This window comes from Pavona decussata, unplaced genomic scaffold (genome assembly GCF_977016875.1).
Source record: "Pavona decussata unplaced genomic scaffold, jaPavDecu1.1 SCAFFOLD_38, whole genome shotgun sequence".
NCBI lineage: Eukaryota > Metazoa > Cnidaria > Anthozoa > Scleractinia > Agariciidae > Pavona > Pavona decussata.
This window is the reverse complement of record NW_028145460.1, coordinates 4,140,091-4,424,418: the sequence shown is the minus strand read 5'-3', so window position 1 is coordinate 4,424,418 and position 284,328 is coordinate 4,140,091. Positions and strand designations below refer to the sequence as shown.

At 39.4% G+C, this 284,328-nt stretch overlaps 19 protein-coding genes, 1 long non-coding RNA gene and 1 pseudogene across 22 annotated transcripts; 13 read left to right on the top strand and 8 right to left on the bottom strand.

Moving 5' to 3' along the window:
- The first annotated feature begins 4,415 nt into the window (after positions 1-4,415).
- LOC146483721 (monocarboxylate transporter 10-like) lies at positions 4,416-7,215 on the top strand. The gene is made up of 2 exons (XM_085105562.1): positions 4,416-5,122; positions 5,625-7,215. The coding sequence occupies exons 1-2, from the start codon at positions 4,583-4,585 to the stop codon at positions 5,823-5,825; spliced, it is 741 nt and encodes a 246-aa protein (XP_084961688.1). The 5' UTR covers positions 4,416-4,582; the 3' UTR covers positions 5,826-7,215.
- Positions 7,216-9,711: 2,496 nt separating this feature from the next.
- On the top strand, positions 9,712-11,506 carry LOC146483720 (uncharacterized). Its single transcript, XR_014863830.1, has 3 exons — positions 9,712-9,800; positions 10,598-10,648; positions 10,754-11,506. It is a non-coding gene; the product is annotated as an uncharacterized LOC146483720 (long non-coding RNA).
- A 2,912-nt stretch (positions 11,507-14,418) lies between these two features.
- Positions 14,419-15,914, top strand: LOC146483719 (tropomyosin-1-like). The gene has a single exon (XM_085105885.1). The coding sequence runs from the start codon at positions 14,653-14,655 to the stop codon at positions 15,511-15,513; it is 861 nt and encodes a 286-aa protein (XP_084962011.1). The 5' UTR covers positions 14,419-14,652; the 3' UTR covers positions 15,514-15,914.
- Positions 15,915-18,417: 2,503 nt separating this feature from the next.
- On the bottom strand, positions 18,418-39,568 carry LOC146483716 (tyrosine--tRNA ligase, cytoplasmic-like). Its single transcript, XM_085105882.1, has 21 exons — positions 39,294-39,568; positions 38,994-39,140; positions 36,531-36,632; positions 36,102-36,175; positions 35,937-35,982; positions 28,596-28,679; positions 28,325-28,405; positions 26,401-26,452; positions 26,217-26,257; positions 25,283-25,339; positions 25,056-25,149; positions 23,695-23,780; positions 23,373-23,423; positions 23,160-23,244; positions 22,481-22,575; positions 22,194-22,245; positions 21,648-21,752; positions 20,557-20,599; positions 19,649-19,749; positions 19,494-19,543; positions 18,418-19,058 (listed from the first exon to the last, which is right to left on the bottom strand). Exons 1-21 carry the CDS (start codon positions 39,357-39,359, stop codon positions 18,951-18,953), a joined length of 1,620 nt encoding a protein of 539 aa, XP_084962008.1. The 5' UTR covers positions 39,360-39,568; the 3' UTR covers positions 18,418-18,950.
- On the bottom strand, positions 18,418-59,745 carry LOC146483715 (tyrosine--tRNA ligase, cytoplasmic-like). The gene is made up of 22 exons (XM_085105881.1): positions 59,478-59,745; positions 59,217-59,363; positions 58,981-59,082; positions 58,104-58,177; positions 57,905-57,950; positions 56,648-56,731; positions 56,397-56,477; positions 55,920-55,971; positions 55,737-55,777; positions 55,240-55,296; positions 55,019-55,112; positions 54,367-54,452; positions 53,569-53,619; positions 53,376-53,460; positions 52,665-52,759; positions 52,416-52,467; positions 51,884-51,988; positions 51,008-51,050; positions 50,333-50,433; positions 50,187-50,236; positions 49,466-49,729; positions 18,418-18,822 (listed from the first exon to the last, which is right to left on the bottom strand). Exons 1-21 carry the CDS (start codon positions 59,649-59,651, stop codon positions 49,622-49,624), a joined length of 1,728 nt encoding a protein of 575 aa, XP_084962007.1. The 5' UTR covers positions 59,652-59,745; the 3' UTR covers positions 18,418-18,822; positions 49,466-49,621.
- Positions 31,219-31,956, top strand: LOC146483718 (uncharacterized). Its single transcript, XM_085105887.1, has one exon. It carries the CDS (start codon positions 31,357-31,359, stop codon positions 31,837-31,839), a length of 483 nt encoding a protein of 160 aa, XP_084962013.1. The 5' UTR covers positions 31,219-31,356; the 3' UTR covers positions 31,840-31,956.
- Positions 31,916-35,894, top strand: LOC146483717 (uncharacterized; annotated as a pseudogene). The gene is made up of 3 exons (XR_014863778.1): positions 31,916-31,974; positions 32,061-35,614; positions 35,683-35,894. The product of XR_014863778.1 is annotated as an uncharacterized LOC146483717 (transcript).
- A 1,725-nt stretch (positions 59,746-61,470) lies between the features above and the next one.
- Positions 61,471-66,234, bottom strand: LOC146483714 (small ribosomal subunit protein bS6m-like). Its single transcript, XM_085105861.1, has 3 exons — positions 66,097-66,234; positions 65,812-65,951; positions 61,471-61,709 (listed from the first exon to the last, which is right to left on the bottom strand). Exons 1-3 carry the CDS (start codon positions 66,139-66,141, stop codon positions 61,517-61,519), a joined length of 378 nt encoding a protein of 125 aa, XP_084961987.1. The 5' UTR covers positions 66,142-66,234; the 3' UTR covers positions 61,471-61,516.
- LOC146483713 (uncharacterized) lies at positions 66,210-75,745 on the top strand. The gene is made up of 10 exons (XM_085105860.1): positions 66,210-66,345; positions 69,505-69,641; positions 70,804-70,896; positions 70,994-71,079; positions 72,043-72,095; positions 72,358-72,398; positions 72,709-72,778; positions 73,235-73,271; positions 74,400-74,463; positions 75,138-75,745. Exons 1-10 carry the CDS (start codon positions 66,297-66,299, stop codon positions 75,294-75,296), a joined length of 789 nt encoding a protein of 262 aa, XP_084961986.1. The 5' UTR covers positions 66,210-66,296; the 3' UTR covers positions 75,297-75,745.
- Positions 75,746-77,783: 2,038 nt separating this feature from the next.
- Positions 77,784-89,695, bottom strand: LOC146483712 (uncharacterized). The gene is made up of 8 exons (XM_085105859.1): positions 88,899-89,695; positions 85,905-86,182; positions 84,729-84,858; positions 83,642-83,814; positions 82,821-82,963; positions 81,936-81,984; positions 80,496-80,598; positions 77,784-79,368 (listed from the first exon to the last, which is right to left on the bottom strand). The coding sequence occupies exons 1-8, from the start codon at positions 89,191-89,193 to the stop codon at positions 78,860-78,862; spliced, it is 1,680 nt and encodes a 559-aa protein (XP_084961985.1). The 5' UTR covers positions 89,194-89,695; the 3' UTR covers positions 77,784-78,859.
- A 6,558-nt stretch (positions 89,696-96,253) lies between these two features.
- LOC146483711 (uncharacterized) lies at positions 96,254-101,775 on the bottom strand. Of its 2 annotated transcripts, XM_085105855.1 has the most exons (5): positions 101,437-101,775; positions 101,222-101,305; positions 99,716-99,886; positions 98,594-98,752; positions 96,254-97,094 (listed from the first exon to the last, which is right to left on the bottom strand). In XM_085105855.1, exons 1-5 carry the CDS (start codon positions 101,678-101,680, stop codon positions 96,511-96,513), a joined length of 1,242 nt encoding a protein of 413 aa, XP_084961981.1. In that variant the 5' UTR covers positions 101,681-101,775; the 3' UTR covers positions 96,254-96,510. The 2 variants fall into 2 exon arrangements, with proteins under 2 accessions (XP_084961981.1, XP_084961982.1); XM_085105856.1 differs by lacking the exon at positions 98,594-98,752.
- Positions 101,776-101,836: 61 nt separating this feature from the next.
- LOC146483710 (5-cytosine rRNA methyltransferase NSUN4-like) lies at positions 101,837-104,351 on the top strand. The gene is made up of 3 exons (XM_085105857.1): positions 101,837-101,983; positions 102,521-103,024; positions 103,728-104,351. The coding sequence occupies exons 1-3, from the start codon at positions 101,894-101,896 to the stop codon at positions 104,277-104,279; spliced, it is 1,146 nt and encodes a 381-aa protein (XP_084961983.1). The 5' UTR covers positions 101,837-101,893; the 3' UTR covers positions 104,280-104,351.
- A 1,514-nt stretch (positions 104,352-105,865) lies between these two features.
- Positions 105,866-114,202, bottom strand: LOC146483709 (uncharacterized). Its single transcript, XM_085105854.1, has 5 exons — positions 114,041-114,202; positions 112,907-113,043; positions 109,906-112,249; positions 109,417-109,491; positions 105,866-108,269 (listed from the first exon to the last, which is right to left on the bottom strand). The coding sequence occupies exons 1-5, from the start codon at positions 114,200-114,202 to the stop codon at positions 108,138-108,140; spliced, it is 2,850 nt and encodes a 949-aa protein (XP_084961980.1). The 3' UTR covers positions 105,866-108,137.
- Positions 114,203-114,293: 91 nt separating this feature from the next.
- On the top strand, positions 114,294-153,614 carry LOC146483708 (uncharacterized). The gene is made up of 19 exons (XM_085105853.1): positions 114,294-114,924; positions 116,363-116,535; positions 117,601-117,905; positions 118,813-119,670; positions 120,318-120,919; positions 121,645-122,172; positions 123,900-130,230; positions 131,139-136,556; positions 137,390-137,677; positions 138,739-138,917; positions 140,133-140,267; positions 141,747-141,911; positions 142,999-143,161; positions 144,377-144,453; positions 147,623-147,753; positions 148,432-148,594; positions 149,506-149,618; positions 150,459-150,524; positions 151,198-153,614. Exons 1-19 carry the CDS (start codon positions 114,631-114,633, stop codon positions 152,315-152,317), a joined length of 17,109 nt encoding a protein of 5,702 aa, XP_084961979.1. The 5' UTR covers positions 114,294-114,630; the 3' UTR covers positions 152,318-153,614.
- A 4,700-nt stretch (positions 153,615-158,314) lies between these two features.
- Positions 158,315-170,404, top strand: LOC146483707 (uncharacterized). Its single transcript, XM_085105850.1, has 18 exons — positions 158,315-158,550; positions 160,952-161,070; positions 161,469-161,637; positions 162,015-162,053; positions 162,493-162,582; positions 162,680-162,778; positions 163,489-163,535; positions 163,890-164,004; positions 164,536-164,660; positions 165,297-165,456; positions 166,178-166,327; positions 166,928-167,044; positions 167,684-167,740; positions 168,067-168,156; positions 168,675-168,729; positions 168,808-168,899; positions 169,377-169,469; positions 170,098-170,404. The coding sequence occupies exons 1-18, from the start codon at positions 158,521-158,523 to the stop codon at positions 170,299-170,301; spliced, it is 1,851 nt and encodes a 616-aa protein (XP_084961976.1). The 5' UTR covers positions 158,315-158,520; the 3' UTR covers positions 170,302-170,404.
- LOC146483706 (uncharacterized) lies at positions 170,354-179,930 on the bottom strand. Its single transcript, XM_085105851.1, has 8 exons — positions 179,830-179,930; positions 179,301-179,725; positions 178,349-178,434; positions 176,660-176,726; positions 175,209-175,414; positions 173,512-174,779; positions 172,910-172,966; positions 170,354-171,819 (listed from the first exon to the last, which is right to left on the bottom strand). The coding sequence occupies exons 4-8, from the start codon at positions 176,672-176,674 to the stop codon at positions 171,809-171,811; spliced, it is 1,557 nt and encodes a 518-aa protein (XP_084961977.1). The 5' UTR covers positions 176,675-176,726; positions 178,349-178,434; positions 179,301-179,725; positions 179,830-179,930; the 3' UTR covers positions 170,354-171,808.
- A 134-nt stretch (positions 179,931-180,064) lies between these two features.
- On the top strand, positions 180,065-226,306 carry LOC146483705 (cilia- and flagella-associated protein 47-like). The gene is made up of 54 exons (XM_085105848.1): positions 180,065-180,368; positions 182,396-182,550; positions 183,600-183,807; positions 184,352-184,398; positions 184,861-185,089; positions 185,533-185,836; positions 186,881-187,226; positions 187,498-187,656; positions 188,314-188,466; positions 189,423-189,529; positions 190,362-190,444; positions 191,126-191,222; positions 192,084-192,187; positions 192,478-192,590; positions 193,137-193,270; positions 194,472-194,582; positions 195,571-195,701; positions 196,398-196,520; positions 196,695-196,778; positions 197,356-197,481; positions 198,118-198,186; positions 198,286-198,367; positions 198,742-198,833; positions 200,633-200,917; positions 201,389-201,599; positions 201,790-201,988; positions 202,625-202,843; positions 203,419-203,859; positions 204,663-204,956; positions 205,830-206,040; positions 206,707-206,902; positions 207,697-207,794; positions 208,537-208,653; positions 209,507-209,641; positions 209,976-210,077; positions 210,473-210,634; positions 211,464-211,663; positions 212,631-212,701; positions 213,307-213,687; positions 213,854-214,108; positions 214,638-214,861; positions 215,759-215,902; positions 216,539-216,657; positions 217,123-217,177; positions 217,931-218,097; positions 218,431-218,772; positions 219,435-219,542; positions 220,037-220,250; positions 220,833-221,010; positions 221,492-221,990; positions 222,474-222,620; positions 223,191-223,352; positions 223,645-223,813; positions 225,801-226,306. The coding sequence occupies exons 1-54, from the start codon at positions 180,219-180,221 to the stop codon at positions 226,014-226,016; spliced, it is 9,528 nt and encodes a 3,175-aa protein (XP_084961974.1). The 5' UTR covers positions 180,065-180,218; the 3' UTR covers positions 226,017-226,306.
- A 3,201-nt stretch (positions 226,307-229,507) lies between these two features.
- Positions 229,508-248,918, top strand: LOC146483704 (protein GDAP2 homolog). Its single transcript, XM_085105846.1, has 14 exons — positions 229,508-230,034; positions 233,422-233,564; positions 235,051-235,102; positions 235,195-235,296; positions 236,503-236,591; positions 237,109-237,182; positions 237,695-237,782; positions 238,625-238,708; positions 239,883-240,048; positions 241,201-241,277; positions 242,117-242,193; positions 245,429-245,568; positions 245,685-245,883; positions 247,997-248,918. Exons 1-14 carry the CDS (start codon positions 229,868-229,870, stop codon positions 248,051-248,053), a joined length of 1,515 nt encoding a protein of 504 aa, XP_084961972.1. The 5' UTR covers positions 229,508-229,867; the 3' UTR covers positions 248,054-248,918.
- A 1,560-nt stretch (positions 248,919-250,478) lies between these two features.
- Positions 250,479-252,391, top strand: LOC146483703 (terminal nucleotidyltransferase 5C-like). Its single transcript, XM_085105845.1, has one exon. The coding sequence runs from the start codon at positions 250,672-250,674 to the stop codon at positions 251,812-251,814; it is 1,143 nt and encodes a 380-aa protein (XP_084961971.1). The 5' UTR covers positions 250,479-250,671; the 3' UTR covers positions 251,815-252,391.
- Positions 252,392-258,548: 6,157 nt separating this feature from the next.
- LOC146483702 (2-oxoisovalerate dehydrogenase subunit beta, mitochondrial-like) lies at positions 258,549-270,685 on the top strand. Its single transcript, XM_085105852.1, has 9 exons — positions 258,549-258,795; positions 261,808-261,885; positions 262,943-263,011; positions 263,936-264,069; positions 264,986-265,141; positions 266,532-266,703; positions 267,347-267,492; positions 268,371-268,457; positions 268,925-270,685. Exons 1-9 carry the CDS (start codon positions 258,633-258,635, stop codon positions 269,063-269,065), a joined length of 1,146 nt encoding a protein of 381 aa, XP_084961978.1. The 5' UTR covers positions 258,549-258,632; the 3' UTR covers positions 269,066-270,685.
- Positions 270,686-271,507: 822 nt separating this feature from the next.
- LOC146483701 (WD and tetratricopeptide repeats protein 1-like) lies at positions 271,508-282,306 on the bottom strand. The gene is made up of 8 exons (XM_085105849.1): positions 281,782-282,306; positions 281,605-281,688; positions 279,458-279,504; positions 278,687-278,798; positions 277,999-278,186; positions 276,105-276,938; positions 274,908-275,140; positions 271,508-273,372 (listed from the first exon to the last, which is right to left on the bottom strand). The coding sequence occupies exons 1-8, from the start codon at positions 281,827-281,829 to the stop codon at positions 272,813-272,815; spliced, it is 2,106 nt and encodes a 701-aa protein (XP_084961975.1). The 5' UTR covers positions 281,830-282,306; the 3' UTR covers positions 271,508-272,812.
- Between the last annotated feature and the right edge of the window lie 2,022 nt (positions 282,307-284,328).

Genomic DNA, 284,328 nt, shown 5'->3' with positions numbered 1-284,328 from the left:
AGTTGCTTTGAAGGGTCACGAGTGCCTACAGAAACTACAAGGCGCCAAGGGGTCAGAAGTGGACGAGGACGTCAACGCAAGACTCGGCGATTCAACTTCCACCGCCGGACCTTCTGTTGAACCAGTGGAAAATGTCAACATCTCCCCCAAAAAGGACGCCCTGCCTAAAAAAATCTTGCGCTCTCAGAGGAACATTCGTCCTGTTTTGAAATTCACAGCAGAAGAGGACTATTTTCTAAAGGAAGGAATAACTAAGCACGGATTTGGACAGTGGACAGCGATATTGAGAGATCTAGATTTCAGGTTTCAGGAGGGTAGAACTGCCGATTCTCGTAAGAAAAGGGCTGCCTCGAAAATGCCGTTGAGCGAATAAAACAACAACAACAACAACAACACTGCAAATGCAGTCAACGACGCAATCTTCATTTTAATTCTCTCTCTCTCTCTCTCTCTCTCTCTCTCTCTCTCTCTCTCTCTCTCTCTCTCTCTCTCTCTCTCTCTCTCTCTCTCTCTCTCTCTCTCTCTCTCTCTCTCTCTCTCTCTCTCTCTCTCTCTCTCTCTCTCTCTCTCTCTCTCTCTCTCTCTCTCTCTCTCTCTCTCTCTCTCTCTCTCTCTCTCTCTCTCTCTCTCTTTTTTTTTCCAGTGGCCATTTTCTATCACCATTCACAAACACACTGATGTATATAATGTAATAATTTTATCAAGCCGACCTAACCTAGCCGTACATGTTCCAGTTCCAACTGTGTGTGTAGTTACCCAAAAACAAACTCTAGGTAATGTTGAACAAACTCGAGCATTCATTTTACATTTTCTCTGTGTCCCAGTGTTTCTCTATTTCTGCTGCTGGCTAAAATAGCTCAGAATTGTTTTGCGTGGCTTCTTGTCCCTGACTTGAGTTCGTTCTCCAGACTTGGGTCTTTTTCGCGAAGTTGATTACTAGGTGCAGAAGTTGTTAATTGCACTTTTTCATGACAAAAGGGGTAACAATCATCTGGTACCGTTAAGGTCGTTGTTGATCATGATCATGTTGTCACATTTCGAAAAAAAGATGGCAATGAAAATTTGTCCATGAATCTAAAATCACAGGGTGAAGGTTGTTTTGTCCGCAAATACCGTGAAATCCGCCCTACCTACAGTTTCCTTCGAAGAGCAAGAACTTCCACTCTCTGACAATGTGCTAGTTTACCAGCAGAACATTTTTCACAGAACTGTTAGATAAATGTTATTTATAGTCCCTTTTCTAACTGTAACTGTCTTCCAATGAACATTGTAAGACATCTTCAGTGTAAAAGCGAAGTATTAAGTCATATTGCATTTTTATAGTTCTGATGTAGATCACATAAGGCAAAACAAACGATTAAAGCAACATGTGTCGATGTAGCTCGTTAGACTCTATGACACACTGCTTACATTATTTTCCCATGATAATACGTAGCAATTAGCAGTCGAACTCTATTGAAGCAGCCCAAGTTTAGTTTCTTGTTTATTTCACATTCGTTACGGACTTTACTAAGCATTGCATATCAAGAAATAAAAGTCTTGATTACTAGTGCAGAAGTTGTTAATTGCACTATTTCATGACAAAAGGGGTAACAATCATCTGGTACCGTCAGGATCATTGTTAATCATGTTGTCACATTTCGAAAAAAAGATGGCAATGAAAATTTGTCCAAGAATCTAAAATCACTCGGTGAAGGTTGTTTTGTCCGCAAATACCATGAAATCCGCCCTACCTACAGTTTTCTTCCAAGAGCAAGAACTTCCACTCTCTTACAATGTACTAGTTTACAGCAGAATTTTTTTCATGGAACTGTTAGATAAATGTTGTTTATAGTCCTTTTGCTAACTGTAACTGCCTTCCAATGAACATTTTGAAGCATCTAAAAGAGAGGTATTAAGCCATGTTGCATCAGTCATATTACGCAAAATCCGTGAAATCCACCCTTACACCACAGTTCTCTTGCTGGTCTTTGAACTTCCAGTTTTGAAGTGGCAGTTGACAGGCTGATATCTTTTTCTAAAATACGGCGGATTTTACGGATTTCACGGATGTTTAGAATAAGCATGATTTAATACTTCCTTTGTTAACTGCAAGGATCTTATATATCTTATAATATATTAATATATTCTCTTCTTAGATACTTACAGTTTAAAAGAGGAGTATTAAATGACATTTCAATGTACGATTTCCGTAAAATCCGTGAAATCCACCTTAAATATAGTTTTCTTGCTGGCCTTTGAACTTCCAGTTTTGAGTGGCAGTTGACAGGCTGATATCTTTTTCTAAAATACGGCGGATTTAACGGATTTCACGGATATTTGGAATATACATAATTTAATACTTCCTTTTTTATCTGTAAGTATCTAATAGATATTAAATATATAGGATATATTAATATATTCTCTTCAAAGATCCTTACAGTTTAAAAAAGGAGTATTAATTGTTATTTGTATGTACAATTTCCGTAAAATCCGTAAAATCCACCCTAACTAGAGTTTTCTTGCTGGTCTTAGAACTTCCAGTTTGAAGTGGCAGTTGACAGGCTGATATCTTTTTTTGAAATACGGCGGATTTTACGGGTTTCAGGGATATTTAAAATATATGCATTATTTAATACTTCCTTTTTCAACTGCAAGTATCTTATATGTATTGTTATATATTAACATATTCTCTTCTTAGATATTTGCAGTTTAAAAGAGGATTATTAAATGACATCTGTATGCACATTTATATGTACAGTTTTCTCGCTGGCCTTTGAAGTTGCAGTTGATCTGCTCATTTGTTTCCTTAAATACGGCGGATTTTACGTATTTGGCAGTTTTCTGAGAGTTCCCTTTCAAAATGTGAACTTTAAACTAGGAGAGGACTGTTTCGGACCTCTTTATTCGTTCTCAGAGTTGCAAGGACATCTATGGAATTGGTGCTTTTAAAATCAGCAAGCAAACTCAACGAAAATCAAAAGCACTCCAAACCTAATGGTTGCCATCACCTCTGTCCAACTACACTGCTAGAAACAGATTAGAAACATTACGCCAAGATATTTTGCTCAAAAAATCACAGGGAACAGAAATTTTGGGAAACGATCTTCTTCTTCTTCTTCTTCTTCTTCTTCTTCTTCTTCTTCTTCTTCTTCTTCTTCTTCTTCTTCTTCTTCTTCTTCTTCTTCTTCTTCTTCTTCTTCTTCTTTCTCTCCTCCTCCTCCTCCTCCTCCTCCTCCTCCTTCTTCTTCTTCTTCTTCTTCTTCTTCTTCTTCTTCTTCTTCTTCTTCTTCTCCTTCTTCTTCTTCTTCTTCTTCTTCTTCTTCTTCTTCTTCTTCTTCTTCTTCTTCTTCTTCTTCTTCTTCTTCTTCTTCTTCTTTAAATTAGATATATCCTAAATGTGATGTAAGAAAGTTATCCATTTCCTATCCTAAGTCGACTCTGTCGAAGTGATAAACGACAAGTAAATCTGAACAACGTTTCTTAACCTACTCGATTGCAACCTTTCTTTCGATTTCTTGAACGTAGCCCTTCTAGTCCAGGCAGAGGCTGGACCTGCAACTAATTGGTTTCTCTTTTCCAATCATATGGAATTACTGTCTTTATTAATATGTTAAAAATCTCAAAGGATCCGTGCACGGGAACACCTCCAAATTCAATCTGTCTGTACACATATTTACGGGGTTAGGTTCTATAGAAACTGCGGTGCTGCGTCGGTGGGGAGTAGAAACGAATGTTTGGTTTATCAGCAGAGTTGATTCGAGTGCTGTTGTTTCGAGCGATAGCTCTCTGACGAAGGGCTAACGCTCGAAACGTCAGCACTCGAATCTCTTTACGGTGGCCAATTTATCTTTAGTTATCAACCTTGTTGATAAACCAAACATTCGTGTCCAGGTTACCTGTCGCCAATAATTAAATAAATTTGAGGGGATGCTCCTTCACTGGGCGTACGTACCCCGTACCATAGTGACCAGCAAGAGATTATGGTTTGACCGGCAGTGACTGGTTATACACTAATACACACACTTTATTAAAAAAAAAAACAGAGAGTTACAAGTTAGGTATATACCTACCCGCAAATAGCTAAAGCTAGTCGAGGCGGGTAGGTATGACTATATTAAAATAAATGCAAATAAATTTTGGTGTTTACAAATTTACATAGTTTACAAAGCAACAGCAGCAACTAAAATAAAACTTAAATAAGTAGTAAACTGCTTTTTCAGAACGTTCGGCTTTTACAAATATATCAAGGAATTAAACCAGGGAATAGCATGACACCAGTGCAGTGCAAGCATCCGCTTTTTGTTAAAAGGGTTGATAAGAAAGAAAAAGAGCCACGGTGCACTCATCAGTTCGCGTCGCGTGGTCCCCTGCATCCAAAGCGCAATGCAAACAAAACAGTTGTCATACGCTAAGTAGACTTTCCTTTGTTGAGAGGGACCTGGAGGGTTCTCTCAGAGGCCCACAAGCGAGGGATGAGTAATAGATCTCGGTTTGATAATTTCGAATACTTAGTTGTAGGCGTTGGACATGATTTCATAAATTCACTGGCCCAAACTCTTTTATCTCTTCAGCTTGGGTGACCACCATCGCATCTGGATCAATGCACGCGTTTGGAATGGTCCCCGCTGTTCTTGGTAACCGATTTGGGTTCGCCAACGTCATCATATTTGGAGGTATTATCTGCGTTGTTGGTCTCTTCTCTTCTTCATTTGTGGCGGGAAATATTTATCCACTTTACATAACTTATGGCCTGGTCTGGGGCTTCGGCTCTTGTCTTTGTTATTGTTCGGCCCTGTTCGTGCTTCCGAAGTTTTTTCGGGCGCGAATCGGGCTAGCCAATGGGATCGTATTTCTTGGAGGACCAGTTGGTTCTTTGGTTCTAAGTGCTGTTGTTCCAAACCTTGTGAAGAGCTTGGGTTTGGCGAAAGCCTTTCAAGTTTTATCTGGGTTGCAGCTAACTTTAGTACTGTGTGGATTTGCGACAAGATTGATACTTTCCTGCTCCCAAGAACCACCGGACTTTAACGCCGACAAAAACTTTGGTTTCGATTGGTCAATATTCAAGAATGAAGGCTACGTCACGTTGGTGGTTGCCCTGAGCCTGTTTATGCTGGCATATTTGGTCCCTTATGTGCATTTGGTAAGTTGAGTTTCATAAAATCAGTATTTTCTCTTTTTTGTTAACAGTCGTTCAAATTACCCTTCCAAGTACAAGAGTGACCAAAATATATTTGAAAATTTAAGCTTGAAAATCCTCAATTTCATTTTCTAACTGACTGTGAAACGTACTTCTGAACGAAAAGGAACACACAATGCATAAAAATTGTACTGATACTTTTTGCCACCGGGTTTTGCCAGAACCGGCATTGCAATGCTGCCGTGAAGCACTATATATCATATCATATCATATCTTATCATATCACATCATATCATATCATATCATATCATATCATATCATATCATATCATATCATATCATATCATATCATATCATATCATATCATATCGTATCGTATCGTATCGTATCGTATCATATCATATCATATCATCATATCACTTATCATCATATCAAGGACAGAGCACACACGCACTTCCTCAGGGACTATCTATATTTATCGATGCATTTTATGTATTTCTGTCCAGGTTCGTCTCGCTATAGATTCTGGGGTCGACTCCACCAAGGCAGCCTTCTTAGTCAGCTTTATAGCGTTTGGATCAATAACTGCTCGTCCTCTTTTTGGCAAATTAATTGACCAGCCGAGAGTCAACCGCCTAACCGCGCTACAGTTAACGCTTCTGTCAATAGGTGTTTCCATAACATTGGTTCCTGTAGCAACCAATTAAGAGTTGTTAGCAACCTTCGCATTTATCTACGGTTTTCTAGAGGGATGTTTCTTAATTGCAATGCAGTTAATTGTTCAAGACCTAGTTGGAGAAGGCAAAATTGGGCCAGCTCTAAGTTCTTTGTACTGTAGTCTTTCTATTCCTAAAACTGCAGGACCGTCAATTGCGGGGTGGATACACGACAGTTCAGGGAGTTATGCCGTAGCGTTCTTTTGTGCCGGAGGAATCACAATCATTTCCACGTGTATTTTGTTCATTGTACCTTTGTTCCAGACGAATTATTTATCCAAAGGAGGCGTTCAACTTTTAGAACCTTCCCAGAATACTAATGAGGAAATATTGGTAAAAGAAACTTGTTTGTAATTGGCCATTTCCGAGTTCCTTTGAACCTCATTATGAAAGCGAGGCTAAGTGTGAAGTTTTTGTTATGAAAATTAGTTTTCATTCATATGCAAACAAAACTAATTTTCATATGAAAAGCTTTGCATTTGTAGTTAGCCTCGCTTCAATTCATAATGAGGTTTGCAGCAACTCGGAAATGTAAGTAAGTAAGTAATCGGTTTATTAACAGGGTTTCCACGTGGTGGCTCTTCATCTGTTACTAACTAAAAAAGAAAATATTTACAATGTTCTTATGAATAAAACTTAAAATACAATCAAGATAAGCTGGCCTGTGCCCAGTTCTTGGTCTATTGAATCTTCTATTTATAATCTGTATGATTTGGACTTGGTCATATTAAAGAGTATCAAATAAAATATTTCTTTTCTCGTCTTCCTATCTCCTTTAAGTTTTGACGAAAAGTAAAACAAATACTTAAAACTTGGTGCTATCCCCTGCTCTCTTTTATTACGGGCGTTTCTATATTTTCATAGCAGAACTACCGTCGGGCGGGGATCTTTATTAACGTCGAATTTACGGTTTCTAGGAATAGTAGATTTGGTAGCACTGAGTGGAGTTTAACAAACGGGGATGGGGCAGTCAATTCCAATGTGTAACTGGAGATCGACGTGATATATGTTCCATAATCGCGCAGTTGTGCTCGATAACCGTTCGACTATGTTGGAAAGGACACGCCCAACGACACAAAGAGCTTGCACTACCAGGCTTCGCTTTTCCATCATCATGATCTTCTTTTAGAGTACCCATTGAACTTAACTGCAACTCAATACGCTACCCATAAAGTATATAAAAAGCCAGCCCTGCATAGGTGTAGTAGCTGTAGTAGTTGTAGTAGGTGTAGTACCTGTAGTATCTGTAGTAGCTGTAGTAGCTGTAGTAGCTGTAGTAGTTGTACTAAGTGTAGTACCTGTAGTATCTGTAGTACCTGTAGTAGCTGTAGTAGCTGTAGTGCCTGTAGTACGTGTAGCAGCTGTAGTTACTGTAGTAGCTGTAGTAGGTGTAGAAGTAGTAGTTGTAGTAGGTGTAGTACCTGTAGTAGCTGTAGTACCTATAGTGGACCGGATGTATAGTACCTGTAGTAGTCGGTTGTAGTACCTGTAGTAGGTTTTTAGTTTTGTGTTGAGCTATACTCAGACGACAAAACTGAGAGGCGGATCGTTTTCTACAGAAATAAGGCAGTATTTTATCGATGTGGTGGCACCATTCGCAATAGAGCGCCAGAACAAGCAAACAGAGAAGGAACAGCTTCCCGAAATGTCAACCTTAGAGAGCGGGGACATTTTACACATTTTCTTACATGACTTGTTTTCCTTTGTGAGGGGAAAAAAACCAGATGAGGTAGGATAAGTAACATTGGTTTTTAAGGACTAGTCAATGAACCAAAATTCATCTTATTTGATCGTTATCACAAACAACGCTACGCCTTGTTCGAATAAGTGATTGTTGCCTCATTGACTGTCGTCTAACTTCCCATATTTGGTAGCAAAATGTTGAAAGTTGCATGATCTTTGGGAGATTTCAATAGGAAGCACTGGGTATCGTTTCTGGGATATCGTTGGGTTCAATAAAAAGCTCTTTGCAATGCAATTTCATGTCTGTAGGAGGTACACAGTCACTCTTCTGTATATCTTCAAAAAAATGTGTTCGGCAGAAAAGCCTAAAGGTTCCAAGAGCATGCCATCTGATAGGGACAGTTTTAGTTGTCTGGGCCGGGTTGTTCGAAAGCCAATTAACGCTAATCCTCGATTAAAAGTTAATCGAGGTTGTCATCTCGCTCGTTTAAAATGGGTTTAAAGGCTAATGTCAAGCTAAAGGTAAAGAAAAGTGTATGTCAATACTGAAGGACAAAAATCTTTTGGAAGAATCTTCATTGATTAGTAAAAAACTCTAATCAAAGTTCACGTTAATCAATAATAATAATAATAATAATAATAATAATAATAATAATAACTACTTATATAGCGCTTATCCAGTTCTGTTCTAAGCGCTTTACAAAGTAAAAATCATATTTGTTTAAAATAATTCGAAAAAAGATGAGTCTTAAGTTTACGTTTAAAAACATTTAAATTGTCGCAATTACGGATGTCGATAGGTAGTTTGTTCCAGAGTTCTGGGGCCGAAACAGCGAAAGCTCTGGAGCCATACGACTTTAGATTATGGTTCACATAGGCGAAATGCGTCAGACGACGATCGGAGCGTTCTTGAAGTTGTATAGCGGCGTATCAGGTCTTGTATGTAGATGGGGGACTGTTGGTGAAGAGCTTTGTGGGTGAGCAAGGATTAGCTTAATCGGGCTTCGAAACAACTGGGCCCAGGTGAACAAAGGTCAACACTTGGTTGACATAAATTCCTCTCTTAGGCATTATTCTCCCTGTCAACAGGTAAACAGGTTCTTGATGTTGGCCACACGGATGGAGTTCTGTGCCTCGTGATCCAACCATCGTTTTACGAATACTTAAAACCTGTTAAACATAACTGCGCAGGACTTCATGGCGTTCTAAATGGCGTTCTAAGAAGAAAAGAATTAGGCTAAAGCCAAGCACTGAAAAAAAAATCCCGGGAATAAGACAAAATGTCAGAGTGACATACTTACAACAAGATGTCCTCTCTCCAGAATGGTTGAGGGAGGTACTAACAGGTAAGCTAAGTTTTAAACATAGCCAAAATGGGTCTAACGAGCTGCAGTGGCGAATGAAAAATATTCTTCATGCGTAGAGCAAACTTATTTAAAGCAACGAATGGTGCATGTCAAACTATAACAAGTCAAACTATATTAGTTCCCTGGTGACCGGAATAAGTGATACTCTGAGATTCGTAGTAAACGATGAGCTGTCTCACATATTAGTCTGGGAAAAGTAGGGTAAGAAGAACATGCTAACAGGCGCAAAAAAAGGAAACAAAACATACGTGTGCTTAGCTACCACACGACACTCACTGCGCGACAGGTTGCTATGTACTTATTGGTTGAAATCATGTTTATTTTCTTCTCTTCAGCCACTAAAGACAATGACGAGAAAGAGACAGAGGCGGAGGTAAATCATTTAACTTTCAATCGCTCCGATCTATGTAGTTTATTAATTAAGGCTGCTATTTGATGTAATCTTAACTATTATGTCCCAGTCACACCCATATAATAGCCCTAGTAGCGGCAGCAGCCCTAGTTACCTTAGTGGCCGTAGTACCTGAGTTCTAGCCCGCGTAGTAGCCTTAATAGCCGTACTAGCAGCAGTAGCCGTAGTTAATTAAATCGGGAAATCCCGGCAAGTACCAAGTTCACACGAAATGACATAGCAAACGCTTGTTTCTTCTAGTCATTATTTTTTATGTGGCTAGCAGAAAAAAAAGTGTAAACGCACTTTTGTGCTCCAAAGAAAAACATGTTCTTACTCAGGTTATGTTGAAGTGATGTTAAATATTTCAATACTTTTTCCAAAGATTGTATTTTTCTCAAATAATGCATGCTCATGTGTTCCAGCGCCACGAGAAGCGGGGAGACAGCGGCGAAAAGGATGAGGGAAAGAATAAGGGAACCGCCGTTGGGGAGGAAGAAGAAAAGGAAAGAAGAAGGAAAATTGGTAAATTTAGGCACTATTTTTTAATTAGCGTGTTCCATGACAGATAACCATATTTCCATGAAAGTTGTTTGATTTAAAGGTTAAACAATAATATTTATCTTCATTATTATCATTTTTTGTGTGGATAGCAGACAAAACACACTTTGCATACTTTGCTTTTAAAAAAAGAGAAACTTGTTCTTTGGCATGGCAAATTTGTGTGAAAATTCAATTACTTTCGGAAGAAAAAAAAACTGAAAGCACGGCATTGTTTCAGTCCATGCTTTTTTATTTCTCTCTCTCTCTCTCTCTCTCTCTCTCTCTCTCTCTCTCTCTCTCTCTCTCTCTCTCTCTCTCTCTCTCTCTCTCTCTCTCTCTCTCTCTCTCTCTCTCTCTCTCTCTCTCTCTCTCTCTCTCTCTCTCTTTCTCTCTTGGATGGATGTCGATTTTATAACCGTTACAATCCCTCGCAATTCCAAGCCTTTTCGACGCCGAATACTTGCAACTTTTATTCCCTTGTGTGCAAGGTGACAAACAAATTTATTGTAAGAGTGGCACCGGATGAAGCCCTGGTGAGGACTTCACAGAGAGCTTTCCACTTCTCCTGAGCTCGAGGAGCCGAAGTGGTCTTACGAGAAATGGACGACCCTGTCCTATCAAGAGAAAATGTTTATCAGCTCGTGTGCCGAAAATTTTGACAGTTTGACAATTCAGTCAATTCAATTTTTTTGTGTGGAGTTTTTGTGCGACCCATGCCTTACTCAGTTTGTCTTTGAATGATATTAAATTTTTTCTAAAATTACTCCGTTGTGTTCCAGCGCCACAAGAATGCGACGGAGACAGCGGCGAAGAGGGCGAAGGGGACAGCAGTGAAGAGAGCGGAGTAGAAAGCGGTGAAAAGAGCGAGGGAGAAAGCGGTGAAAAGAGCGAAGAGGGCGGAGGGGACAGCCGCAACAAGAGAGCGAAGAGGACAGCGGTGAAGAGGGCGAAGGGGACAGCAGTGAAGACAGCGAAGTAGAAAGCGGTGAAGAGAGCGAAGTAGAAAGCGGTGAAGAGAGCGAAGGAGAAAGCGGTGAAAAGAGCGAAGGAGAAAGCATCGAAGAGAACAAAGGAGAAAGCGAGGAAGAGGGCGAAAACCACAACAGTGAAGAAGGTAAAGTGGACGGAACGAAGATGGCAATGGAGAAAGTGTCAAAGAGGGCGAGGGAGAAAGTGGTGATGAGAAGAAAAAGAAGACCGACGATGGCAAAAATAAAAGAATGGAAAGAAGAAGGAAGAGAGGCAAGTGTAAGCATTCTTTTTAAATGAACGCATTCCAGAATAAAACAAAGGAACGATTTTCTATTCTTGATTATAACACTGGAAATCAGTATGCTAATTCGACGTCTGGTGAGCTTCCGTTCCCCACCCGCCTCTCCTCCATCGTAACTCAACACACACAGGTGATTATTCTTCATTTTTCATTTTTTCCAACGGCATATTTATTTTATAATTATTTTCAGGGAAAACAGAAGTTGAGAAGCTCAACGACAGCCTAAGTCATACGCATTTGCCACGGAAGAGAAACAGAAGAACATAAGTTTCTTTTAGTTTGTCTATTTACAAGTGCACTCTTTTTTTTTATAAGAACGTTAAGGCTGAGATTAACTAAAATTTAAGAACATACTTAGAACATTACCCAGGCTGAGAGTCAGTTAAGAACATTTTTATTACGATCAAATGTTTGTAAAATAAACAGTATAAATACGGAAAAAAATAATTCATGTAAAATATCAGACAATATATTGTCCAATTAACCCAAATAATAGACGTCTTGGTTACGTCCGCATAGATTTATTGAAATACCAAAACAGTAACTAAGAACTTCTTAAGAACTTTTCAGGCTCAAATTGCCAAAAATAATAAGATGGTTCGGCTTCAACCCCAAAATTAGACGTGTAGATTACTCTTCACAGGTCAATTTAATTTGTTCAGGCCCCAGTTGTTCAAAGGCCGGATAACTTTATCCAGTGGATAAGTCACTATCCGACAGTTTCAATCTGTGCAAAGATTTCAGTATTTCCTCTTGTACAAGCGAATATGAACACTCTAGCCACAGCTTAGTTTGGGAGTGTACGAAAACCTTGGACAACATTTAACGTGAAGTATTTTTTAGACCCTGAAAAGCGCCTTATCCACCGGATAAAGTTATCCGGCCTTTGAACAACTGGGGCCAGATATATAAATTATAGGCCAGCAGTTCTGATTTTACAATAGAGTTACGATTACATCTCCTATTATTGATAACAGTTTGTGCACTTTGCAAAAATTTGTCTTTGTAACCCCAGGATACGTGAACAGGAACATCTCACTAATTTACATGGAAAGGGTACCAATCGATTAGTAATCACCATTGGTTTACCTTTATTATGTTTATTAAAAAATTTGTAATACTGTTTAATCCTGATTTTGCTCTCTCTCGAAATGAATCATCAAATTATTCTCAAACTCATTAATAATTCAAAAGCCAAAGACAAAGGAAATCATGCACCGTGACGTGTTTGGAAATCTGACGAAAAACTCCTTGTTTTTGCATCCTTAATTTCTCCTTCAAAATCAGTTTGTTTGAGAAATTATATCAAACACTCGTCACAGTGTTTCATCACAATATCAAAAACCTCGAAGTTCGTCAAAAATACTCCGCTACGCGTCGTATTTTCAACTCTCTTCTCAGTGTTTGATATGTGATGAAACACTGTGTCTCGTGTTTGATATATTACTTAAAAGGTCACTTTGCTAAAAGAATTTGATGAAGAAACCTTCGATGAGTAATAACTGAAGAGTGGAAGAGGTTTCATTTCAAAGGTTGTACTTTCCTCTACGTTACACTGTAAATTCCCTTTCCCTAAAAATATTTATATCGAGGCATGTTCTCATTAGACATAAGGTGCAGTTAAAGCGCGAGCTTTTGTTGAAAACACAGTACTAGCTGATTTCCCGGATAATTAACAGACAACTTTGTTGGAATAAATTTGGCGACGGTTGTGGCAAGTTTAATTGAAAAAATTATCAAACTCATCACACAGCAATAAAAATTAAAGTTCTTAGGAGACTTTCTCTTGTAAATATTGCCAACGAATTTGCTGACCGCAACGATAACAGAGAGAGGAATTTTGCTATTTTTAAGGAAAAACTTCTCAGTTCCTCTGTTTGTTTGCTTTGTTTTCATTCTGATTGATGCACCATTTATACATCGTTGTGTTGAATGCTGTGAAAGTTAAATCGTTTGGATTCCTGGTTTATTTTAGAGTTGGTGTCAGTAAAGGAGTTATCCTTATAATTTAAAGATCGGAAAAAATAAAGTTATATCAGTTTTTATTAGGTAACAGTATAGTAATTAAGGAATTCATTGATTAAGTTAAAACGCATTTCTCGGCATTTTAGAGGGGTTAAAATCAAAATTATCCGGGGAAGCCTGTCTCCGGATCCCAACCCCCCGTAGTTGGCCCATCTTATTTGTTTGCCTTTCAAGCCGCCCCCCCCCCCCCCCCCCACTTGAAAACTTGCTGCGCGGTCCCAGTAGAATGAATATTTCGAAAAAACTTATGCCATCTCGCTTTCTTTGGAACCTTAAACTTGCTGTAGACAAAATATGAGTCAAATCGATATTTCGACCTTGACCGCGTTTTTTTTTATTATTATTTTTTTATTTTATTTTTCTTTGATATTTACTGACATTCACTCTAACCGGTTCATTGTATTTTATTTATTTTATTATTGCTGTATTTTATTTTTTGAGTTTGTTGTTGAGGTTTTTCTACGGGGACTCCGGTTTTCCCCTTTCCTCAAAAACCAACATTTCCAAATTCCAATTCGATCTGGAGAGTGTCACCAATTAGTGCTCTGCGCTAACTACAGTGACACTTATACAAAGTGATTCATTTATTTATTTATTTACTATTGTCGTAGTCCCCATCTTTATTTATTTTATTTTATTTTTTAATTGCAATGCCATCAAATTAAAGTAAATGGCAATACAAATAAATTGTTGATGTTGATGTTGTTGTTCTTGTTGTTGTTTCCCAGGTGTCTTGAAACAGAGCTCGCGGAATGTAGAATACCGGTACACACCTTTCCTCTCTCTTTACGGCACCGGGAGAGTCTCCGGGGTCCCGAGACCGAACCAATCCCTCCCAAAAAGCAATACTATTTCTGTTTATTAGCGTTATATTTACTTGCAAGACAGTCACCTCAAAGAGCTGACTGTGGTTTTGACAAGGCTTCTCCTAAATCCGTCTTGAATTTGTTTATGTGTCAAGTTAGGGAAAATGGGATAGGATAAGACAGACGGTATGTGATTTACAGCCAAGAAAAATAATGGTCAAAGCAGAAACAGACAAAATGACGCAGGTATGTAACGTGTGTTTAATTGTGTCACGCGACGGAACTACAAGTCAAGTGTTGCGGTAGCGACAATGCAAGCTTTGATCAAGTGGCATTCATTATGTTCTAAGATACTCGTGCATCTGTGAACAAGAAAAACCACGCAACGGATTCGATTTCCATAAAAACACTGCGGTTCTACTGTTTTGATGATGTCTTAGTGACTGGGTGAAAAATGGCATTCATGTTGGACAAATAGTGTCTTGGGGGATGAACAGGCAAAACTGAGAGGTAAATCGAGCCTGGACTGATAAGCAGCCCTGAACCACCAATCTCTGATCGTTAAATGGCCCACACCTCATGAACCTTACAATAATTTGCATTTACAAACATAACACTACGTGCCTCAAATCGCACTTTGTTTAGCTCGCTGCAAGGTAGCTGTGCGTCTTCGCTGTGTATCTCGGTCAGTTTGCCAAGCCTGCTCCTCGTCCGCCATAAAGTCTGCAACATGGAAAAAGTGAAGGGAAAACTGCAAGGAATTAAGGACAAGGTCGAGAAGGCTGAAGATCGGGAGAGTGAAGCCAAAGAGAAACTTCGTGAGGTGGAAGAAAATTGTGACAAAAACGAAGGCGAGGCGGATTCATTCAGGCGAAGAATTGTCCTTGTTAAAGATGAACTGGCTAAAACTCTGGAAACGCTGGAAGAGAAAACAAGCCGATTGCGCGAGGTGCAGAATATTTCAGCCGAACACGAAAACGCTTGCAAGGAGCTGGAAGGGATTGATCGCGAGAGCGACGAGCGATTGACGTCAATGGAAGAATCAGTCATCGAGGCCATCCAAACTGCAAAGGAATCCGATGAGCGTCTGGTAGAGACGAAGCAAAAACTGAAAGTTATTTTAGCCGAGGTGGAGAAAGCAAGAGAACGCGTGGAGACCTTAGAAAACAAATCCAACGAGTTGGAGGAGCAAATTACAGATGCCGGCAACCAGCTCCGTGAAAAGGAAATCGAAGACGGCGAATCGGCCGAACACGAACAGGAACTTATCGAGAAGCTACAGTTCTTAGAAGTTCAACTAAAAGAGGCTGAGGCCCGCGCGGAGGAAGCCGAACGCAAGGTGCAGCCACAAGAAGCTGTCATCGACGATCTGACTCAAGAACATGACAACTTCGCGGACAAAATCAAGTGTATTCAACAGGAGATGAAGGACATGCAGGATTTGGTGGAATTATCCATGGAAGATGTCGAAGCCATTGAGCACAAGAAAGTAACAGATCGCTACCGTGTCGCACAGGACGAGACGGAACCGGCTGACGAACCCCCACCCGAACCCGAACCAGCACCCGAAGACGATGAAGAAGACTATTAGACATCTTCATCTTTTCTTACCGTTTTATTTCAGTGATAGGCACGTTTGGCTGTTAGAGTCGCTGCTATATCGAAAGGACTTTACAAAGGATGATTATTTTTTTTAATTAAAGAATATTGACTTAACAACTTTAGGAGTATTATTTTACTGTTTCAGAGACTTTGGCTATTTTTCAATCTACAAGAAACTAATTTTTTAACGATTTTGACCTAATATGTTGCATTTTCCATTGATCAACTTTTTAATTTACCTTTAATTAAATGTGTATTTCAATGCTTCCAACGAAATCATCTCGACGGGTTGCCAAATTTAAATACGAGATATTTTTAATTGTCTGTCAGTTCAATTTCATGTTTCTTAGGTAGCTTTCTAATAAAGTCCTTTATTTGCATTGGATCAAATCGTTATAACATTGTTAACTAACGCTCGTGAGTGAAGGAAAAGTGGATAAATTTCTTTTGCGTGACAAGCGAAAATCACTGAAGCGTGGTCACAGCCAGATAATAATCGATGCGTGTTTGTAAACATCTTAAAATCGGCCTGTATCGAGGAATTCATTATCATTTAGCGAAACATATATTCCTGAGCCATGGTGCCAAATAGCAGAAGCCAGTCTTGCTCGCTGCATCAACAGTGAGAATGTTTTTTGAATTTGCCACATCTTTTTGCGAGCCATGCGGTTTGTTCAAGGGCGTTGTAAGCGATGCTATGTATGGAATCTTCTATCATGGAGCTTTTTAAAATCCGTCGTTCGTCGGGTGTTGCATACGGCTGTGCGGGTACAGGAATGTTCCGTCCTTAGGGGGAGTATTCCCTCCATAATCAAACCAAGCACCAGGCCAGCTCTCGCTCCTCTCCCTTCCCCCCTTAGCAGACATCGAAGGGTGGGGAGCGCGAGAGGAGAAGGGGACCTTCACCCTCCCCATCCCCTTCTCCCGGTTTGCGCCTCACTCTTTCGTATTCGCTCTGGTATTCCCGCCAATCAGCTAGTCATAATAGTGTTTCTCATTTTGATTCGGTAGGCAGAGCTCCTGGGTAGGTGAACTCTTTAAGTGTGCGATCTGTTGCACAAGAAAAGCTTAGGGCTGCTTTACATGCATTGCGCATGCGTATACTTCAGACACGGTTTATTAAATTCGCTTGCCTTTTCAATATTTTGATTTTTAAACTGCCAATAGTATATCAATAGAGTGTGTGCACGACGGCCATGTTGGAGGACCGAAACAATACAATGATCTTCCTTTGGGAAATATATTCTATTTTTATGCAAATATCTTCTATTGTTTTAGTCCTCCAACATGGCCGCCGTGCACACACTCTATAGGCATAAACTTTAATAACCCTTCACAAAACATCACTGCGGGAACAAAAGTATTAAATGAGTCCCATATGGCTAACGTCTCAAGGACACAATGATTTATATACGACGCTACAACCTCCTACAGTCGGGATCTCTGATCCCGCATACTAAAGCCGAAACGAATGGGAGATACCTAGCGGGCCTCCTGACAAGGAACGGCTTGGTGAAATCCAAAGGGCTAGCCACCCCCAGTTTTTTCCCCTCTTTCAGTATATTTTTTTCGAGATTACCCTGATCTGATGGACGCTGTATCAGCAAATAGCTCTCGATTCATTTAAAAATGAATCGGGTGCTACTTAACTGAATGGAACTCTCCCAAAAATTAAAACTGCAAAAAAAGGCTCCTATTGATGTACCAGAGGTTACATTTTTTAAATTGAGAGCGAAAAGCTAACGAGAAAACTGTAGGTGGGAATGATTTTCCTCTGTTTGTTTACGCTCATACCCACGTGGTTCCCAAAAAGTGATAAATAAACAATAGCCTCCATTTGGCGCGAAAATATGCTCAGATATTTGTCCGCGGACATTATCTGTTCCAAGAAGCGAACAGTTTTCCGAGAGCGAAGCTCGAGGAAAACTGTGAGTTCGAGGAGCAGATAATGTCCAAGGACAGATTTCTGAGCATATTTTTAAAGCCAAATGGAGGCTATTGTGGTTATTACCCTTCAAATATTTTTCGCAACATGTAGCAACGAGCTTGAGTATTTGAACATTTCGTTTGTTTACTTTACCGTCAAAAACGTTTACAGCGTATGTTGTTTTCTGCTACTGCTTTATCGACCAGCAGGTTTATCTCTCCTTCTGTCACAAAACCAAACCGTTCCCCCATTTTAATTGTAAACTTGACGCGCCTTGAAGTTTTTGAAATTGGGGAATATCACTTGGGGAATATCATCGGATATTCCCCAGTTTTAGCTTGGGTATCTTCGGTCACATGAGGCTTTTAGACCAATCGCGCGCGAGCGAAAATATTTGATGGATTATAACGTCTAGCTATATACCTACGTTTCTTGTTTCAAACACTAAAAATAAAATCGTCTCCGACCTTAACTTCAGTGTAAGGCAATAAGAGCATCTTTTAATAATTTCATTGCTTTGTTACTCACGGGAATACTCGAGAGTTTTTTTTAGGAGAGCAACCATGTAGAATTTAAATGGAGAGGAGAAGATTTGAAAAAGTACTGATAAAACAGGCGCAAAATATTTTTTACACCACTAGTTTGGCCTGTACCCCATGAGAGCACTGCGCATTCAAGAAGCAGCCTGGTTTGGGGTCCATGTATTAATTATTAAGTAACGTACAATGTTGATTTTCACAAAAATTTCCCTCAGATGTTAATTTTTCATGTTGAAAAAGTATAAAGAAATCCTGAAAGATTCGTGGGACCCATTGACTCGCTTAGTTGCAATTGCCTGCTTTGAAGATCGAACAGACGAACGAAGAAACCATTGACTCTAGAGCATTCAACCAGACATTCCCCCCACCCTCCCCCCCCTTAATTCTGTAAATTAAGTGCTAAGCTAGACTTAGTGAACTTTTGAAATGCGTTTGCACCAGTAAAATAGTTTATTAGTCAGTGATAGTTATGTTAGGTTACAATCAAACATCTCGCTGCCATCCTGTCGTGTCCAAGTCAACCCTTTAAGCCCTAACAGTGATCAGCATCAAATGTCTCCTTGTAATATCAATGGGCTTATCCCACCCCTGAGGTCATGAGAATTGAGGATATGATCACTCAAGGTGTATTTTCTTGATATTTTAATAACTTCTCCCTGGTACTTTTATAAGAAAAGTATGGGGACAAGAAAGGAGAATTTTGTCCTTGATATTACGCGTACACGGGGTTAAAGGGTTAATTTGCACTTACCTAGACTGAAACTTAGTTGTGGAAATCCAGGACGCTTTTCGCACTTAATTACAACTTATTTTTCTTATTTTGTCAAAACGACTTTTTATTACTCTATAAATTACTTGATGGCTATACGCTTTGAGCTCAGTGATCAGGAAGTCAAATTTTAATGGCAATTCAGTCCGCCTGTTGATTGATGTCATCATTTTAATTCTGAGGTAAAGTGATCAACTAATTTGCGCGTTCTTGAAGGGAGCAGTAATCTGGCCAATGGATGTTATCATGGGATATCCCTTGTATTCGGCTACGCCCTCCTCAGAAGTCACCAGATCAGGCTGAAACACAATCCAAAGAAACAGTAATCAGCTTTATTAAAAACTGGATCATTGTATAATGCAATTCCACGGATTTGATTGGCTTAGTGGCCATGGGATACGAGCCATTATACCATGACAGGGGAAATAGCGACCATTAAATTGTCTTCGTCAGCCAGCAAGATCCAGCAATACTTCTTGATTGTTTTTACTAAGACAATTATTCCATTCACGCTTGTTGGATGTGAGATGATTCTAAATTAAGAAAAGAAATCCTTAGATGATTATTTTTTTAATCTTGGATTAGCGTTTTCTTTTTTCCATTTAAAGCTTGTTGAGTTGCATTCACTCTAATCCCAACCCCCCTCCCTCCCCTCCCGCAAAAAACAAACAACAAACAAATCCAACCACAAGGTCTGATTTTCAGGGGAAAAATGGATTAAAGATTGAACCTACTTTGAGTGTTTCAAAAATGTTCTTCTTTGGATTTAGTTGTTCATCTGGAGCTGAATGATAAAAAGTCCACACAAAACATTAGCAGGTGTGCTTACTATAATGCCATATATAATAATGTGCAGTTTAAACCTTAAACTCGAGGTTGATATCCATACCTCCTGCCTTTTCGTGCTCATATCCTTGGATTACAACGCGGTCACCGGGTTTACAGTCTGCCGGTGGACATAGAGGAGTCACTTGTCGCTTTCCATCAGAGCTACAAGCATAAAAACCTTTATCAGTTCAGACAACAGAGTGTGTCGTGAACTGCGTAGCTCCCATGTATCGGAATAGAATTGAAATGAAATTATTTAGAGTGCTAAAGTAAGGATTACTGTCCTTATAGTTCCCACCTGTGAAGGAAATTTGATTTGGAGAGTGCAAAGAAATATCTTTGACCTCAGCGGGATTTTAAAAGTTACCTTGTATCAGGCGTACGCAAATGCATACAATGCATGTATATCCACGTACCATTTTTCTGGAACAAGCTCCTTCGAAGCTTATTTCAAATTTTGTGTTTTTTACTTTCCAACATCAATAAACGGGTTTAAATTTTTTTGCAGCGCGACGCGCCTTACCGTGGCCACCCAACATACTTTCTTTTCAAGTTAGCCAATCAGGATACGCGAATTTGATTAACGGTCACCCCTCCTTACAAAGTCCAACAGGCAAGTGACGCAACAACCGATTATTGAAAACATATCGTTTTGCATTTTATGAACAAGGAGGAAGATATCCTGATTGGCTAACTTGTAAAAAAAGGTTTGTTGGGTGGCGCACCGCACTGTAAATTGTACTGTCTGTGGCAGTAAACGTAGAGCACGTGCAACATTGTGTTACCCATCGCACGATTGCTAAGTGAATTCTCATTTTCAAGATCGTTCCCATACTGATTCAAGGGAAAGGAGGGAGGGGAGGGGGGAGGGGGGTTTAACCGAGAAAGTTACGCTATGCCAGTATACCAGTGTAAAATCACAACAGTCACTTTCTGAAGTCAACCGCTGAGCCGTGTCTTTTCACCTACCCTGTTATGGAAGCTGCCATAAGCATTGCTTCTGACTGGATGCCTTAAAACAAACAAGAAATGCGGGTCACTCTCAAGATAAGAAAAATAACTTTGATATCACGGAAAACGTATAACATGAGGAGGAATGTCACAGATATGCTCAGTTCCTGTGCCTGGTCAAAAGCCTTTTTCCGAAGATTTCTTTTACAGCAAGCATAAAGCCCTGTCAATCTGCTTCAGCATTGCATAAGACACTGCACAAAAATCCGACCATATGATTGGTCCATTATGATCACATGTTCAAAATCCACCTCTCTGATTGGATATAGCCTTTTTACTACAAAACTTCTATATTGAAGAGTGTATCTAACCCTAAACGACAGCAGCAACCTTACGCAAAATCGATGATCAGTAACGTAAAGGAAAACGTCACTTAAAAGTTGATTTAACGTTGCTCTAGTGTGGCTTGATTCGTAAGGATGGCGATCATGTTCAGATGGAGCTTATACCTTTGTGCGCTACCAGTCTAAAAAAATAAAACTGGAACTAAAATCGTGGACAAAACTTGTTCAGAAAACCGCGAATTTTGCGCATATATTTTAATCAGGAAAACACCGCCTGGGCCCTGTTGTTTAAACATAAACTTTGATTCAAGTTTAGTGACTAACCAATGACAATTCTTCGAAAAGATTTTTATCCTTTGGATTGACTTAGACTTTTCTCAACCATTAGCTTAAAATTAGCTCTTGAAAACATTTAAAATAAGCGAGATGAAAACGTCGATTAATTTTTAATCGGGGATTAGCGTTGATAGCGTTAATAGGCTTTCGAACAACCGGACCCCGGAGAGTGCCAAACCTTCACTTCCACCATGTTCCATGCTGCTTTGAAGGCCAGATGATGACCCAGCCTTTTCTTCAGTGGCAGAGCAACATTGATGAGGCCAGGGGGGAGGGAGGGGGGGTTGAGTTGTTGGAGATGTATCACTGTAGCCGTCGAATTTGCAGATCCACTTAAAGTTTCTGTTCAGTTTTGTCCACGATTGCAGCTTGCACACAAATAAAGTATTGGAATTCCACAATAACGAAAAGGTAACAACTGTTACCTACCTCTCATGTTCACAGGTTTCAAGTTACACATCATCACAACAAGTCTGTCTTGAAGCTCATCCAAAGGCACATGTTCTGCTAAGCTGCTCACCACTGTTCTCGGGTCTGAAAATATATCATTATTTATCGGCCAAAAATAATTAAAACAATTATCGGACAAGGTTTCTGGGATATCTGTAACAAGTTCACTAACAACTGAGGTCACAGACTGCGAGGACAGCGCCGAAAGGGGATTGAGAAGGGGTGGGAGTCGCTAAAATCGCTTGTGCAGTCGCTTAACCAATCAGATCGACCATGTCATTTCTTCAACCAATCAGGAGGCAAAACCCAAACCAACCAGGTCTTGGTATGCAAACTTTTTCCCGCGCTTGCCACCGGTTGCAAGCATGTTTTCCCACATTTGGCCAACGGTTACGTGTTTCTGCTACGAACAAGTTTGAAAAACAAATCTGTAGAATAACTGATTAGACATGAACAATCCTTATGTACAACGCCAATTGCATTGCATTTTAGAACTTAAAAAGATGTGTCGAATGCAATACATACTTTCTTCTCCAATATCTATTTCTTCAACATACAAAGAATCCGCACCAGGATGCTGAAACAGAACAAAGGAACATTCACTGTTATCATATCTCAGCTTTCAAGGGTGTTATACCAATGTCAAAATGTATAGTGGAAACGCACTTAGCTACCCAAAGACACCGCCCTTAAGCTGGCAGGAAAATCTTTTGTATACTGGGATGTGAGAGGAAAGGGGCCAGCAGAAGTGAAAAAATTAAATTGAAATGCCTTTCATTTTCTGACTACTAGCTGTACGTACGCGTGCATACCTTCTTCGCCAAAACAATTTTGCCAATTCTCAAGTCTAATCTTGACGGATCAACAGCTCTCTCAGGTTCTACCGATGCTCCTCCCTTGCCTCCCTCTGTAAACAACAACAGAGACTTTAAGCAACGACAACCACCACGAAAACGTCACTTGAAAATATAAGTTCACGCGAAGTTTCTTGAACTACTTTGCGATTATTCAACTCAGTTTACTTGTACAATGTGGCTGAACTATCCAGGAACAGAATTCTTCTTCTTCTTTTTTTTTTTTCAGGAACAGAATTCAGCGTGATGTGCTAACGTTCTTTCCAAGTGTCCTGTGTCTTTATTTATTTATTTGTTTATTTCATAAAGTAATCACTTCATTCTCTTAGGATATTCTACTCCCTTCTTTCTTTTATGATTCTATATCTTCTTCTTGTCTTACTCTACCCGCGGTCCAGTGTATTTAGTAAAAGAAGTTGCATTTCTCTGCATTTCACTGGTTTGACTGATTGCCCCCCCCCCCCCACCCCTCCATCCCCACCCCCACCTACACCAATTTTACGGATGAGGAAGATTCCCGCAGCCCCAACATTTTGGCTGGAAAAACAATTTCTACTCCCGTTATTTTTTCTGAGCTTCTTTGAAAACATTCCTTCAAGGCTCGGATCGCCCAACGCTCGGTGTTTGGTATACATACTTTCTTTCTTGGGTTCAGGGTAGGCGAGTTTGGTGAGCGTCTGTAGCTCTGGAGTTTGGAATTTCTTTCTTATTGGATCTAAAAGCTTAGGAAAAACACAGTGAATTAGCACTAGAATTAATGTAAAAAGAATGGAGTGAGGACTGAGTAATTAAGAATGATAAAGCCAAATACAGCACTTACAACAGTTAACTAAACATTGCGTACATGTACCTCATTTATGAAGCTTGCAACTCCATTCTTTAGATCCAGAGGATGGATCTCCTAAGTACAAGACGAATAAACAGCTTTTAATTATTAATTTAAACTCATGAGGCAAAAGAGTACTTCTTATAAATAGGCCATTTCCAAGTTGCTCAAATTGGGATTTCGAGATGCTGGCTTTTTGGAGGAAGAGCATCGAAAAAATACTTCTCAGTGCAGGACAGAAGCAGAAAAACTAATTCAACCAGAGGACTTAACCCACATAGATGCAGAGTCTGGGATTTGAACTTGAGAAAAACAGGTCGGAAAATGGTGATTTCATCAGACTTACCTTCCTGGCAAAAGCTTGCTCAAGTGTGACATAGTCCTTAAAGGAAACTGTTCCTCCATTTTCTTCTGTTCTTTCGATGACAAATTCTGTAAAACACACAAAAATTCAATTTTTTAGCTTACAGATCAATTTCTTGGAAACAGAACTTCCCGGTTTTAATTTCTAAGCAATGTTACTTTAAAGGGGCGCTATACGTCACGGTGATTTTGCCGTATTTTGGTCGAAACTGCTCAAAATTATTTCACAAAAAACCTTTTTCAATATAGCATGAAATTGCTATTAGAGCACAATGAAGGGATTTCTGCCCGCGAACACAAATTAAACTAAAATACTCAGGAAGAACTTGAAAAAGTTGGCCAATTTTTTCAAGTTACACTCCAATTCCATCCTTAAGCCATCTGCAGCCAAACATAATAAATAAGTAGTTTCTGTGTACCAGCAGGGTCATTGTCAACAAAACTTAACCATTATCTTAACGATTGCATTGAAAAAAGTGCATTTTTCGGCTAATTCAATCAATCATAGTGACACCAAAAATAGGTGTGCCCCTTTAAAATTCCAGTTAATCCTTGAGCATTTGAAAGGGTAATCACTGCTCCTGAATGCACAACATACCGGTTTAGAATTCTCAATACTAAAGACGTGGACAATTGTTTATTTCACCACAGGAAGCAACTTTTAATTAAAACAAAAAGGCAGTGGAAAAATCTTGATTATATCTGTAATCAAATTGTAGCTGGAAGTGTAGTCCAAAAATTAGCTATGAGCTAAACTATTAGCTTACATACATACATACATACTTTATTTATTCCAGAAGCAGACTATATATACAAATAAAACTAAGAAGAAAAGTACTTCTAGAAAAGGAAGTTTGGAGGTTAGCCCTATGCGAAAACTCCCTCAAATAAAAGAAAAACAAAAATAAGTATACATAAATCGAGATCTTTAGAGTCAAATATTTAAGTACATTTTGAGCTTAGATTTAAAATGCTTAAAGCTATCAGCTTCCACTATATCACCAGGTAGTTCATTCCATAATTTCACAGTTCTAATGAAAAAAGAATGTTTATAACAGTAAAGTCGTGCTGGTTTCACATAGAGCTTGTATTGATGATTTGCCCTTGTAGACCGAGTTGTGGCGAAATCATAAAAGTCTTCAAATTTTAAATGATAAAATCCAAAAACTATCTTATAACATTCAATTAAAGATAAATAAGTTCTACGGTCGGAAAGAGTAGGCCAATTTAGTAATTTGCATCGGTCTTCATAGGACATTTGTCCTTTGCGTTGGTTATATATAGCTATGAATAAATTAAATTAATAAACTATGGAATTCATCAATTTGTAAATGCAACACCAACCTTTGCTATCCCTCATTTCCAAAACGGAGAAAATAACAAACTTGGCAAAAGCAAGGATACCATTCTCCTCAATATTTCCTTCTTCACAGAATGCCTGATGAAAAAACATATTATTACACGCCTTTACATAATCATATTACAAAAAGTTACATGTAACTTCTATTATTAAAGTAACTCTCATCTTGAAATTGTGTGAGCAGTAGCATCTTACTGCAGCTGGAACTAACCTTGTTCAACTTTTTCTTTACAACAGAGCCACCATCCAAGAGATCAATTTTTGAATCCTTGAAGAAAACAAGAACGAGAACAAAATAATTGAATGAATAGTAGACTGCAATTGCTTTCTTCTCCTAGGCCAAGTTCTGTCACGCATGCACAATTTCTAGCAAGCGGCAAAGTGACTAGAAACATGGGTGCGGAGGGAAGGAATCCCTTCTCATTCACTTTTCTAATTTGCATAATTTTACTGTTGCTTGTATGCGTGATCTGAGGAAAAAAGTACAACTGCTTGCAATCTACTGCATGAACAGTAGTTATGATTGACAACTTAGCCTAATGAACTGAAGGTCATGTGACCATCTAATCATCACCCCATCCCCCACCCAATGTGTACCAAGCATCATAAAATATCACTGACTGATGCAAAATATTTACTTAATTAACCCTTTCAATTCCACGGGAAATGTTGTATTGTTGTAAAATGGCAACTGTGACCATACCAATAATAATGTTAGCATTGTTTAAACCATTCCAGCAAAGATAAAGGGAGTGACAGATAAGATTGAAAAGTGTTAAAACAAATAAATTTATAAATACAGTCTGTATAATAATTATATATTCATTTGGATAATTACTCCTAAACTATAGCTTAATTTGCAATTCTCAATACATGGTTTCTTCCCAAATGTTGAGTTGGTCTTAAAAAGGAAAGAGGACAAAGTTGCAAAAAATGGGTGGTGGCCAATCATGACTCAAATAGTTGTGGGCGGGAGGGGGGGGGGGGGGGGGTAGGAGGTAAGACGTTATGTGCCCGGTGTGCAGGTCTGCTTGGTGTCCAAATTTTATAGAAATTGACCTACATGTAATATTGAGAATATAACAACTTCTTGTGTGATATGGCACTCTTGGGAGAAAGAGGGTTTAAAAAGCTGCATTCCTCACCTCATCGGATGCACTCATCTTGGTGCCTGTAAGTCCTGGAACTATCAATCAATGAATACTTTGGTGTCAGTAAGGTCTGGATTTATCATTCACTTATGGTCTGCAGTAGCCAACAAAGTTCAGTGACTTACCAATTAATGCTGATTAAAACCAATCGTTTGCTGTTAAGTTTTAATTAACTTACCCATCGGATTCATCAGATGTATTCTTTTCTTGTAACCTAGAGCAGGCAGGTACTGAAAAACAGATGGAAGTTACAGTGTCAGGAAAACCATCAATCACATAATGGTCCTTTTTTAGTACAAAACAGAGGCAAACCTGGATAGTGGTGCCCAGTGGTGATAGGAGAGATGAGATGGTGGAGTGGGTGGAAACAACAGTTTTTGGTATATAACATGTCAGCTTTTACTATGTCAAATGCATGATATTTTTACAAAATATTAACGGCAGACTGATCCCAACGGCGGAGGTGACGAGCTTGATAGAACAAACAACAAAAGCTAGAATAACTGAAATATATTTGTTTTTTTTTTAAAAAAACAAATTTTTTGCCCGATATTTCGGTTTGCAATACAAACCTTCCTCGGGGGCTGAACGAAAAAGAAAAGTGAGAAACATAAAAGGATCGTTACAAAGAAGATTTAAAAAATAAAATACATGACAATGATTGGTTGTTTAGGACTAAGTTTGAGATAATTTGCTGATCCAGGTCTACAAGTGATCCGGCACCACTCATTGGTTTGTCGCTGTGGAATTGCAGATTTTATGATATTTTTACCCTGTTGGTGTCAGCAATAATATTATACTTGAAAAAATTACGCGATAACATTTTTTGAAGACTTGAAGGATGTCCAAAAATTTTGTCAAAGTTCCAAAAAGGGGTGTCTACAAACCGAAGACCGAAGACCGAAGACCCAAAACCGAAGACCAAAGACCGAAGACTACAAAACGAAGACCCTCGCTAAAACGCTTTATTTGACAAGAAAACATTGAAATCAATGAGGTCTTCGTTTTGTAGTTTTGCCCGCTTCAAACTACAAAACGAAGACCTTCGCTAAAACGCTTTATTTGACGCTAAAACATTGAATTTAATGAGGTCTTCGTTTTGTAGTTTTGCCCGCCTCAAACTACAAAACGAAGACCGTTCGTTTTGTAGTTTGAGGCGGGCAAAACTACAAAACGAAGACCTCATTGAATTCAATGTTTTAGCGTCAAATAAAGCGTTTTAGCGAGGGTCTTCGTTTTGTAGTTTGAGGCCGGCAAAACTACAAAACGAAGACCTCATTGAATTCAATGTTTTAGCGTCAAATAAAGCGTTTTAGCGAGGGTCTTCGTTTTGTAGTTTGAGGCGGGCAAAACTACAAAACGAAGACCTCATTGAATTCAATGTTTTAGCGTCAAATAAAGCGTTTTAGCGAGGGTCTTCGTTTTGTAGTTTGAGGCGGGCAAAACTACAAAACGAAGACCCCATTGAATTCAATGTTTTAGCGTCAAATAAAGCGTTTTAGCGAGGGTCTTCGTTTTGTAGTTTGAGGCGGGCAAAACTACAAAACGAAGACCCCATTAAATTCAATGTTTTAGCGTCAAATAAAGCGTTTTAGCGAGGGTCTTCGTTTTGTAGTTTGAGGCGGGCAAAACTACAAAACGAAGACCCCATTAAATTCAATGTTTTAGCGTCAAATAAAGCGTTTTAGCGAGGGTCTTCGTTTTGTAGTTTGAGGCGGGCAAAACTACAAAACGAAGACCCCATTGAATTCAATGTTTTCGTGTCAAATGAAGCGTTTTAGCGAGGGTCTTTGTTTTGTAGTCTTCGGTCTTCGGTTTTCGGTCTTCGGTCTTCGGTTTTGGGTCTTCGGTCTTCGGTCTTCGGTCTTCGGTCTTCGGTCTTTGGTTTGTAGACACCCTTCCAAAAAGGTCTACTTATATCCAGCAAAAAGACCTCAGACCTCCATAACAGTTGCAGTGGTTTGGAATTGGCAAAAGACAGCCTTGTCATCAGTGCTTCCTCTTTCGACATTGAAACATTCTCATTATGCAAAATATGTGACAGACAGTTGGACTAATTTTTTTTCTAAACATTTATTTGGAAAAAAAGCTTGTTAAATAACCTTTTCAGCAAGGGTGAATATTTTTCGTTGATCTACACCTCCAAACTGTGCATCAATTTTAAGGTACTCTTCGTCAAGTGCCTGTAATGCAATATAAGAAAATATAAAATGACATTCATTTTATTAATAATTATTTTATTTAATGTATAATACAAATTACACAGTGAGATTACTCTTTTTAAATACCAAAACATACTCACTCATTACAACAACTGAATAGCCATTATAATTAACAGTAAATGAAAAAAAAAAATAAAAAAAAGGGACCAACCTGCAGACAAGGGTACAACAAACTGCTGAGAAGAGGATGCTGGACTTGCTTAACAACCTCAGCTCCTCCTTTCTTGGCATCATGCTAAAATATTTGACAAAAATATAGAGTTTACGTTGTGACGAAACTGCTTATCTCCCAATTGCAATCGCGTGATTGCTATAGATAGATAATCTACCAGTGAGCGTTTCGATATACTGGAAATAGGTTTTTGGTTTCTTAGTGTGATCCGGGCCACACTCTCTCAAGTTCAGTTTTCTGTAATTCTTTATTGAGTTAAGACCTCAATAAATCAAATTCAATAGCAACAAACCTACTGCCTTAATTGTTCTTACATACGTATTAAGAGCAATTTTGATTTGACCTTGAAATGACCCATGTGAGCAGATAAGAACCAAAACAACAACTTAAATTAGACAAACAAAAAGAAATATGGCAGCATAACTTTTGGTTGGTTTGTGATCTGTTGCCAAGGGCATTCTAGAAATTAATTGATGTTTCTGTTTGGTGTCATTCAGTTTTCAGCAATGCTAGGCAAAAAACTGTGGAGAAAGCAGCACTTAAGAGTATTCTTAAGCAAGCTAGGCATTCTTAGGCGCCGTTCAGACCAGGTGCCGGTACCAGGGTCTCGAGCAATGAAAAGGACATTGTTTGTCAATTTAGTGCCCACCAATTTGGTTACTGTATTGCAGGGAATCACTGACAGGGAAGAAGTGCAGGAACTGACAAAATCCTGTTCAGACAAGTGCTCATGCCTTGGGACTATGCTGAGTCCTATCCTTTGAGGTAGGCCAATCTCGTACCCAGAGTCCTCAGGCTCTTTGGCCAGCGGTTGGTCGCCAGGAGAGACTCTGGGGTACTGGAATTTTAATTACCGCGGGATTTCTGCGGTAAAACAATGGAAGCCATTACGTAGCTTATACAGAGCAGCCAATCAAAAATTTTAAATTTTTTCGAATTCTCCAGAGTCTCTCCTGGCGCCCACACACTGACCAAAAAGCCTGAGGACTCTGGGTACGAGATTGGTTAAAAGCACATGGCATATTTTGTCATAGACGGCCCAAGCGCGAAATAAGAGGAATAAATGACACGTACGCAAACGTTACTCTTGCCTTCAAGCGGTGTTGTGTTACAAAGATTCGATTTACAAAGGTTTGTATGGGAACTTTTATACGGGTTTGATTTGAATACCTAACATTTAATGTTCTGTGAATAAAACTGCAGCCTTACCTTGTATCTGTGTTGTACTCTTTGTTTGTTGTTTGAGGCCGTTTTGTAGCGTTTTCAGCGAGTTAGCGCTGGTGGTGGTGTTGCACTAGAAAAAAGTACTTACCAGCTCAAACCTGCCTCTCTCGCTGCTGCATCATCGTAAACTACGTGTGTAGTCCCCCATTTTTCCTCAGGGATAGTAGGGCGAGCGAAACGCGAGCGCGCGTGAAAATCACCCCACGCAAGAAACGCGTGTCGCCTTTTCTCGCGTGGGGTGATTTTCACGCGCGCTCGCGTTTCGCTCGCCCTACAATCCTTGAGGAAAAATGGGGAACTACTCGTAGTCTATCGCCTACGTGCAAATCAACACCCTGCTAGGGTTAACGCTGCGTCAGATTTCACCGGAAACCGCGAACGCTCGATGGATTATTTGAAACCCCGCGAAAAGCTGCGAACGCATTCGGAGCATATGTGACATCTAGAAAGGTCAGATGCCGCTCGCCGTTTTGCATTTCTTCAGTCCTGCTTCTGTTGAATTTCGTTTCGATTACTACTTGTGTCATGGTACCTATTCAGCAGCGAGAGAGGCATGCAGATTTGAGCTTGGTAAACGAGCGATTTTCAGGCCGTTGCGATGGGATTTGTGAAGCAGCGACCGACGGACAGTGAAGTGAGTTATTCACGGTACTTCGGCTGATCGTGATTTGAAGCGGCTACGTCTATTCCTCGGGAATATTTTGGCCTTCGCAGTACGATGGTTAGATTCTGAGCCAGCCATGTTTTCTAGTGGAACACCACCACCAGCGCTAACTCGATGAAAACGCTTCAAAACGGCCTCAAACGCCGGGAAACAGCAAAGAGTACAACACGGATACAAGGTAAGGCAGTTTGATTCACAGAACATTAAATTTTAGGTATTTAAATCAAACCCGTAAAGTTCCCATACAAACCTTTGTAAATCGAATCTTTGTTACACAACACCGCTCGAAGGCAAGAGTGACGTTCGCGTACGTGTCATTTATTCCTCTTATTTCGCGCTTGGGCCGCCTGTGATTTTGTATCCTTATTCTCTGTTGTCCGTGATCTAGGCACAAAAAACTTGTAAGTACATTTTATATCTGTCAATTTTGTTCGCTAGTTTCTTTGTTCGGCGTATTATTTTCTAATTTCAACGGATTTGTACTCATTTCAGTGAATCGTTGTTTTATATCGTTGGTTGGCTAGTTTATTTGTTTGTTCCGGTTCATTCGCTCCGCGTGATGGAAGTTTGTTTGCTAATTTGCATGGAATAATAATACAGTTTCAACGCATATCAAAGTGTTTAGTTGTTCTTGATCACGGCGTAGAGACACTGGGTCTCTGCATCATTCAAAGATTTTGGCCGCGCCGAAGTCTAACAAGATGTCAGATTGCAGTCGAGCGAAGAACCTCGCCAGGAAAACACTTTTCATCTCATCAGGTAACACAATCCGAAAAGGCGGATTCCAGGTCAGAATTTGTGGCGAGTAAAAGACGGATAGTGCCGTCGAAGATTATCGATTCAGAGGAATTTATGTCCGAGAGAGCGATTGATTTGAAAGCGAGGAGAGCGGGACATTTAGGAGACGTAACGAAGAGACTGAATTCACTGCGGGATCTCATTGCCGGTGGTGCGAGTAAAGAAGAAACATTTCAAAGCGTGGACGACTATGAACATGCTTTTCACAAATTTGTAGATGCTCATGAAAAGTATTTGCGATTTGAGAATGACGAAGGAATGACGGCTGTGGCTAAAGAGAGTTACGAGAAAGAGATTGAGCGCAAATTTCTTCTAGATGTTGATATTAGCAAGTGGAAATTCCAGATGAAACATGAGACGAAAGAAAGGGCGAAATCAAGCCGCTATTCGCGTCGGTCAACTAAAAATAGGAAAAGTTCATGTTTCACTCCTAGTAGCGTGAAAGTGAAACAGAAAATTTTTGAAGAGACACAGCTAAGGATAGAGGCGTTAGAAGAGAAACAGTTTAGAACCTTGCTTGGAAGAGCAAGAAGCTGAGTTTAAGAGAAGAGAACTTGAAATAGAGGAAGAAAGAAAACGAAGTAGGGCCGAGTTGGAGAGGAAACTAGAAAAGATGGCAGCAGAAACAGAACTTAAGAAGGTTACAGTTGAGTTGAAGATAGAAAAGGAAGAGTTACTAAGCCAATACTCATATCACAGAAGTAAAGGAGACGATGTAAATCCAACCCTGTCCACCATGTTGTATCCTGATATATCAGATCCTCCGATATAAGCTTACCGCTAAAGATTTCTTCCTTTGCGCCTCCCTTACTTGATATTCAAACTGCAGCAGCACCTATTACGGGGACGCTTAAACCAGAGGTGTCTTCGGCGTCAGTCATTTCTCAGAGCAATATATCGTCCCTGTATGTACCATTACCTAATCAGTTGGCTTCGCAGAAGAAGAGCACGACTTTACCCATGACAGAAACGGCAAGTCCCTCTTTTGCCAGCCAGAAGGAGAATGTTTCACCCAGAGAACATCACCTAAGTGAGCAGCGAAAATCCAATGTGAGTCCATCATTTGTAGCTCAGTCAGCTCCGCAACCAGCTCACACCCCTCTTGAACATGGTTTGTTACAGACAGTCCAACAACTCATGCCGCAGTTGGTGCAACAAGCACGGCATTCAGAACCAATGGCAGACATGGCTCCCTGGTTAACAATAGCTGAAGCACTCAAGCAAGGTCCTTCGCTGCCAAAAATAGAACTGATGAAGTTTGGAGGAGACCCTTCAGAATATTCGGAATTTGCTGTCAATTTTCTTGACCACATCGAGAGCAAGGTGACCGATGATTCTCAGAGATTAACCTGTTTACTGGCAGTGTGTTTGAAAGGCCAAAGATGCGATCAAGAGTTGTGTTAATCTTCCCGTGGGCCAGAGATATGAAGAAGCTTAGAAAACCCTAACGAAGAATTTTGGTCAACCCCATATGGTGACCGATGCACACTTGAGAAAGTTAAGAAGAGGCGATGCTGATAGTCTAATGGACTTTGCCAGAAGACTTGAAGATGTAAAGAGGGTGTTAACTAGTATGGACCCCCGTTGTGTAGTTTGTCTCGATAACGAAGATACGATCCTGATGCTGATCTGGAAACTGCCTGATGAAAGCCTGAAACGAAAATGGTTGGATATTGCTGGTGATATTATCCAATCCAAGGGCCAGGTTAGCCTTGCCGACTGCTTGAGCTTCATCCAGAAGCGAGCTGATTGCTTAAACAATCGTTTTGGGCAAGAACTGAAGCCGTCGCAAGTCCAGCATGACAGAGATAGGAGACCAATCAGTAGAGAGAGACAGAAGCCACCTCTAAGAGCTACCACTGTTCATGTCGCTGCGCCGAATAACACACACAAAAATCCTGGCAATGTTAGAGCAGCTACCTTGAAGTGTTACCATTGTTCTGGCTCACATCCAGTTTGGCAGTGTGAGAGTTTCAAAGCTGCACCATATGAGGAACGATTGCGAACTGTGCAACAGAAGAAATTGTGTGGAATTTGCCTGGGACAAGGACATTTTACTAGGGATTGCATGAAGAGATTTTCTTGTCGGAAGCCTGGATGCGAGAAGAGACACCGCTTCCTTATTCACCCTCCTGACGACCAGAATATCACTAGCCTTGCAGTAAAGCAGAACAGTGTCAAACAAGAACCAATTATGGAAAACCAGAGCTCTGTTGGTGAAACAGCCACTGCACCCTTTACGTGGAACCCTTCCCTGAGCATCCAGCCATCTACCGAGTCAGGCATCTTAAAGACATTCAGAGAATCTGCTCCAGTGGAAACGTCTGGAAACGGTCGACCAAGGGTTTGCTTCAAGGTAGTCCCAGTAACAGTTAGTGGACCTGGTAATAATAAGCAGATTACCACATATGTCTTCCTAGACAGTGGCTCGGACTCCACACTCTGCTTAAGAGGATTGCTGGAAGAATTGGATCTCGAAAGTGAACCTGCTGATTTCACGCTTACCGCAGTAAATTACGAAGGAAGAGAATGCGGTCATCGAGCCTGCTTGGAGATAGAATCGCTAGATGGAAAGACAAGGTTCACTCTTGACGAGGTTTTAACTACTTAACACCTACCTACTGGAGAGAAGCACTTTGCCAACAACAGAGAACTGAGAAAGTGGCCATACCTCGACAGTATTGAGCTTCCTGGAGTAGACGAATGCAGTCTCCGTCCTTATTAGAAGTGACCAACCAGATATCATTGACAGAGATCAGAGATCAGGAGAGGGACTAAGGGTCAGCCTTATGCTGTGAATACACCCTTAGGATGGACAGTGTATAGTCCGATGGGCGAACCTGGTGGTGATGGGGTTTGCATCAATTTCGTGAAGTCTGATCATGAAGAAATGCTGAGCATGCAGTTGGACTGTTTGTATAATACTGAATTCGGGATACTTTTGTAGATGTGGTACAAGGATTGTCAGTTGACGACAAAAGAGCAAAACAGATCATGGATGAATCAGCAGTTCTTGTTGATGGTCACTACCAGCTGAAACTATCATTCCGACACAGCCGTCCCTATCTTCCTGATAGTCTCTCAGCAGCAAGGAAGAGACTGTACTTGTTGAAGAGGGGAAGATGGAAAAGGATCCTGAATTTCATGAGCAATATAGTAGAGTCATGAACAACTACCTCGCAGAAGGATCCTTGAGAAGAGTTCCCGATGAGGAGGTCCCTACCCTCAAGCCAATTTGGTACCTGCCGTATCATGCTGTTTGGCATCCAAGAAAGCCCGCTGAACCAAGGGTGGTATTTGATTGCGCCAGCAAGTCTGGAGGTGTTTCATTAAACGATCAGCTGCTGCAGGGGCCTGAAAACACGAGCTCATTGATAAGAGTGATCCTTAGGTTAAGAGTAAACAGCGTAGCGGTAGCAGCAGACGTAAGAAGGATGTTTCATCAAGTATTTGTTTCACCCGAAGACCATGGTGCCCTCTGCTACTTATGGTTTCCGGTTCGAGATCTTACAAAGGATCCAAAGACCTATCAGATGTTAGTTCATATATTTGGGGCTACTTCTTCCCCCAGCGTTTTTGGCTACGCTCTTAGGAAAACAGCCACAGATAACACTGAAGATTTCTCCCGAGAGACCTTAGATGCAGTTATGCAATATTTTTATGTGGATGACCTTCTGAAGTCTTTCAAGACAACCCGAGAAGCAGTGGAGATCACGAAACAGCTTCAAGAGTTATTAGCAAGAGGAGGATTTAAGTTGACGAAATTCATGTCCAACGACCGAGAAGTCCTCCGTGCCTTTCAACCTGAAGATCGCACACCGACTTTCAAAAATCTCGATCTGAAGTTGGATAGTTTGCCTGTGGGTCGCACCGTTGGAATTCATTGGAACGTGGAGGATGACACGTTCAACGTAGTTGTTGGTGACAAGGTTCAGCCAGAGACCTGCAGAGGCATCCTGTCATCGATTGCTACAATATACAACCCTCTTGGTTATGCCGGTCCCTTACTTCTGCCAGGAAGAGAGAAGAGAGACAAATCAAGAGCTGTGCAGAATGAAGTACGAATGGGATGAAAGACTACCAGAAGAATTGATAGTGAGGTGGAGAGAGTGGAAGAATGATCTCGCAAGCCTTAATAAGTGCACATGGCATATTTTGTATTTTTGTGTTTTCAAGCTTATTCAGTTTTGTCCGTGATCTAGGCACAAAAAACTTGTAAGTACATTTTATATCTGTCGATTTTGTTTGCTAGTTTCTTTGTTCGGCGTATTATTTTCTGATTTCAATGTATTTGTATTAATTTCAGTGAATTGTTGGTTTATATCGTTGGTTGGCTAGTTTATTTATTTGTTCCGGTTCATTCGCTCCGCGTGATGGAAGTTTGTTTGCTAATTTGCATGGAATAATAATATAGTTCAACGCATATCAAAGTGTTCAGTTGTTCTTGATCACGGCGTAGAGACACTGGGTCTCTACAAATAGAATTATGTTGATAAACACTTACAAAAACCATCCTTTGAAGTAAAAATCTTATGACATTCAAAGTCTTGGAAAGTTCTCCATTAAAAACAATAAACTATTAATAAATAGTATGTTTATTAGCAGTCAGTGTTTGTAACATGTGGGAATGGTACCTCAGTGACCACTGTAGACATCTTGAATACATCCAAAACATAATCTCTGGAAAAGAAATATGAAACTTAAATCAATAAACTTCCTAAAACACAAGTTATTCTTTTCAGCCATCTCTAAAATTCACAATTATTTCTTTAGTCAGATTAGGGTTTTTGTTTACTAACTTGTTCAGTTGAAACTCCGTCCCTCTGACAAACTTCAGTTTTCCCAGAGGAACATTTATCGATTCCAGCATTGCCTGTGTGATTAAAAAACACAAAATAAATACATGTAAAACCATGATGTTTTATGCAGCATATAAAGATCATAAATAGTGACAGATGCAAGGGATGAGGTCCTGGCGAGCTGGACGCTTCCAATTACCCCCACCTCCCCCCCCCCCCCCCTCCCCCTACACCCCCAAGTGCTTTCTTAAAGGAGATAGAGGAGGACAAGTTGACATTTAAATTTTGCAACATTCTCACCCTAGGCCGCCCTTGTTTCCTCTGGGCCCATACATGTCTGTTGTACATATTTAGTTGTATTAATCCACCAGTGACAAAAGTACTGTACATACACATTGAAATTGATAAGGAAATATTGGAGCTGCTAACCTTGATCACTTCTTCATAGTATTTAACTCTGTGTTCCAAAAGTTCCCAAGGGGCTTTGAGGTTATCCAAGTACGCATGAAGGTCAGCCAACAGGATTGTTACCTTGAAACAACAGCGGAAGAATACAAAAATACAAGCTGTTCTCCAGGGCCTAGTTGTTCAAAGCCTGATTAAGCTAATCCTGGATTAACGTGAGCTTTGACTCGAATTTAATTGCTAATCAATAAAGATTCTTCCTAAAGATTTTTGGTCCTCAGTTTTAATTTAGACTTTTTTTTACCTTCAGCTCGAAATTAGCCTTTAAAACCATTTTTAATGAGCGAGATGAAAGCCTCGATTAAGTTCTAATCGTCAGGAGCTTCACGCTCAGACAAAATTGTTTAAACGGTTCCCTTCTTTCTTCCCCTTTTCCCCTTCAATGTTGAATTTCACCGAGCCGGAGTGAAAGACACGCTACGAACACGACATTGGAGGAGAGGCGAGGGCGAGTACGTGCTATATAACAGGCACGTCAGTTACCTTGGGTGTTAACCGAAGTGTTTCAACTAATTATGACTGCAGTTGCTGGGCTACTGTAATCGTGGATTAGCGTAAATCTACGGTGGCCCACAAGTATCACGGCAAAAGTTTGAAGTCAATACCGCACAATTAAAAAAATCATATCAACATCTACTTTAATTTGACACCCAAAGTTTTAGGGAACAAAATTCATTTGGAAATTGGCGAAAAGTTCATTTCTTAAGCACGGCAAAAGTTTGTAAACACCACGGCAAAAGTTTGTAAACATCACGATAAAAGTTTGTGAACACCACGGCAAATGTTTTTTAACACCACGGCAAAAGTGAAATTTAAAGGGGAAGTCAGTCTCGTGCCAGTTTTCTGCCGAACAACAAAGCCACATGTCTTTCGCCGCAAAATGTAATACTGACGCAAAATGTTATAACGTCGACGCAAAATGTAATAAAGCCGATTCAACGCAAAATGTAAGAACTTTTCTGACGCATAATATAATAATGCAAAATGTAATAACTCACGAATGAGGTGAATAGTATTTCGACATCGGTATCATGATTAAGTGTACGTTCACCTATGCATAAACTGAATAACAGGTGTACAGGATTTATTTTAAAAGTTTCAGATCGGGGAACTGATGTTCTCTTACCGTATCTACTTATTGTGGCGCTTAAAAAAATGACTTTTTTGGTGCTACGCTTATTCAAAACAATCACTTTTGAATAAAAAAATGCATAATAGGAATAAGGAGACTCAGTTTAAAAACTCTGTAGATCGGTATCGGGTACAGTGAAACCTCTCCTTACGGACACCTCTATAATACGGACACCTTTCTATTACGGACAGTTCACTTGGTCTCTGAGAGACCGAGATCCATATAAAACCTACTTATCTAAAACGGACACCTCTATAATACGGACACGTATTCCTGTCCCCTTGGTGTCCGTAATAAAGAGGTTTGACTGTAGTTATATCAGGGTGAAACCCCCTTCGTAATCTTCCGCCCTAGAGTTCATGAACAGGACATCCTTTTTAACTCGACTTGAGTTTGTTTGAAGTATTGTATAAGCGAATGCTAAAGTATCAACGAATAAACGTTATTGTTGCGTTCCTTTATACTTTGAAGATATTGGATGGGTGTTATTATTTCGTTTCCACTTACGGTCAACTTCCGCCTTGCGGACACCTCGTTATTCTGTTATTCATTTTAACACCGTTTCAGTTTCTTAAGTTTGTCTTAGTTGTAATTAATTTTAGTTAGATATTAACGGATGAAGAGCCACTCTGTGGAAATGCTGTTAATAAAGTCTTTATTATTATTATTATTATTATTATTATTATTATTATTATTATTATTATTATTATTATTATTACGGACACCTCGATAATACGGAGAGCAACGAAACCCCCGATAATACCATTCACGTCATTCGTAAGTTATTACATTTTGTATTATTACATTATGCGTCGATGTTATAACATTTTGCGTTAGTATAACATTTTGCGGCGTAACATATGTGGCTTCGTTGCTTGGCAGCAAACTGGCACGAGACGCACTTCCGCTTTAAATTTTACTTCGCCGTGATGTTCACAAACTTTTGCCGTGGTGTTAAAAAACATTTGCCGTGGTGTTCACAAACTTTTATCGTGACGTTCACAGACTTTTGCCGTGTTTAACAAATAAATTTTTCGTCAATTTCCAAATAAATTTTGTTCCCTAAAACTTTGGGTATTAAACTAAAGTAGATGTTGACATGATTTTTTTAATTGTGCGGTATTGACTTCAAACTTTTGCCGTGATACTTGTGGGCCGCCGTATAAATCGGCTTTCAAACAACCCCGCCCCAGAATAACACGCATTGCTTTAGTGGACTTTAATCCCACGGCCAATGGTCACAGAAAATAAGACAACAATAATGAAAGCGAAAGCACACAAAAAACATCACTCACCTCACAATCTGCTTTTAAAAAGTCAGCAATTTTTGTCATCGGCACAAAGTAAGCAACATGTGGTCGCCCTGTGGTGGCAGTACCCCAGTACAGAGACAAATGTTTTTCCTGAACAACGGCTCTTAACCGATCTTCACCAATCACTTCCTGAAAATTATAAACTGAAACTAAAACTAAAGCAAATATATGGACGAATGTGTGAACTTGATTTCCGGCTTTCCGTGATTGAAACAGAGGAAACTGATTTCAAATAGTATCGTCTCTTTTAGATTTAAGAATCGGAACTTCTTAGGTCCTCACCTGTAGATTTCTTGTGATCAAATTAAATTTTTCGTCGGCAGAACACGGCCCATTCCCGGAAGCCATACTTCCTGTAGACAATCCACGAATCCACTTATTTAAACGAAGATCTGCACTGCTTGTGATCAGTTGATTCAAGCCAAACTTTTAACGAGAAGCCTTGGGATAGAAAGCCTCTGTAGCATAGAACCCACAGCCAAAGAAGATGTTTCTCTTTTGCACGTGTCAAAGCTTTCGACCTTTTCTCACGCAATAACTGCCAATACCGTTCCCAGAGCCCTCGTTACCCTTGGACAAGGGTAACGAGGGCTCTGGGAACGAGATTGAATAAATTCCGGTCCACTGCTTGGTGGTCACAGGTTTATCCGCACTCGACAAAAAAAAGTTTCTGCGCGACTTCTTCAACGTTTAATGAAAAATTGAAATTGTCATGACAGTATCAGAAGAATATTTTTCACCCTATCCTTTTTGACTGCCTTGCTCCCAGCTTTCAAGCTGTCTGAGACCCAGGGATGGAGGGTGGGGGGGGGGGGGGTAGGGGTACTCAATAAATAAAGTTTCCTACGGAGATCGAGAGGGGAGAGGTTTGGCCAGGTTTGACTCAACACTCTTTTACATCTCAACTTAAAAGGAACCTCTGCTCCGAGAACAAATGGACGGTAAATTGTTGGAAATAGTGTCTAAATTCTAAATTTTAGTTTAAGAAGTAGCAATAATATTCAAGTGTGCTTAAAATTAGATATGATTGTCGCCTATTTCGCTTTTAAATTTCCCAGGCGCGAACATCTTGGATTTCATGATGTCATTGCGTTTCTGCTATTGTTAGTACTAATAATAATAATAATAATAATAATAATAATAATAATAATAATAATAATAATAATAATAATAATAATGATAATAATAATACCATAATAATAATAAAATATATACAAAATATATCCGCACAAATTGCTATTTACACATTGAAAAGTATAAGAAAGAACTATTAAAAACCTATTTACAATTTATTTCGACTAAAAAAAGAGACTATTTTCGAGCACAATTTCTGTATAATTTTTTTTAAATAATAATAATAATATTTAATATTTGTATTGCGCATTTTCTATAAAATAATCAAATGCGCATAAATCAAATGTTTTTAGTAAACAGAAGTTCTTTTGTGTGAAACAATAGAGAATAATAGCGACGACGCAATGGCGTTGTGAAATCCAAGATGGCCGCGCCCAGGAAATTTAAAAGCAAAGCTCATATCTAATTTTAAGCACACTTGAATATTATTTCTACTTCTTAAACCAGCAACCAGCTCCGTGAAAAGGAAAGCGAAGACGGCGAATCCGTCTAACACGAACAGGGACTTATGGAGAAGCTACAGTTCTTAGAAGTTCAACTGAAAGAGGCTGGGGCCCGCGCGGAGGAAGCCGAACGCAAGGTACAGCCGCAAGAAGCTGTCATCGACGATCTGACTCAAGAACATGACAACTTCGCAGTCAAAATCAAGTGTATCCATCAGGAGATGAAGGACATGCAGGATTTGGTGTAATTATCCATGGAAGACGTCGAAGCCGTCGAGCACAAAAAAGTAACAGATCGCTACCGTGAAGTCGCACAGGACGAGACGGAACCGGCTGACGAACCCGAGCCAGCCGAACCCGAACCAGCGCCCGAAGACGATGAAGAAGACTGTTAAACATCTTCATCTTTTCTTACCGTTTTCCTGCTTTCAGTGATACGCAAGTTTGGCTGTTAGACACTGATATATCGAAAGGTCTTTAGAAAGGATGATTTTTTTAAAAGAATATTGACTTAATCAATCTACAAGAAAGTAATTTTTTTAAAGGATTTTGACCTAATATGTTGCATTTTCCATTGATCAACTTTTTAATTTACCTTTAATTAAATGTGTATTTCAATGCGTCCAACGAAATCATCTCGATATTGAACTGGAACTAGCTTGTACACGAGGCTTATGCTAGGAAATCTTTTCACATGCAAATAGTTTCTAATATATTCCCCCGCAAGAGCCTCCATTGCAAGCTCGTTCCAGTTCAATACCGAGAATACGAATATGGTGTATTATGTTTTTTTTAAATTGTCTGTCAGTTCAATTTCATGTTTCTTAGTGAGCTTTCTAATAAAGTCCTTTATTTGCATTGGATCAAATCGTTACAACATTTTAACTAAAGCTCATGAGTGAAAGAAAAGTGGATAAATTTCTTTTGCGTGACAAGCGAAAATCACCGAAGCGTGGTCACAGCCAGATAATAATCGATGCGCGTTTGTAAACATCTTAAAATCGGCCTGTACCGAGGAATTTATTTAGCAAAACATAAATTCGTTAGCCATGGTGCCAAATAGCAGAAGCCAGTCTTGCTTGCTGCATACAACAGTGAGCATGTTTTCGAATTTGCCACATCTTTTTGCGAGCCATGCGGCTTGGTCTAGGGCGTTGTAAGCGATGCTATGTACGGAATCTTCTATCATGGGGCTTTTTGAAATCCGTCGTTCGTCGGGTGTTACATACAGCTGCCCGTCCCCAGGGGGAGTATTTTTTCCAAAATCAAACCAAGCGCCACGCCAGCACTCGCTCCTCTCCCTTCCCCCCTTAGCAGGCATCGAAGGGTGGGGAGCGCGAGTGGAGAAGGGGGCCTTTACCCTCCCTACCCCCTTCTCCCGGTTTGCGCCTCACTCTTTTACATTGACTCTGGTATCCCCGCCAATCTGCGGCTAGTCATAATAGTGTTGCTCATTTTGGTTTGGTAGGTAGAGCTCCTGGGTAGGTAAAATCCTTAAGTGTGCGACTTGTTGCGCAAGAAAAGCTTAGGGCTGCTTTGCAGGCATCGCGCATGCGTATACGTCAGACACGCTACTGTTTATATAAAAAATAATTATATACTTTGTATAGTTTACTGTTACTGTTTCTTGCAAATACTAACTCTAATAAAATATTCTAATAAAAAAAAAAAAAAAAAACAACGTCAAATGACCAGATCCAACGTTTTATAGAGAACGGGAGCACACGACAGTGAAAGTTTCCGACAGAAACAGATTCACATTGTCCGCGCTATATCAATCGTGTGTATGCATTTTTAATGCAACAATGCTTAACTTTAGAGGCGCCATTAGTTTAATTCTCTAAAGAGTCAGAAGTCAGACTATTTAAGGTTGTTTTCACTCGAAAGACAGAGTTACGGACTGAAATACCGCAACAATATTTAAAATGAGACATATAAACGAAAATGCTGGAAAATTTTAACCGTCACCTGACGCTATATTTTTCAGTAAACTGTTCCGCAATATCAAAATTAATCATTTTGGGAAATAAACTTCTTTAAGTCTAATTTAATAGCTGTCTGGAGCTTTGCCAACATCCAACGGGAAACCCTAAAAACTAAATTTTACAACTATACAACTACATGTTAAGTCTATTTTCCTTCTTAATATCTTTATATTTTGTGATAGTTCTCTCTTCATTAAAATTGAGTTTCAAAAGTTTAATTCGATTAACCCACGACTACTGAATGGTTCACTTGGAATAATAACGAGTATATGCACTATATAAGACAAATGTTCAGTGATAATTACGCATGAATCGATCAGTACAAGATGGAATTCCAACTTATCTCTGACTATTTTGAAGCAGAATCCCAACATGATTAGGATTAGAGGCAATAGTATATTAATAAAATTAACCTTCAAATCCTAAGGTCAGTTCTTGTTGCTTATCGAAAACCCCAACCCGTTTGGATCAGCAAGGTTAGGATTCTAACACTGGTTAAATGAATGGTCTGTCCATAAATTTAAGAGAAAATGGAATATAATTCATTAAGAGGAAACTAGGTCACAAACGTACAAAAATAAGCGAAAAATATAACCAACCTGTGCACACCAGCGCGTCCTTTCAAACAATCTCTTTTGGTTACGAGAAGCCGGAGAAGATCCACGCAGCACAAAGGCCACCGACAAATGACGTCAAATAATTCAATATTGTTCTTTGAAGTGACCGAGCAGAGACCCTCACAATAGGCCATTTTCATGATGGTGTCATTTGACTACCAGAATTCATTTCGTTCCATTGGAGAGCAAAGACCAATATCCTAATTAGCACGAGAAAACAAAAACTGAAGGATTCTGGTAGTTGTAGTAAAATGACCCCATAGACCTTTCTCAGAAATGGCGGCCAATTTACTATTCTTTTCGATATATATTAACTGGCCCTACTAACCTCGTTTGGGAGAAAAAATTTTATTGTATTTTGCACATGAAAACGAGGCTAGTAAGTCTAATTTCCATGGAAATGAAAGAATAATTTATTGGCCGCCATTTATGAAAAAGGTCTTTAGTGAAAATGCCCTAATCCTGGGGACCAAGGATCGCAGCAGGCTCTCGTAGAAATCACGTGACCAAACTGGACTTCACACCAAGTGTGGTCCAAAACTTGAAGAAGATTTGAAGTTCTTACTACGACAAGAATATGTGCAAAATAATGGAACATGTTTCATGATAGCTTGACAGAAACGACGAATTGTCTTTTTTCCTTTATGTTTTTTTCCCAATAGATTTCAATACAGCATGGTAAAATCTTCAGGTAAGAAAGAGCTTGTCGTATGACATAATATTAGAGTGAAAATGTTTAAGGTAGAGCGCATGCGTAAGAAGTGCAGTGTCTGAACCACTTCACTGGTGAAAACCGTCTGATTGGCTGAAACGCGACCACGTGACTTAGATCAGTCCGAGAGTGGGAACAGGGCACGCACAGCCTGGGAATAACAACAATGTCTATTCAAATGGTGGCCGATCATGGCAGTCCTTTGAAACTTTTACGACCAGTCTTCGGATATTTGTTAAAAGAGAAGAGTTTGCCTGAAAACAATAGCGTAAAATTTTCAAACTGTCCTATAACGTAGTCTTTTGTAAAGAGTTGTTTAAAGTTTGTACAAGGGAGGAAACAAAGGAGACAAACATAAACGTTTATCGCGAGAACGAAGGGCCAGATTTCTTGTTTAATAATTTTGCTCCGTAGTGCTGATCGAGAGCTAATCACGTGGTACCCTGGCTCCAGGGTCCCGTTGTCTAAAAAAATTAACATGAGCAAATAACCGCATCGGCGGTTTAAAAGAGGCAAGAGTGATTTATTTCCTCTCGTTGTTTCGCGCCTCGTTGCTGAGGGGGCTTTGAAGCGGTTCTCTCTCTCTCTATCTCTCTATCACTTTTTTAAATAACTAAAACTATAAGCATATTTTTGTAAAGTGAATTCACTACGAAATGAAATAGTTACATAATGAAAAAACACATCATTTGGACCCACTCACGCGTGGTGAAGATCTTACAAAAATCCATAGAGCCGCTTCAGAGAAATAGAGAAACAAACTCGTTCCCAGGATCATCGGAGCATAGAAAATCAATAAAACTTTGGTGGCTTCAAACAAAAGCTCTCAAAATTCCAAGAGCGTTTGCCAAGAACCAAACGACTCCGTCAATTTTTCTGTTTCGGCACCCCATGCCATGTTCTCCCAAGTTTTAAGAATAGGGACGAAAATACAGTTTGAGAACAAGTCCATGATAACATACGTTTCTGTTTTTTTAGACGCAAAATAAATAATTTAGGGAACAGTTCTCTATTTCACGAATTGAAGTGCTGCTGTAGGCAGCTTTGTGCAAATCCTATCTGGCCTTATTTCGCTCTGTTAACGACATTTTTTGTACGTTCTTGATAAGGACTAAGGTGAATATTTTTGTTTGCAATTCCATCCGAATTTCTGAGTCGATTTAGGCCTAGCGAATAGTCATTCACCGATAACGGAACGTTAGGTTTCCTGAACACTTAAGAAAGAACGGAAGACAAAGAAATCGAAATTGAAGTAGCTCAACCTCAGGCTCTACAATACGAATATCACACAGAAGCTTATGTATATTCGCTGATAGCTCACAAACGTATCCAAGTTTTGAATTCTTTCTTCAAGAAAGAAAAGAGTCTTTGAAAGAGTTTTTCAGCGATGTGCCCTTAGTATTGCTTATTTGGCTAAGGATCACATCGAAGAAAAACGCCTCAGGGGTTACTGCAAAACTTAAACAAGAAAATCAAATTTCATTTTCCAGCAGAATATTAAAGACCAGAACGGTGAAATAAAAGTGAAGCAAATATAGCTTTCACCTGATAAAGTCAAAATTAAAGTTGTCTGGTCCACCGACCTTCAAGTTACATCGCGTGAAGTGCAACTTTTTTACTTTGGTAAATAAGGTAGCTAATTTAATTATATTTTCCTTCATGGCTGGATTCATCGGTTCTGGGAATTCATAATGGGTTATGGCACGCCTAAAGCCTCTGTGCGCGTGCGGAGAACCCATGCGGAGTACTTTCCCTTTGATGTCTCATGTTTTTGCAATTCTTAAGAATTAGAGCAAAAGTAGAGTTTGGGAACAGTCTGTTACTTGTACAGAATTATGTCGAAAGTTTACTTCATTCTCTTTGACTTAATTTGGCTATCCTTCAATGTTTATCACATTATAAATTTCATTGATTTTTTAAGTTATGTGCCTGCTCATGTCTTAAGACAAAAATGACTCTTTCTTCTAAAGCAATTGTCATTTAAATTTTTTTGGCACATCAGATGTCTACTGGCCAATTATATTAGACACAATAACTCCCGCAAAGATTTCATATTTCTGCGAAGCAATTGAGTCTTATTTGAAATTGTTTGCTTGTGTGTTAACATTTCGACGAGATGTAACTTCGTCACGTTGTTTCTATTTCCTGCATTCAAAGAAGCTTTAAGAGAGTCATAAATCCTTTGAATCTCAACCAGTTTGGGTAAGATATTTGTGATGTAGATGCTTTCAAAGTTTTGGGCTTCGTCACGTTGTTGTTTTATGAGGTAAACAGGGAAGTGCATCTGATTTTATTTTAATGCTAACGCTACAAAGAAACTTATTCCCTCTTTTTGATGAACTTAGCTTTCAGTTCTAATTCTTTCCTCGTCACAACGATATTACTATCAATGTTGCGGTTAGTTGCAAAACTGCAAAACTGCAAAAAAACTCAAAAGCTAAAATACCCTGCTAGGAGAGCGTTTCTTTTAGACAAGACTACGAGAAATACCAGAGGCACGAACGACTGCGTACATACTAAAAGACTTGCAATAAAGAAATGCTCTGCTAGCAGGGTAAAGCCAAGACGAAAGTACCGTTAAATACCTTTCATTTGAGTAGCAATTTTTCGGTGTCTGGATGCACCGATCTATAAAAAGCACAGTGTGTGAATTGTAGCGTTGTATCATCCAAAAACTTAAGATGCGCTTTGTGGATCCTCGTTGCCAGGTGTGGTGTTTTATACTGTTCAAGTAAAACCACGGAAAGTCAAAACTCAACTGTGATTTATTTGACTCCATGTTCGCAACGACTGCAATTGGAGAGGGAGTTCCCTTTTGACCGCGTGCTTGCATGATTGACAGATGTCACAACCTTACAAACACCAGGCCTGCTTCTAAATCAACCTATTACATTAACACCATCCTGAAACAAACTATGGTAAATTCAACATTCGCTTTGCAGCTGTAAAAGTTTGGAATCACCTTGATGAAAGCATTAAACACATCCCCCTTAAAACGTTTAAAAACAAAGTCAAGTTAAACATCTTACAGTCTTACTGTTCATGAGTTTTCAACTGGTATTTATTTATTTATTTATTCATTTATTTTTTTATTCTTTTCCTCATCTTTTTTTAAAAATTAATCAATTCCTTTCAAGCTTTAGTGCGAAACTACCTGCTATATTTAAACATTATTTAGTTTTACTCAGCTCGATTAGCTTTTCAAATATTCTTAGTAAACATTACCTCTTTTTGTATTAATTGTATTCATGTTGTAATGTAAGTTAAGTTTAACTTTAATTTGGCAAAAAAGCTTGTTGTTGTTGTTGTTGTGGAATCATGTTGTTGGAAGTCGGAAGTAGTAACAAGGATGCTGCTGTCGTAGCTGACCACTTTTTACAATGCGTTCGCCTGGTGAAAGGTTCGTTACAGCTATAAAAACATGTCTGTTAAAGGTTTATTTTCGCTTTAGTTGTACAGCAAACTGACATTTAATTCAGTACCACTTTATTTTAGGAACTGCCAGGATTGTTCGTGCTGACCCTGGAACAGAACGCGTCAAAGTGGAAATCCTAAAAAATGTTTTTAGGGCAAATGGGCGTGACAGCTTTGCTGGGAAGAATAGTTTTATGCATGAGAAGTCTACAGCAAATCAGGTAGCGGCAATAGAACTTCCCTCGCTCAAATGCTGCTTTAGTTGTTATTTGGGGTTGCTTAAGTATATGACGCAAAATGAAATCCATTTTTGATCTTAAAGTTCCAGGGAAGGTTTTATTTTTCTCATAGAATCTTTTTAACCAACCCTAGGTTACCCTGCGCGCCGGAATAGAAGAACTTCAAATTGAATACACTTTTGTTATTTCTGTTTTTGTCTCCAGCGCATAGAAGCATGGTTGGCATTTTTGTAGCCTGCGTAGCTGGCGGTTTTGGTGGGCGGAAAGCCGTGCCAAAACGAGTGGTGCAACTGCGGGGGGAATGGGGCGGGAGCCGCGACAGTCGCGGCGAAACCGCATCAACGAGCCAATAGTTTATCAAAAGGTATAAACTTTAATAACCCTTCACAAAACATCACTGCAGGAACAAAAGTATTAAATGAGTCCCATATGGCTAACGTCTCAAGGACACAATGATATATATACGACGCCACAACCACTTACACTTGGGATCTCTGATCCCGCATACTAAAGCCGAAACGAATGGGAGATACCTAGCGGGCCTCCTGACAAGGAACGGCTTGGTGAAATCCAAAGGGCTAGCCACCCCCAGTTTTTTTCCGAGATTACCCTGATCTGATAGACACTGAATCAGCAAATACAGAGCTATTTAAATGAAACTGCAAAAAGGAGGCTCCTGTTGATGTACCAGACGTTACATTTTTTAATTATGAGCGAAAAGTTAACGAGAAAACTGTAGGTGGGATTGATTTTCCTCTGTTTGTTTACGCTCATACCCACGTGGTTCCCAAAAAGTGATAACGTCTGGATATATACCTACTTTTCTTGTTTCAAGCAGTGAAAATAAAATCGTCTCCAAACTTTACACACGTAAAGTGAATTTCAGTGAAAGGCAATAAGGGCATCTTTTAATAATTTCATTGCTTTGTAACTTCTGTAAATGTTCGAGAGTTTTTAGGGGAGCAACAAGGTAGAATTAAGAGATTTGAAAGAGAAATAAAACAGGCGCAAAATATTTTTTATATCAGTACCACCAGTTTGGCCGGCACCCCATGAGAGCACTGTGCATTCAAGAAGCAGGCTGGTTTGGGGTCCATGTATTACTTATTAACGTAGAATGTTGATTTTCACAAAAATTACCCTCAGATTGTAATTGTTCACGTTAAAAAATTCTAAAGAAATTCGTGGGACCCATTGACTCGCTTACTTGACTGCTTTGAAGATCGAACAGACGAACGAAGATTATAGGCTTAAAACCATTGAATCTAGAGCATTCAACCAGACAGTCCACCCCCCTCCCCCCCCCCCCCCCCCCCGCTTAAATTCTATAAATTAAGTACCAAGCTAGACTTAGTGAACTTTTGAAATGCGTTTGCACCAGAAAAACAGTTTATTTGTCAGTGATAGTTATGGTCCAAATACGAACTGTTAGGTTACATTCAAACGTCTCGTCATGTGTCGTGTCCAAGTTAACCCTTTAAGCCCTAACAGTGATCAGCATTAAATATCAATGGGCTTATTCCACCCCTGAGGTCATGAACATTAAGGATATGATCACTCAAGGTGAATTTTCCTGATATTTTAATAAGTTCTCCCTAGTACTTTTATAAGAAAAGTAAAAGTATGGGGACAAAATATGACAATTTTTTCCTTGATATTAGGGGATAAAGGGTTAATTTGCACTTACCTCGAGTGAAACTTAGTTGTGGAAACCCGGAATGCTTCTCGTACTTAATAACAACTTATTTTTCTTATTTTGTCAATCGTTTAACGCGGCGTTTGGAACAACGACGAACAAGAGCAGTGTGCATAGATCAGTCAACAGAACTTGTCATGATTCACGACTTTGAGGTGTGCAATCGTTACAGTCGCAATTGCGACACACTGACCGCAGGACGTTTTTAGAGCACACTAGGAAAGTTGAAACGAAAGTCCACACTTATTATCATTCTATAAATAACTTGATGGCTACACACATGGAGCTCAGTGATCAGGAAGTCAAATTTTAATGGCAATTCAGTCTGCCTGTTGATTGATGTCATCATTTTAATTCTGAGGTAAAGTCGTCAACTAATTTGCGCGTTCTTGAAGGGAGCAGTAATCTGGCCAATGGATGTTATCATGGGACATCCCTTGTATTCAGCTACGCCCTCCTCAGAAGTCACCAGATCAGGCTGAAACACAAAGAAACAGTAATAAGCTTTATTAAAACTGGATCATTGTATAATGAAATTCCAGGGATTTGATCGGCAGCCACGGTATATGATCCATTATACAATGCCCGTGAAATAGCGACCATTAAATTGTCTTCTGGTTGTTCTTACAAAGCGAAATCAGCAAGATCTAGCAATACTTCTTGATTGTTTTTGCTAAAACAATTATTCCGTTCACGCTTGTTGGATGTGAGATGATTCTAAATTAAGAAAAGAAATACTTAGATGATTATTTTTGTAATCTTGGATTCGCGTTTTCTCTTTTCCATTTAAAGCTTGTTGAGGTGCATTTACTCTAACCCCACCCCCTCTCCCTCTCGCAAAAAAAGAAACAAACAAACAACAACAACAACAAAAAACAAATCCAACCACAAGGTCTGATTTTCAGGGGGAAAGATGGATTAAAAAGTAAACCTACTTTGAGTGTTTCAAAAATTTTCTTCTTAGGATTTAGTTGTTCATCTGGAGCTGAATGATAAAAAAAGTCCACACAAAACATTAGCAGGCGCGTTCACTATAATGTCATTATAATGTGCAGTTTAAACTCGAGGTTGATATCCATACCTCCTGCCGTTTCGTGCTCATATCCCTGTACTACAACGCGGTCACCGGGTTTACAGTCTGCCGGGGGACATAGAGGAGTCACTTGTCGCTTTCCATCAGAGCTACAAGCAGAAAATCCTTTATCAGTTCAGACAACAGAGTGTGTCGTGAACCGCATAGCTCCCATGTATCGGAATAGAATTGAAATGAAATTGTTTAGAGTGTGAAAGTAAGGATTACTGTCCTTATAGTTCCCCGGGCTTGCTGCCCTGCGAAGGAAATTTCATTTGGCGAGGTAAAGAAAAATCTCTCACCTCGGGGGGATTTAAACAGTTACCTTGTATCAGGCGTACGTAAATGCATACATGTATATCCACGTACCGTTTTTCTGGAACAAGCTCCTTCGAGGCTTATTTTGAATTTGGTGTTGTTTACTTTCCAACATCAGCAAATATTGTCCGTGGCAGTAAACGTAGAGCATGCGCAACATTGTGTTACCTATCGCACGATTGCTAACTAATTTTCATTTTTGATTCCCTTCACTTCAGTATTCAAGTAGAGGGGGGGGGGGGGGGGGCGGGGGGGCTTAATGAAGGGTGGTCGCTTAACCGAGAAAATTACGGTATGTTCATACCAGTGTAGAATCACAACAGTCAATTTCTGAAGTTAACCGCTGAGCCGTGTCTTTTCACCTACCCTGTTATGGAAGCTGCCATAAGCATTGCTTCTGACTTAATACCTAAAAACGAACAACATATGCAGGTCACTATCAAGATAAGAGAAATAACTTTGATATCACGGAAAACGTATAACATGAGGAGGAATGTCACAGATATGCACAGTTCCTGTGCCTGGTCAAAAGCCTTTTTCCGACAAATTTTTCACAGTAAGCATAAAGGCCTGGCAACACGCTTCAGCATTGCATGCGACATTCGACCATCTGATTGGTCCATTATTATCACATGTTGAACATCCAGCTCTCTGATTGGATATATATCCGCCTTTTTACTACAAAACTTCTGCATTGAAGAGTGTCCAACCCTAAGCGACATTAGGAACCTTGTGCAAAAACGATAGTCAGTAACGTAGAGGAAAACGTCACTTAAAAATTGATTTAACGTTGCTTTAGTGTGGCTTGATTCGCAACGATGGCGATCATGTTCAGATGGAGCTTATACCTTCGTGCGCTACCAGTCTCTGAAAAAAACCTTCGATAAACCGTATTCGTATTATTGGTATTGACCTGGAACTAAAACTTGAAAAAAAAACCCGCGACGTTTGCGCATATATTTCAATCTCCCTAAAGGAAAACTCCGCCTGGAGTGTAGCAAACCTTCACTTCCACCATGTGCCATGTTGCTTTGAAGGCCAGACGATGATCCAGCCTTTTCTTCAGTGGCAAACCAACATTGATAAGGGGGAGGGGGCAGAGTTGTTGAAGATGTATCACAGAGGCGGTCGAATTTGCAGATCCACTTAAAGTTTCTTAACAGTTTTGTCCGCGATTGCAGCTTGCACACAAATACAGTTTTGAAATTCCACAATAACGAAAAGGTAACAATTGTTACTCACCTCTCATGTTCACAGGTTTCAAGTTACACATCATAACGACAAGTCTGTCTTGAAGCTCATCCAAAGGCACATATTCTGCTAAACCGCTAACCACTGTTCTCGGGTCTGAAAATTAACAGATATCGCCCAGACATAATTTACAATTATCGGACAAGGTTTCTGGGATATCTGTAACAAGTTCACTAACAACTAAGGTCACAGACCGCGAGGTCGGCGCCAAAAGGGGGTTGAAAAGGGGTGGGAGTCGCTAAAATCGCTTTTGTAGTCGCTTAACCAATCAGATCGACCATGTCATTTCTTCCACCAATCAGGAAGCAAAACCCAAACAAACCGGGCCTTGGTATGCAAGCTTTTTCCCGCGCTTGCAAACGGTTGCACGTTTTCCCACATTTGGCAAATTGTTACGTGTTTCTGCTACGACTTGTTTAAAAAAACATATTTGTAGAATAACTGATCAGACGTGAACAATCCTTACAACGCCAATTTCAGTGCATTTTAGAACTTAAAAAGATGTGTCGAATACAATACATACTTTCTTCTCCGATATCTATTTCTTCAACATACAAAGAATCCGCATCAGGATGCTGAAACAGAAGACAGGAACATTCAGTAATGTCAAAAAATCAAAATCTCGAAATGTATAGTGGAAACGCACTTAGCTACCCAAAGACACCGTCCTTCAGCTGGCTGAAAAATCTTTTGTATACTGGGATGTGAGAGGAAAGGGGCCAGCAGAAGTGAAAAAAAATTGATTACCTGACTACTAGCTGTATGTCCATACCTTCTTCGCAGAAACAATTTTTCCAATTCTCAAGTCTAATCTAGACGGATCAACAGCTCTCTCAGGATTGGCCGATGCTCCTCCCTTGCCTCCCTCTGTAAAACAACAACAGGAACTTAAAAAACGACAACCACAACGAAAACGTCACTTGAAAATATGAGTTCACGTTTCTTGAACTACTTCGCGATTATTCCAAGTCATTCAACTTGCACAATGTGGCTGAACTATCCAGGAGCATAATTCACCGTCGTGTGCCAACGTTCTCTCCAAGTGTCCTGAGTCATTTTTGTATTTTTTTTTTTTTTTTGTCATTCTGCAAAAGAGAATTTTTACGCTGTTTGGCCTTCTGTCTACAGTAATATAAGCTATCAACAACGCTCCCAAAAGTAGTGTTCATGGTTTCGCTTTCTGATGGTCAAAAATTATCATAAGCGAATCAAACGAGCAGATAGAATCCGCTACAAAGATATCCCTTTTGAAATAGGAAACTAATAGAAATGCATATAGTTTGACTGATTGCCCCCCTCCCCCTCCATCCCCACCCCCACCTACACCAATTTTACGGATGCGGAAGATTCCTGCACCCCCAAAATCTTGGCTGGAAAAACAATTTCTACTCCCATTGTTTTTTTTCTGAGCTTCTTTGAAAGGATTCTTTCAAGGTTCGGATCACAAATGAAACGTCCCACTCTAGATGTTTGGCATACGTACTTGCTTTCTTGGGTTCAGGGTAGGCGAGTTTGGTGAGCTTCTGTAGCTCTGGCGTTTGGAATTTCTTTCTAATTGGGTCTAAAAGCTTGGGAAAAACAGAGAGAATTATCACAAGGAACGGAGTGAAGACTAACTAATTAAGAATGATAAAGCCAAATACAGCACTTACAACAATTAACTAAACACTGTGTACCTCATTTATAAAGCTTGCAACTCCGTTCTTAAGATCCAGAGGATGGACCTCCTAACAAGACGTATAAACAGCTTTTAATTATTGATTTAAACTTGTGAGGTAAAAGCTGAGTACTTCTTGTAAATAGGCCATTTCCGAGTTGCTTTGAACCTCATTGTAAAAGCAAGGCTAAATGCAGTTTTTATTATGAAAATATGTTTTAATTCAAATGCAAACAAAACTCATTTTCATATGAAAAGCTTTGTACTTAGCCTCGCTTTCATAATGATGTTCACAGCAACTCGGAAATGGCCCATTGTCTACAGCATATTTTTCAAACTCATTAATAATTCATGAAGAAAAAACAAAGGAAATCACTACTGTGAAGGAGGTTTAAAAATGTGATCTTGATTATAAAAAAAAAGGTGAATTTTTGCTTGGAAGATCTCCAAGAATTACTAATGGATTGAGAAGCTATATCAAACACTTGAAAGAGTATTTTATATGATTTCCAAACACCTTGAAGTTGGGTAAAAAAAAAAAAAGGATGGCCATGCCTTGTTTTCTTCATCAACCCCCTTATCTGGGTCTGGAATTCAGGTGAAACCCTCTTCCTTGTGTTAGATTCATTACATCCAGATCAAATTGGGATTTGAAAAGGCTGGATTTGTGGAGGAAGAACCCAGAAAAAAAAATTCTCAGTGCAGGACAGAAGCCAAAAACAAGTTACTCAACCAGAGGACTTAACCCACATAGATGCAGAGTCTGGATTCGAAGATGACCAAAACAGGTTGAAAATGGTGATTTCATCAGACTTACCTTCCTGGCAAAAGCCTGCTCAAGTGTGACATAGTCCTTAAAGGAAACTGTTCCTCCATTTTCTTCTGTTCTTTCTATGACAAATTCTGTGAAACACACAAAAAATTCAATTTTTTAGCTTACGGATCAATTTCTTGGAAATAGAACTTCCTGGTTTTTTGCGCAATGTTACTTTAAAATTCCAGTTAATCCTTTGGAATTTAAAAGCACCTGAATGCACAAAATACCGGTTTAGAATTCTGACAAGGACATGTTTATCTCACCACAGGTAGAAATTTTTAATTATAACAATTACAGTGTGACACACCTTCTGTGGCCACCCAACAAACTTTTTTACAAGTTAGCCAATCAGGATACCTGAATCTGATTAATGGTCCAACCTCCTTGCAAAGTCCAACAGGCAAGTGACCCAACAACAAATTATTGAAAACTTGTCGTTTTGTATTTTATGGCTAACTTGTAAAGAAAGATTGTTGGGTGGCCATGGTAAGGCGCGTCGCACTGTAAAAGGTAGTGAAAAATTTTTGATTATATGGGTAATCACATTGTGGCTGGAAATGCAGTCTAAAAATGCTCTTGATGTACAGTTTAGCTATGAATAACTAAAATTAAAAAACTATGGAATTCATCAATTTGTAAATGCAACACCAACCTTTGTTATCCCTAGTTTCCAAAACGGAGAAAATAACAAACTTGGCAAAAGCAAGGATACCATTCTCCTCAATATTTCCTTCTTCACAGAATGCCTGATGAAAAAACATATTATTACACATCTTTATTTCAACACATTACTAAAAGTTAACTTCTATTTTTAAAGTAACTCTCCTCTTGAAATTGTGTGAGCAGTAGCATTTTACTGTAGTTGGAACTAACCTTGTTCAACTTTTTCTTTACAACAGAGCCACCATCCAAGAGATCGATTTTTGAATCCTTGAAGAAAATAGAATGAAAACAAAATAATTGAATGAACAGTAGACTGCAGGTAGTCTCTTTCTTCTCCTAGGCCAATTTCTGTCACACATGCACAATTTCTAGCAAGCGGCAAAGCCACAAGAAACATGGGCACGGAGGGAAGGAATCCCTCCTTGTTCACTTTTCTAATTTGCATAATTTTACTATTGCTTTGCACGTGTGATCTGAGGAAAAAGTACGACTGCTTGTAATCTAAATGAACAGGACTTATGATTGACAACTTTGCCTAATGAACTGAAGGTTATGTGACCACCTAATCATCACCCCATTCCCCACCCTCTGAGTCAAATTATAAACCCTGAAGTGTAGTTCTCAGTTTTGGTAAATGTGTACCGAGCATCATAAAATGTAACTGACTGATGCAAAATGTTTACTTGAAAAAAAGCTGCATTCCTCACCTCGTCGGATGCACTCATCTTGGTGCCTGTAAGTCCTGGAACTATCAATCAATGAATACTTTGGTGTCAGTAGGGTCTGGATTTATCATTCACTTATGGTTAGCAGTAGCTAACAAAGCTCAGTGACTTACCAATTAATGCTGATTAAAACCAATGTTTGTTGTGAAATTTTAATTAACCTACCCATCGGATTCATCAGATGTATTCTTTTCTTGTAACCCAGAGCAGGCAGGTACTGAAAACAGATGAAAGTTACAGTGTCAGGAAAACCATCAATCTCAAACTTTGGGTCCTCTTTTATTACATGTACAAACCAGAGGCATCAGCCTTTACTATGTCAAATACATGATATTTTTACCCTGGCAGTGTCAGTAATAAAATTATATTTTAAAAAATCGCCCAATTACATTTCTTGAAGACTTCAAGGACGTCCAAAAGCTTGTCCAAGTTCCAAAAAGGTCTACTATCCAGCAAAAAGACCTCAGACCTCCATAACAGTTGCATTATGTTTAGAATTGGCAAAAAAAAGTTTTGTCATCAGTACTTTAGTTTCTCCTTCAACGTTGAAACATTTCCATTATGCAAAATATGTGACAGACAGTTGGACTAATTTTTTTTCTAAAAAATTATGCTTATTTGGAAAAAAGCTTGTTAAATAACCTTTTCAGCAAGGGTGAATATTTTCCGTTGATCTACACCTCCAAACTGTGCATCAACTTTAAGGTACTCTTCATCAAGTGCCTGCAATCAAGGAATAAAATGACATTTATTTAATATTATTGTTTTATTTAATGTATAATACAAATTACACAGTCACAATATCCTTTTTAAACACCAGTAGTATACATACTCACTCATTATAACAACTGAATAATATTAACAGTATTTAAATGAAAAAAGAGGTCACCAACCTGCAGACCAGGGTACAACAAACCGCTGAGAAGAGGATGCTGGACTTGCTTAACAACCTCAGCCCCAGCTTTCTTGGCATCATGCTAAAACATTTGACAAAAATATAGAGTTAATGTATTAAGAGCAATTTTGATTTGACCTTGAAATGACCATGTGAGAATAGAACCAAAACACAAATGAATTAGACAAACTAAAACAAATATGGTAACATATCTTTTGGTTGGTTTTTTATCTATTGTCAAGGGCATTTTAGAAATTAACTGACATTTCTGTTTGGTGTCACTCAGTTTTCACCAATCCAAAAAGGCCAAACAAACAATGTCTGTTCTATATTAGGGTATTCTTAAGCAAGCTAGGCATTCTTAGGCCTTGCTCAGACTAGGTGCCGGTGAGGACATTATTCAGACTCCTTGGTGCCCAAGGAGCAATAAAATTGTGTTCTTGTTTGTCAATTTAGTGCCCACCAATTTGGTTACTGTATTAAATAAAATAAACGACTTTTTTTAAGTGTTGAAGCATTTAGCGCTGTAGCGCTAACTGGGGACACTATAAACCTGTGAAATAAATAGGCAAACTGAAAATAACATTGTTAAAAATCCCATCTGGTGGGAGGCAAATCAGTTGGCTATTTACAAAGCGTGGCCTTGGAGCAGGACTTGAACCTGGGGCTTCCAGATTACACGTCTGGCATACCTAACCACTAGGCCACACCGCCTCCCACCAGGGAGTAAAAGTGCAGGAACTGACAAAATCCTGTTCAGACAAGTGCTCATGCCAAGGACCATGCTGAGTACTACCCTTTGAGGTAGTGCCCCGTGCCTGGGCATCATGCCGAAATTTTTTCTAGGGCACCAAATAAATGCTGTGTTCAGACTAGTGCCGAATTGTCTGACTGAACAGGGCCTCATATTGTTTTAATTAATAGTAAAGAAGCAATAGAATTATGTTGATGAACACTTACAAAAACCATTCATACTGAAGTAAAAATCTCATGACATTCAAAGCTCCATTAGAAACAATAAACTACTAATAAATAGTATTTTTATAAGTACAGTGGAACCCCGATTTTACGATTGTTGATCTAACAATATTCCCGATTTAACGATCAGCATTCTGTGTCCCAGGAAAAGTTATTTATAAATCAGAGTTTGTTTACAACGATATCCCGATTTAACGATATGATTTTGCTGTCCCCTTGCTACATCGCAAAATCAAGGTTCCACTGTAACCAATGTTGTAAAAACTGGGAATGGTACCTCAGTGACCACTGTAGACATCTTGAATACATCCAAAACATAATCTCTGGAGAAGAAATAAGAAAATTAAGTTATGTCAACAAACTTCCTACAACACAAGTTATTCTTTTCAGCCAACATACATGTAATGTGAAGTAATAACAATTAAACTAAAGTTCACAATAATATTAGTTGTCAGATTAGGAATTTTTTTACTAACTTGTTCAGTTGATACTCTGTCCCTCTAACAAACTTCAATTTTCCCAGAGGAACATTTATCGATTCCAGCATTGCCTGTGTGATTGAAAAGATGAAATAAATACATGCAAAACCATGATGCTTTATGCAGCATTTCAAAAATTCATTAATAATTCATAAGCCCATTGACCTATCAAATGGTCAATAAAACATCACGTGCATCGGCTTTATATCTGATAAAACCTCCTCCTTATTAGTATGCGGTGTTCCATGTTTTTCTCATATGCTAATTTCCAACGTTAACAAAAGCATAAAAGAAAAGACAATAACAATTATTGTTATGAACTCTCTTGACACACGCTTTTCCAGGAATGTTTTTGAAGCCGTTCAAAAAACTTGCAGCAGAAAAAAAAAGCGTCCAGTCATGTTTTGAACTTTCCATACATTTCCCTGTATTTTTTTCCCTGCGAGCTATTTTTAGAGCAGTTCACGGCTGGTTCACTTAATACAGACAAATGTATGGAAAGTTCAAAACACGACTGAACGCTTTCTGGCACAGCTACATCCCTCCAATTTTTTTTCTTAAAATCGTTTTCCTAGTGCCAAAAGTTTCTAATTCATGAATTTTTCAGAAGCAATGTTTTATGAAAATTATTTGACATCGGATTTCCATACAAACACTGTTACTTCACGCCTGTTTGTCTACCTGTTAAAATGGAGTCGAAAACCGTGATAAGGCCCATTTAAATTTTGAAACATTCTCACCGTAGGTTGCCCTTGTCTCCTCTGGGCCCATACATGTACTTTGTACATATTTAACAGTATTAATCCACCAGTGACAAATTAAAAGTATTCTACGTACACATTGAAACTGATACAGAAATATTGGAGCTGCTAACCTTGATCACTTCTTCATAATATTCAACTCTGTGTTCCAAAAGTTCCCAAGGGGCTTTGAGGTTATCCAAGTACGCATGAAGGTCAGCCAACAGGATTGTTACCTTGAAACAACAGCAGAAAAATAGAAGATTACAAGCTGTTCTCCAGAATGACATGCATTGCTTTAGTGGACTTTAATCCCATGCCATGAGACAACAATAATGAAAGCGAAAGCACACAAAAAAATATCACTCACCTCACAATCTGCTTTTAAAAAGTCAGCAATTTTTGTCATCGGCACAAAGTAAGCAACATGTGGTCTCCCTGTGGTGGCAGTACCCCAGTACAAAGACAAATGTTTTTCCTGAACAACGGCTCTTAACCGATCTTCACCAATCACTTCCTGAAAATTATAGCAAACATGTGGAAGAATGTACGAACTTGATTTCCGGCTTCCCGTGATTAAAAAAGTCTCGCCTCTTTTAAATTTAAGAATCGGAACTTTTTAGGTTCTCACCTGTAGATTTCTTGTGATCAAATTAAATTTTTCGTCGGCAGAACACGGCCCATTCCCGGAAGCCATACTTCCTGTAGACAATCCACGAATCCACTTATCGGCACTGCCTGTGATCAGCTGATTCAAGCCAAACTTTTTAACGAGAAGCCTTGGGATAAATAGCCTCTGTAGCATAGAACCCAGAGCAAAAGAAGATGTTTTTTCTTTTGCACGTGTCGAAGTTTTCGGACTTTTCTCACGCAATAAATTCCGGTCCACTGCTTGGTACCCTGGCCTTATTTGGAACCAGACGGTACTCGGTCACAGGCTCACTCGTACTTGACAAACAATGTTTTTCAACGTTGGGAAACTAAAATTCTGACTACGGTGGCCCAAAAGTGTCACGGCAATTTTCACTTTCACCACGGCAATATCAATTTTACCACGGTAATAAATTTTAACTTCGTTCACGGCAATTTCAACTTCATTGTGGGTCATTAACCAGGGAAGCTAATCCCGGATTAACGTGTATTTTGATGCCAGTTGAATCACTGATCAATAAAGGTTCTTGCAGAAGATTTTTGTCCCTTAGTTTAATTGAAATTGTCGTGAACGAAGTCGAAATTGCCGTGATGAAATTGAAATTGCCGTGACACTTTTGGGCCACCGTATCTGACATTATCAGAGGAATGTTTTTCACACTATCCTTTTTGACTGCCTTGTTCCCAGCTTTCAAGTTATCTGAGACCCAGGGGTGGGGGAGGGGGGCAGGAAGGGATACTCAATAAATAGTTTCCTACGAGGAGGGGAGAGGCTTTGCCAGGTTAGACACAAGACTCTTTTACATTTCAACTTAAAGGGAACCTTTTACATACTTTGGGGGTGATAAATGCACCCCTTTTGGGCGGAGTCTCTCCATATGTTGACAACTTGGCTTTAAGTCATATAGTGAGCTCCCCTCTGTCATAAATCAAGGGATCAATTTACCTCCGGCCACACTTAATGTGTGTACTGTCAGGTGCTGCAAATTATGAGAGGTAAATTGAATGCAGGGACTGTTGTTGCCTAATTACGAATAATTGTGTATGAGATTTAGGGGCATTTTTGTGAGGGAGGGGTGGGGGCTAATTTCTAGAGTGGGCTAAATACAGCATGTAGCAGTACAGCATATTTAAAGGGTTTAAGGTGGCCGAACACAGTTTTCCAGTTCACAGGTGTTAGTAAACATTATTTGAAAACTACATACTTCTGAGTACCCGAAATTAGCATGGTGCAAGATTAACTAGGAAGGAATAAATTTTGACACTTCTTGTTGAGCATGGTGCCGTTGCCATGGCAACGCAGCAAGCTTTTAACCGTCCACAAATAATGGTTTTTCTTAATTTTTGGAAAATGCACTCGTTAGATTTTTTCCATTTTTTGTGTCCAGAAAAACTCACAAAATACTGACATAGTGACGCTTCTTCCATGTAATTTTAACAGACAGATCTCCTGTAAATGTTGGTTTTGCACTTTAATGTTTTTTGAAGATACTTTCTGTTAGATTTTGTTTTTGGTTTGTAGGCAAGTTACGCTTTTAGAAAACTACTGTTTTGTCAAATTTCACGAAATTCTAACGAGCGGTTCCTTAGAAAACAGTTCATTTGCATTAAAACAACCAGTCACAATTTTTTGCTCAAATGCGCATGCGTGGCTTTTAATTAGGTTTTCTCAGCAAAGATGAAAAGCGTACAAAAAGGCTTAGCTCATTGTAAGCTCACTTTCCTTGTTCGGCGATAAATGAGGAAGGATTCACAAACGAGAAACTAAGTTATTTTAAGTGCAAAACTTACCTTTGTGATCTATTTGGTATAAAATCGAGGGATCGATAGTATTTGCTTACCACAACCCTAGCGCGCACTTAATAGCATCACCTATTAAACAGAATCTGTTAAGCGCGCGCAAACTGTGTTCGGCCACCTTAAACCTTCAAGGAACGCTTACACAAGGTGAAAGGGAATACATGTACAAGAAATTTGAGCAAGATAAACAATCTTTATTTACAAACTAAATAATCAGTATCATCTTGAAAGGAAACTTTTTGGAGGTTTATAACTCTCCCAGCATTCCAACATGTTGTGCTTCTCTTTCTCTGAATCATAGCGACTCTTCACATAGACTACCCGGGGCCGTATCAGATCCACATCTGTGTCTAACTCATGCTTCATTTCCTTGATACCTTCTGGTCCCAGATCAAAGTGGAACAAGAAGTATCTGAAAATAAAGAGATGTGTTAGTACAAAACAATAGAGTGCATAATGCCAGCACTGCTTTCCTCCCTTCTTGAGCCTAACAATGACTGTGACAATGATAAGATAACAAAGAGTAATTTTCAATTGAAGGACTCAGAACATAACTGACCTATAAATTATGCATTGAAGATTGTTTTTCTTGTTTTAGCTCAGATTCCTCAAAGTTTTTGCTTGTGGCCTTGAATTTATGATAAAAACAGAATAAATCACATTTATTCCATTGCACAAATGCCACACATTGACATTCCAATCCTAGCAGTATGCAGGATGTTTGTGCCATGAACCTAGTTTAATGGCCTTTGCTCCCACGAGTCTCCTGTAGCTCAGTGGTCAGCATTCAAACTAGTAATATGTAATATGAAAGTCTTAGGTTCTGCTCCTGACAGAAGCACTCAGATTTCCTCTTTTGGATTATGCCTGTGCCACTCACTGAATAATACATCATTCGAAAAAAAAAAAAAAAAAAAACAGAAATCCTGACCATAATCATAGGTTTTCATTGCAAACAAAGTGTAAAGCAGCAGGTGAAACATTGGGCCAATGTCCACATGTAAAAACTCTGGTGAATCTGAGCTAAAACAACAAGAGCCCTCCCATTGAGTGTCAAAAGTATTTTCACTTTTTCTTTGTTTGCTTTACTATACTATAATTTGTACAGTCGAACCTCTTTATTACAGACACCAAGGGGACAGGGATAAGTGTCTGGTAGGCTTTATATGGATTTCGGTCCCTCAGGGACCAAGTAAACTGTCCGTAATAGAGAGGTGTCCATGTTAAGGTTACCCGATACCTTCAAAGGTGTCTCGCGTTAAAGCGATGTAGCGCGTCCAGTTTAAACTGTAGATACCTAAACCCTTATATCAAATTAAAGCTTATAGAGCTGGCTATCAAACTATACCAAGAATTTTGAAATAAAATAAATTGTCGAATTTTTCACGACCTCTAATTGCGAGCGTCGGAATCACCTTTTTAAAGCTACAAGTCAAAGTGAATTTTGTTTTTTGCTAATTCAATTTGCTCCTTAGTTTCCCGACCCAAAGCGCTAAAAAAACGTGTCGCAGTGAAAAGTTGTAGAGCATTTTCGAAATAGGATGAAAAAAATGTGGAGTAATTGACAAAAATCGCTCTCGGAGAAAAAATATTTCGAAAGAAAAAATTCGCAGACTTTTTTGTTGTTTGTATGTTAAACTAGCTACTGTCCAAATTTGAAGGCAAACAAACAAATTCCTTTTGAGTTTTAGCTCTTTGAAGTGGCTCCTCCAAGTAAAAACAAATTATTCAAGAAAACAGCGCTAAAAATTTGGCAATTCATTTTATATCAAAATTCTTGCTTTTGTTGTATAGCCAGCTCTATAAGCTTTAATTTCATATAAGGGTTCAGGTATCTACAGTTTAAACCGGATGCACTACATCGTTTGGATGCGGGACACCTCTGAAGACACCTCTGAAGGTACCGAGTAACCTTAAAGAGGTGTCCGTAAGCAGGGCTGCAAATAACTAAGGGGCAGGCGCCGGTCACGTTGTCCGGTCAAACATGTTTTTGCTCGGACACTACCCGTTTTTGGCCGGTCAAATTTTAACAGTCGTAACTCTTGCGATAGTGAACCTAGATTGCACAGTAATCCTTTTACAACTAAAAAAACAACAACTGAATCTAAGTCGGTTTGACAATAAAAATTACACGTTACTCTTTACTGCAGAAGAAGCCTCGCATTCAGTACGTGGAACGGTTACGCAAGCTACAACCGCAATTGTCCGTTTTAATTCACATCTGGCAAAATCACTCAATTAAATATTACACTTTGGCAATCGCCACATCATTTCTACAACTGAACTTTAAGTAAAATGTGAAGAATATGTGAAAGCTGAAGGGTTCAATCGATCTCTTAATTAATTTGAAGAAAGAAGCTAACTGAAATGTAAACATAAACAAGAAACACTTATATCGTCGAAAGGTTTCGATATTCGGCACTGTATGTAATTGTATTAAATGCATGGCTTCTTATTCCAGGTACAATTGTTGCGCTCGCTGACTTTCTTCCATTAAGAATCCCTTTAAGACAACCTTATTCTTCCACTTTTTGTGTTATACGCTCCATTTTTGAGTTGCATCGAGTGATGAAATTATCAGAAAGCTTAGTAACCAAGCATGTTTTGCAGGGTGTGCCGGAAGTAACGCTTTTCGCACTTTGCAGCAAATGCTACGTGGAGTATTCTTGGTGCAGCAATATTACTCTTCGTGAGGGCACTTTCCGATCATTCAATCAATCACTTTATTTAAGAGTCAATCATGGTATCTAACCAAAGGTAAAACCCTATACCAATTGGGAACACTTAAAGTAAATAAAATAACGAAAGACACGATGATCTGCGGTCGCGACAGGACTTGATGACATCATGGAAGTTTGCGACTACCGGGAATTTCTCGACCACTTATTTGTCTAGTTTTATATTCGTTTGTTTTTTCTTTCGGAAACAGGAATGTTGTCCCTCGTGATTATCAAATAGAAAATTTCTCTGAACGAGTCTGTAAAGGACCGGACAAGATGTCCGGCAATCCAAGGATTTGTCCGGTCAATACCCGATTTTGACCGGACATTGTCCGTTGACCGGCCGTTATTTGCAGCCCTGGTAAGGTGAGGATTTACTGTAATAATATTGGTAGGATAAACTCATGCCAAACAGTGAGAAGCAAAACCACATCCAATCATGACTTGCTGATCGCACACGTTTTTCCACGCTTGACCCCATTTTATGCAGTTGCTTCAATTTCTGATTGACTCGTTATGTCAATTACGTCTGTTGTAATTTGCTATTCAGCGTCAACTGTATCACATTTAATGTGACACTGACACCATGTTCAATGTCTTTAATGACATGCAAAGAAATTTGATGACAGATTGTGCCATAATTCAACCAGTGGGGATTTTCCCTTGTTGGGTGAAAGGGAGATTCAAACAAATTTGTTACATAATAATGAATAAGATCTTTCAACAGGGAAACCCAAGTAACAAAATGTGGTTTTCAGTGAGGCCCTGCATAAATCTAACGTAAGAATACAAAAAAAGAAATTACAAATATAGCTCTCTAAAAATAAAGAGTAAAAAGGGTAAGATCGATAAAAGAGTCTACATGTTTGTAATAAGACGTCTAAAAACTAAAAAATTGGAAATGTTCCTAACGCCGTCTGAGAGAGCATTCCAGTCATCTACCACATGACAAATAAAGCGATGCTGACCCCATGAGTGCTTTGATTGTGGTTTACATGGTTAGTGGACAGTCTGTTTTTGTTTGCGTCTCTCCATTCTCAGCTTTCGTTTTCTTTTCCGACCCCGATTCTCCCTCCAACGACCGCACATTGATACAACTTTTACAATGTAAAAAAAACAAGTACAGACTATTTAGTGTCTAAAGGCCAATTTAGACAGTACAACTTTTGCTTACGACGATTTCTAGAGCACCACTCCTTGCGTCATGCAAAAAATCACACACAACTCTCGTCGTTCAGCATTGCCTATACCTTTTAAATCATGTTTTAAAATCCTACGACATTTTTGTGATGTACATGACAGTTGTAAGCAAGTTGTAGGTTTGATTTACACGAGACAATTCATGTCGCAGGCCTGTCGTAAGCTTGTTGCATGCGACGAAGTCCTACACCAGGAGAGAAATCCCTTATATTTTTGGATAACAACAGTTCGTTCAACAGTAGAAGTTTACAAAATCCTAGGTAATCTTACGCCAGAAACTATTATACCTCCATCTTATGCTGCTTTACACCAAAGACCGCGATTATGTGCCAGTATGCCGAGCAATTTGGAAACCCATGCCAAAGATCTTCGGCGTACCCTACATAAAATGCAGCCTAGCCAATCGTAAAGATCTACCAGAAAAGTACTCCAGGTGGTGTGATGCTATGCTGCAGGTTTGTAAGCAGCATAATTTGAGAACCAGGCTTGACACTGGTAGTATCAGTTAAATACAACGTACAATACTTCTTGAACTTATACATATAGTTGCTTGATCTTCATTTTGTACAATTGCAACCTAATTAAAATCCTCACCTTCCATGTGTGTGCCATTCAGTGTGTGCTCTCATTCTGTGAGGAAGCTCCTGTTCGCCAAGATTTTCCATTTTCCTTACAACACCTCCTTTGTTCATTATAGAGAGCGCTGTTCGACGGAGTACAGATGCAAATCCCTCCTGTTAGGATCACAGTGCAACAAATACTGTTAGAAAGCTAAGGCGCACTAAGCTTGTTTGAGCAATGTGGTTTAGTGGCAATCCACTTCACTCTAGAATCGCCAACAAGCAAGTTTCGAAGACTATCCAAATTGTCCATTCTCACCTTTGGTAGAATCCTTGTTATCAAGGACAGCTCATATTGTGGCATTTTGACGCAGAACTGGCAATTTTTTCACCGAAAAAAGCTCTGTCTTTTCCATCAAGGCATCATCTCAGCTCACCAAATCGCGCGGATGCCCAGTCCGTCGCAGTCCTTCACTTCTGCTACTTCATGTAAGGATTTTTACGTGTTGCACAATCAAGATGTCTGCCAAAGAGCGATCTTTTGCTGGTCAAGTTGCCTTGATAACAGGTATAGTAACAATAATTTACTATTTTTTTCAGTGTTGTAGTGTGTTTAATTTTTAAGTAAAAAGATGTGCGATTAAAACTGTGGCGTGGAGATTTTGATTAGTATTTAGTAATGAAACAGAATGAAATGATCGGATAAGTCGAGCGAGCAAGAAGTTGAGTGAGAGTTAATGGCCCCTCGGTCCTCGGATGCACGAGGTCAATAAATGACATAACTCCGAGAGCGGAAGGCTGATAAATGGCTTATTATTACGTTGACGAGGATCCCTCAAGGGATGTGAAATACATTTGTTTTTGAGGCGCCGATGGATGACCTTTCACATTAATTCGTGGAGATTCTGCTTTACAGCAAATTTATTGTGAGAGCATTTAAAGACAGACTTTAAGATGATTTTTTTAAAACGATTGAGTGCATAATACCACTCAAAAGATTACAAACACTTAAAAAAAAAACAAGAAAAGGGGGCGTGGCCCCCCAGAGGGGTAAGGCCTCCTTACCCCCCCCCCCACCCCCAAATCCTGTTTCTGTTTTTGTACTGGTGATGATGTCAAGCATGGATGCATGTGTCTGATATGGAAAGAGTCACTCTTTGAAATTATATAATTTTGCAGTAGTTGTTATTAGTACACCACCAGTCCGAAATGAAATGACGGCACCTGTCATGCTCTCCAGACTGGCTAGCCCATGCGAAATGCCAACATCTGATTTGCAATCAACAGCCAGGGATCAAATTGGCTGCCACTTTGAATTGCGCAAATGAGGTGCAAATATACCTTTCTTATAGAACAATTCAATAAATAAGTTTATCATCGTAAATAATTTCTGTACAAACTTATTACCAACTGAAGATACTCAAAATCAGAAATCAGAGCACTCAAGGTATGGTACTAATAATAAGAGGTTTTGCTTATCAAATTTCATAAATTCTTTGTGTTGAGTTAATTTGCATAAGTTTAGCAATATCTCTAAATTTTGCCAAATTTGCCAAAATTTAATCTCAAATCTGTCATGTGTTTAGATAATTTGCATTTTGGCAATTTGACCAAATTTTGCCAAATTTGTCACAGTTGCCAAATTTGCCAAAGTCTAATCTCAAATCCATCAACATGGCTCGCCTTTATGTGTTTAGCTAATTTGTATTTTGGCAATTTGACTAAATTTTGCCAAATTCGTCACATTTGCCAAATTTGCCAAAATTGAATCATGACTGGCTTTTATGTGTTGAACTAGTTTGCATAAACTTGGCAATTTGACGAAATTTTGCCATATTCATCACATTTGCCAAAATCATGAAACCCATCGATATGGCTGGCTCCTATGTGTTTGGCCAATTTGCCTAAGTTTGACAATTTGACAAAATTTTGCTTAATCGTCAAATCTGTCAACATGGCCAGCTTCTATGTTTCAATTGGTAATTTGACATTATTTTGTGACAGTTGCCAAATCTGCCAAGATCACTTTCTCCTCTGAAGAGGCCCCTTTCACACTCGAGTGGAGAAATACTGTAATAAGGAGCACAGGTTCTTCCTGTCGTTCCCCGTGCCCTTTTTTCCCCATTTTCGTTTTTCTTCCTGTTTCTAACTTTTCACTTCTTTTTTATGAACGAATCTTCGGAAGGAGAAAGCCAAAATCATCAACTCTGTTGCAAGATTTCATCAAAAGTGCCAAGTTCGCCATTGCATGCTTTTCTGGACAATTAATTAGTGCTGTGAGGTCAGCAAAAATATTTTCAGACAAGTGCAGGAAAAAGTCAAAACTTAGGTGATTTTTTTCAATCCTGTTACATTTAGAGGGCTCGAGTGTGATCAGAAAATTCTTTGGCCACATATCTTTAGTTTTCATAGTTTGAATATTTCAGTATGTGACAGGAGTACCGTTGTGGTAAAAGTTGGTGTGTGATAGGGTAGGAGGTTATGAACTGGGCTAATCAGCGATCGAGGGTGACAAAAGGGCATGTGGGACTTGTCCAAATCTCATTTCACCAGAAAGAGAGGTGGACTTAAAGGGGCAGTATGGCCTATTTTTGTGTCACTTTGAATAGCCAAAGTACATATTTGAAGCAACGGAATCGTCAAAATAAATGATGTTTTAGTTTTGTTAACAATAACCCTATTAGTGCAAAGAAACTAGTATTATATGTTTGGCTGCGGATGGCTTGGGTGGAAAGGATTGCAACTTGTTTTTTCAAGCTCTTCCTATGTATTATAGAGAAAATGCTAAAAGCCTGGTTGTAGTTTGTTCTTTCTTGGAGAAATTGCTTAAATATTTTCTTCCCGGTGTTCTAACAGCAATTTCAAGTTATACTTGTAGAAAGGTTCTTTGTCAAAAATTTGAGCGCTTTTGACCGAAGTACAACAGAATTACTGTGACCGTGCCCCTTTAAGCATGGGAGTATGTACCCGAGAAGAACATTGGTGGGGGCCAGTAGAGAAGGGGGTGTACAGAAACAAGAAAAAATGGGAGTGCATGTCACTGAATACTTATAAGCTCTTTGACACAAATTTTCTGCCATTTTGCAGTTCCAGAAAATATGCATACTCCCCCCACGGAAGGTCTTTTGTTTTGCACCTCTGGTCCCCCTAGGAAATTCCAGTTTAGCTTTATACTTTACTTCTAAAATTTTGACTTTTAAGACCCCCCTCCCCCTAGGAATTTTCGATGACATTCCGTGGGGTGGGTATGAATTTTTTCTGGAACTGCACATTTTGAACTGGGGCAACAAATGATGAAAATTACAGTGTTCATAATTATTGAAATCCGTTGATAAATAAATCAAATTATATGTCAAAGTGTCATTTTTTCCTGTGGTAAATGTAACCTTTGGGTTCTAACTTCTGATGGGAATCGAACTTTTGCTCTAATTCTTGAAATTAATTACTGCACAGTCAATCTTCATGACCCTTTAGGTACTAAATTTTCAAAAATGCTTTATACCTTTTCAAATACTTCAAGGGCAAAAAGGTACCTTTTTTGAGCAGAGCCTCCCCTTGAAAGCGTACCACGTAGAGTACCTTCCAGTTATACAAATTATATCATTGCCTACTTTACTGCAAGCTTCCAGTGTCTGTGCAAATTTATTCACTAGTGAAACTCAGCAACATTTATTCTGATATCACCCTTATAATAAATTATTGTGGGTTGTGCATTGATTCTTTTCAGGGGGCAGTTCCGGTATTGGCAGAGGTACAGTCCTTTTGTTGTCCAAACTTGGTTGCAGTGTTGTTTTTGGAGGAAGGAACAAAGCTGAACTTGACAATGTAGCAGCAAAATGCAAGGAAACCAGAAGTGATGCTCAGGTAATTAAATAACAGGTTTATTTGCGGAGATTCCAATCTCTGGAGATTTTTTCTTGTGTGCCAACCCCTCCCCCATAAAGCTGCTCCTCCACTCCCCAAGCAAAAAGCTCAAATCCACCTCCCCAAAGTCCAAATTGACCCACCCTCTCCCCCTCAAACAAAATTGCACCTTCACTTTCCCAAAAAGTAATCCTATTAGGTAACTTCAGTTTTTGTAAGCACCTGATGTACGAAATTAAGGAACTCAGTGACATGGATTTGCAAAACTGAAATTATTTGATTGACTTTAGGAAAATTTGTGCCTAAAATCTTAACTGATTATATTGAACAATAAAAAGTTGCTTTTATATATTAAGAGATTTGATAACCCATACAGGAGACTGGGAGATTTGTATCTATCTTGTATCTGCGAAACTCTGGACTGTATAATCTAGGAGGGTTGGCATATCCATGTATTTGCCAAAGGTTCATGGGCCCCTTTCAGGATCCCTCTCAACGCTCATTTTTAGGGGCTATAAAAATGTCTGACTGGAAAAACGCGAAGGGAAAAGCAGCTTTGTCAATGGGGGACGAAAATACCCTTCTCAGGGAGATGAGGAACGAATACACAATTAGGCAAAATCATTGGCCATCAATGGGTTAAACAATAAATTATTTATTTATTTAATATTTATTTTAAAAAAGTGAGCAGGGTGTTTCTTCCACTGAAGATTAGTCATCTACAATCCTGGCTAAAATTGTTTGGGACAGGTAACAAAAATACGGTGTTTGCAGTGTACATTTGTGTTCTGGATATCTATAACCAGTCGCCATAAGCTTGGTGGTGCTGTCATTGCAAATTTTTGAAAGCCTTCCCCCCCTCCCCCAAGCAATGTTGATAGCCATTGAAATCATTCAGACTGTACATAAACACAGCCACATGACAACATCGCATGGGGGCAGGGGGGTGGGAGGTATTCATGTTGAGTTTTGAAAATCGTCCAAACATTTTTGGCCAGGATTGTAGCTGTGTGGTGGGGTATTTGATCATGAATGGATTGTTTTGAAAAATGCAAATCGACATGGAAAGTTCCCCCTCCCATTGATGGTGGGGGATTGATACTCTTTGAAACTTACCTATACACAATATTAGTAATAAGGATTTGATACACTTCTTTTGAAGGTTCTACCTGTTCAAGGTGATCTGGAAAAAGATGAAGATATAAAGGCTCTTCTTGATGCAACAATAAAGCACTTCGGAAAACTTGATATTTTGGTAAGCAGGTGTTTAACACCTAGTAAGTCGTTCTGTCATTTTGAGCTCTGAACTCGCTCTGGTAAGTGTGAGGTGACTTCTGTATATTCTTATGCAGGTCAACAATGCTGGTATTGTTCACAAAGGAACCATTGAAAATACTTCCCTGGAAGCATTTGACAAGGTTATGAGGATAAATACAAGGTGACTAGTATTTCTTTAATCTTTGCACTGTGTAGTTCTGGAAAATATTCATACCACCCTCTTCCCCCCCCCCCCCCTCCCCACACATTAGCATTTCCAGGGGAGAGGGAGGTGGGGTCTAAGAAAAAATCCCTTCCTTGGGTATGGTTATTTGGAAATACATCACTTGTACACATGTAATATTTTGGTATAATGAAGCTTACCGATATTGTAGTATATGATTCAAACATGAGATTGCCACAAACAGAGAGAACAACAAACTTTTGAGAAGAAATATTAACTCCCAATCATTACACAGTTGACCAGCACCCCAACATTAACACACATATATACCCTCTAATAAGTGCAGGACATCCTTTAGCTTTGGGCCACAGTCAAGTGGAAGAGATGTCGGGTCACTTATGGTAGGTTGAAAATGTAAGTTTTTATACGTGCATGTACATGTAGCTATCTACAGCAGATGCTGATTAGACCAGAGAAGGTTTAATGAACAACATGTTATCTCTTACCGTGCGATGCGCCTTACTGTGGCCACCCAACAAACTTTTTTTACAAGTTAGCCAATCAGGATACGCAAATTTGATTAACTGTCATGCCTCCTTGCAAAGTCCAACAGGCATGTGATGCAACAAGGAATTATTGAAAACATGTTGTTTTGTATTATGGCTAACTTGTAAAAAAAGTTTGATGGGTGGCCACAGTAAGGTGCGTCACACTGTAATAAAAACATCAAACAGTGACATTCTACAATTTGTTCTGCTCATATAATCCTGTAAAGCCATGTAGTCTACAACAGTTCACCTTTGCATCAAACCTGGTGCATTTAAGCATGCATTTTGCCAAGGAAATCTGGGTCTGGGTCCTCCTGAACCAATATCTCACACAAAAAAATGCTTATTGCCTTTTTGAGGTGTTTACTCTGATTGTTATTATTTGTAAATATTGATGTCTCTTAAACTACAGAGCTGTGTTTTACCTCACCTCACTGGCTGTGCCCTATCTAACTGAAACCAAAGGTAATCAAAATAAATAAAATATTTTGAAAGTATCTTAATGTGATGAATCAAGGTAAAATGATTACAGGTTAGGCGTTAATAACACTACCTTTTTGGTTAATGCCATAATACAACTCCACCAAGGCTTTCATTAGCAGGTGGGACTCTTCATAGTCTAATGAGAGCCTGCCCTACTGATGACAAAAATTTCTTTAACTCACCAGAAATATTCCAAAGATTGTTTTAAGTTATTTACTAATTTTGCCCTTCCTTTTTGTTCCAGGTTGCGTTGTGAATGTTTCTAGTGTTAATGGTATAAGATCGGTAAGTACACAAATTTAAAAAAGAAATTTTCAGATCTTATTCTTTGCGGTGGGGTAGGTAGGGGTCTGAAAATGCCTGGCCATTTCTCCATTTGGAACTGTAATTTTAGGTTGCATTCGATTGACAGTATTCCTGAAAAGCTTTTAGCTTTCTCTTTTAAGTAAATTTGGGAAGTCATTTCTGCAAACTTTCGCTGACACATGATAATTTAAGAAGATTTTGTACTCCAGTAACTCCAATATCCTCTTGCATGTATTCCTATTCTGGAATAGGGTCAATTGAATACACCCTTAAATTTTTTCCCTTCCAGTTCCCTGGAGTTCTAGCTTACAACATGTCCAAAAGTGCTGTTGATCAACTTACAAGATGTGCAGCTCTTGGTAAGTGATGGTGAAATGGTAATTTATATCTTTTAATTTTAATTAATTCATTTAATTACAAGAGTCACAATTTTGTTTTTAGCTACTGAATGTTTTTTTTTTTGTTATTAAATTAATGTGGTAAGGCCCTGGTTGTTCAAAGAGTGGATAACTCTATCCAGTGGATAAATCGCTATCCAGCTGAATGTTGTACTCCAATCCATTCATCAGTTTTATATGTTGGATAAAGTTATCTGCTCTTTGAACTGCTGGGGCCTACTTTTTGTAGAAAAGACTGTGACATAAGAATATTAATTAGCGCATGTACAAATGTACATGTACTGTAAGTCTAAAGAAATATTGAGTGACATAAGATGAAAACAAATGAAAATTTTATTTAATTTTCACCAGCAGATGATGCCTGTTATTAACAACAAATTAAAACTCAACAATTATTTTTCTTTCTCACTGTTGCAGAACTAGCATCCAAGCAAATCCGTGTTAATTCAGTCAAGTAAGTGTAGCCTTTTTTTAGACTCGGATGATGAAATGTTAAGTCCAGCGGGGGATCAGTAACTTCTTGTAAGCTTGGGACCCAATGTAAAGTAGCTGGGGCACTTATGTGAGAATATTTCAGAATTTAAAAACTGGCCATGTTTAAGTTGTAAAAGAGGTGATCCCTTTAGTAGCTACCACAGATTGATTTTATGACCTTGACACGTTAAGGGCTGGTTTCCATATGATCGCGGATCGCAGATCGCAGATCGCAATAAGGTCTGCGATCATATGGAAACCAGCCTTTAGATAGAACATGGTTTAATCTTCTGCGATCTGCAATCGAAGTAGTTTCCATATGATCGCAGACCTTATTGCGATCTGCGATCCGCGATCTGCGATCATATGGAAACCAGCCTTAAGTCAACTGCTGAGAATATTATTAAGGTAGGGCAGTCTGTAAATTTTTCTTTTTCTTATTTATTTATTTATTTATTTATTTATTTATTTATTTATTTATTTATTTAGTTATTTATTTATTTATTTATTTATTTATTTATTTATTTATTTATTTATTTATTTAACTCAGTCAAGTAAGTGTAGCCTTTTTTTAGACTCGGATGATGAAATGTTAAGTCCAGCGGGGGATCAGTAACTTCTTGTAAGCTTGGGACCCAATGTAAAGTAGCTGGGGCACTCATGTGAGAATATTTCAGAATTTAAAAACTGGCCATATTTAAATTGCAAAAGACGTGATCCCTTTAGTAGCTACCACAGATTGATTTTATGACCTTGACACATTAAGGGCTGGTTTCCATATGATCGCGGATCGCAGATCGCAGATCGCAATAAGGTCTGCGATTGTCTGCGATCATATGGAAACCAGCCTTTAGATAGAACATGGTTCTATCTTCTGCGATCTGCGATCGCAGACGATCACAGAAGTAGTTTCCATATGATCGCAGACCTTATTGCGATCTGCGATCTGCGATCCGCGATCATATGGAAACCAGCCTTAAGTCAACTGCTGAGAATATTATTAAGGTAGGGCAGTCTGTAATTTTTTCTTTTTCTTATTTATTTATTTATTTATTTATTTATTTATTTATTTATTTATTTATTTATTTATTTATTTATTGTATTGCAGCCCTGGTGTGATTATCACTGAAATTCACAAACGAGGAGGCATGAATGAGGACGAATATCAGAAGGTGAGTTTTTTTATTCTCAGGAACATAAACATTAGGAAATGCATGTTGTGATTGGTTGAAAGACATGTTTCAAGTTTGCTCTAAATTTGTATCAAGTGCCCACCTGATATAAATTTAGAGCAAATGGTGAGGTGTTACCTGAATAGTCTAGACTGTTTCAGGTAAAGTGAGCACGAATGTGGAATGTGAACAAAGGCGCAAGGGCTGAACACGAGCAACATAAAAAGAAACTAAACAGAGTGGCTTTGGAGGCAGTATGGACAGGAATTGGCGAAAAGAAGAGGCGTTATGTTTGAAGTATTATATCAAACATGACGAAGAGTGTTTCGTCCGATTCCGAAACACCGAGAAGTGCTTTAAAAAAACGAGGGGCAGCTGAGTTTTTTCTTTTAGCCAACTTCGAGTTGTTTGTAAATAGGATGAAACATTCTTTCCAGTGTTTGATTTAGCTTCTCAAACCATTAATAATTCTTGGAGAAAATCAAAGCAAAAGCTCATCAAATTAAATGACGGTAACGATTTCCTTTAATCAGTTTGTGAAGAGGTGCTTCAAAGCGTTGAGATTTAAATTTAAATTTAATTTTCACACAACCTAAGAACTTCTATCGCTATTTTGGCTAATAAATTACTTTCTTTTCTCTTCTTTTCTATTCTCCCTTTTCCTTTGGTATTAGTTTTTAGAACGGTGTAAAGAAACGCATGCCTTGGGCCGGCCTGGAAATGTGGAAGAAGTCGCGAGTGTCATCGCATTCTTGGCATCAAGTGATTCGTCTTACATGACGGGTGCATCGCTACCTGTGGACGGTGGAAGGCACGCTATGTGTCCAAGATAACAACTGTGCTGAAATTGAATAAAAAGAAAGAGCTATATGGAGAATTGTTAAGAGTGCTATATCTGTAAGAACTGATATGTAGCTTTATTATTCAACACATTGTAACACTGCCCAAATATGGACATGGTGCGCTGAATATTCGTCGGCCCAGATGTCCTGCGATATACGTAATTTTGTGTGTTGGGGAGAAAAATGGCCAAATAAAGATCGTCTCTAGCTTTTTTGCAATAAAACTATGCTTTGTTATCAATGTGTTGAATAATAAAAGAATTAGCCTTCTCAATCTCCCAGAATATTCCCTGATTTTAGCCAACTCGGCCTATGGCCTCGTCGGCTAAGTATCAGGCGATATTCTGCGCGATTTTGCAGGATAATTGTTAAATGGATGAATAGCGAAGTTGATGCGAACAGTAAAGATTTAATAGAAGTTTTTGGACATTGAAACCCAGTTGAATGTATTTTTATTAACATGCTCTAATTTGTCCACATTAAAGAGATGAGTAGACTGAAGGCCCGTTTAAACGGTTTCAACATTTGCCCAGCATTTGTTCAACAAAAGTTAAACGGATGTTGGGCAAATGTTGGATGAACGGAGTGTTCAAACGGTTTCAACGCCATTATCGACGCTATTCCTGCACCGAGGTGGCAATCTCTGAAAGTGAATGTGAATAAAAGACATTTTGTTCTTCATAATCAAATTCAACTTGTTTTAAATAATCAAAATGTTTTGATCGACAAAGCGTTGTCTAAAAGCAGCGAATTAATTTCTGGATAAGTAACTCTGCCAACAGCACAGTTGAGGTATAATGAAAGCTTTGATAATGTCTGTTTGAAATGGAAGGAAATTTATAGCTTGCCGTTTAAAGTCGCTCATGACACAAAATCATGAGAATTTCGATATAAGGTCTTGAACAGGTATCTAGTAAAAAATACGTTTTTAAAGAAAATAGGCAAAATAGATTCTTCAGCCTCTTCCTTTGGTGGTGTGAATGACGAATTTCTTGAACATCTATTTGTGACTTGCCTTTTCACTGCAACGCTATGGGAGAAACTTGTAATATGGTGCAACAACATAAATATCAAGGTTGAATCACTATCTGCTGTAGATATAATATTTGGTGACTGGCAAAGGAAGGAGGACTTTCTGTTGTTGAATCACATTATTCTCATTGCTAAACAATATATATACTATTGTAGGATCAACAATTCAAAACCACTCTTTAATGTTCTCTTAGTACGAATCAAGTCAGTTTACTTATTAGAATGCCAGATTTCTACATGGAAAAACAAAAGGCAAGCCCACTCTTTGAAATGGAGCAAGTGTCGCTTTTGAAGATAAATAGGTGTTTTGAAGCGTGCATCCACAATTTATATTATAATATCTTAATTCCTGTCTAAGCGCTTGTTGTTAGCTGTGTGATTGTGTGTCTTGTTAAGTGTATGTGTGTGACTATTTGAGGGGGAGGAGGGGGGTCAGCAAATAAGTCTATATATTCTATCTGTATTTTTGACTGTAACCTCTGAGGTTAAAAAATTAATAAAATACAAAAAAAAAGCCATTCAACATTTTCGAGAAAAAAGAAAACGTTGAATCGATATTGGATGAAAGTTAAAACCAATTTAAATTTGATTCAACACACTTTCAACAAGCTTTCAACAATGTTCAACGACCTGTTCAAATGCCCCCGACATTTGGTTCCACAACTGTGTTGAAGCACATGTTGAAACCGTTTAACCGGGCCTTGAGTCGTTTTTTCATCCGGGCTACAATCAGCAGTTAGTTATCATCAGTTAGTTGTGTCTGATAGCTCAGAAAGATCCAAAAATTAAATCGCTGTAGGTTTGCCATGCTGGTTGATCTCCAGATTCAGAGGCTTTACAACAGGGACTCTTGGCACGTTTAGGCTTGGGTTCCACCTTAGCGAGGTGGCAACTACTGCCTTTCCCAAAACGTCGTGGAAAAATTAGAATTTTTTTCCGTCACTACGATGTCATCGTATCCTCCCTCCTACTGTTTTAGTACATGATAAACGAGATACCCTGGCGGGCCTGAAAAAATTAAAATAATTTACTCAAAAAGTTAATTTCCTTATCAATAAGAAAATCTTCTGACTCCGAGCAAAAAAAAATTTGTCTCCGGGACCCCACATGAACAAAAGTTCTTGTCGGGACACGCGAGAGGTTCTCATAAAAGGAGGGGTGTACTGTCCAGGTGTGTGAATGAACCCACAACCGAGTACAACGAGCTTTCAAAGCAGGCGATTGTGTAATGAAAAAAACTCGCAATGTGTTTAAGTCGAATTAAATTCTTGAATTTAGTTACACGATTAACAAGTTAAGTATCACCTTGAATAGAGAGTGCCCTACTAGTATACGCTTCGATAAGGAAACTATGCTCTCCACACTGGTTTTTGAGCTCCCGTGGAATATATATATTTACTCAAACCAAACCGTCGTGCACATACCAAAACCAGAGGACAAAGTACATGAAAGTAAAAACTTATGCTTTAATGATTTACTCCTAAAACAGTTTACACTATACTAGGGGTTAATGCTTTAATGACAATCGTTGCAGATTTTTGACCATGCAATCTCAGCTATTACAAAAAAGGTTTGTACAAAAGAAATAGTTAATCTGGTGAACGTGTGAAAGAGGTTACTAAGAAAAAAGACGCGTTCAAGCCAAAATGCTAAAGTTTACCATTCCGTTAGCGACCCTCAACCAGCAATAAAAAATCGTAAACCACGTAGAACAATTAATAAACGTAAAAACTTTTTTAACTATGTGTGAGTTTGTTACAATTTCTGGATTTCCTCCAGACCATATTGTATTTGTATTGACACTCTGTTTTTTTTATAAGAACGTCTAATTTTGGAGCTAAGGCTGAACGTTCTTATATTTTTTTGCGATTTGAGGTTGAAAACGTTCTTAAGATGTTCTTAAATTACATGGTATACACTACATGTATTTCAGTTAATAGGTAAATTAATAGGTATTTTGGTTAATTTACATTTGTTACCTTGATTTTATACACAGATTAGCAAAATACCAAAAACGTTCTTAATCGACTCAGCCTGAGGAATGTTCTTAATACGTTCTTAAAATTTTGGTTAATCTCAGCCTCGACGTTCTTATAACAAAGGTTCTTATAAAAAAAAACAGAGTGTATTATAACTGATTTCTTACTGTCGGGAAAAGCCCATTTTAAACTGCTTTGTTTAGAGTACCACTTGTTAGCGAAATATTAAACAGTGTTCTCCTTTGAAACAAATATGTTTTTTCGCTATTCAAATGCACATTAAAAATCGGTGACACTGCCCATTTAAAGCCCATTTCCTTCCTTCCTTAAATACGCGGAACAACAGATAAATAAGCGCATTCTCGTTATAATCAACGAGTTATAAGACATAAATATTCCCTGGAATCATGAATCCACCATTCTTTTATATTATGATATCACAAAGCTGAATGTGTTTTTTTATGAAGAACTGTTAGATGGAACCTGGTCCTCCAAAAAACTTAAGATAAGGCTGGGAAACTGAGGATAGTTTGTTTTTTCCTACTAAGGTCCCTCAAGAACATAGTAGACAGGTAATTCCTGCCGTTCTTCGGTGGCACATTTACTAACTGCTGAAATACTTTCATGTGTGGCTTCTTTAAGGACGTTGGAAACTGGCTCATTTGTGCTTTCAGAATCATCCGGCCCTACTGAGGAGATGGACCCAGATCGATCAGTATCCTCTGCGTCCCCTACATTAGGATCCTCCAAAACGTTGTACATCGGTTCTGCACCATGAATGATGGGCCTCTTGGGACCTTCCGGGGTGGGTTGTTCCTCAACGAAATTGTAAACAGGTTGTTCTGAACAACTGGAGCCATTGTTTTGTAATTGGTTTTCACTGTCAGTAGTCGGCTGTTCAAGAACGTTATAAAATGGTTCCTGAGTGTTTCCAGGGCCACAGATATTATGTTCTACTTGAATGTTCTCAGGGACGTACTCGTAATCTGAGTCGGGATCATCTTCTTTTGTAGCTGGACGCTGAGGCACGTTATATATTGACGCATACATTTCTACAAAAGAATAGCAGTAGGCAGGTAAACGTTTAAGAAACACGACAACAACAACTCTCATCAAATACTTAAATGATTCTTTTGTAGGTTAAAAGTTTAAGAAATCGACAGCAGTTTTGATTTTCGAAAACATGTTTCGACAGCTCTTCTGTCACCTTTAGTTTAAATTGTAAAGTACAAAGTTGTAGTTGTTGTTGTCGTTCTTCTTAAACGTTTAACCTGCAAAAGAAATATTTAAGTATTTGATGAGAAACAAGAAACTGTTCAGTATAGTAGTCGCTCAGACGTTATTTATGACCCAGCCATTACGTGGAAGTGAGGATGGAGGATGAGAGAAACCTCCCTGATTTTCAAATGAAAGTCATGTTGTTCTTATGCAAACTAATGCATTTCCATATGAACAGCACTGGGGTATGTAACGAAACCGAGGCAACTCCAGCCTCGCTTCTACTCAAAGGCTTGGCTACTAGGGACATGACTGCAAAATAGGAACAAGCAGGCATTCCTTCCCGGGGTGATCGTCGTACCTTTTCGAGGGTTAAAATTCGTGGTTTGGTATCCCTTAGGGTGTTAAAATCCAAAATGACTTCCGCTACAGGTATAGTGGTACCTTAAAGGGTATTGTGCCAAAAAATATAAGAGGAAGTAAATGACAGTCAACTAATTTGGTACCTCTTGTTTGGACCACGCCCACAGAACAGAATAGGCCATTTTACAGATGTGTACAAAGTGACCTGGCCTTGCATTGGAAGCGAGGCTGGGGGTGACCTTGGTTTGATACAGACCTCACCGCTTTTCATATGTAGATCATGCTGTTCTTATGCTAACAAGTTTGCATTTACATATGAAAGTAGTGAGGTTTGTATCAAAACAAGGTCACCCCCAGCCTCGCTTCCAACGCAAGGCCAGGTCACAAAGCACACAACGGTAAAATGGCCTATTCTGCTACCTTTTAGGGGTTCTTTGCAAAAGTTCCGATAATCATCCCCGTCACGAGAGATTGTATGGGAAAACGTTGACAGCCGTGATGAGCGAATGGATAGTGATTATTACTAGTTTTACTTTTACTGTTTAAACCTCGCTAAACAAAAAAAATAATCGACTTTACATTTCACACGACGACTTACGTGGTTCTGTTGCCTTGATACTCAGGGTTCTATAAAAGTTTTCACCATCATGCTGGAATGCTGAGTTCCCTTGCGTGTACATCATTATTGTACTCATTGTATCCTGAGAAAAAGAACATAAAATCGACTACAAAATTGTTACTTCCTATTCATTAACTGAGAAAGCCATTTTTGACTGTGAATGCGCGCATGCCCAATGAACGAGTTATCGTGATGTGAGGAAATGTCACTCGCTCGGTCGCTCGTTCTATCGTGAACTTTTAAATATGGCGTACGCTCACGGATCGCTTAAGTTTCTCTCCACCTTCAGTTATAAATATATCCATTTGTTGGGGCTCAAAATTAAAAGAAATAGCCTAAAGAACACTCAACCGATGTATATGGTCTTTGTGCGTCTTTATTTTAACGAGAAAAGCGCCACTGAAAGCCGCTCAAGCAGATCGAGACTGTCGTCAAAGTCAGCAGGAATTTCGCGCAAAATGCAAAAGAGGAAATACGATGGAGAAACGTCTGAGGGTGTTCCGTGTTCAATTGCGTATTCTTCTTTGGCAGTCCGAAGTCATTTGGCTGTTAAAATCGTTGCGCCACGGCTACCAGATAGTCAGACACCCTAAACATTTAATAAAATTAATACAAAAATTAATCTCCCCTTTGTAAGTCGTACTAGACTGTTCACAGTCCCCCTATTTTTCCGTTGGATTCTCGAGACTGTTACGCTTCGATGGATCTGCCGTCCTCTTGGTTTGTAAAGGCGAGCGCGATCTGGGGAGAGTGTCAAAACTACCGAGGGGAGCGGGAGTGGGTGCCAACTCGGCTACCCTCCCCTTGGTAGTTTAGACACTCTCCCCAGATCGCGCTCGCTTTTGGCAGCTCCATCGATTCGTACCAGTCTCGAGAATCCCACGGAAAAATAGGGGGACTGTGAACAGCCTAAAGTCGTACGTGTGTGGAGCAGTGGAGTGGTGCGTGGCCTCTTTTGCGGAGGAGGGTCCTGCTTCAAATCCTACCTAGGTAACAATAATGGTCTCCAAACAATTTTCAAAATTTAAACTTTCTTTGTTAAAAAAGATACAAAACTATTCAAGGAGCTCAATCTTGCTGAGGGGAGAGGCCAAAATCTAAGCGGCGTAGAATGCTGAATAAATGCGTCCCCTTGTTAAAGCTTTTATGTTTTCCTCATTGCATACAATTTATATTTCGAGCCCTTGGCCAACCAAACACAATACGAACAATGTTTCATACCTTTCAGGTCACATTTTATTCCTGCATGACGTCCGCGAATTCTTGGCTGTAGAGTGTCGTTTGATGCGAGTACTGCTTTACGGTTACCACTATTCACGCCTGCATTCACGAGTTGGCTCTCGGGAGCCTTTAATCTAATACACTAAAGGACTACAACCAAGTTCTCTAATTCTCGTCGTTAATTAATGATCTAATTACCTGTACATTTTTCCTTTGGATATTTTCAGTTTGCACACTAGGTTCATTACTGCAAAAGACAATTCGTTGACACGTTAATACCAAGTGGATTATCCCCTATCCAGTGTTAGTGGGTACTTCATAGCTTATGAGTGAAAATTTTCCCAGTCAGAATTTACAGGACAAGCCGGTCTCACACTGGTTACGGAACTTAATGCCTTTAGTCTAGGACACTATCATGTGTGGTTGTGGACTTTTCCTTTAAAACTATAGTTTTAAATGATATAGAGTTTTGCCATTATTTGATTACTGTTCGCCTGTCTGGGACAGTTGTGGGGCTGGGAGCAAAGATTACCTAGATAAGCTAAATAGACGTGCTGCATGCATTATTGAAGGTCGATCAGTCGGGGCTGTGGAATTAAAATCAACACTTCGTTGGCCCAACCTACAAGCGCGCAGAAATTATCTCAAACGTCTTTTAGTCCATAAATGTCCGGCCATCACGGAACAGCGCCTTCGTACTTACTTTCAGAGTTTACGCACGCGCACCTTTACCATGGCTATAACACCAGAAGCCGTGATTTGTTGCGCCCTCCCTTCGCAAAAACTGCTAAGCATCAGGGGAGCTTCAGGATAAAGGGCGCTCGAACTTACAACACCATCCCGAGAACCAGTAGACAGGTAGAGGCGTTCAGTGAATTTAAAACCAAACTTAAATGCTATCTTAAGCAGTAATGCCTGCGGTACATGCTGCATTTATAACTTAATTATTTGTCTAGTTTTTTTTTTATGTTTCAATGTTTTGTCTTGGGCTGTGTCAGGGCTCCATTTAAACTAGCTCTGCTAAATTGGATGCCCCTGGAAAAATATTGAATTAAATAAAAATAAAAAGAAGGAGTCGGTTACCTTCTGTAGCGGCGGCGATAAAACAAGAAGCAAACGATGTTCACTGAGACAAGAAGTACAGCGAACACAGTGATGCCTGCAATTAGACCGAGGAAACCTCTGTCTGTGCTCCGCTCACGACCCATTTTGGGATGGGAACGAACCTAGAGACGAGGTACAAAACACGATCATGGCATTCAAAGATGTCTGAACGGCAGCCTTTGAATTTATTTAATGTCCTTTAAATAAATGATGAAAACTAAACTTCTAACTAACAATTGAACATGTTGATTGAATAAGAGAGTAAATACAAACTTATTATATGAACTGCCAAAAATTGATTATAAAGAAGCACTAATTGGAAATTACTATAGAAATTTACATATCTGCATGTACACCACGTAATTTTGCTTTTTTTGCCTTGTTGAGCCTGTCACTTTTACTGTGCTCTCAACTTTAAAAGCATTTCATTACTGTAAGACCGTTACTAAAGATTTAATAACAGTAGAAATTTAGTAAACGACTCAGAAGACAGTTCATTAAGACATATCTTGACCCTGCCTGCTATAATGGAATAAATTGTAAATTTCCCTCAAGTTGATAAGTGCCATGTACCATTTAGTGCTACCCTCTGTAAACAAAGTGTGATTGACTTATCAATCGATCGATCGACTGACTGACTAATTGATTGATTGATTGATTGATTGATTGATTGATTGATTGATTGATTGATTGATTGATTGATTGATTGATTGATTGATTGATTGATTCGGTTCTTTGTAAAATTGTATCATCTTTTCCCGTTTTACTCTTTTAATATTTGCAAGACTCGTAATACGTACATTCGGTGGGGAGGGTGTAGGCGTTGATAATGTGTCGATCGACTCGGCCAGCGTGTTTGGTTGTGAAGCAAATGTTCTTGATCGAGTGCCAGTCGCAACCCTCAGCGCTGGTGTTGCTGACAGTGCTTTCTTCGGAGCAGAAGACGTTTGCGGCTTGGACATTGTCACGGGACCTAATAAAGATACAATTACTGATACAATTATTCTGATACTTACGAGCCATCGTCGAGGAAGTAATGGCATTTTATTTTCAATTAACAGGCTATGTTAATTAGGGCCAATGCTTTAAAACATTTTTACTTCAATTTTTTTTAAAAAGAGTTCAGTGCTACAAAATTGTAATATAACTATAATAGACATATGGGGGAATAATTCGGTTTAGACAGTGGAAAGAATATAACTTGCGTTTTGATTGGTCTAGAGAAGTTTTTGGTCAAGGTACAAACGCTCTAATACAACCTCGTTCCCAGGGTCTTTCATCTCCCCACCATAGAGCCTGGGAACGAGTTTGGCACTAATACCGCCATGAGCCGCAGACATTTATCTAGATCTTCCTCGTAGAAGTTGCCATAAATTTAGGTGACGCATGTTAGCCAATCACAAGCCTCGTTAGCCTTGTATTAGGCCAATAGGCGCTTTATCTTGTTAAAGATAAAAAAAATGACGAAATAAAAATTCAAATCTCTGTGCAAAGGAACATAACGACGATTTTTGACGACATTTCTAACCGGTATCAAAACAACGTATTAAATAAATTTATTCTATTCAACCGCTTGTATGTTCTCAAATAGTGTCGGACTAAAATTAATGTTTCTCAGGACTTTAAACCGGTGACTAACAGCGCAATTATTTAAAATAATCTATGACTTTGCACTGCATTGATCACATATAGCCAGAGTCCATAAAGCCATGTTAACTTTGTATGAGTGCTCGTCACTACGATCACGGAAAAGTGTCCATTGGTCGTATCAGGTGGGGTAAAGTTAGAGAAAATAAAAAAAGGCTTATCGTCGGGACAAACACAACTTTTCGTAATAAGCGGGTATCCGTAAAGCGTTTTAACGTTTTAAACAGGCCTTGCACTCACATTGTTGTTGCCCCGTTAATTTGAACATCAAACAGCCGTGATATTGGTGTTGACTGGAGTTGGTACACCAAATACCAAGGTTGACTATTCCTCCCTGTAGCATCTGTGTATCTGGTACATCATTTTGGACCTAAAGAGAAAATGATTACTAAAATGAGATTAGACGACTTCTCAAGGGGTAACTGTGCCGTAGGTGAGTAAGGCTTGAATCAATTTAAGCGTAATTCAGTTGTCGTCGCGTCAGGTAGGAGTGATGAGGAAGCTTTACACACATACTTTATTGACTTTCCCTAAAACGAAGCTTTTCAACGAGAATGATTCACAATGATTAACTATTAATTACTATTACTTGCGATCTAAATTACAATATGCGATCTAATTACAATATTTAATTACGCTTTGATTCAATAAAATCTTTCAGAAAGTTTACTTTTTAGACTGTATTTAAAAGCAACGACGACGGCGACGGCAATGAGAAGGCCATAAAGCAACAGGCACGTGCATTCAACTTCTTACTACATTTCTTTGCCGTCACTTGACGACTAAGACGTGAAATTTCCTGGTGGGAGGTTTAGTATGGAGGACGTAAACACACGACGACGAACTTTTATTTTTCTTTCTAAACTTGGGTGCGGTCTCCAAGAATTAAACTCCAGGAAATTTCACTTTCATTTGACATTTAAAGCGAGTTGGAAAAATCGCGACGACGTGTGAAAAAAAAAAAAACGCGAATTCATTTTAATAGTGAAGTTTTCGCTGCCGTCGCAGTCGTCGTTGCTTAAGCTCCCTACTCATCAAATCTGCACTCTGTTCAACTTTAAGGCCATTTCCCGAGGTTTTTCCAGTCTTTTATTCGCTTTCCATTAAGCTAAAAATTTCTAAGGTAATGACACGCGAAGTGCAGGTCAACAAAATGGCGGGAAATGGAAATCTTGTCCAAGTGAAACGGTGATTTCATTCCAAGGGAAAATTGGGGTAGCTCCGAAGGCCGCGTCCGCTCGTTCTGGAAAATTTCCCTTTGATCTGCGGGTTTCTTTTGCATTTGAAACGGTTGGACCGCAAATTTTGGTTAAATTGAAAGCGCCCTAGCTTCTCTTAATGTAACACCAAGTTAACAACGACTAACATAGAAATGGAAATAGGCAAGAAGAAGAGGTATCTGAAACTATTTCTTACCTGCAGAGTAAAGTAGCTATCTCTTGAAGAAGGTGGAAACGTAAACAGATCCTTCATCTTGCTAAGGTACAGATTCGACTGAAGCCAAGACCCATTGCATCCAAGGAACCAAGAATTATTAAGGTTAAGCCCACAACGCTTCCAGCCAGTCGTATCGTCAAATGGAATGTCGATAATAAGAGTTGGTGCCTCCTGCATGTTCAACGCCAATAACTGACCGGCCGGTCTCGTTTTCTCGACATATTTGAAAAAGGTTGTTTCCCTGCAACCTGGGGTTTCTGAAAGATATTTTTACATTATTGTTACTTTAAAAAAAACCAATTAGAAATAGAACGCTAAAATGAGAACAATTATTTGCAAGTGACTACGCGTTAAAAAAAATTATTTTGTCTATTTTTTAGTAGCAACAGGTCATTTTGTGAATCCCACAGAATTTCCATCTCTTCACCTCTACGAGTATATTGCGAATTCATAACATGGCCAGCTCCCAGTTAGGTTGATAGTTGAGTGGGTAGCACCGGTATCTTTGAATTCTGTTCAAGGCTGAATTTTTTTCAGGCTTTCTTTTCGCAGCTGCTTAAGGTGAATACAACTGAAATGGAGTCTTATTGATTCATTCTTTTATCCGCACCTCATATATGGATTTCATGTATTCCATTTTCATCTTCTCCAGCGCTATGGGTATATTGCGAATTCACAATTATGTGACCAGCTCCCTGTTGGCTTGATAGCTCAGTTGGTAGAGTCCTAGGTCCTGGGTCCTGGGTTCAAATTTCGTTCAAGCCTGAGTTGTTTTCAGGCTTCCAGTTTCGCAACTACTCAAGTTGACTCTCATTTATTAATTCTTTCATCCACAGTTCAAATATATGAATTTTACATATTAAACTGACTTCTATATCTTCAACTCTACGGGTACATTACGAATCACACAATATGACCAGCGCCCAGTTGGCTTGATAGCTCAGTTGGTAGAGCACTGCACCGGTATCGCACGGGCCATGGGTTCGAATCCCGTTCAAGCCTGTTGTTTTAAGACCGGTTTTAGTTTCGCAGCTACTGAGGTTGCGTGAATATATATTAATTTTATATATTTTATCTCCATATCTTCAACTCTACGGGTATATTACAAACTCACAATATGACCAGCTCCCATGCAGTTGGCTTGATAGCTCAGTTGGGAGAGCACTGCAGCGGTATCGCATTGTTCATGGGCTCGAATTCAGTTCAAGGCCCTTTTTTTTTTCAGGCCTTTTTTGGTAGCTGCCTTAGTTGCGTACAAACTGCTATGGTTTCTCATTTATTAATTTCTTCGTCTGTACTTCAAATATATGAATTTAATAATTTAATATATTCCTCGGCTTCCAAACCTACATTCCTTTTAACTGTTAGGACATTCGTCCCTCGAAAGCAACTCCTCCCTTTTGGATTCACTCAGTCTTTGTGTAATTCTTGTGTAGAATGAACTCAGTCAAAGTGTCCGCAAGAAACCTTCAGTAAGACGGGTATTATTCACTGGCAAAATTGTTTGATCTTGTTAATTTAGGATATTTGAAGAGGTCGCCTTGAGATTAAACTAGTTTGGGTACATCATGAAAACGAATTAGAGGATTTATTACACCCTTTTTAAAATCACTGGTGATCCTTGCAATCTGATTGGGTCTCAACAGTGCAATTTATTCCCAAATTGCAATTGCAATTGCAATTGCAATTTATTCCCAAATTGTTCTAAATCGCATCCTTTCTTTAGTCCATCAAAATGGAAATGAAGTAGCAAAAATAGAATATTAATATTGACAACGATACTCTGTGATTTCAAAATAGGTGTAATAAAGTGGTAATTGAGCTTTGTGTCGTGCAATTTTGGTCTGAAATCATACTTGTGATTTCAAATCAAATTGCGCTGCGTGCTCGTTCGATTTTGAAATCACGCGTATGATTTCAGACCTAATTGCACTTCACTCAGTTTAAAAACCATTATAAATTACAGCTATTTAGGGCACTATAGCGTGATTTACATTAGAAAATCACTGTTAATGAATAATATAAATCTCACAAACAATTCAAAACGAAGTACCAAAAAATTAACGTTTCCTGCAATCTACCCATTTTCGATATTGGCAGCGATCGTATTACAGGGTAACGCTGATTGGCCTTTAACATCGTAAAATTGTATTGCTTTGAATCCTCACACCGAAATAACAGACAATCAGGCATTTGATGTGAAAACCAATGTCAAGTCGCTAATGCGACTGCAACCATTGTAAACTGAATTTGTTTTAAAAAATGTGTAGAGATACTAATTTCCTTTCTTTAAAGTGTCCGGGAAAACCCTTTCCAAACTGCTCTATTCTAAGTGATCAATGATCCATAGACGCCTTCAAATCAGTTGCTATATAGTTAATTGGTCTCCCTTTCATCTATAGGCTTCAACAACTGAAGCCAAATATCATCAGAAAAGAAGTTTAAAAAATTATTTAGTTCTTCCCGTTGCCAGACATTTTTTTCTCCAAATTGTGATCTGATGCCGCCATATTGTTTTGTCATCCTACGTTAAATTTGATTTCGATAACATGCATATTTTTCTTACCAGTGTCTTGTAGATAATCCACAAAGAAAAAAGCAAAGAAACAAATATCTGTAAGCCGGCCGTTTTTTTACTGAGTTACACAAACCTTTTGTTTTTACTTCCATAAAATGATGACTAGTATCGTCAATTAAAAATAAGTCTATAGATACAAATAAACATATCGATGCATTCGTAGCATAAGCAACGCACAGAATTCGTGTTCTCGTAGACTTGCCACACTTGCCGATCGAGCGTCGAGGTTTTTTGTGAGAAACACAGAGCTCGAACCTCCTAGACCAGGAAAAGAAGCGTTTAAGATCTTACATCTACGCGCAGTGTCAGATTTGCAACTTACCATTCACTATGTATATTATCAACTTCAGTGTGAAGTAACCATTAACTGCCCAAGCATTCATGATCTTTCTTACCTTGAAGTTTTCTAACCCTGCCATTAGCCAGGCAAATCCATATCCATTTGTAATCGTCGAAAACGAACGTGGAATTTTCACCAGGGCATTCACAGGAACATGACTGCTGGCTGTTAGCTTGATACGGTTTACATTCATCTGTGACAAGTTGATCGCATATCGAAGAAGGAATCGTAAAAGAATCCAACCCGTTTCTGTTAATGACGAAAACGTTCCCTAGCGTGAACCCAACTAGACCATGAAAAAGCAAAGTCAACGACCCCAATATTGTTAATTTCATTTCGTTTGACATCATTAGAACGAAAATTCTAGAAATCCACGTTTTATCAGCAGCTGGCAACTTTGTTAGAGGTTTGTCGGCGGAAAGATTCAAGACGACAGATTAGCCTCTAATATGTGGTGACCCAGATTGTAGATTGTGCTTGGTTTCGCTCTGTCGCCAAATAAGGTAATATCATACAATCCTAATTTTGATGTTGCTCGTTCTTTTATGTTTCGAAAGCCGTATAATAGTATTACAGGTGTAATATACTTTCGACTCTTGAAATGATCCGTTTTAGAGCTCAGTAAATTTAGCACCCTATAGCAACAAGCCACTATGATGCGTCCATTTACTTGCTGAAACACTTTCTTGGAGTGAGATATTTGTCAGTTGACGAAATCATCGATAGATTTTAAACAATTTACATAGAAATAATAGAACAACTGTATATTAGATATTAATTTGCTAGAATGATTACAACAATTAATGCCCCCGTTGATTTATTACATTATATTTTATCAGCTAATTATCTGAATGGTGTTCTGTGTTCACTTTGTTATCCACTTCGCTCTATTTACTTTGAAAACTTTCCGCTTTGATAGCCTACATGCATGATCATGAAGTATAGCACAGTCAACCAAAACAATACACGATGGCAATTCTAACTGATATCACATAAAATAAAATAATGATGCGATAACAACGAAAACCAACGTAAATTTTTGTAAAGTGTGCCAAACTGTGGCATTTATTTAAAATAACTTAGATTGGCGAGCAGTGTACTGGCTCGCCCGCCTTTAGTTCCTAGATGCCTTACTTTAGTTACTCGTCTATCAAATTCTACCGCAATTTTCCCTTCTTGCCACTACGTAAAATAAGGCGCACGGTTTTCCCGCCAGTTCCTACTCAGAACCTTCACGACCAACCTGCCTACAATACTACCGACAAACACCTTTCACACTAGTACCACATCCAGGATGGGACAATCGATGTACCGGGCCGCCAAATGGTTAGACCATCATGCCCCTGATTGATCTCTAACGTAATAAAAACGGCATTCAAGTCTCTACATCCCATAATAACGGTTTGACTAAGTTTCGATCAGTTAAAAAGTTAAGATGCGGGGAGAAACATTTTGGTTTAGTGACGAAGTCCAAGATGTGAAGAGGAAGTTTGATTTCAGTTGGTAGGAGTGAGGAGGAAGTTTGGCTTAGTCAAAAAGTTAAGGTGTGAGGAGGAAGTTCGGCTCAGACAAAAAGTTAAAATATCAGGAGGAATTTTGGCTTAGTCAAAAAAAAGTTAAAGTGTGCGGGGACGTTTGGATCAGTCAAAAACTTAAGGAGTGAAGAGGAAGTTTGGCTTAGTCAAAAAGTTAAGGTGTGAGGAGGAAGTTTGACTCAGTCAAAAAGTTAAGATGTGAAGAGGAAGTTTGGATCAGTCAAAAAGTTATGGTGTGAGATGAAAGTCCGGCTCAGACAAAAAGTTAAAATGTCAGTAGAAATTTTGGCTTAGTAAAAAAAGTTAAGGTGTGGAGAGAAGTTTGGATCAGTCAAAAACTTAAGGAGTGAAGAGGACGTTTGGCTTAGTCAAAATGTTAAGGTGTGAGGAATAAGTTCGACTCAGTCAAAAAGTTAAGATGTGAAGAGGAGGTTTGGTTCAGTCAAAAAGTTTAAGGGATGAGGAGGAAGTTCGGCTTAGTGACAAAATCCATATGATCCGAGAAGGGAGATTGACTTGGACAAAAGGTGAACATGTATGTTGCAAGTTTGACTTGGTAAAAAAATTGAGATGTGAGGAGAAAGTTTGAGTTGGTAAAAAAGTTTAAATGTGAGGAGAAAGTTTGAATTAGTCAAAAAGTCAGGGAGTGAGGAGGAAGTTTGACTTAGTCAAAAAGTTAAGGTGTGAGGAGGAAGTTCGGCTCAGTCAAAAAGTTCAGATGTGAAGAAGAAGTTTGGCTCAGTCAAAAAGTTAAGGTGTGAGGAGGAAGTTCGGCTTAGACAAAAAGTTAAGATGTGAGGCTGAGGCATTTTGGCTTAGTCAAAAAGTCAGGGAGTGAGGAGGAAGTTTGGCTTAGTCCAAAAAGTTAAGGTGTGAGGGGGAAGTTTGAATCAGTCAAAAACGTAAGGAGTGAGGAGAAAGTTTGGCTCAGTCAAAAAGTTAAGGTGTAAGGAAAAAGTTCCGCTCAGGCAAAAAATTAAAATGTGAGGAGGAAGCTTGACTTAGTCATAAAAGTTAAGGTGTGAGAACTAAGTTTGGCTTAATCAAAAAGTTCAGGTGTGAGGAGGACGTTCGGCTTAGTGAAAAAATCCATATGATCCGAGAAAGGAGATTAACTTGGACAAAAGGTAAACATGTGTGTTGCAAGTTTGACTTGGTAAAAAAGTTAACATGTGAGGAGAAAGTTTGAATTAGTCAAAACGTTAAGATGTTAGGAGAAAGTTTGAATTAGTGTATAAGTTAAGACGTGAGGGAGGAATTTTGGCTTAGACAAAAAGTTAAGGTGTGAGGAGGAAGTTTGGCTTAGTCAAAAAGTTAAGGTTTGAGAAGGAAGTTTGGCTTTGTCAAAAATTTAAGGTGTGAGGAGGCAGTTTGACTTGGTAAAAATGTTAAGATGTGAGGAGGAAGTTTGGCTCAGTCAAAAAGTTAAGGTGTGAGGAGGACGTTTACTCAGTCAAAAAGTTAACATGTGAGGAGGAAGTTTGGCTTAGTCAAAAAGTTAAGGTATGAGAAGGAAGTATGAATTAGTCAAAAAGTTAAGGAGTGAGGAGGAAGTTTGGCTTGGTCAAAAAGTTAAGGTGTGAGGAGGAATTTTGGTCTAGTCAAAAAGTTAGTGTGTAAGAAGGAAGTTCGGATTAGTCAGAAAGTTAAGGTGTGAGGAGAAATTTAAGTTCAGTCAAAATGTTAAGGTGCGAGGAGGAAGTTTGGCTCAGTCAAAAAGTTAAGGTGTGAGGAGAAAGTTTGGCTGAGTGACAAAATCTATATGATCCGAGGAGGGAGTTTGACTTGGACAAAAGGTGAACATGCGTGTAGCAAGTTTGACTTGGTAAAATAATTAAGATGTGAGGAGAAAGTTTGAATTAGTCATAAAGTGAAGATGTGAGAAGCAAGTTTGAATTAGTTAAAAAGTTAAGATGTGAGGACGAAGTTTCACAGAAAGATCCCTGTCATGGACCCTTGTTCAGTTCATGCATTTAGATGTTTAGTGAGCCTATCATTAGCCAAAGGCTTGTGGACCCAACTTGCGCCCACACTCTGCTTGCCACTGGAAAAGACAAGCCTTGCTTTAGGGCACTGTTAGTGCCTCAACCAACTGGAAAGCTACATTTCTTTGCATTCTGCCTTTCTCCAGGTAACGTGCGGGTTAGTCAGCCAGAGTTTCAGACTGTGAGCAAGGAGGAAACCAACGAGCCAACCAGACCAAAACGTCCACTGGCCAAGGTAAACTCTACCTTCGATGCCACGTCTTTCTCAGTCTCCTAGAGTGATTGATCTCAGTCATGCACACTTACACAGTTTATGCATACCTACCAGTCAAACTCGCACACAAGGCGAGCCTATCGTTAGCCAAAGGCTAGCCGGCCCAACTTGCACCCACACTCCACTTGCCACTGCAGTGACAATGCTTTCGGGCATTATTAGCACCTCCATTGAATGGAAAGTTAATGTCTAACTTTCCTTTCCCGTCTATGAATTCCGCCTGCATTTTTTTCTTCCTTGAAGTCAGGTAACATAAGGAACAGAATTTTCTACCCAATTCCTACTCGGAACTTTCGCGACCAGCCTGGGGTGAAATGTGTTGGTCGGTAATATTGTAGGCAGTACCACGCAGAGCACTTAGAAACTGTTTGAGGAAAAAAATTTAAGTTTGGAAATTGATGTTCGTACGGGCCGCCAAATGGTTAGACCGTCATGCCCAATGATCGCTGACGTCATTAATTAAAACGTCATTCAAGCCTCCACATCCCATAATTTCACGGTTTGACTTACTTAAAAAGTTAGGATGTGAGGAAACACTCACTCAAACTAATTATCATGTTGTTATGTAATCGGTTTGGAAGAAAAAACAAAAGATTGCATACCGGTAGTTACGTTTGATTAATAAATATAATTATGTTTTACTTGCAAACTAGAAATTTCAAATAACCACCGTCCTCAAACGAGTGGACAAATTTACAAAGCTTTTCTTCAAGCAAATACAGCGTGTTTAAAACAAGCTACCTGCATCTGTGTTATTGTTAAAAAGTTCTCTGCAGGCAGTACTGTGGGTCCCATACCTTATAAGGTATTCACAACAAACCAAGCTAACTGTTTACACTCACATTGTGAGCTTTTTTCTTTAATAACATTATAGACCCTGATAAGCTACCTAGCTAACTTCTTATCAAAATAATTCTCCAGAGAAGTTCAATAAACATCAAAGGTTAAGTCAGTCTAGTCCAGTCCCATGGCTCAGCAGTGTCGGGTAGGGTTGTCCACGTTGTGCTCAATGTTTCAGACTATTATGCTAATTCTTTAAGCTCAACAACTGTCACTATTATGCTCAAATAGTATCATTACTATGCTCAAAAAACTATTCTTTTTTCGTAATTTTCCTCGCTCGATTGTTGAGACGATTCATCCGAGGAGGCAGCTGACAATGTTGTAGACCTGGAACTGCTGGAAGCCATGTTTTTGCTGATTGGTAACCAAGGCCTGGTCTTAAAATGTGATACCTGGGCTGGTGTCTTGTGTGCGAGTTCTGTGGTTTTGGCAAAGTTTTTATAAAACACAAAGAGTCGATGAAACTTTGCACTATTTTACCAGCATAATGCTCGATTTTTTTGCCTCACCATTATGCTCAAAATTATGCCGACACAATGTGGACAACCCTGGATGGGGGTGTTTGTTTGTCAGAAATTTTAACAGAAACCCCAAAAGGTACCTGAAGCCACTCTCAGGCCGCAGCTTAATGTTTTTTGTAAAAAGTCTATTATCAAGGCTGCGATTAGAGTTTGGAGAAAAACCGAGGTGTGCTTTTCTCAAACTTCCAAAAAGATTTCGGACCTGAAAAACTATTTTACATACACAAAATGCATTACCAAAAATTCATTCTCTGATAATTTTGAAAGCAAAAACAATTTACGGTTTTCAAGATTAAGAAACACATTGGGTTAGTTGGAGTTGGTATGAAAAAGAACTGGCAGTCTGCAGCAAAGGAATAACAAAATTACTTTTCAGATCCGAAAGATCTTCGGGAGCTATGAGAAATGCACGTAAGGCCGGTCCTAAACAAAGGAAAGATTTTTAGTCATTTTAAAACTCTAAGCAGCCAGCTATCTTCACGTCGCGTAGAATGCCCGGTCACATCCGGGAGTTTTGCAAGCATTTGTAACGCTTGAGCCACCTGGTGGTCTTTAAAACATGGCAGAATTGTAGGCTTTTGACAACTTTTAGTAGATCTTTGCCTCTTGTTGTGGCTGATCTGTAACGATTTCTAAATGGGTACCACCGGAATCGAAATGACAAGAAAAATCATATTCAAGATCTTACCTTAGATTTTCACCAAGTTATCGCATCGCTGTGTTTTTTTCCGCTAAAAATCAAGCTGAATCTCGCCATTTTTGTATGGAGAAGCACGTTTGAGGACTTTCACGGATGGCTTACGACCAAAGTTAGCGGAAAATGCAAAGGGTACCACTGGACATGTTGTCGTCTATAGCATACCATCAAAACCATAACAGTCGTTTACACCAAGGAATATCATGCAATGTGTTTTTCTTCTTCCTTTGAATTTAGGCCAAACCCTTGAGGGGAGGTCCGCGCGAAGAAACTTTCGAGAAAACGTCTTGAAAACTCGTAAAGAAGATTTCACGGATCGAGCGGCCATATTTTTTGTTTATCATAGTGGGAACATCATGTAACACATCATGTATTGTCCCTAACTTCATGTATGGTTCATACAGTGATGCCACGGTAAAAAACGGCAAAACACTGACCCCCACCCGGACGGGATATTTTTGGTTGACCGCGCTTGACTGGGAATTCTACGCGACGCTGTATCCAATTATTAGCCATCTGCTGTCTGCTAATGACAGATCTTATAAGTATGTCCAGCGAAGAAACTATGCTACTTCTAATAGTAATGAGTTTAGATTAAAACACCCTAAGTGGAACTTAACGTATACACATTTATGGCAAGTATGGCAATTACGAACCTCCATACCTCTCCCAACGAAGGCCTTAGGCCATTTCTAACTCTCCCCCACCTCCCCTCCCCTTTTCTTCCATGAGTAGCATACTTAACAATCATGCGAAATCATGTGGAATATCACCTGATACTTAGCCGACAAGGCCCTAGGCCAAGTTGGCTAATTTAAATCACAGGCTATTCCTCAAGATTGAGCAGGACTATTGTTTTATTATGCAACACATTGATAACAAAGCACAGTTTTATTGAACAAAAGTTCAAGTCAAGATGATCTTTATTTTGCCATTTTCCTCCCCGGCATACGAAATTACATACATCCAAGGATATCCGTTGTCTACGGACAACAAATATTCAGTGCAACGCGACTATAATTTATTTTGGCAGTGTTATAATGTGTCGAATAATAATAGTCAATATACATTCAATGGGGAGAAGGCATGTCATGTTCACAATATAATAAGGGTAGATAGCAGAGGAGTAAATTGCAACCTTCTGCATATTGCCAAGCCAATCACTCAACTGATGGTTTGCATGTGACGTGGTGGCGGCGATGTTGATGTACAGGAACAGTAAGCTTTTTCTCCTTTGGGACTTAACTTCCATGTTTATGAAAACTATATGAACAAATTTTCTTTTGTTTTGTACACCAACATGGCGGCAATGCAAATCAGCTATTGAACTTTCAAAGTCAGCTTATTCAGTTTCACATCCAACCACATTGTTTTACATACAAAATGGTCAAACCCTAGTTGCTAAGTGAAGTTCTTACTGCCACTGCCAATGATTAAACAAGAATTAACAAGAGTGTTCCATATCCAACAAACCAAACTGGTATTAGGACTGCATCTTGCTTGTGCTGGAGATTGCAAACTGCAAATCTCCCCTTAGTTTTGGACCCAATAGATCTCATCTTACAGTGGTGATACCTTGAGTTTATTACATAATTATTAAATCTAAAATCCTACCCAAGAACAGTTCATTCACTTCCAAACTGTCTTACCCATTGTTCAGGACATAACACAATTAAAACGTTATAGGTCCACAGGCTTGTCTAACTTGGAAATTATTAGATTTGACTGCCAAAGTAGACTCTACATGTACATCTGGTCTGTAGTTCATTTTCTGGGCATTAGTCTTATGACATATACAAACAAGCCCAGGAATCAGTAATTTGGATACGTCTGCTGCGGCTGCTGATAGTTATAATATTGATTATAGCCTGGTTGCTGTGGATATTGTTGGTTGCTAGGATACCCTTGACTGCTACCATAACTACTCTGTGCTGCAGGTTGCTGTTGAGTTTGTGGTGGCTGCTGCTGCTGCTGTTGTTGTTGTTGTTGTGGTGGGTAACCAGCTTGATACTGCTGCGACTGTGTCTGTCCTGTACTTGAATATGGTGTCATACCAGTAGCAGAGTAACTCTGGCTTTGTGGAGCATAACTTGATTGACTAGTCTGGCTATAGGTTTGCTGAGGTTGGCTGGTGGGATATGCAGGTGCGGTGCTGCTACCTGGATAAGTAGACTGTGTCTGAGTAGAAGTGGGAGCATAAGATTGAGAGGGTGCTGGGCCAGGTTGGTTTGCCTGTGGTGGATATTGTGGCTGCTGTCCATACGACGTCACAGGTGGTACATTGCTTGATGGAGCAGATGGTGAAATGCTTTGTTGACCTGGGAGCTGCATTGGCTGTGATGGTAGGTTCGTCTGTGGAGGGTAACCTTGGGCACTAACATCTTGAGTCTTCAACCCTGCAGTTGCAACATAAAGTGCTGACTGTTTAAGCAATGCTTAGTCACTGTTCTTAACGGTCAATGTCTAAACCAAGTTAAAACCACAAAAAAAACAAGAACAAAATATTGTTAACATCAAACCAATGAACAATACCAGCTTAGACCTACTTCAAAGGCTTTGACAACACATTTAAATTGTCTTTCTAGGACATTAATGAAAAGAAAGACACCTTAAGTCACAGGTATTTAGTAAGACATGATTTGTACTGGCTGACAAACCAGAAGAGGATGATATATTTGTGGGGCGTTAATGTGATTTGTCATTTGGATGTGAGCCACCATTTTAAGCCGAGAATTTAGAGGTGAGAATTGAGTTTTAATTTGCTGATTATTAATAATAATAATAATAATAATAATAATAATAATAATGTGATTTTGTGGCTACCGAAGCAAAAGATCCCAAAAGATGATGTGCTGACATTTACATGAAATGACTGGTTTACATCTTCCATCATCAAACTCATTAATTCATGAGGAGAAAAACAAAGAAAACCACTACCGTGAAGGAGGTTTGGAAATGTGATCTTATCTATCATAAAATTTGGTGAATTTTTGCCTTGAATTTCTCCTGCTAAGAATTATTAATGGTTTCAGAGGCTATATCAAGCAATCAGAAGAGTATTTCAGCCAATTTCCAAACACTTCACTTCTCGCTGTTTGGAAATCAGATGAAATGCTTCTCTTAGTGGTTGATGAATGAGATGAAAGTATGCTTGACCAATCAGCGCCTGCTATACATGTACCTCCCTCATGGTTGGGGAGAGGGTTACTGTTCCAAGATTCAAATTAACAAATTAACATTGGCACCATAAACTACCCAACTAAATTTCTAATTGTGTTTTTCTGGCTTAAACAGTAGTCAATTGTCTGCATTCCCTGAAGAGTGCTAGAGAGGGAGTGGAATTACAAACTGTGACATTTACAACAGGACTTATTAGAAAGTGGAGGTTAATAATAATAATAATAATAATAAGATTTTGACAAACATTTTGAGATGATATTAGGGATAAGAAAATCAGACATTCTGACGACTCTGTGTCGTCATTATTATCATCCTCTATAATATGTCATGTTTACCTTCCATATTCACTGATAATGACAACGAGGAGTTGTCAAAAAACATTGGATTTTCTTATTGGTAATTTTCATCTTAAAATAATAATAATAATAATATCTACCCTCAATCAGTGTTTATCGCACATGGTGATAGTGGGGTCAGGCATTAAACTTCATAAACAAATAATTCAAAGTGAACAAGACTTGATTAAAAATCCAAAAGCTCTGGAACGAGGTGGACCAGCTGGCTATTACCAAGCTTTAAAACCGATGAGTTCAACTTCAGGCTATCGAAAAACATCTCCAGCTAGTGACCAGAGCGGGACATCAATCAAGATTTCAAGCACAGCCACCTTTTTTTTTTGTTTTCAAGGTTGATTTGAAGTGTTATAAGGCCTGACCTGTATCAGTAGCAGTGCTTGGGTACAGTTGTCGTGTGATGTTCCCAGTCGAGCTGTCTGGCTGCTGTTTCTCCGGAGCAAGGGGATCAAACATTGTCACCTCTGGGGTGGGCTTGGGGGGAGGCACGTGTACAACAGGGGGTCTCTCCTGAGCAGCACCTACAAAATTTGTAAAAAAAAAAACTTGCATTCATATCCTGTTAAAACTTAAATTACAGGCAAAAAAAATCAAATGGCAACCTAGGGGAATACTACATTGTGTAAACATGGCTTTCACTTTAACGGCCAAACTGTAAGCTTCTATTTACAAAGTCAGGAGTTATCATCAAATTGTACTGCTCAGGATTTTTTCTTTTTATGGAAAGAGTTGGAAAGAGGTGCCACGAGCCACACAATGGTAATATTCAAAAAGAAACCAAATCAAATCAACACTTGTGCACAATGATCCCAGGAATGAAGACTTCAAACATTTGAGCTATAAAAAAGATGTTTAAATTGAAGAAAAGCTCCAAAAAAAAAATCTGTTGGTTGACTGAAGGTGAACTGTTCAGTAAGTCAGTCAGTCAGTCCGTCAGTCAGTCAGTCAGTTAGTCAGTCAGTCAGTCAGTCAGTCAGTCAGTCAGTCAGTCAGTCAGTCAGTCAGTCAGTCAGTCCGTAAGTAAGTAAGTAAGTAAGTAAGCTAAATATTAAGCATGTGACATGAATAAGTAACCAATACAATTGTTACAGATTATATGTATGTGCATAATAAAAACGAAAAAAAGAAAGTAATTAATAAAAACAAAAATTAAATCAAAACAAATTGAGTTTAAAATTCCAAACTAATAATCCCAAACTATATATTTACTAAAGTTAAACTACATATAAATTAAAGACTAAAGAAGCCATTTGTCTGCCAACTGTCAGCTGTTTGTCAACCAACCGTCAGTCGTTTGTCGGCCCACTGTTGGTCATTTGTCGGCTTATTGGGGACATCCTGTTGCATTCTTGTGTGGCAGACAAATGGCATTCAGTGTGTGAGAACTGTTCTTCAATTTTACCAAAAAGGTTGACATCTTGGGAGTTATCCTTTATTAATCCCCCCCCCCCCCCCCATCAAGTAAGCCAAGACTGGAATCATACCTTGTGTAGCCATCTTGTCCACTGGCTGCTGTTGACCACCTTTGGGTGATTCACCTTCGCCACCAATGTCAAGTCTGTTCAGAAGGTAGTTAACTCTATCTCTAAGCTGTGTTAGCTCTCTTCTAAATTCTGCTACAAGTGTATGCTCAGGAGGTTTGGGAACACCATTAACTGAAAGAAATTAAGTACAGTTGGTCAAGTGCTTTCCTACCTTCACCAAACTCTTTGATTGTGTAAATGTCAGTTCATCCCAGTCATTTGCAGGCAATTTTGTATGATAAGTTGCATGAAATATTGTCTGGCTTCACACCTTACAAGGTTGCACACATGACTGCAACATTATTAGCAGACTGAACCTTTGCAAACATGTTGCAAACTAGCTGGAATATTTTTGCCTTTAGAGTCAAGTGTGAACATTTTTAAATCACAAGTTGAGAGCTTTTTAATTGAATTGAATTAGCTAATCTGCAGAGTACAGCAAGAACGCGATGAGACCTTGCGTGTTACCCACATCCACTGACGTGTGAAGGTAGCTACTCTTCAGCATAAAACCCACAATAGTAAAGGCTGTTTTCAGTAAATTTCTTCAGTAGACTAAATTTGGTCTGCATCATGGAAATTTTGACATGCATGTAAAATGTACATGAATAATACTTGTGCGTGCATGTGCCATACTTCTGCAGACTGGATCAATAGTATTTTTTTACAATTATTATGGCAGTGTAAGTTGTATGTTAAAGGGGCAGTATCATGGGAGATATCATGATTATGGGCAAAAATTCACTAAATTTAAACTTTGAACACTGTGAACCGCTAATTTAAAGAAATATTAATAGTGATTCTACTGGGATGAAAGGTTGAACCAAACTAAAGTACAACCAATTTTTAGTGCCCTATGCAGTGAAAATTGAAAACGTTGGCCCAACGTTTTCAAATTTGAACCCATTTTTATTTTGGTCATCTGCCGGTGAAAATATCTGTGGATAGTTTCTTTGAATTCTGATAGTCTTTTAATAGAATTTTGGTCATTATATCTTGGCTGCTATCAACCGAATAGTGTATTTTCAATTTTCAATGTGTTACTAAAAATAGCGTGTTACTATCCCTTTAACATGTACCTCTTTTCAACCCATTTGTTTTTATATCCTCATGGCTTTTTAATTATTATTATCATTATTATTATTATTATTATTATTATTATTATGAGATTATAACTCGTAATGCCATTAAGTAGTCATAACTATAAATATTCAACATCATGCATCATTTCTTTTTGTTTTATTTCATATCCCAACACTTTTGAGTAAAGCGTTGTGTTTATTTGGCGAGTTCCTGCACTACAAGTTGCAAAGTTCTTGCTACTTATGGCAATAATTGTCACTAGCAGAGTAATTAAGCTTATTACTCTGTCTGTTTGATTAACTTGCAATGCAATTGCATATCAACACCACATGATACAACACACGCGTATTATTAACTTTTATAAAGTAATTGCCAATAACTCACCAAACAGTGTGATCTTTAATATCCTACTAATAGCCCTTGCAAATGCCAGATCAGAACTATCGAAAATTGTGATAAGATCCCCATCTGAAACAAGTAAGACAAATGTCACGAACACACACTCTTTTTAATATATTTACATGACCATTATGCAACTGAAAATAAATAGCGTTTATCTTATACTGCAATTCTGATGCTATAGACCGAATGCCACCTACCTTCATCTTTATATTTAATCGTTATATCATCTGTACTACTAAGTTTGCCCCTGAAAACCCGCTGCATCATCAAAAGCAAGTCATCGTAGGTTAAGTCTTCGTTATGAATAGGTATGCATCTTACATCGTCGCCTAAGCGAGCTTTGATTATGAGAGTACCACTGAGATCCACGTTGCCACCCACGAAATTTACTCCTCTGTTTCCAGGCACGCCTATAGAGAACGTCTCTGGAGTGTAATTCATTTTAAGGTTGAGAAATCTCGAAGCAACAAATACGTGCAGTGATATTTCCCTGTGCCTTAATTCTTACGTTGCTTTCCTCTGGTCAGTAAATGACTTCATTCGTTTCCAGTTTTTCTTGAAAAATCTCGTCTTAGTACCCAGATCTAAAGCATTATTTCCACGCGGCTACAAAATAACGCCTGGTTGATATCTTTCTTCCAGCGTGTTGCAAGGATGTTTCGACGAGTTTCTTTAAAAAATAGTTCTTTGCGCCCGTTTTTGGCTGCTTTGGGCAAGAGATATTACAAGAAGAAGTCATGGAAGGTAAAGCTAACGTAGAGCTTTCACCCGACTGCAGTCGAGTTGCTCTGACCAAGGGATAACGCTCGAAACGTCAGCCGACTCGAATTTCTTTATTTTTCGGTGGCCATCATCTCTGTAACTGTTGATATAACCAAATAACCTTTTCTCCAAAAAAAGACAAGGGAGGAATAATTCCTGGAATATCTCATTTCACTGAACCGCGTAATTCACTGTACTCAGAGAATTGTGCTGGACAGATGGCTAAATGGCTAAATGCATCAGCACTTCAATCTCTTTACTGTGGCCAAACTACTGTATCAGCTCTGTTGATAAAACTAAATATTTGTTTCCACTCTCCAGCACCGCAGTTTCTTTAGAAACTTATCCCCTAATCCATTATGCAGTGGAAACTGTTTGTCCTAGAACATTGCAATTTTTTTGATTTCTACTTGTTACCGCAAAATGCCTTGAATCAGTTTTGTTTTAATTTCCCACAAAAAATTGCTCTTAAAGGGGAATTGTTTTTCTATAAAATTTTTCACCTGTTTTTTATTTCAGATGCAGAGAAAAAAAGCATCTTCTTTGGAAAATTTCCAGGCTTTTTATTCTGAGCAATATGGTGAGGATTGGGAATCTATTTTTGAGTCGCTCAACCTACCGATTCAACACTGTGCAGTAGCGAACAAGTTTTCCTCCCAGAAGGATGTCCTTGAAAAGCTCTCCTCAGTTGAGGTGCAGCTCCTCAACATTCCACGTTTTGCCAGTACACCTAATGAAGATGGTGAAAATAAATTCCAGCTGACCTGTTACTTTCCAATCTCAGACAAAATTCTCAGGTTCCGCAAACAAGACAAAACGACCAATGGATATTTTGATTATTATCTTCTGGATGCATCATCTATCCTGCCTGTCTTAGCTCTGGATGTAAATCCAGACAGCACAGTGCTTGACATGTGTGCTGCTCCTGGAGGAAAGAGTGTCCTGATATCTCAGCTCCTTTCAAGCAAAGGCTCTCTTGTTTGCAGTGAAGTTTCAAACACAAGGAGGGCAAATTTAATTAAGGTAGGAGTCAAGTTGTAGTTCATTCAGCTAAATGCTTAGATGAATAAGTCCTTGAGTTGATGGATACTCCATTGGGGCTAGGTTTCACACTGACCGAAAAAGGTTAACCCAAAACATTTGTGACTCCACACATTATGAGGTTTTCCTGTTTTCAATCAATCAGTCATTCATTTGTTCATTCAATTGTGTGTCCATGTATCCATCCAGGCATTCCTTCCTTCCTTCCTTCCTTCCTTCATTTTACATCACTGAGTTGACATAGGGTCCCTTAAACAGTTGGTGGTAAAAGGCACATTTTGTAATTCCAGAGAAAGATTGGTTTTTCCATTGAGTAGGAAAAGTAATTCATGTTTGTTTAGTTAGGTGATTCTTTCCCTCACCTAACGTTTTTTACATTGACATATTAAGAATAATATTTATCTTATTTATTATTACTATTATTATTATTATTCGGTTTTGCTTTACTTTGCACTGTGATTGGTTAGCAAAACTTGTGCCACTTTCTCAAACACTGAGAAGCAATACAGTCATGATATTCTAGACTTGTACACATGCTCCCGTGCTTGGCACCAGTTACATGAGTTGTATTTGCTTCAAATTATGATTGGTTCATTTTGCTTTTTGCATGAGTTGTGATTGGTCAGTATTAAAATTAAGGATTTGATGCACTCTATTCTAAACGAACCTCACTCTATTTCCCCAGGTAATCAAAGACTACATACCCAAGATCTCAAAAAGCAAAGAGTTAGTGCAAGTGCGAAATCTGACAGGCTTTAAATTTGCTGAGTATGAACCATCAACATATGACAGGGTACTCGTGGATGTACCATGCTCATCTGAACGGCACAATCTACAGACAAATTTTGAGTATAGTGTGTGGTCTGAAGTGAATTCAAAGGCAAATGCCAATCTGCAGAAAAAGTTGCTATTGTCAGCTGTTCAAACTGTCATACCAGGTGGAATAGTAGTGTATTCTACTTGCTCTATGTCTTCGTTTGAGAATGATGGAGTGATAGATGAGGTGTTGTCGATATGCTCACAGAACAAACAACTTAAAGTTGAAGTGCTGGACTCACAGTTTACAAATCATCCGGTGGCAGAAATGTTTAATTTCCGAACAACACGAAATGGAGTTCTCGTGTTGCCCTCCAAGACAAAGAACTGGGGTCCAATGTATTTTTGTAAGCTTCAACGTTTTGCTGTGGAATCTGAGCCTGATTCGCAAGGCGAAGAAGTTTATAATCTAATGCAGTAGACCTCGCTATTAGTTTGAAACACTCACTGGAAACAAAACTTTGTTTGATACAGAAGGAGTTCAAGATAGCCACCATAGCCAGTCAGTTGCTGTAATAACCCTTTAAGCCCTAACAGTGATCAGCATCAATTTTTTCCTGGTAAAAATCAATGCTTATTCAATCCCTGAAGTCATGAGAATTAAGGATATGATCACCCGAGGTGAATTCTCTTGATATTTTAATAACTTTTACCCAGTACTTTTATAAGAAAAATATAGGGACAAGACAGGAGAGTTTGTCCTTTGATATTAGGGGTTAAAGGGTTAATAATATCACTTTATGTGAGTTTCTGTGTGAGTGGTTCAAGTTAGCTACAATAAATTTATTGTGGACAAAACTATAGAGTCACCCTTCGAAATGCTTTCACTGCTAAACAAGCAGCGACCATATTTAAACCCCCCTCCCCCTGCTCAATGTTGTTTTCTGGTTCACGAACAGTTTCCTGGCAATAAGCACTTCTTAAATCAGCACTGTATAGGAAGAGGGGGGACGGAGAAGTAGCTGTGATAGAATTCAGAAGGGAGATATAGTAAAGAAGTGTTTTTGCTGTAAATTTCCTGTTTTCTTGAGGCGTTTTGTCCACGGTTGTAGCCATTGATCGAGAGAGCAGAATAATACTGTAATGTGTTTTCTGGCTACCACGAATCATTACTGTACAAGTGAGGCAAATTTAAGCGTGCCTTGGTTCCAACCAAGTGTGTTCAAAGATACTCTGGAAACTCTGGTAATAGCGAATACAAGTTGTCATGGCTAAACAAGAGAAATACTACCAATCATTTTTAATAAAAAATCATGTTCAATCAATTTCGATGTTATAAGCCCTGTGGACTTGTACAATTTCATAAGGGGTTTTGGGTGGCCTTACACTCTTTTTGTACAAGAACACCTAATTTTCCTGCTGAGGCTGAAACGAAAGTGGATGTTCTTAACTTTTTTATGTTTTGAGCCAGAACATTAAGCACATGTTCTTTAACCAGGCCCCAGTTGTTCAAAGGTTTATCCAATGGTTAAGTCACTATCCGACAGTTTCAATCTGTGCAAAGATTTCAGTATTTGCGCGTGCACAAGCGAATATGCACACTCTAACCACTGGTTAGTTAGGGAGTGTATGAAAACCTTGAACATTTAACGTGAAGTATATTTTAGACGCTGAACAGTGCCTTATCCAGCGGATAAAGTTATCCGGCCTTTGAACAACTCGGGCCAGGTGTAGAATTTCAGAAAACTGACAAGAATGTGACTAGGAAACCCAACAAAAAGGTCATTGTGCGCTGTGTCGTGTTAAATTCCTTTCGCAATGCGAAGGTGTTTTTGGCTGTGCTAGTTCAATTGAAATAAAAAAAAAATATTTGATAATTATTTCTTGGTCTCAGATTGGGTACGTTCTTAGCATGTTCTTAACATCTGGGTGAATTTCAGCCTCAACGTTGTTATAAAAAAGGTTCTTATATAAAAAAAAAATTAAAAAAAAAACAAAAACAACAAAACCAGGGCGGCTTATTCCCGGGGGGGGGGGGGGGGGGGGGCTTATAAGTGGAATAAAAATAATGTTACTTATAGAAATTCGAAGGACTAGGTTAAAACCAAGAGAGGATCCTCTCTTAAAGTTAGTACATTTCTTGGACGAACAGTTCTGACAAATTGAAAGAGCCCGGCCTCTAAGGGCAACTCGAGGAGTCTAAGAACATTTTCTGAATAAAGAGCAACGGGAATAGCCAGGTTCAGAACCCAGACTGTTCAGAAACTAACTATTTGCGTGTTTTTTTTTTTTTTGAAAACTAACGTTTCGCTTCCCGCCATTTGTATTAGAGAGCTTTAGCAGCGACGACGGCAGCGACATCGTCACTTAAAAATATACGTTCGCGTCACTTGTACTTCCTCGCGATTATTTCAATTCGTTCAACTTGTACAATGTGGCTGAACTATCCGGGGACTAAATTGATACAAACCGCGGCGTTCAAGTAAGGAAGAAGAATGAAAAATTCACCGTCGTATGTTCACGTTCTCCACAAAACCTTGAATTTTATAGTCATTTCACATTGTTGTTTTGCAGAGGATGGCAAAGAAATGTACCACAACATATAACACACGTGCAGAGCGATTGTTTTTGCTCGTCAAACCTATTGTTTTGTGGCGTTCTCGTTGCCGTCGTCGTTTCTAAAGCTCCCTATTGTGCTTCTCTATCATGGTGGGAAATCGTCTGAATGGTCACGTGAAAGTGACTGACACAATTGCGGAATCAATAAGAGAACTTGCCTTTATTATCTTGGAAGTTTTCTAAAGCCTCGTGCAATACGGTTATATAAAAGGTTACCTTTTTAATCTCTGTCACGTAAAAGGCATATTTCGTTCAGCATATCTCTAATCGAATCGAGAACAACTGACAAGCTACTCTTTTGAACTAATGATGGATTAGAGAATTAACTCTGCAGTGTATGTAAAAGTGCTGAAGTGAACCCATGAAATTCCTTAAGAGCGCGAGCCCTAGTAAGGAAATGGGAGACCACACGAGACAAAAAAAAAATGTCGGTGACTTCGGCTGGAATCGAACCCACGACCCCCGAATTTGATCGACCGTTGCTTCACTGAGCTACGAGGCTAGGCAGGAGCAGGTCTCTGATCCATCATTTGCGTCCTTAAGGAAGTGGTCGAAACCACTACACTCAAACAGGACCCACCAAACCACAAAGTAGATGGTGGTCTCTGCCTGCCCCCACTTCCTCAACCTCAAAATATGGTGTCTTTATGGCATAGCCACCCCTCCATCCAGCAGTAAAAAAATGACAGTGAGATTCATACCTCACTTTTCGTGTTTATCTAACAATACTGACTCTTGTTAGCTGCATATTTCTGTGTCAAATCAAATTTTAAATTTTGCTGGTAATGTTCATGAGACAGGAGGTGTCTTCGAAAACCTCCCTACCCCAGACAAGGTGGCTCCTCTTCGAACAAACTTCCTTTGACCAGTTCCCTTACTGCTAGCAGTACAGCATTCATTTGGACCCTTCATACTCTTTTGAGCTGCTTTAAAATCCTGACTCAACGTCTAACAGTAAATAGGAAAGCAATAACAATCATATTTCATTTAAAATCTCGGTGATTTTCATATTACATAAGTGGAAGAGGGCAGAGGCAAAGTGGGTCATTTCAAAAATAAATTAAAGAAAAACAATGGAAATTGTCTATTTTGCTAAACGATGCAATAAAAATTCACCCTCTACCAAAACACAGAAAATGCTGTGTATTTCTTTAAATGGCCCTCAGGTTGTGAAACACAGTTTGACGGTATTTGTTAGTTTACCAGGAGCAATTCGCAGTTTTGTGCCGGGTTGTGCCCACGTTGTTTCTGTGGCCCTCAGATATCAATGCTTATTTATCAAAAAAATAGTTGATAATTGAATAGGACAACGGTGAACTATGTAAACAATCTTTTTTGTGCGATATTGGCAGACATTGAGAATGATGTAAATCAGTAAATGACACAGGCATAATCGGAAAAAAATCCGAGTGCCCCTATCAGGAGTCGAACCTAAGACCTTCCGATTACTAGTTCGGATGCTCTACTACTGAGCTACAGGAGACTCGTGGGAGCTAAGAACCTAGTTTAATGGCCTTAGCTCCCACGAGTCTCCTGTAGCTCAGCGGTAGAGCATCCGAACTAGTAATCGGAAGGTCTTATGTCCGACTCCTGATAGAAGCACCCGGATTTTTTCCGAGTATGCCTGTGTCATTTCCTGAATAATATATCATTCTCATTTATTCACCAGGTTTAACATATTCCATCACATTAGCATACATTGTAACTCGGAAATTTGTCACTAGATGAGGAGCACGATCTTTCGGAGTTCTTCGTACAATGTCCACAGTTTATCTTTGAGTTCAGATGCGTCCAGCCTGTCTTGCCGCATCGAAATTGCATCTTCCAGTGAAATGAGCTTCTCTTGGAGAATCTTTGGAAAAAGGATTTAAAAAGGAATGAAGGATTAATTGAAATTATGTGTAAGAAGCATTTTTAAAAGCACCTCCAGTGGTGGTCAGTTACATTTACAATTACATTCTCTATCCAGTATTAACAAGTTTGAACCGCAGCCAATCGTCGCCTTCAGGGCGAACCGATGGACATTTTTTAATGTTTCATGGCCCAGGAATTGTTCTCTCTAAACCGTTACATTAAAGTTTCCAACGTAGCGAACCACCAAAACTAACGACAAAATTTGACTATTGTAAAGTTTCAAATCCTGACGACTTTACCTCCGGTTTGCCATCCTGATTTGAAGAGCATAACGAAATTTGCTCCTGAAAACTTAACATCTGAATTCGTCAGATCAGGTTTAAGATCTGTTGTTATATAGCTAGACTTTCACTCAACAAAACGAGCACTGTGATTGGTTGATTCTTGGCCACTTGCCCCTGATCAAATACAAATGTATCCCGACCGGGATACAATTCCGCAGTTGTGTTGCCCTCTCAGTTGTTTGTTTGTTTGTTTTGCTGTCATTGTTGAGGGGAAAGTCTAAATATATAACAAAGCACTTAATGTATGGTCCCTCGGGAAACTAGTTTGTTTTGTTATCCTCGACTTCGCCTCGGGAAACATCAGGACTCTCGGGAAAACAAAACTAACTGTTTCCCTCAGGACCATTACTATTATCTTCACAAGGACTACCAGGAATTCGCAACCTTTGAACATCCCACTCCAGTGGCTAAAGGGCGTTTTAGTATAGAGCTATCTCTTTGTGAAACGATTTACAACCAGTAACCAAACTGAGCAAATCAGGGAAGGATTTTAAGCGTTCACTTAGACAGAAGCTTTTGAATGACTCTGTCACTTAGCCTTTTACTTTAACCATTGTCTTCTTTGCATTTATTAATTATATTTACGGATTTTGTTTTCTCAATGATATTCCAACTTTATTGTAAATATTGACTTTGAAAAGCCCTTGGCGACGAACCAATAAAGTCCGTATGTACGATCAGTGGAGCCGCGTACCCCCCGATACAACTGTTAAAAGCACTTCTCGAAACAGGAAGTCTTGAGGACGCTCAGGTACGAAAACAATATCCCCCACGAAATTTACAATTTATGGAATTATGTACCTGTAGCTTCTCTGTTGCCTTCTGAAGCTCGTATGCTCGTAATTGAGTATTTCTTGTGTCATGTGTCATGACAGGCTACGAAAAAAAGTTTGAAGTAAACTCATTACCACGTGTACATTATAAGCAATTTTTCTATTCCTCTGAGTCTCTCTGAGGAGAAGGGTACATGGTGTGTTTGACTTTGAAAGGGGGTCCCGGGGCCTGCTTGAAACCAAATATAGAACCAACGGAGACTACCAGAGTGATTTTGAATTCAGCATCGTTGAAACATGACCAAATCAGCGATCACACTAATAATTCTGCTAAGCCTTGAAGCAAAATAAGAATTTGGAAATTCAAAATCAAGGTAGGTCTTCATTTTTATTTAATTTTTATTTGTATTATGATCAAACACGGAGCGTCATAAGTCTTCAATCAAAACGAAACAGACGCGAAATTGCTTTTGAAACTCAATCGAAAATCACTTAAACTAAATTAATTTATGCTTACTTTCAATCTTGTCAACACTGCCTCATGAAGACGACAAAGAAGATGAACAGATGAACACAGTAGAACAACTTCCATTGTACCTTGAGACACAAGCTTCACTTGTATGGATGCACGGCGACCGTTGACTGTCAGCAAATCTATGTATGAGCATTCAGCATCAATCAGATGATTAGAGATGCTGGAATCTCTCAAGATAAAATGCAAAACAACAGCTTGCCCCGTTGTGACCGGAGCTGTGTCCTGTGCAAGGTTCTCCTGAATTACATTCTTCATAAAGCTCACTGCATCTTGAGAAACATGGAAAGTTGCGGAGTAACTTGCATGTAAGGTTTTCTCTGTGTTCACGTTTGCCTTCCTCTGTTCAGAATGTTCTCGCTTATGCGCTGCATGCTGGCGTTCTGAGTCAAGCTTGCATAAGGCCAGTGACAGTTCCTGCCTAGACCCTGGGGCAATACTTGGCACAGGGACTTGTGACCCTATTTGATTTATTGCCATAAAGTGCAGGATATCTAACACTTGTCTGCTAACTGGAATAATAACATCTTCTACAGGTTCCTTGCAAAGATTCCCTGAATCCAAAGCAGCTCTGAGATCAGCAAGTACTGAATTCAAGTCGCAGTACAACTCTGCTTCAGCAACAATGTGAAATGAAGAAGATAAGGAGGTCCTTAGGGGTATTTCCACCTCTAAAAATGATCCTGGACTTAAAGACTTCAACGGCACAGATTTACCCACAGCTGAAGATTCTCCTGTGATCTGATTGGGCCAAGGTTCCTTCCCTTGTATGCGAATCACAAGGGACCAATATGATGACAGTGGCAAACTACCGTGGTTAACAAGTTTACAATGCAAAGTCACAGAGCTGTTTCCACTGTTGTCAACGTTTGCAAAAGTGGGTGTAAACGTACAGGTTAGAGGCAAAGCTTCTTGATCTTGTTCTGTTCTTAATGGTTCAGAAGCTGCTGCACCTTCATTCATTTGACAAGCAATATGGATAATGGTATTGAGTTCTTTCAAAATTTTATCTTCAGTCTCAATGGTGGAATGAACTTTGGCAAGCTCTGTGGACAGAGTTTCAATCTCACTCAAATAATTCTTCACTTTCTCACCAGCCATCTGTGGTGAGATGCCACAGTCGATGCTTGGCTCTCCATCTTGAAATTCTGGCAGAGGAAACTGTAACAACTTTCCATTGATAGCAACAGCATAAACTATGTCCTGACTGTGTGCTTCAACAGCCTTTGTCTTCTTGTTAACACAGCACACTGCACTCACGTTTGGTATCTGTAAGCTGGTTGTTCTCAACACTGTGGGTGAGGATGAAGCATTATTTCCACCACCAATACTCAGCTTAGTAAAAAAGACTTCTTTTCCTGTGGAATGTATCAAAGTGTCACCAGTGCTGTTCAAGCAAGAGCAAAGAACAGGGCCAAGGATCGCATGGTTTGCAAAATCAACTGGATAAGTTTCTCCCTTGTCTGATAAAGATTTTTTTTCAGAGGCTATTACAACCTTGTCACATTCTCCAACAAAGACCACAGCATTGCAATGGCCACTGCTGGCTTCATTCCTTTTTCTCTGACAGTTTCCTGGCTCTCTTGTTACTGAGGCATATCCCGTACCTGATGGTCTGCCTTGACATGGGAGATTTGCAGCATAAATTGCTGACACACCTTGTTCAAGATGATACAGCAACTGAGGTGAAAACGCCTGCTTAGCTCCAAGCTTTTCACAGCTCATGTTACCAAGAGCAAAGCTATTAACAGGCCAAAACTGTAGCTGACCATCTTGGCCTCCAAATACAATCACTGGAGAGTCCAGAAGAGATGCATCGCAGTTAAAAAGCTTGTTGAATAAACTTCTTTCAATAGCTGTGCAAGATGGCAAGTATGATGCGCTATTACCAGGCTGCAGACATAAGAAATGAGGTCTATAATTCCAGAAACAACTCTTTGTACTCTCTTGCAAAGACATTACCACTGATGACAGACTGACTGTCATTTTGAGGGTTGGAAGTGTTGTATAAGCTAGAGTATCAAGACCACTGGGCGGTGCAATCTGACGAAACATAGACAATACATAGCCTTCCTCTGAAACTCTACAGCACACAATTTTGTCTCCAATGGGCAAAAATGTTCTTAAGCCCGGCTCAAACAAAAGTGCACTTCCTATGTCAAACACTGTCATGCAGTTTGAAGCATGGTGCGATTGTTGAGGCTTCTGATGGAGTGTTCCAGTAGTAGTGCTTGCACCAGCAAGAAGTTCTGTAAAAATGTCTTCTTCACCATCACTTCTTCTCTTTTTTGAATCCTCAATGAGGACATCACTACATTTCTTCTTTGACCTAAACAACAGTCGGTGATTTAACAACAAAGCGATGTACAAGTATTGGCATATTTGCAAGAATAAAAGTTTGAACTGTACACACTACAGGCATTGTTAATAGGATGGCTACATACAATCCTGTCTGTTTCTCCAGGCCCCAGTTTTTCAAAGGCCGGATAACTTTATCCAGTGGATAAGTCACTATCCGACAGTTTCAATCTGTGCAAAGAATTCAGTATTTCCTCTTGTACAAGCGAATATGAACACTCTAACCACAGCTTAGTTTGGGAGTGTACGAAAACCTTGGACAACATATAGACCCTGAAAAGCGCCTTATCCACCGGATAAAGTTATCCGGCCTTTGAACAACTGGGGCCTGGTTAACAAAACCCTGGCAAGTGTTTTCAACATTCACTGGTACAATAAAATAATTTTTTTGTGTGTTCAATGTAGAAAGAGCACACTCCTAATTGCATTTGGAGAAGAGATTGTATGGGACAATCAACAAATGAATGGACCTTAGGAAGCGTATCTGGCGTACCCCGCAGATTTTGCAGGGGCGGACAACATCATCACCAACTTGGCAAAGGAGAGAGGGCCTGGGATCGAAATCATCTAACACACTCCCTAATCTATTACTATTACCTACAGTTTTAATTTAATATATAAAACATACCTCTTGGGTTTAGTCAGGTTCTCTGGCAATATCAGTGCAAAAACATTTCCATCCTTTGTCCCTGTGAATATTTGCCTTTTCCCATCAAAGTTTTGAAAACAAACATCAATAATTGGACTGGGAAAACGAAATGTGTGCTGAAAATGAAGAAATTATGTGAGGGATTAAAGCATTAAAGCTTAAGACTTAATCAGCCAAAGAAAATCCTTTGTTCAGCTCTTGTTTTCATATAGGTCCTCACATCTCCCCTGTTACAATCAAAGCCAATATATTCCCCTGAACAAACAAAGAGAAGCGAGCTAGACCAGTTTTCTTTGTGTTTTCAAGGGAATATAGTACATATATAAGTAAAGCCATTTACAATCAGAGAGTTAACTCAGCAGTGTATGTTGTAGTCCGCAGTGAACACATGCATTTCCCACTGAGCGTTAGCCCTAGTAAGGAAATAGGACACCACACAAGGCTCAGGTAAAAAATCTTTAACTTTGGCGGGAATCAAACCCACTACCTCCAGATTTGATAACTGTTACCCTATTGACTGATTGTGAGCTACGACGGACCAGATGGGAGCAAGTCATGGGTGATTATGGTTGTAATATATTGTTGCAATGTGAACGTGAAGGGTACAATGAATGTTTGACATCCATTCATTCTCACAGGAAGGGTGAGGTATGAGCAGGTAATGAATACTACTTTACAGACATTTTCTTTTCTCTTTCCTTCTGTTTGCAAATGTTCAAAGCGAAGTGTACATGCACTGTATTACGCAAATTTGCAACTGACAACAAAAGCATGTTCATGCATAAGTCTCACTGATGAAGACATGCGGAATGACGTGTTTGCAACTCAACGCGCACATGGAATGTTACACACGAGAAAACACCAGGGTGAAAAATAAGCGTGCTATCGACCTGTCCTTCAGCATATATGTAGGTTCTAAAGTACAGTGCAAATCACTGTTCTAGTCAATTAATGAATCGCTAGAATAAGCAGCAAAAATCAACCAAAATCTTGAATTTTAGATTCACATCTTGTACAATAAAAGGCAAAGACTGGGAAGGATGTTTAATAAAGGCGCATATCATATTAATTTTTTTGCATGCCGCAATTACTCCTATATACGTTTATACTCACAGCCAAACTATCTTCTGCCACTAAAAAAAGGAACTCGCTACCGTTGGATACCAGTAATATGTTCCTGCGCTTAGATAAGGTAATTGCCTGAATCGGCAGACCTGTACATAGCTTCACAGTGGCAAATTTTAGTAGTGTTTTTACCACACCAGTGTCCGCCATTTTGGATTTTGAACTGCGCGCTAAAGAGGATTATGGGTATTTTCACTGGATGCCAGTCGGCTTAGTACCGCTCGACTTCAAATGTCAAACTGACTTATGGCTAAACTACTGCAAACAACAGGAATCTGTTCAATTATTGACAATTTGACAATTCATGCAGATGAAGTGGTTTTATCTGTATCACATAAAATTCTGCAGCACTTTCACAGGACTTAATTTAAGCCTTGACAGTACGGATGCGAGATGACGTTCCAAGATATTCGATTGCCAACTTTCTGAAAACTATCTGTCAAGTTTTGCTAGCTGGACATGGTTGTGTTGAAGACCAAGGAACGTTCAGTTAGCACGATTACAGTTCGACTGGCATCTAATCAGATGGCTTTATAAAGAAGCCAGAACTCAATCGAAGCTATTAACACTATTCGACAATGGATTTGTATCATAAACAGCTGTTGTGGGGTTTGCAGGTACTCTTGTTATTAATCGCTGATTTTGCAATTCAACAAAACGCTAGTTATGCACTGTCAAATTTCGCACTGTATCAAGAGGTGTCTATATCGTCGAACAAGACTTGTGGCTTGCTAGAAAAAGAAGAATTCTGCGCCGCTATCGACCGGCGTTTACAATGTCGGCAGGGGGACTTCTGTAGCATGCCATGTTCGATTGCGGAAACTGCACCCGGGAGCTTGGATCTCGTTGCTACGGGAATGTTTCATGGCGAGGTAACGAAAACATGTAATGTCTAGAGTGTACCAAAATTTTATCAAGTTGTCGAGGTTTCTTGTTTGTGTACAAAAAAGTAACTTTATATAATAGTTGATCTGTGATGAAAACAATGTGTTAAAACAATGCCATTCAGTATAGTAATTACATTTATTTTCTTTCTTGATTGTAAATTCTGCTACAACAAAAGCTTGTTAATAATGGCAGGTTGCTAAACAAACATTGCATGATATAAAGCAGTAAATGTACTCACACTAAAGAGGTACATCGTGACAAGTCTGGTTTATCGCTCTGTCAAATTAACCATCATGATTTTGCAAAATAAGCCAAAAAATATTTATTGAGATGAGCAAACTTTTCTTTTTGTGTCAAAGCTGTCATCACAGAACCCAACAGGTCAAAAAGTGCCAGCACAATAACCACTGGTTTGGTTTTGTTGTTGTCAAAGTGACAGCTGTTTTGTAATCAAGTTATTTGCTGACAAGATGGGATACCTGTGACATTTTAACCTGATGTACCCAATTTTGGACTTTATACTACTTTTATCTCCCATTGAGAAATCTTTATTATTAATCATTCAGATTTCATAATATTACTTGTCAGAACCAGACCAGCTTATTAAAGTAGGGGAAGGGGTGGGTGGGTAGGAGGATTTCCCATTTTCTGGATCATTTAATGTACTAACGATTCCTAACCCCATTCTTGGTGAGTCATGCCTCTTCCTTCTCACAAATGATTTTTTACTCCTACATTCCGCCGTCATAATTTTATAATTCCTGTTCCACTTTCCTGCCCTTGTCCCCTACTCCCAAAAGTTGTGATCTTGGATTTGTGGAAATGTGGTCCGTGAACACTCAATTGCAGATCCAGAATTTCAGAGAAGGAAGATCCCTGGAACAAAAACAATGGGGACCCAGACTAAAAAATGTAGTGCTCAGGGCATACAATTATTTTGTTGCCAACCTAAGTGCACTTCAGATTGCTTTTTGTTGTTTTTGCTCAGCACCAGAGTTTTTGCATGTGGCCTTGAAGTCCTTCAGGAAAGGTTGCTCCAATGTTTTATCTGCTGCTTAGGTCTTCGTTTTGAAATGGAAGTCTTGCCCATAATCATACTGTTTTTTACCACAAAATTATGAGGTGCAAAGCAGCCGCGGATAAAACATTGGAGCAACGTTTCCTAAGGGATTCAAGACCACTCGTGTAAAAACTGTTATGCCAAGACGACAAAAAGCAGTCAAATGCATTTAGCTTGTTTATGCTCTCATTCCTTCAAATGCTGTTTTACAATTTGGTTTGGCTTGCACCTCATTTCTCAATTGATCCTTAAATGTAGCCTTCCTTAGCTCCACCACTGGTACCACCATATGTCTAAATCTGAAATCTACAATATTAGTTTGCATAACCTCTTTGTGTATATTTTGGTGAAATTCTGCGCAGGTGAGGCTCAAAAACGAATCCAGTTCAGGTTGTCATACACAAGGGAGCAAGACTGCTCAGTTGAATGGTACAAGTGGTTTTATTTCCAAGTTGCTTGACAACTCAGCTTTGTTTAATGAATTTCAAGGACTTACTGTGGTAGTACGTCTGAGCCAGGAGCCAGGAGACAAAGGGTGAGTTATGATTAAGCTCTGGCATGTTCTATGGGAATCCATAGTGACTTTACAGTAGCTGCAATAAATTCAGGTCAATTAAGCACCAAAGTTGCTAAATTTTGTAAAACCTTCTTTGGGGGCAGGGGGGTATGCCCCCAGTGTACACCATGTTTACACATGTAAATGTCAGCAGGCCTGCAATATACATGTAAAATGCAGGTTCATCTTCTGTCCTACCAATAAGTCAATAATTATATTTAATATATCTCTCAGTACATGCAGTGTGATTTGGTCAATTATGGAGGCCATATTTCACTGTATGGCCCGCTTAATTTGAAAGTGTGTTTCCCTTGACTTCAACTAGTTTCCTTTCCCGCATGCCCGATTAACTTCAGAGATATAGTAAAGATCCTACTTACCTTGTTTTCTTGGTCCATCCTGTAAGTTACAGATCCTCATTTTTTCCCATCGATTTATGGCCTGCGAGCTTTGCGCTTGGGCCATAAATCAATGGGAAAAAACTTGTCCCTTAACTTATAGTGCGGACCTCGAACTCGGTTAGTAAGAGGTATTTATAACTTTGTTGTTTCACTCTTCACTTTTGTTGTTGCTGTTGTGTCTATCATCATTCTGTTTTTTTAAGTTATTCTACTATACTTGCGAACAACATTTCAGAATGTACTGAATACCTAATGACATTCCACAGGAGAGCTGCAAAACATTAGGGCCCCTGGACAACCCTCCAGGCCACCCTGCATCTACTGCCATGTGGGGCACTCCTGACCAGCAATTGTCTCAAGTTTAACTTAGCCTAAATAACATTTAGCCACCTACAAAAGTAACATTTATTATCAACCATAACTCTAGACATTAAGGCGTGGTGGTATTGAACTAGGGGAGGAACCTTTGGGACCTCTGGATCCACTTTTGCTCAAACTGGTGTCTAATTACATGTAGGACTTAAAACTGATGAGCTGCTCAATAACCGTAACAGCATACCAGCCAATAACCCCGTTTCAATCAGTAACTGTAACATATTATCGAAACTTGTCAAATGGATTTACCGGTATTGTTGTTTTTCAGTCGCATCATATCCAAACATGATAACAGCAGTTTAGTGTTTGGAGTATCTGCTGATGGCATTAGTCATCAGCTGTCTCTAGCATACATTAATGCAAGTGGATTAACAAGCACTTTGCTAGTGAACTACAGTTTAACGGATGGCAGGTGTCACCATGTGGCAGTTGTGCTGTTTAATTCTACAATTCAGTTATTTGCTGATGGTCAACTTCTTGCTGAAGAAATAACCTATACAAATCTCTGGAACAGAAGTGGAAATATTTTCTTAGGTGGCATACCTAACGGATCAAAAGATGATTACTTTAAAGGTAAGCTTTAAGGTTAAAAATAATTCCCTCTAGACTGTAATAAAAGTTTAGCTCAATTAAGACAGTTGCTGTACCTCTCTTTCTCCCTACCCTGCAAGCAGATGCTTTGTCTCTTACCACCCCTCACACATCCATTGAAAAGGGATTTACAAAGAACAAAATTCTTGGTTTTTGCACAATGCGTTTTCAATATATGTGTCTTTTAATCACTTATCAGTGATTGCTGTTTGGAAATTATAACAAGAAGATCTAGCTAGTAACTTGGCAAGGTTGAACTTGCCACTCTGGGGCCAAAGCCCATTCAACATGACTCTTGACTTGTGATCAAGCTCCACTTCAGACAGTAAAGCTTCAATACTAAAATTCCCCACGAGGCCTACATCCCCAAATCACGTAAATCACACCTTTGATGACTGCGTTGCTAGCATGGTTGTCCTGTTGGTGGAGTCAAACATTTATTCAAAAAATATCTGTTACCGGTATTTGGGTTGTATAGGGTCAGTGGTTCTCTCATATACAGTAAGTATATGTTAAACATATATCTATTTTTATATTTCTTTCATGCAAGTCTAAACGAGACCTTCACTGCTAAATGCATGATGGTGTTTTGCCCAGAACACCCTAACTGTGATTGTGACCCAAATCTCTAAGTAAGACAACGAGCATCCTTGCCCCTTTCATTTGAGAGTCCCCCCCCCCCCCCCCCCCCTTTGGCAGCATCATGACTAGCCTCGTACACAGACACTCTTTGGCCTTGTCATTCGTGGGGAGGAATTTGTGACAAGCCCAAAGAGAATCTGTGTGGGCGGCTACAATATGACGTGTCTGGGATAAAGGTTTCTTTTAGATTACTACTCTTTTACTGCTTGAACCCTTGAGCTTAGTGAAGACTATTTTACTCTTACAGGTGAAGTGGGTTCTGCCCGTCTTTACACTGGGCCTCTCCTGCCATCAGAAGTCAAGGCCGATGCCGCAGGGCAGGGTGTTCACCAGCCCCGTCTGGCTCCACACTGCAGATGTCATGTGGATTATCCATCAGTCTCTACAGACATTGATGGTATTTACTGTGTCAACCCGAAAAACAACAGAACTGTGAGACGTGTAAACAAACAAGCACATATTGGAGGTTTCATAAATGATGGTAGACTTGATACTTGGTGGCAGTCTAAAAGAACACAAGTGCCAGTAAATGTAACAGTGGATCTGGGCAGTGTCCAACAAGTATTACACGTTAAAATATTGTTCAAATGGTGGCCACCAAAGGCGATGATTCTTTTAAAATCTGCAGACAACGGTTCAACATGGACGCCTTTGCAGTATTATGCCAAAGACTGCAGAACGTCTTTTAACTTGGAGAATCATGGAAAGCTGGCCACTCCAGACAGTGTTAATTGCATAGAAGGATTTTCAAGTCCTATCTCAGGAGACACTGTTTCATTTTATTTACTGGAAGGTTCAAGACCAGGATCAGATAGTTTCGAAACCAATCAAACCCTACAGCAGTTTTCCTTTGCCACTCATCTTAGGCTATCGATGGTTTCTTTTCTGGGAGATTCAGCAGAGAAGACAGATTATTTTGCAATTTCAGAGCTGGAGGTCTATGGAAGGAACTGTACATGTCTGGTTCCAAAGAATACTTCTTCTTGCCAGTGTAACGGAACCGCTATCAAGCCACCAAAATGTAACGAGACATTGAAATTTGACAGTGATCACTACATTAGGAGTATATATAATCAGACACCTATTGGTGTCCCTTTGCTGCAAGGTAAGGTTTCACATCTCTGGTTTGACATTACTCTCTTTGTTCCCAGCCATTTGTTTACTATGTTTTTATATTATAACAGAGATATGTGGAAACCCTTGTATAAACAGTACAGACCTGCATTTTTCAAAAGCTAGATATTTTCGCTGGACTCTGATAACCTGCAGCTGCATTGTTTATTCAGGGATGAGATCATTTTTCTGTTTTTCGTTCTTTTGTCCTCTCTACCAACCATGTAAGACGTTGTAAATGGTGCAGGTCGCCCCTGTAAGAAATATTTCCCACTACACATGCAGTCCCTGTTTCAGTCCTGGTCCTAAAGCAAGATGCTCCTTCTTGTAAAGTTTGAATTTGAATTTGAATATTGAGCTCTACAGAGCAGTTCTTTTCGATTTTTCCCGGGCATATTAATGAAAATTTTGTGACAAGTCTGGGTGACACTTCAGTTCTTTTGTTGTAGTCTGAGCTACATGTTGATCAACATTCAAATTAAGAATAGACTCACAACAGTTTTTGTCGCACTAACGATTAACTCTGCTAAAAATCGTGAGCATGACAAAACTTTCGAATGCCAGTTGCGTTTAAAGTCTCCTTTAAAAATACAGTGTTGTGAGCTTTTTAAGGCAGTAATGTGTTTCGTTTTTTCCTAGTTTATGCCAGAAGTCTTTGCTCCAGATCTGCCCCCGTGTTGTACTTTATAACTGAAAGAAATGACTCGGGAGCATTCCACGTTGAAAACACAACAGGAATTCTCAAACTTCGCTCACATTTGTTAACGAACAGTACATTCCATTTAATGATTGGAGCTCGTTTACAAAATGGCGGGAAACATCCGGGAAATGCCACAACGTGGGTGGTAATCCAAGTTGTCGCACATACATCTTTGACGTCACGAACTACTGTTGACTTCGAGACAAAGAACTTAGGATTTCTTCATGGTAAACAGATATCAAATCTCATGCGACAGTTTGGGTTCTTTGTGAATGGCTACCCAGGCACCGAAGGGAGTTTGCGGGTGTCTGTAGGAGCAGTAAGCACCGAGGTGAATTATGCGATAACAAGAGAGAGAGCGGTACATGTGAACGCTGTCTTGGTTAGTAAGGATGTGTACTACGATCGGCCTGCGGTCCATGTTATTGCACAAGTGCAGGACCCTTCTTTTAATGTGCGTACATTGGTGGATGAAAGCGAGGTTGTTGTTCAGGTTAAACCCAGTGCCAACCTGTCAAGTATCGATGGGAGACAATTACAGGTAATAGAATTGACTGACTGACTGACCGACCGACCGGCATATTTCAGAGTTAAACAACAAACAACAATAATTCTAAAAAGCTGTAAAATGCATAAGTGTATGGCATTTTTCTCCAAATTGAAGCTTGATTTTACGTGGTTTTTTTTCCCTAATTTCCTGGATCTAATTTTCCCGCATAGTCATAAACCACACAAAATTATCTTTGTTTTAGTAGGCACCGTCCTTAAGAAACCCAAGTTTCTCGGATCATTCCGAGACTCGTAGAACGTGTGCGCAGTAACAAAAGGAGACATCGTCCTTAAGGACTGAATAATTAACGAATACTTGGTTTTATCGACAGTGTTGATAAAGTCATTTGGACGCCGTAAAGCAATTCGAGTGCTGACGTTTCGAGCGTTACCCTTTAACTCCGTTAATGAAGCGAAACATTCGTTTCCTCTCCCCACCGACGCAGTTTCTTTAGAAGTCTTAGAACCGACTAACTGTTTATTGATTGATTTATCGATTGATTGATTGATTGATTGATTGATTGATTGATTGATTGATTAATTGATTGGTCGATTGATTGTTTGGTTGATTAATTGTTTTTTTTGATTGATTGATTGATTGATTGATTGATTGATTGATTGATTGTTTGGTTGATTGATTGTTTGCTTGATTCATTGATTGATTGATTGTTTGGTTCATTGATTGATTGATGGACTGACTAATCATTTTCTCCACAGGTGATTGCGAAACCCGATGCATCAAATGGTATTGCCACGATCCACGTGTCGTTACCCGCTCAGTGGTTTTCCGACCCCTCTCTTGTTAATCCTGAACTTGTATCTGTCACCTATCGCCTCCGCAACTCTGGCTTGCTTCCCATGTTGCTAGGCAACGCCACAGTCCATCCGAAACCAAACACGCAGTTGCTCCCAACTGACGTATACGGCGTTCTACCGCTAGAGACTGCGTACGTTGGAGGAACATTCTCTTTCCCAATTTATTGTGATTCCTCTTATGCCATAGCCTCGTTTGGGATAAAGCTAGTGATTGTTCCCTCGCTTACCATTGTTGGATCTCAAGTTGATGGACAGCAATGGCTTCATGTTTCTGTCAATCACAGCTCTACTGAGTGGATGGTAAGCGCCACCTTAAAAGATCCCGAGGCAGCTCCGGAAGGAGTTGTGAAGAAGGGAAAACTTGTTAGTTTTGATGTGAAGGTGAAGGACACTGCTCTAGCTGATACAAACGCTACTCTTGCAGTTGAGGTACGTTAATTTCTTACCTTGATGGCCTCGTAAGTTTGAGTGTTGGGAATCTCCCGACTGCTGACAACACAACTGATAATTTCCGAGATCACGATAAAATCGCGTTCGCTAAACGCATCAAACCACACTTGAAGATATCGTTTTAGATTTTGTATTCCCTTCACTGGATTTCACAAGGTTTTTCACTAGACTCACAAGCACGCGTTCCTCGAAGCATACAATAAAATCATTCACGTATTGTAATAAAACCTAATCCTATTGGTTGAACATGATCTTCCATTTCCGATCCCTGTCACTTTGCCCTAAGTGATTGACGTTACATTTTACTATAATGAAGTCGCTTCTGGTCGGCGGTTACAATCAAATAATCAAGTCAAAAAACATGAACGAGAAAATGAAAATGGCAATAATTCCAACATGAGATGGGATTTACCATGCATGGTGTACACCGCTAATTACCGTTCGTGTTTTCAATTAAAAATTTGTTCATAGCGGTTTTTATTTTTTCGTTCTGTTGCGGCTGCTTATCGACTTTCTATACTGTAGTTGTAACAGTTGTGGCGGTAAAATAAAAGTAGAAAACTAAATCACCTTCGGAAACTAGGAAGAGTTTGAAAAATGTAAAACCCGACCGAGGTTTTGACCTCCCAAGGCCTTCACTGAGACCTAGCAAGCACAGTGTTCTAGAAGTTAGCCCATCGGGCTGCCGATCAGAAGTTGCTGGTGTTCGAGTCTGCTATCGTGTTGTTTCCGTAACAAAATTCGTGTCCCACATTCCATCACTAAAAGAGATAATGACGATGATGATGATGATGATGATGATGATGATGATGATGATGATGAAGATAATGATGATTACGATGACGACGATGATGACGATAACGATGACGACGACGACGATATTGATAGTGATACAGATTACTGATACTGATATTTTTGGAGGAGGCTGGCATTCACTTTTCAGTGTTTTTCTTTTTAGGGAGGCCCATGATTTAAAATTAAATGATACAAAATGTAACGATCAAAAATTAAAGTTGTCATAGTAGTTATGTCGATTAGCGCTAATTGTGCTTCAAACAAGTCGGCCCAGACCACAGCGCTCCCTGGATGCGATGCTAGTCCGTTACAGGGTGTCTCCATTATTTTGGCAGGTCTCTCTACTTGTCTGCTTGTACCCAAAGTTACACCCGGGTGCATACCACAAAGAAAAACGGCAACTTATTACAAAACAGCAATTCTTCAAAATGCCAATCCATGACAGTCATGACAGCATTTTTTTTTAAGAGGAAACTTTAGACCTTTTTAGTCTTTTAGTTCACGATTTTTCCTCCATTTTCCTCATACGTGCTTCAACAAATATTTCACATAATAGCTATATTTTTCGAAATTTCAGGTATTTTAATTTAATTTATAGGTTTTGTTCAATGTTTACCCAGGATTACTGCTAATCAGACTTAGAACAATTCGACCGTGGTGATAAATAGATACACTCGTAGTTGCTTTATGCTGTAGTGATAGATTAGCGTGCGAGCAAGCTCTCGGACAGGAAGGTGGGGGAGGGGAGAAGCTGTTCCTTCTCCACTCCCCCCACCATCCTCCCCCAAGAGCTTGCTTGGAGGCCAGGGATAGATCGATAGTGGTTATGGCATTGCCTTGTAACCAGTGAGGGTAAAAAAAGTGTCAACTGGCATGTTTCTTATGGTTGCCTCTCTTTACTTGCACAACAGGTGAAGTATCTCAGTAATATCAACAATGAGGAAGTTCAAATCGGAGGCCAGCCTCTCCCTGTTATGGCGGCCATGATCGATGGATCTAGCCAATCAAGGCACACGCTGGGGACCATAAGCATTGCTGCCAACGACGTTACAGAACTACTTCCGTATGCTGAACCTTCTGAGTTGGTGAACACGGCTGTCATCGACGGACAAATGGTGACAACAAACATAAAGCTCCTAGCTGTTCAGAGATCAGGTGACATTACAACGTTGACCAAAGCAAATTGTACCAGTTTGTCGAAAGCTATCCAAGTTACTGACAACTGTTCCGAAGCGTTTTTGAACGGTAGCGAACCGGAAGGATCCACTGAAGCGCAAGTCCAGATATGTGTTGGCAGTGTGACGGCGGTTGTAGTATTTCGCGTTTGGTATCCTGTTCTGCCTTTGAATCTAACTGTGAAGTACCCGGATCTCGCGCAAGTCTCTGGTTGGCTGGAGTTCAACGCTTCTAGCGGTAAATGCGTTCAGCGGTATCAATGGAGTAAAATTCAGTCCGAAGCACTGTTTTCTTACGATGGAGTCCACTTTGAAAACATCTCAACAACGAGCTTTGTTCGTAGCCTTATGGTAAGCCTGGATGAGTCCGTAGCGGTTGTAGATCGTTTAGGAAACGTTTACGGGATGTCTCCAGGTCGAGCTACTATCAGAGCTGTTAACTCACTGAACGGTGTCATCTTAGGCAGTGCTGACGTCACAGTGACATCCCAGAATCCTGTCGATGTCAAGTTGATTGATATTGTCATGGTAACTAATCTGAGTGTAAGCGTTCCGGCCTCACCCTACGCCAGGCTGTCAACACAAATGGCTGTGGCTTCTGTCCACCAGGATTTGCGGCGTGACCACACTCGTGGTGCCCTTGTAGCTCACGTCGCGTTCAGCGATGGCAGACGGCAAAAATTAAACTCTGAACTCGGTCTCTCGCTCAAGTCACTTGACGATCACGTGCTGCAGATAACGAGCCAATCAGAGGCGATTTCTGTTGGTTCCGGTCCTGGAATACTTCAAGCTGATTGGTCGTTAGCTGCAAGCGCATGTTACCCGAATGGCTTTAGTCTAGGTCTAGGTTATGAAATGACGAATGTGAGTTTGTCTCGTCCGATTTCGGTTGAAGTAACCGGCATAAGACCACAGATATCTTTTCCAGGAGATAAATCCACTATCGCAGGGATACCAACGTCAAGCCCTATTGTAGTGACATTAGTGTTTGAGAACGGCTACCGCGTGGACATGAGTTCAGACCCCAGGACTGTGTACGACTTGAGTCAATCGGACGGCTTCTTTACCGTGCAACGCGATGAAAACAACCGACCAGTGATAAAAGCCAACACGAAAGGGTCAGTCGGGAAGAAAGAACTTGTGGTACGCTTCACTCATTTTGCAATCTCAAATGTTGTGACTATCAATATTGTTAGGTATCTAAGTCTTGCGTTACATGCTAAGCCTTACCCTCCCTACCCTGGATCTCCTTTTATCAATAAGTTGAGCCGCATTGCTGACACAGGCTCGTATGAGATTGCGTCACTAAGCCTCTCCATGGTGATGTCCGACCAATCCAAGTATGACGTTACAAGCCATCCGCTTACATCATTTTCATCCAGGTCCCCGGATGTGCTCGCGGTGGGACAAAGTGCTGCAAATCGCGTGACAGTACAACCTAAGGTGACATTTCCATCTGGCAAAACGTCAGTATGGGTGATTCTTGATGGGCTGTTCAGTGGTGTTGGTTCGACGGATTTGGGGGTGTTTGTTTACAGCTCTGCAGTAAACGTTGCCAACATATCCGAACAGGCGTTGTCACCACAAAACAGCCGAACTTTGTCTGGCGTGGAGAATTCCCTTGTTGCGCAAGTGCAATTGTCTTTGACATTTGACAATGGGAGACGCGTAGAGCAGTTTTACGAAAGAAGTTCAGCGTTGTTTCCAGGGTTAATAACTTTAACCAGTGAAAACAGCCAGGTGTTTACTGTTGATTCGTCAACGGGTCGAATCACTCTCCGGCGAAATTACCACCAGACATTATCTTTAACCGCTAATGCGGCAGTTTCTATGGTAACATCCGTGATAACTGTCAGTTGCAACCTTCAACCTGGGGTCGGTGATGTAGATCTTGGAGAGGAGATAGGATTGCCTCTACCGCCAAGACCTGTTGGTTCGTCGTTTCAAATTAAAGTGCGTTTGAACGCCGAAGGAGGTCAAGGAGTGAAAACAATGGATTTGACCCTGAGTTATGACCAAGGAAAACTCGCTGCGACATCTGTCACAACAAGAAATGTTTGGAGTAGCTGCTTAGTAAACCTTAATTCGCCTGGGAAAATTGTTCTCGATTGTAATAGCGAGTCGTCCCTGACTGGTGTTTTAGAAGTAGCGGACATCACGTTTAATGCAACCAGTCCTGGTGTAGCCGCAATTCTCGGCTCTGTAACCACGGATCTCGGAGCATTTTCACTAGTCGCTGGAGACGTCGATCAAGAAGTTGTTGGCAGCAGTGAGCGAAAGCGGCGTAGCCTTGGTGATAATGATAGACGAGACGTAGTTGAGGCTCATTTACGGCGCATGCGTAGATCTTTATTTTGTGCTAGTCCTCCTTGCCAATGTATCGACCCCCTCCCCCCTGGAGACGTGAACAAAGACTGTCTGTTTGACCTCAGTGATGTGCTGTTTGTACTCAGATACTACTCCTTCTCATGCTTCAATTTCTCAAGCGCTGCTGGGAATCTGTTTCTCCAATCGTTAGCACCCAATCAATCACGTGATCTCGACACGGATCACAACACTGTAGTGAACCCAGCTGATGCATTTTACCTGGTGCGAGCGCTGCTGGATTTAGTCCGCTTTGTCTCTGCTGTAAATGTGACTCCAGTACACCTCCTAAACTCGGATTGCAAGCTCTCGTTCAGCGTCACGTTAACATCGAAGGATGGCCCCGCTTTGGCTACAAACACTTTTGTCTTCTTCGATCTCACATACAAGGGGAGCCCCGTTAATTTTGCAGGGACCATGGGAACTCAAAGAGCTGTTGGTTTCTATGGAAACCTTATCCGGGGTGTTAGTCTAGGTAACGGAAGTTTTGGTGTCCAGGCTCCGTTTGAGCTGGTTCAGGAAGGCATCGGTTTCAGTATGTATCACGTGACTTTCGACTCCAAGAACCGTTCGAGCGTGAGGCGGTCTTCAGCTCTTCTTGGTAATCCTCGTCCGCCCTTCCTTTATCAGTTCAGGTTATCACTAAATCTGCAAGTTGCCATTCAAGTTGTGGGCATAAACACGAACAACAACTACAACCCCTTTATCACGTTTAACAACTCGCTGAGCTCCGCTGCTTGCAAAAACAACTTCACGCCGCAGTTTGAGCAGCTTGTGTATCACGCTTATGTCTTGGAGAATGCAACTGTGAATTCGTCAGTCGTCACTGTCAATGCCACGGACAAAGATCACGGAAACAGCGGCAAAATAACCTATAGTCTGCTAAGTCCTGAAGCGCTGCCTTTTGCTATAAACTCGACGTCGGGTGACCTTCGCATTGCAAGATCTTTGGATAGGGAGCAGAAGGCGAGATACAACTTAACAATAAGAGCTACTGACGGGGGATCCCTGGGGCGAGAAAAGCTTGCTCTTGCGCATGTTATTGTTGTTATCGGTGATGTAAATGATAATGCACCAGTTGTCCGTGAAATTGTTCCAAGTCGCGCGATCAAAATCCCCGAAAATGCTGCCATAGGAAATCCGCTGGCCAGAGTGATCGCTTCTGATGCAGATGTTGGTGAAAACGCTCGGCTTCGTTACAGTATCGTTGGAAACTCTTCATGGAATGGAACTTTTACGGTGAATTCGACAACTGGCGAAGTGGTGCTGAACAGTTCTCTGCAAGGAAAAATTGGAGATATTTATGAGATCACCGTGTTGATTTCGGATCATGGTTTTCCAGTGTTAACTGCCAATACAACTGTTGAATTTCGTGTCACCTACGCTACAGATGTTGACATCTTTTTCACTTCTCAGTTTTATGAAGCGAATGTCACAGAAAATAGCGCAGAAAACACGAGTGTTGTTCGAGTAACGGCGTACATTCCAGGCCTTCTATCGGCTTTTATAGTGTATTCCCTGCAGGAAAATATGCCGTTTAAAATTAACTCAAACAACGGCCGTGTATTGGTTAATAATACTATTGATAGAGAAACCAACACTTTCTTTTCTCTGACTGTCAGAGCGCAATATGGACAGAACATTAGTGCTAATGCTACAATTAACGTTACCGTTTTGGATCAAAATGACAACGCGCCTGTGCCTCATCTTGTCCCGCACAAGGCAATCCCGTATAATTTACCCGCGGGTCGCGAAGTTTGTCGAGTAAATGCCTCGGACAAAGACAGTGGGATAAACGCAGCGCTAAGCTTTCATCTTCTCCAAGGCGCCTTCAGTCTTTTCATGATTGATACACAAACTGGTGTGATTTTCTTAAATTCGTCGCTTCTTGGTTTTTACGAAAGTTTTCTGCAGCTGTTGATAAAGGTTTCTGATTTAGGAACACCTCCGCTTTCAATCAACATCACCGTTAACATTTCGGTCTTTTATCCACCGCGGTTTACGCACGGCCTTTCCAACATTACTGTCCCTGAAGATATTTCAACAAACACAGTTGTCTATGTGTTTGCACCGAAGAATATCTCCGGGCAAGATATGGACACATATTTTACCATATTTAGTGGAAACTTTGGCAAAAAATTCTCCATTGAAAACATCAGTGGAGAGGTGTCTTTGCAGAGAAGTTTGGACAGAGAGCAAAGGAGTTTTTATTCCTTGTCAATCCATGCATGGAATTTGGCAGTACAACGCTTCGCGGAAATTCAAACAACACAGCTGGTCCTCAACATCACAGTTCTTGACGTCAATGACAATACACCCTATTTGGAAACCACTGAGCCAATCACGATCAAGAACACTGCTCACGTAGGGTACACGTTGACACGCGTGAACGCCACCGATGCAGACGCGGGTCTTAATGCGCAGCTACAGTTCAAGATTACTTCCGGTAATGAGCTCAACAAATTCGCAATAAACGATCTTGGTTTTCTCCAGTTAAATAGCTCCTTACTTTACGATAGTATTCCGTTGTTTTTACTTACCATCAACGTGACAGACCAAGGTTCTCCACCGCTGTACAATACAACTCAAATCAATGTAACAGTTGAAGACGATCGGCGCCCTCCTCGCTTCAATCAAACATTTTACAATGTTTCCTTACTTGAAGACAGCTCTCCAGGAAGCGAAGTTGTCACCGTCTTTGCTGTAGATCCGAATGGAGATTCAATCGTTTACAACATATCCGCTGAATTCGCGAGCGTTGCTTCGATTTTCAGGATCAATTCTACGACAGGAGTGGTAACAACACTAGTAGAACTTGATCGAGAGAGCGAAGATGCGTACCAATTCGAAATAAACGCCTTCAAGATCTCGCCGTTGACTGGAGAGAAATACAACGACAACGCAAGCGTTCTTGTGCGAATTGTAGATGTTAACGACGTGAGCCCATACTTTGAACAAAGAGTGTACACGGTGCAAATCGACGAAGAAAATCCCCCTGGTACGGCGTTGATATCCGTTCACGCAAATGACACCGACGAGGATTTAAACGGTCTTCTATCTTATGCGATTATCGCCGGAAACAAGAGTGTTTTTAGTATCAATAACTCAAGCGGAGAGATAACTGTATTGCTAGCTTTGGATTATGAGACCGTGCACCAATTAACTTTGACTGTAAATGCTAAGGATCATGGGATGCCACCTCTCGAAGACAACACGTCGGTTGTGATCAACATCCGGGATATTAACGACAATGCTCCTGTGATTGACAGCGACGTAACGCGTAACCTGACTTTGTTGGAAGTCGTGCCACAAGGAAGTTTCGTTGTCAAGATCAACGCCACTGATGCGGATAGCGGTTCAAACGCAAATCTCTCCTTCTCTATAGTCGAAGGGAACGCAGGCGACGCCTTTACCGTGAACTCGTCGAATGGTGTTATCAAGACAGCTTCACGCCTTGACTTTGAAAAAGAGAAGCTTTTCACCTTGAACGTAACGGTGCAAGATCAAGGGACCCCTCCCCTGTCAAGTAGCATTCTGGTGACGATTGAAGTGATCGACGTGAATGACATGACACCTGTCATACATCACGTGACCCCTGTGTACGTTAGGGAAAATGTAGCTGTCGGTACATTGATAGCGCGTGTGAACGCGACCGACGGGGATTCTGGGATAAATGCCGTGCTTAACTTCACCATAGTCTCAGGTTAGTCTAGTCTGTAATTTCAGCCGATCCTCCACCGGTGAACTCTATCCCCATACTGATAGTGTTCTAAAGTGATGACGTCACAAAAACTAAATTTATGAAGTTATGGGATTTGTTAGAATACTCGGAAAGAGCATGATGAAAAATGCCTACTTGCCAAAAATCAGCATCTTATTGCAAATTGGGGGCGAGATATTAGCTCTGTTGTGCCCTCGTAACTCCATACAAATCCTTCTAATTTTGTCTCAGTTCCAAACATTAAGAACTGAGACAAAATTAGAAGGATTTGTATGGAGTCATCACGGCATAACAGAGCTAATATCTCGCTCCCAAATTGCAATAAGATGCTGATTTTTGGCAAGTAGGCATTTTCCATCATGCTCTTTCCGAATATACTAACAAATCCCATAATTTCGAAATTAAAATATTTGTGACGTCACACTTTAGAACTCTATGGTCTTACGTCCAAAGATGATTCAAATTAAGTCTCCACTTGACACGAAAACTTGTAGTGGGTATGAAACATGGCGCTGTTGCCCACAAAAGCTTCGTGCTTGGAATATCCCTTTATCCTTAGGCGAACTTTTGCACACGTCAAAATGTCAGCCTGAAGCGAGATTGGTTAATAGGCATGTTTTACAAAGTTCAGCGCGTAAAGATTGATCGTAGATCCAGTTAGGCAAGATTTCATTCAAAAGTCAGGAGTAAACTTCAATTGTTCTGTGACAAAACCTGCCATGTTTGGTACCAAATTACGTGCATTTCTGCACGTTTGAAGTAACTATAACCCACTTTCAGTTATCTCTCGTACTGTACATTGAAACTATTATTTCTTTCTCATTTTTCTCCGCAATACAGAATTCGTGACATTATTGGTGAATTACTTCTTTTACTTTTCTCCGTTGTAGGCAACGAAGCCGCCGACTTTGTCATCAATAAGACCAGCGGTGTGATTAAAACAGCGCATGTGCTGGATCGGGAAAACGTGTCTGACTACAGGTTGAACATATCAGTCACCGACAATGGCATTCCACCTCTGTCATCGAACGCTGTTCTCCATATTCACGTTATTGATGTGAACGATCACCGCCCCATCTTTTCTCAAGATTTATACGAAGTAAGCGTCTACGAAAACGTCACGGTAAATTCTACAGTCCTGCGTGTACACGCTCGAGATTTAGACAGCAGTACAGCTGGTGGGATTGTATATAGTATTGAAGAAGGGAACTACAACGGCACGTTTGTTTTAAACTCAACATCTGGGGAAATCAAGCTTGCCCGCTCCCTGGATTTTGAAGATACAAAACAGTATTTGATTCTTGTAAAGGCAAGGGACACGTTTACTCCTAACAACAGCCTGGACATCATTGGCTCTGCAAATGGCACTTCCGTCTCGCTCTTTAGCTTTGCGAACGTTTCCTTGACCATCTTAGACGTGAATGATAATCCTCCGCGTTTTATGAGAGATTTTTACTCTGTTTTAATCAGCGAGAATCTTCAAGCAGGTTCACTGGTTGCCCGTGTCAATGCATCGGATCAAGATTCAGGAGAAAACGCAGTGATTGCTTATAAAATCCTAGCCTCGAGTTTACTCGCGGAGCTGTTTGTCATTAATAGCTCATCAGGCGAAGTCAGAACGAAATCATCTCTGAGAAACGCAAATTATTTGACTATCGACCTGTCTATAATCGCATTGGATAAAGGCACACCGCAGCTAAATAGTTCCGTCATACTGCAAGTGGGAGTCGACTACAAAGTGACTTTCAAGTACAACGAGACAAGCCCTTTAACGTATTTGCTCCAAGGAGTGTTCCAAGTCGATCCGCCCTCCATGTTGACTCAGATTCATGGCGAGGCTAAGCTCGGTCTGTTTTCTCAGATGTCAGGTGTTTTTCAGGTCAGCGTAGGAGCTACACAGTGGTCAGAGAAGTTTGAGCTGCTTAGAGAACCAGCGTTATACATCAAAGCAACCCTGGTCAGCGTTTGGCCAGATTATCAGGTTACGCGAATCGCGGTACAGGTGTTTGATCGTAATTTCAATGTAAAAACCGCCCCTGCAAAAGTGTACTTTAAGCTTGTCAACTTGGCTACAAACTCCGAGATGAATATCGACTGCATTCCATCGACTGAAACAGGAATATGCGTTGGAGGTTTGAGTATACCACAAGACTGGCTAAATGTTACCGTCTCCTCTCACTCCATATCTCTAAAATATGGTTTATTGTCCTCAGACGTGCAAGAACTTACACAGATTTCCCTTACTGCAAAACGAAAGCCCCAAGTGGAAAGAAACTTTTTAATTATGGCGCCGTTGTATTTGCTCTATGTTGGTGATGTATTTACACTTGAGGTCTTTGCGCAGTTTCCTAAACTCGTGAACTTTTACACTTTGATCTTTTCTCTTTCGTCTGGTTTGCAAATAAAGAACGTTGAAGCACTTTCTTCTTGGAGTGTTCAAACAACTTTTAATGGGCCCAGCGAGTTTGTAGTGTTTGGAGTCAGGAAACGTTTTCAGAGTGCAGAGATTGTCGCGTCTACCACGCTGTATTTCACCATCAAAGTCGAGATAACTGAAAATGCCGCAGTTTCGATCCCAGAATACATGGAATGCGTCGTGAGTCAAGTTAGTGACCAAGAAGGGAATCAACTTCTTAACACTCCAGTGAAAGCTGTTTTCGAGGATAGATTTGGAAGACATGAAATTGGACGTTTTGTCGTCGTTCGAGATGAAGTAAAAGCTCTTTTTGTCGTCCCCGAGTCCTCTGTGATTATAAACACCGCTTTGCTGAATGGAAAACAAATTGACATCCCTCTGGTTGTCCGTGGCGTGACCACGTCGGGACGAGTCTTGAACGTGACGGAAGTAACTTGCCGAAGTCTGGACGTTACTGTTTTGAATGCTGCAAATGACTGCTCAAACGTTTTTGTAAATGGTAGTGAAACGTCTGGATCAGGCAAAGCAATAATCGAAGTTTCACACCGCAATCTTACAACGAACGTTTCGTTCGTTGTGTGGGCACCGATAATTTCTATTTACCTGAGCGTGACTCCAGCAAAGCTGAGAAGAATACGTGACTGGTATGATCCTAATGATTCTTGCAAGTCACGCCATCAACATGCGCGCGTGACGGGAAGGGCGGATTTTTCCAATGGGAAAGAGTTGTTCACTGGTGTCGATGTCACGCAACATGTTAAAGGCAACTTAAGAAGTACAAACAATAGCGTTGCTGAAATTGTGGGTTTAAATGTTCATGGCAAAAACATTGGGACAGCCACAGTTGAGGTTTACATCCCTGCGCTTGGTCGAACTGTTGCAGATGTTGTCCTTGAAGTCATCGATGAGGATACAAGAGTTTATCTCCTTGACGCGATCGTTGCCACACGGCTTTTCTTTGCGCTTCCGAAGTCATTAAACAGTTCCTTGAAACATACCGTCAATGTCCACCTCTATGAAACGTTTTCAATCACGGAAGATGATGGCTCCGTTGTCGTATCTGTGCAATACAGCGATGGTACAGTCAACACGTTTTATGACCTTCGTGGCTTTTACATCAACTCTACCAACGACAGTACTCTCGAGGTGCAAGCTGGACGCGTTTCAGCGGTTAGCAATAAAAGCAGAAATCTACTTCATGTCAAAATGCATTCAGGCTACTGCACGCCGCAACCAATTAAGAGCTCGTTTGTTAGCGTTGACGTCAATTTCCAGGAGCCTGTTGCAGTTCTTGTTACTTCATCTTCAAGACAAATCACTCCCCGAGGGGACCCTGCTGAGGTGATTGGCGTCCCTTTGTCTGCAGAAATAACAGTTTTTCTTGTTTATAACGTTAGCGGTCGCGAACACCGCGTTGATATGTCACGTGATAACCGAACTATTTATAACGTGGAAACCGGAAGTAACTTTACGGACGTCGCTGTGAGAGAGCCTGCAGTGGTCATTTCTGGTTCCAGTGGTGGTTTCGGTCAAGCTGAACTGTCAATCAAGTTTGCGCATGTTAAAGCGAGCGCTCATGTGACAGTTGACGTCGTTGTTGCTCAGGAGTTTCGATTTTACGCAAGTTCATATCCTGCTTATAACACGTCAGAAATGGGAAACGTTACTCGTTTAAATCCGATTGGAAACTCCGGAAGGCATCAACAAGCGCGACTGAATCTGATTCTTGTTCTTTCAAATGGAACGGAAAGAGATGTCACAAGGGATACGAGGACACAGTACCACATCTCATCGAGTCAACCGGCTGAGCTTGCGCAAAAAAGCATCATTGAAGCTTCCATGGATGGGTATCACATCATTTCAGTCCAGTGGGGAGGTGGGCGTGGTCAATTGTCAATGATTGCCAGTTTCATGGGCATGTCCAGTCACGTGTTAACCCTAGACATTGAGTCAACTCCTGTAACAGTGACGTCCGTTCAATTCACCACGCGACCAAATCTCACGCTAAGTGGTTTGAGAAACATTGCAACATTACAGCTGACGGTCGATCTTGAATTCAGCGACAATTCTACACTTAATGGACTTTTTAGCACAGAAAACAACACTTTGTATGAATTGGTTACTTTTGGCACCCAAGACACGACCAAAATTTCGGTGAACAAGACAAGCGGCTTGGTAACCCTGAAAGCAAATTCACCGCGAGAAGTGAATGTAACTGTGACTGCAGTACAATCTCCGTTAGTCAAAGACATCCTTGCCTTCGCCTGCAATTTAGACCAGGATGTTGGTGACGTGGACATCGGTGACGTCACTGGCGTCCCGGTGAAGCCCGCGCATGTCGGAGAAACGTTTACAGCTGCTGTACGGATCAACTCCGGAAACGTAGTACTGGGAAGCTTCGATGTTGAAATAGCCTATGACAATGAGTTGTTGGAGGTTGATAGCGTCAGTGAAGGTGCAGACATGATCGGTTTCTTTATCGCTGATATTCCCGTCCAACCCGGAAAAGTGAGAATCGCTGGAGCGCTAACCGTCGAGAGCGAGGATCATCATGTGCGTCATGTTGCAGATGTTAAGTTTAAAGTCACTTCCGGCGGCACGGCGCATGTCAGAGGGACCGTTGTCATGGTTGCTGCTGGTGACATCGTCGGTAGCGTTATTGGGCCCCCTGTGCCCAGGAGTATTGTGGCGGGAGATGTCGAGGTTCGGGCTGACAATCGTGCGGCAAACCTGCGGAGGAGTTCGAGATCAGCTCATGCAGAGCCTTCAGGCAGTTCCCGCGTGAGGCGCTCTGTCGTTGCTTGCCCCAGTCCTCCTTGCTCCAGTTGTCCCAACGGGAGAGAGCCTGGGGATACGGACGGCAATTGTATTTTCGACATAAGGGATGTAAAATTCACGTTGGATTATATGACGGAAAAGCAGTTCAATTTCAGTCGTGCCAAAGGACAGCAGATTCAGACTTCCATAACACAACAGCAGCTACAAGCCTTGGACGCGAATGGGGACGGATCAGTGACCTTAAATGACGTAAATCTGCTATTAAACGCCCACGTCAAAATTTTAGCTTTGTTTCCTAGACTTTCAGTTGTTCCCATTGAAGATCCCAGCTCCCATTGTCTTCTCTCCATTTCCGTTTCTGCTGCAGAGCTCGGGATGGCAACGTCCGACGCGAATCGAACCAAAATCTTCTTCGATGTTTCTCATTCGGAACAAAACTTCTCCAGCAGTCTACTGGACAGTGTTTTCACAACAGGAGCGTTAGTTACAACGGAAAAGGGCTCAGGAATCACTGGCGGGATCATTGAAGCGCAATTCAACAGCGCAGATAAAACATTTGTTGCAGCTCTGAACACTTCTCTGCTCTATTCAAACGTGGGTCTATCGTTCATTCAAGTCCGGTTTTCAAACGACGGATCAGTTGACTTTAGAAGAACGTTTATGGTGAATGGCTTATTTACGCGGCCACCTCTCTACCAAGGTGTGCTTAATGCAACGTTCGATCTTGGGAATGGTAAACGTTACAGCGTTCAGAGGCTAAACGGCTACAATCCGTACTCATTCTTTAATAACTCGTTAGCGTCAACGAACTGCAGTGATGTACCCCTCCTTGAAAGCGATCTTCTCCTAAATCCGGTTGGCGCCAGAAAGATGTTTGTTTCTTGGAGGCTCGCAAATGTCAGACAAGGATTAAACTTTTCATTTATCCTTACACTGCGAGTTTGTGACCCAGCGTTGATCAATCAACCCTGTGAAATTCGTACGTTACCAGTCAGTGGGATTAATCATACAGTCACAGGTCTCACACCTTACACAAACTACTCTGTCAAAGTGGAAACTACAGGTATACCACCAAGAGAGACACGTTGGGAAGTTGTGCAGACGTTAGAATCAGGTAGGAAAACTAACAGTTGATGCTGATTACAGGTTCCTAAGAGGGAGGGGTGGGGGAGATTCTAGAAAGCGCGAATCCCCCTCCCTTCCCTTTCGTCCCTGCCACACAGCTTTTTGTAGTGGAACATTTTCACAATGTCCAATATTTTTTGAAAGAAATGTCATGTTGCATCAAAATTTTTTTGGCGAAATTCCTCAGTAATGTCCAGAGACCAAAGTGGAAGTTGTGAATCCTGGGTTTTCAAGTTTGTTAATTTGCAGTCCATTTCAACTTTTACCGTCTCCAGTCATCCTAGTAAGTTTTTAAATGGAATCCTGTTATTTTAAGAGTAATGAGGTGTTTACTATTTCCATTAAATCATCCACTTGGAAATTTATACATTTATAGTAAACAATTATTAAATGAGCATGGTTGGCCGGCCCAACATCGAAAAACGCTGGAAGAGTTGGCAACCCCAAACGTTCAAATTTTCTCAAACAAAGTTGAAGCATACTTACCGGATTTTCTGTAAGCACGTTGGTAAACACCGTTTTAATAAATGACCCACAGCCTCTACCCAGCCCTCCCTTCTCATTCACTTGTTAGTGATTCACCCTCACTCTCGTTTCCAGACCTTTCATGGTGCATCACGCTCATCCGAAAGTAGAAGATATTGCCTGGGGACTACTATTTCATTCGCGACTTCAGAAGCTTCGGTTTGACTGCGCAAGTTATGCGCCAAAAAGAGAAGAGCTCTGGGGACGAGAACGCTAAGCATTTTAATGTGGAAATATTTTTTAAAAAACTTTTCAACTCCTGTTAAAAATTAATAACTATTTCTTTGTTTTTGCCAGTACCTGAGGGAGTTCGCCCTCCAGTCCTGGAAGCCACAAGTTTTTCTTCGCTAAACGCCACTTGGAAAGAACCCGACCAACCTAATGGCCTCGTTGTTAGTTACTCATTGCACATGCGCAAAATGTCCACTTACGTCGTCCTTTACCAAGGCGCCAACCTTTCATATCACGTGACTGGACTATCCGCTGGCCAAGAATACTTTTTCTTCATCATGGCCAATACATCAGTTGGTGGAACCACGAGTGCTGTTGTTAGCGCATCCGTACCAATAGAACAAGAAGAGCCGTGTAAGTATTGCTGTGTCAATCAGTCGTCTGCATTTGTGTTTCGAGCAAAAAGGGAATGCGCTGATAACCATACATATAGAAAATGCGAAATATAAGCAATAAATAAAATAAATAAATTATCTCCGACGCCAAATTAAAAGTTGCAACTGCTTCCATTATTGAGGAAGTGTGGTATTTTATAGATTTCGAGTTTATTTGATTTAAAGGCTTCCGGAGTTTGCTCTAATTAAACGTACCCAAGGTTACACTGTTTTAGTCGGTTGGCTGGTTGGCTATTTTGTTTATTTTAATTTGTTGTTGTTTTCACATGTTTTAACCTTGAATTGGTTAAGCTTTAAAGTTGGGTCACACTTACTGTCCCCTGTAAAATCACAGGCAGACATGCTCTCCCACGCTTGACGGCATCGGTTGCAAGGTTTCGGTACCAGGCGTGCGTGTTTCAAACTCCCGAAAAGATTTCGTACCCGAAAATCTTTTTTAAATTTACAACATTCATCACCAGAAATTCAAGTTTTGATAATTTTGAAAGTATAAACATTTTAAGGTGTCCAAGATTAAGAAACACATTGAGTTAGCTTGTACGAAAAAAAACCACCAATCAATCTGTAGAAAGAGGATAAGAAAATTACTTCTTTTACTTTTCCCGAAAGCTCTTCGGGAGCTTTGCGAAACGCACACCAGTTCCGATTGGTTCACTGCCATCGTTTGAGCGCCTCGTAGTGAATTACTCAGATGTCTGTTACGCGTTGATGTTGCTATCACGTGACACAGCACAGTAACCCTACATCAGAACTACAATAGATAGAAAGCATTATTATGATGAGTGTTACAGTCAACTCCCTTTATTGCGGACACCCTCGGGATTGCGAGTTAGTGTCCTTAATAGCGAGAGTCCGTAATAGCGAGAATTTATTTCAGTCAAACGTCTGTAATTTATTTTTGCCGTGGATTTAGCTGCTGTCCGTATTGTCGGAGTGGCCGTAGTAGCGAGGTGTCCGCAAGGCACGAGAGTTGACTGTCAGTTGCATTGTCTCTACTAACCCACCTACGTTTATTTCCAGCCTCTGGAGCTCGTTCTACTGGTCTCTCTGTGGAGCTGGTAGTGGTTATCACTATTGCAAGTGCTGCCTTCATTGCTGTGTTGATAGTGGTCGTGGTGTGGCTGGTAAGAAGACACAGTGAGCGACCTAAACCTAGCAATCTTGGTGGTATCGACTCATTACTGAAGTACACTTCGTTGGTAGGTATTTTCTCTGACAATCTGGGAACCGTAACAGTTTTTACAGCTGGTTTTGGCGAAACTGACCCATTTACTGCACTCTGAATCAAACAAAAAGTCAATTAATGCTAATAACTGTTTATTCACAACTTGTAAGGAAGAGTGAAATGGAGATAAAAGATGTTATCCCGTTCTAATTTGTCTCCTTCCTTACAAGAATAAAAACATAAGCAAATAATACATTTAATGTTGACTAAGACTTAAAAGAGTGACTGGAGTGACTGACTTATTCAAGAGCTGGATCCCATAATAGAGGACGCTTCCGGTACTACAGGCTGCCGGGAGCCGCATATATCTTTCGTCGAATTGGGTTAATGTCCCAAACTTGGACACAAACGTTGTTTAAATGTTCAAGTTTTCATGAGAATCAACTAGACAAACTTCCAATGAAATTTGCCACAAAAATGGGATGAAATTTAACACCAGCGCAGGACCATGTTATGTCTTTGATATGCTGCTCACAATAGTTGGAGAAGCAATGGACTCAACATAGGGCGTGTTACCGATCACTTCCAGCACGTTTGTGTTGAACGCCATCGGTTGACCTGAACAGCAAACTGCGTCGCTGCGTCTTGATCTTAAACCGATGTTTCAAATCCAGCTTATTTGTAAATTTTAATTCATTTAATCTTATTAGTAAATCAGTAACTTTTCTTTACTTATAAGTACGTAGTCTTGTGGGTTGTTTCACCTTAGGTATGTCCTTTTTGCTTCATAGCTTATATCAGCGGTCAATTTTTATTATCATTTGATGCATTTTTCCTTCCTTTTCATTGGCCGAGAGCAAAGCACGTGACCTGCAAATAACTGCCTACAAAGCCTACAAAAATAAATGGTCTGCTCATGCGCAATAGTGTCCATCTGTGTTTTGCTGCAAACAACATTCTGCTCACGCGTAATTGAAACCACGTTCTTGTGTGAAAATGGCAGATCGCTTCCCTGAGCTGTCAGAGGGTGATTTAACAACTTAAGTTGAAAAACAAACTCGGTGATCGAATGAGAAAAAAATTATTGAACTCGGTTATCGCAAAATATCGTGATTTATCAGTGTCTCGCAGAGCAATTATTTGCCTTAGCCTTCGGCTTTTGCGAATAATTGATCTGCTCGCCACTAACAAATCACGATATTTTGCTCAACCTCGTCCAATAATTGTTAATTATCATCTTCATTATTAGGATAACAACAGTCGGGAACAGATAATGATGCAACTCAGGTCGAACTCCAGTCTTCGGGAAAATTCTCTGGGGAGAGGACGAAAGTACGAACATCACTTCAGTATTGATGGACTAGAAAACCCTTGGAAAGAACAGGTTTGTCACGTGATTGATCACGTGTTTTATTGGGCACTTCGTCCCGTGTCTTATCACGTGCCTTCAATGATCACATAACTCATCACCTGATTCGCCACACACTTTATTACGTGCTTAATCATGTGCTTTATTAAGATCACAAACATTTCTTGGACCTACACGCTATGGCGGATTGGCATAGATTCACGACTCGAGTGAAGAAATCTGTAATTGCCCTCTTTCATTCGGTACTTTTACTTATATACTTTCTTATTTTCTTTTATTGTAAGATATTCTTTTTTATCACATCCCAGGATTAAAAGGCCAATGCCTCTTGTATTAGTATCACTATGAATAGCCAAAAATATACATGTATCGCTGGAATGGTGTAGTTTTGTTAACAATTACTCTATTAGTGCGCACAAAATGGTATTAGTCGGCTTTGGCTGCAGATATTTAAGATGGAAATGAGTGCAGCTTGAAAACAATTGGCCCGAGGTTTTTCCCATCTGTTCTGGAATAATCGCTGAGAAATGTTTATGCTTTGTTCCTCCTTCGACAAATCACGTGATCTTATCTTCTTGGTGGTTTTAGAGCAATTTCATGTTTAATTGAAGTTATCTTTTGAAATATTTTGCGCAGTTTTGACCATACACAGCAAATTCTAAATTTTAGTTTAAGAAGAAGAAATAACATTCAAGTGTGCTTAAAATTTGATATGACTTTCGCTTTTAAATTTCCCGGGCGCGGCCATCTTGGATTTCATGACGTCATTGCGTTGCCGCTATTGTTCTCTATTGTTTCACACAAAAGAACTTCTGTTTACTAACAGTAGCGGCAATTTAGAATTCAGACACTATTTCCAACAATTTACCGTCCATTTGTTTTCGGAGAAGAGGTTCCCTTTAAATGGAATGTGCCAATTTGAAGGATAAGTTCTATGCTCGTCCTTTGAATTTCTTCAAAATAGCGCGCTCCAGCTTCGGAATGATTATTTTTCGTGGTTTGATAACACCATCTCTTCAAATTAATGCATTCGATTTACATTTCTGGTAAATAGAAAGCATTCTGAGTAACTAACAAATATTCGCTGATAGCTCGTTCTAAAAGCGAGGGGAAGAAGACTTGGGGACGCCCTAACCCGAACGCCTGGAACGTTGAATAAGGATATCCCAGTTCCCAACAAAAAGGCATTTTACATAGTCACTGTAGAGAATTTGAACCTGGATTTTTGACACCAACAATGACCTAGGCTGTCCTAACTAGTTTCGCAATCCAAAATTTTGAACCTTGTAACCGAACTAAACACAACGAGTTCGAAAAGTTCATTCGACAATGGCGGCAAAGGCCTCGAAAACATTACGCAACTATGTTCTTTGACTAGTGTTCACATGTTCCATACGTGACAATGTTGTCACGGGGGTGGGGTCCATGGGGTTTCCATGCAGTCACTGAAACCTTACCTGGTCGCCCTTGTGTTTGTCATTTCTCTATATGTAGGACCTGGTAGCTGAATCGTCTAGTGACCCACTTACTACAGTGAACCACAGAGACTTCGAACCAGGCTCCTCGCGCTCGGATAACTCAGTGGACCCTGGCTACGAGGAGACGGTCCTCAAAGAAGCAGCGAAAGAAATGAATGAGCTTGATGTAGCAATGAAGGAGGTTCGCATCGCATAGTTTCTCGTATACTAGGCATAACTAACTTGTTAAAATTCTGCTAATGCTTTTGCTATTGGCGACAAAGTCGTTGTTTACCTTTTAACAAACAGAAGAACAAAGACAATCTTTTTACTTTTTTCTACTTTCTACTTTTCATTGAAAATGAGCTTGAAAACAATTGGCCCGGAGTTTTTTCCATCTGTTCTGGAATAATCGCTGAGAAATGATTATACTTCTTCTACTTTCTATTTTTAATTTTTCTGACATCGAAAACACCTGGGTCCAGTTGTTCGAAACCCGATTGAGCTAATCCTGGATTAACGTGAACTTTGATTCGAGTTTAATACCTATTCAATAAAGATTCGTCCAAAAGATTTTTGTCCTTCAGTATTGACTTAGACTTCTGTTTACCTTTAGCTTGACATCAGCCTTTAAACCGATTTTTTAAGAAGCGTGATGAAGACCTTCATTAACTTCTAATCGTGGATTAGCGTTAATCAGCTTTCGAACAACCCGGCCCTGATCTGGAAAGGTTTACACTGCGTGAGTGGTTCGGGGTAAAAAGAGAGTGATCCAGAATGAGATAAAACAATCTAGACCAATCCAACAACCAATCATTTTGCACTATTCAATTTAGGCCTTATTTATACTCAGCACTTGTTACTTGTTTGCTTCCTCGCATCAGGTTTCGAGCGGCCAACAAGGCAAGAGAAAGCGCCTTGATAGCTGTAACTGCCCTTGAATCGCTCTTTTATCGGGTTATGTTTTGTTTTAACCAGAGATCTACGATAAGTGCAAAGAAAAATCTCTGGTTGCGCTTCAGTTAGATTTACTATGGACACTAGGCCATCTCCGAGTTGCTTTGAACCTCATAATGAAAGCGAGGCTATCTGCATAGTCTTATTATGAAAATTAGTTTTCATTCATATGCAAACAAAACTGATCTTCACATGAAAAGCTTTGCACTTAGCCCCGCTGTTGTAATGAGGTTTAAAGCAACTCATAAATGGCCTATTGTTTACCTTTAATAATTCTTAAAATTTTTTGAAAGCCTGGCCTTGATGGGTAATGTTTTCTCGTTATCGTGCAGAGAATTAACAGTGGGGAGCCCTTAGGTCAGCAGTACTCTCTTCAAGAGGATAACCTCGTTCACATGTCGAGGTTGTCTCATAGCCAGTCCTCGCTTATTGATGAAAACACGAGTAACAAGAAATCAAAGAAAAAACGGAAGGAAAATGAAGAACCCGTCAGCGGTAAGTTACCATGCCAACCACGCTGACCCACACAGCAGTCAAAGTAAAGCAAGACATACAGTGGCAGAATAAGGGCGCGTTCTTTTCGGACTGTTCCCGGATGAGAAATACGCGGAATAGACCAGTATCGTGTTTTTTATGACCGTTTTTTTCTTTTTCGGAAAGTACACAATAGCATTCTGTTCATTGTCCTCCCGACAGCAGAATGAACGCAAGAAACAGAATGCAGTTACTCAGAATACTCAGAATAAACGTTCTTTTGGAAAGTTTTTGGCGGGTCAATTGTGCGCGACCCACCAGGGATCTCCTCCACGAGCTCTTGAATTCTAGCGACATCTTTTCGTTTCGCAAATCCCTGAAATGTCAGAAAGATAAATAAGTCTTCGTCTTCATCTTCCCTTGCGTTTTCTGTACATGTTGCAGTCATGCTGCGAAAATAACCTCAAACTTACCGCGAGAGACAGTTGAACTTAATGTATTAGTATCAGTAAGTGGTGATCTGCCATCGCGCGTACGTTTAACCTCTGAAAATCAGCAACCACTTCTCCCTAGAATATTTTCGACGTCCATTCCTAGTATTTTCTTTTAAGAGAGGGTTCCGCCACTCCCTTGGGCTGGGCGTGAGCGTGGGCTCATTTCCCGAACAGCGGCTCGTAATCGAGGATATCCTGAGATAGCCGTAAAGCCTGGTTTACACGTACGACGCAAGCATAAGCATAAACACAAGCATAAGCACAAGAAACCTACGTGTAAACCGGTGCGACGCAAGCATAAGCGCCTTGTGCTTGCGCTTGTGCTTATGCTTGCGTCGTCCCGGTTTACACGTACGACGCAAGCACAAGCACAAGAGAATGGAACGATTTCCATTCTCTTGTGCTTGTGCTTGTGCTTGCGTCGTTGCGTCGTACGTGTAAACCGGGACGACGCAAGCATAAGCACAAGCGCAAGGAAATAAAACTGAAAAACAATGACAAGTTGTCAGCGTACATTCTAGTTACTCATGCGTTGCCATTTGCAAAATGGCGGCAGCAAATTTTTATGCTTCTGCGCTTGCGTATGTCACCTTATGCTTATGCTTATCACACGTGTAAACATCCTTGTGCTTATGCTTGTGCTTATGCTTATGCTTTCGTCGTACGTGTAAACCAGGCTTAAATGTCGTACCTTTTCCATTCATTGCTAAATGTACAATACTTTTTTCTTTTCACAATACAGAAGGAACCATCATATGGGATTATTATTATGGAGTGTCTACATCTACTGAAAATGAAGAAGCACCCGAGGATACTAAGGTACGAAATGAAAATGCCAGCATAATTATGAAGAACTATTCTAACATTTATTTGTTGCGGTATGTCACAGGTTACCCCGCTAGCAGAGGTTTCTTTCGGGCAAGTCTTTTTGCATGTGCGAAGTCGTTTGCGTCTCTCTCTAGTATTTCGCGTCGACTACGCGAAATACTAGAGAGAGACGCAAACGGCTTCGTACATGCTAAAAGCCTTACCAGAAAGAAGCCTCTACTAGCAGGGTAGTCACGGGTTAGCCTTGAAGGTTTGTCGATTGAATTTATTCATCCATCCATTCACCGTTCTGTTTTTCCTTCCTTTTAACTGGCCATAGACCCTATGCAAACATGGCTGATATTTTAATATTCCTTTGTTTGCATTCAAATTAGCCTAAGTAACCTCGTTCTTGAGTTAAAAAATCAAAAGAATATTTCACTGTGAACGAGGCTTGTGAGGCTAATGTGAATGCAGACAAAATAATATCAAAAGTCAGCCACTTTTGCATAGGGTTTATTCTCTTATTCCTTCGTTGTTTCGTCCGTCCACACATTCGTCTGTCCGTCTATTCGTTCGTTTGTTTGTTCATGCACTTATTCCCTCATTGACGGTAATCTTTAAAATGAGGATGCCAACATCACAAAAGTGGTTTACAGAAGGGTCCTCTAAAAATTAAATTACCAAGAACGAAAAAAAACCTAATTATAGAAACAAGAGATGAAAAAATATATATACAAGAGTTATTAGTAGAACTAAAAATCGTAAAGAATATTCCATTCAATCTTTCGTTCGTTCATTTTTTTATTAATTTGTCCGTGTTTATAACCTTCAGCTGATCGATTACGTTTTGTCTGTTTGAACTTAAAAGAAAGGTTAAAAAATTTTGTCGGCTTGCCGATATTTTTCATTTAATTTATCGCCAAATTCCATGAAAGAAATTAATAACGAGGTAGTAATTCAAACTCGAGACCAAAAGTGTTACAAGCCTTTACCTTCCCAGTGTTTTGTAATGATTATTGTTTATGTTTCAGCTCTAAACCACACACGCAGGGAGTTAAACTAGTGGATTAACGTAATTATGAAACTTAAACCCGATTAACGTAAACTTCTTTTAGTCATTAAATAATAAACCAACCGCAATATTTAAACAAAATTTAGAATTTAAAGAACATCGTCGATTTGAGATTTTATGCGTCGGCTTAAAGTGCTTATTAAATTGATTTTTGTTCTAAAATAATTTGTTAAACTTTTATTAAAAGCTCTTTCTTTAACTTTTAAATTTAATATATTATGTGATCTAATTTAAAAATTTTATTTTCCACTTCCTTCACACCATAAAAAAGTTATAGTGTTAAATGTAATTTCGAGAAAAAACAGGAAGGAATTTTTTTCAGTAAAGTAAAAATATTGTTACTGTGTAACTATAAATTTAAAATTTTAATTTTGTAGCAATGACTTAAACCTTTGGTGAACTATAAATTAAACAAATACTTACTGTAATAAAATAAAAAAAACTATCTTTGAAACTTCATCAAATTAATAAACTGAAATAAATCTTAAACTACTTAAGTGATTTTTTTTTATTTATGTGATAAATATAAGAGATCAATAAAATGATCATAAAACGTTCAAAATAAACTTTATTTCTTCGGTTAAAGTAGAACCAGTTTGCAATAAAAGCTCGTGCGGGCCCATCTTCTCAAAAGTACCTTCCGTTGGGTGAACTAGAAAAATAAGAGAAAAAAGGGGGGACTGGGAAGAGGAGAGGGTCAGTCCCCCCTCTTTTCTCTCACTTTTTCGCCGCCACCTCTCCCTTCCCGGTTACGCCTGCTACGCAAGCTAGTTTTGTCATCAAACATGTGACCAGCTCCTAGCTGACCTGGCAGCTCAGCTGGTTAGAGCGCTTTTGGTCTAAATCCCGCCGAGGTCAAAGATTTTTTTTTTATCTCGGCAATTAAACCCAATATCCTTGACAGGGATAGCAAGTCCGGGGAATTGAAGGACACTCTAATAAAATGATTTTTAAATTCCATTTCTATCGCATTTAATGGGCGTTACATAGCCTGAACCCAGCACCATTCCGCTCTTAAAAGTTAAGACTTTGTTCCGAATCGATTATCGTGTCGCTACGATCGTAGTGTGAACAGGTAAGTTTACTAGATCGGCATACCACACAAATTACTTTAACGGATCTGTTCCGACATGCAGCCTATCCAATAGGGTGTTCATGAAGAACTGTGGACTTCATTGTCCAGTTTTTGTTCATATTAATTTATTCTCAATCAATTTGTGTGCCAGTCCAAAATCGATCCGATACAGAGTGAGCATAACTAAATAAACACAAATGATTATCAAAAACGAGCACCTGTGGTGAATCCTGTCTCCTGGATGAAAAACAAACTTGGCTCAGCTGAGGCAAACATTCAGGGAGGGATGTTAAGCACCTCATGTAAATTAGTAAAGATCTTCGAAAAGAACAAATGTTCTACATAATATAAAGTCTGGTTCGCCCCAATGAAATAAGCACAGGCATAAGAAAATTGTGTGTGAACTAGCTTTCTTGTGCTTTTGCTAATCTCGCATCGGTTCACACTTGTGACAAGCACAAGCGTCCCTGACATGTGCGCAAGCATAAAGCCTGGTTTTTACTAGACATAAGCAGAATCAGAAGCACAAACCCCTCTTAACCAAGTTAGAACACCCGCGACATAAGCATAAGCATAAACACAAGAAGAACGAACACGTACGTTCTTGTGCTTATGCTTATGTCGCAGTTTTCAGTAATGTGAACGGGAGCGACATAAGCACAAGCACAAGGCAGTTAACCGTTTCGTGTGCCATCTTGCTTAACATCGAGGGGAGCTGCTATTGAGAATTTCGTCAAGAAAGAGTTTTCTGCGCGTACGTCTGTCCTTATGCTTATGTACTTAGTGTTCTCACTTGCTTATGTTTATGCTTATGTCCTAGTGAAAATCAGAAGAGAGTGCAGTTTCTTTTGTTGTTCTGCTGCTAATCTCACACAAGTTCACACATAATTTTTTATGCTTATTCTTGTGCTTATGCTTATACTTCTCGCTGGAAGTCTCTAAGTCTGGAATTCAGACGTGGATGGTGTCTCCGGTCTTATTGCTCTATTAACCATTGAGTCAAATTCAATAAACTCTGAACTTCGTTGTAGTCACGTGGTCAGATACGTAAGGCGCGCCAACTGGCAGAGGAGATGATCCAGCGGTTAGCAAGTGGAGACGTTAAGAAGGAGTACCAAGGCTTGGCTGCTGAGCGGACAGAAGGATCCAGGCTGTGTGCAAGGTAAGCAAGGATCGTGTGGTGCTGTCTAAATTTTTATACCCCTGACTTCGCCATAAGTGTTAACTACTGAAAAGCAAAGAAAAGAAATAGATAAAAGAAAAAAAAAATAAACATAAATAAAAATTGACTTTCTTTTCGACACAAGTTGCATGAAAATTGTTAAGCGACCATAAGGGACTGTGAAATGACCAAATCGTGGGATCTGTGGATATAAAGAAGAGGGAAAGAAAATTATCCAATTGAACGACAAAATGAATACATACAAAAGCTCCGATCCCTCCCCCCCCCCCCCCCTCCCCTCCCCACCATCCTTACCACCTCCCGGGGATCTCCAAATGGAATTCCTAGTTTCGGATCTCGAAGTCTCTCGTAGTGGCTTAAATTCCCTGGTTTCTTTTTGTAAACGTATATTAACCATTTAGCCTCTAATATCAAAGAACAAATTCTCCTATCCAGTCCCCATACTTTTCTTATAAAAGTATTGGGGAGAAGTTATTAAAATATGAAAAAAATTCACCTTGGGTGATCAAATTCTTAATTCTCATGACCTCAGGGTGTGAATAAGCATTGATATTACCAGGAGAAATTTGATGCTGATCACTGTTAGGGTTTAAAGGGTTAAGGTGTTAAGATATGGTATCGAGCGATGCTTACAGACATACGTTTTCCTTTTTCCAGTGACCCAGCGAATCAGCGTAAAAACCGCTACAAAAATATTCTGCCTTTTGATCATTCGCGAGTGAAGCTCATAGAGGTCAACGAAGGACAAGATGGTGCAGACTACATCAACGCAAACTTCCTGGATGGGTTTAAACAGAAAGGCGCTTACATTGCAACCCAGGTAGGTTTTGGTCTACCTGGAAGGGGGGGAGGGGGGGGGGGCGGGATTGGATACACTTCAGTCAAGCCTCCGCTCTCCAACTTCCCTAATGAGAATCTAAAAAATCAAAACGGGAAAATTCCTTATTTTCAAATCTGCGCATACTTAAATTGGGCTCTTTCGAAATATTAAAATTCAGCTTGAATGCGAGGTCCAGAGGACACAAACAACAGAAATAAACATGGTTATTCAGTTTCCTTTGTTTGTGCCATCTAAGCCTCATTGTAAAGTTGAATTTTAATATATCGAAAGAAGCCTATTTTAGTTTGAGTATTCCTCCACACCGTACGGAAAAAAAGGCGGCTATTCATTTTACCACAATACCTTGCGAACCTAACACAGCCAATAGGCACATAGAAAGCTATTCATTTTTTTTTTTACGAAATTCGTCCCTGCGCTTTAACAACATTGTATATGCTGGGTTTGAAGGTTTAGAACTTTACTGTGCGTTTTTATGAGCGTTTTTAGGGCTTGCTTCCAGTAAGCATTATGGGTAAATTACCAGTCGCCATTTTTTTCGGTACTGTGGATTGTACTGACACCCCACCTTCCTGGGATCTACCATTCAGATTGATTCAGGTTGTCTCTCATTAAACCCGCTGTAATTGGCCATTGTTACTCGGTGATACAAATAGGCCATTTCCGAATTGCTTTGAATCTTATTTTTAAAGCGAGGCTAAGTGCAAAGTTCTTATTACGAAAATTAGTTTTCATTCAAATGCAAACAAAACTAATTTTCATATGAAAAGATTTGCACTTAGCCTCGCTTTCATAATGAGGTTTACGACAACTCGGAAATGGCCTATTTGACGACTTTGTTTTGATTCTACATTGCGTGTCGAATCTAACCAACTCATTTGCGCCCTTCTTAGGCTCCGCTGGACAGAACTATCGCGGACTTTTGGCAAATGATTTGGGAACAGAATGTTCATGTGATCGTTATGTTAACAAGATTGCAGGAAGGAACAAAGGTCAAGTGCGTCAAGTAAGGAAATACGGCTTGTTTCAATCCTTTCGAACCATGGCAGTTTACCTCTGCTGGGGTAATAAGCCTCTCTTTCATGGCAGCTTCTATCCTCCCTCTCTCCCTTCCTGCCCTAGACACGGTCCCCAGCAGAAAGTCCCGTTAGTTACCGGGCCCGAAAAAGCTTTATGTGCTAGACGTTCCTCAACAGAAATTCCAATTGCATTGGTTTTTCGAAGCTAAATTTCAAACTCTTTATAATTTTATAGAACAGATTGGGCAGGTTTACACTTAAAAGTACCACCAATTGATAAAGAATGGGTTTGAAAAAAATAAGTGTCGGTCGTGGTAAGTAATCACGACGTTCGAGAAACGAGGGCCTCAGTAGTCTAGTGCTGCAAAACCAGCGATGTAAGGAAGCATTTAACCTTTTAAGCCCAAGTATCAACGTGCATATTCTCCACACTCTTTTCGTTATATTTCTTATGGCACAAGTTGGGAGAGTTTGTTTAAACATCAGGGCATCGTGATCATTTCTTTTGTTCTCATCACCTGTGCGTTTGATTAAGCAGAGATATTGTGAGGAGAAATTACATTCTTGTCACTATTCATATTGGAGCTTGAAGGTTGTAGGCTGTGGTAAAGACTGCGAGTACAGCCGTGTTTCATTACTCTCGGCCGTTAGGGCAAGCGCTCCTAAACACGCAACGCAACGTCGCTCAGCGCTGCTCTTAGTACAGTGGGAAGGAGCATTGCATGACGACCCAAATAAAAGCTGCGTAGGAGACTACTAGTGGCTGAGAGTGGTGATAATCAATAGGCTGCTAAATGCAGTACTTTATTCTGTTCTTCTTTTTGAAGGTATTGGCCGGACACGGATGAAGAAGTTAAATTTGGAGACTTTGTAATCACCAGTACTTACAAACGGTAAGCTGTATTTGGAGAAACTGAAATGATCCCCTCTGTCTCTGTACGACTATCGCCGATTACTTGCACATTAGCTTATTTCCGCTTATTTCCTTGCGTCATATTGCATCTGATCATGGGACTAAGTTCAAGTATTCGAGAGTGCTCGCGCTGATTTTGATCAGAGAAATTATATTTCTATATACTGTGGGGGATTTTTGTAAAGCAGTACTTATTAGTCGTCTTCTCTTTAGGCTATTTCTTTTAATTTTGAACTCCAAAAACGTCCATTTTAATTGAAGGAGGAGATTAACTTAAGCGAGCAGTGCGAGTACCCCATATTTGCTGAAAGTTTACAGCCCATCGAGCGACCGATGGAACAATGAGACCACCGAGCGAGTGACATTTTCGTTCATTACGATAGCTCATTCATTGCGCATGTGCAATTCACGGGTTAACAATCGAAGCAAATCATTGAGCCAAGCTGGCCACCGCTAGCTTTGTGAGGGCCTACGATTAACTAGTCTCCTTCATAGCTGTCGTTTGGGCTCGTCACGCAGTGCGCTGCGTGACGGACCCAAACGACGGCTGCGAAGGAGACCAACGATTAACATGTTTCTTCTGAGTTAAGTGTAGAAAGAGATGTAGTAACATGCAATGACTGGTTTCTTTTTTCTTTTCTTTTCTTTCACAGAAAACTAGACAGTCGAGTGGTGCGTCGATTTATGCTTGAAAATACCGGAAGTGACGAATGTCGAGAGGTGACCTACTTTCAGTTCACTGCTTGGCCGGACTTTGGTATCCCGTCATCCCCAGCGGACTTTCTTGAACTCTACTATGAGATAATGCGAGATTTCAATTCACTTCCGGTCTCTGGTACCCCCATGCTGGTGCACTGCAGTGCGGGGGTGGGGAGGTCCGGGGCTTTTTGCGCCATCACCAATTGTCTGCAGTCGTTTAGATCCACGGGCAAGATAGACGTTCTTGAAACTGTCCGGAACTTGCGAAAAGAGCGCCCAGGAATGGTGCAAACCTTAGAGCAGTACGTGTTTTGTTACAGATGTCTCGTTCTCGCCCTGTTGTACCAGATGAAGTTAAGGAAGCTCAAAGGAACCTCCCTGATGAGTCAGTCTGCGTTGTCTTCCAGTGGAGTGTGGACATCAGCTGAAAGATCTCCAAGTCCCCATGAGACTAGCGACAGAAGTGTCATCACACAGTCGAGGCTTGAGAGCCCAACCTCCGAAAGAAGTCAGAAATCAGCGACGTCACAGAATGCACCGCCTTATTCATACAGCCAGCAAATTCTCCCTCCTGTGGGAGCGGCTAGTATCGCCTCGTCGGGGGTCAATTCAAAACCCGAGGGAGATGGCTTGCCTACAGTGGTTGTCCATTCAACTCCCAAGAAATTCGTTACTAAGGGAGAGTCTCCTCTTACGAGATTACAAGCGAGCGAAGACGAAGGAGATTATTCCGGAAGAGATTCCAACGGGGAGCATCGAAATTTGGAAGTACCCACGGGGGCCGCTGGTCGCAGAAAAACAACAGGCAATATCAGACGGCGTCCTAATCTTGGAGAACCACCACCCCCACCTCCTCCTCCCCCTCCCCTACCCCCAAAGTCCATATTACCTGGCATAAATGATACCAGTGATGGTGACTCATTACCTGAACTACCGGAAGTTGATTATAACGCTTTCGACTTCTTTGAGGACAATGAAGAACGTTACTCTCCTCCCCTCCCTCCTCCCCCTGAGGAGTGTTTTGCTCCTGTTGAGGAAGAGCAACCGGCAGGCCAGTTCGATTCCTCAGCTTGAAATGAACAGTCGTGTCTAGAGTGTTTTACAGGAACAATATTGGAGTTTTCTCCAAGAAGATAGTGAATTCAATTTGTGTAATCTGATGATGGTTGACATAGTAATATTAAAGGGGAAGTATCGCGAAAATTTTATGTCATTTGAAAACCCAAAAATGTTTGTCTGACAACAGATACAAAAAATAATCGTCTATTTTTGTTATAAATTATCACCCCAGAGCAATAAAACTGTCAATTAGTGCCTCTGGCCAGAGACAGAGTAGGCCGATATGGATTGAAACTTGAAAAATGTTAGGCTAATGTTTTTTAAGTTCTCTCATTTTTGTTTTTAGAATGCGCTAGAACAGAGTACGAGTTGTTCCTTTCAAGAATTGAGTTTATTTCTCTCCTCTCATTGCTCTAGAGTTATTTTGTAGTAAAGTGAAGGTGTTATGTCACCATTTTTAACAAAAGAGGTCAAAAACCCCGTGATACTTCCCCTTTAAGATTAATTAACGGCTATTGTTTCCATGCCAGTGCACTTGGTTTCCAAGTTTGAAAGCTTTCATTTTGCTAAAGCAAGAAATAATTTAACGATTAATATAATTTAAAGGAAACGTCTTTGCCGTGAAACTTAAGAGACACTTTTATCAATTTTTTAGCGTCCGTTGACGTAGATCACAGCAAACACGACCAGTGAACGGTATATGTGCAAATGTTCCTGTGCTTATTTAAGTTTTTAGCGAATGCCCTTTCTAGGAGTTTGTGTTTTCGCTTAAGTTAAAAAATAATCCTATATTTGCGTTAATTTTACTTACCTTTTTATAAACCTATATTCGTTCAAACTGAGAATTATTTTATGGCAATAATTTTATATTAGGTGTTTTTCGCGTAGTAACTGCATTTTTCATAATTTTTTTTATCATCATTTGTACAGTGTTAGAAAATGAATATAAACCCCTTGTATCTCACTGCTGAGCTAATTTTAATGCACTTTACAGTTTATCAACTAGTGGTATTTAAATAATAATGAATATTTGATTATTTTAATAAATTGTTGGAAGAAGTTTACATTTTTAATCGAAGCTATTAAATAATGAACAAAGCGTGACTGAAAAGAAGGGTCAACAAATGTCATAAACATTTAAAAAGCGTTACTGTACATATACTATTATATATTTTGTCAAACAAAATTTGCCCATTAAGTCAATTATATTTTTCTTAACTATTCATAGCAAGTCGTAGCTTGAAAACGTGTAAAGTATTTGTAAATGTTGTAGATTTTTGTTGTATTTAATAAAAGGAAAACATGCACCTGATCACGTCACTGAGTATGTACTATAAGTCACGATAAAAGAACTCTCTCGTCCCCAGGGCATTCTGGGAGTGTCGCAGAACTTAGGGAGACGTCCGGCAGATCTTTTCGGGTTTCTTGACAAATATGTAAAGTAAAATAAATTTATTTATACATGGTTAGATTTAAAGCTAGAAGCTTGTGGGGCCGTGTAATCAAACAAATAGTTTAAACAGAACAGAAACTCTTTTAAAGCCCAACTGGCAGGGAGGCTCAAACAAATCCAAACTAGTGGTCAGAGAGGGGACTGGAACCTGGGGTCTCCAGATTACAAGTCCTTGCCTCTAACCACTCGACCTCGTCGCTTCCTGTTCGGTTGCTCGTCAAAAGACATTTTCTTGCTTGAATATGAGGTTATCTGCTACAGGTTGATTGCATCGCCGCCGTGTTGGTGCCAAAACAAAAGAAAATTTGCTCACATAGTTTGCATAAAAATGGGAGTTAACTCCCAGAGGAGAAAAATCTTATTGTTCCTAACCACCAACATGGCCGCCACAACGTAACGTGCAATCAACCTATTGATGGTTTGCATGTGACGTCATGGTGGCCATGACGTCACATGCAAACTATCAGTAGAGACATTTGAAATGGTATAATTTTTATTGGGTTAATTTATAAGGAAAGTAGAGAACATTCATGTTTTTGTAGAAAATCTTATTTATGGAATCAACACAACTTCTCGTAAAAGATTGGGAAAACGTCAAACAGCAGTGGATACCTCGAATTCTTACAACAACTTCTCATGCATTCACCTGTCACGAACATGTACTCGTATGCTGTATTTCTTAAAACAGAGAAGACGTAACTTTGTCTCCAGGCGAAGCTTCGTCCGAAAACAGCGACATGTATTTCTTGCAATATGTGAAACCCTTCGGAAATACCCATGCACAGCTTTTTGTTTTACGCGCAAACTAACAGAGAGATATGTCACCTAGTCACAAGTCGACTAAATTTGAAGTTAATTACTTTTACTACTTCTACTAGTGGAAATATAAACACCTGTTCCCAGGGCCTCGTTAATGCTCTTCATAGCGACGGAGTAGGTCCTGGGGATGGGGTTGGTCTACTCCTATCCGTTTTTGTTTAACCGCTCTTTATTTGTTCAACTTGGCAAAGTATGCATCAGTTAATTCCATCAGGCTCTGATGGTTTCACAATCGAATTTTACAGATGCTTCTGGAATGCGGTCGCACTGTTTATGGTTGACAGTTTTAATTACGGCTTTGAAAATGGCCTTCTAACGATCTCTCAACGGCTAGCAATTATTTCATTGATACCAAAACAAGACAAAAACTTGCAATATTTAAAAAAATTGGAGGCCAGTCTCCCTTCTTAATAACGACTATAAAATCGCTACAAAAGCCATTGCACACAGAATGGAGAAAGTTCTCCCTAAAATTATTAATGAAAGCCAAACAGGTTACGTCCAAGGTAGGTATATTGGAGAAAGTATTAGAACGATTTCTGACATTGTCATTTACAAAAACTCATAACATCCCTGGTCTAGCTGTTTTTCTCGACTTTGAAAAAGCATTTGACTCTCATGAATGGAATTATCTCCAGAAGTGCTTAGAAGTATTCAACTTTGGCCCACAGTTACGGCAATGGATTAAAGTAATTTATAGCAATATTTCTAGTTGCGTTTTAAATAATGGGCACGCCACTAGACACTTCAATTTGGGGAGAGGAGTCAGTCAAGGTTATCCTTTATCAGGCACCTTGTTCGTCATCGGAATTGAAATCCTGGGTAATGCCATAAGAAGTTCAAAAGAAATAAAAGGTATTAAAATTGATGGAAGAAATATGTTGAAGCTCTCTCAGTACGCAGATGACACCACAGCCTTTCTTAAAGATACAGGATCTCTAAGTTTCCTATTCAGTCTACTTTCCCAGTTCGAAAGCTGCTCTGGATTAAAAATAAATCAGTCGAAATCAGAATTGTTGTGGTTAGGGTCTCTACGGCATCGAAAAGACACGTTTCAAAGTTTAAGAATGAATGAAGAACCAATCTATGCACTAGGAGTCTACTTCTCTTATGACGAAAAACTTGCAGCCAAAAAGAATTTTTTTGATCGACTAGATTCTTTAAGAAAACTCCTGAATATTTGGTAATCAAGAGATATATCAGTCCACGGCCGAATTCAGATAGTAAAATCTATGGCAATTTCGAAGCTTACTTTTGTCTGCAGTGTGTTGAGCACACCAGCCTCTTTCGCAGCTGAAGTTAACAACCTAATCTTTGACTTTATATGGAATTACAAAATCCCGAAGATTTAAAAAACCACGTTGATAAAAGACAAGAAAAAGGGAGGCCTAAATATGATAGACTTTTCTTTGTTTGATAGAGCATTAAAACTATGTTGGGTAAAACGTTTCTGCTCAGAAGGTAATCAACCGTGGAAGATCATTCCTTTACGTCTGCTCTCAAATGTAGGCAGGACACTGCTGTTTTATTGCAATTATAACGTTAAATGTTTGACTCTAAATGCAAAACTGCCCGCTTTTTATAATGAAGTAAATCTACATTGGCAACGGAAAGTAACAACGTGATTCCTAAAACAGAGAAAGACGTACTTGATCAGATTATTTGGAACAATAGTTTTATAAAAATCAATAACGTGTCCGTGTACTATGAAAGTGGGCACCAAGCTGGTGTCACTAAACTCTCGAGCCTTGTGGGTGAAAACAAAACCCGGCTTCTATCTTTTCATGAGTTCTTACAGAAATTTAAGATCAAATGCAACTTTTTGCAGTACTTTGGCCTCACTTCTACAATACTGGGAAAGTGGAAGAATTATTTAAAAGAAGAAAACCAAACTAAAACTAATACGACTAATTTACTTGCCATTGATAAGATAACTTGCAAAACAATACACAGGGTGCTGGTCGAAAAGCAGGATTCTAATCCGCCTACGGCAGAGAAAAAGCTAATGGAAATAGGATTCAGTAAGGATGAATGTCAGAAAATTTATTCTTTACCATTTGTTGCTCCAAAAGAAATAAAACTTTCAACGGTTTCAGTATAAAATAATTCACAACCTACTTTACACAAAAAATGTTCTTCACAAAATGAATAAAGTCGAGGATCCTTTCTGTCCTTATTGCACAAATGTGAAGCAAACAGTCACCCATTTATTTGTATCCTGTCCTATTGCTGTTTCCTTCTGGTCCGACTTCACTGGTTGGTACCAGTGCATTTCCAAAGGAACTCTAACTCTAGGCAGGAAAGAAATCATGTACAGCATCTTGAATAATTGGTCCTCTTGTTCAGCTCTAAACCATCTTCTTCTTATTGGTAAATACCTAATCTATTGTAAAACAATAAATAGAGTCAATTTTCTTTTTGCTGATTTTAAAGCGTTATTACATCAAAAACTTGAAACAGAAACTGAAATACATAGCATTCAGCTCAAACAAATGCAGCACTTTTTACGAAAAATGGGCCAGATTTTTAAATTGACTAATTTCAATGTTATTGTTTGTATTGTATTTTTTTATTTTCTTTCTGTGTAGCTTAATAGTTTAAATTCTTTAAATGAGATTCATTGTAAACTTTGTTACATGTAGTTAACAGTGTAGTGTATATGCCTTGTTTTCTCGCATCACTTATATTACATGTAATATTTTATACGACAGCTCTGTAATGTGTGTTTGACTGTTTAATAAAGTGATTTTAAAAAAAGGCCAGTTAATTCCAGGAATGGCCATCCCCCCCCTCTCCCCCCTCCCCCAAACCAGATATTACCCGAGCATTTTTTAACGTTGGGCACCCTACCCGGGATCGAGCATCAGTCTACCCCCGGGCATAAGACGGCCTCGTGATTTTCACCTCAGAGCATTGTCGCTCCGTAACGTTTCCGATGATAAGTTCAACAGCAGATAATAAATTCTTGATTAACTTCCTCTGAGGAAGACATATATGAGATAGTAGGGACCTTAAGCAGCAACGACGACGACGTCAACGAGAAGGTCAGAAAACAATAGTTTTAATTAGCAAAACACTGGCTCTGCACGTGCGTTTTACACTTTGGTACATTTCTTTGCCGTCCTCTGCGAAACAACAACGTGAAATGACCGAATTTAAGGTTTATAGAGAACGTGAACGCATGATGATTAATTTTCCTTTCTCTTTCTGAACTTTAAAGGCGCCCCTACTACTTTAGCTCCTCGATAGTTCGGCCACTTTACACAAACTGAGAGAGTATAAATCATCGCGAATTTATTCGGAAGACGCGAAGGTAATTTTTTAAGTTCCGTCTCCGTCGGCGTCGTCGTCGTCTCTGCTTAAGGTCCCTAGTATCCCCGGAAAAAACGGTCACCGCCACAGTACTGAGAAACAGGACTTACCCGAGACTTATTTTAGCGTGAATAAGTTTTTTATTAAAATAAAGGTTAGTCCAGAAGCCAAGAAATTTATATGCGCCGTGGGACATTTGCCAATGCCCTAGGGTCAGCCCGACAAGCGGGGCGGGGTAGGGGCACTCTTGGAATTGACTGATATATTACGTGCCATAGTCGATGATTGCACAATTCACTTGGTTTCGCTTGATTACTTCCGTGTATTATATTAAAGACAACAAGACATTGACATCATGAATGACCAGCTCATCATTAAAACATCATGTTTGCACTAGACTTTTTTGTTTATCGTTGCAAACAAAAAGAAAATCATTGAGTATCGTGATTGAATTCTTTTGCATTGTTTTCAAGGAAGTTTGATTAATCGCGGACGTGATCCCTTGAGGATGAAGGTCATTCAATTAGAATAATCATCATCGCGGACTTTTTGATTATATCATAATAATTACACAAGACACATGTGATTTATCAAATATATCACAGCTCTGCTTCAGAGTGGTCTTTGCAGGGCTATGGCTAATTATCCCTTTACGCTGGCTGAGGTAAGTTTAAAACCACCTGGTTTGATTTGATTTGATTCTTATAATGTAACGAAAATGTTCGATGCAAATAAACAATAATAGCAGTCAGTTCACGATTAGGCAATTCATGTCATTATGTCAACACAATTTCTCTCGCATTAGCAGGAGTGAGTAAACAATGCTTCATGAATTCATACGGATAGCAATCCTCTTAGAATTGATTACATACGAAAAGAGAGCTCCAATCTACTCGAAAGGCATGAAGATTTTCGAACTCCATTGCAAGATCGTAGCTTCGCTCTATGCCCCAAGGCAAAGCCTGCAACCGCAACCGCGGTGTACTCCGAACTGCTAAACTTGGCATGCATTTGATGAAATTTGGTGGCACTGATCTAAGGTTAAACAACTCAAATGAAGTTTCGAGTATTGTTTCACTGTGGTACTGTTTTTCGCTTCAATATTTTTTCAGAAAAAGTTGGAAATGTTGTGCAATTTCAAAATTACAAGCCCAACTGAGAGTGAAGGATTACTGCCCCAGTGCGTTAACCTTTGAAGAAGGGCATATAAAATCTAATCATAAAGTAACTCACTAGTCAGCTTGCACGCCTGTGCTAACTGGGAATACTGTAAGTGAGGAAAAGGAATGTTAAGAGAGAGAGAAACAGTAACAATTTTGAAAATCTCAACTAGCCGAGAGGTGACCAATTGATTATTTACATAGCGTGGCCAAGGAACTATATCCAAGTACAGCGGTCAGAGAGAAGGAGAGAATTAAACAATTTTTTTCTGTGAACTGATTCCAAAGGCAGAAATTTGACAAAGTATACATTGCCATTTTAAAGTTTTATTCCTCAACTGCCTTCACTTTAATAGAAAACATTTCTAAATTTCATCATCAAATGTATTTACAGATTCGCACCTGCATAACTCGTGATTGAAAGCGAAAGGGGTTAGGGAATGTTTAAATGTGTTAATAAGCTCGTTGTTGGTTATCTTGTCGAGAAATTTAACTCAGTTGACAATGTAGTCAACTCAATACTCCGCTCCCGAGATGCCAATAAAACTGTTAAACAAAATTCCTAAGCGAATTGTTTGCATAGCAGTGGTGATTTAAGGTCGAGTTCGATTGACCGTATTCCGAAATATAAACAGTAATCTGTAGATTTCCACGCAAAGCGTTCGCTATCAGATATTGCAAAAGCCATTTTGCATTCCTGTAATGAGTCTAAAAACCTCTTGTGACGGAGTTTTAGTCATCATTGTGGGTATTCTTCTTCCAGGATACTGCCAATTAAACGCGCTGTTAATTTCGTGATAAGATGATAAGACTATTAAAGGCGGAAATTTTTACAAACTGACATGTTCACAGCCCTGGGCAAGGTCATGTAAGTCCAGAGTCCACTAAGTAATAAAAACCCTGCGATCTTTTTTTTTTTTTTTGTTGGTGATTTGAATTCGTTGTAGCCTTCTTTCTCACTGAAAACACTCCAAAGTATGGGTCCCTTGGAAATTTTTGTCAATCCTTTGCTAAGTTATGTTTAATAGTTAAATCATTGTTCGGTGAGTGATTTGCGACTTGTTTTCAACTTTATCGAGTTGGTAGTTAAAATGATCGGTTTTCTTTAGATAAATTAGTAAAAAGGAAGAAAAAGGCGATTTCAAGCCCGAGCGGCGCATGCGTTAGCTAGTTACAAAGCTATATAGTGCAATAAACTTGCTGAGTATATTTGAATTCCGGCAGGGTAATAGAATAAGCGATTACCATATTAGAAATAAGATGGACTTGCTTATACAGTCAACTTACGCGCAAGGAAGGTAAGGACTGTGTAAGGCGGTTTAAGTCGCGAACTTCTCAGTAGCGAAGAGACGAGCATCATTTTTGAAACTCGAACTGGAACAGTTGGAAGGGAACTAATACTGAAAGTTTAGGTGGAGGAAGGAATGAGAAGAAAACCTTAGCCTAACATTTTAATCGGCCGTCAAGTTAGAAATGACCGCAACCAACAAGAAAGTCATTCTAAAAACAAAACTAAAATCAGGTGGAAAGAAAGTGCTCGTTTGTGGCGGCAAAAGTTGCCCGGCTTGAGACAGAGCAATCGTACACCTACACACTGATAAGGGGGTTGGTTTCTAAAGAAACTGCGGTACTGCGTCGATGGGGAGTAGAAACGAATGTTTGATTCATCAACAGAGTTGATAACTAAAGGTAACTGATTGGCCACCATAAAGAGATTCAAGCGTTGACGTTTCGAACGTTAGCCATTTGCTCTGACGAAGGGCTAACGCTCGAAACGTCAACACCCGAATCTCTTTACGGTGGCCAATTTACCTTTTAGTAGTTATGAACTGTGTTGATAAACCAAACATTCGTACCTACGCAACGCGGGACTTGTTGAAACCAGTTTCTTTCCTTTTTTATTAGTTGGAAGCTTTAGTGAGTCATGTGAACGCAGTTCTCGGTCGAGCCAGTGATTTGGACTGTCTGCCGATCAAACCTGCTCAACGACTTTACCAAGCGCAGAAGAATGGAGTGGTGTTCTGGTAAGTGAGCAAATTGGTTGAACCATATTCTGGCTGCCTTAAATGTGCTGTAATCACATTTGAACCCTGCGCATTTCTTACTGAAACATGCTTGACTGAGTAAGTTTTAAATGTGGTTTAAATGTTTGACTTAGTGCGTCTATATACGGTTTAAATGTTTGATTAACCACCTCAGTACGTTTTTAGCACGTTTTCAAAATTTGACCATATTTTGACCATGTTTGGCCCTGTTTTGACCCTCCCAGTTTTTGACCATAGCGTACTCTACGCTTTAGCTTCGTATTAACGATTATTCTTACAGTGTTCTATTGCGCAATCGTCATTTTTTGTTCCATATATATTTAAAACATTTTACCGTTAAATTAAAACATTTTTTCCTCCGTATCATTTTCTTGCAGTAAATTAATAAACCGCGTCAGAAGAGGAACTATACCTTACTCAAAGATAAACAAACAGGTTAAGAACATACACCAAGCGCTTGAGAATCAGAAACTTGTGATTGAAGGAGCAAAGAGCATCGGTTGTGAAGTACATAACGTCAGTGCTGAGGATCTGTGGAGTGGAAAGGTACACTGCAAACTTTTACTGTTTTGGTATTTAACAATTTCTCCCATTTTTGCTATTTTTCACCCAAAATTCCCTGTTTATACGATCTGATCCTTTACAAGCCTTTGAATTGTTTACAAAGGCGAAATTTTTCCTAATGGCGGAAATTATGTACCAGATTGTAGGAGCAGTCGACGGATGTTACGGTAACGTTAAGCAAGCGTGTGTAGTGTTCGATCAGAAAGTGAGAGCCATTCTAGATGGATGAATAAATTAAATCAACAATTATTGGAGGATTTTTTATCCCTCTAAGGGAAATGTTATGACGTGATTCAAAACTGAAGCCTTTTCAGATATAAAGGGCCTTAATATTTGTCGTCTATTGCCTTTTTTTCCAGGAATATAAAGTTTTAGAAATTCTTTGGCAAATCGTAAAGGTAAGTCTGTACAACTTAGCCCTTACTTCCGCCACACTCGCTTTTAATAGGAAATTATAATTTGAGTATAAACAGAACTAAGTAATCAGGTGATGCTATTTGGTCGCTCCTGAGCCAAGCCTGAATGTGAGAGAAATCAACTTTTTACTCCCTTTAAGCCCAGCACTGTAGTTTATAATCTGGCACCAGACAGACTTTTATTTTTTGATGAAAGAATGGAAAGACGATAGTAAAGATGCAACTCAGTTGTTTTCTTTCAAAAAACGAACGTTTGGAGAGATTCGAGTTCACAAGCACTCGAATCTCTTTACGGTGGCCAGTTTACCATTAGTTCAGTATCAACTCTGTTGTTAAACCAAACATTCGTTTCTACTCCCCACCGACGCAACACCACAGTTTCTTTAAAAACTAACCCCTTTATCCGTTTGTTATTTTTCAGGCTGATTTGCTGTCTCGCGTCAGCGTTGAAGAACATCCCAAGTTAGCGGTGCTGCGTAAGAGCGGCGAAGACTGGGCCGAATTTGCCGAGGTAGCTAATTTAATTGTTTGTATTCGCTTCCTCAGTAACAATGTCGACTACTCTGTGTCTATCCACAATCATAACCATGGCAACATGTTTTCTTCAGCTGCCTCCTGAAGAGCCACTCATAAGATGGGTCAATCATCACTTGAGGCATTCAAATTACAGAGGTCCGGAGATGAGGAACTTTGACAGCAGTCTAAAGGTAACAACTGCCAACCACCTCTTAAATTAACGAGAAATACGTGACTCGCAAAACCTCGCGAAGCTAGGGGTAGGCGGACAATTGATTTGGAGTGAAGGAATGGAGAGGATAGTGCGTCTCCCGGAGTGTGCCCTTTGAAAAGCCCCACCCTTGTGCAATTGGTTTGACCACTCCCACTCTGTGTCATGTCATCCCCACAGGTTATGGGAGTGATACACTGTAGTTGACAGCACGTTAGGGATGCAGCTTTGTACTCTAGTTGGTTCAGATAATAACTGTGACGCGAAAGGCAGGAGTGAAATTTCTCAGACGCGGTCTACATTTGTCACTTTTCACGTCACGTAGCTTGTACAGATTTCGTCATATTTACTAACGAGATTCATGAACTGTATTATAGACATCACAAGGTGTCCCCTAACCTTAATTCTCACTAAAACACGCATAATTCTGTCAAACATGAAGTCACATGAAAGCGGCAAAAGGCCTGTTTTATATGAAGTACCCAAATTCAGGGTTAGGTGCATTTCTGGACATAAGTGCATATTTAATCAATGCTATTTGTTTGTTTGTTTGTTTTGTAGTTTTGGTTGTTTATCATCCTTTAATGGTACTAAATCATCTTTCATAAACATTCCTTCCTTGTCTTCCTCGTTATAAGTTTTATTACTCTGATTCTTTTATTGACGTGGATTGTTTATCTCTTCATACAGGATTCGGTAATCTACTGTCATCTTCTCAACCAATTGGCCCCAGAAAGGTATATATCTTTAGCCCTCGTTCCCTAAAAGATATAAGAAAGACCTGAAGAATTCCCTTTACCTTACTGTTACAGCAGAGCTACTGGTGCAAATCTTTGTTCTACTCTGATTTTCCTATCCTTTTGTATGCTATAAGGGTGACAAAGGCAACCCCCTTCAGGAGTGCAGTTCACAATGTGGAGTACCACCTCGAGGTTTATATAAATCAATCAGGAAAAGTACGCTCGTGACGTTGGTGGTGTGGCTGTATAACGATCTCAATTTGACCAATCATAACTCGCGTATTTCTTTGAACATTTTTTTAGTTATTATTTTTTAAGCCGTTTCAATGACGTTTTGTATCTTTTCCGCAGATGTAACTTTTCTCCCCTTGCTGAGCAAGATTTGTTTGTCAGAGCAAAGAAACTCCTAGACATGACAGAGTACGTTGGCTGCCGGAAGTACTTGACGGCCCATGAACTCGTTAAGGTAATAACCGCAGTATTTTCAAACTTTTGATCATTTTTTTTTATGTTTAATACATGCTGACCTCGATGGTGCTTCTTAATAGCTAGACATTCAAAGCTGAAAAATTGCGACAAAATTTTCTTAAAAAATCTCGTTGTTAATTTGGCAAATCTTTCTCTACTATTTGAAGTGTTCCTTGCCTTTTTTTTTTCTTTAAATTGTAAGTTTCAAACTTGACAATTTACACGTAAATTAAATATTCATCTTATATAACGAGGTCTTATGAACTTAAGACAAAGAAAGATTCTATTAGGAAAACAAAATGTGAATTCATAGGCCGATCTATTCTGTAATTCTACGTTTTTCAGTCTTGTTTAATTGAGCATACATATTTGTTTTTATATAATCCAATTACTTTTACAAACTTTTATATTATACAAAAGCGTTACCACATGCCATATGAAGACCGAAAAAACTTTGTGAAGATGTCCATGTCCACCATGACTATAATAATAACCAAAAATTCTTCACGTGTCACCTTTTCTTTTCCAGGGCAATCCGCGGCTTAATCTAGCTTTCTTGGCAAACTTATTTCATGCCAGACCAGGACTTGAGCTTCCAGTCAATGACATGGACGCCGTCAGACTTACAGAAGAACTGAACTCAGCTCTTAGCAGGTATTGCCGACCTACAACGTGAACGTAAACAAGCTGGGGCCTAAGACAGAATGCGGCTACAAGAGCCGATTTCAAACGACAGATAATGTCGTAAGCTGTGCTTTACCAGGCTGTGTAAATATATAGGGGCTTTAGTTTCTAAAGAAACTGTGGTGCTGCGTTGGCGGACGACTTTTCTTTCCTTTCAGAGAGAGTGGAAACAGAAGAAAAAAAGCCTTCTGCGTAAGAAAGGGGAAAACAAGAACATCAACAGAGAGAGGGTTGAAAGGGGGAGGGAGGGGGACGAAAGGGGGGAGGAGAGGGGAAGAAGAGTTGGGGAGGAGAGAGAGAGAGGAAGGGGTGTGTGTAAAAAGAGTAAAAAAGAAAACAACTATCTTTTTTTTCAAACTTTCTCTCTCCGTCTATCATGTTTTTCTTTGAGCTCTTATTTGAGATGTAATCCACGTATCACGTTACATTACAGTAAACCATGTGCTGACAATAAACTTTTATGATAAAGTATTTACTAAGAACCAATTTGAGCAACTATTGGTAACGTTTGAAATATTCCAAGACACCTTCTGTCAACTCCTACAGTCTGAATAGGGTTGAAATACGTGTTTCAAAGAGCTAACAAAAATTACTCTTTTCTTCAAGGTGTCGTTACGTCGAAGAAGAGCGGAATATCTTACTTCAAGTGAGGAAGGAAATGTCAGAAGAATTTAAGGACGCGCGCAAAACATTAGAGGAAAGTCTGAGAGAATTGGAGATTCTCAAAAGGAAGGCTACGAGGCTAGAAGATGAAAACCAACACCTTGTAAGTAAAATATCCGTTATTCGTTGAACTTACATTCAAAGTCAAATGTAGTAAATTCATTATCCTATTTAAGTAAAATGTTAATAGGGCTGCTGAGTAATTAAACTAAGTAGCGATGTCTCTGAAGTCCAATATAAATACTGAAACAATGTGGATCACTTAAATGGGTAACAGCAAAGCGTTAGAAATAATCATACACTGATAGTTAACAATTATTCCACGAGTGCGCGTTCGATATGAGACGGTTATAGCCAACAACGCGCATAGCACCGAGTTGGCTATAATCATCTCATATCCAACAAGTGCAATTGGAAGAATTGTTTTATTAAAAACAACCAAGAAATATTGCTAGATCTTGCTGATTTCTCTTTGCAGACCAGAAGACAATTTAATGGTCGCGTTTTCTCGGGCATGGTATAATGGCTGATATACCATGGCCGCTAAACCAATCAAACCTCTGGAATTGCATTACCCAATGATCACGTATTCAATAATCTAGATTATGTTCTGGCGTAACGGACCTAATATCGCTCATTGCTTCATGCAATGCAACTGGGTTGAGTTCAGCGTGTGTGCTGCGTGACCATTGCTATGCTATGTGCAACTTTTCCTTCCTCGTTGAACGTCTTTTTGATTGTATCACATCTTATGTCTCTTTTATGAGCAAAATAATTCTTTGCTTTTGGGTCAAAACCGATTTTTCTGATTTTCGTCTTTTTAGACTGGCGTGGAAGAAATGTTTCAGCTTTTAAAAGCAGAAAATTCGCTTCTTCAAAGTCAGCTTGATGACATGAAAGCCGTGGAAATGGATTCGCAAGCAACGATAAACAACCAAGAAATAACGATAAACAGTTTGAAGACGGAAAAGGAGGTCGGTGTTAGTTTTACTAGTCATTAAATTTAAACTGTATTCTTTAACTGCAAATTTGTCAAACAACTAATGATCATTAACCAGAACTCGGAGAAAATTTCTGTAACCGGTGAAAGTTTTATGCACCACACGGAGTGAAGGAATTTAAGTAATTTAGTAAGATAGCAAGCGTGGAAAATGTTATATTAGTCTCCTATACCCCTAGCTTAAAACTGAAAATGACCGAGTTCTCTTGACGCGAACTAGAGCAGATAACAGAAAGCAGCGCGTCATCACTGGGTCACAAGTGATCAGCATTTGATCAAGTGTTCGACATGATCCGCCGTTTGGTCAAGTTTAGTTTTTGTTCTTGTTGTTGCTGTTCGTTGGAGGGCTAGCTTTTGGAGATGTTTACACGTGGTTTCATTTTCGAGGTCACAACGAAAGTTGGATAGAAATGTAAGAATCTAAAGATGATATTCGAGCTACCCATAAAGATTTCGCGTCATGCATAAACTATATGTCCCCTTTTCCGTGAAGAACAACAATTTGCTGTACATTAGCTAAGACTGAAGTTATGGGTTGATATGAATGTCATAGAATGTGTTTTTCTTAATCCAGGTATTAAAGAGGGAATACGAGGATAAAGTAAACGAGCTTGAAAACAAGATTTCCACAATTTCACGGAAACAAACAACCATGGTTCTTCAGAAAGAGGCTATCACGCACGAGCGAGACGTAAGTATCGAGAAAGTCTGGGTTAGAGTGGGGAGATCCTGTTTACCGCAGCCCCGTTCCCAGGTCTAATCGAGCTTATCGAGGAAGCCGAGCTGTCCGTCTGAGGCATGTGTCCGAGCGTACAAGCGCGAGGAATGCTGGGCGCGTCTTCCCGATCAGCTCCACGGGTGACGTCACGGCCTTCCCGCCAAAAACGACGGGGGACGAGTCTGTGTTTTCGCAGTCTAAAACTAAAGTTTTAGCTCTATTTTTAGATTACAAACTTTCTATTAAGGTTGCCTTGACAAAAAGCGCTTTCATTTCATCAGAACTGACCAACCAGATCGGACATTTTACATGCGAATGGATGCGCCAATTTGTGTTATATGGTGGTTCTTCAAATTCTTTCCCAACGATGCGTACATTTTTGAGAACAGGCTATTTTGAAAAACGTATAGAAATGATGCATTCTATTTACAAACTAACAAGTGTGACCGGTGAGTGGAAGGCGTCCTTACTGCAAACCTCTAGAGTTATCAGAAATGCAAACACCTCTTTAAAGCTACATCAAAAGAAAACATCAGCATTTCCAATACGTGCATTATTAATGATGTCCTCATATTGCTATTTTTCACCAAGTTTATATTTTCTTATAAACAGCTTCTAAAGCGAAAACACGACAAATGCGAAGCGGAACACAAAAGACTTCAAGCTCAGGTAGGTGAATTAATCAACAACAGTTACATTTCGACACTTAGCAGAAAATTCCAGGTGAATGGAAATGGAACGGAAACTTTTCCGAAAAAAAAAATCGGACATTTGGGTCCCGGAGAATTCCGTTCCACTCGTCCATTTCTACTCGGGCTCACTTTCTCCGTCGTAAATAAATTGAGGAAATGGAACGGGGTTTCTTTTTCCGTCGGGTACGGTTAGCAACTGAATTTTTTCGCGTCTTAAAACAGGAACTTATTGACCGAGTGGAAAGAAGACCTGAGGTTCACGGAAGGATTTCTGATCAGCGTTCCCGATGTTTCTCTTTTCAGGTTGATCGCCGTCAAAGGCACGTCCAGCAACTTCGCCAACTTTTCAAATCTTATATTTCGGATAAAACGCTTGCGGAAACACTTTATGGGGTAAGTGTACCAGAAAAGTTCGCGAAAGACTCTGACTGACTCACTCACTACTAGACCATCAAGATTCGCAAACATCTGACCGTCGGATGACTGACTGGCCGGCTGACTGACTGACTGACTGACTGACTGACTAACTGACTGACTGACTGACTGACTGACTGACTGACTGACTGACTGAATGAATGAATGAATGAATGAATGAATGAATGAATGAATGAATGAATGAATGAATGAATGACTGACTGACTGACTGACTGACTGAATGATTGACTGATTGAATGACTGACTAACTGACTGACTGACTGATTTAAAAAATTAACTAACAGATTATTGGTGCTTGCAGTTGCTGACTTCTGTATGCCCGACCACGACTGTCTGACTGATTGTCTGTCTAAACTCTGTTTTATTTTGCGCACATTCTGAAGGCAGGTTTCTAGGGCTTCAATAAGCCTAATAGACTTCGAAAACCTTTCTGGTCATATTGCATTTAACTATAATCTTGAACTTTCTCTTGTCAGGAATTAGACGCTACTTCTCTACAAGGTGCCAACGGTAAAAGTAAAGTATTGAAATGTAAGTAACTTGGTCAATAGCATGGGTCATTATAATCTGACTCAATTTGACTCAAGACATTTTCTTCTTTTCGTATAGTTTGTCAGGATGGGGGTCCATCTTTAGAAGAAACCACGCCACAAGTGTTTCTGCTGAAAGATAACTTCCTGTTTGTTTTCAACAGCGAGAAGGTAAAATGGAGCCTCTTTTCTGAAACGTTTTGCCGTGAAAGCCATATTTTACCATGACATTAGGTGCATGTTCCGTTTTTCGTAAGAAACCGCAGAACCATCGTTACCCTAGCTTGTCCAGCGGAACGGGCAACGGACCCCGTAGATACGTCGTCTAATCAACGTTAAGGTGTAACCAGATCCTTGGTGCTGACCAAAAGGATCGCAGCCTCTGGGAACGAGGTTGTAATGTAAAGAGAAACGAGTGAATTAGTGTCTCTCGTGGTTGCGCCTTTGCTGCTTTGGTTTAATTTCTCTATAAAGACATCCGCGCTCCTTTCTTTTCAATTCTATTTTCGCCTATTATTAAGCACACCGATTTTTATTTGAGTATCACTGATTCCTCGTGGGACAAATTATTATTTAGCACTTATCTCCACCGCTGAAACAGATGAACAAGTGCTATCACTGCTAATTAACGTTTCTGTTTCACCACAGGAGGAACAACCCAAAGAGGTGTTTCGTCTCGATCAAGCGACGGTTCACAGGGGGGATAGTGGTGTGTTGCAACTCAAGTTTACTCCAAAACAGGTAACGAAAACACAGGGGTCTGCGGAATTTCTTTTTCAATCAGGCCAGTTGCATGTCCTACTCCAAAAACCACGGGTGTGTGTGTGTGCGTGGGGGGGGGGGGGGGGGGGAAGGTACGAGTGAGGGATTATGGGATTGTTTGGATGAAGGGATAAAAATTGCGCCGATGAGTAGATCCATTTCTATTTAATAAATACTCTTTTAGGTGAAAAATATTTAACAAGAGCTACGCTAACCTGAGAAAAATGCAGCAGGGCTTGAAATAACGGCCGGTCAACGGGCAATGTCCGGTCAAAAATGGGTTCAGTTTGTCCGACATTTTGTCCGGTCGTTTACGCTTTCAAAGGAAAAATTTAACTCAGAGCTGTTTCTTCAGTTGAATAAGGTTGGACATATTGGGAAAAGAAAGATACGACCAGACCAGCAGAAAAATGCACTTATTCGTCAGCGCGATGTCCATCCCACTACGACCCAACAAGTTTCACAGTTTCTGGGGTGGGGAATTGCTTTTGGGTTACTAATCTTTTCCATTTGCATGAAAATAACTACAACTAATCATCAAGTCACAATTTTCTTGTTTGAACTGTTTAACTAATTCCGTACTTTCACTTGCTGCTTCCCTTTTCAGATTTCTTACTACATAAAAGTTTCGCCCGTATCAAAACTCAAGGACTTACAGCAGGAACTAGAGGTGGCCGCTGACTGGTGGACTGAGAGACAGCGGACGTCACCTGGCTCCAGATTCAAGGATGCAGTGCGTGCGAACATGTTGACCAGAAGTACCCACAAAAGAAAACTAACTCTCCCTGCACTCATATCCACAGACATATAAACTCGCTGGGAAAATTAATGAGCAAAAGGACAACAAAGAGAAAACACACGACTACACGTGTAACCATTTATTTATTTTTATATTTTATAACGTTATTTATGATTAAATTTAAATTATTTCATACTTTGTAAAACTGGATGTGACTATAAATACGTAAGAATTTTTAAAACAACTTTCAGTTTTTTGTCCTGACATTTTGTACAGCCGACGGAATAAACTTATGCTTCACGGTTCCCTTTATTTCAAATAGGTTCAAATAAGTACGTTTCACTCTTTCAGAGCATTCTCTTAGCCGGCGGGGCCTTGGCACGAGGATCAGTACGAAGGCCCCCGCCGGCTAAGAGGGAAAAAGAGGCTCTGGGGACGAGAATGTCTTTCGGAGGTAACCAAATGTCCCCGTTCCCTGCAGGATCTCATTAAAAGAAATTTTTCAGTTTTGATCTCTAATTCTACCCGGCTGAAAGAAAGCGTAACGATTCCCTCAAACGATGACAAACTTCACACCCTCTTTAATTAAAGGGGCAGTGTCACCTATTTTTAGTGTCATTTTTAAATAGCCATGGAAACGTTAAAAACAATGGTACAGTTTTGGTAACAATAATCGTACCATTGCACAGAAGCTGCCGATAGTTAGGATGGAAACGTATTGTAACTTGAAAAAATTACCCAATTTTTTCACGTTCTTCCTGTGTATTTTTGAGAAATCACTAAAAACTTATCATAGTTTGTATTTCTCTCATTTCCGCCGTAGTGCTCTAAGAGCAAATTTATGTTTGAAAACGAAAGTGCCTCTGTGAAATATTTGACACGTTTTGACCAAAATACAGCAAAATTTCCGTGGCAGTGCTCCTTTAATCTGAGTATAAGGCCTTCGAAAATCGACATAGCGGCACGGAACCATTGGTCGAGGTTTGAACGTGGAATTTTGTTTCAATGAAGAAGGATAAAATACTTTTACTTAAACGTAAACATCTACAAATATCTATAAATCTAGCTCTGTTTAATTTAAATGCTCATTGATTTCTTTATCATTTCGTCTCTTGAGAGTGAATTAAAATATGAAAATTGCGTTACTGTACTTCAAGCATTACGTGTTTTGCATTTAACGATAATAAATTAGGCTGCGATATTTAAATTCTGTAAATATTTCTCATATAATTTGCAGCTTTTGAAGCAAATAAAAACATTTTGTAAATAAAATTTGTCATCGTCTTAGTGTAGCAAGACATCTTCCTTCTTAAATATCTTTGTCATCTCTTCAATAATTTTAGTGCTAAATATACAACAGCTACTGTGGCCAGATTTTAGGAACATTTCAATTTGGTAGAACTACAAAAATCTCGTTGTAAAAATGCCTGATGCTTAAAGCCATGAACAAGGACTAAAAAAATTCAAACGACGACTTTAACTAAGTTGGCGCATCTGTTTTTGTCGAGTTGTTAGTTCTGCAACGGCGATTAGAACCCAGGCTACATCACAGTTGGTAACCACGGCTACTGGTGGCTAATCACGTGGGATCTAAGGGAAATACAGCAGCATGCGTCAGCAGAAAAGGGCAAAAGCTCTGAACAAACTCGTCCCCAGGACCATCTCTATTTCATTAAGACGGCCCTGGGGATGGGACTGGGCTCTATAATGATAAATAATATCCATAATCGCGGCGACGTTTAAGAGAGTAGGGAAGGTAGTCCCGGTGTGGTGGTCTATCTCTGCCTGATTTCATTAATCTTTCACATTCATGCGTGGGTTGGGTGGGTGGGTGAGATTCAAAATATGGACTTAAAGCGGCTGACAGTGGCGCTTTTACATGCTGACGTCCGATCTCACTCCACAGAAGAATTGTTAACCGCCACGAGACAATGTGATATGTGCGGTATATAAGTACATTATACCATTACAGCTAGACTGGAATAAGAAGCATGAAGTCAAAATTGCCGAGCCTCGTAAGTACGAGCCTCTTAGAGTCTCTTTCCAGTCTCCCTTGCCGTGCTCACCTTTTACTCTTATCCTCTCGAACGTACAGTACTGAAGACCCACTACCCAACGCAAAAATGCGGCCTGTTTTGCAGCCTGTACAATATTTCAAGTTTTACTTTGTAATTTCAGTCAATATTCGCGTTAATTTAAAATGGTGATTTCTTGGACGGTTAGTTTGTGCGACGCTTATTTCTACCATTTTCCCCCAAACAAGAAAGCCCATCCTTTGATAAAGTCAGTTGAACGACCACACTGTATGAAAAAAGTTTGAGCAGAAAATGTTTGCGTACAATGCTTACGACATTTTATTTAATTCATTCTCTCAGAAAGTCTTTCGATTCTCAACATTCAGTTCAGTGATTTCTGGGTAAACTGAATCTCTTTGGAATCATCAACGAACTTTTCCTTGATAGAATACAAGATCACCACAGTCGCGTCAATTTTCACGGCTTCATTTGGAAATTTCACCTTCTCTTTCGCGTTAAATTTCCGATGAATTTAAGCTGATTTAAGTCGCGTTCCTTTCCAATACCTTCCTCAACACAAACTTTTATTTACCATGACATAATACACCGTCAATTTTGTTATTCTTAAATTGTAATGCAACGAAAGAAAACTTTGTCGCACGTACCTGTGTTCGGAGTGTGTAAATTGATCTTCAGCAAACCTGGTTCCTCTAGTCCCTTTTCTAATGTAGAAAAAAGAGACCAATACTATTGAAAGCTGACTGAAATACATGAAATTCATATGTTTGAACTGCGGATGAGAGAATAACTAAATGAAAAGACTATTGTGTACGCCACTTAAGAAGCTGCGAAAAGGCCTGAAAAAAAAATTCAGGCTTGAACGGGATTTGAAACCATGACGAGCTGCGATACCGATGCAGTGCTCTACCAACTGAGCTATCAAGCCAACTGGGAGCTGATCATAGTGTAAGTTTGTAATATACTCGTAAAAGGCGAAGACCATCGCATTCGTGTAAGCAACAAAAAAATTTCAGGCTTGAATCGGATTCCAGCTCGTGACCTCTGCAAAGCAAATGTTAACCCGAATTCGATACCCGAGTTCGACCGACATTCGATTGAAAATCGCTGTAAGTTTACCTCTTTCTGTTTGAACAAATTTATTGGTAAAGAGAAAAAAAGTAGGAAGACCTTATCTGTTAATTGAGCTTCAAATCGCAAAACGTACTATCACTACAGACTTAAAAAAAACGCTATTGTTGCCAAGTACCTTGAAAAACTTTCCGTAACTGTGAGTTCTGTCTGACCAACAGTTCCTCGCGCGCTTTTGCTCTTCTCAGCTCCGTCTGCAAGCTTTGAAACTGCTCTTTCATCAAATCCACGTCCTTCTCAAGTGTAGAGCATTTCTCCTGAGACTTCTCCAGCTCACAAGTTAACTGCAAACACTTCGCTTTTGTTCCATCCAGCTCCTCTTTCAGAGTATAACACTGGTTCTGTAACACGTCCAGCATATTTCCCTGCGTGAAAATATTCTTCTTGGAGTTCTCTAGTTTTACTTGAAGCGCTTGGCAATGTTTCTTTCGCGCTTCGAGTTCGCCTTCGAGTTGTTGCAACTGTTCTCGAGTATTGTTCAGCTGGTTTGTCACATGTACAAAGCGCTTCTTTGTGTTGATAAATTTAACTTTCTGCGTACAGTACTTGAGCCTAGCGCTGTTAAGTTCTTGTTGCAAGACACGACAATACTCTTGAGAGCTTTCAACCTCGTTGGAAGCATTTCTGCTTTCTTTCTTCGCGTCTTCTAACTTTTCCTTCAGCGATTCGCACCGTTTCTTCATAGCTTCAAGCTCGTTTTCTAATTGGTTGCATTGCTGGCGATACATCGTGACCTCCTTTTCAATGGCTTCGCATTTTGCGTTCGACTTATGAAGTTCCGTCTCGAGAGAAACACATTGCGCTTTCGACTGTTTCAGTTCCTCCTCCAAACTACTAACTCTTCTCGAAGATTTTGAACTACGACGCTTCCGTGAACTCGTTGTTTGTTCCCTGGAAATGATAATGAACGTTTCGTCCCGTTGAACAACGGAACACGCTGAAGTTTTTCCAATCAATCTCCACCGACGCGCAAGTCGTAAAGCTTCGTACGCCTTCTCGGTCAAGTCCGGAATGAGTCGTAACACGAGATCGAAATCGTGTATTCTATTCCTTATCCCTATTGGGTAAAGTCCTTCGGAACTCGTTCGGCTAAATAATTTCTCGTCTATAGCACCAGAAGTGAGGAGGGCATCCCATTGGTTTAAAACCTTTTCCAGATCTTTAGGGACGCTCCTTAGATGCGATAATACTTTCTCGTTTTGGAAGAAATCGTTCAACGGTTGGTAAATGCCTTTTCTAAAACGCTCCAGTAGATTTTCAAAGCTCATGCAAAGTTCATCAAATCTCTGCAGCACATTTGATTCAGGAGTATTAGACTGACTCTTTGGGAGCAGAATTCCACGCAGTTGAACGTTTCTTTCCCATGAGGCCAGCTCGGCAACGTATCTGCAAAAATAAAATGAACAGAAGGAGACGTAATGATGAAATTACTGTTCTGTAACAAGTTACACTAAAAGCTAGCATTTTAATAGGAGTTTGTAAAACCGTACACACCCAAACGAGTCCAGAAAAAAAAAACTTATAGCACTCGCCATAAGGCGCTGTTAAACTGGGTAATTTTTCGTGCATCTTGTCTAATCACCTCAACAATTCTCCCTGGTTTTCTTTTTTGATATATTTTTTCAAATCCATGTGACCTTTAAGGGCTCGCAAAGTAAATTCCTAACGGAGTATCCAACAATCTGAGAGTCAAATTCTACTCCTTGAGAATGAGCACTAAATGGATTTGAGACTTCGTAATTCCATGAAAAACGTATGGTCAGCTTCTAACCTCCAAAAATTATTTCACTAACAAGATCAACAAAGTCAACTCACCCTCTAGAAGTGACTCCTCCAAAGGACCTGTGATTCCAGGACTGCCAGCGGCGGGTCACTTGTTTAAGTTTGCGATACAGCTCCTCAATGAAATGGTCCTTTTCTCTCTCACGTGACAGGTTCTGTATCCGGGTTTCAAATGCTGAGCACTGCTCGGCCAACCACACTTCACGAGCTGTCTGGGATAATGCCTCAAAGTCCTCATACTAGAACAGATACCAGTGAAAATGATTAGTATTTTATAAACTTTGCACAAGGTGCAAAACTGGTACACATCCCATGGGAAGATGGATGAGCAGCACTGCCCAAGCATCTTAAACTTTACCCTGCTACCATGATAAAATGGCCATTTTCTGACAGAACACACAGGACAGGGGCTGTTAGGGGATGTTTCAAGTATGGTAGTTGAGAGAACATATAGGTGGTTGGACAAAGAAATACGGTCAGCGTGGAAAGGTGGAAAGTTTGAACGCAATTGAAGCCTCAAGATCACAAAATAAACAGAGAACTACATTTCTTTAACAATAATCCTGCAAAATTGAGCAGAATATTTAACAATTATCCTGTGAAATCACGTAGAATATTGCCTGACCCTTTGCTTACAAGGCCGTAGGCTGAGTTGGCTAAAATCAGGGGGTATTCTGCAAGACTGAGAAGGACAATATTATTGTTTTTTATTTTATTATTCAACACATTGATAACAAAGCACTGTTTTATTGCAGAAAAGCTAAAGACGATCTTTATTTTACCATTTTTCTCCCTGACACATGAAATTACGTATATCGCAGGATTTATTTATTTATTTATTTATATACATTATTTAAACAGAAATTCCAGTTCAGCGTAGCTGGTTTAAATGGAGATCTGTATAAAATAATAAGAATAAATAATCAAATATAGAAATGAAAGCAAAAAATCATTCAAAGAGTTCATGAAGGTGAGAAATTAACTAAAGTGATTTAGATGTTTCTTGACTCTCAGTTTAAAACTAGTGAGAGACTGATCATGACGTAGGATACCTGTTATGTACGGATGACGAATATTCAGTGCACCATGACCATATTTGGGCAGTGTTACAATGTGTTGAATAATAAAACATGGTACCCTGGTTGCATGCCAAATTTAGCATATTTGGAGAAATTTGGATTTTCAGGTCAAATCATCACTTACACCAGTTTTTCCAGAGAGCTCTTCAATTAACAGTAACACTTTTAAAAGCTCAATCACTAAAATTATTAATATTTAAATTTCTAAAAAAAATGTGAACAACTCTGACTTGTAAAAACGTTAAAAACGAAACGTTTATCAAAAACTTAGGAAAGACGTTTCAGCCAAAAACTTTTAACGTTTTTACAAGTCAGAGTCATACACATTTTAGATTATATTATGTCCGTTCCTGACTGCAATTTCAATCAACAATTTCCACTGACAGACGTCATACCAATACTTACATAGTAATCTTTCATTATGTCAAGATTATCCAGGTATCCCTCTAAGTTGTAACTTCAAAATACATTTCTAGGAAGTGTAAACAGGAAACATTTCTCACACAGTTGACAAAGCTGAGGAACAATTTCCCTGAGACATAAATGTATAGATAAAACCAACTTTTTTTTCTTACAGCATGCATCATTAGGTAATAAAGGTGAAAAGAAAAGAGGAATTATTTTTATGTGAATAATCTACAAAATATTGTACATTGTCTCTGTATAAAACCCCAAAGGAAGTCCCCTCCAGAATCTTTCCTCTCCTCCTCCCCACCAAAAAAAAAATCACTACATAATGTTAGCCCCCAATCACTAATTTTAAACCCCAAAAGGGTCTCCATGCATATACCTGAATACCCCAACCCCCACCGCACCCCCCTAGAGAGCATAAAAAGTGATGTAGCTTTTGCTCATTAATCTATATAAAATAATTCATTTTTTTAAAAGCCCATATAGTAACATGTTCCACATTAACATTCTTAATTTCATTTTACAGTGAAAAATAGCGACAGCTGAAAATAAACCATTTTAACAATGAAGCTGTTAAGTTTTCAGGTAATTTGCAACTTTTCTAGACACGCAGGTGTTTAATTCATTAACAACTTCACTTATTATCGCCGCTCATGTTTCATAATGAGAGGAAAGAAAATTAAAAATTAAATCACCTGTTGCACAACGAAACAACAAAACACAACAAATAATTAATGTCTTTCTCTTACAGCTGTAACAGTAAATTGCTCTGTTCCACAACAACATAAATTCTTGTTTCACTTTACATTTGGCTCAAATTTAAACAAGCAGTGCACAAAATATAACATAATTTGTTGAAAAAATCAAGATGACTACTTCTATTAATTTCAAAATACTTACATTCCAGTATGTCATTTTTTTTTCTTAACTCTCTATATAAGCATCGCTGGATTTTATGTGGTCAACCCAGAAAAACTGATTTTGCCTGAGCAATGAAAATAGTTTTCACTGCAAGGTGTCCAAGTTTAATCTGTATATACTGGCAAAACCAAACATTGCTAGAAAATTAATTAAAACAAATCCAAAGGGATCCAATTTTGAATAAACATGAGCCAATGGCTTCATTCAACAGGTGTCATATTTGGGTGAAATATAACATGAAGTAAAATCTGCAACCCATGGTGATGTAACAGAAACAAAGAAACATACGCGTTATTAATACAAATATTATTCATCCTTCCTGGGCTGATCTGCCTCACGGCTTTGACTCTACTAAAACAAAACACTATGAATGGCATTATCAGTAATACCAACGAGCAATTTATGGGTGCAACTCAACAAATCTCCATCATTTCAAACAAAGAAGAAATTGTACAATACTGTGTTCACAAATAAAACAAGATTGTACTGTACTGAGATTTTTCCAAATTTGCAATTCAACCCAAAAATCTCTGTAGGAACATTTGTTCTAGGATGGCTTCCTTCGGTCTATAAACAAATTTTTGTAAAATATAGTCAAGAATTAGCATATTTATCATGAGTTTCTAATTTAATACTTTTTCAAAACAGTGCGTAGTTAACAACAGTTAGTGGGAGCTAAACCTGCGTAGTGATGCAAGCTTTCACTCTCAGAAGTGCCATTAATGCTACAAATATTTTGGGGTTTAAATATAATCCACAAACCTTTTGCCATGATACGTCAAAGCCATCGATTTCAGCGATGAAATCCAAGCGTTTCGTTGTTTATTTCATTCAATGTCTCTTAGCACCTGTCAGAAATAGTCAAGGTCGATCTTAAACCAAATATGGAGAAACCTCAGATCTGCTAAGGAGATATAAACCCACAGCTTGTAGGACACAGTATTGGCGCGTCGCAAAGAAAACAGAAAAAAGTATTTAGTCCATTTACAAGCGTGACGTAGAAATTGTCACACACGAACAGTTAGCATGAATCGAAACGAAACCATGAGGCTTCGATCGAGGCTATGAAAGCGAAAATTCAACGGCCACAAAATGGAAAAATCAGTTACAAGCAGTGAAACTTAACAATGAGAAAAATGAGCTTCTTCTTTCCCAGTATTGTCAAAATTAGAAAAACACTCGCTGTATATACGTGGAAAGTCCTGCCTCCGGCTACAGCTAAAAGGAAAGGCGCAAAATTAGACGACTGACTACATTCAAACACGCACACAACTTTTTTCAAAAAAAATCCAGTCCGAAATCTTGTGTTTACGTATAAGCCCTTCCAATATAGATTTTTCAAGCAAAAGAGCCGATATCAGGAAACACAAATTTTCCTTACTTCCTTTACAACTTCCCCAACTGGTCCGGAAAAAGCTCTTCACCCAATTCAATGTTCGGTTTCTTTTCCTAGGATTGGAAAAAATGAACTACGGTTCCGTGGAAGGAACAAATAAGCGCAATATCCTAGAAAAGCAATTTTTCATCTACTTGAATGCCGCACAGCTGATCCCAATCGAGTCACAGATACGCCCGTGGAAACAAAGGAAATTCGATTGGCGTAGAGCAAAAATGCTTGATTCAAGGAAATGAGTATCAACCAAGCCAACCATGCAACTGAGTTACAACTTTGTGCCCGAAAAGTGGAAACAAAAGAAATGTTTTCTTGGCTTACCTGAAGCTCCCAAAGACACGACGATATAGGCGTCTTGTTTTGGTTCGTAAAGTTCATTCATTCGCGACCCATTCAACTGCTCCCGTGCATAAATTATGACCGCTCACACGTCACGAGCAGCAACAGGTGGTTGTTGACAATTCTTAACCACGTGGACACAGCGTTGAGTGACAGACCCTTTTTTATGGCTTTTCCCCTTCGCTTCGCCACATCAGCTGCTCTAGCCCAGGCCTAAATCAAAATCTCCTTTCTGCAGTGCTCAGTGAATTAAATGTCTGCCTTGATAATACGTAAAAGAGCTTTATACGCCTTGGCTTGTACGATAGCTTGTACCAGTTGTACTCCATTGTTCCGAACGCGTGTATAAAACCTGTCTTGGGTAATCATCATCGCCAAAAGCTGCAGGTTTTCTCGTTACACGAAAGCTAAAAACAGATCGTTCATATAAAATAAAATAAATTCACAAAACCCTATCCAGAAAATTTTAAATTATCTTAAAATTTAAAATTAACAAAAAGATCTTGTGCACCTGGTATTTGTTCTACCATTACGCAGAAGTCTTACCAAAATATTACTTTCTTCGGCAATATTTCGTTAATAAATAATGTTCGTGCCTTTGGAAAATCCGCCATTTTGGATACGAACGTTCACAATGCTTCATGGGATTGAGGATAATTTTTTACCATTGCGGCCCGCCTGATTGGCTCAAATTTTTCATTGTGCAAATGATCCAATTAGAATCCGTCTTATATACTCACCACTTTCCCGCTTGTTTCCATGCAACCAAGGCCAGACCATAAATCAAATATGGCGGCGAATGTTAGCTGAGTACACTCGCATGTTTCTTTCGAAAATTCATCTATTATAAACGGCAAATCACCTGACAAGAAGAATCATATTTTTCTTAAGGGATTGGAAATGGAGGGTACTGTTGCAGGAGTGAGAATTGTTCCGCCAGTAGTAGAATTTTTCGATGCTGAATCCGACGTTGTGCATCAAATGACACTGACCGTGCAGAACCTAAGCAAGACTTCGAAAACCATCCGATTCCACGGTCCAGCATCCAACGTAAGTAACGTATGATCTTAAAAAGTGAAAGATATAATGCATAAATAGTTCCTAGATGGTTGGATGCGCTGCATACAAGCTGGTATATAAAAGTGATGCATATATAATCTTTCAAACCCCTGGTAAGATTATTGTATTTTGAAAACTTTGCAGGATATTCAGCTATACTACATATAAGCTTAATATTTATTATTCATACCCTACCCATTTTGGATGGCAAATTTATAGTTGTGCAAGTCCAAAAATGATTATAGACTTTTCAAGTTAGGGATTATGTTTCTAAGATACATGTATGATTTACGTACACCACAGATGATAATTTTTTGACAGCAAATTACTCTAATTTAGTTGTTCATGACGTTTAGAGGTTCACCAAATAAATGCATAGTTTTTTTTCACATGCTCTGAGTACGTACTCAAACTCTGAATAGTATTTGATATTCACCGTCGTCCCAGCTTTCATGCACAGTTTTTTTTTAATAAAGTGACTTATTGGGGCTGGCTATCTACTGGCTTGGTATGTACTAAAAGAGCCTTTAAACAATAATAATTGAATGGCTGCATAAAGGTCCTTTCTGCACTCACCACTTCAATTATATATCCTAGTGTAAGTGAATATTGGGGAGCAGGGATGACGCAGTGGTGAGAGCACTTGCCTCCCACCAATGTGGCTCGGGTTCGATTCCTGGACTCAGTGCATTTGTGGGTTGAGTTTATTTTTGGTTCTCGTCCTTGCTCCGAGAGGTTTTTCTCTGGGTACTCTGGTTTCCCCCTCTCCTCAAAGACCAACACTTCTAAATTCCAATTCAATCTGGAAAGTGTGGACCCAATTAGTGTTCTGTGCTATTTAGTACTTTGACACTTAAATATAAAGTAATATTATTTTAACTCCACTTTGTTCACTGTCTTCTTTCTTCAACTCCCTCATATCACCTCCAATACCAAAAAATACTGGTAGTATTATGTCCACTTAAGGGGCGACGTACAATCACATGATTGGCTTGCAACTCTTCCAGAAAACAATAGAACAAACAACTGTACAATATCCTCATCCCTTAAAAACAATAAAAGCTGCTACATAAGTAACACCATTTCTCGTTCAACAAAAGATTTCCAAAGGAGGCCGCTAGGAAAACTGAGTTTTTTTACATACGTTATTTTTCGAAAACGAAGAGTAAACCAACGAAAAAAAATACAGGGCAATGTTTGTTGACTAAAACGAAGCCTACATGCAAAAATTAAGACAAATCCGAAAAAAAAAAAAAAACGGCCTAAAATTCGACATAGGTCGGTTATACTCTCAGCCCTTCAATTATTTCAACCTTACGAGAGCAGCTGCACTACTGTACTAACACGATACCCAGTAAAAAGTACAACGCTATATGTTAGAATTGATATCAGCCAGTTCAGTTCTAGTATTGAGTATCATATTAACATAAGCACAGCTATTTCAACATTCCAACCACGACATCTATTGTTTTTTTAATCCATCATGGCTTTATGATAGGATGAGCTTACTATCTATCCAAGACCCCCTTTAAAATGGTTTGAAATGTCCAGTTGAACTTCCATTAACAGACACCTTCCATAGGTGGACACCTCTCGTAAGCGGACACTTGGTCAATTCATTGTTCTCAGCTTAACATACATTTTTAATCTCCTATAAGTGACCACGTCTCTTAAGCGGATGCTTTTTCTGGTCCAGAGGGTGTCCGCTTATGGGAGGTTTGACTGTAGCTTATTTGATACACCATAGGTTTCTGTTTTGGGGCTGTTTTTGTTCAGGCCAAAATTGAAAGGTTGTAATAGAAAGGCAGTCATATGCATGTCAATGGATGAAGATGTGTTATACTACCAGTAACACTCCCTGTGAGTGAATTGAATACAATACCTCCTTCCCCAGGAGATGAAGGGTTTCATTTTGTTTAATTTTTTTTATTTTGAATTAGTTTTTCTTCCTTTACCTTTAAAATTTTATCGAGTAACATTCACTATGAACTAATTTAAAATTTTTTTATCTGTTTCAGTGTTTCCGATTAAAGGTGAAAAATCCAGACCATGCTATAGCGCCAGGCTTAGAGGTGTCTGCTTTGGTTGAATATTACACCACAAGGGCAGAGGATGCACAAGACAGAGTTATACTTGTGGCCGACAATGATGTCGTGGAGATTCCTCTTATAGCGTAAGTAAAAATTTTAACTGTTAGTGTTATTCTCATAACAGTAGAGCTGAACTTCTTGTAAGCTACTGCCCAAAATGCCAGGAAAAATAGTTGCCTAGGTTAGGACCTTTCAGATCCCCCCCTCCTATTTTTTTTCACCACATCATCAGCTTATTTTGAGGCCTTTTTAAGGACAGTGCCTACTAATACAGAAATATTGTTGTGTGGTTTACGAATATGCGGGAAAAGCAGATCTCAGCAAGGGCTATTGGAATCCAAAAAGAAAATTGGGTGTAACCACACATTTTTCAGAGATAATTAAGCAACAATATTTCTAAAAAGCGCCAAAATATAAAGCAATGTATGGCAGTTTTTCCTAAATTGAAGCTTAATTATCTCTGAAAAATGCATGGCTATCCCCAATTTTCTTTTGGGATACCAAGAGCACTTGCTAAGTTCTGCTTTCTCCATATAGTTTTAAACCGCGCAAAAATATTTCTGTATTAGTGAGCACTGCCCATAGGAAACCCGAGCATCTCAAGATGTACAGAACGTATGCGCAGTAACAATAGTAGGCACCGTCCTTAATAGTTTGCCAGAACCACTAATAAACACGCGCAAAGAGATCCACCATAAAAATTATTACAATGTTTGCAATGACCAGCAATACCAGGCAAAGATAACACTGGCATTCAGCAAGGTCTCAGTTGTTCAAAGAGTGGATAACTTTATTCCAGTTGATATTTACTGATCAGTATTCAGCTGATAACATTTATTTAGCTGAAATGGTTTTTCTCTGTTGGATATAGCAACTTATCCATCCATTGGATAAACTTACTGTAGCTGCTTTTTGAACAACTAAGGTAGCAGCTAGCCTTTTAATTCCTAAGTCAGATCAGATGCAGTAGTCATTTGTGTCACAGTGATGTAATCCTTCTTTGCCTGTCTTCTTCTCTTTGATGTTGATGGCAGAGTAATTCATTATTGGTTGCTTTTAATTTATTTGTTTATTAACTACAGGCAAAATTTTATTTTCAGCGTAATTCTTACCTCGTCTCTTGTTTTAACAGGTACACTCCCTCCCCTCAGTTACAACTGAGTGGCCCTGCAGATTTTGGTGTGACAGTGGCAGATGGGAAAGTCCTATCACAGGAAATCTTTGTTATTAATGAAGGATCATTAACAGGAGAGTTTAAGATAAGGTATAATGGTGACCAACCAATCACAATCATGCCATCAGGTGGTATTGTGAAACCAGGAGGAAGGCAGACTGTCAAGGTGAGTTAATTTTTGTTGAGACAAAGTGCAGCTGTAGAGTTTGAAGTCAATTAAGTTACACTGTCTGTAATAGCTAGGGGCAAATAGAACCCATTCACTGTAAGTTATGGTGACGTTAAGCCGGCGACACACCTGGCCATTTTATACGCTGATCGCTGCAAATTTGATTGCCAGTGAAAATCGCAAACAGTTTTTGCCACCAATTGATGCGGACACACCTGGCGATTTTTTTTCGCAATCACAGTGATGTGGCACTTCAATATTGTTCATGTGATAAAATTGCCCAATCTGATTGGTTGACTTTACTGGCAAACAGCTATGAGCGTAGAAAATCGCGGGAACAGGCACACTTGACAAATGCTGGCGAATTTAATCGCAGATATCGGCGATTTAATACGCGATTTTCGGTGATCTCGGCAATCAGCTTATAAAATTGCTAGGTGTGTCACCAGCTTTAGAAAAAGAGGAGGAGACAATCATAATGATCATTGTTCATTATTTTGTAATAATAGACTCTGGTTTCACTTATCATTTTCTGTTGCAGATTGAGTTTATTAGCAAAACTCCAGGAAAGCTTAATGAAATAGCACAGTAAGTATACAAATGATTCTTTCCTCTGTGACAGAATTGAAAGTTTGAAATGTTTTGGTAGAAAATGGTACAAGTAACAATTAGTTTTTGTCATGTTTTAATGGCACATGGATTTTAATTTTAAGTGTTTTCTTCTATATTATATTAGTTTTCAGACTCTTGTAATCCTGTCTTTATATAATTATGCAATGTAAACTTTCATGGACAAATTTTAAGTTAATAATTTGTTGTAAACACATTGTAATATTATTCACGTAAATTATAAGCCAGGCAATAATGTGTCATAAAACATAATTTATTAAAAAAAAAATGTGCCTTAATTAAATTGGTCTTCCCTCTGCTGAGATTTTTAACTCAGAACACTTTTGACAAGTGATCTGCAGTGTCTAGTTAATTAATTAATTAATTAATTAATTTATTTATTTATCCATTTATACATTTGTTTGTTTTCCTGTACTGTAGAGTGAAGCTGGAAGGGCAGGTTCCAACAACTCTTCAAATAATTGCAAATGTAGTGGAGAGATCCCTGGAGCTTTTGACCCTGGACACAGAGGAAACAGTACAGACAATAAACTTTGGTTCAACCTACTATGGCACTGACCTTACAAAATCCTTCCTCATTTATAACAATGGACCAGATGTAGCAAACTTTGTAGTTATACTGGAAGAAGGTGGAGAGGGGCAGGAGGTGGTAAGTGCAAATTAATCCTTGTAGACCTAACACATAAAATTTGCTATAAATGATTCGTCTTAGTGATTTACTTCCACCTTGTTCCAATTCATCATTGGATGTAAGATATACATGCAGTTTGGATGTTATCCTTCTGCTGTGCCAAATTTAACTCCTGATGAGGTAATGATTTTTTCGATAATTCCATTACAAGAAAATCTTTTCTTCTTAGATGTCAGTGGCTTGACAAATTGACAGTCATGCTAAGTTTGTTGCATTCTTTCTATTCCAGGTATTCTTTAAGTTGTAACTTGTGATTTTCGTAAAAATAGCAAGTCACTTGATCCCATTAATTAGCTGTGACTTGTAATGGCAATTGAAGGAAAAATGGGCTTCTCTGCATGATTTTAAAGTTTTTATTGATTTATTTATCTATAATATATTTGTTTTGTTTTTTTTCAAAGGGTGTTGATTTGACTAAGAATGCAACAGCCATGTTGTTATCACAAACAAGTTCTCAGGATCTTGGTTCAGCCAATGACTTGACAACCCTGGTTACAGCTTTACCAAACCAGGGTATCCTTTATCCGCAAGAAAGAAGAGCGATTCACTTTAGATTCAGTCCAAGATACACCAAGTCTGACAAGGGTTGGAAGAGCAGTGACCAACCACCACCAAGGAAGGACTACACACTGTTCATGCACATAGAGACTGTAGGGAGTGTCGCTGGCATCTCTGATAAGTCCAAGGCTGGGACTAGTAATGGAGGTGAGTTACAATTTTGTTTGTTTCTTGGTGTGTTCATTTACGATAATAATTTTCTTCAGCCATTCAGCCGTTCCACCTCATCCGTTCAAAAAATTTCTTCAGACATTCAGCCGTTTGACCCCATCTGTTCAAAAATTTTCTTCCGCCGTTTCACCTCATCTGTTCAAAATTTTCCTTTAGACGTTCATCCGTTCAACTTCAACTGTTCAAAATTTTCTGAACCCCTTCAGCCGTGCGCGGTATCCATTTTAAACGGCTTGTCTATCCGTTTATCGTCCATTCACATGCCGTGCATTCAACCGTTGGTTTGATCATTCTATTTCCAAGGCAATTAATGAATGAAATAGAGTTTACTCTGAATAGCTAAATACAGTGTACATGTAAATGTTGTGTTCTTTTGGGTACATAATAATTATTGTTGGTTAATTGGATTGCTGTTTTACAGTTTAACTGTTGTTCCTGAATTGGAATGAGTACACTCAATCAGAAAAGAATGTAACCTTACAAAGTATTTTGTCTACTCAAAAGAATTACGGTTGAACCTCCGCTAACGGACACCTCCCGTAGGCAGACACCTCTCGAAAGCGGACACTTTGTCATGTTCTCAACTACATATTTGACCTCTTATAAGCGGACACCTCTTTTTCTGGCCCCAAGGGTGTCCATTTATGGGAGGCTTGACTGCACATGTAATCACATCCATATTAATAGCAAATGAACACTTAAAGTAATACTTACAGTCATTTTAGTAAAGACATTATATTTAAGCAAGTCAAAATGTGGAATGGTACAGTCACAGAAAAGTTACAACTTTCAATGGAGATTGTCATCTTGATGATAATTATAATTGTATTTTTTTACTTGTGGGATATTTCTTTTCCTGTGAAATTATGCAGCTGTTTTCCTGTTTCTGGAGTTATCCGTAGTAAGGTTGTGTGTACATTTTGTTGTATGTTTCTTTGTTAATGGAGGTTTGTCTATTTTAGAATTTCCACTGTAATTTCTGAACTTCCAGAATATTAAAAATTTTTTTGTCTTTTCTAGGAGCAAGAGTTGAGGTTGCCCTTCTGGGAACAGCCTTACCTGTACTCCTATCCATATCTCCCAGCCCTGTGTTCAAGTTTGGAGACTGTCCCGTTGGCCAACAAATTGACGCACTCTGTACTGTAAACAATGAATCAGCAAGTTTGCCAGTGACATTTTCTCTTCATTCCACGGCACACTACCACTCTTCACCTTCACAGGGTCATATCAATCCCGGCCAGTCGGTGGATGTGCTATTGTCATTCACGCCGAATCAGATGGGCACATTCAAGCCCGTGGTCTCACTGGAGGTTCTAGGAGGCATTGTTGAAGATTTTTCATTTGACGCAGATCCTACTGCAGTAAGGTACATTAAGCAAACACCATTAACATTGTTTTTTCTTGCCTCTCCTCTTATTCACCTAATCAAATCTGGTGGGATTATAATTACTCACACCTACATGTACATGCACCATTACCCAATATTGAACAGGAAGGGGGGTGGGGGGGGGGGGGTCAGAATTGAAGTCAATTGTTTCTGTTTCCAACAAGATCAAAAATACTAATTTTTGCAAGATCACTAAAATTGCCAGAATTGACTGATAAATTACTGTTTTTTTTTCCTTCATTGCTCATAGACTGGTCCCAATCTACACCACTCCAATCCACCTTCATGGTACTGGCACCAGGGAGACCAACCAACAGAAAACACAGCCACCACCTGGCATTCCACAGGTTGCCCACCCCAATGACAGAGCCACTAGCATCAGACCTGCAAAAAGAAATGAAAATGTCAAGTGAGTCTCATTAAATGAAATGTCCATATCTACAGTTATTCACCTTTGAACTCTGTAGTTAGCCATGCCATAATTTTGATAATAGCTCAGGCTCCACTGAAGCAGCTTCTACCCTAAAAGCTTCATTGGTTAATGTGTAGTTGGATTGAAATCTGTAGAGTTTTCTGTTCAGTTCTACCAACTGTATTGGGGCATCACATCACAACTACCAAGATCGCCATCTGTTTTGTTACACCCATTTTATCCTGGAAGGTCTTTATCAACTTTGATAGTGTACTTATCTGACATTACCACTCTAAGTACAGCCATTTTTTTTATACATGGGGATTTTGAGGACGTGATGTGATTTAATCTTCGACATCGGAAAAATTCTGGGTGAGGTCTGGTAAGATTTCGCATTCAATTCAACAAAGTTTGCAGGTGGAAATGAGACAGATAGAGTGACCACTTGGAAATACGTAATTTCTGAATTTCTATAAACTGTTCTACTGTACTACTCCACCAACAGATTGTAGCTAGAATTGGACCTCATAATCAGCCATTTTTAAGGTTGTGCTGACTTGGATGAAGATGGCCATTCATTTTAATCTTTTGAGTTATATGTGGTGATAATACAGTACAGTAATCGTTCCTTTGGATTCTTTTTGTTTTATGTAGAACACTGTTCACTGGCATCGAGAGATACACATTTATAGACCCAGACTACGCTTTCACAGATGAAGAAGAGAGACAGAGATTGGAACATAAACAACAGTACCTGGACTACATCCAGGGACTAAGAGAAAAAAGATTGCTCAATGAGAAAAAAAGGTACATGTGAAAGGGAATATTTTGCCAGAGGCCTTAAACAAAAGATGAACAACATGACTTCTTATTTTTACAGTGCGACGCGCCTTACTGTGGCCACCAAACAAACTTTTTTTACAAGTTAGCCAATCAGGATATAGAAAACAAATATTATATTGAAAACATGTTGTTTTGTATTTTATGAACAAGGTAGGAAGATATCCTGATTGGCTAACTCGTAAAAAAAGTTTGTTGGGTGGCCACGGTAAGGTACGTCACGCTGTAAATATTCACGACAAGAAAAGACTATTATATTTATTTAGTGACTCTCAGTACAAAAGCTGTTTGTTTATATGGACATACATGTGTATAATATGCACAAATTTTAAAACTAGTTACACAATTCAAAAATTTGAGCAATTTCTGACACCAGACCAACTGTTTTACAAAGCTGTGGTCTTTTGCTCCATCACTTTCATTACTCATCTCTCAAGCAGGTGGAATAAGGGTACAAAATGTAGCTTAAACTCATCGCCAGAGATGAGCTTTGGGATGAGGTGCTGCAAGGTGAGGGGGTTTGCAGCATGAAGCATCCCGCCAGGTGCCCGGAGGTAACTAAGGCAACTTAATCCGAGCCCGAGAGGCAAGCAGGTGGAAATAAGGGTATAAATGTAGCAATATTTTGGACATTTTCCCAGATTTGCATGATATTTTTCATGTGGTAGACAGTTAATTCTATTCCCCAAAATTGCCCCATGGATAATTTTTGTCCCTTTTGGTTGACATTTTTGAGAAAATAAATGTGGAAAAAAAATGCTCTATGTGGAAATTATAGGCCATGATTTAATTTGCTGTGTGTGATTTGACCATAATATTGTTCAACCTTGTTGCATGGCAAGTGTAGTTTAGATTGTTTTAGTACTTACAGACATTATAGTGACATGTTGGTGTCGCTCATTGTTTTTTTTTTTCTTTTACAGTGAATTTCATCTATTAAACAATGAAACTGATATGGGAATGAAGAGCAACCGAGGTTTAAAACCTCCAAAGATTTCTACAAAGGAAGTTATCAGGTCACCAGAAAAAGGTCAGTATTCGTTTGTCACTGTCATTGTTAAAGTTGTTGTTGCTTCCACTGTTGTTCTTTTTGCTGTTGGCAGCTGGCCCTGTCGCTGTCGCTGCTGGACATTACATTGTCATCAGGGACCTATAACACAGTTTAAGTGGCATAGTCACAGGGATTTTGCTGTGTCTTGGTCAGAACTGCATGAAATATTTGACAAAATACCTCTGCCCAAACATGCAATTTCTCTAGAGCACCAAGAAGAAAATAGTGATATATCAAAGGAAGGCTGCCCTCTAAACTCCATACCTGTTTCAGACTTTCAGACTAAAATGGTTCCAAAAAGCCATACCCTTTGGCCGCAGTACACAGTCCTTATATACATTGTATTAAGCTTAAAGTATATAAGGCTTTGTATTTTAAAAATTAATTGGACATATGTGTACGGTACACATACGTATACTTGATCACAAAATCAGTCACAGATCCACCATTTTGAACTTGCTTTTTACCCAAGACACTTGGAGTGTGTTGTTCCAGAGAATACCCATACCCATACCCAAACTTCAGAAGGCCATTTGAAATGTTGAGGGGGAAGTGGTTCTCAATGGCAATTATGAAGCTAAACTGGAATTCAAAGAGTTGTGGTGGTGGTTGGGGTGAAGAGGGGGAAGGGAGATTGTGGTTGGGTTCATCCCAACAACCTTTGATGGGGGGCCGGGGGGGGGGGGGGTACAGGTTACATCTTTGCCAGTTGATTGTAAGGTGCCTATGTAGTGTTGCCAGTACCCATTTACAATATGGCATGTAATGCAGTATTAACACACTAGTCTATGATATTTTTCTTGCTACACAGCTCCCTCTCCAGTTGGCGATGAAGTTAAGTTATTGAGTTCCCTGACACTGGCTGGAAACAAATCTCAAACTCTGTCAAAACCTGTAAGTATTTTAAATAACGTGAAAAACTTGCATTGTGTGAGTGCCTTTGTTATATTTTAATAATTAATAACTAAGCAAATTAAAATTTGCTTAGTTTATGTCTTGTAAATTCAAATTTACTTGCTTGCCACACAAGAAAGATACATTAACGTAAGGGAAATTAAAAGGTACAGGAAGTGGCAAGGGGCCTAAGAAAAAACCATGAGGCTTATAATATTAGGTCCCTTGTTGCAGTACTTATAAAACATTAAGTTATAAACATGCAACACTACATTAACTATGGAATTAATAAAGGCATTATTCCAGGTTCAATATTATTGAATGCACGTTTCATGAGTCCTTCCACATTCTCAAACAAAGTAACTGAAACTCAAACTATAGCTTTGCAATGCATTAATTTTGCAAGGGGATCAATTTGACTAATTTGTTTTTATTCTAGTTAAAGTAATTTTACTATTATTATTATTATTATTATTATTATTATTATTATTATTATTATTATTATTATTATTATTATTATTATTATTATTATTATCATTTTAGTATAGCATCATAGGTTGTGCCACAAAAATTATAGCTTTTATTGGAAAGATACTTTTGGATTTTGCCTGTACACTAAGGTGATAGCATGGTAGTGTATGTTTAAATGTTCACTGTCTGTGTCATGTTTCTTATCTCAAGTTAAGTGATGGCTTGAATGCTGTACCAATGACTGAACAGGAAAAGCATGACTGTTCCTCTGTGCTGTCCCCTCAGCAACTAAAACTTGTGGATATAGGTAAATTTGTATGCAATTTAAGAACACATTTTCCAGTTATAATTAGTTGGCTTTGGTACCTATTGATACCTACTAACTGTAATTACTTTCAAAGAATTTGTTATTGTAGGTATGTTGCGAGGTTTGCGTCAAAAGTCATCTTTAATACACAGTTTACTAAGAAGTGTTCAGTCAGGAAAAAAAATTCTATCTACTAGAAATTGAATTTAAGTGTATGTAAGGGTGCTGATCATGACGTGAGCTAGGATCACTCTCTCTTGAATTCCCCCTTGGCTTGGTAGCCTTGGAAAGGAAATTTGGCCAGCCAAGGTTGACCTTGGCAGGAATTCAGCACATCTGGATCAGATCACCATTGCTTTAATCAACTGAGCTAAGAGGCTAGCTGGGAGCAAGTTGTGGGTTAAGTTAGGTACTTTATAATTGGGTCACAGCAATGGAGATATTCAAAGATTATCACTTTAACAATAACAACAATTGCTATTATTATACGTTTCAAAACAACGACACAATGCTTGAGTTTGGAAGACATTTTTCGGATACTTCAGCTTCTGTCGTCAGTTCACTGATGTTTAGACTTCCTTGTTAGCTGCCTTATATGTAGTCAAAAATATGTAAACATACTTGAACTGATGATGGATAGTGAAGTATTCAAAACATATGTCAAGATTCCAACCTCAACATTGTCGTTGTTTTGAAATGTTAAATATCTATTCTACTGCCATAAAAATTCAATAGTTATTATCAAAGTGATAATCCTTGGATATTGTATTCTGGAATGAGTGAGATATAACTTAGGAAGACTTAATTGTTTTTATAATAACTAATACACTGTGATTTTCACCAATGAATTTTGTGTGTCAGGTCCTTCACTGATGGACTTTGGTCAAGTGTGCTTACGATCCGTTAGCAGTAAAGATCTTATGATTGTTAACAACTTGGACATTTACATTCATGTGGTTGTACAGGTGAATGAGTGTTTCATATGCTTAGTTCCCTGTATGTTTTCATTAGTCTGAAGTTTTTTCTTGAGCATATCAATTCATCAGACATCTGTAACATGTTTCCACTGATATTAGTATCACATGCAGAATCCCTAGTATTCTCAATAAGCTGTACAGGCTTATACATGTAGATTAGAAAGTCCAACTTTGAACAAAGAATTTTAAAAAGTGATCGTTGAGTCTTAAGAAATGACAGTGAATATTCTGTTCACTGCAAAAAAAAAAATCTGACTGTGAGTCTAATATTATTGTAGATTGACTGCCGGGAGCTTCGTCAGACATCCCCATTGTCTCAAGTAATTCCACCCAACTCTGTTGCAAAGCTTGCTATGATGTTTGAGTCAAACGTAAGGGGGACCTTTGAAAGGTAAAACGCAATTTTTGTTTAGAACTGTCTTGTTTTCATGGTGCTGATTACTGATACGTGTAATTTGAGATTATAATAATTTTTAGGAGGTGATCAAGGTTTCTGTTGTTAAACTCCTTTTCAAATTATGCTAATTTTAGGAAGTCAACGTCTGTAAGCAGTCAATATCAAAACTTAGTGTAATTTAAAATTTAACTCCCAGAATCCGTGTGGATAAGTTATCAAACAGGGGTCAACAGAAGTTTATTCTAATCCTGAATTACATTATCAGGCGTGCTTGAACAACCAAGACCTTGAAAATTAATAATTATCTTTCAGGTTTTTCTATTTTAAATGGTTGGATTAATTTCGATTATAGCATGGCTATGAAATTGATTTACTAAATTCTTCTGAAGTTTCTCAGCAGTTCTTTCTGTTTTCACTCCTTTGCTGAAGAGTATTCAAATTACTTTTAATAAATTGTTATGTAGCTTACACTCCCCAGTTGTTACCGGATTGAATGATTTTTAGCATATTCTCCCCAATTGGGCTATAAATATTTTGCAGGAGTGTCAATTACAGTATAAATGGTTATCATAATCAACATATTGTGGCAATGGCGGAAGTTGTGTCTGTTGCTTTGGAGTTATCAACGGATGAAGTTGTGCTGCGACCCTCTCCTGGTCTTCTAGCTGATTCAGGTAAGAGAAGCACAAAGATTCTAACCAGAAAAAGAGGTATATATATTGTCAATAACACATGTACCGTATTTTCTCGATTAAACGCCCCCAGCATTGACCCGGCGTTTAATCGAGGTCCGGCGTTTATTAATGAAATGCAATTTTCAGCCATTTTTCCACATTGATTTATTATTACCAATCCTCTGAAACCTAGGGGCAGTTTGTCAGTGCTGGACAATTTCCCCCTGGATTACCCGAAGTTACAGTATTATGGTACCGTACATACGGCACGTGTACCATGTTGCAATCAAGATTTGTATCACTAACAAACAGCACATAAACAATATATGAATGATGTAGGAGCAAGTAAATGGTATGAGTGCAAAGTTTTAAGTTTATAAACGGTAATGTCGCCAACGTCCTCCTCATTTGTGTCAGCCAATGTGTGCAAATTATTTAAGTTTTAATTACATGCTAACACACGCCAGGACCACGAACAAACGCCGGGACCCCTATTAAACGCACCCGGCGTTTATTTAAAAATCGGCAGTTTTAACCCAGCGTTTATACGAAGCCGGCGTTTAATCGGGGTCCGGCGTTTAATCGAGAAAATAAGGTAATATTATTGGAGCTGTCAGCGTAGGGTGCATTCTTTTGGGGCTATTCTAGCTATTCTTATTCCGGTTTAGGAATCACAGATATACACAGAATTTCAATTTCAAGAAAAACACGACACTCCTGAGTTTTACAGTCGTGTTTCAGCAGTTGTCTCTGCCATCTTCAGTGTGAAATGAACAACAAATAATTTCATCACTGCTTTTATCCAGACAATTTCAATTTTGAAAAGAATGCTCCTAAAATTTGGAAACGGAATACCCATGTCAGAGGTGTCCTGAGAACTACTATGTCTACGCACGCGAGCGGCCGCGTAGGATTTCCCACCAAAAAATGTCCCAAAAGAACAAGTATTCCGCCTATTTTGAGTAAGTCATATTCCTTTCATTCTGTTCATTTCTACTATCGGGAGCAGAATAAACAGAGTGATATTTACAAAAACAGAATAGTTCCAAAAGACTTGGCACCCCAAGTTTCAGGATACAATGTATTTGAGAACCTTTAAAAGTGCACAATAAAGAAAGGCTTTTGCGTTGGTATCCTGTGTTACACATGGTAAACTATTTTACCAAGTGATCGTATAAAATGTTTTCTTCCACCCTTTAAGGACTTCGGGGCTCTATTACTTTGTTAAACAAAAGGAACTACCCTGCAGAGTTTTCTTGGTCCCCAATCATGGATGAAAAGGGAACAGCATTCTCCATACGACCCTCCATTGGTAAGGCCAAGTCATACTTACTGCTAATCTAGAGATGCACTAACATTCCCCTTAAACAATGGGACAAATTAAGTGATGTTATTATTCAGCATCATATCATTCGGAAAATTTTTGCAGATGAACTTAAATAAAATAGTTAGCATGCACATTACCTGACATAAACAAAAGAGATTCTCCATTTGACCACCTATAATAATATTAATGTAGTTTGCTCAGATAATACCTACAGATATAGAAATGCATTTGTATTTTCCTTTCCAGTTTTAGGTTTTGTCTTGCCTATTATTTTGCATGATATTTGTTTACAAATACTGTAGTTAACGCATGTTTGTACATAACCTGATGCTAAGAAGTAATTTAAGTTAAGGAGAATTCAAAACTTTGTTTTGTATATTTCCTTGAATAAACGTGTTTGGTATTTACAAACTGAGCTGCTTTTGGGGGCATTAAGGTAAAAATCAGTGACTAAAAGGAATGTTTTGCCTGCTGAAACTGTTCTGGTAATAACATTAACTAAAAGGTCTGGAAAGTCATTCTCTCCCCATAAAACTACCCTAGAGCATAAGATTCGTTTCTGACCTTTTTTTCCAATCTGTAGTGTGCCAAGTGTGGTTGGGGCATTTAAATTAGAAGGGTTGTTTATTGGCACAAAGACGGTAGACACACAAACTGAAGTTGTTGAGTGTTAAGACAAGTGTTTAAAAATGTTCCCAAAATCACTTCTAATCAGGTATTTCTCTGACAGAATGTATTTCTTTGATAATATTGAAATACATGGTAAACATTGCACTGATTTGGACTGAAACAAGTTGCAAAACACGTTGTGCAGCAGAATCTTATCATCAACTATCTTGACCAAAAATGGGTAAATTAAAGTAAAAGGGTGTTCTTCCAGGGGAACATATTGTTAGCTAGGTTAGAGTATGCTTACTTCTTTTCAAGAGCTACAAGATGAAAAGCTTCAAGTAATGTTTGTTTTCCGCTTAAGGGTCTGTCGAGGCTTTTACTGGCTTGGAATGTGAGGTTGTTTATCAACCAACATTTTCAGCCCCAGAAGAAACTGATTTCCTTCTCCATGTCACTGGAGGCAGTGATCTGAAGCTTAAGTGCATAGCCAAGGTATTTTGTGATTCTCAACCATTTCATGTTACTCTTGAAACAGGAAAAACAGACTAGTCTTGAAAATCTAAACTCCTTGTGTCCTTTTGTGACGAGTTTCCATTTCAAAACCAAACTCTGACTAAGAACTTTTAAAAGTTCAATCAAACAGTTCCAATGAAGAAGGATTTTTATTGTTTATTGCTGGCTACCAATCTGATGCTATCATGATTGTGATTTAATTTAATTTTACTCAGAAAGAAGTGCAGATGGTGTAGGTAAGTCCTGTTGCCAAAACTGTAGCTTTTCTGCTACTGTAGCCTGCAGAACAGGCATTATTTTTTTTTTCATTTTTTTTTCATTTTCGTGGAGCGCTAGTCATGCACAACGAGAGAGGCCCTCCTGTTGCATGTCACTTGCACTTTGCGCTCGCCTCACGCGTGCCTCTGCGCGCCTGGAAAAATGCAAAAAAAAATAACGCAGCCTTGTTCTGCAGGCTACTTTTCTGCTAAATTAAGAAGACTATCATGCTTCACCACGGCAGATGGAACCGTTTAGTTTAAATGATTTCTAAAATAATTTTTAATAAAATCAACCAATTGAATAGTGATATGCTATCCTGTCAATGCAAGAATTTTGGTGTTTTAATGACTGCAATGACGGATAAATTATGAACACCTTAGTTCATTGGATCTCGTAATGTTGTTTGATCTGTAGCTTGGTTCTGCTCATTGTGCATTTGTGGAGAGAAGGCTTCTGTTTGGTTCAGTGCCACTTCATTTAACCACAGTGAAGACAGTATCCCTAAGGAACACCAGTCACAACCATGCTTACTTTGAGGTTTGTACATGAGGTCTTACTAACGCTCATCTCATCCACTTTGCTCTTACCATGCTGAACCAAATTCAATTAATTTTGACTGTATTGTGACAGCATTGTAAATCAGAAATTGTTAGGAAACAGTATACCTTCCTAATGAGGCATTGATTTTATGTTATTTCACATGCTGTTCAGGTGATTGACACTCGTCCTATTCCTGGAATAGTGATTTCTCCTAAGGAGGGAGTTGTTCCAGTAGGAGGAACTGCAGAACTGAAGGTACTGTATAACGAGTGGAAGGGCTAATAAATGTAATGTTGAACATGGCATGGTATGAAGGAGGAGAGAAACAATATGATGTAACATTTCATAACCATGATGGCTTTACAAGAGGGTGCTAAAGGGATAAAATGGGAACTGGGATTTGCCCTCTTTTCACTCGGAAAATGGGATTTGGCCATTAAATATGGACACTAGGAATTTAATGGGATCTGGATCAAAATATTTATTTGGGCTTGGAGCTGGGATTTGAACAAAATTTAGGCTGGAAAATGCAATTTGCAACCCCCCCCCCCTCCCCCCATTCCTTCAATACCCTCTTAAAAGGACAAGAACAAGTTCAAACTCTTGATCTAAAAAGTATCTAGAGTAGGACACATTTTAAAGGCAGTGAGCCAGTGACAAATTGCAAAGTGCGGTTGTGCTAAGTCATCAGAAATTTAAAAGTTTAGCTAGTTACCATACTTTTGCTTTTGATCTGAGATACCTGTAAAAGCTTCTCCCAGAGCCATAATGCTAAGATAAGCACTAATCAATTAATTAAGAAATAAATTATTGCTTGTCTTTTGTCGTCTAGGTGGAGTTCACTCCTAACAGCATACACAAGTTTGATACTCATATTCAGGTGAATGTGCGAGGATGGAAGACCATCTCACTCAGAGTGGGTGGTACAATAGAGCCTCCGTGTGTGGACATTGATGTGGTAAGATTTGTTGCAATCTAGATGGCCTGCTAAGATAAAGATTCTGTGATATGTTAAATATTTACACAATGCTTTAAAAACACAAAACCAGAGACATAACAGACCATTCAAATCCCAGGAGGTACTCCTTGGAATTTTTGTTGGGGTGTGTGGCTCGGTTCTCCAAACCCTGACCCTATTTCAGACCAAATGTACAATTTTTGGTACCGTTTATCAGACCTGGTTTTTTGAATCCATACCTGTTTCAATCTGTAAAATCCATACTCATTTTCAGATTTTCAGACCAAAATGGTTAAAATGTATACCCTATTTCAGATGAAAACAGCCCAGAAACCGTATCCTGGGGTGCTGCACATACTTATATAGCTTATATGGGATTCAAATGTAATGATAGAATTCAGGTTGGATCACTGGTCTTTATTTATTGATTGATTTTCCCTATCTTCCCATTATCCTAGCATCTGACCATTGTGCGAAAGGTCAAAAGTTCAAGTACTGTCAGGCACTCAAGAGTTTCTTGAGTTCTCGTGCTTGTGTCAGACTAAATACAGTTTGCAATTTGATGTCAAGCTTCATTGGTTAATAGATTATATGGTGATCGCTCTCATACAAAGCTACTTTTATTTCATGTTGCAGAATTCATTTCAGTTTGGTGGAGTCCACTGTGGTGCTTTGGCAACTGTAAGATTTAAACTCAGCAACAAGGTATAAACGTAGTTTGCATTTTATAGCGGTATTCTCTGTGACATATTTTGCAAGTAAATGTATGCATGTTACAATGAATCTTTGTTTTCTTATTATCAGACTCGCACTCAAGCTGACATGGTATTTGACCTGAGCAGGTTCCTGGACTTTTCACTTAAATTCCTGGACACTGACCTTGAAGGTATTGTAAGAGTTCTAAGTAATCGTACTTCAACAGCCAATAGCAAAAATAAAAAAAATGTTTTGAACAAACTGGGTGGAGGCACAATGGCGGTGTGGATTTCACTTTAAGATTTTTGTTCATTTGGATTAGAAGGTCTTTGCTCTAAGTCTTGATCTTTGCCATTGTTGTCTCCTTATACAAGGAACTTGGTGCTATATCCCCTTTTTCCAACTAGGTGTGTTTAAATGGATCCATTTAGGGCAACTTGACAACATCCGGAGGGCAACCTTGTGATGGATTAGAATCTCATACAGGCAAAAGTAGGAAAAAACCATCTTGGTACAACTACTAGCATGTAACGTTGTGTTAATTGTTCTTTTTGAAATTATTAGATGATCCAGTTGATGATGGCGATGGTGTTTACCATGTTTCCTTGAAAAGTCAACGAGTTATGGATTGTGCCCTGGAATTTCAGCCTTCTGAGGTGCCTTTTTTCATTATAGTGTCAAGTGTCTTGTGATGTGTAATAGAGTATATTAAGCTTTCAATTGAGCATGGAAATTAATTCACATTCTCTTGATTACTTTTTGATTTAAGCATAGGATAATTGAAGGGCTGGGAGCATAACCGACTTATGTCGAATTTCAGCCCGTTTTTCGATGTAGCTCGGATTTGTCCAAACTGTTGCATGTGAACTGCAATTCGATTGAAAACCATTGTCCAGTATTTTTTTCACGCCGCTTTGTGTTTCGTATTAATGCCATTAAGAAATTTTACCATCTTGTAAAGATATATCGGTAACATTATAGACACTGGATGACCAAAAGGACAATGCACTGAGGATTAAATACTTGTATTCAATATACACTCGTTGTCTTTGAAACACGGCACACTAAAGCAGTGTTTTCCGCGGGAGCAACGAAAAGAATGCTGTCACGCTTTTATTTGATTCTGTTACAAACTACTACGTACGTGACAGGAATGTCCGAAATGTAAACAGTTACATTCTCCAAGAGAAAATGTGTCCATTTCCTGGCGTAAAATCCAGTTTTGTCCCGTTTGTTGACATATCACTCTTGATAACGCAAAATACTAGCATTCTACACGATTAACAGGAAGACATGTAGCCATTTCAACGATTAACAACGATTAACAACGATTAACGGCAATTCTATTAAAAGGTAAAGACTATCTATTATTTTTAAGAGCAGTCGGTGTTAACCGTTGAAAATCTATGTTAATCGTACTTTTATTGAATCATTGCCTTGAAATTGTGAAGTTAATCGTTACATACCGAATTTCAAGCCTGGCAAACCACAACTAAGGCTTGCAAAACACCTTGCACATGGCGGGATTTGTCTCTGATGCTCCTGCGGGATTTGATAATCGAATTGAAAAATTCGCCACGGCACAGTCATGACTACCAAGGAGGGATTCTTTGAACAACATTTCCACCAGTTCCTGTGAACTGCATTCGTCAATTTCATAACTTTTCAAAAGATCCATAGATGTCGTGCGTTTACAAACTTCACCAAACAAAAGCGAAACCAGCTAGCCAGTACGATACGCAAGTTGTTTATCCCGACTGCCTTGATCTATTTTGGGCTTGTTACAACCCGCAAAAGCAAACCATGATATCATCTCAAACGTTACTTATAGAAACAACAACTGGTGCGGCTAAACACGGCTCGTGGACAGTGGAAACTTTTAGCCTACCGATAATTTGGAAAACGAATCTGCCGTGGACAAAACCTATAAAAAAATTTGCCTTCCAAGCGCGTTCACTTGTAGACAAGCAAACTACCAAATCCCCCTCCCCCTCCCCCTGACTCAATGTTGTCTTTTGGGTCACGAACAGTTTCCTGGCAAGCATCACTTCCCACATCAACATTGCATAAGGGGGAGGGGGGGAGGGAGAAGTAGCTGTGGTAGAATTATGAAGGGAGAAACAGTAAGTGAGTGGTTTTTTTGGCTGTCTGTGTTCGCTTTTCATTGCATAGGGGGAGGGGGTGGGGGGGAGAAGTAAGCAAGTGGTTTTTGTTCTGTTCGCGTTTGGTTTTCTCAAGGAGTTTTGTCCACGATTGTAAAACCGCGAAATGTTTTCCAAAGCAGGGAGAACCAAAATTCGTACAAATCCGTGCGAAATCGAAAGCTGCGCTAAAATTCGACATAAGTCGGTTATGCTCTCAGACCTTCAATTGTTTTGGAGTTTGTTCAGGGCTTCCAAGACATGAAAACAATGGCCATTGCAGCTAATGATCACCATGTCCTTTTATTTGTTAGGTTGCTTCGTATGATTTTGTCATCCCTGTTAGCATCAACCACACAGTAGCTCCAATTCCAGCCCCATCAACCTTCCCCCCAACACCAGCCCCATCGCACATGAATTGGACCATCTCAGAGCTCATGACCCCGGTACCCTCCCTGGTCGATGTGGCAACTCCAAGTCGCCGTGTGGTGGCCACTGCTTTACGCCCTCCTCTTCAGCTGTCACACTCTGTTCTTGAGTTTCGTCTACCCTCTGGTTATTTTGAGCTTGGTATTGAGTCTGGGGCAGGACGAGCACAGGTACTCTTTTAGTGTTATATCTTTTATTTTCATAGTTCTAAATTATAGTGCTCTTGGTTGCATGGTTGCTGTGATTGCAGAACTCAGAAAGCCAGAAAAACTAAAGAAAGAAAACACTTTCATTTATTCCTGCACCATGTTTGTTATAATGATTACGTAGTGTCTGTAGTGAAATGAGATGTGTTTGCACAAGTTCACTTTCTTAAGTTGCAAATTGACTTTCTGCGAATATAATTTCAATTTAACCAAACATGCCCGTCATCTATTGGTTAAGTGTTTATTCAAAGAGACTTTAAATTTCTAAATAGGGCTGGGACACTACTAATCGCAGGACCTAATGCTGGATATTTGGAAAAAAATAATATGTAGAACTGTTTAGAAAGAAACATATACACAGAACAACAACTTCATTTGATGACATTCATTGGGAAACCGCATTTGTTGACAAACACATCTTGCATTTCTCAACAGGGTGTTTTGTTTGTAAACAACAGTGATCAAACCTTATCATGGACATTGCACACCAAGGCTGCAGGGCCTTTACTGGAGGATGGCACCTTTAAATTTCTTCACAGAACAGGGTCACCCTTCACCCCATCATCTGCTGGAAAGAAAAGCGTTATTCCAGAAATCACCTTGGACAGTGGAGAGACCTTTCAACTAGGAGTGCTGTTCACCCCACGTAAGGCAAATTATACTGCTCCCTTTTGGATTTCACAACACTCCATGCTGCTTTGAAAGTAGCTTATTTGTCAATCTCCTTAGGTTTGGCAGTTTGAAACACTCCTTCTGAACAGTTCTTAAACTTATGCTCAATGTATTGTAAAGGACTTTCATCTGATAATTAAAGCTCTTTCTTTTTGTCCCCACAGAGAGGCCTGGTCTGTTTGTGGCACGTGTTCCAGTTATCTTGAATGGTAACCGAGACAGTCCGTACCGTACCTTGACCCTCAAGGGCGAACTTCTAGCACCCAACCTCAAGTTTGACCCTGAGTGTCTGAGGCTAACAACTGTACCACTTTCCACTCAAGTTACTGTTAATTTTAACATCATTGCGAGAGGATATAGAAGGTAAGTGAACAGCACTAGACGCTGTTTTCTCAGTGTTTGCACGATGTATTAGCCTGACGAGGATGGGTATACCATCAACAGCTCAGCCCAACTGGTGATGAGAACATTAACCTAGGCCTCCTACCTGTGAGGCCTGGAGTGAAATCCTTGATGTCATATTGGCTGGGTTTTTATTTTTATTTTTTTTTTATTTTCTGTTTTATCTACAATCAAGGACAAAAGGGCTTTGGACATTCAAAGTATGCTATTAATTGCGAATTGAGTGTGACCTAACTTATCTGTTTACAACTCATTTTTACACCCCACACTCTCCGTTAATACAATGTTGAAGTCGACAAGGCATTTTTCTTACACGGGCTTAACATTGTGAGGGGTTGAGGGTCAGGGAACGGCGATTTTTTCATTCGCGTGTAGCGTGTGTCTGTCGCGTGCGTATGGAAAGACGGTAATGCGAATTTGTCCCAACCATTGTGTTCTTGATTGTAGTTTTCGTCTCTCCACAAAAACCAACTTGTTAAAATACTAGGTCAGTCTGTAATTTGATAGCCACAGGTTTGCCAGTCATGGACTGATTAAAGCTTGTTACGCAAACTGACTTTATTTTTATTTGAGCTATTCTTCTCCTCCTTGTTTTAGAGCGTCAGTGTTAGATTATGAAATCCCCGAGGTGGAGCTTGAAGATGGCAGCTTGCAGTCGGTGTTGGAAGTGTCTTTCCCCGATGGACAGTCTATTCAGCCATGCTGTAGTAGTGATGATGAAGGAGAACCATGTGTGATTCCCTGTAGTATTACATTCCTGTCCCCAAGCCCTGTGTCTTTCACCACAGCTATTGTCTTCACGGACGGAAAGGAAAAGTATGACAATAGTAAACAGGATGATTATGATTATTAAAAACTAGATCATTGTATAATGCAATTCCAGGGATTTGATTGGCTTAACGGCCATGCGTGGTAAATGACCCATTTTACCATCCCCGAGAAATAGCGACCATAATTAAAGTTGTCGTCTGGTAGTTCTTGCAAAACGAAATTAGCAAGATATAGCAATATTTCTTGTTTGTTTTTAATAAAACGATTTTTCCACTCACGCTTGTTGGATATGAGATGATTACAGCCAAGTCTGCGCTACGCGCCTCGTTGGCTATCTATCATCTCATATTCAACAAGCGTGAGTGGAAAAATTTTTAAGGATAACTATGTTTAATTTTGGCGTAACCTTATCATGTCACACAGAAAGGACGACATTTGCAGTGCGACTAAATCTGCGAACTCTAGAAAGATTTTTAAGTGACCTGGTGCTTCAGATTCCCATGGATTGACCAGTCAAGTTTGTCAGTTGTTTTGAGTTATCTTGAGCTTAACTAGATATCTTAATCACAATTCTGCTAGCAGCATTGATTATCGCTCATCGTTGTATTTGTCCGTTGTAGGTACGAACTGCCAGTGACAGCCACAGCTGACAACTGCCTGTTGTCTTGCTATCCATTCCTTGCTGCACACCAAACAGACTTCCACATCGTCTGCAGGCAACAAGGAATCTCCATCCTGGACAAACAAACAGGCACGCAAGACTTCCCCCCTGGGGAACCTGTTTTCATGCCTTGTGTCACCCCCAATCGTCCACCGACGATAGCATCCACCAGTGCCACAAGCACCAGCTTTGGTATCAGTACGTCTACATACCCCGAGTCTAGCAACGAGGCTACATCATCCACATACCCCTCCACGCCCCATCACGGGGAGTCCCAACAGGGGGCCCCTGCTCGAGTGGTTTCTGACGGCTCTGATGGTAATGGGACCTTTGTTTTGGTCTCTGGAGTGGAGAGCGAAGAGAGAAAGTTTATAAGGAAAGCCATTAATGCTGTGCAAAGGTGCAGGCAACTGTATACTTGTTGTGACACTTTTTATGTGCAAGTTTGATATGTGAAAGTTTAATTATGTTGTTTTAAATTTTACCATGACAACTTGCAGCTGAATCCAGGTTACATGTCCTAGGCTTATGAACGTGTATAGGATATTTTAAAAGGGCCTTGCATTATTTTTTGGGACATTTTGTTTCTGGGTACTTGTTATCAAAGAGAATTTTGCGTTTCAAAATGAGTTGTCCTTTGACTATAAACAGCGTTTAGTTCAAGCTACATTTTAACAGCCTAAAAGAGCTAATACCTCCTATCTGAAGGATCCTTTCGTCGTAGATTTTTTTGTAGGGTGGGGGGAGGGTGGCCCGCATTTTTGGAGAGACTTGTATTCAGAATTTCACCGTCGCTCATTTCTATGCTCAGATTTGTCGAACAAAATTGACAAGATTGTGAAGTGGAGTTAGGTGAATTTCAGCTGTAGTATCGTGAAAAGTCAGTTGAAAGCTTCTTCCACATTTATTCATAACTTATTCACCAGGCTTAAAATATACCATCACATTTATTCTATTGCGCATATGCCACACATTGCCCTTCAAATCCTGGCAGTGTGCAGGATGTTTGCTCCATGAACCTAGTTTAATGGCCTTAGCTCCCACGAGTCTCCCGTAGCTCAGTGGTAGAGCATCCGAACTAGTAATCGGAAGGTCTTAGGTTCGACTCATGACAGGAGCACTCGGATTCCTTTTTCCGTGTTTTGCCGTGTCACTTACTGAACAATACACCACTCTCAACTTAAATTATGTTTGTTGTTGCAGGTACTTCTCATCACAGGCCTGGTCTGGTGGGCCTTATCCAATAGCCATACCACAATCCCTGCGATCAGCACTCCAGGACACCAGTGATCCCCAGACGGGTGGAACAGGGGCTGCACGAACATCCAACTGGGATAACAACTCAAAGAAAGAGGCCCGGTCAGTGTTTGATCTTGTGGGTCATCTGTGTGGGCGGCCTGTGCCAGGGATTCCACTAGCATCCACTCTTCCAACCTGCCCTGTGGACCGTGTGCGCCAGATTCATTGGATGTACTGTACACTACTCACTTTCTTGAGGTATGAATGGACAACTTTTCCTTTCATTAAATTTGAACTGTTTTTAGAGTGGTTTTCCATTTAGTATCGAGAGTAATTCGCTTTCGCTCTGGTTTTTCTTTACTACGTTCTATGATTGGTTCAGAGCAAAACTAGCGCCACTTTCTCAACCAATGAGAAGCAAAACCGAAACCGATCTTGAGTTACTCACACGCGTTTTCCCGCGCTCAGCGCCGGTTACACGTTGTTGCTTCCAATTCTGATTGGTTCATTGCGATGTCGGGTTATGCTGTGATTGGCCATCAGCCCCATACCAATAAAAGGAAGCGAGAAATACAGCACGAGGAAAGAGGAGGTGAATTTACTCAACGGTTACTGTCGTCTATTTAGACCAAGAAATTGTTAAAAAGCCAGTCAGTTTGATGATGAAAATGCGAAAGCATGAAGTTTGAAGAAAGCATCCTTGGAAAAGGGTCTGGATCGAGCCGAGTGCTGGAATCCCAGTTTTAATTTAAATGTTTGGCCATTTCTCAGCTATCAGTAAAAATTTTAGCCGTTTCTTAGACTGCAAAATAGTCATTTTAAATTCACGGGAGGAGAAGCAAATTGCGGAAAGCATGGATTCCGGCGCGCCCTTCCCAGTTTCATTTTCCAGTTCTTCTCTCGCTTCAGATTTTCGTTCGAAGAGCGCGCGCTTTCGTTTGACGGACCAACACAAAAGAAGGCGTACTGGTTTGAAGTCTAGCCATTTCTTAGTCTTCTCTGTTAATTTTATGATCTCCTGTCCTTAGCTCTCCGTTAAAACCGCAGCATTTCATTGCTGACAGTTGATTTTGCCTGTTCTCGCCTGTTAGTTAAACCCCGAGATACCTTACCTTATTTCCTTCTGTGTAGGAGCCAAGGCGCAATGCTGTCACCTGTCAAACCAGAGGATTTATTAGACGCTGCTGATTATCGGCGCTGGCAGAAAATCCAAAGGAAACTTCAAGGCACGGAAGAAGAAGAGAAGCTTTCTAACGACGGCAGTTCTTACAATATGGAAGAAGCCCATTTTGAGGCATGCTCTACGCAGGCGTGGACTCACATCCTGTCACAACTAGTCAAGGTACCACGAGAAAACTTATAGATAGATTGAATTGCGGGATGAGTGATGAGAGTTGTTGTCGTTTTGTTTGCTATTACACCTCCCAGTTAGTATGCGCGGTGTGATTGGTCAATTCTGCGAGCCGTATTTCACTATACGGCCCACTAAATTTGAAAGTTTTTCCGATCCTTTCCCGCGCGCACCATTAACCTCACTAACCTCGTTTTCTTGGTCCGTACTGTAAGTTACAACAGGAATAAACGAGGATCCGTAACTTACAGTACGAACCGAGAAAACAAGATTAGTAAGAGGTATTTATTTGCTCTGAGAGTGTGCAGGGGTGCTTACCATTTACATGAAAAACCCGGACATTCCTGTTGGAAAATCACATGGTGCGCATCATTCCATTTGGAGTACTTCTGAAATTATGGGCTTCTGGTCTAAGTGATGCATTTTTATTACTCGTTTTGGGATATACAGCTGATGTTCATACATTTTGCATGTTATCCATCTTCTGTTAAGACAAGCTAAATCGTTTCGTATTTATGCCGAAAATTTCCACCCGGGTGGTTTGCATAAATGGTAAGTACCCCAGGAGTCGGTTGCAGGACACGGGAGTTGGTGTTCGGAGCCAGGCTTTGAACGCTGTATGTTTCTCATTAATAACCTCTCCTTGTTTCATGTTAGGTCTTGATACTGAGCCGTATCACACCGCATCAGTACAAGAAGCTTCAGATACCCAATAAGAACGCTCCTTTGCCAGACGTGAATCCAGATCCGCTTACCAGCAATGTTTACAGCGTTGGCGAACGGATTTTGCTGGCTTGGATTAATCATCATTACAACATGCAAAGGAATCTCAGCTGGCCTGAAGCCATTGGAGGTGAGACATTGACGTAACCTCTGAGGTCATCAGTTCTTCAGACTTGCTTCTTTAGGCCTATTACACTCTAGCCACACAAGCGATTTAAGCGAAGTCGGAATCAGAGTCGGAATCAAAGAATCTTCTGACCTAGTAGTAGTAGATTCAGCCGCTAAATGTACGTCGTTGGACGTAGGCCTTCCCCATTGACCTCCACTGGACCACGTTTTGCGCGACACGGTGCCAGTGCTTTAGGAAACTATCTAAGTCATCCCTCCATCTTGTCCTTGGTCTTCCTCGGTTCCTTGTGTGTCCCCGGGGCGTCCAGAACGTAATGCGGGATGTCCAACGGTTACCTGTTCTTCTCGCTAAATGACCAGCCCAATTCCATTTGAGTTTGCTTATCGTTTTGCTTCTGACCTAGTGCGAATCAATACGACGGAAGCAGAAACGGAAGTCTCGCTTTCGTTCAAAATGGCGGAGAGCCGCTATGTTTTCTGTTCAAAATCTCGTGTAAGGGAATTGGGAATGAGCTATTTGATTGGTTGATTCTTCTGCTTGTGCTTCCGATTCCGATCAACCAGTTCACACTCGAATGCAAGCGACGGAATCAGAAGCGGAATTTGAAGAAAAAAAGGAAACGTTCCGTTTCCGCCGAGCTTACGATTGCGATTCCGTCCCAGTTTGTGGATTCACACTGGAACGGGATGTTCCTTGCACTTCCGATTCCGTCTCCGATTCCGATTCGTCGCTAGTGTGAACCAGCCCTTAATATTTCACTGCAATAAAATCGTATTCCAATGATCTGTTTGTAGGTTCCAGTCCGCCGTGTCGTTGGATTGTAAATTTTGACGTTGATTTCATGGATGGACTGGTACTAGCTGCTCTTGTGGGCGCACATGTCCCATTTGTGGTAAGTTAGAGCGCTTTTCAACCAAAACCAAAGTAACGACTCTGGCCAATCACAACAGACGCAAACAGCGCAATGGGCCAATCATATTAAAATATAGGCATTTATGTTGTGACAGTTTTGTGCATCGTGAAATATTGTTGTTTTGTGATAACTAAGTTCTTTAGAATTGAAATACGGGTGTAAGTCAAATTTACCAGCAACACTTTTACTATAAAAGAAGAAAATTACTTAAAAGAAAATTATCTGCGCCAAAGAATGATAGCCAAGCAATCATCTATTTTACATATTTTGCGCTCTCGTGGTCTTTGACATTCGAGTGCAAGCTTTAAAATTGACTATCAAAGTGAAATCAAAATCACGATTTTTTTCATTCATAGTAGTTCCTCCACAAAAGTTCAATCTTTCTATATGGAAATAATTTGATCTTGCTAACTCCCAAATCAACACTCGCCGAAAATTTATTGCTATACAGTAAATTTCCTTGTTGAATATTGTAAACGAATTTAGTGTTTCCTGCATTAAACGTGTAGTGAACTCTGTGTATCCGTTAAGTATTAGCATGTGAATAGGCTTCCAAGTGGGGTATAGGGGGAAGAGCTGCCACCCTTTCTTTCTCGACCCCACACCAGGCTTTGGAGTTGGTTATCAGGCCAATTAAGTATTAAACAGATCTCGTCCAAACATGAAATTGTTATAATTGCCTGTTTTCACAACGAACTCTTTAATCCTTTGTTTTCGTTAGATTTCAACTCATCTGTATTCAATGTACACTCGCCCCAGTAAAGCAGAACAGTGTCTTCATAATGTGCTCAAGGTTGTTGAGGCTCTCAGACACATTGGAGTGGACTATGACATACAGGTCAGTCAAGGGCAGTGGTACTGTTACCAGGGTGTACGTTCTAGGGATAAGAATCCGATAACCATTTTTGTGATTCGAGATCGAATAGCCCATTTTCGATATATTAACGTTCAGCCTGAAGCAATAATATCACTTCGAGGCTCTGGGGAAATCGTAGATTTTATATGGGTTTATTCCCCAGAGCCTGGCAGTAATGTTTATTGTTTCAGGCTGAATTTTAATATATCGAAATAAGACTATTCTTCGCGATCAGGGATGGCAGCACTCGCCTCTCACCAATGTGGCTCGGGTTCGATTCCCAGACTCGGCGTCATATGTGGGTTGAGTTTGCTGTCTGTTCTCGCCCCTGTTCCGAGAGGTTTCCTCCGGGTATTCCGGTTTCGCCTCTTCTCAAAAACCAACACTTCCAAGTTCCAATTCGATCTGGAGAGTGCCCCCTTATGGCAAAGCGCATTTGATCATCTCGTCATGGCATTAGGCGTTATACAAATTTACAAACTTATGTAATATTTCATTTATCCTAAAGATGATTTTGTATGATGAATCCATGATATGGAAATCAATCCTGACTGGTTATGATTTTTTATTTCTGCTTCTATCATGGCACTGAAATCTTACCCAGTTTTGCATAGAAATTAAAAAAATGTGAAAAAAGAAACGAAACAAAACAAAACAGGGAAACAAATAAAGCCAAGTATTTGGCAGAGCAAATTAATTCACACCTTCTGTTTACTTGTTGTGAATACCATTTGTTGAAAAACGACTGTTGTGTTATATACTTTTTTAATGTGCAAAATTTTATTCTTCTAATGTCTTATCATGGTTTTGTTTTTCCTTTTTTTTTTTGTAACAGCCAACAGACTTGACGGAACCAAACCCGATCACAATCTTGCTGTTATGCATTCATCTCTACCAGCGGCTTCCTCACTACCTGCCACGCGCAACTGTCAGCTTTGAAGGTCCACTCCACGGCACAGTGACCAAACATGTATGTCAGTTTGATCTTTAATGGCTGGTTTGAACGATGTTGTACCATGTACCATTTGCTTTATTTGTTATTTATTCTTACAAAAGGTTGGAATAAGAGAAATTATTTTTATCTCTGATTGTCACAGTTACAAGACAGTTGGAGAAATTTATCAGTTCGTTTCTTCTGGAGTTCTCATTTTGAAATGGCGATACAACATGTTCCTTTTTAAAACTTCAGTGCAGAAAATTATTGAACACACTCTGCCTCATAAACGGTGCAGTAAAAAGAAAACTAGTATATTGTCAAAGTAAAAGAAGTTTGCATATTAAACCAGGTTTTGTTATATTTGCAGGTTCGCCTTCAGAACCCGAGTACCAAGCCACTGGTGTATCAGGTACTTTTGGCGGGAAAAGACGCGGGTGACTTTCGGCTTCCAATGGGGGAAGTGATACAGGTGAGTCTAAAACCGAATGACAAGGAACAGGAAAACACAAGTGCAGCGAAAGGTTTCTATTGCTCTTCTGGTTAGAGGGATTACTGATTCGTCATCTCTTAAGTTAAAATTTCTCACATATATGTTATTGTGCTTTCCCGAGCGAGCAAATGTTTGTGCACACAGATGACATTATCTTGTTTTACAAACTAGTGTTCTGATAGCGTTGCTGGCGCCAGGTGAAAATGGTGCATGTCTGCTTGGTTGGCGTGACAACTGAAAGTTTAATTTTTGCAACAGACTCCGGGACTCCGGCCAAATTAGGAAAACAAGCGAAGATTTGAGCTCCCTATAACTACGCGTTGCCTTAGGCTTATGAGAATATTAAATATTAAAGCTTTAATGCTATGTTTTAGGTTCCATCTAAAGGCCATCTTCAGATGCCAGTTGAGTTCAAGAGCCGCTTTCTCCGGCCGTGCAATGCAACATTAGTACTTGTTGGAAAACGAGAAGGAACTCCGTGCGGAAACACTCTTGTGTTTACTTTGGACACTTGCATCACCAACATTGTGCCTGTGGTAAGATAAACAGATAGGAGGAAGAAGGTTTTGGATGTATCCCTTGCCTGGAACGAAATAATCAGAGACATTTAGCTCAATGCACAGTGATCAAAACGCTGGGTCCCATCCGGGGGGGGGGGGGGTACCAATACTCCAAGTGACCTGCCAGCTAGTCGCTTACGAAAAAGTGTTGGTACATTCGGAAATTCGCCGCAAAGATGTTTAGTGCAATACCACATCAATTCCTCATTTGGTAGCGATGATTTTTAGCGCAACATTATCTCGCGGTAAGTTGATACTGAGTAACACAGCGGCGTAGTCGATTGTTGCTCCAATTTTCGCGCTGATACCATGTTGCAAATTTTTGTACCTGGTTTAAAAACTTGCAACGTTCTGGGAGCGCACAAATTGCACATCAAATCGTCTGCTAATCCATATTACAACGCATCAACTTTCCTGCAACATTTTATCGCTAATGATTGCCGTTGCGACTCAAAACTACCCTGTTTTGTGCTGAAAATCGTTGTTGAAAATCTTCGCCTTGGACATCGACTTTAAATCTACTGGATTGGACCCCAGGATTGGACAAGGACTTTGCCTTAGCCATTGGTTTTATTATTGTCATTGTGACTCAAAACTACCCTGTTTTGCGCTGAAAATCGTTGTTGAAAATCTTCGCCTTGGATTTAAGTCTACTGAATTGGACCCCAGGATTGGACAAAGACTTTGCCTTAGCTATTGGTTTTATTTTCAGTGATAGACCAGTTAGAGCACATTAGAAGTGACAAATTGAGCCGTTATTATGTAGGAAAGAGAACTCAAAACTCTTTTGACAATTTCTTTGCAGGCGACAATCAAAAGTGAATCACCTTGTTATGAACTTCAGAAAGTAAACTTTGACGTCACCAACCCGTTTCCGCTGACCGGCGAGTTCCGGATCGTGTTGGTGGAAGCTCGAAATTCGTTCCCAGGCTCCCCGCCGCCGAAAGCGAAAGGCTCAAAATCCAACAAGAATTTAAAGAAAGTGGAATCACGAACAGACCACGGGTAACTGATGATAAAATATATCGTTTTCATATATAAATAAAACCAGATTTTTCTTTCAGTTGTTGCTGGCTGTATGAACCAGGTTGTCTCAAGGTGTAGTTTTTCTAACGTCTGGGAAAACAGAAAGCATGTTTGCCATCATGATATGGAGTAAACGACTTCAGTTACAATGAATCTTCCAGCGATGGAGCAGGCAATTCAAACAAAGGATTGAATCAAGGCAAAGTACAGACGCCCTCGCAAAGAGTTTCGCTTATGGGGGACTCTTTCGTGGAGTCCTCTGGAGCGGCGTCAGGGGAGGGTAGATCTGTTAAGTCGTACGCTGATGCTACTTGCTCTTCTAAAACAGCTGTTAAAATGTAATAAAGTATTCCTGGCGTGCAAGACAAGTTTGAGTTTATGAAGTAAACCTTCAATGACCCACGAGTTCCATAAATCACAATGAAATGCTCTTCCATGGAGCCATGCAAATTGCAACAAAATTATATAATAACCCATGACTGTACAACTTACAAATACAATACGGGATGAAATTTATCATATAAATCTACACATCGACATTCCAGTCCTAGCAGTATGCAGGATGTTTGCCCCATGAACCTAGTTTAATGGCCTTAGCTCCCACAAGTCTTCTGTAGCTCAGTGGTAGAGCATCCGAACTAGTAATAGGAGGGTCTTAGGTTCGACTCTAGATAGGAGCACTCGGATTTTTTGTTTCCGAAAATGCCTGTGTCACTTAATGAATAATACTTCATTCTCACATATAAATCTAGTAATAGATTTTTAAAATATAAATGGGGGCTTATTGCAATATGCACAAACTTTAACTGGCACTGTTTCAGTTACAGTCTTATGAAAGGAAGATAGACTAGTTGCTCATCGTGCTTGAGGTGACGTCTTTCATGACTTGTTATTGCATCACCTGTGTTCTGCTAAGACAAACTTTTATCTTCTTGTCTGTTTACAGGCAATTGAATAAATCTCCCAGAAGAGAGTTTCCACCTAAAGTAGAGCAACAGAGGACTGAGACGCTTACAGGTAAGTCAAAATAATTTTTTTTGCATCTTATGAGGTACTGAGCCGGTTAAGAAACATACCTTTTATGTTTGAAAGGTCACGATGAAATTGTTTCATATTTCGATGAATAGAGTAGTCCTTATCAGTTTCCCGCGCAAAACCAACTGTCGTGTGTCTCACGACTCTTTTCCTGCGCTTTTGTTTTGATTTCTGTTTGGTTTATGAATACTCTAATTTCATTACTGTCGCTAACGAAATTGTCTTTGTTTTGGAAGGGTAATACTTTTATGAATGGCTTTATTTAAACAAGAAAAGTTAAAAAAAAAATGCATCATAAAATTACTTACTGGATACTGATTGGCATGAATTTCATCAATATTGTCAAATACCGAAATCTCAAAACATTAATTTCCAAAGCCCTTTTTCAAAACATCTGCAGACCTTGATATTTTCTAAAAATCCAACGGTGTTGCATTCCACAGCGAACGAAAGTATTTTTTACCCAAATTTTTCCCAATGTACGGCAAGGGAATTTTGATAGATTAGCCTCCAAGATTGTAAGGGGTCGTTTCATTTTTGTAGTTAGTCGTTGAACAACCAATAAAATCATGTTTGTTTGCTGTCAGCTCCTCCAGGTCTATTGCTAAGCGCATTCTGGTCTCCAGCCAAGAGCATTCATCTTGAGGCCAACAGTACCGGAGCAGTGGAAATCCACTTCCTTCCATTTGACCTCGGCCATAGGCAGTGTTCAATCCTCTTTATTAATGATCAAATCGGCGAGTTTCTGTACTGCATTGAAGCCAATTCCACCCTCCCCCTCCCCTCCCAGATGCCAGTGGCCCACTCCCCCCACAGCGTGCGTATCAGTAGTGCTGCAGCAGCCAGGAGTGGCCGGGGGGCGTTCGGAGGGGACGAGAGGGTGGTATACTGGAAATGCGAGCATGATGAGTCATTTACAGAGGATTTGTATATTCCAATTGTCAACGAAGCGAGGGAGAATGCGCTGGGTAAGTTAACATATTGTGGTCTATGGTAAACGCGGTTCTTATGTTTGTGAACTAGCTTACTGTTTTATGAGCTGTATTATTTTCCTTTTTTTTTTTTGGTTATTTGATTGTGTTTCTTTTGTGTATTAAGTTCTCATATGTCTTCCTCTCTCCCTCTGATTTCAAGCAATCGCCGCTCAACAGCGCATGTCAGAACGCGAGCTTCAGCGCCGGAAACTCACAGGTACGCTGGCCAGCTGCACCGTCACAGCAAGTATGGCCGCGCTTGGCCTGGGAGGAGACACATTCATGCACGCAGGGGACACCAGTACCAAGAGGGTCCTTGAGAAGGAGGTCACCGAATTTCACACCGAACTAAGCTCCAAGTTCTTTCAGGCTCCTGTGCAGGTCATTATCCCGGCCAGCATCAACAGAAAGAGTGGTAAGCTTAGTCTGGGTTTTACTGTTCAATAATTTATGTCCTCGTAGTTTTCTCCTCCCCCCTTCACCAACCCCCGAAAATTTTCGTATCAAGGACGGTGCCTACTAATACCGAAATTTTTGTGTGGTTTATCACTATGTGGGGACAGCAGATCTTAGCAAGGGCTATTGAAATCCAAAAAGAAAATTGGGGGTAACCACGCGTTTTTTTAGAGATAATTAAGCAACAATTATTCTAAAAAAACAGTAAAATACAAAGCAATGTATGGCGTTTTTTTTTTCTCCAAATTGAAGCTTTATTATCTCTGAAAAATGCATGCTTACCCCCAATTTTCTTTTTGGATACCAAGAGCACTTGCTAAGTTCTGCTTTCTCTACATAGTTTTAAACTGAGCACAAATATCCCTGTATTAGTAGGCACCACCTATGGGAAACATGAGTATCTCGAGATGCGAAAACGTATGCGTGGTAACAAAAGTAGGCACCCTCCTTAAACGATAGATACATCTTAATGCTATTTCTCATTTCAGCTGATTTGACCTCTTCCGGTCAGAAGTCGTTGAAGAACACAATTCCATTACCAGTGACTTTCCAACCCAAAGGGCCTGGACACTACCCGTGTCGAATTATTCTAAAGTCTGCACATGACATGAGAGTGTACCAGCTGGAATGCACGGTGACACCCGAGGGCTCAGCGCTTGAGCTGGAGTTTACATCGCCAGCACAACAGTCAGTGACTCAGGATATACCCGTGGTAAATAATTTGTTGTTTGTTGGTTCTGTCTTTTAGAGCGGTTTTCAATTGAGTGTCGAAAGTAATTTCGCGTTTGCTTTAGTTTTGCATTACTACGCTTTGGGATTGGTTAAGAAAACTCGCGCCACTTTCTCAACCAATGGGAATTCAAACGAAAACCAATCGTGTTTTCCCGCGCTTGGCGCCAGTTACAGGTATTTGCTTCGAATTCTGATTGGCTCGTTTTTTTGTTTACATCTGTTGTGATTGGCCAGAGTAATTATTTTGGTTTTGGTTTTACGACACTCAATCGAAAACCCCTCTAAGGCAGTTTTTGTCAGCAGCACTTGTCAAACTTAATTATTACTTCGACGCATTTCGTTTAACTATCGTAGAATTCAACAGAGATTTTTACAAAGAGTAAGTTTTGCAAACCCTTCTGCAAATCCGACCCAAAGGTGGGTTTTTTTCGGTTGGCGAAAGTGTTGCTATTGGGGAAGTTAAGCACAGACGTTTTTGAGCCACGGACGGCAATTGGAAATTAAATTTTTCCTTGTTTGGAGCGGTTTCACGCCATCGCCTTTGTGACGTCAAGCCAGAGTCATCAACAAGAGCTTTTATTTTCCGTGGTAAGGAGCAAAACCACGGCAAAAAAGGAAACATCCGACTTCCGGTGGCTCACGAACGTCTGTGCTTAAGCTCCGTAAAAAGCTCGTAAAACTCCCTGAAGAATTAAAAGACATTTAGACGAACACGTAAGAGCAATTTCGGCTTACAGCTGAAATTTGCAAGTAGTGCTCAGAGGTTTGTCTTTTGAAAACATTGTAACACTACAGCACAACTCGGTACTACACACCCAAACATATATTGAATAAGAGTATTTGTTCTAAATTGTGAATATCCATCTTCTCTGGACAGGTCAACCAAACTAATCAGGACTGGCATCTGGCGGCCACCTTAGCAGGGGAGGGGTTCTACGGACCGCCTGTTATGGTAGCAAAGTCGCACCTCACCACCCACTACCCCCTGATGTTTAGACCTTCGTACGAGGGAGGTGTGGAGGTAAGAAAACAAACAGACAATTTCCAAATGAACTTTCATGTTAGGGTGCACCAATTTTCTCTATCACAGGGATGTAGATAATAGGGACCTTGAGATTTAACCACAAGTACGACTCTTCAAATCTAGTTTGCGTGGTTTAGATAACCGCTTGTCACACCAATCTTGTTTCTAGTGTCTGATTATCTGCTGGTAAACAACGGGAAGGAGTGAGAGTTCTGGGGATATGACTGATTTGAAATTTGAAAGTCGTACTCGTACTCTGATCTGAAGGTCCCTAATAGACTAGCTGGAACAAACTATTAAAGCCGGGGATATTTTCTCAAATATTGAAGGAGCTTGCCTTGCTTCAAGCTTGCTTTGTTGTCTTTAAATAGGAAGGAAAGTCGCTAAAATCGTAACAAAGAAAAAACAAAGTACAGAAGGAAGCTGTCGTTGATAAAATGTACAAGAAAGCTAACTTAAGGTGAAACAACAAGGAACAAATAAGATTACCGAAAGACTATTGAACAGAAAGTGCTAAAGCGTGTGTTATGTTGTACCTGTTTTTTCAGAGACGACCACTCTCGCCTAATATACATGGCTTCTTTGATTTTCAATGGCAAATGTTAAATATGCGTATCTTGTTTTGTTATTCAGGGTAAACTGACGCTGACGAACACTCTTGATGGAACCGAGCAGGTTTACAGACTGCTAGGAACGGGAAAGAAACCACTACCACTGGATCATATCTTTATAGAGTGCCCCGCTAGGGAAAGGTAAGAGGGATAGATTGAATTTTGTGGTCAAGACCCGTATTCAGATTACCCAAACAGCATTACCAGATAGTCCTGAGAGACAGGCTGAAAAAAAGCGTCATATATTGTCTTTAGTACATCGAGGTTTACAGAATCTCGAACCTGCCTTAGACCACTTATGGAACAAATAACCTTAGAGCACACTTCATCAACGTGTTCATTCCATTTGAACAAAACGCGCCACTTTCTCAACCAAGAAGGAACAAAGAAAACCAATCGTGGTAATCGAGTTTCCCCGCACTGAACGCCAATTTCATATATTTGATTCGAATTCTGATTGATTCGTTGCACTGGTTACGTTTGTTGTGATAGGTTAGAGTAGTTACTTTGGTTTTAACTTTTACGTCACTCCAATGAAAGCCACTCTATTCATGCAATCGTCGCACTCTTTGAAGATACTAACAAGAAAACATTGTCTTTTGTCAGTACCACCTACACCCTTCAAGTACCAAACGTGACGAAAGACAAACTCACCTTTCAGGTTGGTTCATGATAATTATTTTAAACGTTAAAAGGACTGCAGGGTGAGGGAATGGACTAGACAAGTCTTTTGTTAAAAAGCGCAAAGTTTAGCTGTGAACAGACTCCTTGGAGGCGAATAGGGCAATCGGCGAGTTGTGCATGGTTTGTAGAGGGTGATTTCCCTTTCTTATCTTACCGGGCATGGTCTGTAACTGATTGTAACAACTCAGTCGACAAATGTACGATTATAAAAGAGGCTAACGGTTCTATTCATGTTCGAGAAAAAAAAATACTGTGTTAATACGGATTCTGTCTTCTAAAACCACAAAAAAAAACCCCGCCATAGCTGCTTTCGCGAATGCCAACTATCTTCCTTGCCGACGTAATTTGTTAATGCTCCAATGGCCACCTCAACAAACTCATCCAAATCCGGATTCGGTTGTAAGGTTCGATCCCAATAGAACACGATCTTAACAGTTTTTCGATTTGTCCCTCGGATGGAAAGAGGGGAGGTAACAACCAGTTGTTGTTGATACCTGAGTGGTACCAAACCGACAACAAATTCAACCCAGATATGACACTGAGTCCAGGAATCGAACTCGGGTCGCCCTGGTGGGAGGCGAGTGCCCTCACCACTGCACCACACCATCCCTACTTCGTATTTTTGTTGTTGTTGTTGTTGTCAAAATTCGCTTTGTTTTCACATTCACTTAGCTAGCTGAAAGTTGCTCGCATTTTTCAACAAGCTTGTTTCCTATTGATACCTTGTCAGGTCAAGGCCGACCTGGATATTGTGAGTGGACCATCGTCAATCACGGTTCTCCCGGGGAAAACAGCCGAGCACGTGATTACTGTCTCACCTTGGAAACGAGGCACTTTCACTGGAATTGTCTCATTTGAATCATCTGGAAAATCTTCCTTCAGCCCAAGTGCGGCAAGGTAAATACATGCACATACAGTTTCAGCGTATTCCTTTCACATTTAATCTGCTCTAATTAATTGAAAGTCTACAGTGTATAAATCAGTCTTTGAAGCCTTTAACTGTTATATAGGATGATATATACATGTACATAGAATATGTATTTTAAACAGCTACACATGGGTTTATACCAGCGTTTACTTTGTATTCGCTGATCCATCTTGTAGGATAAATAAAGATTCATTCATTCAATTTTACTTCCGATATGCCAAAGGATGCTCGGAATCATCATATGTTATTTTGCTGATGCTGAATTTAACTTTTTCAATTTACGCTACTTGATTTGTTCTCAGAGTTCATGATGACGACGAAGATGAAGACGATCAAAATGGCGTCAAAGAAAATCAGGATTCCGCTGTTAATCCCAGCCTGCGACCCTACCGTCTGTGGTACACTTTAGAGGTCCAAGCGTCAGCACCCCCTCCCGAGAGGACCCTAGAGGTCACATGTGCCGCGCACTCAGCAGTGGCAGTGGACATAGCAGTGACGAACCCCACCCGGAAAAGGATTGTTATGCGAGTGCTCGTCGAGGGGGTGGCTCTGAGCGGTGAGCCCGCGGTCACTCTGCACCCTCGGCAGCAAGTCATATATCAAGTGACTTTTGCTCCAACAATGATTGGTGGATATACTGGAAGGTGAGAGAGTCGCTTTATTTGAAGTTGAGGAAGAGTGCAGAACAACGATTTGGCGATGCAACGGTTTTCTGTTGCGTTTGCCGTTTCGTATTTCCCTTCTGCCTATCGAGGTTCAATGCTTGAGTATATATAGGAATTGTAGTTGTTCAGCATTAGAGACCTAGATACGAGTACAAGTTTTTCCAATAGAGAGGAAGTACGCGCGCGTGAACTAGTGTCATTTTGGCTGGAAAACGAGATAACCGTCGTCATTTTACTACGAGTTTTTTGTGACAACGGCTTAGTGGTGAAAACAAGTTCTCGGAACGTAGGTGATCTCGTCTTTATAGAATCACAAAAGGGCTTAGCTATCATTACTCGAAACAACTACGTCAAGTTCGTCGATCACAAAGAGTAAAATGAAACTTTCTGGGATATATCTCTTCTTAGTATTTCACTAAAAACTTGAAGTCCAGTCTCATATTCTTGTTTGTTATCATACTGGAATCTAAAGGCCTCTATTATATAGGTAGCTGTGGTGTTTTTCGTTCCGTTTGTTTCATAATTTTCCTTTGTTCCTTTTGACGTTGAATGCTCGAGTCTACAATCGAATTGTCTGGGATTGAAAATTGATTATTGAGCCTTTCATTTAACAACTGTGTTGTTTTCCGTTTCGTTTGCAGAGTGATTTTCCAGAGTGAGGCAGTAGGAGAGTTTTGGTATGACCTCATACTCAAAGCCACCACACCTTTGCCTGTACACCTGCCCTCAGTTCACTGCGAGCTTGGCAAGTAAGTTTGAATAGTAATCTGAGTTGGAAGTGTTATTTGACACTTCTTTGTTTCCATTTGACGCTTATTTGTTTTATCGCAACTGGTAATTTAAGTTTTGTTTTTGTCTTTTTTGTTGTTTTGTTGTTTGTTCCTGACCCGCATCGGCTGATAATCCTCAATACGAGGGGTTTCTGTAATGGTAAATAATAAATAATCGCAGAGAATTAACAATTATCCTGCGAAATCGCGCGGAATATCGCCTGATACTTAGCCGACGAGGCAGAAAAGCCGAAGACGATCTTTATTTTGCCATTTTTTTCCCCGACTCACGAAATTACGTAAATCGCAGGATATCTGTTGTCTACGGACGTCGAATATTCAGTGCACCATGACCATATTTGGGCAGTGTTATAATGTGTTGAATAATAACGTGAGGCGACGGCCTTCCCCTCTAGACTGTTTTTCTCGTCATTCCCCGAGTGAGGTCTTTTATTTGGTTATTTTATTTCCAGGTGCACGTATCAGATGATTCGCCTTCAGAACCCGACGGACGAGTCTCTAGTGCTCACGCCTCACTGCTCCAATCCAGATAACTTTAACCTGGAGTTAGATAATTCCAAACAGATTCTCCTGTCAGCCGGCAGTTTGTTAGAAATACCACTGAAGTTTACTCCATCAGCTATTGGCAGTCTACACGATGCTGAAATTTCCTTCCAATGCCCTCAGGTAAAATGCACTTTGCGCTGGTATTTCCTCTTGCTGTTTGTGTCGGATTAACTGTGAACATGTTACCTCTTTCTAGGTTCTTGGCCTTCAGCCATATTATTATGTTTAATACTTCTTCTTCAATGGAAAATTCGAATTAGAATCCTGACCTTTTTATCGAATTTGAGTCTAGCTAACCCCTGTACATTAATAATTGGGCGCACCATATGCTGTGCAATTTAGAAAAACTGGACGAACAAAAATTTCGAGAACTGCGAAATCGGACGAGACCGAAGGGTGATTTTAATGTGACTCATAACACTATTCGAAGCCATTCTTACAGACTTCATTCTCTTCTGTTGAACGGCTTGAACAAATTCATAATTACAAACCTCAGTCGGGTAGAACAAGTCGCATCTCTTCGACGGAAGGGTTGTTTAATGTAAATGTCAGACTAGCGCGTTGTTAGGTACTTTTTGCATCGGACCAGATACAATCCAATTTAGCAAATAAACATAGGGCTACCTGTATGCGAATTTCGTCGAATAATGTTACCATTATCGTGGAAAAACGATATGCTGACATTTTCTTCACTATTTTCAGCTTGGTAGCTGGGTGTTTCATGCATCTGGTACTGGCATGATGCCGGGACCTGTGGATCCCATCAATATCTATTCACAGCTGGGTGGAAATTCTTCGGTGATCATTCCGTTCAGAAACCCTACTGACAGGCAAGTTATCGTGGATGTGATCATGAAGGAGAGACTCTTGTCCAGGGGTGGTAAGTATTGTGGTTGTTTTGTCACCGCATAAGATCCCTGTTGAAAGTCAAGTGTGATGTATTGTTTTTTTTTTTTTTGTTTTTTAACCCTACCTACCCTACTTTTTCAGCCAATGAGAAACAAAACTAAAACTAATCGTGACTTGCTGTCACGCGTTTTCCCGCGCTTGACGCCCGTCACATGTGCTTGCTTCGAGTTCTGATTGGTTCATTCCACTAGTTAAGTCTATTGTGATTGGTCAGAGTGACTTCTTTGGTTTTAGTTTAGGTTTAGACGCTCAATTGAAAACCGCTCCAAATGCATGGGTTAAAATTTAGCTGTTCTCGTTAAAGAAGCAAGTCAGCAAAGGGATATTGCCCTGCTTTACGACCAAATTCCGTCAGCTAGCATACGAAGATATGTATACCAAGGGGACAGTAATCTTGAGGCCATATTAAAATAGCAAATCTCACTCCTGTTTGTATCTTTACTCTTTTTCAGGCGGTCTGTTTAGCATGCGTCTTGACTCGCAGCCTAAAGCCTCGGTCTTCTGTCTCCTCCTCAAACGCGCCAAAAGCATCCTGCTGGAGCCTGGCGCGACTCTTGATATCCCAATCTCCTTTGCGCCTGACACCATGCAGCTGTATGAAGCCACAGTCACTGTAACCATCCACAAGGAAGACCCCACTGATGCATGGGACGGCAACTACCCGAGTTTGATGAGCACGCGCATGGTCAACGACCTCCATTGGATATACCCTGTCAGGGGGATCCCTGAATTGGTTCCCATCAAGGAGTCCCAGGCCCCATGTATTGAGTGCAAGGCTCGGAGCCGCGTGGAAGAGAGGGTTGAGGTGACGCTGACGGGATTGGTTCCTAATTCTGCGGGCTCGGGTTTTGGGCGGTACCCAAGCGTTACTCCCATCAGCCTGCTGGGTCGTCATGTTCCTGGAGAAATGGAATATGGAGTGGACTATTTGAACGTGCCTGAGGAATTTAGGTGAATGTTCTTTGCCATGCACTGAAACGTAATCGTCAGGGAATTAGGGTCGCGCTTTAAGAGAGCAGAAAGCGATGCCATTGCCAACCAGCAAGAAAATAAATTTCGGGTTAATATATCTGATGTTAGTCAGTAATAAAATAGGAAAGTTCAGAGACGGTCTTTGAAGCTAGATTAATTGTTGGTTTTCAGAACACTTAGTCCATTGAACATATGCCACACATTGACATTCAAATCCTAGCAGTATGCAGGATGTTTGTCCCATGAACCTAGTTTAATGGCTTTAGCTCCCACGAGTCTCCTGCAGCTCAGTGGTAGAGCATCCGAACTAGTAATCGGAAGGTCTTAGGTTCGACTCCTGATAGGAGCACTCGGATGTCCTTTTTCCGAGTATGCCTCTGTCACTCACTGAATATTACATCATTCTCAAGATATTATATTGTAGATATATGTAAATTCTAAGCTGTATCCACTTTCCTGTAGGTTTGAACTCATTTACGAAGACGCAGAATCTCAGTCGTGTCTTGAGCGCTCACTGGGTGTGAGTCTGTTGAGAAAAATGAAGAATCAAGTCTCGGGTGTGGTTATTCTCGTGTTTAACGTGGTGTTTTCACCGTTCAAACCGTTCAAGTGAGTTCAAGTCATCTTATGTACTTTCGACTTATTTTACTTCAATGTAGTCCTTTAGTGGTTTTAATATTCAATAATTGTCTGAATTGCGTTATGGGAAATGACAAGACTATGTTGGACACTACTTTTCAGACATTTTGTTCCAAGACCACATAGGAACGCCGAACTGACTTAGGAAAAGGGAACTTGAAGTTATCTCTATTACAGTACCGTTGCCAGTGGACAACTTTTCACAACTTTATACAGAGTTGTGCCGGAGTTGTCAGGTTGCGCGTTCACTTTTGCGACAGTTGACAGCTCTCTATCCTTGCTTCTTGATTGGCCAGTTGAAACAGAAGCCAGAAAGTGTTTTCAGACGCGTAAAGGCAAAGAAAAGCCAAAGTCAAAAATGAAGTGCAAAAAAACAGTCGTAGAAAAATCTTTGTTGACTAGTTGGCAAAGTTGCTAACCCCGGGTTAGCTTAATCGTGCTGTGAACATCCGGGCCCAAGATATCCGTGTCCTACTCTTATCGAACAATGTCATGGTTTTTGTTTATGCTGTCGTCAAACTTATTTGTTTTTATTCTTAGACATAAGACGCAGCTGATGATCTCGGCCACTTCCGGTGGAGTGTGGAGATTTCCGCTGCGAGTGTTAGCCACCGAACCGGAAGTAGATGACATTATCACCATTGAATCTGTTGGACTAAACAAGGAGTCAGTTGTGGGCTTCAGGATGACGAGCCAAATGAGGTGAGAGGAAATTAAAGCGTTTGCGTATATTGTGTTGATAGTAAGCGAAGACGAATGAGAAGTTTTTAAACGAAAACGCGAATTAAAAGTGATTCGAGAATACTAATATTGACGAAGATATTCTTCTACGTTATGAGCCAAATGCCAATGGAATTTGGATGATTTAAATTTAAAAAGTTGGAATTGATACAATCTTTAGGTGGGGTGTGGGGGAGAGTAAGCAGTGATTCTAGGCGTTTTCTGTGATCTAATCAGTGTTCTTTTACTCATGGTAACAATGTTTTTCTTGTAGACACGCTCTTCCGTTCGAAGCGTACTTTGCTCACAGTTCTGACCCGGAGTTCACAGTCACCCCAGCATCCGGGGAATTGTCTCCAGTAGGCACCGAAGGGACGCTTATCAGGGTCGCATACAAGCCCCAAATATACGGCAAGACACACAAGGCTCGACTGATGGTCCAGGTAAGAAATTTGACACGTACATGTACACTCAGTAGCTTTCATTTGAATGGTCACACTTTAGCATTTCATCACCAGACTCAAAAGTTAGAACCACCTTGTACAGCATAATAAACAGCACCACAGGAAAGTACTGCTTAGTAGCTTTCATTTGAATGGTCACACTTTAGGATTTCATCAGCAGACTCAAAAGTTAGAACCACCTTGTACAGCATAATAAACAGCACCACAGGAAAGTACTGCTCAGTAGCTTTCATTTGAATGGTCACACTTTAGGATTTCATCTGCAGACTCAAAAGTTAGAACCACCTTGTACAGCATAATAAACAGCACCACAGGAAAGTACTGCTTAGTAGCTTTCATTTGAATGGTCACACTTTAGGATTTCATCTGCAGACTCAAAAGTTAGGAGTGGGAGCAGGGATGGCGCAGTGGTGAGAGCACTCGCCTCCCACCAATGTGGCCCGGGTTCGATTCCCGGTCTCGGTGTCATATGTGGGTTGAGTTTGTTGTTGGTTCTCGTCCCTGCTTCGAGGGTTTTTCTCCGGGTACTCCGGTTTTCCTCCCTCCACAAAAACCAACATTTCCAAATTCCAATTCGACCTGGAAACAGTGGAGAGAAGAGCCACTCCATGGATTCCACTGAAATTCCTATTTATTTATTTATTTTTTTTATTTAAGTTAGAAACACCTTGTAAAGCATAAAAAACAGCACCACAGGAAAGTACTGCTTAGTAGCTTTCATTCGAATGGTCACACTTTAGGATTTTATCCACAGACTCAACAGTTAGAAGCACCTTGTACAGCATAATAAACAGCTCCACAGGAAAGTACTGCTCAGTAGCTTTCATTTGAATGGTTATACTTCAGGATTTCATCAGAAGACTCAAAGTTAGAACCACCTTTTACAGCATAATAATTAGCACCACAGGAAAGTACTGCTTAGTAGCTTTCATTTGAATGATCACACTTTAGGATTTCACCGACCGACTCAAAATTAGAACCACCCTGTACAGCATAATAAACAGCACCACAGGAAAGTACTGCTTAGTAGCTTTCATTTGAATGGTCACACTTTAGGATTTCATCCACAGACTCAAAAGCCAGAACCACCTAGTACAGCATAATGAACAGCACCACAGGAGAGTACTGCTTAGTAGCTTTCATTTGAATGGCCACACTTTAGGATTTCATCCACAGACTCAAAAAGGTTGAACCACCTTGTACAGCATAATGAACAGCACCACAGGAGAGTACTGCTTAGTAGCTTTCATTTGAATGGTCACACTTTAGGATTTCATCCACAGACTCAAAAGCCAGAACCACCTAGTACAGCATAATGAACAGCACCACAGGAAAGTACTGCTTAGTAGCTTTCATTTGAATGGTCACACTTTAGGATTTCATCCACAGACTCAAAAGCCAGAACCACCTAGTACAGCATAATGAACAGCACTACAGGAAAGTACTGCTTAGCAGCTTTCATTTGAATGGTCACACTTCAGGATTTCATCCACAGACTCAAAAGCCAGAACCACCTAGTACAGCATAATGAACAGCACCACAGGAAAGTACGGCTCAGTAGCTCCACAGACTCAAACGTTGAAGCCACCTGGTACAACATTACAAACAGCACCACGGGGAAGTACTGGTTTTTGGATAGTTTAGGATTTCCTTCAGTGACTTGCAACACATTACAGGAAAGTAGTTTTAAATAGCCTTCATTTGAATGGTCTCCGTTTAGCATTTCATTCACCGACTCAGATTTAGCATCATTTTCCACATCATAATAAACAGAACCGCAACCTTTAATTTCAAACCTTGGAATCAAGTTGCACAGCTTAAAGCCCCAAACAACGTCATTTAGTCAACCAATTCTATGAACTAACGGGTAACATTTGCGAAATTTGTGAAAACTTACTACCTCAAAGCGGGTTAATTATTTCGTTTGCTGACAAATCATTCCGTCTTTGTGTTGGTTTCCCTACAGACATCAGACATGCAATGGACGTATGACATCATAGGCACAACCGCTGACTACAACCCACCAAACGCGCGGGCGAAAACCCTGTCCATGAGCGCGAACTCATCGCGCAGAACCGTCAAACAGAAGAAGAACTACGTATTGGACAACTTGAAGCTGCAAAGTACAGCGGTATCTTCTCCTTATAAGGGAGTGAGGCTGACGTCACGCTCGGCCAGATGAAAACATACAAATGGGCATCTTGTAAAACAACTGAATTGTAACATAATTGTAAATTATCTCACACACAGCGAAATGAAAAAGTCTGTTGTTATTCTGTAGAATATGTACATAATGGTTTCCAAAACCGGCATTTTATTTTTGTACGTATGAAATTTACATTGCCGTTTTTTGTTCGTGTTTTGGTGTAGAATTCAGTTTTTTTGTCGTCTTGGTGTAGGTGATGAAAGTCGCCGTATCGCCCGACTTAAAAAACGGATTCATCAATAAAAATGTTTGTAACCATTATGGAATTGGTCGTTGGTTCGTTGAGATAAGGTTTTACTTTGAAAGCTCAAAGCTAATAAGTTATTTGTGAGTCTCTAGAGCTTACTATATCATTTTACAATTTACTAAAACGTTTCAACTCTTTTAACAGTGAAGTTCATGCGTGTCTGTGTGTGACATCTGGAAAACGATTCACCCAATGCTTCCTCAGTGTTCAGTAAATCGTAACATACTCACAAAAAAAATTATCACCATTGGGCTCTCAAAGAAAAACCTTACTGACCTTTAAAGGACTTTGCTTATTTTTTACCGACGTTAGACCGCGGTCAGGAGAACGAGACGAAAGTTAAACGTGATCACTGCACGTGATGGTGAATGAGAGAACGCACGAGAGTGTTCAAACGGAATAGGCCATTTTTCAGCTGTGTGTTTAGTGGCCTGCCCTTGGATTGGAAGCGAGGCTGGATGTGACCTTGTTATGATACAGACCTCACTGCTTTTCATATGTAAATGCAAACTAGTTAGCATAAGAACAGCAATGATCTACATATGAAAAGTAGTGAGGTTTGTATCAAAACAAGGTCACCTCCAGTCTCGCTTCCAATCCAACGCCAGAACTGTAAAATGGCCTATTAAGAAGTTTCGATAGGTCGAATTCTTGTTACCTTGACTTTTAAAGACTGTCCGAGTTGAGCAATTTCGAGCTCGGTGAGTTGATTTTCATGAACATTTGCATGGGAGAATTCAAACTTTGAAACAGATACAAGCAAAGCATGGTAAACCACTTGCTCTAGATTTTCACTCCCACCCCCTCCACCCTCTTTGATCTGCCTCCTTCCCGACCTCTCGTTGTCAAGAAGCCTAAAAAAGTTCTTTCTCGTGCGTAAGCATTTCGTCATACAATTGTACGGCTAACCTCGCTTTTAAGATAGCACTCCACGAAGCAAAATGGCTAAGCAAAAATTTGTTGATGTTCCGAAGTCTTCGAGCTTTGTTTCCTCCAAATTTTATGTATGGGATCCCGAAGACGCCCGAAAATTGGTCGAAGAGTCCAAAAGTTTACGTCCTCGTCCTACTGTGATATTTGTGCGTCCTGCTCCGAAACTGTCGACGTTGGATTTTAAAGGAAGAGAAAACAATTCTCATGCGATATCTGGTTCAACGAACTCTAATGCTCCGCCACAAACGAGAATGGGTCGGATTAAGGTGAGAGAGGAAGGATCGAAGGAGTTCATTGGCACCGAGCTGAGTCGCAAGCGAAGGAAATAACAAGCCGAATACAAGAGAGGAATAATTTGCGAGTACATTTTCTTTTACTTATCAACATCTAATGAAACAAAGCGACAAGCTTTTTTCTTTCCGGCGAAATTCCACGAGGCTTGGGAAAAAGAATGGTATACTTTGAACATTTATTCCGAAGATCATCGGTCCGAATTATGATCCTTTTTCGGCTATTTTTACTACCGACACGTTTCAAATTTTCTGTCGATTTTTTCTCTTTCTTTTTTTGGTGTTGTAACCCTTTTTGAATAATAATACGTGAAGATACACAAGGTTTAGTTGGAATACACTACTTTCTCTACTTTCTATTTCAGTCCTCAAATACATTTTTTTCAGTAAGTTTTATTTTATTCATTTTTATTTATTTATTTACCAATTTCCGCACAACTGGGGCCCGTTTCTCGAATTTTAAAAATCTCGAAAACTAAGCGGCCCGAAAACTGTTTATGCGCCCAATGTTCCTAACTAGCCCCATTCACACCAACAAAACATGTTTAATTAAACCACGTTAAAAAAAATGAAAATTGGTAACAGAAAGCTGAACCATTGGCTTTGACACAGGATTAAAGTAAACTTTAACTTATGCTTTCATTTGTGCTAAATCTGTAGTCGGCAAAAATCCGAAAGAAGCTTTTATTAAGGAAACAATTTTAAACTATGTTTAACTAAACAGCTTTTAAACGTGAAGCCTTGGTGTGATTGGGGTATGAAACACCAGTCGGAACGCTAAAGAAACATGCCCTTGGACCGCGAGTGGTGTCAGCAAACCTCGTTCGCACGGCCTGCAAGCGGAACGCTACTCACCGCCTCTTTTCTTTGCTCTGTGCCTGAGGAGAAAAGCCGGCGATCATAGCTCGCGAGTGAGAAGAGAGAGGATACTTGCAGTAAAGCAAATTAATGCAACTTTTCATTCCTTTATGGTCCTTAAAACTGTTATCAATCTTTCAGTTTCAATAAACATCCAGGAGCACGCGATTAAATGTCAGAATAAAACATTTTTTTTTGTCAAGAGTAAAAGTCTGGCTCTGAAATCTTTACTGTAAGACTAAACAAAGCCAACAATTATTACTAGAGGGCTGTTATAATCAAACATTTCGAATACATGTGACGATCTGACCCTGTTAGTTTAATGATCCAAATTTCCTCTTGCTCTTTTGGATACATAATTCCCAGCGGGTAGCAACGTTTTTGATTTTTTTGTTTTTGCTGGCTCAGTCTCATTGATGACCCAACGAAAGTTACCAAGGTCCGGTTTCTCGATCTCCCAATGTTAAACTTACTGGGAATGTAATGTGTTTCTTAAGGAAGCAGTTAACCCAAAATTTCGAAAAACCTCGTTCGAACAGGACTTTTCATAAGGCACGTAAAAATAAACCTTAGAGTTCCGATTTGTTTCACGCCAAAATTTGAAAATTAACACAGATCACTTTTGTGAATTTTGAAAACTAAGAACATGGGACAAGTTTGCGATATAAAGGTACCCCAACCAATGATAATCGGATTTGTAAAAAAAATAATAATAAATAAATAATAAATATTAATAAATATTTCGGGGACCATAAAGCTGCAGGCATTTTCAAGACTGACTAGACTGAATAGAAATGGTCTACCCGCGATCAGTGTTGGCACCGCGACACTCAGATCGATTCCAGATCCTTTTTCTTCCCAAGTGGATTCCAGATCCTTTTTCTTCTCAAGTGGATTTTCCTGGAAACGCTTTCACAAATTCCAAAAACTGTAGCGTCACAATGCAGCCCATTTTAGGGTAGTCTTATTGCCCTCCTCCACGCAATAAGCCCACAATAAGAGACCGGAGGCCGGTGGCTAGGGCGAGTGTGGGGAGGAGTGTAACACGACTCCCTAAAAAAACGATTGCGTGGGAGGGTACAGTAACTCGTGATTCAGCACCTTTTTTTCCGTCAAAAAAAAAAAAAAGGCGCTTGACCGCATGTTGATCACAGGAGAAATCCTCCAATATCCCTTTTCGTTCATGCCGGCTGTTGTTTTACGATCTCGCTCGCGTAGATGCTACATTTTAAAAGTTCCTCTTGTTTAACTCAAAGTTTAGCCGGTTTTTTAAACATAGATTCTTTGTTTAAACGTACATGACGTGACACACTATTTTCGTGCTTCCGCTGGCTAGTTATTTCGCTGCTTCAATTTGTGCGCAATTCCTGCACGATCTGTCGGAGGTCGCTTTTTTTCTCTTTCGAAAACGTCAGAAAAACCCATAGAGAGAAAGTTTCAGGTTGTTGTATCCGTACGGTTGTGAGTTAATGATTTAAGCCTAGTGGCAGAAAAGAGCTATGGATCCTCTTGGAGTGACGGCGAGAATTGTAGATGCTCTTTCGCTTCCAAGATGGAGCTCCACTCCTGTTCCGGCTTATGAAATCATGTCGCAGCCTTCAAATAGCAATAGAACGGGTAATCCGTTTCCAGTTAGACAAGACTTAAACGCCAAAGTAGCTCTCTGGTGAGTATTGATTATTTTTCTTTGCGTTCTGCATGTTCTGATTTGGTTTTTATTGCTATAACTTAATTTTCACCTAAACGACTTGCAGCAGCCTGACCCAAAGGTTTCTAAACAAACCATTATGTTGTTACAATGGTTCTGATATAATAAAATTATCAGGTATTCAGGCTTTGGTGAATTCGTGTGGATTAAAAATTCCACTTACTTTTCTCGATACGTATTAATTAGCCCTCACGGCTTAGCTGGTAAATATAAAGCAAATTCAATTCGGAAAGTCATTTTGTACTTCATTTATTGGCAGCTAAATCAATATTGCAATAAGCTTGATAAATACTTTATTTAGCACTTGCTGTGGGCGTTTCAGGCCAATTTACAACTTCTACAAAAAGTTATTTATAAAGTGAAATATATGAAGACAAACCTATTATCTAACCTAGTAATTTTGCACGGTAAATATTAAAGTGCTACAGAACTGTTAACAGCGTTTGAAAGTACAGGAGGAAAGTACTACCCATGCCAAATTTAAGTTGTAATTCCAACAGGAAGCTTGATTATTTCAAGCGTAATTTTCACATTTTGCCGCCATTACTTAATTCAAAAATGTTTGCGAACCACGCAGAGTTGGACCAAGTAGAATGGGACACCATATTGTGCAGTTCCAGAAAATATCCATACCCCCCCCACGGAAGGTTTTTTTATTTTAACCCCCCACCCCCTCGGAATTTCCGTTCCAGAGGGTTTATGATGGCCCCCCCACCCCTCCGGAATTTCCGGGTTTTTAAAACCCTTCTCCCTGAACCCCTCAGAAGTTCAAAATCCATTTAGACTAAGAAAATTACGATATTTTTTTTTTATTATTATTGAAGCAACGTCGACTACTCTTAAACTAGTTCAGCTATTTACAACGTCACTTCGCTATTTTACTTGTTTCTCCTTTTGCTAAAATTATATCCGGAAAAATTGGAGAAAACTCTAAAATGGTCGATTTTTTAGGTCAATAAAACACAGCTTAATTCTTTGTTGATGCGTAGTTTACGTTTATAACTTTCTCGAGCGCTTACATGTAAGAAGTTTAAATATTATATCTCTATCACGTTACAACTTTTCTTTTTCACCTAAAAACGACCGGCCTTTGCAAATTCCATTTTCGTTATGACCTCCGCAGAAAAACGTTTGCTATTACTGCAAAGAAACCGCTATGAATAGAATAAAGTTGCACATTGAATATATGATGCTGGATTTTAATTTATCAAGTAGAATTTTGAAGAACTTTGAAAACCCAGTCGAAAACTGGCTGCATGCACAAGAATTGAAAGCTGCCTTTGTGAACAGTTTCAAAAGGTACTCCTTTCAAAACTTCAAAATTAATTAGTCTGTGGATTCACGTCTCGGCACTGAGATCGTGAATGAAATGAATTTGAGAAAGAAACGAAATTTGTGTTTTCAACTTTTATGTCAGGTTTTTATAAAATAAACGTGGCTGTCTCATGTCCAACGGAATTCAATCTTGAGCAAAATTTGCATACATCGGGAAAGTTTCGCATTTGGTTCCACAGGATCAAATTTCAACTCCAATGTTCATCATTCACTGGATGGAAATATCTCTGCAGAATCTTTTCCCTTTCATCCAGAAATCTTTTTTTGTGAAAGATTGCATTGGAGAAAGTACACGTTTTGTGGCTGCGGTAAAATAATTTTCCATGGGAAATAAATTCATCGAACGCGACAGCACTGACAGCACGCGCATTGTACGTATACATTTCGTCATGTCAGTAATAGATTTCAACCGCAAACTAGCCTGTGGAACTACGAGAAGGCCATGCTCATCAAAATAGTTGCTTTTGTTCAGAAACCTTTTAATCTCTTCATTTGATGCTACAATACAAGTAAAGAGGGCTTTTATATAATTCAAAACTCGATTTTCAAACGATTGTGAAGTCGCAGCCATGCACGGCATGATACAAGGCTGATTGATCGCGCCGCGAAGTCGAACTTCAAAGAAAAATACCTGTCACGTGTTACTTTCGCTTATCAGAAGGATTAACACAACACTTCTACCAAAATGTCTTTTTCCAGAATGATTCATCGTTTGTGCTGCTTTTGTGCTGGATTACAATAATATTATTTTTCCGCAGTGGCGACTGAAAATTCTTGTCAGCCAACTTTGTGCCTCGCTTACGAGTTTTTCGTGAATCTCCTTACCCTCTGGAGAAATTCTTCATAGGAACGCCCCCAACCCCTCGGAAATCTCCGTCTATTAACCCTCCTCCCCCTCGGAATTTCCATTGACCTTCCGTGGGGGGGTATGGATATTTTCTGGAACTGCACATTATCCCTTCACTTCAGGAAGGAATCATCCACATTGTCTTTCAAAACTACCACTTGCATTAGAACTCAAATCAGAGCCATATTCAGAAGAGGAAGAACTTGAGCATTTGTAGCCTCATTGCTAGCGGCACAGCATTCATTTGTAGTTTATATATTTTTTTATATCTATAGTCTTGGTCTCAGGTCTTGGTATCTCAACAAATCTTGAATTTACCATTCAACACCCGTGTGTGTAAACAGTAATATTTTGTGACATCATAAGCATAGTCAAAACGGAATGACTTGTGACATTTGAAGTGATTCTGGGCTGTTTGAAATCTGTCCAATATCCATGACTTAAGTTAGAACACTTTTCCAGAGTACCTACAATGTTAGCTTTCAATCCTCCAGCTTAAGGTTTTGACTAGCTAGCAGTGATATCCTTTACCTGAATTTGTTCTGTTCTGTTTGATTTCTGAAAAAACACAAACTTAATTTAGTTACATAGCGTACAGCTCAAAAACAAGACTTCTGCTATAAAAGGACAAGCCCTTCCTTCATTTCACACCTTTGTGGGTGTGAGATGCAAATTTAGATGCTGTTCAGTCGTGGAAAGTTTTTGCCTCAATTGCCCTCGGAAAAATATGCTGGTGCCTTGGCTGGTCAACACACCCATATATATCATCTCTTTGTGTGCCTGATTGAGCAGTGGAGGCAAAATTTGTTGACTCGAGTGCCCTCGGAAAAATATGCCTCAAACTTTTATAATATCACCACAACAATATAAGTCATCAAGTTCTAATTTGTTTAACAAGGGTTATTATGACAACTAAGCCAATTCTATCGGTAAAAGCCGAAGAACAAGACAAAAATGTTGTTTGTCAGTTGTTTACGCTCTGATGGTTGATTGACAACTGAAGGTGAGAATGGCCTGGCCAGGCCCCTTTTAAATCGGAACTTCCTGTTTAAGACCAGTGAAATTCCACTGAAAGTTTTGCAATACCTGTTCAATTTTTTCAGGGACCATTCATCACTTGTGCATGCCGTATGAAGAGACTTACCTTTGTTATTGTTTGTCAGGTCTGGTGATATCACTAAACTGAACACCACAGCAATAGTAAACACAACAAATGAGTCCCTCAGTAGTAAAGGAGTGATAAGTGAAAGAATCCATCATGCTGCTGGCCCAGAGCTATTACAGGAATGTAAAACACAACTACTTGGTAAGATGTTTGCTGTTGATAAAGAGAAAATTATATACTGTAAAGTATTCAACTCAATCAAACTGTGATTACATTAAATAAGTACATTGCCAAAGGGCAGCTTATTCATCCTGTCTTTTCTTGTGAGGGAACCTAAGCTCACAATCCTTAAAGTGCACCTAACCCGCAAATCTTTTTTCGCTGAAATAAATCTTTGCACCTGTTCAAAACGCATTGAGCCTTTTTTCAACCAAATCTTGACTTTTTATAGGCTGTAAAAATTACGAAATCTGGCCATCATCTGTCCCATGACCGAGCTGGTAAGGGGCATGGGTCTATTCCTTACATGACGTCGCAAACTGCTTTGCATGCATTTTCACAAAGACTTAATACAGTGCAAATCAGTTTGTGACGTCAAGTAAGGAATAGACCCATGCCCCCTACTAGCTCGGTCATGGGACAGATGATGGCTAGATTTCGTAACTTTTACAGCTTATAAAAAGTCAAGATTTGGTTGAAAAAGCCACCAAATAGCGCAATATGTTTCGCACAGGTGCAAAGATTTATTTAAGAGAAAAAAAAATTGGGGGGTGCACTTTAATGGTTTTTATGAGGTTTCCTCACCATTTATTTATCTTTTAATTATTACATAATTAATTTTTGTAACTTCCATTTCTAAATGTAATGGCAAGCAAAGATTGTGTACATATCAAACTTTGTTCTGTTTTGTTCTGTCCAGTGCTGTACTCTTGAATTGCTGGCAAGAACCCTTTCAAGTCTTCTTTTCTTTTAACTTGCCAAGTTAGCATAGCTATTCTTTTTCTTCTCTTGGGCTCTTCCCTCAACATTCTTCCTTCAGTAAGTGGGGGGGGGGGGGGGGGGAGGGCTCCATAACTTTGCAAGTATAAAAGCGATGATAATCTTACTTAGCAGATAGGTAGTATGTCCAAAAATGTGTCCTATGAGGTTAACAACCTATAGGAAGTGATAACGTCAAATGACATGGTAATTACATCATGATTGCAAATGATTGATCATGATTGTGGTCATTCTTGGATCTGCCATCCTGGATTTCTGAATTTTCCCAAACTTCAAGGAAAGCACCAAAACTGAACGAAAAATAATCAAAACCAACAAGGAAACACAACTATGAACTAAAAACATAAAAATTACTGTAAGAATTTTCTAAGAAAAGTAATTTAATTTTCTTCACCTAAAAAGGGATTTTCCATTTTCCCGAAAAAAAAAACTGTATGTCAAAAATTGGTTGCCTTGATAACATCAAAGTTAATAAAGACTAACCAACCACATAAAAGTTTTCCAGATAAATTTCGGAAAAAGTCCCAGGATGTTTCATGGCATTCACTCAAATATTGAAAAAGTTATTTGGGTTCAAAGTTGCCACAGGCAGAACCCATAAGATTATGCAGGAAAAGTACATCCTAGTAAGGGCTATTGGAACTAAACAGAAAACTGTGGGTAACCATACTCTCTTTGATGTTTGTAGGTTGCAGGACTGGTGAAGCTAAAATATCCAAAGGATACAGTCTACCAGCTAGGTAAGTGTGATAACATGTTTCATTTGCAGCTGAAAGATTTTGAGTGGTGTGCAATGTTGATTTGAATGCACTTTGAATCTTTACATTTATAGATATGTTATTCATACTGTGGGACCACGTTACAACATTAAATACAAAACTGCGGCAGAAAGTGCTCTCTACTCTTCTTACAGGAATGTTATGAAGATTGTGAGGTGGGTAAACTGGAAAATATAAATAAAGTGGATTACTGATAATTTCAATCTGTTTCACATATACATACAGTTATGTAGTCTATCAGTATCAAATTCTCCTTGTAATATCAATGCTTATTCAACCGAGGAGGTCATGAGAATTAAGGAGATGATCACCAAGGTGAATTTCCTTCACATTTTAATAACTTCTCCCCAGTACTTTTATAAGAAAAGTGTGGGCACAACATAGGGAAATTTGTTTGTTGATATTAGGGGTTAAAGCGTTAATAATTTTCCAGTGACCACATTCATTTCTTAAAAACCAACTGGCTCCCAATGTGTCACATTGTAAAATGCAGGACCTTAAGAAAAACCTGACAATGAATTTCAAAGGTCACCAAAGTTAGCATCATAAGATTTGAAGACATCTGTGAATACAACTTCACTGCATTTTCATTATTAGATAGACTCATGTTGAGAATTCAGAGAATGGTTGGTGAAGTTAACATGGACTTTTTTATTCTTTAACAGTGGTATTACTAATAATTAAAAATGTATTTTCTTGTATGTGCGTTGCGTGGCAAGGATGACTCTTACGGGAGCCACCCCCTCCCCTCTCCCACACACCCTTTGATCATTTCTCACCTTATTTGACACTGTGAAGAAATTCATCACATTATCAACAGTTTATATTTTGACTGAGTTATATATCTTATTCAATGGTTTTACATATAATACACGCCTGGATATTTTGCAAGTTGCGTAGTAGTTTAAAATACAAGCAATGAGCAAAATGTCTGCGCATATTATATGTAAAACCGTCGAATAAGATATTAACTCCACTACAAAAAAATATTGTTATTTTTGGCTTTTCTTTTCTGGTAAGAATGTTGAAATACACCCAACATTATCTGTCCATCAGCATATAGCACGTGCAAATGACGTAAACAACACAGAAAGCGAGTGAAATGACTGTCTTTGTCCATATTCGTTCTGTTGTAAACCGGTCAAACCGGGACACTACATACTTGTATTACATTCTTATATTTTGCGCACTCTGTTGACCTTATTTGGTGAAATGACATAACAGTAAAATAATAAACTGACTTATTTCCTTGTCCCCAAGGGGAGGGGGGGATGGGCCGGACAGTTTATAGTTTACTTTTCAGTTAACCTTCCCGTGTGTTACAATGTACTTAAAATAACATACACCTGTATTCCTTGTAGAGAGAACAGAATAGCATCAGTTGGTCTCTGTGTAGTAAACACATCAAGAAGAGGGTATCCCCCAGAGGATGGTGCTCACATTGCTTTGCGTAAGTGACTTGGATTTTACCGGTGATCTTAAAATAAAATTTTTGTGAAATATGTGATAATAATCACTATTCATCCATCTTTGGTAGAAAAAGATCAATGGATTGATAAGCCATAAATTCTCTGGAGGACTAGAATAGCGTCCTAAAGTGTAACATCACAAATATTTGAATTTTTTAAATTATGGGATTTGTTAGTTTATTCGGAAAGAGTATGATGAAAAATGCCTACTGGCCAAAAATGACCATCTTACTGCAATTTGGGGGCAAGATATTAGCTCTGTTATGCCCTGAGACAAAATTAGAAGAATTTGTATGGAGTCATCGGGGCATAACAGAGCTAATATCTCGCCCCCAAATTGCAATGAGATGCTGATTTTTGGCAAGTAGGCATTTTTTATCAAGCTTTTTCCGAGTATTCTAACAAATCCCATAATTTTTATAAATTTAGTTTTTGTGACGTTATCGCTTCAGGACTCTCTATTGGCGACTTAAATAATGGTTTACTTTTTGCTTGCAGGAACTGTTAGAAGATTTCTAGAAAAGTTTTCAGATATTGAACTTGTTGTGTTTGTTGTGGAAAATGCTGATGAGGTGAGGGTAATCACTGAAGTTTGCATGGCACTAGAAGAACATAGCAGGCATTTTTTGGTGTGATTTTGGTTGGGTAAACTTGTAGAAATTGTTACTGTGTTTTTTCATCTGCCAAAGATGGAGCTGTTTATTAAAGCACTGGGCGGAGGGTGGGCTGGGGGTTGCAGAGACTTTGGGGAGATGAGAGGAAAGGACTTCAGCAGGAACGGGCTGAGTCATGTTTAATGCAGCTTGTTAGGTTATTCCAATCAAAGCTTTGAACAACTAGATAGAGAGATACCTGGGGCACTTCTGGCAATGGAAAACGCCTTCTTTGAAATAGCTACCGGTATATCAATATATGCAATAAAAATGCTATATAAAAACAGTTTTCCATTGCCCTCTTTCCAGAAGTTTATCATGCTTTTTACCTTAATGTGTTTTTGTTTTTTTCCCAAAAACGTTTTCACAATGGTGTATATAGTCAATTGATATTTAAAACCATTAGCATTTTTCCTGATTTCCTTTTACAGCCCATTTACAAAAAAGTGATGCCCCTGTACTTTCCAAGAAACCAGGAAGAGGAAGATTTTGTTGTGAATGAACTTCCTGATGATATTGGTAAATGTTGTAATTTGGGAAGTTTAATTTTCATTTAAAATAATTAATTTCCAAGTTGCTTTAAACCTCATTACAGAAATGAGGCTAAGTACAAAGGTTTTCATATGAAAATTAGTTTTGTTTGCATATGAATGGGAAGTAGTTTGCATATAATTAGTAAAGACTATGTACTCAGCCTGTCTTTAATCATGAGGTTCAAAGCAACTTGAAAGTGGCCTATTGCCCTTTAGACAGTTGATCTGGTTTATGTTACAGGTTTAGGCTTCGCCTTGTGTCCTTCTTTTGGCCGAACCATTTCTTTTTTGGTGCTTTGTATTCGGGCGCCAGAAAAGGGGGCATTTCATCAGCATCAAGCTACATATATGCATGCAAGAGTACCTGGTTATGGAAAATTTGTGCAACATTTTTAAGTCAAGAAATGAGAAATTACCCAGGTTCCAAAATTGCAAAAAATCAAGTTTTGATAATTCCCTGTACGGCGAGTAAGGCGAATAAAAAGATTAATTGAAGCAGTTAAGGAACATTGTTAAGAAATGCCTGAAGATACTCATGCTTCAGTGTGATTGACACGTGTGAACCTTGTATGTGAGATTATTTTTATGGCAACTGGATTGTGTGCGAAAGTCACATTGAGATAAAGGAATAAAGCTGCCACAAAATCTCGATCCTAAACAATGATTAGTGATTTTTCTTCTTCTTTGCCATCATCATTGTCTTTGTCTTCATCTTCTACTGTTTATTATTATTATTATTATTATTATTATTATTATTATTATTATTATTATTATTATTATTATTATTATTTTCATTAATTTTATTTACTTTTTTTTTGTGGATTGTAGGTAATGAGAATGGTGAGCCAGTGATTGCTGAGAGACAAATTAGAATAATGGATAAACCACTTGGTCACAGAGACGTTGATGATGGTATGTGGTGTGGAAATAAAAAGCATAAACTTTATTTATCAAGTGATTGTACATGTACATACATTGCTTATCTCTTTGTGCTATTCCTAAATAATGTTTAAATGCCCCTGCTTAGAGGATCTGTTGGTTTGTGGCACCTGCAAAGTGAAGCTATATTTGTGACCTCACACAATCTTAATCAATGAATATTTGTGAATCTCTCTTTAGTTGAGGAAGGACATCGATCTTGAAGCTAATAGAAGAAGCATGAAAAACTGTTTACAATTTCTTAAACTGAGAAAAAAGCCCATTTTCAATTTCTGGTTTCAAGATCAATGGCTTCTGGATCCACAGTAACTTTGACAGTGTTATCACAAAATTTATCATTAGGGAGACTAAGAATCATGTTTACGTTAAACAGCAAATGTGAGATTCCTGTTTATCCTTTCTTGAAAAATGATTGCATAGACGAGAAAGGTGCAAAATAATAAATATCAATAAAATTGCTAATGCAAAACTTCTCAATTTTTTTTTATTGTTTGTTTATTTCCACCACCACACACATTACAAAAAAAACTGTACAGAAATTTAATAAGAGTACATAAAGTTACAGTACCTAGTTCTAAAGAATGGATGTCATTGAATTGAATTGAATTGAATTGAATTGAACTTTATTGAATCTGAAGGGGCATCAAAATTAGACTGACTTATTATTCTAACGACTCGTTTTTGTAAAATCACAAGACAATGGAGGTTAGTTTTGTAAGTTGAACCCCAAACAATGTTACAATAATAAAGGTACGGATAAATCATTGAATAGTAAGAGCTCTCGAGGCTGATTTTTGAGAGAAGAAAACTTGATCTATAGATTATTCCAATCGATTTTGAAATTTTGTTTGCTACACGAGAAATGTGAGCCTTCCAAGACAAATTAATTTTTCCTCAAGGAAGACACTTTAAAAGATTGTCTCAGTCTTTTAACTTGTTCAATTTCTTGCTCATTTATATAGACTTGCAAGGTAAGATCTTGCCTTTTTTGTCTTGGTTTAAATTATACTCATCTGAGATACTGAAAACAGTGAGCGGCAGATGTAGGATAAACATGGCTATGTGGGTCATTTCTGTTGTTTCCCATAAATGTACTACATAATATTTACTCTCAGTTCTCAGCTGTTGTTGATCATTGTTCCTGCAGATGAAGAAGTAGAGGAGGCAGAGGAAGCTGGTGTAGTGCACATGTTGGAATCGTCAGTTGTCGGCAAACATGCATTCACAGCAATGGCTGGAGACCATGACCAATTAACAAGACAACGATTACAGAGATCTCCTAATGAGATGCACGCCATGCAGCACGAGAGAGTGTAAGGCAGCATAATAAATAACACAGCTTAGAGGGTTTTTGAATTAAGTGTCCTAACACACAAGTCAAAGTAATTGGTCTGAAAAATAAATAAAACAGTTAAGACAGGTTGAACAGTTGAAACTCAAAGGATTTGATAAAATTGCATCTGCCAAGGAGTCACCTGTGGTGAAATAAGATCTAGTTTTCACTATGGTAACAAAATGTAAGAAAGTTGTGGATTCTCAGTATAGGAGAAACATCTGAATTGGTTCAAGGAAGTGACAGAGTTATCCATTCAAAGTGATGATAAAATGGGTAGGAGATCATGTTTTAAGCAAAGTAATATTGAAGGGTCTTGGACAAGACAGATCAGTTAAATAGTTTTTTGTCTTAAAATTCAAATTGCTCCAGATAAGCCCTATTTTAGCACAGAGACTGTAAGAACCTTTGCTGCATATTTAATTTTTGATTTAATTCTAGAAAATGCAAGTGACCCACACAAAGGAGATACTGACCCTTGACTGATTTCTTTATATACAAAAGTAATCAGCCCAGCATCAGTATCTCTTTTGTTTAAGGCCGCTTGCATTTTCTAGAAATTAAAGTAATTAGCATTTTGCTCAAAAAAATTAAATTCACTGCAAAGTTTCTTACCTGATACAGTCAACTCCCTTTATTGTGGACACCCTTGGGACTGCAAGTTAGCGTCCTTAATAGCGAGAGTCCGTCATAGCGGGAATTTATTTCTGTTGAACGTCTAATTTATTTTTGCTGGGGATTTAGCTGCTGTCTGTATTATCAGGGTGTCTGTAATAGCGAGGTGTCTGCAAGACGAGAGTTAACTGTAACTGATCTCTGTGCCAAAATAGGGCTTAGTTGGAGAAATTTCAATTTTAAGGCAAAAAACGCATTTACGTTAGCTCAGTTGTATCACACAGCACATACGCAAGCCCATTGTCACGCAAGTTATGTTTTTTTACTGGGAGTTGAGGAGGAGTGTGGAGTGGTGGGACATATTGGCCAGGTAGCAAAGTTGCTTGAAGAATTCTTTGTTAAATTAAAAATGGCTTCCCCTTTTTTTTTTTTTTTTTTTTTTTTTTTTTTTTTGTACTGTTTTTTATCAATAAGTTTTGTTTCCTTAGCTAAACTTTCCACGTAATTAATTCATCAGGTATCAGAGATGGTTAAGACGAGCAAGGACAGAGGACTTATCCAGCCTGGTCAGACTTAAGATGGTCTACCAATCAGGTTTGTCTCTGCCTTAAGATCTGTGGTCTCTGTTTTTGATTTAATTTGGTTTGTCGTGTCCTAGGACAGAACACATTGACCCTCCCTACCCTGATGTATGAATGGATATCGGGGAACTGTGTTAAATTTAATAGAAACCAGCTTTTTTGTTCTTGTTTTTTGGTGTGGAGAGGCAAGGCAGATACTGAATTGATTACTCAAGCTAATAGTAATTTACCAAACTAGCATTTTATTACAAATATAGCGCTTTCTCTCCTCTTAACTTTGGTTCCTTTGTATATTTTCCAAAATAATAACAAACATAGGCTCTTGATGTCTTCTAAGGTAAATTGGAAAAAATTACCAACACAGTGTTCAAGACCAATCCTGTATTCCAATAACTCCCAAATCCCTCTTATGAGGAATTTTGGTATCACAGTGTGTTTTCATATTTGAGAGTTAGTTCAAACAAATGCATCCTAAATGTAGGGGAGATTTGAATCACACAAGAGGCTCGGGTGCATACTAAAAAATCGAGTTCATCCTCTCGGACTACTTCACGGTATACTGCAAAAAGGCATTGTATAACTAGTATAATATACTCGACTGATAAAATGTTGTCAGTTTATACATGTAGGTTTAAACCAGGAATGATAAGACCCAACAGCTTTCTGGGAAGGAAGCATTTGACCAATGAGCTTATTTGCATTCTTCTTGTTAGAAATAAAAGCACGTGTGGTTTTTACGGCTTGAAATGTATAGATTTCATACGCTTAAATAGCAGGAAACACGAAATACACGCTAATTAGATCACCGCACAATTCCATCGGATCATTACATTTTTATACTCTGTCTCTCAGGTGTGGATTTTCTTGGCCGACCTGTTGTTGTGTTCGTTGGTCGACATTTTCAAGCCAGAAACATTGATCTGAACAAGGTAAATGTCTTCGTTTGTGTTTTTAAAATGACAGTCGGAAAGATTTTACCCTCATCAGATTAGCTATTGTTCATTTTTGTGAGGTGGCAGGTGGTAGGGGAAGGAGGAGTCTTGCAAAACGAGCTAATTGGTGTTCCCTCTCTTTTTGGGAGGAGTGGGGGTGGGGTTCATCTGAGAGGAAATGGGTTTCCAAGGGGGAGTACCGAGTGAAAACTAAGCTTGGGTGGCAAAATTTTACCGGCTTTCTCCCGCATCTTCCTGTCTTGTCGCTGTTCCTGTGGATTGGCTGAAACCATGTGTTTGTTTTCACGCACGCCAGATACCGTTTTTTGAAAAATTAAGAAAAAAAGCTTTGATGAAGTTATCTACTGAGAATTTTCAGAACATAAGATAATTTTAAGTAATGTGTAGGTCTAAGGAAAATGTGTGAACATCTAACACAAAAGCTCTTCGCCTTTGCGTGATTCGTTGTCAAGTAAAAGCTATCTGTTTCTTCAACAAAAGTGTTATGTCATTTTTCTAGTGCGTCTTTATCAAAGTTGTATAATTTCTAGGTGCATGTCAATTTACAGTGTTTTGTGGTTGTTTTTGAGTCGTATATTTTGTCTAGAGTGGAAGAGCAGTAGCTTTACTGGGTGGTCCACTTCAACCATGTTTACATTGTCTCTAATACGCAGTTCTCTGAAAGAGTAACTTTGTACCCAAAACGCCGGAGAAGTTAATAAACTCTGTTGTAAAAGTGAAATTACCTGAGATAAGTAGAATTTCCGTGCAGTTTACTACAAATTAATGAATTTTACTGGCTTTCCCCTTGTCTAATATTCGCTGGCACGGGTAGGGAAACAATACACTATTACCAGGAAAATGTAACAAACGTGATACAATCTAAAGTACTTTTACGTATTGAAACATATAACGGTCAAATTTTAGGTCGCTTCGCCTGTGGTCCTAAACAAGGGATTATTGTACTACGTTTTCATTGCAAAGTCCAGCGTTAAAGAATTTGTTAGCTAGTCAGTCCTTCCGTCCGTCAGTTAGTCAGTCAGTAGTCAGACAGTGAGTCGGTCCGTCCGTCCGTCCGTCAGTCATTCCGTCCGTCCACCAGTCAGTCAGTCAGTCGGTTAGTCAGTCAGTCCGTCAGTCAGTCCATCTGTCCGTCACCCTGTCTATCTGTCAGTCAGTCAGTTAGTCAGCCAGTCTGTTGTAATTAGCCAATACACAATGATTACAAAAAGAGCCAAAATGCCAAAATTTTATAAGTACAAATTGTCGTGGTCACCGCCTAGAACACCTGTAGAAGCTTGGCTTCAAAAAGATACTGCGACTTTTATATAGGCCAGATACTCTGATGACACGGTTGAACCCTTGTGAACTTTTAAGAGTGATTTTTAGTATTTTGTGGCAATAGGGTGCTATTGTTTGAACTACCTTTAAAAACTTGCAATGTGTTGCCTCAACTATGTTGCCAAAAAAAATAATAATAATAAAAAGGTTGTCGTTGACGGTCTCCTGATGCAACCAAAACCATCAGCGCCATGGGTCCGACCCTTGCTCCCCCAAGGGTTCGTACGGGTCATGGAAAACCTGGAAAGTCATGGAATTTTAGAATTTCATTTTCCAGGCCTGGAAAGTCATGAAATTTAGGTGTGGGTCATGGGAAAGTCATGGAAAATGATGTTTATTAAAAAGTACAAAATCAATTGGGTTTTTGTGCGAAGAAAATAGTAAAAACATACCCAAAATGAAAGATGGTTTCCAAGAAAATGGTCAAATTTAGGTCATGGAAAACCTGGAGAAGTCATGGAAAGTCATGGAATTTCAAAAGCTCTAAAGAGTACGAACCCTGTACCCCGCCCCCCTCCCCACCCGACAAACTAACGGTAATGGCAGTTATTTGAGAGATTTTGAATTACTTTTACAACAAACGGCAGAATTGACCACGTGACCATGTTTATCCTTCATTTGCCGGTCGCTGTTTTCAGTTTCTCAGTGAAATGGAGTAGTTTTGCGTTATCATCAAAGGCCAGAATTAATTTGCACTATTCTCATCTGTGCACTATTTCATTTTTTCCGTTTGCCGTAAACGCGATTCCAAATCTCTTTATTGTCACGGGATTCCAGACGCCCAATCTCTGACTGTACTAGTACAGTAAGCCAAGATCATATGGCACTGGCGATCAACGGTGATCTGTAGCGATCACGATCACTGAATCCCAAGGGACAGGAACCATGCAGACATTAATTTCTGAACTGAGGCCCAGTTGGACATTTTAGGGAACCTCTTTTCACGAAAAAAAAGTGCCCCGCCCAAGCTATTTCACCCTCTCATATAGAACCGCGTAAGAATTAACGATCAATTGGGTTGTAAATTTAATGTTTTGAGAAGAAGTTACCTTGCGGATAAAAGATTAAATCTGTAGTGTAGCGTTTTCAGCTATGTGTAGTGCAGAACGATTTCAAGATAAAATAACCATGTTCGCACGAGGTATTCAATTATCATATCTCTGTAATAGGAATATAGCCTTTCATGGTGAAAATTTTTCTCCACGTTTGACGCAGTGTAAATTTCTGCAAATTTTTTCCGTTAGTATATTTTTGTCTGCGTTAATTCCGCAACGGCACACTCTACGATAAATCCCCATGCACTATTTAGGTAATAGGTTTCTAAAACCAAACGCAACGATGACTTGATTAAGCATGATCTGTGTCGATAGATGGAACTGTAGACTTCGAGGAGTTGTACTTTTTTCCTCGGATCACGAATAAAGAACAAGGAGGGACTCGCGGCTTGGCTGCGCGCTAGATCCATCGCTCGCGTTCATCGCGCGCGCTACAGAACTTAGGAGAAGAAAGAGACCGCTCGCAGTCTAATAGAATAGAAGAATTTTGTAATATTTCATTGGATGTGTTCTAGGTTTAAAACCATCTTGGTTAAAAGTTTCAAATGCAACGACGTTTCGACGTTTGCTTAACGTCATTATCAAGTCAGGAATGAATGTAAGAAACACGAATAAAAGGCGAAAATATGCGATGATAGTGCAAAAAGGTATTCACGCGCAATAATGCTTATTGCATTATCATCACATTTTTCGCTTTTTTTACATTAATTTTGTAGTCGTTCTTATTTCATTCGTTCTTGACTTGATAATGACGTTAAGCGAACGTCGAAACGTCGTCGCATTTGAAACTTTTAACCAAAAATTGTTTAACAAATCTCTTCTTCTATGTGTTCTAGGTCGTGGCATATTTCATCTACGTGTTGGACAAGATCGTCAACAGGGATTACGTCATTGTGTATCTACACACTTTGAGCTCTGAGGAGAATCAGCCTCCACTGTCGTTTCTCAAAGACATTTATCACCTGGTCGACAACAAGTAAGTTAAAACATGTGTGGTGTGGGCATAGAATTATGAGGCGTGTTTTCATACTCCAGGCTGGGTATGGCGTGGGCGCAAATCTCTAACATTTGCCGACTGTCGTTTGTACTCAGGTATCGCCGTAATCTGAAGGCCTTCTACATAGTGCATCCTACCATCTGGGCCCGAATTGTTACATGGTTTTTCACCACGTTCACTGCCTCGTCCATAAAAGAAAAGGTTCATTTTCTTTCTGGTGTTCAATACCTGTATGACTGGATTGATCCAGATCAACTGGAAATACCCGCCTTTGTGTTGGAATATGACATGAAGGTGAGTACAGCTGTCTTAACAGGCGTAAAATCGTTGAGTATCTTATGATCCAACAATGGAACGTTTGTTTGAACAAAGCAATTTGCTTCACCTCAAACGGCTTCGAACAGATATTGCGAAAAGTTCTTTTTATTGTGGCGATTGTAAAATTTTAATAGGTTGAATTCATTATTCCATAGTTGTCTTCTGGGTAATTTTATTTATGTTCCTTATCACCCAGCTTTTATTGTAAAGACTTCCATTCTTAATATTTTAACTTTATGTATATTGTAGAGCTTTTTGTTTCGTGTATTTTTTCTGTTGCAAGGGCCACTGTTGATAGCGGTTGCTTTAGCTCCTTAAAGGGTTTCCCTGTGTAAATAAAGGTGTCTTATCTTAACAAGCTCACACTGCTAAATTGCGAAATTCTCTCGCTTAAGGCGGTCAATAGCTTTTCAAAAGGAGTGTGCATGCCGCGGAGGGAGATATTCGACGTTCAATTTTTTTTTTTTTTTTGGTTTTATACATTTTGATTTTTTTTTTAGTCTTGTAACTAGTCTTTCATTGGCCGTTTCACGCCAGAAGACTGCCAACGGTTTTAGAAGTGTATGGACGCGTTTAATGAGAATGGACCGAATGATTAGAGTGGCTAAAATATAAAAGAACAAAAAACGACCGTTCTGAAAGAGGAATGAAAACTTGTTCATTCTTTTCGTTTTGCCCCAAGCAGAATAACTGGAATGGCATTCAACCAATGAGAACAAGTCATAAAAAAACACGCCGCGCCTGGAATAGCCACTTCCGGTAGCAGCCTTGCCCCAGGTTTCCCGTGTTTAGGTTTCCCATGAGGTGTCGCGCGCGTTTTGCACCACGAGGTTGAACAAATTGTTGTGCCGAGATAAGTTTATCTATCGAGCGCCAAAACGCCATTCCAAGTATTCAGGGGCGGATCCAAAAAATCCAGTAATTGTGGCGAGAGCCCCCTCTCCACCGCAATGAAAAATTCACATTCGTGGAGATTCTGCTTTACGGCATTCTGGGAGCATTTGTCACCAAAAGTTAAGTCTTTGGAAGACAGACTTTAAGAGCATTTTTTAAAAAGATTGCATGATTGCAAAGTAGAATTCGAAAAGACGGTTACAAATCCGCCCTTCGTATTCTCATTCCAAAAAGAAACCGTCAAGAAGAAAAAAAAACGTGCTTCAAGTCGCCTACTGAAGATTGACCGTTCGTTTTAGTGCAAAAACGGGATGAATACGGTTAGTTTTGTGATCAGCTTTTTTCAAGACACAAATTGACGGATAAATTCAGACGACTTTGATGTCCAAACTCCTATCTACTTCAGTTATAACTTGCACTAATTTATGCCCCATTCGCTCCAACTAGTTAACCTCAGGAGCTTTTAACCTCTAATATCAAAGAACAAATTCTCCCATCTTGTCCTCATACTTTTCTTATAAAAGTGCTAAGGAGAAGTTATTAAAATATCACGAAAATTCACCTTGGGTGATCATATCCTTAATTCTCATGACCTCAGGGGTTGAATAAGCATTGATACTGCAAGGAGAAATTGATGCTGATCACTGTTGGGGCTTCAAAGGTTTAAACAAGCAGGGTTAAATATATGAAAATTAGCCACACGAAACTCCATGGTCCGATTTTCACTTACTGTAGGTTTTCGTTGTGTTAAATTGAAGTCGAAGACATAAGTAAGCAACTTCTATGCAGAAACTAATTTTATCCGTCGTGTAACTAAACAGTTTTTGAACATGTTTTAGCTTTGGTGTGAACGGAAGATAAGACGATATTTGTTCGTCTGTTGAACCATCTGCTGGTGTGTAAACGCCCGTATATGTTTTATTTTAGAAACTGGCTTCTAAGGGCACAGTAGGCCGTGAAAGCGGCCAAAGATATCCAACTTCTTGTGCAGAACATAAGAATTAAGGAATAATTGGCGGTGTAAATTTAATAGTTTAAGATGTGGAACTTTATCAGATCAAATTTTTATCGTGGCGTTTCCAGCAAGTTGTGTAGTGCAGAATGATTTAAAATATAACCATGTTCACAAAAGGTGTTCAGTTTGCAAGAACTGCCATATATTCGTTTACTGAAATAATTTTGTTTCCATTTACAGGAAAATGGAATCAACTACCATACCCCAGCCAGCACTTATCGCACGGGAAGTCTATAAGGGAGTCTCTCTCTCAGAATGTCATCCATGAAGATGAATCGTTCGATGATCGAATTTTATCATGACGTTGATATCGCGGATTAACTTCAAATGGCTATTTGGAACTGACAAGTTGAAACTTTCTACAGCACACCAGTATTTATTTAGTTGGTGGTCAAATTACCATTTTGTCATTTTCTAAAAAAAATAGAATAATAATCGATTTTGTCAACGGTATTTTCTGACAAACGTCTGATCACGTCTTGAGTCGAGTGGTCTTCTGTTTTAATACTTAATACATATGCATACAATGCAGTCAGTTAGGTTGAGAACAAATTAAACATATTGATCCCGCTCGTACTATTGAAACAATAAAATAGAAATGCAATTGTTCGTTAAAAAATTTTCCTTTGTTCAATCTTTTGTGCCTTTCTTGATTGTTATAGATAGACTTTTTTTCCCCAACCATATTTACTTGACGCTAAATGCGCACTGTATTTTGAACAAAACGGCTTGAGTTGATCTTGATTCCTGTCAAATTTGATGGAAGCGCAAATGCATGAAGGTACAATATTATTTGCGTCAAGTTTGGAGCTTGCCAAGCTCCGGTGCGATATGCAGAATTTCTTGATTTCACTGTCAGTATGAGGGGAAAACCAATCAATCAGACAATAACGTATGATTAGTTTGTTGTCCCGTGGAGTTTTCTTTAACAAAGTAGTTAGAAAACAGAATTTGCTCGAGTGGCGTGTATTTTGTGATTTTTTAAAAAGTGAAGTTGAATCTCAGAACATTCGGCGCTGGAAATTTAGACTAAGTGGAGCACTACTTCTAACGACTTGTACTATAAAATGAAAGTAATAAAGCTATATTTTGTTGAATGAAAGCATACAGAAGTTCATTGAATTTTTTGTCTCGGATTTTAATCGCATTCCCGTTTATGTATGTGTCAGCGAACCTACGTCGTACTAACAGCATCTGTAAGGCGCTTTATAAACAGAAGGTTCCGTCAGCAACCCATTGAAATAGTTTCGTTCGTGCGTTTCAGATCTTCGTAACTTCTTAATCCCCGCTTTGAAAATGACGTGAAATGTGCTCATTCTTGTTTTTATAGTAAACGTTTTTTTTTTTTTTTTTTTTTTTTTTTTGTGTCGTCTTTAGTATGGCGTCTTTTACAAGGACAGCTGCTATCGTAACGGCTTTTTCTTTTACACCACGAGTAGGAGTTGCGTACGTTTATAAGACCAAGAAATCACTCTTTCTCATAATAATAAAATTCTTCTGCAGCCTACACACCGCATACGATGAAAGCAAAAAAACGTTAAAGAGCAAGTTTAAAATTTCATCCCAAAAGGGTAAGCTTTTAAAATGCAAATTTTTCTTCGAATTGAAATTAGCGTTAAAATTGGGATTGATGCGAACTGAGGAAGGAAGTTGGTTGTCTCGGAAAATAATTCGCCCCCTTTTATTTTTGGAGTCACGTTTCTTTAAAAGGCAGAAATGTTTTCGTCAGATTTTATTTTAAACAGGGAATAACTCCCGAGGAAAAACAAATCTACTTTGGGGTTGTTCCCGCGTTAGGTCTTCCCGTTTTTTATGGCAAGTTTAGCAATTTTGATCATTAAAATTTACTCCGTAAATATACCAAAAAAGAACGTCGAATTACTTGTTCCTTGTCAAGTAAGACCGGAGTGAGAATTAAAGTGAATGTTGCTTTAAGCTGTTGGCGTCCAAATTGATGAATATCCGGAAAAAAATCATCCGTCATTATATATACTTGGAAAAATACTGTTGTCAGTTTCAAGCGAGATCGAGTTGCTATCCCTTTCCGCCGGTTCTCCTAGGAGATTTTCGCTTTGAGTCGGTCTGTTGCGTTTTATTCCTGACGCGTTATCTCGCGAGTTATGCGTGGTGCGGAAACCATCAATTTTTTATTAACATTAGTCCCACGTGGTATGCATCCAGATTTCACTGATTATTCGCCAAAAAAAAGTGTCTAGCTTCCACGCTTGTGTAGATTACGCTTTTCGCTGAACGTAAAATCGTCGGCGGGGGGATTAAACTTTACCCCCGCACCGACTGACGAAAACAAAACTCTTGCATGTAATTGTTTGACGTCACTTTCACGCTTGATCGTGAAAGAGAAAGCTATTTTGCGCATCGCATTGTGTTATGTTTTTTTTACAGACGCTCTTTGACGGCTGGAACAATGTAATAGCCTTGAAATAGAACGACCATTTTGAGATCTGTACATACTTGGGAAAAATTTTATGCCAGACTTGCACTTTTTGGCCGGAAGGAAGAAACCGAAAGACAGGAAAAGATGATAGAAATTTTGTCTGACCTCTAGTGGGCGGGTTGTGGGCTGATAAAAACCTATCATGTCATTGGTTATAACAATTCTGTCACTGGGACCCTCGTGCCAGTTGCCAAGTGATTATGTTGTATTGTTTTCTTAGCCAATCAGAATGTGTAAATTATGACTGAGACATGATATCTTCTTGCCGTCGAAAAAATTGGGTCCACTTCAGCGAAGAAGAGAATTCGCTCTGTTTGCCTTCTTTGATCAGCAAAACCTACAACAACTTTTCACCGACGATTTAACATTTTTCCTTTCGTTGACGACTTACATTGAAGATATGGAGCTCAGCAACAACTGCCAAGTCCTCACTTTTGATCAAGTCAATCGACTTCACAACGTACTCAATCAAACTGTGTTCATCCACGGCCGAGGAAATTTTCCTACGCTTGAAGTGCCCCTGAAAGAATTGGTAGAAACGGTGATTGTTGGCTTAAAAGAGGAGGGATTGAAATTTCGAGACCTCCGATTAAACGGAAGCACTGCCAGCAATATTCTCAGCAGTGAAAGTAACTGTGCGTACAACGACATCGATTTGATCTTCGGAGTGGAGATTCGCTCGAACTCGCACTTACAGCAGATCAAGAATGTCGTATTGAACTCGCTTCTAAATTTCTTCCCCAGCAGAGTATCGAAGGACAAAATGAATAGCTGCACTCTCAAAGAAGCCTACGTCCAAAAGATGGTGAAAGTTTCGACTGACAACGATCGATGGTCGCTAATTTCTCTCTGGAACAACGAAGGAAAAAATGTCGAATTAAAATTCGTCGACTCGATGCGTAGGCAGTTCGAGTTCTCGGTGGATTCATTTCAGATTATCCTCGATTCGTTACTTGGTTTCTACAAGCTCTCGCCAGTGCCGATGAAGCCCAACTTCTTTCCCACTGTTGTGGCCGAGTCAGTTTACGGGGATATTACAGTTGCCTTGTATCATTTAGACAACAAACTAATCGCTACCCGCAACCCGGAGGAAATCCGCGGAGGTGGTCTTCTGAAGTACTGCAATCTCTTGGTGCGACGTTATGTACCAGAGAACTTCGAGGAGATCAAGAACCTCGAGAGGTACATGTGCAGTCGCTTCTTCATCGACTTCAACGATCTTCAGCAGCAGCAACAGAAATTGGAGAGCTACTTAGCGAATCATTTCATCGGAGATGAGCGCGGTCAATATGAATATTTGATGGTTCTCTACCGTATTGTTTCTTCATCGACCGTTTGCCTCATGGGACACGAACGAAAACAAACTCTTCGACTTATAGACTTCTTGGCAAAACAGCATAGCGCGGTGCAGTATGTCCCTGTGATGCCGATGTTTTATGGTGACAAGACATACTCCTTCGTCCATCCCACCAGTTATGTGATGCCCATAACCCACACGCAAAACTGCACTCCGTACTACAACAACCTAGTTCCTTGTTTCTAACTGTCAGAGGACTGAAGAAAGTCAGTGTCGCAAGAAGCCAAGGCTCGACTTCCGCGGGGAGGCATTCATCACTTCGCATTGGTGATTTACTGCGCCCAAAGTTCAACGACTTAGTTTATAGACTTATTTTTATAAGGTAAAAACACACAAGCTGTTTCATTATATGGAAGTTTTTAAATAGCCCAAGGTATAGTAGATGCAATATTCGTTTATTATTGTATCAAAGTAGGAACGAGAGAGAACAAAAGTGTAAAGTTTTGCTGCTTGAAGACAAATACAGAAAAAAAAATTCTCTACTTATGCCAAAATATAAAAACACGCCTGGTATACAACGGCGAAAAAATTTATGATACGGTATGTGACAAAATTGTTATTTCGCAACATATAAGTGAAGACAACACACCGCTTTGTGTCATTGAAATACGGCAGACATTTCCACGGCATTTTCAGTCCGTGACCAGACAAGTATTTGAGAGCGAAATCTACGAATAGTAGGTAGAGTTAACACGGAATTACTGTCGTACTTGTATAAACTTTATCGTGTTGAATCAGAAATAAAAGTCAAAATATATTTTCACTTTGTCTCGCGTGCTAGTATCATCTGTTACGTATAAAAGCGATGTTCTATCAGTTGTTGTCAGGCGAAATATTAAAACTACGGGCATAGTTTTGAATTTGGTCGATCACTCGGTAGTGATCGAGGACGTGATGGCGTTGTCAAAGAAATCTTGCGCTGGAAATTGGCGCTTCTGTTCAAAAATTTCGTTTCGTTCCGGTGTCAGGGGATGTTTGATGATCTTTAACTCAACCAGCCAATCAAAGAAAGGATTACTTGTTCTGTCGACCAAGCGGAAGTCAAATGTATTCCATGTCTTCAATTGCAAAGCAAACATTTGCATTTCTCGGAAAAAATTAAAAAGTTGACCCGCGTCGAAAGGATGAAAAATATTAAAAGCTAGTAAAAATATCAATATCTTAAGACTGAAAATTTTCAATGACACAACAATTTATTGAGGCGACCGGATAATTTTCGCTCGGGCTTAATTTACTGAGAGAAAACATCTCGGTCGGCTTGGTGTGTTCAATCTTCGCGAACTCACTAACAGAACCTTCCACTTCTCCTGCTTTCGGTATCAAGAGTTTCTCTCGCAAGGTGGGCTGTGCGTATTATATTCCATTAAACATTTGTTTTCTTCAACTCGACAGCAAAATGTAGCAAATTGCCACTTCCTTAAAATCTCACAATTAGCCTTCCAATGCCGACGATTTCTATTTTCGCCGCGAGAACAACACCTTGTTGATTTTGGCTCCTTCATTTAAATATTGAGGGGGTGTTTAAACGGCATCGATGCATCTTCAAAATAACTTGAAAGCAAGTCTTTATCATGCAAATAGCACTGAACTGTTCAATTAAGTCTCGGGACCCATGGTCTCCCCGAAACACTCGCCATCTTCAGGATTGTTGTTTTTCGACAAGCACATGCAGCAAGCGCAATGAATCGCCTTTGTTACTGTTTTCTGGAATTAAACAGGAGCCCAACCGAAAAAATTCCTGGATCTCAGAAACATCTCCTAGCAACTCGAGCCAAGAAGATTATTTGCAGAGCAATAGGCGTGCTTGTTATAAAGACTTTTCCTTCAACTAGTATACTGTGAACCAAACTGGTATTTGCCCGAGGTTATTGGGCCGTGTAAGAAATGCTGAAAATAAAAATGAAGCGCGAGAGGAAAAATTGATCAGTAGAGCTTAAATCGGTAAAGGCAAGTTTAATTCATGCATTAAATTGAACTTGTTATCATCGAGTTTGGTTTCGTGGTCCAAGACGTAGCCTTGGTGTTTACCAGACGGTACGTCAAGAGGTAATGCCAGTTTCCTGTGAGCTGGCGATCCCCTCTTGTTAAACAGAAATACCCGGAAAATATATTGGCCTTTTCGGCTCTTGACCTTGTCCACAAACAACAACCATTTAAATTTTGTTTGTATGCAAAAAATGTCAAGTAAGCCCAGAAGGGAACTTGCTTAAACAGCGGGGTTTGTTTTTGTCCGTCATGAAAGCCCTTCTAATTTACCTAGCGCAGGTGCTTCTAGTTTTACAATGGTTGCCACATACTTCTCACACTATAACAATACAAGCTCGGGAAATCAAAACGTGAGAAGAAGTTTCTGCCATTTTTATACAATTTGATATTGTAGTTTGAAAATATTTTGTGAAGTGGCTGACAACATTACATAAAATCCTCTGGCAGGAAGCCAGCCGGAGGAAATCATGAGATCGACATATGGGCCCTGGGTTCGAAAAAAGAAAAAAAAAAGCGCACACTGTGTATGGCTGTGAACCAGCCGCGTTCCTTTTGGTCAAAAGGACCGAGAATGGCTTTGAACTGACTATCTGACTAAAAACTCTAGTGCTTTATTAGATGACAATCTTCTTATCGCCAGGGAATATACTGAGAGTATCGCGTCTAAATATAGGCCGTTATACTGTCACCCTTCCATCAGCTGATCACGACGGCACGCTGGGGTGACTAGGCGTCTGCGTGGCTCACTAGGCCAGCCATTCTGATCTGCTTCAAACTGATGCCATTTTATGTAGTACTAAAAACGAACAGTATCATGCTGGCCTCGGGAAGGAAGTAAATACTGCTAAAAGGATTTTGTTCACAGAACAGACCAGAAATGTCAGGGAAGGATTGCTTGAGTGCAAAGTACACCTCCTTTTCTTGACGCGCAGGAAGTGTGTATCACAAAATTAAACCCATCACAAGGCCATTAGCCCGTGCCGCAGACAGAATCAAGCACCGGTAAATACCGCCTGCGAAAGTGCGAACCCATCACGAATTAATTCTATTATGTAATTGTCGCACCAGGCCAAGCAAGAGATTCTACCATGGCATCACGCCATGTATTGAACAATAGTTTTAGGGGATTCGACCGCCATAATATAAGGCCATTTGTATATTAGCACGATATCCGTCTAAAAGCAAGGGTTACTCCATGAGTTATCCCGAGTACTATGGTAAAGGAGTTCCTCGGCTCATTATAAATACTCAGCACATCTCAGACTATCACACAGAGGAAATTAGTTTTCTTCCGTAATTAAGTCGCTGCGCAGTGGAGATAGCAAATTTACCTTTCGTTTAATACGAACTCGTAGACGGAACAGAAAGAAAATTGATTTCGTTCAAATAATGCTTAGTTTCATTTAGTTTTACCTCATTTTAGTAAACTTTAGAGCATGAAATGAAGTGAAAAAAATAAACTCACTAAATAGTCTAGTTATTAAGTATACTTGGGATTACGTGACAGAGCGGTGTAGGCACATAAATTTGCTGCACAGAAAACACTGAAAAACAAACAACAAGAACACTTTTAAACTGTCCAAGATTGGACTGCTGCTTGTTATGAACTAGCTAATGGTAGCTATAATAAGTTACGATCAGCCAATTTTAGAAGCGTGTAATTATTCTTGGTTGAGGCGCTCCGGCGCTGTTCACTTTCGTTTCGCATTGATGTTTTTACAGGTAAAGTGAAAATAAAAATGGAATAAGCTGTTGAAATCGTCCGTTATACATAGGTCGGCTTTGATTTGTTTCTCGGTACGGGTGAAGAGAACCTAGCCGACAAGTTATATTTGCTCACATACCTGGTCATGTAGAAATATTCAGTCACTGAATATTGGTACACGACCGGCACCGGCAGACTAGATATGGAAAATCTCCCTCATCTTGCGCAGTTCAAGGGTTCCATATCCGGTTATCCCACACTTTAGATCCTAGAGATAAATCGATTTGTGCACGAATGCTGTTGACCTTCTTTCCAGAGACCCGTTTTGTAAATCTAGTTAGAAAGCAAAGAATGAAAAAAAAAGTGTTGCATTGAACGTATCGTATCATATTTAAGCTGATGTGAGGGGAGGGGAGGGGAGAAGACTGGAAGACAAAACGTCCAGGCTGACGTCCTTATTTTAATAGCGTTGAACTTAAAGGTTCTAAATTGAAAAACCCAAGAGAAATCCACTTTGGGCAGGCTTTTACGCTCTTTATATTTCAGCCAATTAATTCTAAAAGTTATAGAAGGCTTGCTGCCTACAAGCTTCAATTTTCGATATTAGAGACCTTTGGATTCTAGGCAAGTACGCCGGAGATTTGACTCAAGTTTTTACACCATTTTAGCGAAGTACTAAGAAGAGATATATCCCAGAAAGCTTGATTTTGGTCTTTGTCAGCAACGAACTTGACGCAGTTATTTTGAATAATGATAGCTGACCCTTTTTGTGATTCTAAAAGACGGGATTCCGTTACCTGTGTTCAAGAACTAATTTTCGCCAAACGTCGTTCTAAAAAAAACTCGTAGTAAAATATAACGACAGCTGTCTCGTTTTCCCGCCAAAACTGTGACTCTAATTCTGTCACGCGCGCTCTTTCTCCGGATGAGCCGTAATGGAACTTGAACTCGTACTGTACACGTACCACCGGTACTAGAACAAAGGTCTCTATTTCATAGAACGCACAGAAAAACGCGTTTCTGCCGGTACAACGCGGCATTTCAAGAATTCATGTAATATTGTTTTGCTACGAGGAGATAGCCGGACAATCTTCTCTTAGTGCGACTATCTGAATTCAAGCGTAGGCTTTCTATCCTTAGTGAATCCTGCTTTCATCACGGTTATTAATATACGCAAGCTTTTTTCCGAGGGCTTTGTAGACGAATCATTTTGAGAAAAGAAACAAACCAATTTTGAATAAAATTATTAATATTGATTATTTCGTTTATCGTTCTTCTCTGCTAATGGTCCCCTTACACTATTGTTGTTTTTGAAAGAAACTTCTCTTCAGTTTTTGTCCACTTTTGATAATAAATTTTAAATCTTTTATCGTGGGCTGCGTATTCAATAAAATCAGTTGATTGTGGCGCTGATTCACGCATTCATCCATTTACTAATGTTTTCAATTAACACTTCACTTCCATTTGTGACGTCTGCCACCCACTCAACTCCCACATTGCCAAAGACAAATTAACGCATTTCCCCCCATACAGTACAAACAAATACTTTTATTGTTCCTTTGCTATTAACATTATCTTATTTGCTGTATTTATTTTTAACAGGAGGCGCTACGTGACTACATTTCAAATAAACTGGCGAACCACGTTGGATCCACGCTTTTAACCACGAATTTTCCTTGATTTTAATGGGAAGTACCTCTCAATTTCATAACTTTAGTTTTCACCTAACAAGCTCTCCCTCACCTTTCTCTCTTTCTCTCAGTTTATCTCAGTGTCGATACACCGTTCGCACGAAATTGGAGTTGCTTCCAATGATAAAGTCACCGCTAAAAATACCGAGTTTAAAAATAATGTACATACGCTCAGTGTTTTCAAGAGGAAAATTAGCAATAGCGGACCTTTTAGAAGAAAATGACATTTTAGAACCTGTCTTTTCTGTAAGACGCAGCCCGCATTTCCGTCTCATATTTTTATATTTTTAGCAATTTTATCCTGTGTCAAATCTGTCTTCTCGTTTTTGCTTCTTCTGCTTCTTCTTCTTAGTTACGGCACATAGTCGACATATTTTCATATTTTTTCGTATTTCTTTTAAAGTCAATTTCAACTTCAAATTTATCTTTACTTTTGATAAATTTTACATAACTAATTGCTTCCCGCAAATAGCGAAAGCTGCTTATACAACAACAAACAACAACACTTTATTAAAAACAGAGAGTTACAAGTTAGGTATATACCTACCCGCAAATAGCTAAAGCTAGTCGAGGCGGGTAGCTAGGTATGACTATATTAAACTAAATGCAAATAAATTTTGGTGTTTGGTGTTTCGAATAAAATTTGGTAAAGTTAAATTAAATAAGTTCTTTAACCGATTATGTCGACCGTGACAATTGAATAAGAGGTTTTTCCTCTGCCTTACATAAAAGTCGCACCCTCAACTGGACTCCACAGTCTTACAGAAAAGTGTGGCTCACGCGTGGTATTTTCATTCTACTTCCCTCATCATCATCCCCACCCCTCGTAAACAATCGTACCAAAAAGCAATGTCGCAGGCGACTACTCGGACATGAACGCCGAGTTCAAAGATTTGGAGTGCGGCCGGGAAACGTTTATATCTTTATTTTTCACATAACTATGGCAATTTAGCGACATAAGGGACTAAAAAAGATCTTACGTCCCACCCTTTAGATTCTAGCACGAGTACGACTATACGACTACGAGATCTGACTCCAAGTTTTTAGCGAAGTACTAAGAACAGATCTATCACAGAAAGTTTCATTTCACTGTTTACGAACGACGAACTTGACGCAGTTGGTTTGAATGATAGTTAAGCCCTTTCGTGTTTCTAAAAAGAGGAGATCACCTACGTTTCGAGGACTTGTTTTCGCCACTACGAGATTCTTACAAAAACTCGTAGTAAAATGACGACAGCTATCTCGTTTTCCCGCCAAAATGACGCTAGTTCACGCGCGCGCACTCTTCCGGTTTGTTTGCTGGAGAAACTCGTAGTCGTACTCGTACTCGTACTAAAATCTAAAGGTCTCTAATACTGTATAATGCTTTCCGACTTTACAGATTCTTGAGTGGTTTCTTATACGGAAAAGAGACGTCTTTGACGCAGCTTGCAGACAGTAAGGCTGGTGACACACAAAAACAAAGATTTGACGTAAAAAATTCGCCGGAAGATTTCCAAAAAAAGATGGGACGAAATCGTTCCTTTGGAGGATTTTGAGAGGCAATTCTTATGGAGTCTGGGACCTAAGCTTAGCGGCGATGATTGAATGACGAAAGAGACTGGAAACGAATCTTCAAGAACATGGCGGCAGCTCGAGGGTTAAAGAATCTTTTGAACACGAATTTGTCGCATTTTTCAAGAAACATTAACCATTTAAGAACATGGAAATCAGCAAATGCACTTAGATGCTGTAGATGTGCTTCAACATTCTCATTTGTGCCAGATTCGCCGTCGCCTCTTCATGGTGAGCTATATTAATTCCACGTTGTTATATAGCTAGTTAATTAAGATTAATGTCTTCCATTAAGGTAAACTTTTCTGCTCTAACGCAAGATTCCTTGTGTCTGTGAATAAGGAATTCGGTTAATTAATCTAATAACTCTGATTTATTACAGTAGATAACGAGAAAAAGTGGTATGCGTATGCTTGATTCAGTTTTGTTAAATTGTTTCCCTCGCCGACTTGTACAACCAATAACTAACCATCTGACACACCTTCGACACACCTCCAAGTGTTTATAGAATGACTGTAGAATACTAACCAATAGTGCATTATTTATTTGTGTTGTGATCAGCGAAAACTCGTTATCAGAAATTATAAAATTCCCATCAGAGCTGTTATCTTTTTTTTTTCCCAAAGACTAGGGATTGGAACAGCTTACCAGTGAGTTAAAAATTATGTCACATTCTGTCCTCTCCTTCAGAGCAAAACTGGACAACTTGATTGTGATCTGAATTTTTTTTAAAGTCATTTTATACTGTGAAGCCTTATGCACCACTGGTCATGAAGGAGATAGGTAACAGGTAGCATTAACTAGTAAATAGGAAGCTGACCCAGGGGAATTTGACTCATATTCACTGTCCCTGGACAACTAATGAATGTCACATCTCCTTCCTCTCTCAGATTAACCGTTCCTCTGCCAGGCATGTCACTTACTGGTCGTTTCGCTACACTGCAGCTTAGTTGATTCGCTACATTTAAGATTGACATATAACTCTATTATTTGAACTCAATTTACTCCTGATGCTAACAGTGTGAAACACAGAAACAGCTAAGACAATTATTTACCCAAACTCACTTTAAGAACAAGAAATAATCACATTTTCTTACTTAACAGTGTAGCAGACCAACTTTGTAGCGAAACGACCAGATACCACCATGTCAAATTACAGGGCTACCCTAAGGGTATTGAGTGATGTCAAAATCCCTACCAAGGTGGCAGCCCTCCATGTCAATTTCCTAGGGGTAGTCCACCTACCATCTTGGGGTGTAACTGTTACATTGATAAATGCGTAATCCAAAGGTACCATAGGAACGTACTGAAAGTGACTGTCATTTGGGAATAAGTGACTTTACTCATGAATTTAGGCTATGAGGAAGTAATGATGATGCAGTGGTGAGAGCACTTGCCTTCTACCAAGTAGTATGACCCAAGGTTCAATTCCCAGAGTTGACGTCATATGTGGGCTGAGTCTTTCCCTAGCTCTGAGGGGTTTTTTTCGGATACCGTACTCCAGTTTTCCTCCATCTATAAAAGCCAACTTTTCCAAATTTTAACTCAATGTGGAAACAATGGACAAAACCACTCTCTGCATGAGCTGATGAATTCCCATTTATTGTATTATTTAGTTTTATTTAAATACAGTCCTTAGTTGGAAAGTATGAAATCCATGGAGGATAGAACAAGTGTTTCTTATTAACAATTAAATGGACAAAGGTCAAAGGACTGTGACCAGAAGTAGCAATGGTACATTGTGTAAGTTGGTTTGTTTTCTACCAGAAAATTTCTATACCTTGATCACCCCTCATAGACGATTATTTGGTTTGAACCCCCACCCTGCTAGAAATTCCATTTTTGCATCATAATTTCCTTTATTGTCGCTGTTTCGGATAATGCATAACTTACTTTGTTGAGACTACATTTGCTTGGCTGATTTAAGATCAAACTATGACTAAAAGCAAGAAAACCGCACTTTTTGGCGTAATGGGGGGACACCGCTCAGTGATTGGCATGACAGGCGACTTCGCTTGCATGACCGTTTCAAGGCCTCACTTCTTGGCACTACGAGCTGCAACCTAGGACCACACACTGCTGCGGCAGCATACCTGAGGCCAGCAACGCGCCAATTTACGAAGAGTATTGGCAGGTCAGAAAAAACTAGAAGCGCTACGAGCTGTAACCTTGGCCAGCAACGCACTACTGCGGCAGCACTACAAGCTGAAACGTCAGGCCAGCAACACGCAAACACCTAGTGACTAGACGACTTATAGGGCCTCACCTATCTCCCCAGCAGAGCTGGATCTGACAAGACTGTTGGCCAGTAGAAAATGAGAAAAACAATAAATTGAGCTCGATGGGAAAGTCGCTGCGCAGACTTAACCGCCACCCTCCTAGAGAAGTGTCCCCCAAGTTTATTGAATTAGAACAAAGACCTCTTACAGGGAGGAAGGGAGGGTAAATTTACAAACTTGATTTACAGACAGTCGAGCAACTACCAGAAATGTGACTTGAAACCTAGTACAGTACGTTTATATAGTTCGACAGTGATCAAAGCCTAAGCCAATTGGAAAGGCCGTAACATAGAAAGCTAGACATTACAAGATAAGAGTTCAGACATGAATGGGAGTATTTACCAATCGAACCACTTAGCAAGCATGAAATATACTGCAATGAGACAGTTGCGAAATGTTACAATGGATCCCAACAATTAAAGCGACAACAAAGAGATAAAGATAAAGATAAAGGTACAACCGTTGACCGATCCATTACAGTAATACTTAAAGCCCACAGGGTATTGAGTGTCATGCTCCATTAACTGCATTTTACATTTGTGCTGTAAAACTATCTTAAAACTTTTGGGTTTTGAGACCTCCTCCTTCCCTCTCTCCTCCTTCCAGGCTCTCAATTTCCAGTGACCTTCCACGTGATGGATTTGGATATTAAAGAGTTTTAGAATTATGTAACTTATAGCAAACGACAGGAATGATCACGTTTACCCCACATTTGCCGCTCACTTTTTACAGTTTCTTAGTAAAATTTTATTAGTTACTGTAGTAGTTTTGCGTTAGCATCAAAGGCCAGAATTATTTTTCACTATTCTCATCTATGTACTAATTTTTTACAAGAAAACATTAACATGAATCATGTGAATTCATCTCAAGTTTAATACTGTTTGCAAATGTGATTTTAAATCTGTACTTTTGTACAACTGCACTCTGTAATTTCTGAAACTTGTGATGCCATTTTTCTTTGCAGGAGAAACTCAAAAGATGAACTTGTTTCAATCTCTTACCAATGCAATGGATATCATTCTTGATTCTGACCAAACTGCAGGTACAAGAACTTTGTGAACCCTTTAAGCCCCAGGATCAACATGTCATAGTTTTCCACATATTTCTTATGGTACTAGTGGAGAGAATCTGTTCAAACATTGAGACATTTTTATCTTAATACCGTATTTTCTTGATTAAACGCCCTCAGTCTTTGACCCGTCATTTTTTCAAGGCTGGCGTTTAATCGGGGTGCGGCATTTATTAATGAAATGTGATTTTCAGCCGTTTTTCCAGGTTGATTTATTATTACCAATACTCGGAAACCTAGGGGCAGTTTGTCAGTACTGGACCATTTTTTTCGCTGTGCAGCAACTATCCCAGTTATGTTACGCCGGTATTTTGCCTTTGAACTTTTATTAAAATACCAAAACAGCATACTGTACTTGGTATGTTGTAACAGTGCCATTCTAGAGGTTACTATTCACTTGTAACCGGTCCTTGTGACCTTGACCCCTAATAAATGCCCGGATCCCGATCAAACGCCGGGGCCCTGATTAAACACACCCGGCATATATTTTTAAAAAATCGGCAGTTTTGACCCAGCGTTTATACGAAGCCCCTCCGTTTATAAGCCCACCTGAAACCCCTTACGAGGTTGTATAAGCCCAGAGCTTATAAGCGGCACTTTATGGTATTTATAGTAAAGTGAACAGTTTTGTGCAAAAGGGGCATATATTGCTCTTTTACCCAAAAAGTCAGGAAAACGCAGCCTCCAAACTTGCCCAGTTTTAGCCTGTCATGCGGATTTTGCACAGTAAGCCATAGAAGGACATACCTTTTTTAAGACTTTGTGTCGAGGCAAATTTGCTGGAAATTTTGTTTATGCCTTTAAATGTAGTGGCAGTTTCAGGTGATCAAATTCTTTGCAATTCAGCATTAAGGAAAAAGGCAAAATAATGTGGATCTACATTCAACATAAAATCCACAGTGGCAGGCTAAAACTGGGCAAGTTTGGACAATTTTTCTGATGTTTTGGTCAAAAAAGCAATTTACATCCCTTTTGCAACTTTCAATTTTAAAAAAAATATAATAAGTGTTATTATTTTTAATGTTTGTAGTGATATTTGGGGAAGATGTTGCCTTTGGTGGAGTGTTTCGATGCACTGTGGGACTTAAAGATAAATATGGTGAGTTTTATTAAGGGTGCTTTCCATTGGTCAGAACAGGCCATCCAGACGGGTCAGTTTGTAAGCGGAATGTACCAATATTTGTTTTAAGGATATGCCTTGCCCTAGTCCTTTCAATTTCTTCAAAATAACATGTACTAGACAAGTATAATTTAATAGATATAGATACTTTAATTATTAGCATGTACATGTATGGTAGCCTTCAACTATAAAAAATTGCGGTAAAATATTTCTTAAAATCATTTTAAGATTAAAAACTTTGCTAAAAAGCGACGACGTTTCGACGTTAGCTAAACGTCATTATCAAGTCAAAATATGTTCGTTAGTTGCAGTCTATAAAATTAATACTAAAAAGCAACAACAGCCATTGGCTAAATTGTGTAAAATAACTGTATATGCTAAGGGGAAAAAAGTTTTAAAAATGCTAGAGATACTAATTTTTCAGAGAGATTATTTTTCAAGATTTTGCAGCACCGTACCTTCAAAATGATGCATTCGATTTACAGACTGGCCGGTCTGACTGGTCAGTTTCGGCAAATAGAAAGCGCTTTAAGATGACTAGTGCATTCAACTTTTTGTCACCCTTTGCAGCATGGCTCAATGTAGGAAACATTTAGGGCTGTCATTAGTAGTAGCACCATACGTGTTAATCTCATTACTTTATTTTGATGCTATCTGGGTCATGATTATTTTCTTGGTGGTAACTTACTTTTGAGCAATACTGTACCAGAAACTTTTTCAGCATAAGGATTAATTAGCCATTCTCTTAAGACTGCTTACTTTGTTATGCAAGTAATTTAATGTAGTTTAATTTTTAATTTTCAAAATTTCTAGTCATAATTCAGGAAAATTTGTGACTGATAGTTTATTATGCCCTGGCAATTTAAATTCATCCTTGTTTCAAAATGTTGCATTTTCCACCAGGTAAGGACAGAGTATTTAATACTCCTCTCAGTGAACAAGGAATTGTTGGCTTTGGTATTGGGATGGCTGCAGCAGGAGCTACGGCAGTAGCTGAGATCCAGTTTGCCGATTATATCTTCCCTGCATTTGATCAAGTAAGTTACATGCTGCACCTTCTCTTCCATCTCCAGCCTACACGATCTGGTCAATCTTCAGCTTATTTATCCATCCTCCTACAGGAATATCACCCTTCACATAATCTTTGCATTCTCTAACTCCGTTCTCAGTACTCCAGTTGTCAACACAGTGACATATGGCTAATGTGCCTTGTGTTATTCTGCACCAACTTTATGAAACCAACTACCAAATGCTGAATGAATGAATGAATGAATGAGTGAGTGAGTGAGTGAGTGAGTGAGTGAGTGAGTGAGTGAGTGAGTGAGTGAGTGAGTGAGTGAGTGAGTGAGTGAGTGAGTGAGTGAGTGAGTGAGTGAGTGAGTGAGTGAGTGAGTGAGTGAGTGAGTGAGTGAGTGAGTGAGTGAGTGAGTGAGTGAGTGAGTGAGTGAGTGAGTGAGTGAGTGAGTGAGTGAGTGAGTGAGTGACTGACTGACTGACTGACTGACTGACTGACTGACTGACTGAATGACTGACTGACTGGCTTTATTTGCTTATCTGGGTTATTTATTTATTTACATAACTATAGATACATGTAAAGTAATACTATTTAGAAAATGATAAAATGGGATACACGTCCTGTCCTACAGCTGTAATGTAACAAATTATATAAATTCAAAATACTTAAAAAAAGAATAATAATTTTAACAGTTATTGTTACAATTACCAAGGTACTACGAAGTGCCACTAGATAAAAAAAATATATATGGTGCGATTCCAGGTGGAATGTGGAAGCAACGTTAGTTAAAGTAGTTTCTTGCTCATGACTCAAAAACTAAGGACTTTCTCAATTATACAGATTCCAGTTTTATTATCCGAAAAAGATTGGGAATTCCAACATACATGGATTAACATTTTTTAATTATAATCTGCTATATGTTTTCTGGTTTGTTATAGCTTGTAAATGAAGCTGCAAAATTTAGGTACAGGTCAGGAGACCTTTTCAACTGTGGAAGCCTAACTGTGCGAGCGCCTTGTGGAGCTGTGGGACATGGTGCTCATTACCATTCCCAGTCAGTGGAGAGTTTCTTTGCTCATGTGCCAGGACTGAAAGTAAGAGTGCTTTCCATTCAGCAAAACTGACCGACCAGATCGGCCAGTCTTTAAATAAAATGCAGCATTTTGAAGGGGTAGTGCTGCAAAATCTTTACAGTCAATTCAAGTCACGTGTGACCAGTATTTCCAAGAATGAAATGAGCATTTGAATTTCTCTTTGTAATGTCTGCTATGCGAATGAAATGTTCAATGAACATTTCTCTGGAAATCTTTCTGAATAAGACGCATTAACAGAAAAAAAAAAGATAGAAAAAATACTTGGGAAACAATTATTGTTATTCTTGAAATACTCAACGCTGTAATGTAAAGAAAAATTCATCGCTTTATACTGTCAATAAACTAGGGAAACTTCTTCAGGAAAGTTCTCTGAAATCTCATTGGCAATGTTCAAAACTGACATGTAAATTTCAAAAATGCTGTGACCGGTCATGCATGACGTGGATTGACTATATATATATACATGCTATTTTGAAGAAATTCAAAGGACAAGAATATTAAAGACTTATTCTTCAAATCAAACTGGCAGGCCTGTCTGGCCAGGTCTGACAAATGAAAAGTGCCCTAAGCAAAACGTACTTTAGATAGGTCTTGTTTGAAGGCACACCTTCATTCAAAAGGTCAGTGGCTTGAGCTAAGTTATGGTCTCTGCATTGTCTTGTTGTTTTAGTAGGCGAGGAACTTTTCTCCTCATTGCCTTCCTCTACTAAGACGTAAGAACGGGTTCTGGCAAACTCAGGGGCACCTAGAACAATACACTGATGTTAACCCTTTCAGGTGAAGAAGCAACTGGCTCTTTTAATGAGTCAAAAAATTGGTAAAAGGAAGTTAAAGTCTCCAGTTTTTAGTCCATTAATTTTTGAAGTTTTTCTCTGAAATCTGCCCTGGGTTTCACTGTTAGCACAAGACAGGTTTTAAAATCTCATTTCAATCAATAATATTGATATTATCTGAATCATGATTATTGTGTACCATTCAACTGCAGAAGTTGAAGACCTTGTGATTCTGGCTGGTGGCATAAAATCATTCATTTTATCTGTGAGACTGATGCCACGTCAAATGTCTTCATATGGAAAGTGTGAAGAAAATTACATGAAAACACAATGCGTCACAACTCAACCAATGGGATTTTTTTGTTTCTGGACATACAGGATATTCGAAAAGATTTGTTGTGTGGTGGGATATTTATGTATTTTGGCATATCACCTCAGTCTCACTTTCTTTTTTGTTACTGATCACTCCAGACTTTGCCTTTGGAAATCGTGTGACTGGGCTTTTTGTAGTCTAATTATGGAATAAAAAAAAGCAGAAAATTGTGCCTATACTATCCACAACTCTGGGTGCAGTAGCAACAATAGAATCTTTCTTTACTCAATATTTTCACTTTCAGGTTGTTATTCCTAGAGGGCCCATTCAAGCCAAAGGACTTCTAATATCTGCTGTCAGAGACCCAAACCCAGCCATCTTTCTTGAACCCAAGATCTTGTACAGACAAGCAGTTGAAGAGGTGCCAGTGGCAGATTATGAGATACCACTGTCAGAAGCAGAAATATTACAAGAAGGTACTGTTCTGTAATTAATGTTGGCATAATTATTAAGAAGGCAGTGTTTGACTAGATATGCTGGCATATTTTCATTATGTGCTCTCAATGTTTTTGTTCTGCTTTTTACTTCCCTCATTGCTTTCATGAGTGAAAAAGAAATACTGGTTCTGTACATGAATTAATTTAACATATACATACAAATTTTATGTGTGCATGGTGTGATAAATATCAGATATAAACTGTAAATGGTCTCCTCTTTTTCACCAAATGATAGTGTTGAACACAATTTAAATTTATAATAATAATAATAATAATAATAATAATAATAATAATAATAATAATAATAATAATAATAATAATAATCATGATTATCAAATATTTATGCAGGATAACCTTTCTATCAGTACTATGTATTATAAGTCCTGTTATTCAAGGGGGTCCTGAACTGTGTTATTTATAAATGTTATGTACAAGATGATCCCAGACTCCAGTTACAGCTCTTAGTTTGTCAGCTCTATGTTAGTTTTGTCTTACCACATGCAATCATTTGAGAGTAATAATGAGAGACACATTTTGTGTATTCACTCGCAGTTTGCATTTAATTGTTAGCAAACAGTATTTAACTGTGTGAACTTTGTGATGTTTCTACATGCAACGGCAGGTTCCGATGTGACAGTTGTTGGTTGGGGTACCCAGATTCATGTGTTACGTGATGTCTGTAAAATGGCAAAAGATGAACTGGGTGTTAACTGTGAACTGATTGACTTACGAACAATCCTTCCATGGGATGAAGAAACTGTGATCAAGGTATGTGTTATAAAACAAAGTAAAGTAACATAAAGTGAAGGTAAAGTAACTTTATTCATATACAGTTAGATTTAAAGCTATAAGCTTGTGGTGCCATGTAATCAAACAAATATTTAAAACAGAACAGAAACTCTTTAAAAATACCAACTGGCAGGGAGGCTTACCAGTTGGCTATTTGCAAAGTGTGGCTGAGGATTTTAACAAGAGACCACCCCGAAACAAATCCAAGCTAGTGGTCAGAGAGGGGACTCAGACTTGGGGCCTCCAGATTGCAAGTCTGCGCCTCTAACCCACTCGACCACACCATCTCCCTCCCTCCTTCCCTCCATTGTTTGAGCTCAGAATTGGAGAAACAGATTGTCCTAATGGGAGTGGGGGGGGGGGGGGGGGGGGAGGATGTTGAAGTAAAGCAGTATCGATGGATGGATGTTTGGTTTATCAACAGACTTGATAACTAAACAAACTAAAAGGTAAATTGGCTACCATAAAGAGATTTGAGTGCTGACATTTCAGGTGTTAGCCCTTCGTCAGAGTGAATCGTTCAAGATTCACTCCGACAAAGGGCTAACGCTCTGCATCGACACAGCACTGAAACTAACCACCTCAACTAGTATGGTATTGCTATGGTAAGAAAGGATTTAGTATAGGTTAGATGAACCTGCCAATCACAGCTTTTTGGATTTGAAAGGTGAAAGAATAAAATCTTATTATATTTCCACATTTGTGTTTTAGTTTATATACATGACTGTCTGAATAACATTTAAAGAAATTGTGCCATGTGTTCTCTCATAAATTAATTAACACATGGAGGTACTAAATTTTGCCTTTAGTATAACTTCTGTATTGCTATTCTGTTGACTTCTTGTTTTGTTTCTTAGTCTGTTCTAAAAACAGGCAGGCTCTTAATAGCACATGAGGCTCCTCTAACTGGTGGATTTGCGGGAGAAATTAGTAGCACAGTGCAGGTAAAGATTGAGTCTGTCAGCATGGAAATTTTTTTTTTTCATACATTTTGTTATAATTCACTGTATTCTTGTGGCCTTATGCCTCTGACACTTGGAACGGAGAGGATGGGTGAGTCCTTATAGTCTCTCCGAGATCTCAGCCAAGATGAAAGTCTCGGCAGCCAAAAACGCGGCGAGATCAGTGCCAAGATCTCAGAAAAATTTTCTTAAGGGTTTGACCAGGGTTCTCTTCCTGAGTTTTTTTTTTTTGGGCTCAACTACTCTGAAGCCAATCCAGCTAGTGGTCAGAAAGGGGGTTCAAACACACTGCCTCTGCTAGGTGTAAATTTTTAATCTGTTTATTTCCTTTATTTGCATTTATCTCAGCTAGCTCAATGGCTAGGAAAATAATTTTGTTGCTAAAGAAAACTTGTCTGCTCTCATGTCATTCACATAACTAACATGCTGGTGTTCTTTCTGTTCTGTAGGAAAATTGTTTCCTTTCTCTTGAAGCACCCATTCAGCGTGTATGTGGCTGGGATACACCCTTCCCTCACATCTTTGAACCATTCTATCTGCCAGACAAGTGGAGATGTTTTGAAGCTCTGAAAAAACTCACTAGCTACTAAAAACTGAAATGACACTGAATTCAATTCATTACAAAAGCAAAACTTAGGAATTTCAGCTACTTGAAACAAAATTTGACCACTTGATAGTTTTACCAAAGTCTGGTAACTGTAACACCAGTAAAGAAGGGATTCCAAGATAACAGTTTGTTGATGTCAGTAGCAATTTTTCCAAGATGACAGTGAAGAACTTCGGGGTAATAATTATCATGTATGTTGGTCCAGGTTTTTCAAGTTGCCATCTCTTTCCATTCTGGCTCAGTATACTTAGCTAGACACTAATTAACACTTATTGATAGTTTCAGGTAGCAATTTTTATAAATAAATTTAACTTAACCCCAGAACATTAATTTTTAATTAGGTTTCCATAATATTGCTTCAACTTACTATCACTATGTCTTAATTTTTCACAGTGATTGTAAGAGTAACTGGTCAATTAATCCCTCAGATGTTGCTTGATTGTGAAAGTGGCCACTGTTTAAACTTAGGGCAGGGGGGGGGGGTACTCCCTATATTGGCCTATACAGGGAGGCTCCACCCCACAGGGGTACCTTTTCACGCTTCAGGTGTATGAAAAGGTAGGGATTTCATGAGTCAAAGTACATGGAAGGGTAGGGAAATCTGTCATTTACCACCCCCCCACCCCCCCGGACTCAGGGAGCTTTCCATTTGTCAAAACTGGCTGGCCAGACCAGTCAGTTCGTAAATGGAATATACCAAATAAATTTGATGGAAAAGTTTTACCCTTGGCTAGTCTTTCAAATTGCTTCTAAATAGCATGTACGATTTTCGGAGTGAGATTATTTTAAGATTTTGCAGTACCATATCTTCAAAGCTGGCCAGTTCTGGCAAATGGAAAGCACTCTTAGCAGTATTAGTTTTTGGCGGGAAAATTTTTATCTCCATTGGCAACTGAGGAGAGAGCTGTCTCCATTGCCTTTTTCAGAAAATGTGGGCGCATTATTCCGTGGGATTAGCAGATGGAATTATAATTTTGTGAAGCTAAAATATTAATAAGTGGTATTATTACACATATGTGCATTGGTTTGAGATCAGTTCTGTGACCATCAGAGCGATGGTGTGTAATGAGCAAAAACTGTTATTTAAGATTGGTATCTGTTATGTGGAAAAAATTAAGGTATTTATACATGTAGTAGTTGATGTAGTTTTGACGGGTGTTGTTTTAACTTTTGGGTCTTGTTTTGGTGGGTCAAGATATGCTTCTTATTTTTCAATAGCCCTTTTCACAGTTAATTTTTCCCATTTGCATTATCCAACGTGGATGCGAGGCAATTTCGGGCTAAACTACAAAATAGCCCGAAATTGCCTCACATACATGCTAGATTTCAATGTAATTCAAATCAGCAGAGTTAACCGTGAAAAGGGCTATTGCCTGCTGCAGGTTATGCATATTAAGTACTTATTTATAATGTATTTTTGGATGAAATGGTTGTATCTCAAAGTGTGGAGAAAATATTTTGATATTGAAATAATTATCAGAGTCTGGATGAATTTGTATCTTTCAACTGAACTATAAATTATTGCTAAATCTGTAAATTGCTGAAAAGGTTAGGAAAAAATCTGAATTGTTACCAGAACGATATTAAATAGACCTGAAACCTACAGTTATCGAGTGAGATCTCTCTGTCGATGCAAAGTAATTTCAACTACTGTGAACCCTAGTCGGTCAATATTTTTTATTATAATTTAGAGTTATGTACCAAACCAATGAACAGTCTTTTTAGTCCAGTTTGACAGGCTGCTCAAACACGGCTTAGTATTTCATTGTCACTTCCTGGAATTGTCCTGGATTTTGTGTTCTGTCAGCAATAATTTAGTGACAAATAAATTTGATTAGGGCAGCTATCCATTGGTTCGGTATATACTAAAACCCCCAGATACCCCGGTGGCAGTCAAATGTAGTGATAATGTTGAGCTCCATTCTTGATCTCAGAGCCTTTAGTTTTTGGACAACGCAACACCGAGTGCCTGGAAAATCAGGGGACAAGGTACATTTACCAGAAAAGGAAATGTTTCCAGTTCCCTAGTACTGGAAAGTGGAAAAGCATCGCAGTAGTTTATTGTAATAATAAAAGGCTTTTAGGCAATACTATTGCATATGACTTTTAACTTGAAGTTGCTCCACTGAGACTGAGACTTGTTTTCATGTACGGAACTTAGCTGTGTAGTTTTTGAGCAATAATTTTGCTTAATAATCTTGAAATAAGCTAGATTTCACTTTTCTTTAAAGTGCATGCGATCTACACTTATCTAATGCCTTAAAAATCGGAGAATTCTAATCTAACTAGTCTGGCAAGCCAGTTCTAACAAATGGAAACTATACACTAACCATAGGTTAGACCTCTGAGAGTCCCTTCACGGGGTAGAGTAAAAAGAATGCTGATAAAGACAAGTTGTACACAGACAAAGTGGTTCGATACAATGCCATGGAAAGCAACTAAAACGTATCAGCTTTATTGTTATTGGAAGCCACTAATTTTTTATCCTGAAGTTGGTCATAAATTAATTATCAGCATTATTACCTATAGTCCGCAGCACTCTTCTATTGTCAAGGCTGCTGCCTAACTAGCCTGCGAACGCAGACGTATATCCCGCTGTCACTTCTCTCCGCGGAAAAAGAGAAGAGACAGCCGCAAATACGTCTGCATTCGCAGGCTATAGCCCTTCGTCACAGATGGACTATTACCGAGGTTATAGTCCGTCTGTGACGCAGGCTAGCAGGCTACTGCCTGACAGAAGCCCAGTAGCCTGGGGCACCCAAGAAAATGCTCTGGGTGCCTAAATGTTTTGCAGCAGCACCTAACACTTCACATGTTGGGCTCCTTGAAATTTTTCTTAGGCAACAGCCTTGTATAAATTTGGACTTAAAAACGTTGGTCCATTTACCAAAAACACCACCAGCAATACAAAAGCAAACTTCTCAACTCTCAAAACTATAAACAAGGGCCAGTAACACTGAATAGGAAGTGCTCAAAACCACGTTCTCTGGAAAGAAATTACTAGCCATCACTATGGGCTATTGTTATTTTTAGTCCACCAATAGCCTTTTGTCAAGAAACAAGGACACATCTTAACTTAGAAGGACTTTGTGCTTCTGGTCCCTGGATAGTAAAGTTTGGAGATTACAATTCCCACACATGATATAACTTAAAGCTTGCTCCTTGCTTACTTATTCAAGTTAAAGATTCAATATTAATATCATTACGGTACCAAAATTCCCTAAAAAATATTGAGGCCCTTCAGTGAGAAGCTCTGTTACAAAAGTGACTGTTCAGGCAAAGTCTCTCTTCTAATAAGAAGTCAATAAGCCACTACAAATATAGAATTACAATGACAGTGTTGTGACATGAAGGAAAGGTTGTAATCCCTTTCACAGTGCAACATCTGTAAACAGCTGATAGGCATTAAATGCTATAACTATATGCAATGCAACATTAGTCGAACACTGAAATTAGAATTATTTTGCACCTTTTTTTAAATAACATTGTCAGTTAATTTTCTTGAAAGCAGAGCAACATTTGCTCCTGACAGCCAATAGAAACTTTTAGTGCTCAAGTTGATCTCAGTAATAAACAGTATGTGTACCAAATTTCTTTAAACTCTTGAACACCTTGGAAAATGACCAAACTTTACAAGCATTTTTAAAATACATTAATTAGCAATTCAGCTTGAAGCAAGTGACCCAGAGTTGAGTGCTGATTTATTTAGTAATATATCAAAATTTATTGTCTAGCTAGTTCGACATTGAATAGGAGTTTCTGTCTCATCGTCATCACTACCTTCTGCCACCGTGAACCTGGTTCTGTACCCCATATTCATCAACATAACTTCTAATGGGTCGGCATTCATTCTTCTCTGATTTGCCTTGGCAGCAGCTTCAACCTCGTCAATATGTCTATCCTGTGTAGCCCCATCCTGAGGACATGGACTCCAAAGTCGAACCACAGGGTCAATCCCACTGGTGGCTAAAAGACACGAGCTTGGGTGTGGTTGCAAGCAGTTGACAATAGAATCGTCCCCCTTTAGTACCCTAACTAGATTCGTTGTCTCCTTGTTCCACATGAAGAAAGAGCCATCGTCACTGCCTGCCACTATATACTGTCCATTGCTTCCAAAGAAGTTTGCTTCTTTGATGTCAGTAGTTGTGTTACAGTGTCCACAAAATCTCTGCTCATAGTCAAGTGCACCTGACCGAAAATCTTTCTCCTGATCAGATACAATGCTGAGCCTTCTCCTGCGTCGAGTGGGAGCAGCATCGGATTGACCACTTGCCTCTTCTTCTTCATTGTCTGACAGGAAAAACACAGAGAATTGAGTTTTGGAGAGGACAGGCAGCCAACTCTAAATTATTTTTAATAGAACTTGGCAACCTAACAGGGGAAGTTGGCAGCACGCCAAGGGATACATGTATCAGTGATAGTCAACCAGGCAAAAGAAATTCTTGTGCGTGCAAGTAAACAGTGACGTGTAGGCATTAAAGAATAATAATCTTTATTTATTTCATCATTAAGTGTACATTAAATTTATAAATACATTAAATGTATAAATACAAAGAATTGCAACTTCTTTTACTAAATACAATGGACCATGGGTAGCAAAAGCTAATCGAAGCGGGCAGCGTTAAGACAAGAAGAAGACATACAATATATCGTACTATATGATGTACTACACAGTACTCTGGCACAGCAGAGCAGGGGATAGTGATGGCTATCTCAATTAAGTGATTTCTTTACCCTCAAATCTTAGTTTCTGCTCCTTCTTGCTGGCTCCTGTCTGTTTGTATTTTTGCAATCACAGATAACTTTTTATAACAATAACTTTCAACTTGTATAATTGTTAATTTTGTAAATTTTACAGAAATTATCTTACAGCAACTGGTACCCGCAAATAGTGAAAATTGCTAATCGAGGCAGGTAGCGCAAGCACTACTAAGCTACTTCTTTAAATTTAAACCCTGAGGTCAAAAACAAATAATTATTAATAAAAATTATGTTTCTTACTTGACATGCATTCCGAATGCCAAAATAGAGCTGAATTAAAGCAATAAATAGATTGTCAAATAGTGATCATTGTCAAGGCCAAAAATGCCCTCTTGAACGAAGCCCTAAAGTGGTGGTATAACAAGTAATGTTTAAAACATGAGCAGCAGTGTTTAATAGGGATTTAAAACCACAAGACGCAGCCGAGTGGTTTTAGACCCGATACACGTGCTGTGAATTTTTTGAACGGCTTCAAAAACATTTCTGGAAAAGCGTGTGTCAAGAGAGTTCACAACAATGATGCTTTTGTGAACGTTAGAAATTAGCATACCAGAAAAACATTTAACACCATATAATAATGAGGAGGAGGTTTTATCGGGTTTTAAAGCCACTGCCGTGATGTTTTATCAACCATTTGATAGGTCAATGGGCTTATGAATTATTAATGAGTTTTTGAAGGAGGAACAAGATACTGATCACTATTGAGAGTTAAAGGGTTAAAGTGCACCAAACAACAAATTTTTTTAACAGCCTAGTTGAAATACTTTTGTTTTTGCAGTTGTTCTGCAAAAAAAATATTTGATTTTGTTAAATTCCCTTTTTTCTGTGACCTGTTATTCCCGAATTTACGTCACAGTCCGTGACAGCTATGGCTCATCCCAGATCCCCAATTGCGCGGTACTGGGACAAAATATCGTCACATTCTATTATTTCAGCAGGTCAAAGAAAATTGAGGATTTTACCAAATCAAAACTTTTGTTAACCAAAATACTCCAGAAAAGAAGCACATTCAGTTAGGCTTAATAAATAAATTTTGGGTTAGGTGCACTTTAACTATGTCCCACCTTCTGTCTCTGCAAATGTAGCTGCTCTGATGTCCCTCTCCAGAGTCTTTGCCGCACTTCCTTCAGCTTGTTCTGGAAACTTTAACTTGAAATTGTTTAAGCAGGACAGAGCTTCCTGGAACCACCGCAGTTCATACAGGCACCGTGCCTGACGGAAATGTGCCTTGGTGTGATTGGGATCCAGTCTCAGTGCCCTGTGACAGTCACGCAAAGCTGCGTAGATGTCTCCATCCCTGTCGAGAAATAACTTCAAGGTTATTTTAAGGACGGTGCCTACTAATACCGAAGTATTTTTGTGCGGTTTATGACTATGCGGGAAAAGCAGATCTTAGCAAGGGCTATTGGAATCCAAAAAGAAAATTGGGGGTAACCATGCATTTTTCAGAGATAACTAAGCAATAATATTTCTAAAAAGCGCCAAAATATAAAGCAATGTACGGGATTTTTCCCTAACTTGAAGCTTAATTATCTCTGAAAAATGCATGGTTACCCCCAATTTTCTTTTGAGATACCAAAAGCATTATTTTGCTAAGTTCTGCTTTCTCCGTATAGTTTTAAACCACGCAAAAATATTCCTGCATTAGTAGGCACCACCCATAGGAAACCCGAGTATCTTGAGATGTGCAGAACGTATGCGCAGTACCAATAGTAGGCACCATCCTTAATTTATTACACAGCTGGCTCTGCAACATTCTTGGAGACCCAGGGGCAGATTGTTGACTCAGGAGGAAGTCAAAACCGGTAAGTTTACAAGAACGAACGAGAGAGCTCTTGTATAAAATTTACCTATTTTGACTTCCTTCCGACACAACTACATGTATCTGCCCTTGGGTTTCCAAGAAAGCCTTTGCAACCAAGCAATATAATTATTATAAGTAACTGCTACCATTAATGAACCTTGGGGGAATGGAATGATTTATGATCAATGTGATATCAATGTTATTCAACCGCTGAGGTCATCAGAGAACTAAGGATATGACCACCCAATGTGAAATTTCTTGATATTTTAAAAACTTCTCCCCAGTACTTTTATAACAAAAGTATGGGGACAAGACAGGAGAATTTGTTCTTTGGTATTAGGGGTTAAAGGGTTCATGTAATTTTCAAAAAGTGTGCATTGACTGGGTGCAGTTTGCCCAAGGCAAATCACACCACCACATTAAAGACATAATTTCTATGTGTAGGTCTGTCACATACCATGCCCTTTTGATAAAGGCTGCAGCTCTGTTTGAATAGAGGACAGCAGAATCAGCAGCATGACAGATTGCTTCATTATACAAATTGACAGCTGTCCAAAACTTTTGCTGGCAAAAAGCATCATTTCCTTTTGCCTTAAGTTCAAGGGCTTTGGGTGGCAGCTCCTGGGTAACGCTACAGTGGCTGTTGCTGTGTGCAGGCTTGCAGGGCTTCTTTTCCTCAACAGTCCGCTTCCCATTTAAGGTTGGGATTTTGTAACCATTTGTTGCACCATTGGCTGAGGATGAAAATCCATTTATGCTCGGAGAAACACCAAAATTATCTACAACATTCTTTACTACACCATTTGAAGTTAGCGAGGAAGAAATTCCATTCACCACCTGATACTTCAAGACTTTTCGATGTTGCTTGATATCAAACAAGTATATTTGTTCTCCACCTAGATTAGCAATCAATTCACGTCCACAAGGAGAAAAATTCACGTATGTTGCAACATAGGCTCGAAATCTTCTCCGCAAATCTTTACTTAGGTGTGGTGGCAAATGGCCAGGCGCAAAGTATTGAACACATCCAGGTGGCAGCTTTGCATCCTCTGGACTGCTGTGGGACGATTTCTTCACCTCCGAGAAACTATGTGACGCTAGCATTCTGTGATCATACAGTCGCACAAAAGGATCATTGCATCCAACAGCAAGAAGTTCGGGTTGAAGAGGATTTATTGCAAGGCACTTGGCTTCTGCCATGGCGCCAACATAAATATTCAGGTTTATGAGTACATTTTTGCAGTTCTTGCTGCTTGTGTTGCATGTGTGTGGTTGACGCAGGTCAAACTGCCTGTCAGAAAGAAGAATTTTTGAAATTAAACAAATTACTCTCAACAATAGACATTCCCAGGGGAATTGGTGAACCTCTAAATAACCCTTACATGTAATTATTTACAGTTCAAACAAAGTCAAAATGTTTAAATTATTACACCTGTGCAATGTAGTTTCAGCTCTGCTCCCAACAATTTAACTGGGATTTTGCAGATAGCAGTTACTGTTTTTGTTGTACAGATATTTTAATTCATAATTTTTTATTTGAAATTGAAAATTAAAATTGTTTACAGGACACAATTTCATCAACTTTTAGAAGTTGTACAAAGTCTTACATTGAAACAAAAACCTCCTCTGCAAAAAAAAAAATGGCAATCAGCCAGTGTTGAAAGTGGGCCAACTGGCAATAATCCAACTCAACAACTCATCTTCCTCTTCTACAATGACTTCTCCTTTCGAATGTACCATTCATTTCAGAATCACTGGATGGTTTCTTTCTCTAATTATCTCCCTCATGTTAAGAAATCAGTGAGCATAAATGAGCCTATTGACCTCAATATTACGTCACAACAAAGAATTTCAAAATAAACTTGACCCAGTCTTCGGAACACTTTTTGGAGCAAAATAGCCCAACTTTCAGCGCTTGTAAAATTGCCAATTTTCACCCTTTACATGAACATGATAACATCTCCAGCTGTGCGGGAATTTCACAATAATTTTATAACTGTGTAAAGGTCATGTGCACTTTGCGTACACCTTTGTGTAACTTAACAATATATCTTTTCCTTTAGAGCTTTTTTCAATTCAGTGTTGTAAAACCAAAGTAATTACTCTGACTGGTCAATCACGACAGATGCAAACAACACAACGAGCCAATCAGAACTCAAAGTAAATATATGTAACATGCGTCAAGTGCAGGAAAACGCGTGCGACCATTGGTTGAGAAAGTGGCGCAAATTTTGCCAACCAATCATAGAGTCTAGTAAGGCAAAACCATAGCAAACGTGGAATAACTTTCGACACTAAATTGAAAACTGCTCTATTCACAGTAATTAGTTAGACGTATAAATTTAAATTACCTTATAGTTCCATCCTCAGATGCACTCCATAGCATATATGGAGTGTCGGGAGCTGTAGCCAGTCTTTTCACACGTCCAATGTGACATTTGTACACTTGTGATGTCTCCTTTGTTTCCACTGTGTGAATCTGAACTTTAGCATCAGCAGCAGCTGTAGCAATGATTCGGTCTCCTATCCGTGGTAAAAACTGAAAACAGTAAAAATCCAAGAGCAACATGTTTTAAAATGGTGATTTGTGAGGATCAGCTGTCCTTACTCAGAGCAATATCTGATACAACATACATGATGGGCTCAGAGCATTACCGACCCATGTCGTATAAAACTTCAGATTGCTTTTTGTTGTTTTGGCTCAGATTCACCGGTAGTTTTTGCTTGTGACCTATGTAAAATACCTTAAAAAATGGCAAACAAGAGTTTAGGTGAAACCACTACATCAGTTTCGATTTCCATGAAACCCAACCTGGATGCAATCTATAACACTGTATTAGGTTGTAAGTAAGCAGTCAAATCCAATTGCATGATGAAACCATCAGTAAACAGTCAAAAGTCTTCTAAAACTGCTGCAATCTTCAAACTGACAAATGTCAATGAATTTAATATCATTTCATCAAACCATGATGAAGTTAACAACTACTAACAACAACAACAACATCTTTCAATTCCACATAATTATAAATACTGCAATACCTTAACTGAGAAGATGTTTCCAGAGTGTCCTGTTTTAATACAACATTTCATTTGACGTTGCAATGGATCCCACACTATGGCATTTAGATCATCTGACCCTGACACAAGGAGACTGTGGAAAAAAATTACTTCCTTTTAATTATACAGTTTTACATAAAATACAGTTACTGTTAGTTGTACCACTGCTATTGACAATGAAAAAGGATCTAGCTTTAATTTTCTGTGTCCATATTATTAATCAAAAGTGTCTAATAAATACGCTGATGAGAGGTTTGACTGTGGGGAGAAGGGATGGCACAGTGGTGAGAGCACTCGCCTCCCACCAATGTGGCCTGGGTTAGATTCCAGGACTCGCGGTCATAGGTGGGTTCAGTGTGTTGTTGGTTCTGGTCTTTGCTCTGAGAGGTTTTTCTCCGGGTACTCCGGTTTCCCCTCTCCTCAAAAACCGATGCTTCTAAAGTCCAATTCGATTTGGAAAGTGTCCCCAATTAGCTGCGAAGGAGACTATACTCTGCGTTAAAGACATTGACACTTAAATAAAGTGATTTTTGACATGTGTGTGGAGGAGAAGAGGAAGGAACTGGAATTAACTAGTAGGTAAACATGTAAAATTATTGTTGGATTTTCTGAACTTCTGGTGGTCAATCTCTGTAATAGGAGAGAAAAAAGGACTTAAATCCAAACAGAAGGGGAGAGAAACTACAGGGAGTTAGGTTTACAGGAGCCATTCCAGGATTAGTTCACCAACAGAAGTAATACGTTTAAACTTACTTTCCAGCTTCATTCCATTCCAGACAATTAACGCATCCTGAATGACCCTGGTAAAAAGAAAACAACCGCAATCATTAACTGAAGGTTACTTGGCTTCTTATCACCTTCTCCCCTTTCTCCACTCTCCTTTGGCTTATAGCTACACAAAAACTAATCATCAGTTCTAAATTCAAACAAATTAAAATACTATGAAGGAAAAGAAACCAAAGCCATGAAGAAAAAATCCCAGATTTCAATTTGGGAACTAAAACAAATGAAAAGCATTACATGGGAAGGACTGCTCAGTGGCTCTCATTTGTCATATGTAACGGTCTCACTTTACGGCCAGTCTACAGAGCTTGGCAAAACTCAGCAAGATCTTGTGTACACAGAGGCATTTTCTGATAAATTGCACATGCACTTGCCATGAGCTGCAGACTGGCTTTAAGGTTTGTTCCTGAACTCAAAGGTTAAAGACACATGAACATGAACCATCAAGGGTTTGATTCAGAGTGAAATGGTTAGATCTGATAGGTGTATATTTTCAGTCAGTGACATAGGCAAACTCGGAAAAAGAAAATCTGAGTTCTCCAAACAGGAGTTGAACCGTATAATGTGCAGTTCCAGAAAATATCCATACTCCCCCCACAGAAGGTTTTTAATTTTGTACCCCCTCCCCTCAGGAAATTCTAGTTTAGCTTCATACTTTGCTTCTAAAATTTTGGCTTCTAAGACCCCCCTCCCCCTAGGAATTTCCAATGACCTTCCATAGCTATAGGGTATGGATTTTTTCTGGAATTGCACAATCTTCCAATAATACTAGTTCGGATGCTCTACCAATGAGCTACAGGAGACTTGCAGGAGCTAAGGCCATTAAACCAGGTTCATGGGACAAACATCCTGCATACTGCTAGGATTTGAATGTTGGTGTGTGATATACGTGAAAGAAACGTGATGTTATTTTCAAGCCTGGGCCCGGTTGTTCAAAAGAGGGTCAAGTCTTAACCTGGTATTAAATTGGCCTAACCTTGGGGTAAATTTTAATCGCAGGTTAGTTGCGTTGTTCGATGGAAAGTTAACACTAACCTCAGGTTAAAGAGTGGATAAATTTAACCCACCGAGCGAGCAGGGTTAAATAGCTTACCTTGGGTTAAATAAAGAATAAAAATGGCGAACTTGTTGTTTTGTGATTTACGCCAGAGAAAAAGAGAAAGGAAATTTAGAGCCAGACGCTCTACCAATGAGTTACAGGAGACTCGTAGGAATTAAGGCCAACAAACTTAGTAGGTTTATCCGTACAGGTACACACTACCAGGATTTGAATTTCGATGTGCGATACAAGGGAAAGAAATGTGATGTTATTATTTTAAACCTGGTAAAAAAAAGTTTTCATCCCTGACACATTAGATAGTCTAATCAATTCCAAATTGTTAACAAATTTATTAATAAATGTTAAATTAATTTATGTCATTTTACATCGGAACTGCTATAGTAAACAACAATAAATTAATAAAATTATTACAATTATTATAATAGAACAAATAACTCCATTTGTTTTCGTTTTCACACCTTTTTATTTTTAAGAACAAGACAAAAAAAATTGGGTGTATTCTATATCGCTGAGAACTCGTGAACAATATCCATTGACCAATTATTTGGGAGTCACGTCTCTCACTGAATTATGTTTTCCCTAAAAATTTCGGAAATTCAAAAATTCGATGGAAACTAAGTATTCATGCGATTACAATTATTGTTGTTATTTAAAAGCTGGATTAAACAGGGTCTTCTGTTATAAAAGTAATTAAGAGTAAAAGCATTCCAGTTTATCGTTAATCGCTGTTCTTGAAAGATGGCGCGCCAATTGCAAGTGTATGCTGAATTCTGTATGATGGCCAAATAATCAAACTTGAAAAGTTTAGATTTTCGAGTCTATAAATGCATTTGACTAACTTAACTGTCTTGTCTCTCCCCGACACAGCTGTGAAAATTCCTACGAAAATCCCTAAGCAGTTGATTGAATCCCACAACATTCGAGCTGCAGACAGACTCAAAATAAACATTAAAAAAGACATGCATGCTTGTAGTTTTCGTAGATAAGCCGAGGTGAGAGCGTACAAGTTTTATTGCGATATTAATGTTTCTAACCATAAAATAGGTATTCCTTTTACCTCAAGCTCTGTTTCCAGTCCAAATCTTTCTACAAATGGTGGATGGACTTGAAACCTTCTCTGAAAGCTTCGCGTGATGTTCGTCTAAAAGAGAAAGCAACTCAACTCAACAAATGAAGAAATGTAAATTGCGGTCCAGGAGTGCGTATTATTCGCAATTTACAATATAAACTTCACCTTCACTTCTCGATTCCTGATTTGCGTTGTAATATTGTAAGCTTCCATGTCTTAAGCGCCTCTGTTTCTCTCAAGAAATCACACTTTCCCACTTCTTCCCGTTCTCAAAGCATCTCTTGTTTCGTGTGCGTGCAGCAGTACTTGACAAGAGTACTACACACACATCATATCACAGCTATACGCCAAAAAAAAAAGCTTTTCTTTGCCACAACAGATACTCGAATTAAGAAATTTGAACTACCATGAGTTGAATGATGAATCGACGACCAAAGATTAGGTATTTTACGCCCTCCACGGCGTAAAATTCGATAAATATAATATCCGAAAATGTTTTCCGTGCCCGTCTACGAGCAATCCGAAAGCTGAGTTGCCAAGCCTTCGTGAAGGAGGAGCGGCGAGTTTGTTTTTCAGTTTCGGAAGAAAATCGATCAAAAATCGTCATTAGTTTCTTGTTATTTGTGCACCAAGCTGAGATATAAACGTATTGAGAAGACATCCCCATTTTGCTTTCCGCTGTAGCTTTACCTATAACAACTCTTCTGATTGTAATATTCTTGGTATTCCGTGCTTTCAGTTGAAAAGTCCCGTCCCAAACCCCACCTATCGTTACTGTAAACGTCGATCATTTCAACAGCTTAGCTTTCTCCGGTCATGCAAACAATTTTTAACCATTTCTGTTGTACTTCTTTCTTCGTGACTAACCAAATTAGTGTTGTTTCTTTCTACTTTGATATTTGTTAGCAAGTGCGTCAGGTTTAATTTGGGAATATTCTTGAGACATGTACAACGCCGACAGGACAATTTGATAATCCCCGAGAGTTCTCAATTTTTTTTCTGTTTTCATTGTTTAAAATGAAGTGTTTTTTTTAAGCTAAAGGTGTTGACATATAATTTCCGTGATATTTGGTCAGCTGAAATCTCGCACTTTATCTTTTAAAAAAAATATACCTGAAATTTAAGAATTTAAGTTGCCGGCGAGTTTTTTTACATATTTTATTTTTTTTACATTTTTTTTTATTTGCCATCGGCTAGATTCGTACAATGGCTGGATCAGGAGATCTAAGCAAGTTCTTCTAAGCTTTTCGAAGAAAATCCCGAGCTACAGTTACCATGGATGGCTACGAGACGAACCGTGAAATAAAAAGTTAAACAAACCTATAAAAAAAAGCAGTATAGCTATACGTCGGCTAGTTATTCGCAATGCGTTGGTTTTGTATGTTACATTTTTTTTGAACACTTCAAACGATTTTAAATTCACTAATCCACTTGGTAAATTATTCCATATTTGTGCCCCCTTTATTTCAACGAGAAGTTTCCGTATTAACCGATTGGGAACTAAACTAGCAGGGAGCTTGACGGCGGAAAAAAAGTATAATCGTGACTGGAACTTCCTTTCCACATATAAAACATAATAGAAGCTAGTAGCTTTGACTCATTTAAATCGACATTGAGAAGCCGCTTTGCTAATCATGCGACCAGACAGTTCTTTCTTTCCTTTTTTTTTTTCAATACCTGCACTTAATTCTTTTGGACTATTCACTGCGCATGCACTATGCATGAATCCGCTGTGATGGGCTTGTCCTTTTGCGGATTACAAGTTTTATATCCCTAGGGGAATTTATGACACCCGGTGGTCCATATGATCATGAAAACTAGGGGGCTTTACATGAAACGATATGGAAAAACGTTTTTTTCATCTCGTTAAGGATCAGAATGACGCGAAAGAGACAAGAAAGGAGCAAGAAGAGAGAGAGAGGAGAGAGAAAAAGACTGCACGAACTTATGTTTCTATAATGGCTAGTTTGCAAACCATTCGCAGGGCACTCTCAAAGAACCATGACTTGAGCGGGCCCGTTTTCAAAAATCCAGCTACTGTATATTTAAATTTAGGGTCTAACGGTAAAAGAACTCTAGTTGGTGGTAACGGAGGCCGGATTTGTACAGTGGTACCCGAATTACATGTAACTACTCGGCAACACTACTTTAACACGGAAACTCATGGAAACTGTTCGCGCTTCGCGCTTCTAGGGAACGGTGTACGATCGCGCTTCGCGCTCTCTGAGCTCGGCTAGTAAGCAAGCCTACTCTAACCCTCATTAACAACATGTTCTTCTCTGGAAGCTCTCCACGAGTCTCTGTGCAGCTCACTGAGTGGTTCGAGCATCTGATTTGTGTCCTGTCTTAGTCCAATCCGGCAGCCAGGCGCCGTGAGTTGTGTAGCCTGCGTGGCCGGCGTAATCGGGGAAGGGGAAGGGGAGCGAGGGAGGCGAGAAAAACGCCGGCCACGCAGGCTATGAGTTGTGTGATAGCTTGCACAGTTGTCGCATGTTCTAACCTGTGATCAGGCTCTGTTTGTTTTGCTTGGGAAACCATTCCTTCAGGAAACGCAACTGTGAAAAATAGCGATTAAATAAGAAAAAATAAACACCTTGATTAAATTGACAGGAGTACCTGATGGGGCCGCTCGACTAAAAACCCGCTCTGCAGGCTGGAATAGAGCTGGGTCGAACCTTTCTACATATATATCTAGTTTGTTGAGATTTTTTT

What these genes read in the sequence shown, in the direction of transcription:
- LOC146483719 (XM_085105885.1), top strand. Translation starts at nt 14,653, where the DNA reads ATGGAAAAAGTGAAGGGAAAACTGCAAGGAATTAAGGACAAGGTCGAG.
- LOC146483712 (XM_085105859.1), bottom strand. Translation starts at nt 89,193, where the DNA reads ATGATGTCAAACGAAATGAAATTAACAATATTGGGGTCGTTGACTTTG. An exon ending in ATAGCTACTTTACTCTGCAG is followed by an intron (nt 84,859 to 85,904) that starts GTAAGAAATAGT and finishes TTTTCTCTTTAG; the next exon opens with GTCCAAAATGATGTACCAGA. An exon ending in TATCGCCGCCGCTACAGAAG is followed by an intron (nt 81,985 to 82,820) that starts GTAACCGACTCC and finishes TGTCTTTTGCAG; the next exon opens with TAATGAACCTAGTGTGCAAA.
- LOC146483709 (XM_085105854.1), bottom strand. Translation starts at nt 114,202, where the DNA reads ATGGCGGACACTGGTGTGGTAAAAACACTACTAAAATTTGCCACTGTG. An exon ending in TGGCAGAAGATAGTTTGGCT is followed by an intron (nt 113,044 to 114,040) that starts GTGAGTATAAAC and finishes CTTCATTTTCAG; the next exon opens with CACACATTTCGTTTTCCCAG. An exon ending in AACCTGACTAAACCCAAGAG is followed by an intron (nt 112,250 to 112,906) that starts GTATGTTTTATA and finishes ACTGTTGTTTAG; the next exon opens with GTCAAAGAAGAAATGTAGTG.
- LOC146483708 (XM_085105853.1), top strand. Translation starts at nt 114,631, where the DNA reads ATGGATTTGTATCATAAACAGCTGTTGTGGGGTTTGCAGGTACTCTTG. An exon ending in TGTGCAGACGTTAGAATCAG is followed by an intron (nt 136,557 to 137,389) that starts GTAGGAAAACTA and finishes TGTTTTTGCCAG; the next exon opens with TACCTGAGGGAGTTCGCCCT. An exon ending in AATAGAACAAGAAGAGCCGT is followed by an intron (nt 137,678 to 138,738) that starts GTAAGTATTGCT and finishes GTTTATTTCCAG; the next exon opens with CCTCTGGAGCTCGTTCTACT.
- LOC146483713 (XM_085105860.1), top strand. Translation starts at nt 66,297, where the DNA reads ATGTCTGCCAAAGAGCGATCTTTTGCTGGTCAAGTTGCCTTGATAACA. An exon ending in TCGGAAAACTTGATATTTTG is followed by an intron (nt 70,897 to 70,993) that starts GTAAGCAGGTGT and finishes ATTCTTATGCAG; the next exon opens with GTCAACAATGCTGGTATTGT. An exon ending in ATGAGGACGAATATCAGAAG is followed by an intron (nt 74,464 to 75,137) that starts GTGAGTTTTTTT and finishes CTTTGGTATTAG; the next exon opens with TTTTTAGAACGGTGTAAAGA.
- LOC146483714 (XM_085105861.1), bottom strand. Translation starts at nt 66,141, where the DNA reads ATGCCACAATATGAGCTGTCCTTGATAACAAGGATTCTACCAAAG. An exon ending in TAACAAGGATTCTACCAAAG is followed by an intron (nt 65,952 to 66,096) that starts GTGAGAATGGAC and finishes TGATCCTAACAG; the next exon opens with GAGGGATTTGCATCTGTACT. An exon ending in GAATGGCACACACATGGAAG is followed by an intron (nt 61,710 to 65,811) that starts GTGAGGATTTTA and finishes CTTTATTTTCAG; the next exon opens with ATACTTCTTGTTCCACTTTG.
- LOC146483707 (XM_085105850.1), top strand. Translation starts at nt 158,521, where the DNA reads ATGGCTAATTATCCCTTTACGCTGGCTGAG. An exon ending in ACTGGGCCGAATTTGCCGAG is followed by an intron (nt 162,583 to 162,679) that starts GTAGCTAATTTA and finishes TGTTTTCTTCAG; the next exon opens with CTGCCTCCTGAAGAGCCACT. An exon ending in AACCAATTGGCCCCAGAAAG is followed by an intron (nt 163,536 to 163,889) that starts GTATATATCTTT and finishes TCTTTTCCGCAG; the next exon opens with ATGTAACTTTTCTCCCCTTG.
- LOC146483705 (XM_085105848.1), top strand. Translation starts at nt 180,219, where the DNA reads ATGGAGGGTACTGTTGCAGGAGTGAGAATTGTTCCGCCAGTAGTAGAA. An exon ending in ACTAAAACTTGTGGATATAG is followed by an intron (nt 191,223 to 192,083) that starts GTAAATTTGTAT and finishes TTTGTGTGTCAG; the next exon opens with GTCCTTCACTGATGGACTTT. An exon ending in CGTGTGTGGACATTGATGTG is followed by an intron (nt 197,482 to 198,117) that starts GTAAGATTTGTT and finishes TTCATGTTGCAG; the next exon opens with AATTCATTTCAGTTTGGTGG.
- LOC146483721 (XM_085105562.1), top strand. Translation starts at nt 4,583, where the DNA reads ATGCACGCGTTTGGAATGGTCCCCGCTGTTCTTGGTAACCGATTTGGG. An exon ending in TGGTCCCTTATGTGCATTTG is followed by an intron (nt 5,123 to 5,624) that starts GTAAGTTGAGTT and finishes ATTTCTGTCCAG; the next exon opens with GTTCGTCTCGCTATAGATTC.
- LOC146483715 (XM_085105881.1), bottom strand. Translation starts at nt 59,651, where the DNA reads ATGCTACAGAGGCTATTTATCCCAAGGCTTCTCGTTAAAAAGTTTGGC. An exon ending in ACAGAGTATCAACTGAACAA is followed by an intron (nt 57,951 to 58,103) that starts GTTAGTAAAAAA and finishes TTTCTTCTCCAG; the next exon opens with AGATTATGTTTTGGATGTAT. An exon ending in TAAAGAAAAAGTTGAACAAG is followed by an intron (nt 55,113 to 55,239) that starts GTTAGTTCCAAC and finishes TTTTTTCATCAG; the next exon opens with GCATTCTGTGAAGAAGGAAA.
- LOC146483710 (XM_085105857.1), top strand. Translation starts at nt 101,894, where the DNA reads ATGTTTCGACGAGTTTCTTTAAAAAATAGTTCTTTGCGCCCGTTTTTG. An exon ending in ACAAGAAGAAGTCATGGAAG is followed by an intron (nt 101,984 to 102,520) that starts GTAAAGCTAACG and finishes TTTTTATTTCAG; the next exon opens with ATGCAGAGAAAAAAAGCATC. An exon ending in GGAGGGCAAATTTAATTAAG is followed by an intron (nt 103,025 to 103,727) that starts GTAGGAGTCAAG and finishes CTATTTCCCCAG; the next exon opens with GTAATCAAAGACTACATACC.
- LOC146483716 (XM_085105882.1), bottom strand. Translation starts at nt 39,359, where the DNA reads ATGGCTTCCGGGAATGGGCCGTGTTCTGCCGACGAAAAATTTAATTTG. An exon ending in AGCAAGCTTTTGCCAGGAAG is followed by an intron (nt 23,424 to 23,694) that starts GTAAGTCTGATG and finishes TCTTGTACTTAG; the next exon opens with GAGATCCATCCTCTGGATCT. An exon ending in TTGCAAGCTTCATAAATGAG is followed by an intron (nt 23,245 to 23,372) that starts GTACATGTACGC and finishes GTTTTTCCTAAG; the next exon opens with CTTTTAGATCCAATAAGAAA.
- LOC146483704 (XM_085105846.1), top strand. Translation starts at nt 229,868, where the DNA reads ATGGATCCTCTTGGAGTGACGGCGAGAATTGTAGATGCTCTTTCGCTT. An exon ending in TGAACTTCCTGATGATATTG is followed by an intron (nt 237,783 to 238,624) that starts GTAAATGTTGTA and finishes TGTGGATTGTAG; the next exon opens with GTAATGAGAATGGTGAGCCA. An exon ending in TAAGATGGTCTACCAATCAG is followed by an intron (nt 241,278 to 242,116) that starts GTTTGTCTCTGC and finishes TCTGTCTCTCAG; the next exon opens with GTGTGGATTTTCTTGGCCGA.
- LOC146483701 (XM_085105849.1), bottom strand. Translation starts at nt 281,829, where the DNA reads ATGGAAGCTTACAATATTACAACGCAAATCAGGAATCGAGAAGTGAAG. An exon ending in TCAGGAATCGAGAAGTGAAG is followed by an intron (nt 281,689 to 281,781) that starts GTGAAGTTTATA and finishes TTTCTCTTTTAG; the next exon opens with ACGAACATCACGCGAAGCTT. An exon ending in GACTGGAAACAGAGCTTGAG is followed by an intron (nt 279,505 to 281,604) that starts GTAAAAGGAATA and finishes TCTTTTTACCAG; the next exon opens with GGTCATTCAGGATGCGTTAA.
- LOC146483702 (XM_085105852.1), top strand. Translation starts at nt 258,633, where the DNA reads ATGGCGGCAGCTCGAGGGTTAAAGAATCTTTTGAACACGAATTTGTCG. An exon ending in TCTTCCCTGCATTTGATCAA is followed by an intron (nt 264,070 to 264,985) that starts GTAAGTTACATG and finishes GGTTTGTTATAG; the next exon opens with CTTGTAAATGAAGCTGCAAA. An exon ending in AGCAGAAATATTACAAGAAG is followed by an intron (nt 266,704 to 267,346) that starts GTACTGTTCTGT and finishes ATGCAACGGCAG; the next exon opens with GTTCCGATGTGACAGTTGTT.
- LOC146483706 (XM_085105851.1), bottom strand. An exon ending in GGAGGAGTCACTTCTAGAGG is followed by an intron (nt 174,780 to 175,208) that starts GTGAGTTGACTT and finishes TTATTTTTGCAG; the next exon opens with ATACGTTGCCGAGCTGGCCT. An exon ending in GTTACGGAAAGTTTTTCAAG is followed by an intron (nt 172,967 to 173,511) that starts GTACTTGGCAAC and finishes TTTCTACATTAG; the next exon opens with AAAAGGGACTAGAGGAACCA.
- LOC146483711 (XM_085105855.1), bottom strand. Translation starts at nt 101,680, where the DNA reads ATGAATTACACTCCAGAGACGTTCTCTATAGGCGTGCCTGGAAACAGA. An exon ending in GATTAAATATAAAGATGAAG is followed by an intron (nt 101,306 to 101,436) that starts GTAGGTGGCATT and finishes TACTTGTTTCAG; the next exon opens with ATGGGGATCTTATCACAATT. An exon ending in GGACAAGATGGCTACACAAG is followed by an intron (nt 98,753 to 99,715) that starts GTATGATTCCAG and finishes CAAATTTTGTAG; the next exon opens with GTGCTGCTCAGGAGAGACCC.
- LOC146483703 (XM_085105845.1), top strand. Translation starts at nt 250,672, where the DNA reads ATGGAGCTCAGCAACAACTGCCAAGTCCTCACTTTTGATCAAGTCAAT.
- LOC146483718 (XM_085105887.1), top strand. Translation starts at nt 31,357, where the DNA reads ATGTCCGAGAGAGCGATTGATTTGAAAGCGAGGAGAGCGGGACATTTA.